The 205,146-nt window shown below is 63.7% G+C and overlaps 13 protein-coding genes and 1 long non-coding RNA gene across 87 annotated transcripts; 7 read left to right on the forward strand and 7 right to left on the reverse strand.

The window, feature by feature from the left end:
* The first annotated feature begins 22,717 nt into the window (after positions 1 to 22,717).
* NPBWR2 (neuropeptides B and W receptor 2) lies at positions 22,718 to 23,781 on the forward strand. Its single transcript, XM_051829148.3, has one exon. It carries the CDS (start codon positions 22,718 to 22,720, stop codon positions 23,735 to 23,737), a length of 1,020 nt encoding a protein of 339 aa, XP_051685108.3. The 3' UTR covers positions 23,738 to 23,781.
* A 5,495-nt stretch (positions 23,782 to 29,276) lies between these two features.
* Positions 29,277 to 34,010, reverse strand: OPRL1 (opioid related nociceptin receptor 1). Of its 2 annotated transcripts, none has more exons than XM_089306887.1 (4): positions 33,874 to 34,010; positions 33,394 to 33,636; positions 30,030 to 30,385; positions 29,277 to 29,948 (listed from the first exon to the last, which is right to left on the reverse strand). In XM_089306887.1, the coding sequence occupies exons 2-4, from the start codon at positions 33,624 to 33,626 to the stop codon at positions 29,425 to 29,427; spliced, it is 1,113 nt and encodes a 370-aa protein (XP_089163013.1). In that variant the 5' UTR covers positions 33,627 to 33,636; positions 33,874 to 34,010; the 3' UTR covers positions 29,277 to 29,424. The 2 variants fall into 2 exon arrangements, with proteins under 2 accessions (XP_089163013.1, XP_051685020.1); XM_051829060.3 differs by lacking the exon at positions 33,874 to 34,010 and adding an exon at positions 32,976 to 33,072 and having other exon boundaries at positions 33,394 to 33,527.
* A 5,038-nt stretch (positions 34,011 to 39,048) lies between these two features.
* On the forward strand, positions 39,049 to 41,085 carry LKAAEAR1 (LKAAEAR motif containing 1). 2 transcript variants are annotated; one of them, XR_016215679.1, is made up of 3 exons: positions 39,049 to 40,482; positions 40,559 to 40,614; positions 41,005 to 41,085. XR_016215679.1 is itself a non-coding variant. In XM_089306891.1 (3 exons), exons 1-3 carry the CDS (start codon positions 39,662 to 39,664, stop codon positions 40,616 to 40,618), a joined length of 774 nt encoding a protein of 257 aa, XP_089163017.1. In that variant the 5' UTR covers positions 39,049 to 39,661; the 3' UTR covers positions 40,619 to 40,755. The 2 variants fall into 2 exon arrangements, 1 of the variants encoding a protein (XP_089163017.1); XM_089306891.1 differs by lacking the exon at positions 41,005 to 41,085 and having other exon boundaries at positions 39,049 to 40,252; positions 40,360 to 40,482; positions 40,559 to 40,755.
* A 1,601-nt stretch (positions 41,086 to 42,686) lies between these two features.
* Positions 42,687 to 46,827, forward strand: RGS19 (regulator of G protein signaling 19). Of its 5 annotated transcripts, none has more exons than XM_051829065.3 (6): positions 42,687 to 43,284; positions 44,737 to 44,834; positions 44,978 to 45,099; positions 45,829 to 45,903; positions 45,984 to 46,218; positions 46,298 to 46,827. In XM_051829065.3, exons 2-6 carry the CDS (start codon positions 44,805 to 44,807, stop codon positions 46,487 to 46,489), a joined length of 654 nt encoding a protein of 217 aa, XP_051685025.1. In that variant the 5' UTR covers positions 42,687 to 43,284; positions 44,737 to 44,804; the 3' UTR covers positions 46,490 to 46,827. The 5 variants fall into 5 exon arrangements, with proteins under 5 accessions (XP_051685025.1, XP_051685024.1, XP_089163019.1 ...); XM_051829064.3 differs by having other exon boundaries at positions 42,687 to 42,751; XM_089306893.1 differs by lacking the exon at positions 44,978 to 45,099 and having other exon boundaries at positions 42,687 to 42,751.
* A 561-nt stretch (positions 46,828 to 47,388) lies between these two features.
* On the reverse strand, positions 47,389 to 54,999 carry TCEA2 (transcription elongation factor A2). 3 transcript variants are annotated; one of them, XM_089306889.1, is made up of 10 exons: positions 53,117 to 54,999; positions 51,330 to 51,392; positions 51,019 to 51,124; positions 50,336 to 50,426; positions 49,516 to 49,646; positions 49,307 to 49,363; positions 48,458 to 48,612; positions 48,243 to 48,389; positions 47,786 to 47,857; positions 47,389 to 47,555 (listed from the first exon to the last, which is right to left on the reverse strand). In XM_089306889.1, the coding sequence occupies exons 1-10, from the start codon at positions 53,330 to 53,332 to the stop codon at positions 47,547 to 47,549; spliced, it is 1,047 nt and encodes a 348-aa protein (XP_089163015.1). In that variant the 5' UTR covers positions 53,333 to 54,999; the 3' UTR covers positions 47,389 to 47,546. The 3 variants fall into 3 exon arrangements, with proteins under 3 accessions (XP_089163015.1, XP_051685023.1, XP_089163016.1); XM_051829063.3 differs by lacking the exon at positions 53,117 to 54,999 and adding an exon at positions 52,792 to 52,994; XM_089306890.1 differs by lacking the exons at positions 51,019 to 51,124; positions 51,330 to 51,392; positions 53,117 to 54,999 and adding an exon at positions 50,563 to 51,005.
* A 6,552-nt stretch (positions 55,000 to 61,551) lies between these two features.
* On the forward strand, positions 61,552 to 63,290 carry SOX18 (SRY-box transcription factor 18). Its single transcript, XM_051829061.3, has 2 exons — positions 61,552 to 62,029; positions 62,181 to 63,290. The coding sequence occupies exons 1-2, from the start codon at positions 61,663 to 61,665 to the stop codon at positions 62,984 to 62,986; spliced, it is 1,173 nt and encodes a 390-aa protein (XP_051685021.3). The 5' UTR covers positions 61,552 to 61,662; the 3' UTR covers positions 62,987 to 63,290.
* A 5,525-nt stretch (positions 63,291 to 68,815) lies between these two features.
* On the reverse strand, positions 68,816 to 72,739 carry C11H20orf204 (chromosome 11 C20orf204 homolog). The gene is made up of 6 exons (XM_089308820.1): positions 72,656 to 72,739; positions 71,872 to 72,065; positions 71,548 to 71,656; positions 69,545 to 69,787; positions 69,300 to 69,452; positions 68,816 to 69,130 (listed from the first exon to the last, which is right to left on the reverse strand). The coding sequence occupies exons 1-6, from the start codon at positions 72,737 to 72,739 to the stop codon at positions 68,963 to 68,965; spliced, it is 951 nt and encodes a 316-aa protein (XP_089164946.1). The 3' UTR covers positions 68,816 to 68,962.
* Positions 72,740 to 72,814: 75 nt separating this feature from the next.
* PRPF6 (pre-mRNA processing factor 6) lies at positions 72,815 to 110,194 on the reverse strand. 3 transcript variants are annotated; one of them, XM_051829067.3, is made up of 21 exons: positions 109,961 to 110,194; positions 108,909 to 109,077; positions 107,580 to 107,698; positions 103,536 to 103,614; positions 100,901 to 101,077; positions 100,664 to 100,819; positions 95,933 to 96,027; positions 95,389 to 95,545; positions 94,771 to 94,933; positions 87,993 to 88,111; positions 87,027 to 87,245; positions 82,907 to 83,029; positions 81,555 to 81,676; positions 80,088 to 80,226; positions 79,129 to 79,248; positions 78,807 to 78,983; positions 78,143 to 78,276; positions 77,577 to 77,668; positions 75,992 to 76,106; positions 73,720 to 73,846; positions 72,815 to 73,037 (listed from the first exon to the last, which is right to left on the reverse strand). In XM_051829067.3, the coding sequence occupies exons 1-21, from the start codon at positions 110,029 to 110,031 to the stop codon at positions 72,885 to 72,887; spliced, it is 2,826 nt and encodes a 941-aa protein (XP_051685027.1). In that variant the 5' UTR covers positions 110,032 to 110,194; the 3' UTR covers positions 72,815 to 72,884. The 3 variants fall into 3 exon arrangements, with proteins under 3 accessions (XP_051685027.1, XP_089162995.1, XP_089162994.1); XM_089306868.1 differs by lacking the exons at positions 72,815 to 73,037; positions 73,720 to 73,846; positions 75,992 to 76,106 and adding an exon at positions 76,322 to 76,522; XM_089306869.1 differs by lacking the exons at positions 94,771 to 94,933; positions 95,389 to 95,545; positions 95,933 to 96,027; ... (4 more) ...; positions 108,909 to 109,077; positions 109,961 to 110,194 and adding an exon at positions 90,225 to 90,305.
* A 1,456-nt stretch (positions 110,195 to 111,650) lies between these two features.
* On the forward strand, positions 111,651 to 115,774 carry SAMD10 (sterile alpha motif domain containing 10). Of its 4 annotated transcripts, XR_011379803.2 has the most exons (7): positions 111,757 to 111,871; positions 113,598 to 113,663; positions 113,881 to 114,062; positions 114,140 to 114,311; positions 114,397 to 114,537; positions 114,651 to 114,827; positions 115,037 to 115,774. XR_011379803.2 is itself a non-coding variant. In XM_051829097.3 (6 exons), the coding sequence occupies exons 1-6, from the start codon at positions 111,781 to 111,783 to the stop codon at positions 114,671 to 114,673; spliced, it is 675 nt and encodes a 224-aa protein (XP_051685057.3). In that variant the 5' UTR covers positions 111,757 to 111,780; the 3' UTR covers positions 114,674 to 115,774. The 4 variants fall into 4 exon arrangements, 2 of the variants coding, with proteins under 2 accessions (XP_051685058.3, XP_051685057.3); XR_011379804.2 differs by lacking the exon at positions 113,598 to 113,663 and having other exon boundaries at positions 111,651 to 111,871; XM_051829097.3 differs by having other exon boundaries at positions 114,651 to 115,774.
* Positions 115,775 to 117,137: 1,363 nt separating this feature from the next.
* Positions 117,138 to 123,973, forward strand: ZNF512B (zinc finger protein 512B). 3 transcript variants are annotated; one of them, XM_051829070.3, is made up of 17 exons: positions 117,138 to 117,432; positions 118,426 to 118,551; positions 118,731 to 118,873; positions 119,257 to 119,385; positions 119,469 to 119,875; positions 119,976 to 120,190; positions 120,276 to 120,347; positions 120,432 to 120,575; positions 120,667 to 120,791; positions 120,869 to 120,961; positions 121,039 to 121,137; positions 121,213 to 121,383; positions 121,487 to 121,681; positions 121,874 to 121,975; positions 122,292 to 122,354; positions 122,549 to 122,647; positions 122,729 to 123,973. In XM_051829070.3, the coding sequence occupies exons 2-17, from the start codon at positions 118,428 to 118,430 to the stop codon at positions 122,993 to 122,995; spliced, it is 2,448 nt and encodes an 815-aa protein (XP_051685030.3). In that variant the 5' UTR covers positions 117,138 to 117,432; positions 118,426 to 118,427; the 3' UTR covers positions 122,996 to 123,973. The 3 variants fall into 3 exon arrangements, with proteins under 3 accessions (XP_051685030.3, XP_051685031.3, XP_089162996.1); XM_089306870.1 differs by lacking the exon at positions 117,138 to 117,432 and adding an exon at positions 118,121 to 118,261; XM_051829071.3 differs by lacking the exon at positions 119,257 to 119,385 and having other exon boundaries at positions 117,298 to 117,432.
* Positions 123,974 to 124,616: 643 nt separating this feature from the next.
* On the forward strand, positions 124,617 to 134,206 carry UCKL1 (uridine-cytidine kinase 1 like 1). Of its 50 annotated transcripts, none has more exons than XM_051829080.3 (16): positions 126,579 to 126,835; positions 127,314 to 127,380; positions 129,116 to 129,303; positions 129,395 to 129,501; positions 129,581 to 129,751; positions 129,824 to 129,895; positions 130,226 to 130,415; positions 130,978 to 131,039; positions 132,440 to 132,459; positions 132,920 to 133,018; positions 133,088 to 133,181; positions 133,262 to 133,324; positions 133,407 to 133,529; positions 133,618 to 133,725; positions 133,792 to 133,948; positions 134,028 to 134,206. In XM_051829080.3, the coding sequence occupies exons 2-16, from the start codon at positions 127,316 to 127,318 to the stop codon at positions 134,105 to 134,107; spliced, it is 1,599 nt and encodes a 532-aa protein (XP_051685040.1). In that variant the 5' UTR covers positions 126,579 to 126,835; positions 127,314 to 127,315; the 3' UTR covers positions 134,108 to 134,206. The 50 variants fall into 50 exon arrangements, 33 of the variants coding, with proteins under 33 accessions (XP_051685032.1, XP_051685033.1, XP_051685037.1 ...); XM_070051583.2 differs by lacking the exon at positions 132,440 to 132,459 and adding an exon at positions 131,549 to 131,565 and having other exon boundaries at positions 126,602 to 126,835; positions 127,179 to 127,380; positions 129,113 to 129,303; XM_070051578.2 differs by having other exon boundaries at positions 126,602 to 126,835; positions 127,179 to 127,380; positions 129,113 to 129,303.
* LOC149123288 (uncharacterized) lies at positions 125,022 to 126,687 on the reverse strand. Its single transcript, XR_016215682.1, has 2 exons — positions 126,573 to 126,687; positions 125,022 to 125,266 (listed from the first exon to the last, which is right to left on the reverse strand). It is a non-coding gene; the product is annotated as an uncharacterized LOC149123288 (long non-coding RNA).
* Positions 134,207 to 139,338: 5,132 nt separating the features above from the next.
* DNAJC5 (DnaJ heat shock protein family (Hsp40) member C5) lies at positions 139,339 to 168,937 on the reverse strand. 4 transcript variants are annotated; one of them, XR_016215680.1, is made up of 6 exons: positions 168,719 to 168,937; positions 142,363 to 142,480; positions 141,623 to 141,836; positions 140,971 to 141,142; positions 140,812 to 140,886; positions 139,339 to 140,585 (listed from the first exon to the last, which is right to left on the reverse strand). XR_016215680.1 is itself a non-coding variant. In XM_089306895.1 (5 exons), exons 2-5 carry the CDS (start codon positions 142,467 to 142,469, stop codon positions 140,482 to 140,484), a joined length of 597 nt encoding a protein of 198 aa, XP_089163021.1. In that variant the 5' UTR covers positions 142,470 to 142,480; positions 168,719 to 168,933; the 3' UTR covers positions 139,339 to 140,481. The 4 variants fall into 4 exon arrangements, 2 of the variants coding, with proteins under 2 accessions (XP_089163021.1, XP_089163022.1); XR_016215681.1 differs by lacking the exon at positions 168,719 to 168,937 and adding an exon at positions 153,716 to 153,886; XM_089306895.1 differs by lacking the exon at positions 140,812 to 140,886 and having other exon boundaries at positions 168,719 to 168,933.
* A 4,570-nt stretch (positions 168,938 to 173,507) lies between these two features.
* Positions 173,508 to 190,650, reverse strand: ABHD16B (abhydrolase domain containing 16B). Of its 7 annotated transcripts, none has more exons than XM_089306886.1 (9): positions 187,843 to 187,982; positions 184,494 to 184,639; positions 182,110 to 182,258; positions 181,312 to 181,371; positions 177,994 to 178,095; positions 175,867 to 175,893; positions 175,347 to 175,385; positions 174,668 to 174,716; positions 173,508 to 173,919 (listed from the first exon to the last, which is right to left on the reverse strand). In XM_089306886.1, the coding sequence occupies exons 1-9, from the start codon at positions 187,859 to 187,861 to the stop codon at positions 173,824 to 173,826; spliced, it is 687 nt and encodes a 228-aa protein (XP_089163012.1). In that variant the 5' UTR covers positions 187,862 to 187,982; the 3' UTR covers positions 173,508 to 173,823. The 7 variants fall into 7 exon arrangements, 6 of the variants coding, with proteins under 6 accessions (XP_089163012.1, XP_051685052.3, XP_051685054.3 ...); XM_051829092.3 differs by having other exon boundaries at positions 175,347 to 175,388; XM_051829094.3 differs by lacking the exon at positions 175,867 to 175,893 and having other exon boundaries at positions 175,347 to 175,388.
* Positions 190,651 to 205,146: the final 14,496 nt, after the last annotated feature.

Here is a 205,146-nt window from a genome sequence, read left to right on the forward strand (position 1 = left end):
GGGTGAGCGTTTTCTTATTTCCTTCTGAAAGCTTCCCGCAGATGGGCGCCTGCCGTACTGCTGCAGACGACAATTAGGGCTGTTGTGTGTGCAGCGAGATGGTCAGCATTAATATTGTATAGAACAGCTGAGGGCGGGGGGAGGAGGGGCACTGCCCCAGGCAGGCCTGGCAGATGGAGCAAACAAACCCGGAGCGGCTCTCACCCACACCCTGGCCGACTGTGTCCCGGTCTCACACTCACGCAGGCACTCACAGACACTTGGCACCCCCGCTTGTGAGGCTCAGCCACGTGCACACGCACTCACACAGGACTGTGAACAAGCTGCCCAGCCCTGGCTGGAGCCCCTTTGCCACAGTGCATCCTGGGGACATCTGTCACACACAAAGAAGCCAGAGGCACGCGCGCTCGCCGCCCGCCCCCTCGCCCAGCCTCTCTGAACCCCACCGGCTGTACTCGGCCTTCTGGGGCAAGCTGGAGGACAGGTAGATGGACAGGAAGCCGGGTTGGTGCCTGCACACACCCTGCCCACCGCCCTCCCTCCAAACCTCGGCCGGGCCACCGCTCCCTTGGCAGGAGCCCTGGCGGCAGTTCAGGAGGGAGCCTGCCCAGAAAGGATCGCTGAGCACTGATGGGGGCAGGGCGGGGTGCAGCTCATTAGCCCCTCCGGCAGCTTGGCAGCAGCCTGTGGGAGGGCAGGGAGGGGTGTGCGGGGCTGGGGTGGTACGCACCCAGGAAGGTCCCACAGAGCGCCATCCTGGCCAGGCAGCTGCTTTCACCTCCCGCTGCAGAAAGTTGCGGCACAAACTTGTGTGTCCCGGGGCCCTGAACCCCCACTGCCTGCAGCCAATCCAGACCAGGGAGCAGATAATCACAAAGTGATGCCCGGCAGCCTGCCAATGAGGCTTCCCTCCCCACACAATGGGCCTCAGGCCCCAGACAATGGCGCCTGCCTCAGGGCCAGGGAAGGGGAGTGGGAGAGGCAGACACAGCCCCTCCCCACACTCAGCGCTTACCCCCACCCCACTTACCCCCCACCCCGCTTCCTGAAGGGCGCCTGGCTGAGGGCAGGCAGGGTCTGTTCAGGCCTCCCCAGGATAGTCATCCACTGACCCCTGAGCTGTGTCCCAGGCAGAAATCCTGGGAGGAGGGGAGAGGCTGGGCGTGGGTATTGTGCAGGGGAGCCCCAGAGCGGGGAGGGCAGCACGTGAGGGGCCAGGTGACAGACCAGGGCCTTGGCTGCCCCTGGGCTTCCCCTGCTCAGTGCTGCAGGGTTGTCACTGACAGGTGGAGGCTGGGGGCGCCTGGGGCTGAGTCCCAGCTGGCCGCTCCCATCCTGGGCAGCAGCAAGGAGGGGGAGTGGGGGAGTGCACAAGCTTCCAAAGAGGCGGAGCTGGGCTGAGCCTACCCCACAGCGAGGGACCTCAGCAAACTGCAACACCCGCACGGGCAGTGAGGCCTCGGGCAAGGCGACTGGTCGAGCAGCCGCATCGGGAGGGTCCGGGGAGCGCAGACCCCACCCACGAGAGAAAGGCCCATGGCTGGGGTCGGGTGCCGTGTGAGAGGGCAGGAGGGGACCGGGGGCCTGGCTGGATGCCGTTAGGCTGCACGTTGTTTCCAAGTCTGAGACAGGGCAGAGACTGAGCTGGAAAGACAAGGCGAGCCGAGCGGGGCAGGGCCCCCGGGGCAGGGACTGTGGGCCGAGTCCCACTGCTGGCTGTTCCATCTGTCAACAGAGGGCAACAGAGACAGCCCTGGGCCAGCACAGCTTGGACAAGGCTCCTTCTGCCCAGCGTCCCGTCCCTGCGTCCCTTGCACCCCCTGGAGACACCCCAGGGCAGTGGGCACCTCCCAGCCCACAGCTGCCCGGTGCCCGCCCTGCCCCGTCTCTCCCCTGTCCCTGCATGGAGTCTCCAGGATGTGCTCAGAGTGCAGTGACGCCGGGTCCGGGTCCCTGGTCCCTGTCTGCCCGAGGCCCAGCGATTCCCGTCACACCTTGCCAAGCACGTGCAGCCTAGCCTGTTAGGGTGCCAGGCGCACTGGCCCCCAGGCCACACAGCTCTGGCTGTGGAGGGAGGTGGTCCCCTCAACTTGCTCTAGGGCTCTGGACAACCCCTGTACCTCCGTGCCCTCAACTGGAAGTGAGGCCTGTGCCTGACCCAGGAGGGGCCCCCCAGCCGTCTCCCCCGCCACGCTCCATTCCCAGTGAGGCTGCAGAGGGCCCCAGGGCTAGCAGCACAGCCTGCAGGGGTCCTGTCTGCTGGGCCTGTGTGGGACCCAAGAGCTTTGTGGCTGCAGCCGCGGGCTGTGGGCAGTCCAGGCTAGGGCTGGCACCTGTGTGCTCTAGTGAGGCCCCCCAGTATGTGCCCCAAGAACCCATCTGGTCTGCCTGTGTGGCCCCTCTGTCCCCTCAGCTACAACCCAGACCCTGCCCAGGGCCTCTCAGAGCCCCCAGCCCCAGCGTGGTCCAGACCACAGAGAATCAGGACCTTATCTCCGCCTGGGATGAAGACCCACAGGCCCAAATCCAGGAGCCACAGTCAGGCCAGCTGCTGCCCAGGTGCAGAGTGGTGGCACCGTGGAATGAGCCAGCCTATGGGCTGGCCTGGGGCACAGAAGCCACTCCCAGGACCCAGGCCCAGGGCCCTCAGGCTGCAGGGGCCTGGCCCAAAGTTCTGTTCAAAGTAGACTCAGCAAAAGCCCAGGCCCAGGGATAGCCAGGGGACGGAAGCACGGCCAAGGAGGACGGTCACCCTTGTGTCCCAGCACGACCTGGACCAGCTCCCAGGAAGGACCAGAAGCTGTTCCTCCACCTCCACCCTGCCTGTGGAAGGTGAGGGGACAGGTACCAGGCCTAGGCTGCCTCCTAGCACAGAGGGACAGCAAGCCCTGCCAGCCTCAGGCTCCCGTGTGGTGCAGGAGCTGGGCCAGGGGTCGGCTCCACCTCATGCTCTCCTGGGGGGGAGGGACGCCAGCTCCCGGACTCTATGGGAGACCTGACTGGGAAGGAGGTGCAGAAAGGGAGTGGGGTAAGAAGGAGGGCTGGGAGAGACAGGGGCCAGGGTTTGAGCGAAGGCACCTAGGAAAGTTGGGGGCCCAGGAAGCCGGCCACAGTGTCTGTGAGACACCTGGGATCCAGGCTTCAGGAAGCAGGGGAGGGGAAGGCAGCGTGTGGGGGTCTCCAGACGTTGTCTTCAGCTCTGCTGGGGTCATGCCAGGTGTACATGCCTGTGTGTGTTGTGTGTGCACACACGTGTGAGGGCAGAGGGCTCGCCCTGCTCTGGGCTCTGTTTAAATGGCTTTGGAATTGTGCTCCCAGAACAGATGGCCTCAGAGATAAAGCCGTCCGGGCGCCTGGGTCGAGAGCAAGCTGCGGGCGGTTGCCATGGCAGGCAGGGCTGGCGGAGGCTGCCTGTTGGGGAGGGGGTGCCTCCAGCAGAGCCCCAGGAGGGAAGGACCCTCCACTGGAGGCGGCGTCTGCAGGCGCGAGGGGACTGTGGTGGAACGGGTGAGCCTTCCCAGCCGAGGCGGTACCCCTGGGCAGCGGCAGTGCTGGCCTGGCCCAGGGTGCGGATGGGCTGACCCTGTGGGGACCCGGCCACACCCAGTGCTGGAGACCAAGCCAGCAAAGGGCCAGGGGCACATTCCAGAATACAGAACAGCCTCCCAAGAGAGAGTGAAGGGCAGGGACCCTACGGCCAGTCCCCAGCCACACACCCCTGCCCTGGAGTAGGGGCAGGCGCTGACAACTGGGGGTTCCCGGGTCTGGACTCAGGGCCCTCCCATGCCAGCGGAGGCAGCAAGAGGCCTGCGGAAGGTGGAGGGACAGGTCCCAGTGCCAGCTCCCTCCTCCCAACAAGCTCACCTTGAGCAGCCAAGGGAGCCTGGCTGGACACCTGGACAGTGCCCACCAGGGGCCCAGCCCTGAGAAGGGCAGAAGCACCCCACGTTGAGCCCCGACGCTTCCCTCTGTGGAGTCCCCGGGGGAACCTGCAGGTCCACATGCTGACCTCAGCCAACAGATGGTGCTCAAAGGGGGAGGGACCACACTCCCAGGCAGGGCTGGGGCCAGAGCCCTGGCCCTTGAGCACCAGAGGCCAGATTGAGCCTTCTTCCAAGGGCAGCTGCATGGTACTGACCCCAACGGCAGGTCCAGGCAGGGAGAAGTCCAAGCTGGGCTCCAAGATGCACACAGGACATACACACACATACAGATGCACACACCACACACACACCAGATTCCTGAGCCTGCCGGACAAGCTGCAGTGGGCCTGTCCATGCCCTGATCGTCCTGAGCCTGCTGTACCCTGCTGGCTGCATGCACAGCACAGGGGCGTCAGCTTTGCTGGAACAGCTCCACAGGTGCAGGAGACATGGGGCAGGGCTCCCTGGCCATGGGCGAAACGACACACCTGCCTCTGGCAGGAGAGAGGGTGGCCGGCAGAACGAGCTGGGAGCACAGGTCCCCACTGGGAGCACAGGCTGGGGCTCGGGAGGCTGCGGGAAGAGGGCAGAGCCTGACCCTTGGCTGGCACCCAGCAAAGCCGCCCACCAGCATCTGAGGTGTTGGGGAGAACAGGGCCCCAGCCTGCTACAGGTCAAGTCAGGCAGCAGCCCGGGGTGCAGCCACCATTGACGCTGTGAGCTCCAGGCCTCCATCCTTGCTGAGTGTTCCCTGGACACTGAAGTCCAGACCTCCGTCCTCACTGAGTGCAGCTGGACTGCTCAGTCCCTGGGTGGACACTGTGGTGTCAGTGTGGTGCCCACTGCCTCACCAGCCCACCTGGCCGAGCACACCCCTTTGCAAGGAGCCCCAGAGTCCTCACGGGGAATGCCTGTTGGCCTCAGTAGAGGGTCCTCCTGCTTCACCACAATCCTGGGACCTCTCCCCGGTTGTGCCTTGACCCAGCCTGGCCCAGCCTGTCCTCTGCTGACTCAAGGCCCCAGTCCACATGGACATGAAACTGAGGCTCAGGTATCCACAGAAGCTGACCTGTGACCCCCTGGAGTCCCCTGACATGGCAGCCCACCTTCCCACATTGGCATCACCAAGGCCAAAGCCACATCCCCCCACCTGTGCCTGACTGCAGCTGCTCCCCCAGGCACAGACTCCTGGCCCATCCCAGCCCTTCAGCTGCTCAGGACACCTGTATGCAAATCCCATAGCAGGAGAGAGCCAGACCCGAGCAGGGTGCTGACCTTGGGGTGACAGCCACGTGCTCGGGTGGCCACAGCATGGAGGAAGGGTGTGAGCACCACTGAGAGCCTTGGAGCCAGTCCAGGAACAGGCCAAGGGGAACGTGGGCCTGGGCCTCTGTGAGACACTGGTGCTGACCCCACCACTCACACAGCTGTCAAGTCTCCTTGGAAACATTGCTGTGGCCCCAGCTGAGTCCGCTGGAAGCCTGACAGCCAGCGTCACCACCGTGGGGGCAGGCACCCGTCTACAGTTGCCACAATATCTCCAGGCAAACCCATTCACTCGATTCAGGGCCTCAGAAGTGGCCAAGGCTCCTCCGAGTCCCATGTGGTGTGGCCCGTCCTGCTGCAGCTGCGCTGGCACCACGTGGAGGTGGCCCACAATGGGGACAGAGCAGCCAGCAGGGACTTGGGTGCAGCACACTGGTCGGAGTCAGACGCCTACGGTGTGCACAGACCTGCACTCAAGCTCCCCACCTGGACTTGGGGTAGGGGGCAGGCCCTTGTAGGCTGAATGCCCCACCCCATCTGCACAACACTGCCCCCACCGTGCCACCCAGAAGCCATAGCCAGTGGAACTGGCAGGGGAGGCGTGGCTGTGATTTGTGCCCTCGGTGGAAGCTGCCACCCCACCTCTGGCCAGGGCCTGGGCCTGGAAGAAGGGGGCTGGAAACCTCCTGGTAGCCAAGGGTGCCTGTGGACACAGGAGCCAACACCCCACACCTGCACCCCACTCTGCAGCCGACACCCTCCTCTCAGCTCGACTCTCCCTCTGCCTGGGACCATGGGGACCTCACAGCCCAAGCGACCCCAGCACCAACCTCCCCACCAGGACACCCCCCTCACCCCAGGACCCCTGCCCCGCTGCCTCCACACCCTAGAATAAAGCTCAATGCCCCTCGTACTCACTGAGAATGAGCTCCTAGAAGCCCGCTGGCGGGTGTGGCTGGCCCAGCTCTCCCCTGAGCTCTCCCCAAGGTGCCCCAAGTCGCCCTGCGCAGGCCTCGCCAGTGGTCCCTCGCCCCCTCACCCACTGCATTGAGCCCATCTGCACCCTCCAGGTAGCCACGTGGGCCACTCACCTTCCCTGGGGCCACACGAACCATACGTGCATCTTTCAGCAGGAGCTCCCTGCACTTGCTTCCATGACTGGGAAGAGGCAGCACCGTCCTCCCAGGAGACACACTCTGCCTGCCTCTGCGCGTGCACGTGTCTCTGTGCACATGCCTATGTGTGCACAAGCCTGCATCTGCACGTCTGTGTGCACGCATGCATGAGCAGCTGTGAGCACACGCTGGGAGGGGACTGGCCTGAAGCAGCACAAGAATCTCAGGTCTGACCCCAGCCCGTGAAGGAGCCGCGGGCCAGGCCTGTCTCGTGGTGAGCTGCGCCCTGCACCCCCTCCTCGGACCACAGAGCCTTCCTCAGCCGAGGCCCTGGGAGTCCTGTTTCCAGAGGTTGTTGCCAGTGCCAGCCAGGGCCAGGTCTCTCTCAATTTGCCCCTACCTAGGGAACCGTGTGAGCTCAAGCTTCCACAGGGCACTGCCGGGGGCCCTGGCCGGCTGCAGCCGTGCCCTGCCCACCCTCGTGTGAGACATGGGCTGCAGGCTGTCCCCGGGCCTGGGGGTGGCCTGGCCTGCTGCAGCTGCTGCAAGCGAGCACCCAAAGTGTCTGCCTCTCTCTGTTGCTCGCTCACACTGCCCTGCAAGGCAGGACCACCGTGTGCATACAGCTTCGTCAGAAAAGTGAGAACCTGAGCTGGGAGCAGCAGGCACCAGGGTGGCAGCGTCCGGGCACCAGCAGCCTTGGGGCTCCTCTGCCCTCCTCTCATCTCTGCAGAGCCCCTGAGGGGTGCTGAGGGGAGTGGTGGGGAGCGCCCCAGAGAGGCTGACCCCCACCTCCAGTGGCCACAGCAGACTCAGGAAAGGAGACTGACAGAGCTGCCTGCCCTCAGGTGGACAGTCACTGGGCCCTGGTGGGGGGGGACATCAGTCCTGCCCCACTTTGAACTCGGCCACTGGGGCTCAGTCCAGAGACCGCTGAGTCAGGTACTCACCACCTCAGACCCCTGGGCTCCTCAGGAGGGCCCTGGGTGTGACCAGCACTGCCCAGTGGGGACCTCGCATGTGATTAGCCAGAGAGCCAGGGCGGTGAGGACTTCTGTCCCACCCCCAGCCCAGGCTCCCGCCCACACCCGTGTCCCCGTGCAGGCACGGCTCCCAGGCTCTGCCTTCCAGAAGCTTCTGGGAAAGGCCAGGGCTTCCTCGGGGCCCTCCTGGTGCCCACGTCACCGCCTGTGCAACCACGGGCACAGCGAGGTGCTGGCTGGGTCTGCCTTACTGGCCTCAGGGCCAGCTCAGAGGAAGGCAGGTCAGTGCGGCCAGGGCAAGAGCTCGCCAGCGCCCACACGTGAGAGGCGGATGTGGCAGGTGTGGGTCACGCGGCAGGCAGATGCGGGCGGATGCAGGCAGGGGTTATGCGGTGGGGGGGCGGGGTCACGCGGTGGACTGGGGTCATGGTGGCTGGAGGGTGTCAACGGTGGGCGGGGGCGTTAAGGTGGCGCTGGGGTCACAGCAGTGGGCGGGGGCGGCTCAGGAAACAGGTCTCCTTTGAGAGGCTCCTAGCGCGGGGAGGGGCTGGCCTGGAACACGGGGTCCCCACACAAAGGCTCTGCGAGGCCAGCCTTGCACCTGCCCTGGCCCCATCCCCACAAGCATGCACCTCAAGCCCTCCCCACGCTAGGTGGGCCACGTCCTGCAGCCCCAGAGCTGGCGCAGAGGCCCCTGCCACGTACGGGGCCTGAAGCTGGCACCAGCTTGTGGGGGGGGCACTCTGGAGCCCTGCTGTGGGAAGCACCAGGCCCTTAGCAGTGCCCAAGCCGGCACCTAGGGCTCAGCTGCTAACCAGCACCCTCCTGGGTGCTCCTGGCCTCGGGGAAAGATGCTCCCTTCCCTGGGCTCTCCTTGCCTTCCCAATCCTGGGGTCCTCTCTTGGGGGCTCTCCCCCAGGGCCACCCACCTCAGACCCTGAGAGAAGATGAAACTTGGGCTGGTTCTATTGCAAAGAGAATGGGGTAGGCAGATTCTGCCAGGCCCGGGCTACCGGCAGCAGCTGCCTGGCTGGGGGAGGGGCGAGTAGGAGGGGCTGGGGCATTTGTGCACCCGGCATCTGCCTGCTGCAGCCTCCGCTCACTCCCTAATCGCTTTAAAGTTGTACTAATTGAACTAATCAAAAACAGAGTCTGGGTAGGGGGTTGTCGCAGTAGCCAGAGGCCCACCCCCAGTCCAAGCAGACCCCAGAGAAGGGCTGAAGCCCCTGGGCTTCCAGGCCTGGGGGTAGGGCAGGCGGAAGAGCAGGTGAGGGGGGAGCTGTTTCCAGCCCCCAGCCCAGCCCCCACCAGCCTTGAGGGTGGGGCTGGTGGGCACAGCAAGAAAGGGCACAGCTCAGAGACCCCTCCCAGGACAGGACCCAGGTGGGGCTGGCGAGGGAGAAAGACTGGGTGCTCAGGGTCTCACACCTGTGGCTCCATGAGCAGGTACCAGGCACCTGGGGGTGCTTGTGCTGAGCCTGGGTGAGGGTTAGGACTAGGGTTGGGGGGTCCCACAGTTCTCTGTGACCCTGCCACAGCTCATTACAGCGGTGACTGGCAAAGGCAATCCCGCGAGAACCCACAAAACAGACCCTGGCCAGAGCCTCCCCACCCCAAGAGAAGGAGCTGGGAAACAGTCGGGGAGGGGTTTGGGGGTCGGTTTTGTCTCCAGGGAGTGTTCAAACCTTCAGAGGCCCCCACAAGGCCCAGGACATCCCTCTCCAGTCCCTTCCACACCTGCAGCAGTGTCCAGACAGCTCCAGGTCCAGGTCAGACTGCAAACCGCTACACACTCATGTGCCATTCACACACACGTGTCGCATGTAAATGCAAAACATGCCACCCACACAGAGGCACTCATGCCACACACACAGCATATGCACAGTCATGTGCGCACATATCAACACAGGAGCAATCTGTGTGCACATGTGCGTGTTCACATGCCTACACATAAGGCTATATATATATATATATATATATATAAGTTTTTTTTAAAGATTTATTTTATTCATTTGAAAGACAGGGCTAGAGAGAGAGGTAGAGACAGAAAGAGAAGTCTTCCACCCACTGGTTCACTCCCCAGATGACCACAACAGCCAGAGCTGTGCTGATCTGAAGCCAGGAGCCAGGAGCTTCCTCTGGGTCTCCCACATGGGTGCAGGGGCCCAAGGACTTGGACCATCTTCCACTGCTTTCCCAGGCCATAGCAGAGAGCTGGATTGGAAGAGGAGCAGCTGGGACTAGAACCGGCACCGATATGGGATGCCGGCACTTCAGGCCAGGGCTTTAACCCCCTGTGCCACAGCACCGGCCCCAAGATTTATTTTATTTATTTGAGAGGCAGGGTTAGAAAGAGACAGAGAGAGCAGTCTTACATCTGCTGGTTCGCTCCCCAAATGACTGCAATGGCAAGGGTTGGGCCAGACCAAAGCCAGGAGCCAGGATCTTCCAGGTCTCCCACATGGGTGAGGGGCCCAAGCACTTGGGCCATCTTCCACTGCTTTCCCAGGTGCACTAGCAGGGAGCTGGATAAGTGGAGCAGGCAGGATTCGAACCAGTGCCAGTATGGGATGTTTGTATCACAGGCAGCGGCTTTACCCACTACGTCATACAGCCTGGCCCCACACGTGGTTACATGCATAAGCACCACACTAAGCAAACATTCGCAGGAACATATACATGTGCAAGTAAACACACACTCAAGCATTGCATTCATATGTACCTATACATGTGTACACAAGAACACACACGTGCACATGTAAATACACACACCACCCACACACTGCAGGTACAGCACGTGCATATATATAGGTACATCTGCACAGAAAATATGTGGACATGTGGGCACACACCATTCACATGTATGCAGACATGTGAGTGCGCATGTACACACATGACCTTGTCACTATGAGATGCACCCACATGTTCGCACACACATCGATGCAATCACGCCTCATTGTTTATGCAGCTGCTGTCTCGTGGGTCTCGGAAGCTAGGTGTGGGGTGGGGCTCCCTTCCACCCAGTGAATCTCCCACCAGGAGCTCCCCTAGGCCAGGGGGACAGGGGACACACAGGGGCAGGGGACATGCAGATGGCAAATGAACCAACGGCAGGAACAGGTGCAGGCTCCCCTCACACCTGCAGGGGTGAGTGGCCCAGGAGCCTCTGCAGCCACCAGCAAGCCCATCTTGGTGTCCATGGGCCGAGTGACCAGAGAACCCATGGTGGGCAGTGAGGGTGGGAAGCTCCTCCGCTGGGCAGCGAGTTAGGGTCATGTCTTTGTACAGAGACCCGCAAGCTGGGGGGGTGCCTGGGAGAGAGGGAGGCACGGCTGCGCGTCTGGGAGCCTGAGGGGAGATAGTGGCCAGTGGGGCCCGAGGCCAGGACGCTGGACCACTGGGGCTGATCACAGGGAGCAGCAGGGCCCAGCAGGCCTGGACAGGCACAGAAGAGACCCCCCTGTCTGGAGGTGGGTAGGCAGTTTCCTGGAAGCCTTGCACAGTACAGGGTCTAGGGAGCGGGGAGCAGAGCAGGGAGAGCGGCTGGGTAATGAGCTGATTGGCAAGTGAGTCCACAGCAATTGCTTGATGAAGAATGTTTACAGTACAATCAGCAGCTGTGCCATAAACAGAAGTTCAGCTGCGTTGTTACAAACCTGGTGAGCACAGGACACGGCTCCCCAGGACCGAGCCAGCCTCCGACACCATGCGTCTCAGACACACGGACATATGTGCCGCCCACACCCACTCACTTTGATCTTGAGACCTATTTTATTTCTTTGAAAGACAGAATGGCAGAGGGAGAGGCAGAGAAAGGTCTTCCATCCCCTGGTTCACTCCTCAATTGGCCGTGACGGTCAGGGCGCAGACAGGCATAAACCCGGAGCCAGGAGCTCCACCAAGGACTCCCACACAAGTGGCAGGGTCTGAGCACTTGGCCCATCTCTGCTGCCTCCCAGGCACCCTGGCAGAGAGCTGGGCTTGGGAACTGGAACTGGCGCTCAGCATGGGATGCTGGCAAAGCCACAGCTTAGCTTCTCACCTGGAGCCTGGAGCAAGAGGACCTGACCCTCCCCAGACTCCGCATCCCCTCTGCCAAGGTGGGATACTGCTGCCTGCCCCACCCAGATCCAGGGTTCACGGCACTGCCAGTTTCTGTCACCCCCGTGCTGGGGGTGCCCCTGCCCCCTTCTCCCCACAAAATTCTGCCTGCGCTCTCTGCCTAGCCTGCCATGGGGGCAGGGGTGAGCTCCGGCCAGGGTGCAGACACATGGATGCTGGGGGCCTTGCTGGTCTCCTGGGATGGTGCGTGTCCCCTCTGCCATCGTCACCGCTCCAGCGTTCACAGGAGCATCCCAGCCAGGCCCCCTGCATCACTCCCAGTGTGACTGCCAGTGTGACCGAGGCTGGGGCCCCCGGCTCAGAGGCTCGGGTACGCAGTCCCCCCTGTGAGGCCCACTGCCAGGCGTGCCGGGGCCTCTGCATGTCCAGTCCTGATGAGCTCTGCATGCCTCCAGCGTCTGCGGCTGTGGAGAGAGGACTGGCAGAGGCGGCACACACCTAGCTTCCCAGTCTGGTGCCGGGGGCAGTGGGAGAGGCTTCTCGTGGACCTCACGCGGGGAACGCTGGTGCCAGATGGCGTTTGTGTGAAGACACCGGAGTGTGGCAAAACAGACACTCGGAGCACAGGCCTACGGTCCCACCTTCCTGTCTGGAACAGGTGACAGTGGCAGGCAAGAGTCCCCAAAACTCCACTGCCTTCTAGAAAGCTCTCGTGCAATCCGCATTGTCCTTATTTTTTTTTTTTTTATTTGCTTGTGGTTTTTGGGTGATTCACAAGCTGGAGGCTGGCTCTTGGTGGTGGTGACGCCCACCCCAGCCCTCTGACCTGCACCTGTTTCCAGGGCCCTCACACACCTGCTGCCCACGAAGCCCGCCCACCCTGTGAGGGGCCCTTGCTGCTGCACACATTTCAAGTGTTTTCACCACGGAAGGAAATGGGCGGCACTGCCCGCCTGGAAAACAGAGAAAAGCAGCTCCTCTTCCCGCCCAAGCAGGTTGCACACGGCCATGCAGCACCCCGGCTCAAGCGCCTGTCGGTCTCCCACCAAGCTCCAGGTCTCGGTACAGGTGGAGAGAAACCAGACCTCACAGCGGGAGTCCTCGGGAGCTCAGCTGTCCACGTGGAGACCAGGAGGCACCTGTAGGCACCTATGTAGGGGTCCAGTGGACAGGATGCAGCATGTGGCACTTCCCCCCCAACCCCCACTGGACCCCTGGGGGCTGTGTCCAGGGTCCCCAGGGAGCTCCCCAAGTCAGCATGCTGGCCTGGGGACGCATCCACCGGCGCTGACCACCACCAGGGATGGGAGGGTCCGGCCAGCACTCCAGGCGGCCCAGTCTGCTCAGAAACTGAGACGCCCGACTTCAGTCCCACCCCAGAACAAAGCCTAGTTAGGCCAGGAAGTGAGTGTAACTGGAAGCAAGCAGGGGGAGAGGCACGGGGAGCCCACAAAGCCCAGCTGGGGCCTCCACACGGCCAGGGCCTGAGCAGCCACAGTCAGGAGCCGCCTCTCCAGGAGGAAAAGTCTGCAACAGGCAGGGCCCGGCCGGCACCAGTCACCCAGGCAGGGCCCAGGGCCCCGCTCAGCTCAGCTCTTAGGGAGCGGCACGGGTGCAGACCCTGGCTCCTGACCCCTGACGGGCCGATCAGGGTGTAGACCAACAGAACTTCCTCCATTCCGAGGCAGGCCAAGGCACGAGAGGCCCTGACAGGGAAGCCTTGGACGCGGGACCACGGCTATATGGCAGGCGCTGGGCCTCCGGTGTGGCACCCTGCGGGTGGGGGCGCTGAGGGAAGGGATGCGAACTCGGGGCGGCAGCCGAGGGGCGGGAGTGGCGCAGAGTCCCGCGGGAGCTGCCGGCGCTCGGGAACCCCTCCCCCGCGGCCCCTCCAGACCCCCAGTCCTCAACGGTGCGGCTCCCGAGCCCTCGCCTTTCGGGGGCCGGCTCCCTGCACGCCCCGCTCTCCCGCACTCCCCGCGAGCGGACGCCAGCGCCCTCTGCTGGCCGCGGGGTACGCGGCTCGAGACCCCGCCGGGCGTCGCGGGATCCTACAGGGGCCTCTCTGCGACCTGGAGGGCGCCCGGGCGAGTCCGGGGCGCCTGGGGTTCAGGTGATTGCAGAGACGCCAGAGTACCGGCTCCTCCTCCACGTGCCGCAGGTGCGCTGCCCGGACGGTGATGTGGCTGTGAGGGGCCAAGGCTTCGTGAGCCTGGGCAGCGAAGGGGCCCCAGCTGGACGCGAGAGCGGTCAACACAGCGCAGAGGATCGTGACGCTGGGGCCCCGCCTGGCGCACTCATGGGCTGCCCCGCCCCCCTGGCCCGTGGGCGGCCCGTGGACAGCCCTCCCGACCACCCTCACCCAGAGCAGGGTTGCAGTGTATCCACAGATGGCGCCCATCTGCCCAGCACGAACTTCCCAGGGTCTGCGTGGTCTACACGGCAGTGCGTGGACACATGGATGTGGGTGTCGCGTGCGTGTTGGTGACAGGTGCGTGTCAATGACACGGGCACACACCTGGAACCAGGGGCCTCTTCAGCGGCCTCTGTGGGTGGAACGGAGATGGGTCCCATACAAACGCACTCACCCTGCTTCAACACCAGCACGAGGCGGTGAGAGAACTGCCGATGGGAGCTCTGTGTCCATCAGTCCCTCCTCCCTGTCTCCATGTCCATCTGTTTCTCTCCCCCTGTGTCTGTCTCGCCCTCTCTCTATTGTGCTTTCTTTTGAATAAATAAATCTTAAAAATAGGAGAGGGGCTGGGGTTGTGGCTAGTGGGTTAAGCATCCCATTTGGGCACTGGTTCACGTCTCTGCTGCTGCATTTCCGATCCAGCTCCCTGGAAGATTCTCTCTCTCTCTCTCTTTCTCAGAGAGAGAGAGAGAGAGAGAGAGAAGGAAGAGGAAGAGGAAGAGGGAGGGAGGAAGGGAGGAAGGGAGGAAGGGAGGAGGGAGGGAGGGTCAGGTGCTGTGGCACAGTGGATTAAGCTGCCACCCCGGACACTCACAGGCCACATTAGAGTGATGATTGGTGTCCCAGCTGCTTGGCTTCCAACCCAGCTCCCTGCTAACGGCCTGGGAAAGCAGTGGAAGATGGACCAGTTGCTCAGGCCCCTGCACGCGCGTGGGAGACCTGGATGAAGCTCCTGGCTCCTGGCTTCAGCCTGGCCCAGCTCCAGCCATTGTAGCTGCTTAGTGAGTGAACTAGCAGATGGAAGATATTTCTCTCTCTGTCACTCTGCCTTTCAAATAAATAAATCTTTAAAAACAAATAAAGTTTTAAAAAAAGAAATAGGAAAGGGACCCCATGTGGAAATTTATAAAGAACACCCGACCCAACCCTCCACACAACCCGCGTCCTCCAAGCCAACCCCGCCAGGAGCTGCAGCCTGGAGCTGTTGGAAGTGAGCACAGAGCCCGGGCCCCTCTCTCCCAGGCCTACAGCAAATGGGAGGAGCTGAGTGAAGCTGTGGGTGTGGGAGTCCTGGGACAGACAACAGCCAGTGGGCCTACTGTGCGCCCAAGATGGAGCCCTGGCAGTGGTCCTACTGTGTGCCCAAGAGAGACAGCTACAGGCAAAGCTCCTTGTGAGACCAGCACAGACTTCTAATAGAAGTTTTTGCTTCTGCCATTAAGAATATTTGCCTACCGTGAGATCCGTGTACACACATTTACCCTGAATTTAATTTGCTCTGCAGAATTAACTTGGTTCTTTTACAAATTGCTGGCATGTTGAATATAGACTCATGCTGCTTTGGAATGAAAAATCCACTTAACTCAAGCAGACTGTGTCCGTGAGAACCAGCTCCCAGGCCTGCGCCCCTGGACCACACAGCTCCTGCCGCTCTCACACTGACCCCAGTTCCTCTCCCAGCCCCTCCTGGGTCAGGACCCCCTCTCTACACCTCAGCATTTCTTGGTGCCCCTGCGCCACCCGGAACCCCACCAGGCTCTCCTGGGCCGCTCCTCCCCTCTAGCCATCCTTTCTTCTCCAGTTCTCTCCTGGGTCCTCACATTGCTCCCCCGCCCTAGGAGACCTCAACTGCCTGCACCAGAGCCCTCTGCGGTCCTGGGCCCTGGGCCTCTTCTGACCACTTGAGAGGCCTCCTTCAGGTTGCCCACAGCACGCCCTAAAAGGACAGCGTCATGGTCCCAGAACCTGCTGCTGCTCCAGTTCTGGTCCACAGCAAATGGCCCAGTGCTCATCTGTTTCCCTCCAGGGTCACTCAGGTGAGCTCATTAGTCTGGGGTCCCTGGGCCTCATGGCCTGGAAATGGGGTGATGCCTCTTGGGACCAGGAGATGGTGCTAGGAATAGAACCAGGGCTCCCAGAACCTCTGGTGAAGCAATCTGAATGGATGGGTGAGTGTCACGGATGATGAGGGATGGATGGGTGGTGGGCAGGTGATGGACGGATGACGGATGGTTGGGTGGATGGACAGGTGAGGCATGGGTGGGTGAAAGGGTAGATGTGGATGGGTGATGGGTGGATGATGGACGGATGACAGATGATGGATAGATGGATAGATGGATAGAAGGGGAGGACAGAGCCACGGTCCTCCCCAGGCCGAAGTCACTGCTGGGGACTCCCTGGAATGTGTCCAGGCGCCTCTGGGAAGGGCCCACAGGGCCTGGCCTGGGGCAGAGGAAAACACGCCGTTCCTACTCAGGACTGACCGCTGGGGGGCAGGGTTGGGCTGTGTCGTGAAGAACCGGCTCAGCCTGGGGCAACCCAGCTAAGGACCCCTGCCCTCTGGGGAAATGGCTGCCGCTGTGTTTGGGCAGAGCCCCAGTGGCAAGTCCAGGCCCAGGCTGAGAATCCCACATACACCCCACCTCCAGGAAGCCCTCGGGATGTGGGGTCAGTGTCCTCCAGTACCCATCCAGGCTCCTTCCAGCTCAGCACACCCTGACCAAGCCCTCGCCCTGCCTCACCTCACCCTAATCTCCACACCGACCTGCAAGCATGCGGGGGCTCAGAGAGGTTGGGTAACTTGCCCTGAGCCATACAACAGAGCAGCTCCTGGCGTGTGCCGGCCTCCACCCGTCTGCACCCATACACGGCAAGGGGGCTCCGCCTCCACACGCCCTTGGGGTGCACACAGGGAGACGGAGAGGAGGCAAGGAGCCCAGTCTCAGCCTCTGACATCCGGGACCTGAGAGGGCCTTACCCACTGCCCTGGGTCCCTGTGGGCAGGAAGCGTTGCCAAGGCGATGAGCCTGGCCCTGAGTGTGAGCCCCTCCCACAGCTCACGTCTGCAGAGCCCCCTCCCCCAGGGAGCTCAGGGCAGCGTGTGAGGGGTGGTCCCAGCTGGCCATAGTCAGCTGCTGCTGGCGTCTCCAGCTGGAAGCCGAGGGTCCTGTTGTCCCAGAAGCCGCAGGCCCATGCTGGGGACAGCAGATGGCTCTGGACACAGGAAGTGGCACTAAGCTGAGGACCACAAACACGGTGACAGCGGATGCCCTAGGCCAAGCCCAGCTAGGCTCCTGCCAGGATCAGCTGGACTAGAGTCCGCCTCTCCCTCAGGGGTCCAAACCTCATCAGCTAGGATTCCAGAGGTCAAAGAGAAGCTAGGGCCACAAAACTGTCCACGCCCGAGCTGCCAGCTCGCAGGAGCTCTGCCCACCCCCCGCCCCTGCTCAGGCAGCAGCCTGGGGCTGCAGGGCCCAGCAGAGGACACGGCCTGCCTCCTACGGTGCCGTGGCCCTGTCTGTCCCTGAGGCTGACAGGTGAGGGCTGGGGACAGGGGAGCAGAAGCTGCCAGTTCTGGATTCAAACCTCAGCCCACCCGTTTGGGTACCAAAAACTGTGGTAGCCACAGGCCCTGTCTGTGTGGACTCTCACTACAGGTGTCTGCCACAGGGCCCGGCCAGCAGCGAGGGAGGAGGGACCTGACACTGGCCTCCCCTGCGCTCCCTGCTGGGGACCATCTCGGAGCTGGGGCCTTGGGCAAGGAAGCCTGGGCCCTGGTCAGGCCTCTTCACACCGGCACCGCGCCTGAGCTGTGCCAGCCAGAGTGCCCATGCGGCTTTCACACAGATCCAGCTGAGACGCAGGGAGGTGACCACCCACCCTCACAGCAGCCTCAGGACTGCCACGTCCTCCTCTCCCGCCAAAAGCCCCAGCACGGAGCCGGCAAGCCATCCGAGACCCACGGGGTGTCCTCGAGCCGTCCCTTCTCTGCCTCCCTCGTATCCGGGCCTGAGCACATGGGGACGGGCAGGGAAGACAGGGCTGCACCTTCCGGGTCACCAGCCCCAAAGGACCAGCCTCAGAGGACGCTGGCTTCCCTGCTCAGCTGTGCCCCCCACACACACACCCCTGCCTGGCCAAAGGCTCCAGCCTGGACAGAGCTGCAGTCCTCATGTGGGCCTGGGGTCCAGCCTCAGCCCCCTCTTCTGCCTGCTGCCAGGGTGGTGACAAAGAGTACCCCCCCACGAACCTTGGCCACAGGTGCCACCCCCACCTTCACCCGGCCCCAGCCCAGTCTGGGCCAGTGGAGTTCGTGGATGACTGTCACACCTTGGAGCAAGGGGAGAGGTGGGCCCAGGGCAGTCGTCCAGCAGGAGGTCCATGGCTGGGGTCCCCCCAGTCCTGGTGTGTCCAGACCATGCCCGGCACTGCGCAGAAGACGGAGCTGGAGGGAGAGGCTAGCACAGGCAGAGGTCGGCACTGCCTCCTGGGTCTGCTTCCCCACAGCCCCCTCAGCGCCCCACCCCGTGCAGGCAGTGGACGAAGCCACGGCTCTAGTGCCACGGCCTTCCCTGTCCATGGGGAAGGTATGGGTGGTGGGCAGTGCCCTCCCAGCCCCGCAGCCGCAGCTCCTCTCGTGCCGCCCACCCAGGACGCCTCCAGGACCACTCAGCCAGTGCAGGCCGAGGATGACATCATGGTAAGAGGTGACCCCTGGGCTCTGAGCATCCATGTGCTAGACAGAAGGACCGTGCAAGGTCAAGGACAGCAGGCCTGAGGGGCACGTGTGTGGCCATGTGCGGAGGCAGGCAGGTGGGACGGGGAGTCAGCAACAACGTGGGCGAGATGCTGTGGGCACAGCACGGATCACACACAAGCACGGGGTGTGGGGCTGGGATCTCCAGTCCTTGGGCAGCTGCAGCTTCTGCAGTGTCTCGGGCCAGCACCCCCATCAGAGCTCAGGAGGGAGAAAAGCAGAGGAGGGGGGCAAGGCTCAACCCCTCTCAACCCCAAGAGGCCCCCGTCCTGGCCCCTCAGCTGCCAGCATGCGTCTGTCCCATTCCAAGAACAGGGGAGCTGGGAGATGAGTCTCCCTCACCCCAGACCCTCTCCAGAGCCTTGCCCGCCTGCTGCATCTACCCACCGGCCTGGGATCAACAGGTCCGCCCCGAACGACGCCCACAGCCCAGGCCCAGGCCCAGCCCCATCCGCTGGCGTGAACACAGCCTTGTGCAGTTTCGCTGCAGAGCCACCGGGCCTGGCTGTCTGCCTGTCATTGCCCCGCTCTGTGAGTGCCAGCGAGAATCAGCCGACCTGGCCCAGGAGGCTTTGTGAGGAGTTCCAGACTGAGAAAGCCAGGCCCGAGGCATTCCGGGGCCCATCCCTGGGGCAGACACGGCACCCCAGCATGGGCTGTCAGGCCCGGGCCACCGCCTGCCTCCCTGGAGACTGGAAGGCACTGGCTCCTGCACCCTCCCGGCCCCCCACGCATGCTCCCCACTGGCCACAACTGCTCCCCGACCTTGCAGCCCTCTGCATCCCCAACCTCAGTGAGCACCACTTCCTGTAAACTGAGACCACCCAGGACACGCCCCAAAGTCAACACCTCCTGCCCGGGCCCCGCCCCTCCTGTGCCTCTGGATGGAAGGGGAGGGGGAGGTATTCCAGTGATCGCCTCCAACAAGCCTCCCAGCAGACGGGCCTGGGCCCTCCAGGGAGCAGGTGCCTCCTCCTCCTTCCTGTTTGCGTGTTTAAGCTTCTCTGGGAGACCTGCTGCCTACCCGCCTACCCGTGCCTGGGAGGGTGGGGCTCAGGCAGGCAGACCTCACCCCAGCGCTGCCGGGGAGGCCTCAAGGCTCCACCTGGCTGCCCAGAAACCCTGCCTCCCAAAGGCCTCCCTCAGGGCTGACCATGCCCAGAGGACCTTCTGCACCCTGACTCTGACCTCACGGCACCCACCATTGCCAGGACCAGCCCCCTGCAAGCCCCTTCCTGGCCTCCCCCCCACCCCAACACATAGGACCTCTGCCTCCACCCTGCAGGTGCACCCCGCAGCCCTCTCCCAGGGCCCTCACCCCGACACGGGGAAGGTCCCCCCTCCCTCACCCTGACACTAGCAGGTCCCTACTCCCTCCTCACCCCCACAACTGCAGGTCCCCCCTCCCTCCTCACCCCCACACCTGCAGGTCCCCCCTCCCTCCTCACCCCCACACCTGCGGGTCCCCACTCCCTCCTCACCCCCACACCTGCGGGTCCCCCCTCCCTCCTCACCCCCACACCTGCAGGTCCCCCCTCCCTCCTCACCCCCACACCTGTAGGTTCTGCTGTCTTCAGGCTTCTGGCTCTGGGGGTGTGGCCTGTGAGACCTGCCCTCCTCTGCAGGTGCGTGGCCACTGTGATTTCCCTGTGCATTCCTGAGTTTGTGGAGCCCGTGTGTGTGAGGGGTGCAGCATGCACTCACGTGTGTGTCTGTGGGTGTGAGGGGTGTGCAGACACCAACACAGGCACCCTCAGAGGCAGGTGGTGGGTGTGACATGAGAGGAAAGCCAGCAAGCACTGAGTGTGCTCCAGACCAGGCTGTGTCAGGGTCCCGACACTCCCTCCTGCCTCGAGGCTGCCCTCTGACCCCTGCCCAGTGGACGGTGTGGCCGAGTTCTGCCTTCCCCCAGTCCCTGTGAGACCCCCCCACACACAGCACATTCACAGCACTGGGATGCATGCTGCCACAAACCAGCACCCCAGACCCTCCACCGCATGCAGCCCATGCCTGCTCCAGCTCTGGCCTGCCCACACCCTGGGGCCCCTGCGCTGGTGTTAAAAGGTCCACTCATTCCTGAAGCTGGAAGCCCTTCCCCAGGGTGAGGCTCACCATCAGCTGGAATGAGGCCTGCCAGGGTCCAACAAGGCTGGGGCAAGGCAGCGCCCCTGGAGCTGGGCGTCCAGCACGTGGGCCACGGTGAGGCTTCTGCAGCACTGCTTCCCCGGGGGCCGAGCCCATGCAGTCCATGGGCGAGGAGCCTCGCACCTGTGTATGGCACCCCTGTCTCAAACCCCCATGCCTCACCCAGGCCCCATCCCCCTCCCCCCCAGGACCCCATCCCCCAACTCCCTCACCCCAGGACCCTCTCCCCACCTTCTTCCCTCCCATGTGACTCGAGGGTGTGGAGCCAGACCAGGCCCAGGAGAGAGGAGAGAGGATCCAGGAGGGGCCTGACACTGGGGTAAAAGGAGCCCCAGCAGGGAGACTGGGCTGTGACACCGAGAACGGCTGGGCAGCCTGCAGGAGGCTGGGAAGGCCCCCGTGGTACAGGACCACAGCTGGCCACATGAAGGCAGGCATCAGCCTGGCTCCTGAGATAGGCAGCGCAGGAGAGCCCCCCAGCACCCCAAGAGCAGCCCTGCACATCCGGCTCCAGCACCCTCAGGACAGCAGGAGGGGCCCCTCCCAGGGCCAGGCACTCTGTCACAGCCCAGCAGTGGTGGACCAGGCCACTGTACGCCAGGCCTGACCCCTCTCTGGTCTCCAGGAGCCGTGAACTGGCCCAGCACCTCCCTCCCCACCCCACAAACACCCTCACACTCCTCATGGGTGCTAAACAGCACCCCCTGACCTCCCGGGGCCTCAGCCTCCGCCTCCATGGCACCACAGACAGCTGGCATCCACAGGGCCACAAGGGCCCTGGGCGGGGAGCCCCAGACCCGTCCACAGCACCCAGTTCTGGTCCTGATGCAGCTGTGGGGACCGGCGGACTCCACACAGCAGCTCCAGTGCGAGGGGCCCTGGGGGTGTGGGCTGAGGGCACACAAGCAGCTCCAGAGTCTGATGGAGTGGGGTGCTGGGAACTGCCAGTCCTGCCCAGGACGGGGGGGTTCTCGCCCCAAGCAGACAGCAGCTGTGACCTGGAGCACACGCCTCCTGCAGCCTCCTGCGCGCCTGCTTTCTGCACAAGTCTGCGTTCCTCTTTCCCTAAAGACAGGCACGAAGTTGGCTGTTTGCAGCCAACAAGTTCTGCTTCCTCGTAGGGGCCGTGCAGTCCCTGGACCCCCAGGCCCCCAGACACAGGGCAGCAACTCCCATGTGAGCAGACAACAAACACGCACAGGGGCGGGGCAAGACAGCCATGGACACAGGCTAGGGTGCCCAGGTCCACAGTGGCCCCAGACAGAGACACAAATGCCCTCGGTACCCTCTGTCTGCAGACTTGGGCACACTCAGAGGCCCCACCACCAGGCAACCCCCCAACACACAGGCACATGTGTGCATGGCCATGAAGCCCCCAGCACTAGGTGGCCCCCCAACACACAGGCACACGTGTGCACGGCCATGGAGCCCCTGGCACGAGCTACCCCCAAACAGGCAGCCACACATGTGCACAGCCATGGAGCCCCCAGCACCAGGCACTCCCCAACACACAGGCACACATGTGCACAGCCACAGTCCCAGGCCCCGGGACAGCCAACGGCAGGAGCTGCTGCAGCTGGGGTGGAGCTGGGCCTGCCTCCTGGAGCTGCGTCAGCTGAGGCCCCGCCCCCCCTCCCTGTGCACCAGCTCTGCCCCCAGCTGGGAACCTCACTGGAAGCGGCAGAGGCAGCGGCTGGACAGCTCCGGGAAGCTTCCCCTGCTGTGGCGCGCAGTCGGAGACTCCTGCCAGGTCTGGCAGCGAGAGCCCACACGTTCGGCCACGAGGCTCGGGACAGGCCAGTGGAGAGGACAGCAGGTGAGCAGCGGGGTCTGCAGTGTGGCACAGGTGGGGGCGGTGGAGACACGCCGGGCGGTGGGGCTGGGAAGGGGCTGCTTTGGTTCCACTTTGGTCCTGTGCTGGGGTGGCCGGGGCAAGGGCAGAAGCAGGCAGACCCGGTCACCTCTTTCCAGGAAGGGCCCGGCGGCCTGCGCCCTGCAGGAGGAGGGGGCTTGGAAGGGAAGTGACCCCCGTGAGTGCTGTCCCGGAGGAAGCTGGCAGAGGCCTCGTGCACCCAGCAGCCTCCCCATCACTCCAGGCCTGGCGGGCGGCTGCCGCCTCTGCCACACACCCTGTGGTGCTGGTGCTCCGGTGGCCACATCCCACAGTTCCTGGTCGTTTATCTCCCAGAATCTAGCCCGAGACACCCCTCCTGGAAGCCCACCGCCAGGCCCCTACCTGCCCAGGGCACCAGCTGCTGAGGGCCGGCCTCGACATGCAGGCCACAGGAACCCCGGAGTCCCTGGACAGGAAGGGCCCATCCTTCCCGCCCACAGTGAGTGTCGGCCCCTGTCAGGACAACAGCACGGGGCCCAACGCCACCTGCCCTGAGCTGCCGCCAGCCCTCGCAGCCCTGTACGTGGTGCTGCCCACCGTGTACTCTGTGATCTGCGCCGTGGGGCTGACCGGCAACACAGCCGTCATCTACGTGGTCCTCAGAGCACCCAAGATGAAGACGGTGACCAATGTGTTCATCTTGAACCTGGCTGTGGCCGACGGGCTCTTCACGCTGGTGCTGCCGGTGAACATCGCGGAGCACCTGCTGCAGCGCTGGCCTTTCGGGGACCTGCTGTGCAAGCTGGTACTGGCCATCGACCACTACAACATCTTCTCCAGCGTCTACTTCCTGGCCGTGATGAGCGTGGACCGCTACCTGGTGGTGCTGGCCACAGTGCAGTCTCGCCGCGCACCCCGGCGCACCCACCGAGGCGCCAAGCTCACCAGCCTGTGCGTCTGGCTGGGTGTGACCCTGCTGGTCCTGCCGTTCTTCTCCTTCGCGGGCGTCTACAGCAACGAGCTGCAGGTCCCCAGCTGCGGGCTCAGCTTCCCGCGGCCCGAGCGGGCCTGGTTCAAGGCCAGCCGCATCTACACCCTGGTGCTGGGTTTTGTGGTGCCCGTGTGCACCGTGTGCGTGCTGTACGCGGACCTGCTGCGCAGACTGCGGGCCGTCCGGCTCTGCTCCGGAGCCAAGGCTCTGGGCAAGGCCAAGCGGAAAGTCACGGTGCTGGTGTTTGCCGTCCTGGCCGCGTGCCTGCTCTGCTGGACGCCCTTCCACCTGGCCTCCGTCGTGGCCCTGACCACAGACATGCCCCAGACCACCCTGGTCATCAGCATCTCCTACGTCATCACGAGCCTCAGCTACGCCAACTCATGCCTCAACCCGTTCCTCTATGCCTTCCTGGACGACAACTTCCGCAAGAGTTTCCGCACGCTGTTCCCATGCGGCGCGGCCTGAGAGCCCCTCCAGGAGCACCCCGCCTCCCCACAACCCAGCCCCACCCAGGCTGCGCCACCCCACCCCACCCCACCCCGCCGGCCTCGTCCAGGCAGCGCCCCACGTCCTGGAGTCCTGCCCACCCCTCCAGGAGCCTCTGCGTCCCCGCTTCCCCTCACGGGCCCGGCCTGGGCTGTGCCCCGCCCACCCTGCCCAGGCAGCGCCCCATCCAGGCAGTGCCCCGCTTTTTCTAATAGATTTATTTGATTATTTTACTTGAAAGGCAGAGTGACAGAAAGAGAGGGAGGGACCTGCTCCGTGGGTAAAGCCACCACCTGCAGTGCCAGCATCCCAGATGGGCGTGGGTTCAAGTCCCAGCTGCTCTACTTCTGATCCAGCTCTCTGCTATGGCCTGGGGAAACAGTGGAAGATGGTCCAAGTCCTTGGGCCCCTGCACCTGGGTGGGAGGCCCAGAAGAAGCAGCCAACTGGGAAGTGAACCAGCAGATGGAAGACCTCTCTCTCTGCCTCTCCTTCTCTCTCTGTAACTCTGACTTTCAAATAGATACATAAATCTTTTAAAAAGAAAGGAAGGAAGAGACAGGGTGTCCATGTGCTCATTCACTTTACAAGTGGCCACAGCGGCCAGGTCAAAGACGGAACAGGAGCTCCATCTGGGTCTCCTACACGGGTGCAGGGGCCCAGGCACCCAAAGGTCTCCACGAGCATTAGCAGGGCGCTGGACGGGAAGTGGAGCAGCGGGGGCTCAGCTCACACAGCACCAGCCCCGTCTTTGATATCTCCTAGCGACAGAGGCCCCAGAAGTCGGCCTCTACCTTCAGAGACAGCCAGAGCTAGGTTCTCTCTCCTGTCTGCCTCCTGGACAGCCCCGAGCAGACAGCAGCAGGCGCTCAGGTCCCAGCAGGAGGTCCTGACACAACAGGAGCCCTGAATCCACCCACAGAGACCCCACTGCCCCTGTCATCCCAGGGCCAGCCCTGAGCCTCACAGCCGAGAGCCACTGGGCTCCTCCAGGTTGCATCAGGAGGTGACCGAGCTGGGCAGCCCAGGCAGCAAAACCCAGGGTCTCTGCAGAGGCCAAGGGCACCTATGTCAAAGACCAAGAGACCTCTCGCTGGGAGGCCTGTGCCCTGTGTGTCCCCCCTATCCAGGGGCCACGTGTCACCTGCAGGGGCTTGCACCTGGAACCCCTAGGCCTGGACCCAGCCAGCAGCAGCTGCTATGAGCCTCAGGCTTGGGAGGGGCTCCCAGGTGCAGGGTCAGAGACCCCTGATTCCAGGCAGAAGGGCCGAGCAGGTCCCCAAAGACCACCCGGTGGGCCTGGCCCCTCTGGTTGAGTCTGGGGTCTCAGCCTTGCCTCTGGGTGCGGTCAGGACCCAGGCTCACCACCCCAGCCTGCGTCCGGTGCAAGCCCACCCACCCCCACCACCACCACATTCTCCAGCCTGCCTGAGCCCCCTCAGGTGTCACCGCTGTCGTGAACGCTCACGGCAGGGGGTCAGGAATCAGCGTGCCTTTTTCAGATGGTTTAGACTCAGGGTCCTGAGAGGTCGCAACCCAGGTGTGGCCAAGGCTCTGGTCACCTGAAGCCTCGGCTGCTGGGCGCGTGGACAGCTGCTCAGGGCCCCCCGGGAAGCCAGCGAGAGTGGGCAGGAGAAAGCTGACCTGTCTGGGGGGCGCTGGCCGCCCTCCCCGACTCTGTGCAGCAGCAGGGAGTGGCCAGGCCTGGGGTGGGGGACGTGTGTGCAGCAAACACCCGCACCCCCGCCTCCGCGGGAGAACGAGCTGTTCTCGGCCCCTTTCCTGCGTGAGAGTGCGCGGCAGTCACACCTCGCTGCAGAGCCGCCTAATTGCCGAGCGAGCCGCGGCTGCGCTGAGTCAAGAGCTCCCTGAGCACACGGGCGAGCGGTAACGAGTGTGAAAGAGGCGCAGCGCCTGAGCAGGCGGAGGCAGGGGCCGCCTTTCGCCCTCAGGTGGGGGTCCCCCCTCTGCCCCCACTGGCCACCCTCCGTGGCTCATCTCCCTGAAGACCCACGCCGTGTGTCCTGCAGAGATGCTGCCCATCCGCGGCCAAGGATGGGAGCCTCAGAGAAAGCCCCGCCCCACGTATCTGTCCACGAGGAGCCTGATGCAGATCAGCACGGCCAGGGGGTCAACAGACCAGCCCCCAGCCCAGGGGGAGACCCAAGGCCTGGGCAGCCACAGACTGTCAGGAGGGGTGAGGGAGGCCTGTTCTCACAGGGGCCCTGTCCCAGCAAGCGGCTGACCCCCACCCACCCGCACCGTGGACTTCCTGATGCAGGGGTGGGGAGGAGGCCATACTGGAGCACGCCCCCTGCCCAGGGCTCAGGCCCTTCCAGCCCCAGGCCTCACGGCCACCCCTGCTCTGCCCTCAGGCCCCCCGGGCTCCACCTGCCTGTGGCCACTTGCCCCAGGCCAGGGGAGAGCCCAAAGCAGCAGGTGAGGCCCACAGGGCCCGGGCCCTGCCAGAGCCAGGAGGGCTCAGCAGTCTCCTCTACACAGAGGCGAAAACCAAGGCTCAGAGGAACCAGGTTTCAGCAGGTGCAGCGGTGGGCAGGGGCAGGGTACAGGGAGGCTGGGGTGTGGGGCGGGGGGGCAGGGTACAGGGAGGCTGGGGTGCGGGGCGGGGTGCAGGGAGGCTGGGGTGTGGGGCGGGGAGCGGGGTGCAGGGAGGCTGGGGTGCGGGGCGGGGTGCAGGGAGGCTGGGGTGTGGGGCGGGGAGCGGGGTGCAGGGAGGCTGGGGTATGGGGCGGCGGGGCAGGGTACAGGGAGGCTGGGGTGCGGGGCGGGGTGCAGGGAGGCTGGGGTGTGGGGCGGGGAGCGGGGTGCAGGGAGGCTGGGATGTGGGGTGGGGGGGCGGGGTACAGGGAGGCTGGGGTGCGGGACGGGGGGCAGGGTACAGGGAGGCTGGGGTGCGGGGCGGGGTGCATGGAGGCTGGGGTGCGGGGCGGGGGGGCAGGGTACAGGGAGGCTGGGGTGCGGGTGGGTGTGGGCATGGAGCATGGGGGCAGGAGTGTGGGGACAGGGGTGTGGGGACAGGGGCGTGGGGGTGTGGAGCATGGCAGCAGGGGTTCAGAGAGTCTGGGGTGCAGATGGGTACGGGCGCAGGGCGTGGGGGCAGGGGTACAGGGAGGCTAGGGTGTGGGCAAGTAGGGGTGTGGGGCATGGGGGCAGGGGTGCAGGGAGACTGGGGCGCAGTGTGGGGGCGTGGAGCATGGGGACGCAGAGCGTGGGGGCAGGGGCGTGGGGGCAGCCCATATGGGACATCCTGGGAGCCAGGGCCCTGCCTCCAACGTCCCTACCCCTGCCTGGCCAGCCTTCTGGTGGACACAAGCTGTGGGTGGCGGCCCTGGGCTCCCAGGTGGTGACACGGTCAGCAGCCCAGGGCCTCACACGTGAACCCCCGGCTGCTTGGGGCCTCCCTCCCGATTTCCCCTGATGCTGAATTTTGGTCTCAAAAGCAACACGTCGGCCACAGAAGTTTGCATCCAGCCCCCAGCACGCCAGCAGCTGGAGTGAGGGCCAGCGTCCTCACAAGAGGCGGCTCTGAGCTTCACGTGAGGACCCGGCAAGAAGACAGGGCTCGGCAGAGCCCCACTGTACCAGCACCCCGATCTCGGACTTCAGCCTCGACAGGGGACTCATCACAGCCTCGTCACGGGTCCGGTGACAAGATCATCTGCCTGCCACACGGGGGCCCCAGGAGATCACCCAGGCGGTCACCATGTTCACTGTTCACAAAGCTCCCCTCCCTCAGGTCTGCTCCAAGAAGGGGGTCGGGGCCCCCCCAGGGCCGAAGAGGATGCAGAAGACCCTGGGGCTCAGCAGGGGGCGGCACCTGGGGAAGGAGAGAGGCGCGGAATCGCTGCTCAGGGAGAAAAAAGAGTGGCTATGACTCAGCATAGCTGGTTTCCCCTCCCCCGAAGCTGGGCCTCCCCGGGACCCTACCCCAAGGGCAGCTTCAAGGGCGCACTGGGCGGGACCCCAGTCCCCTCCCAGGAAAGTTACCCCCCTGTCCAGTCCCCATGTGACTGTCAGAAACACCTGTTGAAAGCACAGCGGGTCAGCGAGCCGTGGTTTATTAGGGAACCTCCCTCAGCACCCGAGGCAGGTGCAGGGTCGGCCGCAGGCATGGGAAGCGGTACTTGTTGCATGCAAAATACAGGAAGATGCACGTGACGCCAGCGCAGACTCGGACACTTTTCAGCTTCGGCAAGAAAACACTGCGCTGGGCAGCTTCCATCCTCCCGGGAGCAGCTGTTGTGAGCAGGACCCCCGAGGCAGGAGGAGCCAGTCCAGGATCCGCACCTGGGCTCCGCAGGTGCCCGAGGCCACCTGGCCGGGGTCTCCGTAGAATATCAGAGTCTTTCCAAGGCTCCCAGTGTTTCCACAGTTCTACAGAGAAGCCTTTGCGAAGTCTCTGGCCTGCAGCTTCCTCCTGCAGACCACAGCAGGCTGCTCTCCAAGGGACTGGGGCCCCCACCCCCAAACATCCCGCAGCCCAGACAGTGCCTGCCCAAGCCCCACCCCTCGCCGTGGCTCCCCACGGGATGCCAACCCGCCAGCTGGCAACGGCAAGCTCAGGCCTTGCCCAGACACCCCGAGGTCTGTGGACTAAGCAGTCTCGAGGGACAGAGTAGAATACAGTCCATCCGCCCTGGTTCCAAGGCCCCGGGACCTCTTTCCAGATGCAGAGCCGCTGTTCTCTGACTGTAAGCAACAGAGAGACTGGGTGAGGGAGAACCCCAGGGAGAGCCTGTTCTCCTGCCCTGCACCAGACGCTGATACCAGCACACGGGTCTCTGCCTTGCGGGCAGAGCAGGCCACGTGGTCCCGCGGCACCTTCCTCCTGAGCCCCTTCTCACACACTGAAAAGCAGGCAGATGTGGAACGAGGGCTCGGCTCCCTTCTGCAGGAGCAGGCTCACTGAGAAGCCCGAGGGCCAGGGCCCCTGCCGGTCTCCTGGAGGCAGGCAGGCGTGCAGCCCTGAGCCGAGCCACAGTCATGGATGCACGGTGGCAGCTGCACTGAGGCAAGAGCAAGTCCACGCCGTGGCCTGCCCAGCACGCAAGGCCCCTCACCGAGGCTAACAGCCCGCCTGGACACCCCGAGGGTCCCTGGTGCCACAGGCGCAGGCAGAACAGGCAGGTGCTCCCGGTGGTGGCTCCGAGCTCAGAGAAGCGCTGCCCACTGCTCTCCCTGGGCAGCACCAAGCCGGTCCAGTGGCCACAAGGCTGAAGGCAATGCAGACATCACTCGACACACAGGGTGCACACGACTGTGAAGCTGCTGTCCCACCTCCAGGCGTGTGCCCAGTGCACGCACGCAGTTGACTCTGCAGGGCAGAGGCCGAGGATGAGGGACACGTAGCCGGGAAGGTGCGCGTGGGCCCCTGTCTGGTGTGGGCAGTCTCAAGTGCCGCAGCCCAGCACCAGGAGAGCGGCTCAGTCTGGTGGAGGCCATGGAGGCAGCCTCATGCTCTGACCCGTCCCATGATGTCACCAGGTCCTGGACCAAGCAAGCCTGGGCCAAAGGCAAAGCCCACCCGAGGCTGCAGACACGCAGGGCTCGGGGGTCAGCCTAGAGAGCAGTGACCTGCGTGAGCTCCGTGTTGGGTGTGGACGGGCTCTGGGGGCTGACGGGCACCATGGGCAGGTCCACGCCTAGTCATGCGGGCCGCGGCACTGTCTCCGAGGTCTTGCAGGCGAGGGCCACGTCCTTGGCAATGCTGCGCACACGGTCCGACACCTGCATCTCCCGGCGCAGGGCGGACGCGCAGCAGAACCTGCGGAAGCAGGCCTTGAAGTTCTCGTCCAGGAAGGCGTAGAGGATGGGGTTGAGGCAGCTGTTGACGTAGCCCAGAGCCGTGCAGAAGCGCAGCACGGCCACGGCTGTCTCACTGCCCGGCTGGACGCCCAGCCCCTGCACCAGCACGAAGACCTGCACGGGCGTCCAGCAGCCCACGAACACGGCCACCACCACCAGCACCAGCCGCGTGATGCGCCGCAGGTTCCGGTCCTTCTCGCGCGAGCCTGAGAGCAGGCGGACACCGCGGAGCCGCCGGATCATGAGGCTGTAGCAGACGGAGATGATGAGCACGGGGATGATGAAGGAGAAGAGGAAGATGCAGACGGCAAACACCGGGCCCCAGTAGTCCTGGGGGGTGGGGATCTCCACCAGGCACTCGATCTCTGCAGGCAGGAAACAGGGTCAGAGGAGCCGCCACCCACCAGGAGCCCTGTGGAGCTAGAGGGAGGGGCCACCCCACTGACCTTCATCCTCAACCTGTGCCGAGCCCATGATGGCAACCGGAACACCAACCACAGAGGCCAGGGCCCAGATGGCCACGTTCACGGCCTGGGCCTTACTGGAAGTGCGGACGTCCAGGGCGCGGATCGGGTGGCAGATGGCCACGTAGCGGTCCACACTCATGGCCGTCAGGGTGAAGGTGCTGGTGAACATGTTGTAGTAGTCGATGGCAATCACGGCCTTGCACAGGGCGTTCCCGAATGGCCAGAAGCCCAGCAGGACATCGGTGCCCTGGAAAGGCAGGGTCAGCAGGACCAGCGTGTCGGCCAAGGCCAAGTTGAAGATGTAGATGTTGGTGGCCGTCTTCATCTTGGTGTGTCTGCAAGAGGACAGCAGCAAGTCAGGCTTCGCGGGGTCACCCTGACCGAGCCTGTGTGCACCGCCCCTCCGCATCAGGCAGGCTGCTGGACCTAACCCACGAAGCAGCGTCGCAGGGTGGGGGCTGGGGCAAGCACCCCAACAAATCCCACCAGGGCTCCTGCTGGACACCAGGGCCCCAAGATGTCTGCTTTGGAAGAGCTGGAGGCTTCAGGACACACGGCTGAGGCTGCACGAAGGCAGCGGGAACGAGAAGGTGAAGAACCCGTCCTCCTCATGGGCAAGTCCCCTCCAGGCCACCCATGGACTCAGAGCCTTGCCCTGCGACTTGCAGAGGTTCCTAGTGCCCTAGAGACCATAACAGCACGTGCCAGGACAGGAAATGGTGACGGGGATGGGATGGGTGACTCTAGCCAAGCACCTGGAACAGGGCTGGGAAAGTTGTGGATAATAAATATTGGTAGAATAAATTAATGGTGGTGATGGTGATGGTGGGGATGGTGATGGTGATGATGGTGGTGATGGTGGTGGTGATGGTGATGATGGTGGTGATGGTGGTGGTGGTGGTGATGGTGGTGATGATGGTGGTGATGATGGTGGTGGTGATGGTGGTGGTGGTGGTGATAGTGATGATGGTGGTGGTGATGGTGGTGGTGGTGGTGATGGTGATGATGGTGGTGATGGTGGTGGTGATAGTGATGGTGGTGATGGTGATGATGGTGGTGGTGATGATGGTGGTGGTGGTGATAGTGATGATGGTGGTGATGGTGGTGGTGATAGTGATGATGGTGGTGGTGATGGTGGTGGTGGTGATGGTGATGATGGTGGTGATGGTGGTGGTGATGGTGGTGATGGTGGTGGTGGTGGTAATAGTGATGATGGTGATGGTGATGATGGTGGTGGTGGTGATGGTGATGATGGTGATGATGGTGGTGGTGGTGATGGTGATGGTGATGATGGTGGTGATGGTGATGGTGGTGGTGGTGGTGGTGGTGGTGATGGTAATGGTGGTGATGGTGGTGATGATGGTGGTGATGGTGGTGGTGATAGTGATGGTGGTGGTGGTGGTGGTGGTGATGGTGGTGGTGATAGTGATGATGGTGGTGATGGTGGTGATGGTGGTGGTGGTGGTGGTGGTGACAGCAACACCAGAGATGGTAATATTCTGTATCAGTTTAGCTGCAGAGGTACCAGGTGGGAAGTGTGAGGTTCAATTCTGCCTCTTGGACAGACTCAGAACAAGCAGAAGAGGCTTGAATTACAGCTCAACAACAGACAAGACACTGACAATGGCAGATCCTTGTCAGGCTCTTCACGCAGGTTTTACCTCACTTAAGACACAAAACGCTCTGGCGCCGCGGCTCACTAGGCTAATCCTCCGCCTGCAGCGCCGGCACACCGGGTTCTAGTCCCGGTCGGGGCGCCGGATTCTGTCCCAGTTGCCCCTCTTCCAGGCCAGCTCTCTGCTGTGGCCAGGGAGTGCAGTGGAGGATGGCCCAAGTGCTTGGGCCCTGCACCCCATGGGAGACCAGGAGAAGCACCTGGCTCCTGGCTTCAGATCAGCGTGGTGTGCAGGCCGCAGCGTGCCGGCCGCGGTGGCCATTGGAGGGTGAACCAACGGCAAAGGAAGACCTTTCTCTCTGTCTCTCTCTCTCTCTCTCACTGTCCACTCTGCCTGTCAAAAAAAAAAAAAAAAAGACACAAAACGCTATCTTAGTCCCCACTCTGGGGAGGGGGAGCTGGGACCCCGAGTGTCCGGGCCGCTCTCCTGAGACAGAACTGGTTAGAAGTCGGGCAGGGATGGGAACGGGCGTCTCCACTCCTGGGCAGCCGCCCCCGTCCACTAGGTCACATGGCCTCTGGAGCCGTGTACAGCTGGGGACCCTGGCCGGCAGGAGGACAGTCCCTGTCTGTTCAAGTCCAGGAGTGGCTCTGAGAGGGTTAACAACCCAGGGCTGACACAAGCAGTGGTCAGCAAGGCTGCTACCTGTCTGAGCCAGCCGCAGACGGCAGCCACGGGGGGCAAGTGGATCACAGCACAGTCGGCCCTGAGTGTCAGCCCTGGGAGGGACACCACACACGTGCACACATGCACACACATACACAAGCACACACATGTGGCCATGTGGTCTCTCTTCCTGACTTTCCAGACAAGGAAAACATGGTTTTCTCAGGGACACATGGGACAGGTGGGGGAGGTGAGGCCTGGGTACCCCCACTGCCCTGTCCTGCCTCCGCCAAGGTTCCCACTCTGACACCCTGCTGGGGGCCCAGGGTAGGCAGAGGGACCATCCCCTCTCTCTGGATCAAGGGACACTCTGGGAACAGTAAGATCACCCCAGCCAAATCACCTTCTTGCCCAGGAGCCACCCACAGCTCCCCACTGCCTGCCACGCAAAGTGCTCCCAGCCTGGTACTCGAACCCCACCCGCTGCCTCCAGCTCTCTTCCACCCCTCACCTGGACAGGCCCAGGGCCCGAGTCCTCTCTGCCTTTTGCCCAGAGCACTCTCCATGTGTAAGTCTCCTTGCACATCCTGGCACAGCTCCCCACACTGCCCCAATGCCACCCCAGCCCCCCACCCCCAAAGACCTGGCACCAGCTGGCTTCTTCACGGTCCTCAAGAGCTTCTCGTTCTCTGAGCAGATCATGGGCAGGGCGACACGGCCCCCGTGCCCCCTGGGTGGACCTGCAGGAGGGTCTCATGGGTCACCACGGCATTCCGTGGCACAGAGCCTGGCCGTGGCCCTCCCAGGACAGACCAGCAAGGGCAGGGAAGGCCCCTGCTCTGCCCTCTGCCCGTGGCAGGGGCCTACCCAAAGAGTTGATAGCCAGGGTCTCAGCATCGACCCCACCACCCTGGACAAGGCACAACTCAAAGGCGGGGGGACAGAAATCGGCACCTGCTCATGCTGGGCCCTTCCAGAACAGCCCCTGCCTCCCCTGCAGCTGTGAGGGGCCTGGGGAGCAGCCCCCCTCCCCGCAGCTCTGAGGCCCGCGCCCAGCCTACCTGAGGATGACGTACATGACGAGGCAGTTTCCCAGCAGGCCCCCGACGCACACAGCCAGGTAGAGCCCTACGATGGTGGCCTTGAGCCCCAGGGGCAGGAAGGCTCCGTGGCTGGAGTTGAGCAGCAGGTGGGGGGGCGGCAGGCTGTGGTTGGGGCTCAGGAGAGACAGGTTGCCCTGAAGGTGGCTGCCGTACAGCTCCTCCCAGAACGGAGCAGGGAACAGGGACTCCATCTCTCAGCACCTGGGCCAGGGCACAGGACGCGTGACTCCCAGCAAGCACCACCCAGGACACACGGGCACACACGCGTGCACACGCAGGGACGCACATGCATTCTCACACCAGGACACGTGCCCAGACACGCAGCTGCCCGTGTACTCACATGTGCACACACACGCGCACACAGGACACAGAGGCTGCTCACGCTCTCGCTCCCCCACTGTCCGAGAGGCTGCCAGCTCCGGCGACTCAAGCTCTCACCTCCGCAACCTCCTCGGGAGCTGGGAACGGAGACCCCGGCCTGTGGCTCCGGGCAGCCGGGGCAGGTGCAGAGAGGGTGAAGGGGCCCCTCCTCGCGTGCCGGCCTGGTAGGCTCCGGGTGAGGCTGTGGCGGCTGCTCCTTCTCCGCAGACGCCAGGCGCCAGCGACGCAGCAAGGAGTGCGGCAGCCAGGAGCGGGGGAGGGGGAGGAGGCTGCAGCTCCAGAGGGGGCGGGGCTTCGCAGGCTGGAGGAGGGGGCCACAGGGAAAGTGGGTCACCTGGGCCCCCAAGGACAGGGAGAGACACAGGGCCAGGCCATAAGGAGATGAACAATGAGGCTCAAACCCACAGATCCCAGGCGGATCGCAGGGCAGAGACGTCAACAGGTCCATAGAGCCAGAGACAAGACACAGCACAAACACAGGACAGACACGCACGGGACCCGGGACAGACGTGCACAGGACACATGCATAGGACACACATGGGACAGGACTCACAGGGAAATGGAAAAGGCACACAGCTGTGTGTGGCATCTCGCACACAAAGACAGGGCAGGCGGAGGCCCCAACGTGCCTTAATTGTCATTCTGTGCTCACAGCAGACTCTTTGGGCCCTCAGCCTGGCCAGGCCTCAGCGTTCCAGAGCCTGGCAAACAGCAGGATGCCTGGGTCCAGGATGCTGGCACCGTGCCCACTGTGTGCCTCTGTGCCTACGGCCAGCTAATCCCATCACAAGCCCAAGCTGCAGAATACCCCCTGCACCTGGCCATGCCACCCATGCTGCCCTCCCGCACAGGAGCGACCTGCCTCAGACAGGGTGGAGCCTGGGTCTGGTTGTCACTGGAGGTCCCACAGATGTCTCACACAACTGATCAGCTCCCACGGCCATGTGCACAGTCCAATCAAAGGAACAGCTACGGTCAAGGCTGCATGGGTGACGGCGCAGCTGGGTGGCCAGCCCCCCGTCACATGTCTGTCCTCTCTGCCTGGGCTTTGAAGGTGGGTCAGACCCCTCCCCACCCAGAGAGACCCAGCTCACAGCATCCTTCTCCAGGATGGGACCTGGTTGCTAGGCAACTGGAAGCCGCGTCGCTAGGATACCTGGTGACTCAGGAGAAGCGAGAGCGGACGGACGCCCCAGGACTCGAGTGTCCCGAGCTGCCCCCGTCTCCTTCTCACCTCCACACTTCACCGCAGCTGAAACTCGGGGTCACCTGTGTGCAATCAGGGGACACACGAAAGCTCAGGAATGCACATTCACAGGGAGGCGTGAACACAGGGCCACACACGTGCAAACTCACAACAAGGTGCACCAGGCACATGGCAGACCGAGAGTGACTGGCATGTTTGGGCAAAGGCAGACGCTGACCGAAGCCCTCCGACCACGCACAGTGGAACCCACTGACTGTGGGAGTCCAAGGGAGGCAGGCCCAGGCGGCTCAGACTCCTGCAGCCCTTCCCCCGACTGCCTGTGCCTTCCTCCCAGTCAGAACCCCGCCCAGGGAGGCCACTGCTGGGCTCTGTGAAGAGCCCATTGGAGAAGAGGGGGTGTGCTGAGAGGGGTGGGAGGCAGAGAAAGGGAGGACCAGGCTCCTCCGCACATAACCCTGGTCCCTCCGGCCCAGGCAGCTGACCACCAGCCACACCCGGGGCTGCCTTTCCCAGACTTCCAGGTGCAGCAGTGGCCGGGGCTACTTCCTGGGCCCAGCTCCCTCTGTGGGCCCTGCAGGGTCCAGGGCTCTGCCTCAGCACCCCCACTTCAGAACTGTCTCCAATTGCAGAATGTGCCCCCTCCTGTGTTCTGTGCCGTGCGGCCTTGTCCCATTTCCAACCACAGGACACGCGTGTCCCAGGGTGATGCTGGTGTCCCCAGCCCAGCCAGCTCAAGTCCCAGCGCCAGCCCTGGGAGCCCAGCAGCCACCACCCACCCAGCCGGAGCCGCGAGTCAGTGGTGACTTGTCTGCCCGGCTGTGTTGGGGTGGGGGGGTCCTGGTCTCAGCAGAGACCCCAGCAGAAGCCAGGAGGAGGCACTACCCGGCCCCTACAAGGTGCTGTCAAATTCAAGAACGCATGGTCAGCTAGGGCCCTGCAGTGCAGGGGTCACAGGGCTGCTGACTGTTCATTGTTTTGGGGAGTTCTGAACCTGCACTCCATCCCCACAGCCCCTCAGCCTGTGCACAGCGTGGGGACTCCTTGAAGAGGCGGGGAGGGCTGTGGGGAGCCCCCCAGGGGCCGCCTCCTCCTAGCAGCCTCCCTGGATTCTCAGGAGCCCAGGCTGGGGCTCTGCTCTGCTCCTCAACAATGGCCCCTCCTGGCTCCTGAGGGTCCAGGCCAGGGGACAGTTGGGTGGGGGTCACGGGATGAGCAGCAGCCCGTGGAGAAGGGACCTGCAAATCCTCGTTTTTGTAGGATTGAGAAACAGGCCCCTCTTCCCCCCTGGTTCCCAGCAAGGTCCCCGAGGCCCAGTGCTTGCCTGGCTCCCACAGCCAGGGTGTCCAGTCCTCACTCCCTGCCACTCTCTGTGCAGCTGAGGCCCACCAGGAGGGTGTCTCCCAGCTGTCTCAGCAGGGCGTGTGGCTTCCAAGGGCTGATGGAAACACCGAGGTGAGAGAGATACGTTCCGTCCACTAGTTCACTCCCCAAACACCCAAAACAGCCAGTGCTGGGCCAGGCCAAAACCAGGAGCCAAGAACTCCCTCTTGGTTCCCCACATGAGTGGCAAGGCCCCAAGCACTTGGGCCGTCACCTGCTCTCTCCCAAGCTGCATCAGCAGGAGGCCAGAATCGGAGGCAGAGCCAAGTGTGCCCCACAGCACACGTGGTTAAGTGTGACATGGTGACAGGTGGAGGTTCTTCACCACGGAGAACAGTGATAGGCAAGGTAGCGAGGTTGAACGGGGGAGGGCATCCGTCAGAACGGATGGGACAGAATCCGAGAGAGAGCCGGGCCACGCAGACTGGGGAAAGGAAGGTGACTCGGTTGAATGGAGAGGACGCACCTGCAGGCCAGGTGGTGGCTCAGCAGAGAGCTGAGTGCCAGGCGTGCAGTCCCTGCTCAGTCATGGAGGGCCAGCGTTTCTCCTTTCCCTCTCCCTCTTCCTCCAGGACAAAGGAGTGAGTGTGAATCAGGAGCAATTCTTCCCCGTATCAGTGCTCAGTGCTGTCAGACGGGGGAGCCCCCGCAGGGCAGAGAGGCCTCCTCGGTGCCTGCCTCGGAGGAAGGCTGAGATGGTTTTACTGCTCAGTGTTATCAGGCCAGGCGGAGGAGAGGGGTGCTCCTGGGAGCTTCCCTTGGTGGGAGGGCTGAGACCACCTGGAAGTTACCCGGGTCTGGGCAGGACTTTGTGAGTCCTGGGCTGCTTCCAAGGGGGGCTTCTGCAGGTGCTGTGCTCCTCAGGCCCCTCCCCCACACAGGCTCATTTCTAACAGTGACAGAATGTTCTGGGAAGCGCGTGCCCAGCAGGCGTGGGGAGGTGCGTTTGCTTCTGCCTGGGGGTGTGGCTCTCGCTCAGATACCTACTGGCCAGCTTTGTGCTACTTGAACTATTTTTTTTTTTTGACAGGCAGAGTGGACAGTGAGAGAGAGAGACAGAGAGAAAGGTCTTCCTTTGCCGTTGGTTCACCCTCCAATGGCCGCCGCGGCCGGCACGCTGCGGCCGGCGCACCGCGCTGATCCGATGGCAGGAGCCAGGAGCCAGGTGCTTTTCCTGGTCTCCCATGGGGTGCAGGGCCCAAGCACCTGGGCCATCCTCCACTGCACTCCCTGGCCACAGCAGAGGGCTGGCCTGGAAGAGGGGCAACCGGGACAGAATCCGGCGCCCCGACCGGGACTAGAACCCGGTGTGCCGGCGCCGCAAGGCGGAGGATTAGCCTAGTGAGCCGTGGCGCCAGCCTTGTGCTACTTGAACTAAAGTCCTGGAGAGCAGCCCCTTAGGGAGGAAGAGGGTTTTTCTGCCTAGGATTTGGAAGGTCACAGGCCAAGACTGGGGGCCCTATTGACCCAGCATCTGACAGGGTGTCGGGACGCCTGGTGAGCAGGTCGCCCCGCGTGGAGGGAGCAGTCGCTTCTGTGGGCTCTCCTGCGAGGGCCGCTGTGATTTGGCCACTCAGCAGCCGAGTCGATGGTCACTCCCCAGAGGCCCCACCTTCTCTGTCAGCAGGCATGGGGGTCATCAGAGTCTGGCCGAAGCCCAGCCGCACTCAGCAGGTGCACCCTGTGCTCAGTGCTGCCTTCAGGTCATCCAGGCTGTCCTGGCTGCCCCTGGTGCCCTTCGTGTTTTGTTTTGCCTGCCTGTGGCGTGGTTGGACACACACATGCTCTCATGTCACACACGTCCCCTGTGTGACACATGCGCTGCGTCAGGCCCTGGTCGCACTGTGCCCCTCTGCTGGATTGGAGGAGAGGCAGCACTTCCCACTGGAGAAGGCTAAGGCAGCACAGCCCCACCCACAGGTGCTGAGGACAGAAAGCCCACCCGGGTGGTTCTCAGTGGCTGTGCGTGGAGGCGAGAGTTCCGGATAGTTCCAGATTCACTGCGGGAACAACAGATGTGCAGACAGATTACCAACTTAGCACATTGATTCCAGCTAACTCAACCTGTGCACTGAGCCCATGATTGATTAATGCAGGAATAAGTTGAAGAACTAATTAATGAGCTGACGGTGAACTACAGTGACTCACAAAATAACATCCTGAGATTAACAAACACACACACGAATTACAGAAACCTAAGACCCCAGACTAAGAGATTAAGGGTTCAGCAAAACACAGATCTGGGGGCTGGGGCAGCGGGCAAAGCCACGGTGCTGTGATGCCAGCATCCCATGTGGGCAGCTCCACTTCTCATCTAGCTCCCAGATGATGGCCTGAGAAAGCAGGGAGGTGGCCACGTGCTGCAGCGGCCAGCACCCATGTGGGAGACGCTGATGAAGCTCCTGGCTTCAGCCACTTGGGGCGTGAGCCAGCAGATGAAAGATCTGTCTCTCTGCCTTTCAAATAAATAAAATCTTAAAAATAAATAAACAGTCTGGTCTTGGGGACATCTCGACCCTGAGACCCCAGACCTACCCTCAGGAGGGATGGGTCCTTTCTCTGGACCCCACCCCCACCCCAGCACTAGCCACAACGGCCTCTGGCCAGGAGCATGTCCCTGGCTCCTACCAATGATTCCAGTTAGGTGGAGGAACCTCTGCAGTCGCCCCCCGCCCCCCCCCCCCGCCGCAGAAAAAGCCGGAGACCCCCGCCTCCGCTGGGTGGGGGAGGGGCGCCACTTCCGGTTGTCCGGCAACCGCGTCACAAGCCCTCCCGAGTGCCGCGGCCCTGCGGAGGTTCCCAGGCGAGGAAGCTGAAAGTAGCCGCTGCGGGGTAAGCGACGAGGGCCGAGGCGGGCGCGCAGGGTGCGTGGCGGAGGCGGCCAGGGGAGGGAGCGCTGCCTCAGGCCGGGTCCTGGCTCGCTGCGGCCGGCCTGGCAAGGCAGGCGACTCGTTCCCGCCCCCGCGGACCATACCCCTCGGTCACCTCTTCCCTGGGCTCGGCCGATCCCTCCAGGACCCCCGGGATGCAGGCCAGGGAAATGGGGACGCCCCTGCGGGGAGCCAGCTGCCCACCCAACTCCGACCTAACCCACATGCAGGTGTACAGACGCCCCGCAGGCCGCCCTGCACGCGCACACGCACACGCACGAGGACACCATCCTCCTCGAGCAGGGCCTGTGTCCCCGTGCCCTCTGCCTCTTCCACCGGGCGTCGCCCGACCAGGAGGGGGAGGGTGGACGGGGCGCCAGGGTGCACGATGAGGTCCCCCGGGACTCTGCCTCTCGGGCTGGCCGAGGTCCAGGGGTCTCGGCACTTTCCCAGCTCGGAGGGCAGGTCTGGGCCGGCTGTGCCGGGAGGAGGGGGCCGTTGGCCCAAGGGCGTGGAGGTCGGGGCCCCGGGCGGTTTGGGCACCGACAGCACGAGGTATCCCCGCTCGCAGGGCCGGAGGATGCAGCAGCCGAGGGAGGCTGGTAACAGGGGCCCGCGGGAGCGCTCCAGGAAGAGCGCGCCGGGAGCGCGGCCCTCGGGGGAACGCGCGAAGGGGGCGCCCCCGACGGAGCCCCCCGGGCCCGGCTGGGAGCTTACGCTGGACAACCTGGCTGCCATGGCCCCCGCGCAGCGCCGCCGCCACCTGCTCTTCGGCGACCTGCTGCAGGACGTGGGCCTGGCCGCATCCATCTTCCCTCGCGACTCGGTGGAGGCGGCGCTGCACGTGCCGGACCCGCGCGCCTGGGTCCAGCCGCTAGAGCCGCCCGGCCAGCGCCAAGACCGGCTGGTCGGCGTCCTCCAGGCGGCCGAGGCGCGCGGCCGCGTCCGCGCCCTGCGGCTGCGCTACAACCGCCTGCGGGTGAGGCCGGACCGGGCGGACGCCAGGGGTGTGGCGCGGGGAGGGGACAGCCCGGGGCGCTGGGCGCTCTTCCTGGAGACCCCACTCAGCGCCCCTGCGGCCGGCAGACCGAGGAGATCTCGCTGCTCCTCCGGCGCCAGAGGTGTGCGCGCGCCGCCGTGCGGCTCGAGGCGTTCCTGCCGCCGCAGCTGAAGCCGACGCGGATCCCCGACCCGCTGAACCGGCAAGAGGTATGGGCAAGCCCGGGAGGGGGCGGAGAGGGGCCCCGCCCGCCCACGCACGCGACCGCAGCCCCTGTCCCCGTAGCGGAGGCGCGTGGAATCTATCCTGGAGGACAAGGCCGACGGCGTCGTCTTCCCGCGGTGAGCCCTCCTTGCGCGCCTCTGCACATAAAGTTCTTCCCCAAGGCGCCCTGGTCTGTCGGCTGTGCTCCCGGGACCCCCGGGGGGAAGGGGGCGGCGTGGACGCCGCCTCCCACGGGCCCTAGGGTACACGGCGAAGGGCGCACGCAGCACAGGAAGGAGATGCAGCCGCGGGTCCGAGCCGCAGGGCGCGCGGGCCCCACAGGCGTTCTAGCTTCCCAGAGCCCAGGGCCGAGGGCCATCTTCGCAGCAGGCAGCCCCAGGTATTGTGGGCAGGGGGCAGACACCAGGGAAGGGGAGTCCCCTGGACGTCCTCCCCACACCCCACTCGGCGAACAGCACGGCTGGGCAAGGAGCCGGGTCTCTAAGCAGCCCTGCCTTCCTCCCCAGAGCCGGCTCTCGGCCCCGCCCCTCCTTCCCGCGGAGGGGCAGGCGGGGACAGCTGCAGGAGCCCCCAGACCCTTCCCCCTGCCAAGGGCTCCCACTTGCTCTGCCTGGAGCAGAGCACGGATCTGGAAGTAGAGGCCAACTGGGAGCTGGGACGCAGCAAGGAATCCTGCCCGGCGGTGGCCAGGGCCCCTCCCCTGCCCGTGTGGGGACCTGGGCCCTCTGTGCCCTGCACCGGACCCTTCATCCCTTCCCGGCTGCTTGCTGTCCTCGGCCTTCATTCGAGCCTGGACAGTGTGCGGAGCTCCCAGAGGAGGGGAGAGGGCGGCGGGGGGGGGGGGGGCAGCTGCTCAGCCCCTGGCAGTCGGTGGCTCCAGAAGGTCCTGGCTCCTTGGCCAAGCTCCCTGCAGTCTGGACCAGAATTCCTTCAGGTTACGGAGTGCCTGGGACACGTTCGTCTATTTAATAAAATCACTTGTTATCCCATCACTTCTCGGAGCTTCCATTGCTTCCTGTTTAAAGTGAGGGTCTCAGTGCAGAGCCCCACGCCACCCCACAGTGCTCTGGGGAGAGGTCATGGGCGCAGGCAGGCACGGAGCCCAACCCCGGGGGAAGGCTGGCAAGACAGTGGCCGAGGCGGCTGCCCGGAGGGGCCAGGTGGGCACACGAGCACCCTTAAGTCCCCACTAGGGAGGGGGCCAGAGAAGGTGACCAAGGAAGCCTCTGGAGGGGGCTCCCACCTGCACAGTGCTGTGGCCCTGTGCGGGGTGGGGGTTCAGGCCCAATTCCACCATCCCCAGCCCCTCCCATGAGGCCAGGGGAAGGTCTGTGCTGACCAGCAGTGGCCTGGGGAGATGGATGCAGGTGCGGGGGGAGGGGAGCAGAGGACAAGAGGGAGGGAGTGTGCCAGCCCCCCACCGGGCCACACACCTGCATTTCCCTGCCATGGAGATACACCCCAAGTGCTGCAGGACAGTGTGGCTGTGGCCAGGGCCTCCCTGTCCTCCCCTGTCCCTCTCAGGACAACTACGTGGGCTACAGAAGAGGCAGCCACCCCTGTCCAAACAGGGCCTCCTGGCCTCTGCCTGCCCAGCCAGCCCCACAGAGCCGCCAGGGCCCCTGAACACAGCCCAGGTGTCCCCACCTGTGCCCTGGGAGAGGACGCTGGCCTCCGGAGCAGAGCAGGCAGTGCTGAGGGAGACAGGGGCAGCCGGAGCAGCCCAGTGGGCAGCAGACCTGCAGACCACGGCCAGGGCGGATGCGGCTCACGCTGACAATGAGCCAAAGCACCTGTGCCAGTCAAAGGGACTGGGCTAAGGGGACACTCGGGGCCACCGCAGGGGTCAACGGGGACTCAGCCAGGCCCCATGGGCCCTTCGGCGCGCCTCGGGGTGCGAGAACCGGCGCCCCTGCTGCCCAGCAGCGCCACGGCCCAGGGACGAGCTCCGGACCCCCACCCATGCGAGCAGTCCGGGCCGCATGCGGGACCGCAGCCCGTGGCCCACAGGGGCTGCGAAGCCATGGCCCCGCACACCACAGCGCCATCTCCCGGGGCCACCGCGGCCAAGCGCGGGGGGCGCCGGGCCGGGCGAGCGCGGGGCGGGGCGGACGGCGCGAGGAAGTCCCGGCCCGCGCTTTGGGGAAGTCCGTCGCGCGCCTGCGCACTGCGCCCGCGCCCCCTCCCCGACGCCGGGGCCGGACCTCGGAGCGCGCGGGCGGCGGCGGCGCTGGCGGCTCGGGAGCGCGGCCGGTGAGTGCGCGCGCGGCGCCGGGGACGGCGGCCCTGGCCTCGCGGCCGGCCCGGCGGTGCGCGGCGTGGCCGCCACGGCCTGCGCCGGGACCTGCCCCTCGGGGGCCGCGGTCGCGGGTCCACGTGGACCCCGGGCCGCGGCGGCACTGCAGCCCGCCCCACGCCTGGGGGAGGGGCGCTGCGGCGGGTTCCCTTTTTGTGAGCTCGGAGCCCGGGGAGAGGTTGCTTAAAGGCGGGGGCCGGAAGGACCCAGGTTTCCGCGGCTCCCGCCCCGCTAGCTTGGCGGGGAGCGGCCGGGGCGGGACTCCCTGTGCGCCCCCGCCCCCACCCCGTCGGGTCGGCCGGCAGCCGCTCCGCGCTGCGAGGCGGACCGGAGGCCCTCGCGGGCCGGGGCTCGGGACGCCGCGGGAGGACCTCCCGCTGCCCGGCCTGGGCGCTGCGGCTGCTGCCGTGCCGTGCACGCCCCTTCGACAGCCAGGGAGGGGCCAGGGCGAACCGGCCCCTCCCGCCCCCACCCCGCCTTTGGGTTGCTGGTGAGTGGGGCCCAGGACGGGCTTCTTGAGATGGGGGTGGGGGCTGCGGAGCCTGCGGGGAGGGGTCCGCACGCCTCCTGCCTGGCCCCGGGGCGGGGACAGGGGAGGGAGGGATTCCAGGGTTGGGGGAGCCTGGCCAGACCGGGGCGCCGCCCCCCAGCCCCTGGCTAGGGCAGCGGGTCGGAGAGGTCCTGGGCGGGAGCAGAAGTTGGAAGGAGTCCCTGCCAGCCCCCTCCCAAAGATTGTGACATTTTTCTGAGATTGTCACATTTTCTTGTTCTTTTTTTGGACTGGGCGGGCTCAGGGCCGTTCTTCTTCCTTGTGTGGAGCAGAGCTGCCGCCGCTCCCGAGGGAGCCCTGTCCCCAGGGGCCGGAGTGGCTCCTGCTCTCCCCTTCCAGGCCCCGGGGGTGGGGAGGAGGGAGCGTGGGTCCAGACCCTACTGCCTGAGAGAGGGGCAGGGCTGGAGGAGGGCCCAGCACCCCCGACAGCCCCAGGCTGGGGTTCCTGCCTGGGGCAAGGGCCCTGGCTGCCGTGCCCCTTCTTTGGAAACGTGACTCCCACAGGGCACTTGGTTCCCCCCAACACACTTGGCTTTGGGACCCTCCTGGGAGAGGAAGCCCAGCAGGTGTCGAGAGGCCTTGGCCCAGGGACTGGAGTCGGTGGCCCGTGGGCCTTGTCCTTTCCTGGGTGCTGAGAGCCAAGGCCAGTGGGGTTGAGGATGCAGAGGCCAGGCTTGGGAGTGAGAAAATTAGAAAATAAAATAGAACCAAGTCCCAAGCCTCCTGGCCACAGACCCTCGGGAGAGGCCTGAGGGCCCTCACCTGGACACGGCTGCGCAGTGAGGGGATGCGCCGGGTTTGTGGCTGGCTTTGGCACCCAGTGCCCCTCCCCACAGAGGTGCATCCCAGAAGTGGAAAGGCACACCCCCACAGGGTCTCCAGGCCGACTGGGGCGGGGTGGTCTCCCTGGCTGGCCCTGAGGCTGGCGGCCGGCAGTGGCTTCTGAGCCTGCAGGTGCTGGGCCCAGAGGGTGGGGACCTCAGTGTGCCAGTGGGGTGTGAGGGTCAGGGCAGCTGCGGGCCAGAGACGCCCGACCCGGGGCCCAGATCCCTCCTCCAGCTTCCTGTCCTGCCTCAGGCTTCGGGCCTTGCCACAGAGAGGGAAGGAGCAGCTCATGTCACCACCTCCAACGACGCACAGTCCCCTCGGGAGGGGCCCAGAGCCGGAAACCAAGAAAGAGGAACCCAGGCTTCCGGCTCCCAGGCGCTGAGCCGACGGGGGTGTCCCAGAACCTCCTCTGGGGGCCTCCTCTGGGGGCCAGCCTGGGAGGAGGGGCCGGAGGCTGGGGCAGAGGGCAGAGCAGGGAAGGAGGTGTGCTGCAGGCCACTCCCGCAGGACAGCTAGGGTCTGGGGTCACAGGTTCTCGGTCAGAACCTTGGCCCCTCTTCCCAGACCCCCCGGCTGTGGTGAGGGCCTTGGAGCTGGCATCTCGGAGCCTGGGCCGCCTGCTTTACCCACCCATGCCCACCGCGCATGAGGCTGACAAGCAGGTATGCTGCTCCCTGTCTGTCCCGGCCCCCTGGGGAGGGGGTAATGAGGGGTCAAGGTATCCCTGAATACCTGGGTGGGCAGAAGGCACAAGTCCAGGTTTGGGGGGTTCCACCTTGAGGCTGAGGAAGCCCTGTGTCCCCAGCACGCAGGGCCAGAGGAGGCAGACCGGCCGCCTTCGATGTCCAGCCGTGATGCGGCCCCCACGGCGGCCCCCAGCCGCAACCCCTGCTGCCTGTGCTGGTGCTGCTGCTGCAGCTGCTCCTGGTACGCGCGCCTGGGACCAGGCTGGGCCCGGGCGGGAAGGGAGGTGCAGAGGTCTGGCCACCTGACGTGGCCCTGGCGTCCGTATTCAGGGCCTGGTCCCAGACTTGCCGCAGCGCCAGGGCTGGTCCCTGTGCAGGGCCAGGCCTGCTGCGTGCGCCTTCACCCCTCCCTGGGTGCCTGGTCATCCTGGGGACCTTCAGTGGAGCGAGACGGGCACAGCCCTAGAGTGGGTGGAACAGAGAGACCCCAAGGAGGCAGCAGCTGGCCCTGGGCACGGGGAAGACCTGCCCAGGCAGCAGGGTCAGTGTGTGCATGAGGCCGCAGTGGGGCTCCAGGGGTGACCAGAGTGCAGGGCAGCTGCTGGACATTGTAGTCTTTGCAGAGGTGTCAGGGCCTCGGTTACTGAAGGGACAGGACATGGGGACCTCACGTGTAGTCAGCTGACCCACGAGCAGCCAGGGCCTGACAGTCCAAGCAGGACATGGTGGGTGGTGGGAGGGGTGCAGGGACCCCTGCATCAGCCAGGTCATACCCCCAGTGAGGGGAGGGAGCCCAGGAAGAGGCACACGGTCACACTGCTGAGGAGGACGAGGACCAAGGCTGCGGCCTGGGCGCTCCGGCCTGCATGGGAAGGAGCCTACAGGAGGCTGTTCTCCTGTGAGCCCCGGGCTGGTGGGCGGCGTGGGGGCCCCACGTGCCCAGGGCAGTGCAGCCCCTGTGTCTGCTCAGGAACCAGCAGCGGCGGCGAGCGTGGCAGGCCTCCCGGGAGAGCAAGCTGCAGCCCCTGCCCAGCTGCGAGACGTGGTGAGTCCAGTGGCCTGCGGGGGGGCGGGGGGGCTCAGGCCAGAGGCCCTGGGCTGAAGTGGCTGGCCCCGTGCCTGCAGTGCCACGCCGAGCCCCGAGGAGGTGGAGAGCTGGGCGCAGTCCTTTGACAAGCTGATGCACAGCCCTGCGGGCCGCAGCGTGTTCCGGGCCTTCCTGCGCACGGAGTACAGCGAGGAGAACATGCTCTTCTGGCTGGCCTGCGAGGAGCTCAAGGCCGAGGCCAACCAGCACGTGGTGGACGAGAAGGCGCGGCTCATCTACGAGGACTACGTGTCCATCCTGTCCCCGAAGGAGGTGGGGCGGGGGCGGCCGGTGCTGGGCAGGGGTCGGGAGGCACCGCCTGGGCCCCTGACCGTGCTGCCCTGTCTGGCAGGTCAGCCTGGATTCCCGGGTGCGGGAAGGCATCAACAGAAAGATGCAGGAGCCGTCCGCACACACGTTCGACGACGCGCAGCTGCAGATCTACACGCTGATGCACCGGGACTCCTACCCCCGCTTCCTCAGCTCCCCCACCTACCGTGCCCTGCTGCTCCGGGGAGCCCCACGGTCCTCCTCCGAGGCCTAGCCGCCCGCCCGCACAGACACTCGACGCCTCGGGCAGACTCGGGGGCGGCTGGAAGCCCCCTCGCCCAGCAGCCCTGCAGGGGGCTCGTGCACAGCCAGGAGGGGCCGTCTCTGGAGGCACTTGGACCAGAGCAGTGGGGGCCCTGGGACCTGCCCCTGCCGGAGGACAGACCTCCTGCCTCATGCAGCTGTGAGACAAGACCCACCTTCTCACCGTCTGCACCCCAGAGCCTCGAGCCAGGGGACAGGACCCACTTTCTAGTCAGCTCACGAACGTTAAACCTGAAAACCTGTCTTTTCTGTGTTTTATCAAAAACAAGAAAAATGTCTTCCTATTTATCTCTGCCTGCATCCACTGGAACTGGGACGTCTTCCTAGTGAAGGTATCTCAAAGGAAAAGGCTCCTGTTTGTGTCTGCACTGGGGAGGGTTAGAGAGGAACTGCCCCAGACTCCAGGCTGGGAGGGGCCGTCGGGGTGGCTCTGCCTGGGTCTGGGATGGACAGATCCCTCGCAGGTAACAAAAGCTGGCCCTGGAGGCTGGGGTAGAACACTGGGTGACCCGGGTGCTAGGCAGGGGTCACAGTCACAGTACCCTGGGCCTGGAGGTCAGCATCACCACCACACTCCCGCCTGTTTCTGGGGCATTAAAGTGACTTGAGGCTGGAACTGGCCTGGAGCCATGAGACCCCACCCTTGCACGGAGGCAGCACAGGGACTGCCGTCCTGGAGGGGAAGGGGGGCACACACTGGGCAGAGTGGTGCAGCTTGGTCGTGCTGCCCTGTACCCCAGGACCAAAGGCCCTGAGGATGTTGGGGGGCTGCCCAAGTGTTTCCTACAGGGTTGCCTGGCCACCAGAGGCCCAGCTGAAACCTGGACACAACCCAGGAGGACCAGGAGCCAGGGACAGCAAAGAGACATTTAATAAGGACATGGAGGGGCAGGAAGGTGCACTCCAGGTAGGCGGGTGGGGCAGGGCATGTGGCCTCCTGTGGTCTCCAGAGACGCCCAGGAGAGCCAGCACTGGCCACAGCCAAGGTTGCAGCAACAGGCAGAAGCTCAGCAGAACTGCAAGGAAGAAGGAGCCCCTCAGTGGTGTCAGCCCAGGGGAGACCCTGGGGGGGGGGGGGGGCAGGACAGGCTGGGCCAGGGCTGACACGGGGAGGGGGGCTGGACAGGCTGGCCCAGGGCTGACTCGAGACCCTGGGGGGGGGGGGGGGGCAGGACAGGCTGGGCCAGGGCTGACACGGGGAGGGGGGCTGGACAGGCTGGCCCAGGGCTGGGCCCCACCCACCTACCTTCCAGCGGTTCCCACACTCGTTGCAGACGACGAAGGTGGTCATTGGCTCGTCAGAGCTGCGGGTCTGCACCTGTATGGAGGGCTGGGTGGGCCCACAGCTGGCCTGGGCCCCTGGGCCCTGGGCTGCCCAGCAACCCCAACCTTCCAAAGCTGGGCTTCTGGGGAAGCGAGGAGGTGGTCGTAGGACCCCAGCAGGAAGGGGTCCCAGTGCTCGTGGAGGCCCGGGGGTGTTACCCCAGTGAATGCCGGGCCCCAGAGCCCGTGGAGAAGCTGTGCTCACCCTCGGCCTCTGCCCGCTCTCCTCATGTCTTTGGGGGCCACACGGTCTCTGCCTCCATCAGTGGGAGGCATCCTGGACTGGGAGCGTGAGGCCGTGAAGGGGACCACCCCTCAAGGCGTCAGAGACCCAGAGGCTGGGGGGAAAGGCACCCCCAGGCCAAGGCCGGGGGGCTCACCTGCGTGTAGGTGCAGTTCTTCTTCCTGCACTTGCCACAGGTGAACAGGTCCGTCGGCGTGCCGCCCGTGCGGGCCATCTGGTGCTCCCGGATGGCCTCCTTGGTCATGGCCTTGCGGATCTCCTTCAGCTCGTCGCTGGCCATCTCCTGGGGGCAGGGGCCGAGTGCTCAGCCCTCAGTCTGGCAGGGGCGGCCCCAGCCCCCCACGGGCTCACCTCCGAGGTCATCACAGCGATTTGCTGGGGCGCGATGGCACCACACAGCACGTTGCGCCGCAGGTCGGGGTTCTTGGCATCCTTGAGGTTGGAGATGCGGCTGCGCACGCGGTTCTTGTACTTCATGTCCGTGCTGCCCACGTCCCGGAAGATGCGTGCAGGCACTTAAGGACCCTCGTGGAGGCGGTGCCCTGCCCAGCCCCACCACCTGGTCTGCTGCTGGGCCAGGCAGAGCAGGCCGCAGGGAAGGTGGGCAGGGGCACCTGCAGGCCAGTTCAGGGTGCACCTCAGCTCTGCTGAGGACCCAGGGCAGCCAGGTGGGATGGGCTGACCAGCCCTGGGCAGCCCACGGGGGCGCCCAGAATCAGACCCCTCCAGCAGGCAGGGCCCTCCGAGGGTAAGGCTACCCCACCACCCAGATAAAAGTCAGTGGCTGGTGCATAGCGGGTAAAGCTACTGCCTGCAACGCCGGCATCTCATACGGGTGCCAGTTCATGTCCCAGCTGCTCCACTTCCTATCCAGCTCCCTGCTCATGGCCCAAGTCCCTGGGTCCCTGCACCCACAGGGGAGGTCCAGGTGAAACTCCTGGCTTTGGCCTCACCCAGCCCTGGCTGTTGTAGCCATCTGGGGAGGGAACCAGCAGATGGAAGATCCACCTCTCTCTCCCCCCACCCCACCCCTTCTCTCTATAACTCTGACTTTAAAATAAATAAATCCTTAAACAACAAAAGCCAGTGACTGCCCAGAAAGGGCACTAAGCAGCTGGACAGTGGAGCCCCCATGGGGAGCCTGGCCCAGCGTCCCGCCTCTGCCAGACCCCTTGGCCCACAGCTGCACACAAAGGATATACTCCTCAATCTGGGCTGACAGACGCTCACAGTCCACACCGATGGCCACGTGGTCGCCTGCGGGAAGGACCCCACCAGCACCCCGACTGGTTCTCTGCCCGCACAGCACCCTGGCCTGGAGCCAGTACTCTGGTGACCCCCAAGACGGCCCCCCCTGCCTGATGTTGAGCGGGGGCTGGGGCAGCGGGGCTGTCTCACTGGACACGCACCGTCCGTCTGCAGGGCGGCGCTCAGCATCTCGCGGCACTTGGTGCGCACAGCATCGCAGGTGACAGGCACCGGGGGGAACGTGGTCATCCTTGGGGTGGATGGCGTCCTGGGCAGCTCCAGCCTCTTGCGGCTGCAGAGAGATGGGCTGCCCGTGACCCCACCCTGTCCACCCAGTTTGGCGTTCCTGTGGGGTCTGCCCAGCTGGCCACAGGGGGCGGGTCCTGTGGTCCCCACCAGGTCAGAGCTCATCCTCTCAGGGCACCCACCCTGCTTAGGTCTGAGGCGAGGGCAGCCTAGGCAATCAGGAGCTGCCTGAGTGGAAAACGAGGCAGGGGTCATCCAAGGCCAGCTTCCTCTGACAGAGAAAGTGGGGCCGCCCGCTGCCCAGGCTGCATCCTCCGGCCCAGCGGGCACAGCCCTGTGGAAATCAGCGGGAGCAGGGGGCTTCCGGAGGAGCACACGCCACAGACCCAGGGTTCGGCTTGTGACCCACGCCCAGCTGCCAACCACTACCGTCCACTCTGATCAAGAGCCAAGCAGCCTCTCACCAGGACACCTCTGGGCTGCCCGTGTGTGCCTGGGCCAGGCAGGACGGGGGCTGCCTCTGTCCAGGAGGAAGGGCCAGCGTCTACAGACACCAGGCAGAGCAGGCCAGTGAGCATCCAGGTCCAGGACAGGCCCCAGGGTAGGCAGGCAGGGGAAGACCCAGAGCAGCTCACTGACCGCAAGGCACACCCAGCCAGGTGGGACTGGGCTGACCAACGCTTCCCCTGACCACCGCCCAGGGTCACAGCGGCACCTGCTCCCCAGGTGCTCTACCTGGGATCCGTGGCCTCGGAGGCGGCCTTGGAGGACGAGGCAGGCAGAGGCGCACCCCTCCCCCGGTCCCTGGCTCTGGCATCTGAAGCGTCTGCAGTTTCCGGAGAAGAGGCAGTGAGTGAAGGGGACAGAGGACTCCAGCAAAGCAGAGCCCTGGCCACCGCCTTCGGCCACGGTCCCGGTCCCTGCCCCAGCCAGGAGGCCACCACCCCAATACCCTTTCTTGCCTAGGGGGGGTCTCTTTGGGTCCACCCTCCAGCACAGAGCAGGCTCCTCCTGAACCCCACGCCTTGGGAGGCCTGCACTGGGGACAGCCCACATGTGTGTCGCATGTGTCCATTGGCCACACAGGTCACGTGGCTGCCTCACAGAGGTAAGTGCCCAGGACAGCCTAGGAAGGCTCCCCCTCCCAGGGCCCAGAGGCATGGCTGCTTTCCTGTCCCAGTGGCACAGCCCACTCGTACCAGTGCCCCCACCCTGGGCCACCTCCTGCCCCCCTGGCCCTGGGCACCTCAGCTTTGCCCGGCCCAGCAGGTTCTGGGGGCCCCAGCCTCCTGCAGCACCTCCAAGGCAGGCCCCGGTCCAGCTCCAGCTCCAGGCAGCACTGTGCCTGACAAGCAGGAGGCCAGCACCCCCTGGGCACCCCTCCTCCAAGCACAGAGCCCTCACTGCCCGACCCACACCCAGCAGCTTCTTCCACGACTTGATGAGAGACTTGGCCAGCGCGATGACCTCTTCGTCTGAGCTCTGCTTTCTCAGGGCGTTGACCGACATCCCCACACGAGTGGCCTGTGAACAAGCCGCCTGGGTCGGGGGGTGGTGGGGAGCCCCCAGGGGGACTCTGACATCTCCCAGTAGAACCCACGAGGACAGGGTGGGATATCGAAACGTCTCATTGAGAGCCAGAGCCAGGAACAGGCCTGTGCCCATCAGTGTGCCCTTGGACACTGCTCTCCCAGGAGCTGCCCCAGGCCGGGGGCAGGCAAGGACCTACCTGGAGCAGGTGCAGTGTGACGGGCATGGCCTTGAGTTCCCTCAGCAGGTCTATGGCACCCTCCTGGAAGGAGAAAGGGGGGCTTCCTAGAGCTCAGTGGACAATCCCACCTCTTCCTGCCCATAGGCCATGCCTCAGTGCCTCCACCTGGAGACACCAGGGCTCCGCCCACCAGCCGGTGCACCCAGGATAAGGAGCCAAGTGGCTCTGCAGGCTCTGTCCCTATGGTCCCGTGACCTTCCGTCCAGCATCCACGCAACAACCTCACCGTAGCCATGTGGGGTCACTGAACAAACCACAGGAGCACAGACGCCAAGGGCCATGGCCAGGTAGGGGAGGGCTCAGGCTGTCACACACAGGGGCATCTCCCCTCGGGCACCGCTCCTCCAGGCTCCCCAGGTCCAGGACCCTGATGGGTGTGGGCCCCACCTCCCTGCAATGCCTTGTGCCCAGCCAAGCCTCTGTTCCTTAAAGGTGGGACTCGGGGGGGCCAGCTCCCCCGCCCCCACTGCTCCCTGCGGGCGCCATCCCTTCAGTGCGGTGTGTGTCTCTCCGACCAGGAGAAGGGCGGGGGTGACCACGCAGATCCCTCTCCCAGGCAGGCCCCGCTCCTGCGCTGTGCCGAGTTCGGATCTCCCAGGGCCGCGTTCCCACCGGCACTGCACACGGGGAAGCTGGCTCTCCCAGGTCTCCGGACCCCAAAAGGGGCTCTCAGCTCTCAGGTGCTGGCCTCCCTCCCTGTCCTCCCAGGGAGCGAGTCCTGCCCAGCCGCTCCCCTCCCTGTTAGTCTCCCCCAGCCAGTCTAGCGCCCCTACTTTGCTGCAGGCCTGGGGGGGTGAGAAAACAATGGGGTGGGGGTGCTGCTTCCAGGATGACTGACAGTCGGGCCCGTTCCTGGAGAACCCCATCCACAAGAACCCGCCCCACCCCCACGCGGTCCCGGAGCCCATGACTCAGCCGTCTGGGGCCGCCCCGGGAGCTCGCAGCCCCGGGGACAGCACAGGTCCCGTGCACGGAGCCGGTCCGCGGGATGCTCGCCCCCTCCCCACCGCGGCGGTGCTGGGCGGTCGCCAGGGGTGCTGCGGGGAGTGAGGCCGTTCCAGGACCGGCCCGGCCGTGGGGTCCGGTCGAGGCGGCGGCATTTGCCGCAGGCGCCGGGCCCCTAGGGGCGAGGACTCGGCCCCGCAGCCCGTGAGTGGGGGCGAGGGCCGGGGGCGGGCCCAGCGTGCGGCGGGGGCTCCTGGGCCGGGGGTCGGGCCGGGCCTCGGGTCTGCGGGGCGCAGGGGGAGGGCGGGGCGGCCCGGGCGGGGGTCCCTGCCCCGGGCACGGGGGTCTCCCGGCGTCCCAGGGGTCTCTGCCGGGGCTCTCGTCCTTCCCCGTGGGGGCTCCCGGGCCTGACGCGGGGCGGCGGCCTCGGCGGGGTCTCGACGGGGCGGGGGTACCAGCGGCCCGCGCCCCTCACCGCGCTCTTCTTGGTCACCATCTTGTCCAGCCTGCGGGCGATCCGCGCGATCTCCTCCTCCTTGCCCGTCATCGCCTCGGGGCAGCGCCCCCGCGCCCGCCTCAGACCGACCCCGGCCGCCGCCTCCGCCGCCGCCGCCGCCGCGGGCCGACCCTCGGCTCAAACCCCCGGCCCCGCGGCCGCGCGCTGCACCCTGGGACGCGTAGTTCGCGCGCGCCCGCCCGGCCCCGCCCCCGCCGGCCCCGCCCCGCGCCCGAGTGTGCCGACCTCGCCCCCGCCGCAGGCCCCGTGGAGACCCCGACCCCGGCCCCGCCCCCGCACTCACGGCCCCGCCTGCTGGGAAGGGTCCTCTGGGAGCGGCGACCTCCTGCGGAGAATTCGGGCCCCGCAAACCGCCCTGAGCGAGGGCCGCGGGGCGGGGCGGGCTGGACGCGCCCCCTGGAGCCCCGCCCCCAGGAGCCCCGCCCCCCGAACGGCCCGGGCCCGTTAGGCCGCTCCGGGTCCCTTCACGGCCGGCTCCCCCTCCTCTGTCCTCGAGCATCCCCGACCCCGCCAACCCTGCCCCTCGGTCCGTGCGACCACGGCGCCGTCCCAGAACCCAGCCTGGGTCGTTAGGGCCTCTGCCCGGGGTTGGCTCCCGGAGCTGCCCGCCCACACTGGGGAGCCCCACAGCCGGCAGGAGGGTGGGTTCCTCTGGTCAGGCTGATGGGGAAGGGGTGCCAGAAGCTGACCCCTGTCCCTGTACCTGGCGGCTCCACGCCCCGACCCCTGACCTGTGCCTGGCAGGGCTGCTGTTGGGGTGAGGCAAGCTGACTCACTGACCCGGATAAGCGAGAGACTGGCTTTTGCCACAGCTGAAGTCCCCAGGAGGGGCCAGACCACACAACACAGAGGGTGGCCCAGGCCCAGGAGAGTTGAGGAGTGCCAAGGTGCGGGGCCAGGACCGGTGCCTGCCTGCCTCCTAGTGATGGGGTGCTGGCGGCTGCAGAGAGCGGGCCAGGGACTGCTGGGGGCAGCTGGGCACACCAGGCCTTAGGCGCTCAGCGGCACTGAAGGTGGCAGGTGCGGGACTCACCTTAACCACGAGGAAAAGCATGAATTCCTTGTGGCTGTTCCCAGGTTGTATGGTGGGCGGACACCACACCCCAGTCTCCCAGGCCAGCAGAAGCTGCCCTGCCCGTAGTCAGGGCGGGGGTGGGCGTCCAGCCACGTCAGGGCAGCAGGGAGGATGGAGCCACACATCCTTCAGCCACCCTGGACGGCTGATGAGTGACCACACCCAGGAGCTGGCTGGGTCTTGTGGGCCAGTACTGGGGCCGCCTCGGGACCCAGAAATCATGGCTTCAGAAATCGTCCAAGCCAGACCCTTGTCATCCAGGTGGTGCCAACCACGCAGGCTGCCCGGAGAGGCAGGCCTCAGGGAGAGGGGTGGGTTCCAGCTGACTCGAGGGCCCCTAGATGCCCCAGCCCTGCATCTGGCGCAGCTGCTGCTGACACACCCCGGGAATTCCTGGCTTCTGGCGTCAGCCTCTTCCAAACCTGGTGTTTGCAGGCACTTGGGGCGTGAACCAGCAGATGGAAGATCTCTGTCACTCTGTCTTTCAAATAAGTCAGAGGGAGGGAGGGAGGGAGATGACGAGGACAGGCCTCCCAGGAGCACCACTGGGCTGTCAGAGGGGCCTGTGCAGAGACTGTGGCCTGGCTGAGGTGTGGGGAGGTGTGTGGCCTCAGGCAGCCCTGGGGCAGGTGCCACCTGGGGCCGGAGGTCAGGCCGCCCTCTCCAACTCTGCGGCTGGCTTAGCAGGGGTGGAGCAGGCAGAATCCCTGGGAAACCAGTCTGAGGTTCTTCGATCCTGCTTGTAATGTTTTAAAAGATTCCTTTGCACATTTATTTGAAAGGAAGAGTAACAGAAGGGAAGACAGAAAGAGCAAGAGGGAGAGATTTTCCATCAACTAGTTCACTCCACAGACGCCTGCAACAGCCAGCGCAGAGCAAGGCCAAAGCCAGGATCCAAGGACCCCACCCGGGTCTCCCTCGTGGGTGGCAAAGACTTGAGTCCTTGGGCCGTCATCTACTGCCTCTGTGGTTGCATCCAGAGCTGGGGCAGAAGCAGGGGCAGTGAACCATGGATGGAAAACTCCCTCTCCCTCTTTCTCTCCCAAATTCCAAATTCTGCATTTCAAATCTTAAAAAAAAAAAAAAAAAAAAAAAAAAAACGGACCACGACCACCATCAGCGCCACAGGTGTGACCCTGGGACCCTTGTCATCGGCAGTCAGAAGGACAGGCCTCAGGCCAGCCAGGATGGGTGAACACTGGTGCCCAGAAGAGAGGCCAGGAGGCTGGGATCCTATTTAGGGGTGCAGAGGGTGCCAGGACAGATGGGGGTGGCCTGCAGTTCACATCCAGCCCCCACTTTCTCCATGCTGTGGGGGAGGTCTGGGAGCTGTGGGGGGAGTGGGGGTCCAGAGTGCCTGGGTCTAGAGGACAGGGACCAGCCCCCAATGGGAAAGAAACATAGCATTCCTTCACTTCTGACAGAGCCGTGAACCGCTCCTGGTCAGCAGGCCGACCTCCTGGAGCACACAGACGGAAGCCACTTTGCACCCGCGGCCCCACCTGACGCCACACCTCGCCGAGTTAGTGAAGATACACTCAGAACTTGCAAATCTTAGGAACTATTTTCAGAAATGTGTTAGTGTGGGGCCGGCGCTGTGGTGTAGCGGGTTAAGCCGCCGTATGGCCGCAGGTTCGAGTCCCGGCTGCTCCACTTCCGACCCAGCTCCCTGCTGATGTGCCTGGGAAAGCAATGGAGGTGTAAGTGCAAACTCTGCTCTGTCACTCCCACAGGGGAACGTGGAGTCCATGGGGGCTCTCCCCTGGCCCTGCTGGCGTGGAAGTCCTTGTCCCGTCTCCTCCATGAGACCCCAGGTGCACCTGCTCCCTGCGTCGCCACAGGAGGCCCAAGAGGCTGAGCCCCGGAGGGTCCTGCCACGTCTCAGTGGGACCCCTGGAGCCTCAGAGGCTGCAGACAGGGAGACAAGATGTGACTCTGGCTTCATGGCCGGTCAGACGGGTACGGGCCGGTCAGTGGTGGCCTGGCCTGTGGCAGAGGCTGCTGATGGGAGGGAAGGAGTGGAATGACAAGAGGAGAGTGCTCCAGACCCGGGAACCTGGAGGCCACAGCCCCTTCCCCGGGGCCCAGACGGGCACAGCAACACGTTTAGTTGTGCATGTGCTGCACTTTCTAATGGCAGGAGCCCAGTGCTGAGTGGAAGCAGCCACGTGAGGGGAGGGTGAGGATCTACAGGGGAGCCTGAGGGTGGACGCTGCCCAGTGGTCTGAGGCAGGTGACTGGACCCAGGGGCTTAGGCGCTAGTGGCCTCTAGGTGGCAGGAGTGAGCCACAGACCTGCCTTGGGCACTGGCCGCTGGCTAGACAGGACCATAAAGCAGCCAGGTTGAGAAGGTTGTGGGTCCTGGGGGGAGGCCATACAATGACCGATCCTGAGACTTCCCAGTCCTCGCCTTGGAGATCCTGGCCCAGGACCCTCATGAGTTCCCAACCTCTGCATCCTTGCTCAGACCCCCTGGGCCCCTCCTGGTCCCTTCCTGGACCTTGCGGACCTTGCCCCGCCAAGGAGCTCCCACAGTAAACTGCCTGGGACCCGGACACTGCGTGCCCTCCGGAAGCTGCACCAGGCACCAGAGGGCGACAGCATCAGGACCCCGGGATCCTCCTGCCCGCAACCCCCCACCCCCACTCCCTTCCCCTCCTGGGGCTGAGCCCCCTGCCCCTTAGGATTCAGCCCCTCCTCCAGGGGCTCTCTGTGGGCCACACAGCCCTGTCGTGGGGGCTTTGAGGGGGAGATGCACCCCAGTATGGAGGTCTGAAGTGGGTCTGCAGGAGGACCTCAGGACCCCCGCCTCCCGCCCCTCCCCGGCCCAGGCCAGCCCTGCCTTTGGCCCAAAGGCTGCCCCTCCCCCACGCGCCGTCCGGGAAGCATCGGAAACTCAGGCCATTTGCTTTTCTATTTGTGTCCCCCTACCCCCGCCCGCCTGTGCCGGCCGTGACCCCAGTGGCCGGCGTCCGTGCTTCCCCTCGGTTGAGGCAGGGCCGCGGTGGGAAGGCCAGTGCTGCCAGACTCGCACGGAGCCCCTCTTGCATCCCACGACCGGGGGGCAGGGACCCTGCAGCCCCTGCAGCCCCGCCCCTCCCCCCAGGAGCAGCTCTCTGCCCCCCAGGCCGTCAGCCTCTCCAGCCGCGCAGCTGCAGCCTCAGCCGGCCCCACCTGCTTCCCCTGGCTTCTTGCAGCCAGACAGGGACGGCCAGGGACTCCCATCCAGCGAGGGCGGTCATCACCCCTCCCCCACCCACCGTCCTGAGTGCCCACAAGTGAGGGCAGGGCCCCTACGGCCTCTGGCTCTCTGGGTCTCAGTCTCCCTGTCCGAAGAATGGGGAGAGCCACCTGCTCAGGGCAGTGTCTCTTGGAAAGTCCCCAGCCCAGCCCACAGCCTTGGATTGGTCCCAGCTCCCTCCTCCAGAGGCAGTGCTGGGGGGGCAGGAGGCATCCCCCAGAGGCCGGTGGCAGCCGCTCCAGGCTTACGCTAACAATGCACTTCCCCCACACAATTCCCAGAAATGCCGCCCTCCCTGCCCGACCAGCCCGCCAGCCTGGCGGCCACTCCACCCTCCCCTTCCCCAGGGACCCCAGGCAGCCGTGGGGTCAGGGGCTGTGGGTGAAGCCTGGAGGTCTGACACACAGCAAGGGGGCCCTGAGGTGCTGCCTGCCCTGCCCTCTGGAGAGAGACCAGAGATTGCTGGGGCGGCCAGAGTAGGGGACCCACAGGCCACCCCTGGCTAGGCCCCGCCTTCTCTGTGGAGGGCGAGGGCATCGTTCTGGCCCTGAACAGGCCCAGCCTCACCCAGCAGCTGTGCCTGGGCTGTGAGAAGCAGCCACCCCTACTCGGAACCCTCCCAGACCCCGCTCAGCTCCTCTCCCTTCTGACGCCGACGTATTCCTCTCCTAGTGTAAGACCCCCCAAGTATCCCCAGTACCCCCCACATGTCCCCTGGGTGTTGGCTCAAGTCACCAGATGGAAAGACAGGCAGCGAGCACCCGACTCCCTGACTTGCGCGTGGGTGTGCAGACTGTCTCCGTACCAGAGTGGCAGCTCCCCGGGGCAGGGCCTGGGTCCACTCTGTTCTCTACCAGATCCCTACCTCCTTAGAAGCAGGCTGGCTGCTTGGCAGGTGTGGGCACAGGTGCACACCCCTGGGAGCACGGGCCTGCCCCAGGGACTGTCTCCAGAGCCAGCCCGGGGCAGCAGAGAGGCACCCAGCTTCCGGCCTCGCCCTGCAGCGCCCGGCTGAGGCGGGGTGGCGGGGTGGCGGCGCAGTGGCCACCTGAAGCTATGCTCCCTTCCCTGGCCTGGCCTCCCTCTCTCCTCATTTTCTGGCCTGCCAGGGAGGGAGGGACTGGGCCAGCCCTGAGCGTGAGATGCATGGCCCACTGTTCAGGGCACACGGAGAGCCACCAAGGGGACCAGGGACACCCACAGGACAGGCCCAGGATCCTCAGAGCTGCACAAAAGCACCCAGACAAGCAGCGGCCCAGGGGCAGGGCTGGAGTGGGACCCACTGAAGTTGGGCGGGCGTACGGCCAGCGGGGCCGGGGCTGCTGGACAGAATGCCTGGCGCCCTCCGCGGGGCAGTGCAGCAGGCCAGCCTTCCTTCCTGAGCTGCTGTTTCCTGGCCCTCCCGGCTGTTGCCATGGAGACCCAGGCAGCCCAGCCCCCGCAGCCCGGTTCCCATGGAGCCCCCGCCTGCAGCCTTTCTGGGGAGGCCCACACAGCTTGCCGCACCCCCCACCACGACACACGCCGCCAGGCAGACACCCCCCAGGGTGCACACACAACCTGGCATCCCAGCTTCCAGCCAGCACCCCTAAAAGTGAGTGCTCCTGGGACAAAGCACAGCACCCCAGAACTCGGGAACACCTAGGAGCACCTGCGAAAGTCACTCCCACGCAGGTCCCCTGACTCCTAGGCTGCAGTCCACCCGCCTCACCCACACTCCGCTCTCCCATAGTCTAACCCCCTGTCCGGCTCAGCCCCGCTGGCCCTGAAGTGCCCAGGGAGATGAGCGCTGGCCCCACTGGATGCCCTGGGCAGCAGCCTCAGCCCTGCGATCAGCAACGCCCACTTGAGCTGCACCCGGGGGGCTCACACCTCTGCACGGGACGTGGGCCCCCACGACCCTAGCCAACTGCGCCTATGGCCGTCACCCCAGACCCAAGGCTTGAGAGCTGCCGCCCAGTCCCCTGCCAGCCTGTTCATGCCTGAGGGGCAATGGGCACCCCACCCCTGCACGCTCTCTTCTCCAGAAATGGCTCCTACTGTCCCTGGCCAGGGGCCCCAGTGTCCACATGAACCACGCCTGTCACTCACGTGTGCCTACCTAGTCCTGAGGCATCCCCAGAGACCCTGACCCCAGCACAGAGGTCCAGGGGTCCCTGCCTCAGCCACATCAACCACTCACCACAGAGGCAGGAGCTGGGATCTGCTGGGCGGCCACCAGCTCCAGGGCCAAGGTCTCAGGACACGGAGCGTCCCCCTCCACCTGGGGCTCCACCAGCAGGGAGCTCCACCCACCCTTTGGGAGTGGGAGCGGGAGCGGGAGGGCCCCAGCCCTGCAGGACGCGGTAATTGGTCCCAGCCTCGCTGCTCGGGGCTGCAGGGAGCCTGGGAGGTCTGTGCCCAGGCAGCGCCTGGGAGGTCCACCGCCCCCCGCCCGGAGCCCAGCCAAGCCAAGCCCCCACCCAGAGCCACCGAGGGGGACTACCCAGCATGCTTTGCAGGCCTTCCCCGGAGGCTGGGGGTCCCGTCCAGGCTGAGGGAGGGGAGTGAGCGGAGGGCACGGGAGATGATGCCCACACCACTCCACTCCCTCTTTCTGTCTGGGAGCTGGGGCTGCCAACGGGGTCCCTCCAAGGCCGTGTGGCAGCCGACCTGGGCCAGGCCAGCCCGAAGTGGTGTGCAGAAGCACAGAAATGCCCGCCCTGTGGACTGAGTGGGGGCCGGAGCTCAGCCGTCAGAGGAGCCGCGAGGACCCAGCCCTTGCTGGGTGCTGTGGCCCGGACTCGGGTCCTCGACCCATGAGGTCCCAGCTCCTCCTGGGAGAGTTGGGTTCGCAAGCCTCCAGCAACAGGTCCCACCGCACCCTACACCCAGACAGAGGGACCACACACAGACACACATAGGACGCCCTGCCCCAGCACAGCCGGCCACACCCATGCCAGCCCTGGGGAGTCCCTCCAGCCCTGGGGCTCCAGGTCAGGGCCACCCCGACTGTCTGCTGTCCCCACCACCGCTGTTGTCCCATCTGGACAGTGGGAGGAGCTGCCCCCTCACCCCTGCACAGGCAGGGTGCAGGGGGAGCACTCCCACTGGCAGGACCGGACAGCCGGACACCTGAGTCCCACACTGGGCCAAGAGGGAGGGCCATTGGCTGGCGCCAGGGGGCTGACTGCTGCAAGGTCAGGGAGGCGATGAGGTAATGCCGGATACTGCCGGCCGTGCTGTTCGGAGAAGCAATGACTGGGCTCTCAGGGGCGGCAGAGGCCAAGGCAGGGCCTTTGGGGAGCTCCAGATCCACCCCAAGGTGGGGGGTCCTGCCAGGTGACCTCTGCCCCAGTCCAGCCACTGCCCAGGAAGACTGCACCCCGACGGCTATGGGCAGAGGTCGCCCCTTCCAACTGCTGGACCCACCCCCACCCCCACACTGAGACCTGGCACCACGGGCAGAGGCCTGTGAGCCCATGCATCCGGGAAAAGCCAGAGACCCCACCCCCTGGAGCCCCGATTCCTGGCCTAGAATCTGAGAATCCGGCACGGGGCTGCCTGGGGAGACAGAAGCCCCCTGGGATGGGAGCCCTTCCTGGCCAAGACGCTGGCGACAAAACGTGAGCTGGGCGCACTCCGGCAGCTGCACGCCTGCCAACTCTCAGTCGGGAACCATGGGGGCACCCGTGGGGGTGCTGCCTTGAACCATGAAGCTCCCAGAGCTGGGGGTGGACAGAGTGAGGGGCTGCAGAGCTTCCCGGCCACGGGGGGACAGAGGAGGGATCTGACCTGCCTGGAGGGCTGTGGAGGACACTGGACCCTCTCTCAGTGGGACCTCGCTTGGCAGGGTGGAGAACCCTGAGGCGTGCGGTGGGGGTGGTGCAAACTGAGGGGGCTGGGGGCGCTCTGGACACCCTCCCGGCCCGGCAAGGACCCAGCACTCCCCTGTCCAGCCGTTCAGGTTTTGCTGCAGCTGTGGCCTCCGTCCTCTGCTCTATTCCAGAGTTGGTTTGGGGGCTGGGGGACCCACTGCGGACGGGTCTGGAAGTCCCGCGAGTGGGCAGCTGACAAGGAGCCCTCACAGGGGTCACAGCCTCGACATACGGAGTGCCCCTCACGTTCACCCCGGCAGCCGATTGGACATCGTCGCCCCCTTTCCGCCCGGCCCGGCTGGGGCTCCGCGCGGGGCGAGGACCTCCTCCGAGCCAACCCACCCCCGCCCGTCGTCCTGTCCCACTCGAGGGTCTCCTCGGAGTTGCGGGGGGGGGGGGGGCGGGGGTGGTCCGCGCGGGGAGGTCTCGGCGGAATCCAGCCCAGCCGAGAAGAAAGGGAGCCCCCGGGGAGGGGGCGGCCCCGGCGCGCCCGCCCCGCCCGCGCCGCAGCCGATTGGCCCCGCGCGGCTATATCTGGGCGCCCGTCCCGCCGAGCCGCCGCCGCCCCTCGCCGCGCCCGCCGCCCGCCGCCCTAGCCGTCCGCGCCCCGCGCCGCGCTCCCGCGCTCCGTTCCGCCTAGGTCGCGCCCAGCTGGAATGCAGAGATCGCCGCCCGGCTACGGCGCACAGGACGACCCGCCCGCCCGCCGCGACTGTGCATGGGCCCCGGGCCCCGGGGCCGCCGCTGAGCCGCGCGGCCTCCCTGCCGCCACCGCCGCCCTCGCCGCGCCCGCCGCGCCCGCCGCGCCCGCCGCGCCCTCCAGCCCGCCGCGCAGCCCGCAGCGCAGCCCCGAGCCGGGGCGCTATGGCCTCAGTCCCGCCGGCCGCTCGGAGCGCCAGGCAGCCGACGAGTCACGCATCCGCCGGCCCATGAACGCCTTCATGGTGTGGGCCAAGGACGAGCGCAGGCGGCTGGCGCAGCAGAACCCGGACCTGCACAACGCGGTGCTGAGCAAGATGCTGGGTGAGCGGCGGGCCGGGGTCAGGGCGGTCGCGGGCCGGGCAGCTGGGGGCGGGGCGGGTGCGGGCTGGGCAGCGGGGGGCGGGGCGGGCCCTCGCGGCGCGCCCGGGACCGGGCCGTCGGGGGTCCGCTGACTGGCGCCCGCGACCCGCAGGCAAGGCGTGGAAGGAGTTGGACGCCGCGGACAAGCGGCCCTTCGTGGAGGAGGCCGAGCGGCTGCGCGTGCAGCACCTGCGCGACCACCCCAACTACAAGTACCGGCCCCGGCGCAAGAAGCAGGCGCGCAAGGCCCGGCGGCTGGAGCCCGGCCTCCTGCTCCCGGGCCTGGCGCCCCCGCCGCCGCCGCCGCCGCCGCCCGAGCCCTTCCCCGCGGCTCCCAGCTCAGCGCGCGCCTACCGGGAGCCGCCGCCGCTGGGCGCCGAGTTCGAAGGCCTGGGGCTGCCCACGCCCGAGCGCTCGCCGCTGGACGGCTTGGAGCCGGGCGAGGCCGCCTTCTTCCCGCCGCCGCCGGCGCCCGAGGACTGCGCGCTGCGGGCCTTCCGTGCGCCCTACGCGCCCGCCGAGCTGCCCCGGGACCCCGGCGGCTGCTACGGGGCGCCCCTGGCCGAGGCGCTCAGGACCGCGCCGCCCAGCGCGTCGCTCGCCGGCCTCTACTACGGCGCCCTGGGAGCGCCAGGCCCGTTCCCTGGCCCGCTGTCGCCGCCGCCCGAGGCCCCGGCGCTGGAGGGCGCGGAGCCGCTGGGGCCCGCGGCCGACCTGTGGGCCGACGTGGACCTCACCGAGTTCGACCAGTACCTCAACTGCAGCCGGACTCGGCCCGACGCTGCCGGGCTCCCGTACCACGTGGCGCTGGCCAAGCTGGGCCCCCGCGCCATGTCCTGCCCGGAGGAGAGCGGGCTGATCGCGGCGCTGTCGGACGCCAGCAGCGCGGTCTACTACAGCGCCTGCATCTCGGGCTAGCGCGCCCGGGGCCGCGCCCAGCCCCCGCCCCTCCTGGGAGCCCAGGCCTAGCGCCCCGCCGGCCCCGCGGGTCCAGGCAGCGCCCTCCCTTCCTGCCACGCGTTTTTCCACCAGACTGTATTTTTACTTTGCCTTTTTATATGCAGAACACAATGTATTTAATTTTTAATTCAACTTTTAAACTGTTCCCTCGAAGGTGTTTCCGTGATGGGAGCATCGTCAGCAAGGGCTTCTTGTACAGCGGGGGTTGCCCTGGGCCTCCCGGCCGCAGCAGCCGAAATAAAGCACCTGGGCCTGTCCCGCACGCCTGCCTCTGTGGTTGCTGGGGGCGTGAGAGCCCTGGACACGTCTCCTGCAGGGAGCCCACTGCCTTCCAGGACCCCCAGACAGGCAGGGGGTGGGGCTCAGGTGGTGGACCCCCTTCTCGGCCTCCAGTGTCCCCAGGAGGGTAGCGTGTGCTCCCCCCGGCTCTGCTCTCCGGCTGACCAGTACAAGCTCTGACGGCATCCTGGCTGCACACCTCCGGTCCCTCAGCTCTGGAGCCCGGGCCACCAGCCTGGGGCCTCTCCATGCCACCTGCTTGGTGTCCCCTCACCGGGCATGCCCACATGTCCAGACACAGGCAGCCCTGCCCACCCTGCAGGGCCTAGGGGGTCTGAGCAAGGAGGAGGGTTTCATGTCTCAGGGGGAGGGGTTCTGTCCTACCCCCACACCCCCCAGCACACAACTCTGATGTGGAGCAGTCACCTGCACTCACCGTCCCTGGTAGACTCTGTGGCTGCCCTGTGTGTGTGCATGTCCTTGTGTGTATGTCTGTCCTCATGTGTGTGTCTCCACAGGTGTGCATCTGTCCTGTATGTGTCCCCACATGTGTATGTCTATCCCATGTGTGTCCCCTCGTGTGTGTCCCCACGTGTATGCATCTGTCCCGTGTGTGTCCCCATGTGTGTGGCCGCCCTTGTGTGTGTGTGTGTGTGTGTGTGTGTGTGGCAGCTGTGGCTGGGCCTGACTCTGGGTGCCTGTACCTGTGACCACATCTGTGGCTTCGACCGTCCACTGTGTGTCCACCTGAGTGCTGCCCTGGGAGGCAGGGTGATGTCACGTCTGCACTCAGCAGCGCCACGGTGGGGTGGGGGGCACTGTCCCCAGGACCCCATTCCCACCCACCAGCAGCGAAGCAGACACAGGCAGAGGACAGATGTAGACCAGAAGCCAACAGGCCAGGAGGAGCTGCCCAGCCCCAGAGCTCTGGCCTCCCTGTCGGGTTGGGCATCTTCCCACTGCCCACAGCAATGACTGGACACGCACACACACACAGGACAGACATACACACAAGACACACACACACATGGGGACACACACATGCATACACAGGAGACACATGCACACATGTGACAGATACATACACATGGGACACATACAGGGCACACACACGGGACACACCTGGGGACACGCACACACGGGACAGATACAGGGCCTGGGGCAGGCCAGAAGCACATTCTCATTGAGGACCCGCCCCCTCTTCTGGGCCAGCAGGGGACCTGGGGTGGACCTTGGCCCGATGCCTGGGCAGGAGGTGACCCAGCAGCACACATCCCTGGGAGCCCCTCTCCCACTTACAAGGGGGAGTCCTGGGAGTGAGGGCAGCACGAGGGGCTCCCGCCAAAGGACAGGCAGCTCCCACAGCAGCCTCAGCACAGGGAGGGGGCAGCTCCTTCCAGTGCCTGCCTGGGACCCCTCCCTGGGACAGAGGCTCTGGGCCTGGGAGGCCCCACCCGGGGCCGCAGCCTCCCAGCTCCCGCCTTCCTGGCTCTGGTCTCCATCCCAAGGGTCTGAGAAAGGAAGTCCCCACCCCTCGCCCCGCTGAGTCAGGAGAGGCCCAGGCCACCTCCTCCTGTGGGAAGTTCCTGCAGCCTCACCAGCCACCTGCTCCCAGCCTGTGGGAGGGAGCTGGGAGCAACGCTGACCCCCAGCAGGCAGCCCTGAGGAGGGGTCCGGGGAACTGGGGGCCAATGCAGCACTGGAGCAGCCTCAGCAGACGTGGTCATCTCTGGGACACGCCTGGGACGCACCTGGCACCGACAAGGCCACACTGGGCCCAGCAGGGCAGGCGTGGGGGGGACCGAAGCCTCTCTCTCCCTCCACTTGTCGGAATACTCTAGAAAACTCAGCCGCTTGTCTTATATTCTCCAAAACCTACATGAGACGCGGGCGTACAATTCACAGGGTCACTGCCAGCCATCGCCACCATCATCACCCCGGAGGAAGCCCACCCTCTGCACTGGACCCCTGTCCTGCTCTCGCCTGGGCTCACGGCTTATGGCTCACGGAGGTCCCCGGTTGTCAGTTCTGCTCTGGAGCTATGGTGGTCGTGGACACGCAGGGGGAGACAGCAGGGGGGGTAGGGGAGACAGCACGGGGGGGCGGGGAGACAGCAGGGGGGGCAGGGAGAGACAATACGGGGTGGGCAGGGAGAGACAGCAGGGGGGGCAGGGAAGACAGCATGGGGAGGGAGGTGGCACAGCAGGGGGTGGGGAGACAGCATGGGGGTAGACATTGGGAGGGCAGGTGGCACGGGAGGGGGGAGACAGCACAGCGGGGGGGGACAGCATGGGCCAGGGGTCAGGGAGAGGGACAGCATGGGGGGGAGACAACACAGCAGCAGGGGACAGCACAGCAGTGGGGGGGCGGGGGGACAGCATGGGCGGCGGGGCAGCTTCATGCAACTCCTCCAAGCGGCAGTTGTACTGCACTATCCCACTACGTGTAACACACAACTCATACCTATCACCCGTGTGCGTGCACAGAACACTGGACACGTGGGGCTGGCTGCCCTGAGTCTGGTGTCCTTCAGGTGAGCCGGACCAGGGAGGCTGCACCTGGAGTCACTGGTCTCAGACCTGGTGCCCTGTTCGCAGTGCGCGCATGGCTGAGTGACATCCCAGGAGCGGGTGCCTGCTTTCCCTAAAGCTGCGTGGTTCTGCACCTGTCAGGACCAGGCCTGAGTTAGAGACCTCCCAGGGCTGAGGGTGGACCACGGCTCTGCAGGGAGAGGCTCAGCCAGGCCCCCAGTGGGGCCCAAGCTGGGCAGAGCCAAGGGTGGTCCTTCGGGGGGGGGGGGGAGTCGGGCCAGGGCGTGGGGGGGTTCCGCCCCCCCCCACCTCCAGGCTCCCCCGACCCCTGCGACCTCGGCCCCGCCCCCGCCTCCCACGACACCCTCCCTCCCCCCGCCGCGAGAAAACAGGAAGCGGCGGCGCGGAGGAAACGCTGGGTGCGCTTATCTCCGCCGGCAGCGCCGACCCCTGGCCTAGCGCCGGGCAGGGGCGCTGGGGCCGCCCACGGACCGCCTCTCACCTGCTGGGCAGTCCTGGTCCTCTCTCCCAAGCCGCAACTGGCACAAGTGGGGGAGGCAGGACCCCACGGTGCTGGGCGCTGTCCCCTCGGCAGGCAGCACCTGAGGACTCCAAGGAGGCGGGAGGTGACCCCCGGGGGGCGGTGCTTAACCTCAGGAGTCTGCCCCTCCCCCTCCCCCAAACTAGAACTGGCTTCCCACAGCAGGTGCGATGTCCGTGCTGCTTTCCCGGATTTTAAGAGGGTGGGGGGGAGTGATGGTTGTTTATTTCTGTGTTTACAAAACTGGGTATTTTCCTGGGAAGGCAGCAGGATGGGGGCTGTCCCTGAGCCTCCCCCAGGGCTCCAAAGGCCACTGGCCGGGACAATGGGTCCCGCACCTGGCACCCCCTCCCCCAGTGAGTGCTTCCTGGGGTGGGGGCCTTGTTTGTTGGAGCGGCATCCCTGCACACCTGGGGCTGGAGCGTCCACACGCAAAACCCGGCTTCACTCGGGCCTGAGAGCAGGTGCTTCCTCCCGGCCTCCTTGCTGTGCAGGCAACGGAGCAGACCGCCCCTCCCAGCGTGCACGGGGCCTGAGCATGGTGGGCATTTAGGCAGGGGAGGGGAACACACAAGTGGCAAAGTCAGGATTAACTTTTGGTGTGAAACTCCGGAGCCCAGCTTGCCGGGTGCCCGAGTTCCAGATGTTCTTTCAAAGGCTCCCAGTCTGGGGAGGCCATGGGACCCAGGCTCCCTTCAAAGCCGGCCTGGCCCCTCCTGCCAGAGCTGCACATGGTGGGGGGGGGGGAGAGGCGGGGGTTCCTGGGCTCAGGAAGTTGCACAACCCTGGCACCGCTCCCTCTTGCTGGCCACAGCGTCCACCTCCCGGGGAAGGGACAGCAGGCAGGGGTGAGGACACTGCAGGTGCAGGCCCAGCACAGTAGCAGTGCCTGGCTATGGCCCTGTGGCCTCTGCTGAATGGCCCCAGGACTGGTGGTCCCTGTGCTGCAGGCTGGGCCACGTCAGCAAACCATGGCCACTATGCAGGAGCTTTGCGGGCCCACGGCGGGGTCCCGGGCTTAGCGTGAACTGGCACCGGCTTGCCGCCATTCTCCATGTCTCTCAGCAGTCTGAGCCTTCATGGCAGGCTACCTGGTCTGTGAGATCAGAAACCCCTCCTCTCCGTGCTGGGTTGGCCGGGGGTCCCCCAGGCTGACAGTGGTGGGAGGCTCTGGGGAGGAACCTGGGCCAGGATGCAGGACCCCCAGCATCCCCGTGGCTGTGGTCCAGGACCCAGGTGTTGACCCCCAAACCCTGAGGCTTTGATGGCCCAGCCCAGACGGGAGGGCAGCAGCAGCTGTGGGACCGTGCCCAGTCCCACTGCCTCTGGGGCGGGGGCAGCCACTGTGGAGGGCCTGTCCCGGCACCCAGAGCCCTGGGCTCTCAGCTGTTGCCCCCACCACACTGGGCCTTGCCTAGCGGGGGGGAAGGGGGCAGTGTAAATTCACCCAGCCTGTGTCCTTGGCACCTCAGCACTCCTCCACTCCCCTACTAATGTGCCCCAAGCTCACAAGGAGGACTCTGGACCTGCCCTCACCCCCTCCTGCACCCGGGGAAGCCCAAGCCCCCTGCTCCCTGGAGCCCCGCGACCTGGGAGTGGTCCGCACTTGTGCGAGTGACCACGGCTCCCACATCCCCCGGATGGCTGTGTGACTGGGCATGCACAGTTCCTCATCTATGCTGTCCCCTGGCCAACAACTGCCCCACACTGAACGCCCTGTGCTCTCCTGGGCAAGGCCTGCCTCGCTGACTCCGGAGGCGAGGACAGGGCTGAGCCCAGCGTGCACTGCCAGCCGGCCAGGTCCATGTGGCTGTGGGGGCGTTAGCACCGACCCAGTAGCCGGAAGGCCCCCAGCAGAGGGGCTGGGGCCGCTCAGGCACCAGGAAGCGGCCGGCCCAGCTCCAGCCAGCCACGCTTCCTTTATCCGGTTGTTTTGCTCTGAATTCACCAAGCTCCCCACCCCCCTCATTTCCACCCCTTCCCTCGGTCCCGGCTGAAGCAGGACGGATGCGTGACGCTCCTTAGGGCCCCCTGGACCCAGTCCGGGGCAGCGGCCGCGTGGGCCGTGTCTCGCGCCCGCCCCCTGCCGCCAGAAGCTGGGAGCGCGGCCTCGCGCGCTGCCCGCCGCGGAGCTGTCCGGGGGCGCCTGTAGCCGCAGCCAGGCGAGAGCTGGACCCGCAGCACCAGCCCCATTTATTTGTCATCTACTTGAGCGGGGGTAGGGGGAGAATGATAGATTCATCGCTCTTCCAATGCCCACAACAGCCAGGGCTGCAGGTAGAGGCCGGGAACGGGGACGCCCCCGGGGTCTCGCCCGAGGTAATAAGCAGCCCAAGCACTCGAGCCAACCGCCGCGCCTCCTGGGGTGCGCATCAGCGGGGAGCTGGGCCGGAAGTAACCAGGACCGCAATGTGGGATGCGGGTAACCCCAGCTCCTGTTGTTGAGGTGTCCCTGGGCGCCTGCGGAGCAGGACACCTCCGGGGGCCGGCGGCGCGCGCCTCTCCCAATCCTGCGCACTTTGCGAAGGGCCCGTCGGCTAGAGGGGGGCCGAGGGGTTCATCCCAGGCTCTGTCGCGGACCCCTCAGTTCCCAGGCGGGCGCAGGACGCTGGGGGCAGGCCCGGGCCGGACCACAGCGCGCAGCGCGAAGAGCTTCTCCCAGCAGGTGGCGACGGTGTCCAGGGCTCGCAGCAGGAGCCGCCTCCGGCCGCCGGGACGCCGAGCTGCGCGCGCCCGGGGCCGCGGGTGCTGCTGTCGGGGACGAGGCGGTCAGTGTATGCGCAGGGTGCCCGCGCCCGCCCCACGGAGGGAGTCGCCGCCTGGCCAGCGGGCGGGACGTGAGCCCCAGGGCCGTGAGGGCGCGCGGTGTGTGGGGTGGGGGTGGGGGTGCTCTGGGTCCGCATTCACCGAGGACGCACACCTGGCGCAGCGTCCCGCAGTGGCGCCGCATCACCGCCTCGGTGCGGACGGCCACGGTCCACGCCGCTCTCTCCAGGGCCCCGCGGCGGCCCGCCTCCACTGCCCGGCGCAGGGTCCGGCCCAGGGACGCGATGGACAGGAGGATGCTGTGTTCCTGGGAGGCAAGGGAGGAAACCCAGCGGGGGATGAGGGCGGCGCCCGGTCGTGAGGCCACAGGGCACGCAAGGGTCGGGGCCGCCTTTGTACCTCCTGGGCGCCACAGGAGGCCCCGGGCGGGTTTTTCTGAGTGGCGTGGAGGCGTCGTGAGCCCGGCCCTGTGCCTTCGACGCCCGGCGTGCCCCTCCTCACCGCCGCCTGCAGGTCCTTGAAGATGATGGCGCGGTAGTGGCGCAGTACGTCCGGGACGCTGCAGGTGCGGAGCCCGGATCGGCTCGGCGTGGTCCCCAGCAGCGCCAGCAGGAGCACCCAGAGCACCGGCGTAGGGCGCACCTGGAGGCGACACCAGGTCGGGGGCTTACGGGGCCCCGCAGCCCAACAAGCAGCCCCGGAAGTGGCTCAACTCATCAGGCTCCAGGCACAGGTCCCACCTACTCTAGAGCAGCTCTGAGGGGCCTGGAAACGGGCAGCTCCGTGCTCTTCCGTGGGTGACGGGGCGTGGGAGGCCGTTCCACGGAGCCTTGCAAGAGGGGCGGGTCCAGAAGGGTGGGCCACGCCCCCCCCCCCACCGGCTGAGGCTCCATGGGGCAGGGCTCATCCGGTAGCTCCCTGGGCCACGCGGGACAGCAGGAAATCCCCCCCAGCACAGCCTTGCCCTGCCCTGTGGCAACAATCCTGCCCGTCCACTCGGGACGCCCTGGGCTGGTGTCCCCACCCTCATTGGCTTTGAGCTGTGGGAAGTGGGCTCCCCTGGCCCTCCAAGCCACACCTCACTGAAAGAGGAAGGCTCGGGAACCCCCCTCCAGCCCAAGGCAATGGGGGAGGAAGGGGCTGTCCCATCATGCCTCCCCCACAGAGGAGGGGACTTGCTCAGGGGAAGCACCCCGGAGCCAGCTGATGGCCCCCAGGCTGGAGTCACTCACTGACTCAGGCTGCAAAATCAATCATGTGAACCAAGCGAGACGAGACTCGGCTTCCCAAACAGCACCCCAACCAGCCCCTGCAGCCGCTGTCCCAGGGTGGCGCCTGCGTGAAGTCTCCTTCCCCTCTGCAAGCAGGGGTCAGAGGCCACAGTGGACAGTCAGGCTGGCTGGAGCTGAACGGATGTCCAGTCCCACACCGTGCCCCCAGGAGCCCCTGTGACCACCCCCCAGTGCCCAAAACCCAACCCCAGCCTCAGCCCAGAGTGGAGGAAAACACAGGTCTGCCCCAAGACTCCTTCCCACCCGTGCAGGCGAGGCCAGGGCACCGGCACCGGCACCAGGACCAACTGGGGACTTCCCAGTGGCATGGGGCATCCCAGCCCCTAGGCCCAGGCGAGCCCCCTCCCCAGAGGCCCCAGCTGCTCACCATGGGCCTCTCCAGGTCTGGGTCTCCCTCACTCCCTCGAGCAAGCCACTCACATGATCCTGAGGTCTGCCAGGGTCCCTGGGTGGGCAGTGCAGGGCACCTGCACCGCCACGGGGGTCCCCCTGGACTGGCTGCCTAGATGGACTGTGCAGGGCAGGCAGAGGGAGACCGTCTGAAGCTGGCTCCTCCAGCACGGGAGGGAGGGGAGGGAGGGAGGCCCAACAGCCCCAGCCCTGCCCCCTCTCCCCACCCCCGAGCAATCGGCAAGCCTGGCTCCAGAGGCCAGCGGCAGCCTACCCAGTGGGTCCAGGGCTGCTGTGCAGGTGCCTCGGAGGCAGTGCAGGGCCAGCTAGTGGGTTTGCCTCAGTGGTCAGCAGGTGCCACTCTCCTGGGGGCCCCATGGCTGCCAGCTCCTGCACCCTGGCACCCAGGTGGCCCCACCCGCCCCCCACTGCTGGCCTGGCTTCACCCCTCCAGTCCCAGGGTTGTTCCTCTGGTACTTGCTGCCCCAGAGTGCCCAGCTGTGACCACTGGTCTGCAGGCCAAAGGCCCCTGGCCTTCAGCTGTGGCTAAAATCCCAGAGCTGAGGGCATTTCCCCTGGGGGGGGGGGGCAGCGCAATCACCCCAGGGCACCTGCCCCCAACCAGATGAGACAGCAAGGGCCACGTCCACACACTGGCGATGCAGGGGCTCTGCAGGGAGCCCCACAGGAACATTCTTCTCTGAGAGCCTGGCTGCCCACCTGGTCGTCAGCACTGTCGGCTGTGAGGTCAGAGGAGTGGACAAGCTGGGGGCTGACGGCTTGCACGGAATAGCCACTGCCCCGCGCTGCTCCTGGTGTCCACACCTGCCTGGGACAGGCGGGCTCTGGTCAAGCAACTGCCACAGAGCACTCGAGAGCCAAGGCGACTGGTGGCGCCCCGCCCCACCCCACGTCCCCTCGGGCAGATGGTCCCTGACCGTGCACGAGCCCCGCCCTGGCACCAAGACCCTTCTGTGGACTCTGGCCACAACTCCACACAGCAGGCCTCAGCCTGAGAGCCCGCCTGTCTCCTCCAGGGCCAACCTGAAGACCCGCAGCTCTGCGCCGGCCTGTGATCTCCAGCCACGCTCAGCGAGGCCTGCGAACCACCGCCAGGGAACTGGCCGGGCCCTCGCACCGACCCCAGGCCTGAAGAGGGCAGTTTCCAGTCCAAGAAGGGGGAAGTCCAAGTGTTCCAGGATGAAACGGATGACCGTGAAGCAGCACAAAACACCCACCTACAGAAGGGAGGGAGCTCCGAGGGCAGTGTGGACACCCCGGGGCGGCACTGGGCCAGGCTGCACCGAGGCTCCAGGGAGCCTCCAGCTGCTGCGACTGCAGCCAGCAGCACCCTCACCCTCGCCCTCACCCCTACCCCTGCCAGCAGCGCCCTCGCCCTCAGCCCTACCCCTGCCAGCAGCGCCCTCACCCTCACCCCTACCCCTGCCAGCAGCGCCCTCGCCCTCACCCCTACCCCTGCCAGCAGCGCCCTCGCCCTCAGCCCTACCCCTGCCAGCAGCGCCCTCGCCCTCAGCCCTACCCCTGCCAGCAGCGCCCTCGCCCTCACCCCTACCCCTGCCAGCAGCGCCCTCGCCCTCAGCCCTACCCCTGCCAGCAGCGCCCTCGCCCTCAGCCCTACCCCTGCCAGCAGCGCCCTCGCCCTCACCCCTACCCCTGCCAGCAGTGCCCTCGCCCTCACCCCTACCCCTGCCAGCAGCGCCCTAGCCCTCAGCCCTACCCCTGCCAGCAGCGCCCTCACCCTCACCCCTACCCCTGCCAGCAGTGCCCTCGCCCTCAGCCCTGTGTGCAGCACCCTCGTCCCCCCAACCTCCTGTGCCCACAGGCCAAGGAGACAGCCTGCAGCCTCCAGCTGCAGCCACACGAGGCTCCTGGCACAGCTCAACCCCGGCATCATGGTTGAGCCACAACTTAAAGGCCGTCTGTGGGATCTCCGCCAGGGCAGTGACAGCACAACCCAGGGAAGAGCTCGCAGGAACCCCTTTAATGAGGACAGCCAGGCCGCCCCGCCTCGCCGGGAGCCCGCGGGAGCAGCAGGGTCAGAAGGTGTTCTTGATGCGGGCGGCCACCAGCACCAGGATCTCCCCGATCTTCCTCTGCCAGTTGGCGATGTCCTTGGACACAGCACACCACAGCTCCCCGTGCCGGGGCTCCGCGTTCTCACAGCGCTTCTTCACCTCCTCCTGCTGCTCCTGGGGGGCCACAGGCGCATCAGCACGGCCCCGCCCAGGCTGCTCCCTGAGCCCCAGCTGGAGGCAGAGGGCAGGCCCTGGGGAGACCACACCCCTCAAGCACAAGGCACAGCTGGGAGCTGCCAGGCCCTGTGGCCATGGTTCTAACGACACCTGGGAGGCAGCTGCTGCCCAGGGTCCCTGGGAAAGCCACAGCCAGCTCAGACCAACAAGATTCCCATTTCTTTCTTTAAAAAAAAAGTTTGTTTATTTGAAGAGCAGAGACAGAGACCTTCCATCTGCCAGTTCACTCCCCAAACAGCTGCAACAGCAGGGCTGGGCCAGGCCACAGCCAGGAGCCAGGAGCCAGGAGCTCCATCCTGGTGTCCCGCGTGCGTGGCAGGGCCCAGCTCCTTGGCACCTGCTGCCTCCCAGGGGAGCACTCACAGGAAGCAAACCTGAACCCAGGGCCCCCAGCCTGGGACACAGGGGTCCCAGCGACACCAAACATCTGCCCCCAACAAACAGGTGAGCCCTGGCCCCAGCCACCACACAACTCACTGAAGTGCACTAAAGGCCACCTGAAACGGACCAGGCGTCCAAGTCTCAGGGTGTGGACTGCAGCCAGAAAGCAGCTCTGGAGCCTGAGCCCACCAGGGCTGTGCCCGCCCCCACAGGGAGGCACACCCAGCCCGGGTCTCACCTCAGTGCCGTGCTGCAGCTCGAACTTGTAGAAGAAGGCCCAGGCGTCCCCCAGGTCCGAGTCGATCTTCACGGTGCGGTGGAACCACTCCCTGGCCTTGGTGATCTTCCGCTCGCTCCAGAACAGCCTGCTCCGGGAGAGGGGGGGCACCCTGGGTGAGTGGCCACACAGCCAACGGTGTCTCCCATATGGAGGGTGGGGCCAGCTACTTCAGCCACCTCTGCTGCCTCCATGGGGCTGTGACAGCAGAAGCGGGGACTTGAACCCAGTGCCCTCACAGGGAGGCAGGTGTCCCAGCCTGCACGTAACCTCCTAGGACAGACCCACCAGCAAATGTCCCCTGCGGCAAAATTCACACACAGCATCTTCAAACTCCTCCAAACCTCCTTTTCTCTGGACTAAGCGTGAGGGTACTTCAAAAAGTTCACGGAAAATGCAGCTGAAAGATGTCTGGTGCAGAACACTCGAGTCCATGCATCCGGGGCATCTTCATAAAGCCCACAGAGGCAGCCCAGTGTCACGTGTGAGAGCCTGGGTCCAACACCACGGGGCTCCTGCTCCTGCCGCCCTCGTGAGACAGCTGGACTGAGTTCCAGGCCCTGACTCTAACCAAGCCCAGCCCCAGCTCTCGTGGGCACTCGGGGAGTGAACAGGCAGATGGGGTGATGCTGTGGCGTGGCAGGTGAAGCCACCACCTGCAGTGCCAGCATCCTGTATGGGCTCCAGTTAGCGCCCTGGCAAACAGCAGCAGATGGGTCCATTGCCTCGGGCCCCTGCACCCACATGGGAGACCCGGAGGAAACTCCTGGCTCCCGGCTTTGGATCGGTCCAGCTCCGGCCATTTGGGGAGTGAACTAGTGGATGGAAGACCTTTCTTTCTGTCTCTCTGGCTTTGCCTCTCCGTAACGCTGCCTTTCAAGTAAATAAATACATCTTTTTTAAAAGTTCATAGAAAATGCATATTAAGACAAAGATTTCATCATTTTTGCACCAAGACAAATGCATCTTTTAATTCCAGTTTCCACATGTTTACAGGAGGTGACCAGGAGAAGCGAGGTCTGTGCCCACGCAGCCCCACCACACCCCTGGGCACCAGGGCTCAAGGCCAGGCCACAGCAGCTGCACCTGCCAGAGAGCCTGGGAACTCAGGCCAGGGGCACACCTGCACTGGGAGCCCAGAGCACGGCCTGTCAGACCACCCCCACCCCACCGGCCCAAGGCAGGGTCACTGAGGAGTGGGGTGACCTCCATCCTCACCCGGCCCCACCCCCACTGAGAGTGCACAGGAAGCCTGGCAGTTACCACCAGGAATCACTTCGGGCCCAGATAACCTGATTGGTTTTTAAGCCTTGTGGTATTCTTAATTGCTTGGTGTTAGATAAACTGTGATTTCAAGAACACAAACCCAGATAGCTGACACACGGACACTGAGCTGCCGAACGGCAAGGAGCGCCTTGTTTACTTTAGCAAAGCTTTTTATAAGGTTTTATGGCCGCCCTATCGAGCCGCACGCAAGTTCCTCAGGAGGAAGCTAGGCCATGCCCCCTCCCACACACCCACAGCACTGGTGGAGGTGCCGGGCAGGGCTCTGAGGGCCGCACCGCCACGGTCACAAGCTGCCACCTCCAGAGCTGAGGGAGACCTCCGGTGGACAAGCCGCTGTCCTCACTGAGGCCTCAGAGCCCACGCAGGAGACCAACACCCCTCCTGACCGCCTCCAACACTACCCCTGCCCCTACCTCCTGCCCAGACTCAGGCCGAGCCCCTCGGCTATTGTCCTCTTCCCAGAAGGGAGTTAAGACCCTGCAGGGTCAGATGGCTCTCGAGGCCCTGCAGGCACTGCACACCCCAGCCTTCCCACTGCCCTGGGCTCTCTGCTGTAGCCACAAACAGCTGCCCCCACCCTGGGCTTCACGGCCATGTGCGTTCACACCCCAGCCTCATCCCCTGTGACCACCTCCCAGGTCCACTGATGACGGTGGAACCCATGGGCACTGTTCCCCCATCAGAGCTGAAGGCACCGAGGGGCCCCCCACCCCCAAGAAGCCTTTTCTAAGTTGTGCGTAAGCCTGGCCTGAATCCCAGGTCAAGGCAGGTGTCACAGTGGCTGAGACGAGAGCAGCACACACGGTCACAGCGAGGGAGCCCAGAGCAGAGGGGCGACCCCCTTACTGCCAGGAGCCCACGTGGTGGGGCCCCTCCCTGGAGACCACCCGCTGTGGGGAACTGAGCCCCCACAGCCCCTCAGGACCCCGCGAGGGCAGCCACTCACTTGGCCACGGCCAGGAGCACGTGGGGGTCGTGCTCACACTTCTTCAGGGCATCCACGCTCTTGGTCTTCCTCTGGGGCCTCGCCTCCAGGAAGATGGCCTCAGACCACAGCACACCTGCAACTCAGACAGTGATGCGCCTGTGCCGTGGCCTCTCCGCTCCGGCTTAGGAACCTACCCCCACACCACACGGGCTAGGAGGGCCTTGACCACAGCCAGGGCCTGCTGGGGAGCCACAGAGGCTTCGAGCCACCGCCAGAACGGCAGCCCCACTGTTTCGGCTCTGTGCAGTTCCAGCGCCTGCAAGGCCCCTCCCACCGGCTGTGTAACTTCCCGTCTGAGAACCCACGGCAACTGAGCAACCACAAATGCAGGGCAAGGGCCATGGTCCAGCTCCTGCTAACGCACCTGAAAGCAGTGGAGACCCGGATGGAGTTCCAGGCTCCTGGCTTGGGCCTGGGGCTGTGCCCCAGCCATCGTGGCCATTTGGAGAGTGAACCAGCATATGGAAGGTACTGGTCTCTCACTCTGTCCTTCAAATAAATTAAAAAAAACCTTTTGCTAGTGAAGACTCAAACAGAAAGACAGCTACCTCAAAGCAGTATCAGATTAAAAATCGGAGTGGAGGCTGGCGCTATGGCGCAGCAGGTTAACGCCCTGGCCTGAAACACCGGCATCCTATATGAGCACCTGTTCTAGTCCCGGCTGCTCCTCTCCAATCCAGCTCTCTGCTATGGCCTGGGAAAGCAGTAGAAAATGGCCCAAGTCCTTGGGCCCCTGCACCCACGTGGGAGACCCAGAGGAAGCTCCCGGCTTCGCATCGGCGCAGCTCCAGCTGTTGTGGCCATCTGGGGAGTGACCCAGTGGATGGAAGACCTCTCTCTCTGTCTCTACCTCTCTCTGTAACTCTTTCAAATAAATAAAATAAATCTTAAAAAAAAAAAAAAAAAAAGGCAGTGGAGAGGGGCCAGCGCTGTGTAGCAGGTAAAGCTACCACCTGCATCCCATATGGGGGCCAATTTGAGCCCCGGCTGCTCCACTTCCAATCCAGGTCTCTGCTACGGCCTGGGAAAGCAGTAGAAGACGGCCCAAGTCTTCAAGTCCCTGCGCCCGCCTGGGAGACCCGGAAGAAGTTCCTGGCTCCTGGCTTTGGACAGGCACAGCTCCAGCTGTTGTGGCCATCTGGAGAGTGAACCAGCAGATGGAAGACCTCTCTGTCTCTAACTCTGCCTTTCAAATGACTAAATAAATGTTTAAGAAAAATAAAAAAGGGAGTGGATCTAAGTGTGCACAACAAGCCTGGTGAAGTGGATGAAGTGGACAGAGCATCTAAGTCCACGACATTCTCGCAAAATGTCCTGCTTTTAACAAAGCTATAGGGTGGTGACTGGCACCCCGTGGGACCCACATCCCACAACAGCTCCACGCCCAAGACCTGAGCAGCAGCACGAGGGTGACGTCTCCCTTCCATCTCATCCCCACTTTTCCCTACCGTGTTAGCGAAAGGCTTGGGACCAGATAAGGGGGGGTGAGTGAGAGAGAGAGAGAGAGAGAGTGAGAGTGAGAGAGAGGAGGCAGGGCCCTCACCGGAGTTGGGGCACTCCTGTAGTGCTTTGGCCATGAGCGTGTTGGCAATGTTCTTCAGCCCCGCCCGGTACTCCAGCCGCACTGACTCCAACCTGAGAAGACAGGCCGCGCAGTCTCAGGCTCCTCCCTCGCCAAGGGCAGCAGCCCCAACTCACAGCTCCACAGAGCAGAGCCACCGAGGAGGGGAAGGCGACTTGCCCACAGGCCCCTGGCCCACCTCAGTCACCTCCCAGCTGCGGCAGCACCACCAGACGGCCCAGATTCTGCCGCTGCCCAGCAGTGAGAGGGATGCCCAGAGCAAGGGGCCTGGCCTGGCCTGGCCTGGGAAGGGCACCACTACAAGATGTCCAGTGTGGCCCCGGGGGCACAACACTGTCCTCCCCCACAGGCATCTCCTCACCTGCAAGGCACCGCCCAGGACCCCGTGGAACCTGCTCTCGCAGCAGCATCACAGCCAAGTTAACCCGCACCAAACCACCCCAGACCAGCCAGGATCCGGGTCACTGTCCTGACACCGATCTGCCCCGCCAGCCTGGACCCCATGCAAGCTGAGCCCCAGGACTCACCACAGCCCAGGGTTCTTGGGATTCTTCAGACGAGACTTTTCCAGAATGGCCCGTGCTCGGGTCAGCTGCCCAATCTTCTCCTCCAGCCGGGAGAGCAAAAGCCACAGTGGTGTGGAGTGGGGACACTTCTTCAGCTGTGGCCAACAAATCAAGTAAGAGGGGTGCCCAGGCAGTGCAGAGACCATCTCAGGGCTGCACCTGTGCCCAGGCATGTGTGCAGCTGGACACGTGTGCTGTGGCCTGCACCTGTGCCCAGGTGTGCACACTTTAGCCCTGAGTTCAGTGTGTTTAGCTTCAGAGGAGGGAAAGCGGAGTGTGGGGCGAGGGGCCAGAGTCCCGTTCCGGGAGTCCAGGTAAGAACTGACCAGTAGCCTGCAGCTCGCCTATGTGGGGTAAGGTCAGCACCAGGACACTTCATCCTGTTAGTGTCCAGCAACAGCTCAGCCCCTGATAGACTCAGACTCACCCCCTGGGTGTAGACTCTGTCCCAGGTGTAGACTCAGCCTGGGTATATATGCCACCCCCTGATGTAGATTCAGCCCCCTGCTGTAGACTCCACCCCCTGGTGTAGACTCCGCCGTGGGTATAGACTCAGTCTGGTGCAGACCCCGCCCCCTGCTGTAGACTCAGCCTGGTGTAGACCCCTCGGCGGCTGCAGACTCACCCCCTGGGTGTAGGCGTCCCGAGCCTTCTCCGTCAGCCCCTGCTGCTCCTGCATCTGCCCGGTCATCATCCAGAGCTTGGCGAAGTCCTCGTAGTGCCGCAGGGCCTCCTCGCTCAGCTCCTGGGCGGCCGCGGTGTCCCCTAGCACCCACTCCAGCTTCACGGACTTCATGAACACCTGGGAGGCACGGGCGGTCATGAGGGTCGGCGTCCAGGCCCCCCATCTTCACGGGGTGGATTTTCTTCCCGCCCTTCTCACCCCCCACCCTGACGCCGTGTGGCACCCCCAGCCCCAGCAGGCCAGCCCTGCGGCCGCCGCTCACCCGGGCCGTGGGTGCGCTGCTCCGGGCCTTGGCCAGCAGCCTGCGGGCCCGCTCGTACTCGTTGTTCTCCGACTCCAGCTTCACGGCCGCCAGCCAGATCTCCTCGCTGTTGGGGTTGGCCTGGGGGGAGCACAGCAGTGCCAAGTGGGGCTCAGGACAGAAGGGGCCGGGCCAGACCACAATTGAAGCAGGCAGTCTGGAGCCAGGCCAGGCCCTGCTCTAAGCCCTTGCTGGGCCAGGGGATGACAGCAGAATCCAGAAAACACACACTCACGACTCCCTGGCCCGAGAGGAAGCCTCCACAGCACTCAGCAACGATGGCCCCACAAGCCCCCGAGGGGACCCCACACCCCTTGCCCTTTCCCCCAGGCTTGGGCAGGCATGGAGGGTGCTCAGTGTGTCGCCGTTGGTGCAGCAAGGGCTCCCAAGGGCCAGGCCTGGGCTCCATGCAACCCAAGGTCCAGTGAATACTGGGGTGGAGCCCTCCAACCCCTTAGCGCGAGACTGCACTGGATCCACACAGCCACCTGGGGCCACATGCATGACGACCACGTGACAGCGGGGACGGGGGAGCTCGCTGACTGCTTGGACTCGGAGCAGCAGCAAGAGCAGGAAGCTCACCCTGACCGACCCCTGACAGGGAATCCGTCAGGAGGGGACTTGACTGCGCTAGGCTGGGCTGAGGCCACAGCTTACTGGAGAGAGGGCTGCAAACAGCACGTGAGGAAGCGCCAGGGAGCGGGACGAGACACCTCACAGCAGGCGACACCTGTGGCCAGGCACCACGTGCCACCCAGTGTTCTGTGCTCTCTCACAGGTATTACCTGTGGTCACTCCGAGTGGGGGGACCAAGAGCTAAGTGTCCCCTAGCTGGGCTTTCTGCTCACAGGCCCCTCGCAGCCCAGACCACCTGCACAGGTGCCAAGGCCGGGGTCCAGCACAGGTGACCCTTCACCCACCTGGAAGGCCAGAGCCAAGATGCTCCTTGCAGCGGGCACATCCCCCGCCAGCCACTTGGACTTGGCACCCATGAGCCACAGCACCTCTGCCTTGGGGCAGTGGGCCACGGCCCTCTGCAGCAGCGCTTCCAGAGACTCCCTGCAACAGAGGCCAGACCGTCAACCAGGGCACCCGGTGCTCACAGCCAAGGGTCACCGAAAAGACAGTTACTGCTCCAAAGTCCCACGCGGTCAATGATTCACCAGACGGCACAATGGGGGCAGTGTGGGGAAACCCGTCTCTGGGCTCTGAAGAGCCCCACAAAGCAGCACACTGTTTGAACAGCAGGGCCTGATAGAGACTTCACAGGAGACGCTTTACAGCCGCGTCCTGCAGCCAGCGATAACTCCAGTCTGGGGACAGGAAAGGCCTTTTCATCTTGAACCACAAGTGCCCCCGGCACGATGATAAACATTATGATCCCGAGTTCATCCTGGCATCCCGAAAGCTGGCCGACTGGAAGAACAGTGAGCAGTGCCCCGGCCAGCCTGGGGTGTCGGGCGCAAGCCCCCGGCTTGTACAGCCCATGGGCCCTTGTTCCCATCAGCCTGTGCTGCAGACCCCTCAGTGTGTTCAGCAGCAAGAAAAAGCGTGAGACTACACTGAGAGCAAGACCAGGCTCCCCGAGCCCGTGCCTCCCCTTCCTGTCCTGCACGTCAGCAGTATGTGGCTGGTGACTGCCCACCGAGCCCAAGGGGCTAAGGTAGCAGCACACGCTCAGGTCACGGGGCCGTGAGTCTGGACGGGCAGGGTCCTGCCCTAGCTCAGACTATGCGACTGACTCCCAAACCTAAGCCAGCTGGCGGAGGTGGGGCAGGGGCACACCCTGGAAAGCCCGAGCTGAACAATGACAGAGAATCAAAGAAACAGGGCTCAACAGTCCCAATGAAACCATGAAGGCTGCCCCCCACTCCCAACCAGGAGCAGTGTCCGAGGACCCAGGAGGGGAAAGGGAGGGGGCGTGGGGACTCGAGAGGATGCCCTGGAGAGGGACACATTTAGAACAAGAGCCGGCAACGCCTCATTAATCAGCATTACAGCCAATACAGCAGACCCAAAAGGTTTTTTCAATTAAAAAGCACAATTAAAATTGTCAAGGCCCTCCTCTGAGCACGAAAAGCAGCCAAAACCCAAAGCCAGCACTGCCTAAATGAAAACCATGCCTGCTGGGCCCACTGCTGTACCTCCCTCTGCGGCCAGCTCCCACACCCAGGCGCTCCCTGAAGTCGGGCAAGGACTTGGGCAGCACAGGCCTCCTTTAAGGCCTGGGTTTCTCGACTGTAAAACAGTGATGACCCTTGGCAGGAAGGGGCTGCAAAGGCTGCCGTGAACATGTGCAGTTTGCCAAGCCCCACCCGCCCTCACCAGAGCCCACTCTCAGTGACAGAGCGCGGGGTGGGCAGGAGCTGGAGGTGCCCACCACGTACCTGGTGCCATGGTTCTTCTCGAAGTAGGCAGCTCGGAGCCACACGCTCTTCTTGCTGGGGAACACCTGCAGGGCGTAGGCGTAGATGGCACGTGCACACTCCAGGGCATTGTGGGCCACACACTAGGGCAGAGGAGAGGGGTATGAGAGGGGCATTCTGGAAACCAGCCCGCGGACAGGAGCTCTCTATCTTGCTCTCCATCTCTCAAATAAACAACCTAAATTTGTCTAAAGGATTTATTTATCTATCTATCAATTTATTTAAAAGGCAGAGTTAGAGAAAAAGATAGATCTTCTGTCTACTGGTTCACTCCCCAAACAGCCACTATAGCCCAGGAGCCTGGAATTCCATTCAAAGTTCTCCCAGGTGCATTAGCAGGGTGCTGGATCACAAGTGCAGCAGCCAGGACGTGAACTGGTGCCGTATGGGATCCCGCGGCACAGCCGGCAGCTTCACCTGCTGCCCCAATGCTGTGCTTAGCTCAGTCCACGTGAAAGAGGCAACAAAAAAGAGAAAAACGGGCCAGCGCCGCGGCTCACTAGGCTAATCCTCCGCCTTGCGGCACCGGCACACGGGGCTCTAGTCCCGGTCGGGGCGCCGGATTCTGTCCCGGTTGCCCCTCTTCCAGGCCAGCTCTCTGCTGTGGCCAGGGAGTGCAGTGGAGGATGGCCCAAGTGCTTGGGCCCTGCACCCCATGGGAGACCAGGAGAAGTACCTGGCTCCTGCCATCGGATCAGTGCAGTGTGCCGGCCGCAGCGCGCTGGCCGCGGCAGCCATTGGAGGGTGAACCAACGGCAAAAGGAAGACCTTTCTCTCTGTCTGTCTCTCTCACTGTCCACTCTGCCTGTTAAAAAAAAAAAAAAAAAAAAGGAAAGAAAAAAAGAAACACACACCAGGGCATGGCACCGTGGTGCAGTGGGTTAAGCCTGTGACACCGGCATCATACACAGGCATCAGTTCAAGTCCCAGCTGCTCCATTTCCAATCCAACTCTGCTAACGGCCTGGGAAAGCCCCACATAGGAGGACTGGATGGAGTTTCAGGCTCCTGACTTCAGCCTGGCCCAGCCGTGGCTGTTGTAGCCATTTGGGGAGTGAACCAGCGGACAGTAGCTCTCTCCCTCCCTCTCTCTCTGTAACTCTGCCTTTCAAATAAGTAAATCTTTTTTTAAAAACAAGTGGAAAGAGAGAAACAGAGAGAAAATATCACATTTGCATTAAATACCTTATTTATCAACTGTGGTTCCATAACCTCTCTATCCTGAGCACAGTGACCCAAAGCAGACATGGAGGCTGAGGTGGCATCTCCACGCCAGGCCCGAGTGCGGCTCAGAATGGCCTTCCGCAAACTCACACTGTCGGCGTCTTCCATCCAGGTGTGCTTCCGGTCTTCCTCCTCAATGCCAATGCCAATCACAGCGCGCATGACTGCCTGGCAGGTGGCCACACTCCCGGCTCGGTCACACTCCTCGGCATCCTGAAAGGAGGACACACAGCTTCCATTTCTAGGGTCCGCAGGCAGAGCCCGGACACCTGGCGTCATGGCTGCTGTGGCTGAAGCGCACCTCCACCTTGCTCACAAACACACAGGAGAAATCCCGAGTGACTGAGCAAAGCCACACCACCTAAGCACCCACCACATACAAGGTTATATTAAGCCACTGAGTGGTTTCTCTACTAAAATACTAAATGAACTTCCAAAGCAGTAAGGGTAAGAAACAAGCTTCCCAAACTGGTATTTGTCAGACTGGAAGGCGAGACTTAGAGCTGGCTAGAAAAGGGGACACTCCCCCCAGATAGGAGGAGGAACTGAAACTTGGGGAGGGACCAGCCCCCAGAATGTCCCAAGGACACTGCAGCAGGCAGGCCAGCCGGTGGGACACTCAGAAACGCCGGGTCGTGCGGAGGGCTCTACAGCTCCAGAGGCAGACGAGCTCCTGCAGGTGGGCGTGAGGAACAGCAGTTGTGTCTCTGCTCCGCGTCCCAGCGCCCAGCTCAAGTCCTGACCACTCTGCTTCCAATCCAGCTCCCTGCTCAAGCACATCCTGGAGAGCAGCAGTGATGGCTCAAGTACTTGAATCCATCACTCACAGGGGAACCTCAGTGAGCTCCTGGCTCCTGGCCTTGTCCTGGCTGTCACAGGTATCTGGGGAGGGAACCAGTGGATGGACGATCTCTCTCTCTCTCTGCTTTTCAAATAAAATAAAAATAAATAAAACTATTTATTTTTAAAGATTTATTTTTATTTATTTGAAAGGCAGAGTTACAGAGCGAGGAGGAGAGACAAATCCTCCATCCACTGGTTCACTCCCCAAATGGCTGCAATGGCCAGGGCTGGGCCAGGCTGAAGCCAGGAGCTAGGAGCTTCTTCTGGGTCTCCCTCATGGGTACAGGGGCCCAAGTATTTGGGACATCTGCTGCTGCTTTCCCAGGTGCACCAGAGGGGAGCTGCATCAGAAGTGGAGCTGGTTCGAGTTCCAGTTGTACTGCTTCCAACCCAGCTTCCTGCCGCTGTGCTGGGAGGGCGGCAGGCCCGTGCCCAGGTGCTTGGCCCCTGCATCTGCATGGGAGATCTGGAAGAAGCTCCAGGCTCTTGGACTCAGCCTGGCCCAGCACCAGTCATTCTGGCCATCTAGGAAGTGAACCAATGGATAAAAGATCTCTCTGTCTCTCTCTCTAACTCTTTTCAAATAAATTGATTAACTTAAAATTTATATGCACATATATTAATATAGACCCTTCTTCAAAATGAAAAGATGATCCAAGGGGCCGGCGCTGTGGCACAGTGCGTAAAGCCTCCGCCTGCCATGTTGACATCCCATATGGGTGCTGGTTTGAATCTCAGCTGCTCCATTTCCAATCCAGCTCTCTGCTACGGCCTGGGAAAGCAGTGGAAGATGGCCCAAGTGCCTAGGCCTCTACATCCATGTGGGAGACCCGGATGGAGCTCCTGGTTCCTGGCTTCGGCCTGGCCCATTCTCACTCACTGTTGCCATTTGGGGAGTGAACCAGCAGATGGAAGACCTTTCTCTGTCTCTCCCTCCCTGTAACTCTGCCGCTCAAATAAATAAATAAATAAATCTTTAAATAAAAAAAAGGAAAAGGGATGCTGATCATTGTTTAAGAAAAATGTGCGCTACAAGCAACACAACCAAGACATTTAGCAGATAACTATGGGGCTGGCACTATGTGGCACAGCAGGTAAAGCCACAGCCTGTGACACTGGCTTCCCCTGTGGGCAACGGTTCAAGTCCTGGCTGCTTCACTTCCAATCCAGCTCTCTGCTACGGCCAGGGAAAGCAGTAGAAAATGGCCCAGGTCTTTGGGCCCCTGCACCCATGTGGAAGACCCAGAAGCTCCAGGCTCCAGGCTTCGGATTGACCCAGTTCTGGCTGCTGCGACTATCCGCGAAGTGAACCAGCGGATCTTGAGTTCCTGCCATCCCACACAAAGCGCCTGGGCCACGTCCTGGCTCCAGTCCTGATTCCAGCTTCCTGCTAATGTGCACCCAGGAGGCAGCAGTGCCTGGGTCACTGCCATCTGGGCCATGGGATGGGAGCTCTCTTGCTGTCACTCAAATTAAAAAAAAAAAAAAAAGCAAAAAAAAAGCATGGGGCCCAATGTTGTGGTATAGTGGGTGAAGTCTCCACCTGCCAACACCAGCATTCTATACGGGCACTGGCCAGCTCCCTGCTAATGGCCTGGGAAAAGCAACAGAAGATCCACTGGTTCTCGAACTACTTGAACTCCTGCCACGTGGGAGACCGGGAAGAAGCTGCTGGCTCTTGGCTTCAGCCTGGCTAAGCCCTGGCCGTTTGTGGTCATTTGGGGAGGGAACTAGCAGATGGAACACTAATCTCTCCTTCTCTCTCTGTAACTCTGCCTTTCACATATAGGAATAATTTTTTTTAAGGTTTATTTATTTATTTATTTATTTGAAAGTCAGAGTTATACACACACACACACACACACACACAGAGAGAGAGAGAGAGAGAGAGAGGAGAGAGAGAGGGGTCTTCCATCCACCGGTTCACTCCCCAGGTGGCCACACGGCCGGAGCTGTGCCGATCCAAAGCCAAGAGCCAGGAGCTTCCTCCAGGTCTCCCACGTGGGTGCAGGGGCCCAAGCATTTGGACCACCTTCTGCTGCTTTCCCAGGCCACAGCAGAGAGCTGGATCGGAAGAGGAGCAGCTGGGTCTTGAACTGGTGCCCATATGGGATGCCGGCACTGCAAGTGGCAGCCTAACCCACTACGCCACAGCACCAGACCCAGGAATAAACCTTTTAAGAAAAGAGAAGAAAAAAAAAAAAAAAAAAAAGCAAACGTCTTGCCAGGGCAGAGTTCATGAAGGAGGAGCAGCAGGAACACTCAGCCTCCCCAGGAGGAGAGAACAACAGCATAGCCGCCCAGGGCGCCTGGGCCGCGTGGCCACAGCTGCCAGGGACCAGTCCCAGGAACCCCGGCAGCCGGCAGGGGTGGGGCACTGGGGTGCACGGAGAGTGACCTGTGCAGGCAGAGCCTCGAGACGGAGAGCTGGGTGACCCGCTGGAGGACAGCAGGAGACGGGGGAGAAAGAGGGAGGTAGGAGATGGCAGCTGAGTCCTGATCTTGAGAGATTCTCCAACTGAGAGCCACACACAGAACGCGAAAAGACAGAAAGAATGAAGAAGCCGACACACGGGGCTGGCTCTGTGGCGTAGCCGGTGAAGCCTCTGCCTGCAGTGCCGGCATCCCACGTGGGTGCTGGTTTGAGTCCCAGCTGCTCCACTTCCTATCCTATCTCTGCTGTGGCCTGGGAAAGCAGTGGGAGATGCCCGAGTCTCTGGGCCCCTGCACCTGCGTGGGAGACCCAGAAGCATCTCCTGGCTCCTGGCTTCGGATTGGCGCAGCTCCGGCCATTGCGGCCAACTGGGCAGTGAACCAGTGGATGGAAGACCTCTCTCTCTCTCTCTCTTTATCTCTGTGTAACTCTTTCAAATAAATATATAAATTTTTAAAAAATAAAAATTAAAAAAAAAAAAGCATCATCACAGGCAGCAGTCCTGCCACACCTGTCAGGCACTGCAAATGCTCCATGTGCGTGTGTCCACTGCAACACACTCACAGCCCAGAGTGTCCAGAGGCTGGGCCACTCCTGTGCCTGCCTCTCCCACCTGCACGAGAACACTTGTCCCACTTAACCCTGAGGGGACTCCGTGTATGGACTTACTTACCTGGGGGCGGGGAGAGATCTGCCCTTGCCCACATGCCTGCAATGGCCAGCGCAGGCCAGCCGGGCTGAAGCCAGGAGCCTGGAACTCAAGCCTCCTCTCTTACAGGGGTAACAGAGGCCCAACTACTTGAGCCATCACAGGCTCCCTCCCAGGATGCCTGGCGTGGAAGTGGAGCCAGGACTCGGAGACGGGCCAGCATTCCAAGTGGCAGCTGTCCACTGTTGCCCAGCGTCTGCTGCAGGACACCTGGAGCAGCCTACCTGGATCCACTGCTCGCGGTTGATCTCCACGCCATTGGCCCGCAGCGAGGTGATGGCTCGGTCGATGATCTTCTCCACCATCTGTGTGTTCCCGTTGGCCTCCTCCAGCTTGGCGGCAGTGACCCAGATGTGGCGGTCCGTAGGAATGTTCTCACGTGCTTTGTTTAACACCTTGCGGGCATTCTCGTAGGTCTCCAGCCTCGCCAGAGCAAGCCAGAGCTGTCCAGAGACGACACCAGAAAGAGGGGATGTTGGCCCAGCTACGACAGCACTCAGCACAGCCCCCAGGTTGGACAGCCCACCACACTCCTCCTGAGCTCCCAGGGGCTGTTTCAAAAGAGCCCATGAAATGCTATGGCAGCCTTAGGGACTCTGGTTAGCATGAAAAGTTAGGGTTCTTGGTCAAATGTCCCAAACACTGGTTGAACGCACACAGCGTGCCAGACTGGATGGGGGCGCTGAGCCAGAGGTGAGAGGATGCTCAGCTCTCACTGCTGATTCCGCAACATTCCATTCCCAAAATGGGTATGGGCTCCAGTAACTCTTATGTAAATAAAGTAAGATTAATTTTGTTTATAGACAGTTTCACAATAGCCCTTGGGGTTAATTAAAGACACACTTGGCTTCACAGAACCCAGACCAATAACCACGGCACAGCATGCTGGGAACTGGAGCTTCGAGGCAGACAGCTGACCCCACGTCGGGCTGGCAGGAAACACAGCCCTGCCCTCTGTCACTATCCACTCCCTCTTACAAAATCTGGGCTGAGTTAGAAGGGAGGTCCAGCAAAGAGCTTTCCATGGTGGTCAACGCTGCTCTGCACAGGACCACGGGAGCCACTGACCCCCTGCCCAGCAGCCACGTTAAAGAACAGAGCCCCGGGCTCACACACTGCCTACCACCAGAAACCACCACCCAAGCGGATGCTGGGCTCTGCCACGCCACCGCCGCGGACCGGGGGCTCACCTCCACGCTGGTGGGGCAGCACTCCACCGCCCGGCTGAGCATGATCCTGGCATCCTCTGGCTCTTCCAGCTCCACAGCTGCCTTCCACAGACGGACTGAGTTGGGAACGTGCTCAAGGGCTGGGGAAGGTCAAACAGGAAATGGGGTCACAGAACAGGGAAATAAATGGGGTCACAGGGAACCAAACAGGGGAGGCTCTCCCCTGAGCACTCGTCCTGAGCGAGCTGCTGCCCCACGCTGAGACCAGGGTCCTTTCAGACCAGAGAAGGCAGGGCACCCTGTACCAGAAAGCAGGGAGGTGCTGGACACTGACCCTGCGAGCCCACCCAAGAGCTCACCCCGTGCGGTTCCACACACACAGGAAGACGGCACTCTGGGGAGAGGGCATGGTCTCCAACTGGGCACACTGGATTTCCAGGGTGCATCACTCGCAGAGATATCGAGCTGCACACCTCCAATCCACACAGGGGCTGGTGTTGTGGCACAGTGGGTTAAGCTGCTGCCTGTAATGCCAGCATCCTGTATGAGCACCAGTTCGAGTCCTGGCTACTCCAGTTCTGACCCAACTCCCTGCTAATGTGCCTGGCAAAGCAGCAGAGGATGGCCTGAGTGGTTGGGCCCCTGCCACCCACAGGGAGACCAGGACGGAGTTCCTGGAGGAGTGAACCAGTGGATGGAAGATCCCTCTCTTTCTTTCCTTTCTATAACTCAGTCTTTTAAGTGAATGAATAAAAGTTCTACAGAGTTGGGACAAGCACGCAGCAGGTCAAACTTCCACACGGGAACCTGCACCTCACTCAGGGCCTGGTGGGACCCAGCTCCCCTCTAAGGCGCCTGCCTGGGAGGCAGCAAATGATGCTGTAAGCGCTCTGCACACGGGGGACCCAGACGCAGCTCCAGGCTCCCGGCTTCTGTCTGGCCCAGCCCTGGCTGCCGTGGCCATCTGTGAGGGCGAACCAGACACTGGAAGAGCTCTCCATAACTATGAGCTTCAAACAAGTAAGTAAGTCTTAGGAAGAAAAAGAAAAACATAGATGTCACGGCTGTGTTCCTGGCGCCTGTCACAGCAGGGGTGGCACACGGCACTGCTCATCCTCCCAACTCCAGACTTGAAACGTCAAAGCCAGATGTGTACGCGAGAGGACCATCACACACAGAGGAGGGGCAGCTGGCCAGCTTGTGAGTAAGCAGGCAAACAAGCAAAAATCACTCACTCACACACACACACCAAAAAAAAAAAAAACCACAAACATGGAGTACCCCTGGCCTGGCTCCCAGGGAGAGGGTGGGACATAGATGCCCAGCAGTCTCCCTACACTGGCTCGGCCCCACCGAGACCCAGGTCAGCAGGAAAGGGACCAGGCTCAACCAACCAGTCTGGGAGCTCCCAAACCTCTAAGCAGAACCCTTGTTCCACGTGCAACCAAGGGCCCAGAACCACAGGGTGAACCCGGAATTACCCAGCGTGAGCACCGGGAGCAGGCTGAGGCTCTGCAGGCAGCCCTGGCAGGGGCGGTGGTGACCGCTCGAAGCTACCCCGGGGCACAACCCAGCCCCCGGCCAAGCTTGCTTCTTGTAAACACATGGACCAATCCTGCTGAAAATCCACCTAAGATCCAGTGGTGCAGAAGGCAGGCTCAGAAAACTCCTCATGTGAAAACAGGCCACAGCCTCAACTGTCTGGGGAAGACGGCCAGGACAAGGTCCCCTGACCCCCTCTGAACCCCACTGGCCAGTGGAAGCAACCCCCTCTCCCGTCTGAAGAGAAAGAACCTTTGCCCTCTCCTATGGCCAAGCCAGATGGCAGCCTGCATCCATTCCTGGGAGAACCAAGGGCTGCCCTCAGCGACACATGGAAGGTCCCGGGGTCTGGGGCAAGGAGGAACCTCTTCCATGATGAAAACCCCTGTGGCATCACCGTGGAAGATGTGTGTCGACCTGGGGCTCTGCACTTTGCAGGGACACATGCCTGGGAAGGGGGAGGCCATTCTACCCATCCCCCGAGTCCCCAAGGCTCCCCGGGGGGGGGGGGGTCCAAGCAACAAACAGCTCAGCAGCAAGTCCCTCCAGCTCGTGCCCCAGATGCAGCGAACTGACTGTGCCCGCCTCAGGGAAGCGCATCTGCAGGCCCCTGGAGGAACGAGCCTCTCCGCAAACACCCAGAGACCCAGAGACTTCGCTGCTGGACACTTGGCTAAGAGACATGAAGTGACTGAGCCGCTGGCCACCTACCAGAAAGTCAGCACTGGTGACAGACTGAGCCCCGGCTGGCTGTGGGGGCGGCCTCATCGCATGGGAAACAGCTGAGCAGACGGGGCGGAGCTGAGCACAGGTGCAGTGCAGGTGAGCTGACTGAGCCCCAGCAGACACCTCCCTCGAGGTGAGCACAGGTGAGCCACAGGCGGCTGCTCAGCGGTCTCAACTCCTTGGCCCACCTTAGGGTCAAAGGGCCAAGAAGGGAGGCACCACCTGTGGTCTACCTGTGGGTCCACACAGCACCTGTGCTGCTGCTGCGCCTCGATCTGCATTAGCTGCTCTCCTACTTGGCCCACTGACAGCCAGGATGCGAATCTAGGGCCCCTCATAGCCCGCCATTCAGACAAAGCCGGCAGAACAGCAGGGGGCCTCCACACCAGCCGAGAGAAACACCCCAGGTGAGAGGCCTCCGTCCTGCAGGTACAATGGACACCGTGAAGACAGACACCAGTCTACAGGGCTGCTGCTTACACAGCAATCACACATGGGCCTAGAACAGCAGCAGCGTCAGGGGAGTTCCCTGGTCTGCAACGTCCCAGCCCCAGCCCCATGAAGCCACTGTCGGCAGGCCGGGGCAGGATGTGTCCACCAGAGCACCCGGCCACAGCTCCACACCCTGACTCTCAACGCGACACTAAACCCACTACACATGGAGAGACTATGTCCAAAGCCCACAAGTTTTGTGTGTGTGTGTGTATGTGTGTGTGTGTGTTTTTAAAGCCAGAGAGACAGAAAAGAGAGAGATCTCCCACCCACTGGTTCACTCCTCAAATGGCCGTAAGATCAGGGCTGGGCCAGACCAAAGTCAGGAGCCCAGAACACAGTCTGGGTGTCCCTCGAGGGTGACAGGAGGACAAGCACATGGGCCATCGCCTGCTGCCTCCCAGGGTGCACATTAGCAGGAAGCTGGAGTCAAAAGCATTTCCAGGACTGAAACCCCAGGGCTCTGATACGGGTGCACTTGCCCTCTGGGTCACGCTTCAGTGTTCCCATTTCCAAGAATAAAAGTTAACTACGGCAGCAAGAAAAGGCAAAACACCGAGAATTCACCCCTTTGGAAATAAATGTCTGCATCTCCATCCAGGTACAGAACCCTGACCAAGGGCAGGCATTTAGCAAAGCAGTTCGATGCCACTTGGGACACCCCCATAGCACATCAGAATCCCTGGGTTCAAATCCCAGCTCTGCTACCGACTCCAACCTCCTGCTAATGTGCAGCCTGAGAGGCAACAGGTGATGCTTCAAGTAACTGGGTGCCCAACACCCACGCAGGAGACCCAGGTGTACACACAGACACCCAGCACTCACACACACAGCAGCTCCTGGCTTCAGCCTGGCCAAGCCCCAGCTGTTGCAGACATTTGGGGAGTGAACCAGCAGATGGGAGAGTGCCCTGTCTCTCTGCCTTTCAAATAAATGATTTTTCAAACATTTATTTATTTGAAAGACTGAATTACAGAGAGGTAGGGAGAGGTAGAGAGATCTTCCACTCACTGGTTCACTCCCCAAATGGCTGCCAAGGGCCAGGCTGAAGCTAAAAGCCAGGAGCTTCATCCGGGTCTTCTATGTAGGTGCTGGGGCCCAGGCACTCGGCCATCTTCCACGGCTTTCCCAGGCACATTAGCAGCGAGCTGGATCGGAAAGCACTCAAACCATTGCCCATGTGGGATGCTGGCACTGCAGATGGCAGCTTTACCTTCTACACCACAGCACTGGCCCCCAAAAATATTTATTTATGCAGAGCATAGCAGTACCAGAGGGAAGTCCTCACTTCCACCCAAGTGGTCCAGAAACAAAGACACAGAATGCCGCCCTATTCCTGCTGTGCACTGTTCAAGTTTGGGGGCTGCGTTGGTGCATACATTAACTGCTCCTTACACCTGTGAACGCCATCATTAGCCTGAAGTCACCCACTTCACCCAAAGGTGGGTGCGGTGCCCTCATCCATGATTCTACCTCCCAGGAGGGAGCCGGCTCATGTCCATGTCACAGAGCACTGGTGCTAAAAACAAGCAACACTAAACGATTCAAAGGTCGAATATCAAGGCCGAGGTTGTGGTGCAGGGCATGAAACCACTGTCTGTGACAGCGGCATCCCATAAGAGCGCTGGCTCAAGTCCCGGCTGCCTCGCTTCCGATCCAGGTCCCTACTAACACACCTGGGAAGGCAGTAGAAGATGGCCCAAGAGCTTGGGCCCCTGCACCCATGTGGGAGCCCTGGATAGAGCTCCAGCCTCTTGGCATCTGCCTGACCCAGCCCTGGCTGCTATGGCCATTGGCCATAGCTGTGTTGATCTGAAGCCAGGTACCAGGAGCTTCTTCCAGGTCTCCCATGCGAGTGCAAGGGCCCAAGCACTTGGGCCATCTTCTACTGCTTTCCCAGGCCACAGCAGAGAGCTGGATCGGAAGAGGAGCCGGGACTCGAACCAGTGCCCATATGGGATGTCGACACTGCAGACCAGGGCTTTAACCCACTGTGCCACAGCACTGGGCCCTCTCTCTGCATCTTTCCCTCTCTCTCTAACTGCCTTTCAAATGAATAAGTAAAGTGTAGGGGCTGGCGTTGCCTGCAGCGCCAGCATCCCATATGGGCACCAGTTCGAGTCTTGGCTGCTCCACTTCTGATCCAGCTCCCTGCTAATGTACCTGGAAAAACAGCAGAAGATGGCGCAAGTATTTGTGCACCTGCACCTCTGTGGGAGCCCTGGAAGAAGCTCTTGGCTTCAAATCAGTGCAGCTCCAACTGCTGCAGCCATCTGGAGAGTGAACCAGCAGATAGAAGACCTCTCTCTCTCTGCATCTGCCTCTCTGTGATTCTGCCTTTCAAATAAATAAGTAAATCTTTTTTTTTTTTTTTTTTTTTTTTAAAGAAAGAAACCGGACCCTTCACGTGGTGCCTTTTAAGTGTCTCACCTGGCAAGACAGGCCAGGACTGGGGAACCACTGAAGGCCAGCTGGGTGAGGCCCGGTGCCTCCCAGCTGAGTAAGGGCCTGGCCAGGAGGCCATTCTTGCAAAGCCCAGGGCACCTCCACACGCCCTGCAGGCCCCTCCGCGAGCACCCCCTCCTCTCCAAACGTGAAGCCAGCTGGAAACAAACCCAGACAATCTGGCAGGGAACGGGAGTGGCCACCAAGACACTCATGGCCATCCACCCAATGGCAGCGGGAATTCAGATGAGCTTCCCTAAACGATAACAGTAATCAGGCAAAGTTCAACATACTTTTCATCAAATTCACTGAATTCTAAAACCAAGATGGCGCTGCTAATCTCCTGCTCCTGGCCTCACTTTGAGAGTCTGGCTCTGAGCAGTCAGTGGGCAGCAGGGGTGCAATCAAGAAAGCAGACAGGTCTGAGCGAGCAGACGCAGTGCACACAGGTGAGCACACACACATGGAAGCACACAGTACACACATGAGAGCACATGCACACATGGGAGCACACGCAATGCACACATGGGAGCACACGCAATGCACACATGGGAGCACACACAATGCACAGGTGAGCACACGCAATGCACAGGTGAGCACACGCAATGCACACATGGGAGCACACGCAATGCACACATGGGAGCACACACAATGCACAGGTGAGCACACGCAATGCACACATGGGAGCACACGCAATGCACACAGGTGAGCTCACACATACAGACAGGGAGAACCGGAGGATGTGGGACACAAGCGGACATCCCCTGGCCTCTAACAGAAAGAAACTGCATCAGTTCAGGGTTTTGAGTCCCACCCGCCTGGTCCTGACCAGCACCACCTTGACGTGACATGCCTCTACCTGATCCTTCACTAAAATGCACGTATGTGAACATGAAAGCTGGAGACCACTCAGGGAAACCCGCCTTGGGTCTATAAGTCTACCTTATCCTACCCAGCTACAAATTCAGAACAAGCCGTGACCAGCATCGGCTCCGGTTCTGTGCACATCCTGGTGAAGTCACAAGTTCCGCAGGAATGACAAGTAAGCAAACCATCCAAGAGCTCTATCGGGTGACTCCAGACACACGGGCCAGTGGCACAGCTGCCTCGCGGGAGCACATGGGCAGTCTGACTGCTGCACAAGTCCAGTGTGCAGCCCTGGTACGGCTCATCACACTGCTCTGGACAGAGGAAGCGGCCCACCCCTGCAGAGGACCTTCTGCAGCCAGGCACTGGCCCTGCACACGCCATCCGGGACCTCCTTGGGTCCTCCAGCACCCACCGTCCTCATCTCAGATGAGGACAGACAGCCTGAACCCGCGACGGCCCCACTCAGAGTCATGCAGCCCGGCCGGAGGCAGGAGGGGGTCTCAACCCCATGTGTGTCAAGTGGGCCAGGCACCGCCCTCCACAGGGGCCCTCCAGAAAAGGTCTGAGGGCAGACGCCCAGGCCAGGAAGCAGCCTGGAGCCCATCACCAGCTCCTTACGGACCTCACTGGACACCGGAGTCCAGAAGCAGAAACGCTTTCCCGGCACAGGGCGCCAGCGACCGAGGGGGCAGCACCTGGTAGGGCCCCGCCAAGGGAGACTCACCCTTCCGAAGGACTCGCTTCTTGGCGCGGATGTCTGTCTCCAGCTCTGCTGCTCTGATGTAGATCCTGACAGACTGCGGGAGATGACGCACGGCTTGGGCCACCACGGCCTTGGCTGTGTCCCCGGGCTGCAGCCTGGCTGCTTCTAGCCAGACGTCTTCGCTCTGGAAGCAAAGGCAAAGTGCAGGAAGGGTGAGCTCAGGGGGCGGCAGCCGCAGGGCAGCAGCTGGGCCCCACCAGTGCTCCCTGTGATGCCGGGGTGTCCTCCACGCTCTGCAGTACCACAAGCTGCACAAGCACACACACAGCACTTGGAGTCTGTCTAACCGACACGCCAAAACAAAGTGCCGGCACAGTCCACTGAGAGGCAACCCTGGTCTTCAGGGCTCTCGCGTTAGCTGGGGCAGAGAGGTAACAGCACTCCTTCCCAGTAAGGCTGCCACGAAATCAAGCTCCACATGACAATGCACCAGGAACAGCAAGTCCTTTCCACTCTCCATAAGGAAAGTGACCTTCCCGACTGGACACCCGCCCAGCTGGACACCAGAAGGGCCCACAGACACACGTGAGCACTCGTCCCGTCTCCGGCAGCAGGCGTGCTGCCCGGCACGGCACTCACCTTGGGGCACATCTCCGTCCCCTTCATGATAAGGTTTCGAGCCACCTGCAGCTTCCCGGTGACTTCCTCCAGGCGGGCTGATGCGATCCAGGCTGGCGGGTGGTGAGGGTTTGTCTCCCGAACAGACTTGAGCAGCAGTCGAGCCTTCTTGATATCACTGTAGAATTGCACAGGGGTCAGGCCACACTGCCACGGGCCCTCAGGACCCACAAGGAAGGTGCCTGCTTCATCGTAGCCATCAGCGCCAATGTACCCACTCCACCAGACTCAAAACTCTGGTCAGCACCACCCCAAGCCTGTCTAACGCCCTGCAAACAACTTCTAGCACTCAGCTGCAGGACGGACGCCAGGAACTCCCTGCTCTGCCTCTGGGTCTGAAAAATCACTGAACACAACTGGCAACAGGTGCACTTTAGACGGAAACGGGACTGCTCCACTACACACCTGTCAGAACACCCGTGTCACAGGTCGCCTATCTTCCAAATTCAATCCTAAAAGGACAACCAGAGTTCCCGCCCCAACCCGGCAAAGGCAAAGCACTCACTTGATGTCCCCTCCGTGGGTTGGGATCATAGAATTTAAATCCGTCAGGTACCCTTTGGGGTCAACTACAGTCTGTCCACTCACCGAGTCAGATACCTGTGAGACAGGCCAAGCGGAGAGTCAGTGGACATGGCAGGGAGCAGCCCAGCGGCCCCCAGAAGCCCCTCCCACGACCCTGCATGCCCATGCGGTCAACAAGACAACTTCAACTCAGACGCCAGCGTGTGAGGACGGCAAACAGATTCTTCTACATGGGAAGAAGATTTATATTAAAGAATAAAACCCTCAAGTCTCAGGAAAAAACCCATCTAGCCATAAAAAAGGGTCTGAGTAAAACTTGGAAATCTTGAACGACTGATAATTTCACTAACTAAAAAATTCTTACTTATTTATGAATTTATTTTGTATCTGAGAGGCAGAGTGCTTCTGGCTACTGGTTCACGCCCACGTCAGGCAGGGCAGAGCAGGGCAGGGGTCGGGAACACCGCCCAGGTTCCCACATGGGGGCCAAGGACTCGACTGCTTGAGCCGCTCCAGGGTTTGCGTTTGCAGGAAGCTGGAATCAGGAGCAGAGCGGAGCCTCACACCCAGGTGCTGCCAGACAGAGGGTGTCTGGGCGTCCAGCAGGGGGCGCACCCTTGCCACAACCCCGCTCTCCTCTACTGGGAAAGGTCGTTTTCTTCACCTGCGCACTCAGTCCTGGGAGGGCACAGACGCAGCGGTGAGGGTGGAAGGGGCACCCCCTGCCCAGCTGCATCAGCCCCACCAACCCTGGTGGTCAACAAGCTGACCCACGTCACAGCCAGGTCACTCACATCCATATCTCCATGTACCTGAAATGCTAAGCAACAGAGAAAGACAACTAGAGGCAGGTACCTCCCATCTGCTGGCTCACTCTGCAGATTCCTCTAACAGCTGGGCTGGGCCAGGCACAAGCCAGGACTCGGAATGGAGTCTGGGTCTCTCCTGTGGGTGGCAGCACCCAAGTACTTGAGTACCACTCCTTCCCGAGGTGAGCATTAGCGGGAGCTGAGACTGGAAGTGGCGCTGCTACAGAAGCTGTGCCAACGTCCAGCCCTACTCTGGCTGAGTCTGCACACCGCCCCGATAACCACCACCAAACCACTGAGAGACAGACAGGACGTGACATGTCTCCAGCGATACACAAATGGCCAGAAAGTCCATGAGAAAGCTGCTCAGCCTCAGCGACCACGAGGGACCCGCAAGTGAAAGCCACACGATATGCCCACAGGGTGGTCACTTTCAGGAAAGAAAACAAATGATGACAAGAAACGGAGACTGGAGCCTGTGCATGGCTACCGCAGGTGTGACGTGGTGCAGAGGCCCACACCCCACGTCGCAGAGCGCCTTGCCTGGAGAGCCGCGTCCACTGCCCGTGCCAAGTCTGGGAGGCGGTTCGAGCAGCTGAGTCCCTGTCACTCTTGTCAGAGAGCTGGATTTTGTACCTAGCCCCTGGCTTCCACCTGGCCCAGGCCAGGCCACTGGGGGCATCTGGGACGTGAACCAGCAGATGGGAGCTCCCGCTCTTTCTCTACCTGACTTTAAAAAAATGAACAAACATGAAATTGCCACATGTTTGGCCAGCACTGTGGCTCAATAGGCTAATCCTCCACCTTGCGGCGCCGGCACACCGGGTTCTAGTCCCAGTCGGAGCGCCGGATTCTGTCCCGGTTGCCCCTCTTCCAGGCCAGCTCTCTGCTGTGGCCCGGGAGTGCAGTGGAGGATGGCCCAGGTGCTTGGGCCCTGGACCTGCATGGGAGACCAGGAAGAAGCTCCTGGCTCCCGCCATCAGATCAGCACAGCTCTAGCCATTGCAGCCATCTGGGGAGTGAACCAGTGGATGGAAGACTTCTCTCTCTGCGCCTCTCCTTATCTCTGTGTAACTCTTTCAAATAAATAAATAAATCTTTTTTAAAAAGTCTTATTTGTACAAGAATAAAATCCAGTCTGGTTAAAACAATGAGAAGTCTTTCAAGGGAACTCAGGGCAGGAAGCTGCGGCTGGGGTTTCCACGTCACGGTGGAATGTGTGGACGCCCACGTCACGGTGAATGGAGGGTGGCAGAACTCGCAGCCAGCACGGACAGCGCTTGCTGGTGACAGCGCCATGGCAGCCGACCTTAGCGGGACTTCCTGCTGTGGACACGTCCTCCTCCTCTGGAGAGGCGGGCAGCTAACAGACTGTCTGCTGAGGAAGGGATCCCCGGCATCGTGGGGAAGACGCTCTGGCGCCCCCTACCGGGCCCTCACGGGCTGGGGCTTCCACCCAGCGCACTCCTCACTGCAGGCTCCTCAGGCCATTTCCTGACACAAATCACCTCCCCCTCTGCCTCCAGCAGGGACCTCCTGGTCACCGCCAGTCACTGCCCCAGAGCTGCCTGCCTCCTGTGTGCTGAATTCTAAGTACCTTCCCGCATCTACTGGAATGATCACACGTATTTTTCTTTATTTTGAATTTACCACCCTGAAATCCAGAAGTAAACAGAATTCGCTTATGAAAAACAATCATGGGGCCAGCGCTGTGGCGAAGCGGGTAAGGCCACCAGCAGCAGTGCCAGCATCCCATATGGGCACTGGTTTGAATCCTGGCTGCCTCTGATCCAGCTCTCTGCTGTGGCCTGGGGAAGCAGCAGAAGATGGCCCAAGTCTTTGGGCCCCTGCACCCATGTGGGAAAACCTGCAGGAAGCTCCTGGCTCCTGGCTTCAGATTGGCATGGCTCTGGCCACTGCAGCCACATGGGGAGTGAACCAGCGGATGGAAGGCACCTCCCCTCTCTCTCTATAACTCTCCCTTTTAAATAAATAAATAAATCCTTTAAAAAAAAAAAATGAAAACAAAGTAAGGTGTTCAACAAAGGCCTCCGGAAAAAAAAAATCACAGGGAACGGTGCTGTGGCGCTGTGGGTTAAGCTGCCGCCTGCGATGCCAGCATCCCATATGGGCACCAGTTCGAGTCCCCGCTGCTCCACTTCCAATCTAGCTGACTGTAGTGCAGCTCGGAGGCAGGGAACCCAGCCCCAGTGCTTGGGCCCTTGCACCCATGTGGGAGATGTGGACGGAGCTCCTGGCTCCTGGCTTTGGTCTGGCCCAGCCTCGGCAATAGTGGCCATCTGGGGGGTCGATCATCTGATGGAAGACCTCGCTCGCTCACTCTCTCTGCCTCTGTAATTCTGTCAAATAAATAAGAAATCCAAAATAAAGAGCAAACAACTCTCAGAAATTATAAATTATTTTAAAAAACAAGGTACAGTAAACGATCAAGTGAAATTTAAGTTTCCCACTGCTAGAAAGGTAATGGCTGTGTGTTCATTCTATTTTCTCTATTTCCAGTCGTGTGAAATTCCCTTACAAACACCTAGAGGGACAGGTTAATACCCTACTTGGGATGCCTACAGCCCTTATCAGAAGGCCTGGGTTCAAGTCTCAGGTCCACTTCCAGGCCCAGCTTCTGGCTGATGTGCACTCTGTGAGACAGCAGGTGATGGCCCAAGTACTCTGGTTCCTGCCATCCAAATGGGTGACCTGTACTGGGTTCCAGACTCCTGGCTGCAACCTGGAACAGCCCTGACTGTTGTGGGCATTTCAAGAGTGATTCAGTAAATGGAAGTCCTCTCTCTGCCTTTCAAATAAAATTAAATGAATAGGGGCTGGCGCTGCAGTGCAGTGGGCTAACACCCTGGCCTAAAGCGCCAGCATCCCATATGGGTGCCGGTTCAAGACCCGGCTGTTCCAATTCCAATCCAGCACTCTGCTATGGTCTAGGAAAGCAGTGGAAGATGGCCCAAGTCCTTGGGCTCCTACACCCACGTGGGGGACCCAGAAGAAGCTCCTGGCTCCTGGCTTCAGATAGGCACAGCTCTGGCCACTGCGGCCAATTGGGGACTGAACCATCGGATGGAAGACTTCTCTCTCTCTGCCTCTCCTCTCTCTGTATAACTCTTTCAAATAAAATAAATAAATATTTAAAAAAATTAAATGAATAGAGAATTAGAAAAATGTACACGAAGCCTCATTAAATGAACAGAGAATTAGGAAAATGTACACGAAGCCTCCACTCAGCAGGCCATCATGCCCTGGCAGAGAGCTTCCCGCACACATGCCCGGCCACTGGCCTGCAGGTGTGCTCTTCCCGGGGCCGGCTCTCTGGACTGCAGCCTTTTCTGCTTCGTGAAGTCCTTACTTTCTAAATAAACAACTTTGAAAACATTTTCCTTCATGACTCCAGAGGTCAACATCAAAAGCAACAGGGCTTGGAGCAGCCGATCTCCAGAGCACAGGGTCTGCTCCCTACAGGCCTCAGGCCACTCCCAGGAGCAGGAAGCGAATCCTCCCACTTAGCATTCACGTGCAGAGGGCAGACCTAGCACACGACCCACAGGGTCCCCGTGGCTCCCTCAGCTGCAGCAGAGCCCAGGCCCCCAAGCGAAGGCAGGCAAGTGGCGGGGCTGGTCCCTGGCCTGCAGCACCCGGGCCCCTGTTGGGGGAAACAAGGACTTACCTGCATGGACGCCCAACCATTCTTCTTAACGGGACACAGAACCTTACATCACCAAAGGCCTGCTCACCTCATGACAAAGCATCAGCAAAGAATAATCCCTCACCTTTCTGCTCTGGGTTTGTCAGCTTTTTTAAAACAAACATGTTAGTTCCCTAACAAGAAAACAGAAATCTTTCAGCAGCAGGTGTAAGAAAACAGAGCATGCAACCCTCACCTGGCTGAGCCTCATGTCCATCAGGGTGTTCCGGGCCTGGCCAATCTTCCTCATGTCCAGCTCTCCTGTGCCAGGTGTCATGAGCCCCGGTGTCATGCCCCCTGGGTATGGGGTGTTCAGCCCCCCTGGGTAGGGTGTGTTAAGACCTCCGAATTGCTGTGGGAAAAGGGTGGCTCAGTCACAGCACCAAATGCAGGAGCACTTAGCCCAGCACCCTGCGCCCTGGTGGACACTCACAGTTTGTCGAGGATCCACTGAGGTGTGGCTCTCTCCAGTCTGTAAATGTTTGGCAAAGAAACTGTCGGGGACGGGGGTCAGCTTCTCGTAGCGCGGGCTCCGCTGTCGCTTGTTCCTGGCATCGCCAACCTCAGGGATGCTCAGCCACTCTTCTTCCGTGACTTCTGCCAACTTCCTCTGCAGAGCCAGCCCCCAAAACATGAATCCGCTGCAGAGCCCCAAGGCACAGACAAGACTGTGCTCCCTCCCTCAGCCCCAGATCAGCACCTGTTACAAGGTTCATGGTCAGCGCCACGGTGCTGTATGAAATTCAGTGACAAAACAACAAAGCCAACCGATGCAGAAACGGCGCTCTGCTCCACTCAGAACTGACCTACTACCTACTGATGATCAACCCGTCAGGGACGGCATCTGGCCTTGCGTTAAGATGCCAAGTCCCAGTCAGAGTGCCTGGAGTTGTTCCCGGGTTCGTTCCCAGCTCTGGCTCCCAACTCCGGCTTCCTGCCAAGGTAGACCCTGGGAGGCAGTGGGGATGGCTCAAGTAGTTGCATCCCTGCAACCCACAGGAGAGACCTGGATTGATTTTCTGACTCCCAGCTTCAAACCCCGTCTTGGCTGCTGTAGGCACTGGGGAACGAACTAGAGGACGGGGACTCTGGCCTGTCTCTCTCTCTGCCTCCCCAATGCTCTGTCTCTCTCTGTCTCTGTCTCTGTCTCTCTCTCTGCCTCCCCAATGCACAGTGGGCTAAGCCACCACCTTTGAGGTCAGCATCCCATATGGGCACTGATTCAAGTCCCAGCTGCTCCATTTCCAATCCAGCTCCCTGTCAATGCGCCTGGGAAAGCAGAGGAAGATGTTCCAAGTGCTTCAGCCTATCACCCACATGGGACACGAGATGTCTTTGCCCTGGCCATTGCAACCACTTAAGCAATGAACCAGCAGATAAAAGATCTATTTTTCCCTCTCTGTAACTGTGCCTTACTAATAAATAAATAGATAAGGGCCAGCACTGTGGCGTAGTGGGTAAAGCTGCTGCCTATAGTGCCGGCATGCTATATGGGCACCAGTTTGAGTCCTAGCTGCTCCACTTCCGATCCAGCTCTCTGCTATGGTCTGGGAAAGCAGTGGAAGATGACCCAGTCCTTGGGCCCCTGCACCCGCATGGGAGACCCAGAAGAAGCCCCTGGCTCCTGGCTTCGGATTGGCCCAGCTCCAGCAATTGCGGCCAGTTGGGGAGTGAACCAGCGGATGGAAGACCTCTCTCTCTCTCTCTCTCTGCCTCTCTGTAACTCTGCCTTTCAAATAAAAAATCTTTAAAAAAAAAAATTTGGGTGCAAAGAGTTTTTAAAAACAAACACATAAACACATATATAAACACATAAATAAATAAATACAGAGATAAACACGTAGATTAATAAACACATAGACAACCGTATGGGGACAGATACGTGGGACAACGCCATCTAACACTGCAGGCTGTCTCCTCTGGAAGCAGTGTGAGGTGCAACACTTTACAGACAACTCCTATGAAGGGAACTGAGAACGCACGAGGCTGGGGAAGAATTTAAACATGTTTCAGGCTCAACAAGACCTCAGTCAACTATGCCCAGGACGCTGGGACAATGCTACAGAGCGTGCTGTGCAGGGGTTTCCTCACGTCCGCCTGGCTCCTCACCAGACCTCATCACCTCACTCGGGCCTCCCAGCATCGGAGCCAGGCAGTACTGGGGGCTGCAGGATGCACAGCCCACACTGCCCACTGTTGGAAACAGACCCTTGCTTGAAGGGAGAACCTGCATACTCCATCTGCCCACCCCTGGAAAGAACGGCCGCAGAGTAAGTGAGAAAATGACAAACTCGAAGGGACATGGAAGTGGAAGAAGAGAATGAACTGAAGAGATGGAACGGATGAACTCGGAGTCAGAGGCCCGCTGCAGCCTCAGTCTACACAGGGGCCACCGCCCCACGGCACCCCACGTGCACACCAGCTCAAATCCCAGCTGCTTCACTTCCGATCCAGCTCCCTGCTAATGCACCTAGGAAAGCAGTGGAAGACGGCCCAAGTGCTTGGGCACCTGCACCTGCACAGGAAACCAGGGTGGCGTTCAGGCTATGGAGCAGCCCTGGCCACTGCAGTCATTTGGGAAGTGAATCAGCAGATGGAAGACTGCTCTCTCTCTCTAACTCTGCCTTCCAAATAAATAAACTAATAAAACTAATAAAAAACTATGTGAGAATTCTGGTAGTGCTAAAAAACCACATAAACTTCAAGTTAAAAAAAAAAGATTTCTTTGACAGAGAAACCTCCTACCCACTGCTTCACTCCCCAAATGGTCACAGTGGCCAGGACTGGGCCAGGTGGAAGCCAGGAGCCTGGAGACCCCTTGGTGCCTCCCATGTGGTGACAGGGACCAAGCAAGGGAGGTGATGGGAAGTGGAGCAGCCAGGACTGGAACCAGTGTTCCACTATGGGATGCTGGCGTCGCCACACCACACCAGCTCCCATGTTCCCCCGTGTGTTGTGTCAGGGGTGGAAAAGTATTTTTACACACACACATGGAACCACAGGCGGGCTGGGCAGCCCGGCCATGCTAACTGCTTACATGCCCAAGAATGGCCACCCCATCTGCTTACTTTGAGATCTGAGAATTGTTGTTGGATTTTGGGGCGCTCCATACGGTACTTCTCAATTTCTTCTTTTTCTCTCTGCTCCCTAGAAAATAAAACACGTGCATGCATTAGAAATACAGACAGCGGGCCAGCACTATAGCACAGTGGGTACAGCCGCCGCCGGCGATGCCAGATCCCATATGGACGCTGGTTCAAGTCCTGGCTGCTCCACTTCTGATCCAGCTCCCTGCTAATGAGCCTGGGAAAAGAAGTGGAAGACAGCCCAAGTGTTTGGGCCCCTGCACCCACGTGGGAAACCCAGATGAAGCTCCTGGCTTTGGCCATTTGGGGACTGAACCAGTGGATGGAAATCTCTCCCTCTCTCTCCTCTTCTTCCAACTCTACCTTTCAAATAAGTAAAAATAAAATAAGTAAAATGAAATAGGGTGATGTCTGGCCTGGCAGTGAGACACACGTGAAGACACCCGGGTCCAATGCCCAGCTCCAGACCTGGACTCCGGCTTCCTGCCAAGGGAAGCCCTGGGAGGCAGTGGCGACGGCTCACGTGGTTATAGATTCCTGTCACAAACACGGCGGACCTGGATGCAGCTCCTGGCTTTTCAGCTCGGGCTCAATGCAGTACCAGGAGTGGACCAGTGGTGGGCAGCAAACTGTCTCTCCACTGGTCTCCTCTTGTCTTTGAAACAAGAAAAAAAAAAAAATACCCCATGTCCACTGTAAAATCAAAGTTGCTTTGCCGTATGTTTCCATTCGCCAAAAACAGCAACCCCATATTCTGAGCAGCTGAAACGCATTGTAACTCCATGTAAGATAAATCTTCAGGCTCCCCTCATAACTACCTTGACATATTGGGTTGGGTTGTTCTGTTAATTTTCTTTTGCTTTTTTGTGTGTGCTTTTTTGGTTTTACTTTTAGATTTAAGATCATTAAATTTGCTGTGGGGTAGGGAGCTAAACCTCTACCCGTGGCACCAGCATCCCAAATGGGCACAGGTTCATGTCCCAGCTGCTCCTCTTCTAATCCAGCTCTCTGCTGTGGCCTGGGAAAGCAGTAGAAGATGGCCCACGTGCTTGGGTCCCTGCACCTGTGTGGGAGACCCAGAAGAAGCTCCTGGCTTTGGATCAGCGCAGTTCCGGCCATTATGGCCGTTTGGGGAGTGAATTAGCAGATAGAAGACCTTTCTCTCTGTCTCTAACTCTACCTCTCAACTAGAGAAAATCTTTTAGGAAGAAAAGAAAACACATCTAACACACCTAGCCTACTCCCCAGCAGAGCTGACCAGCTGCCTGTCTCGTGGTCACTGGGAGCTGTGGCCACTGCTGTGGCCCAGCATGGCCCTTAGCAGCAGCCCAGGCAAAGCCCAAGGTGCAGTACCTCAAGGGCAGTGCTGCTGAATGTGCGTCACTTCTGCGCCCCAACGTCCAAGCACAGCAGTCACCACATCCAGGACCAGGTCGAGTCCAGCTGCTCTGCTCCAGACCCTGCTCCCTGCTGTGGCCTGGGAGAGCACCAGAGGATGACTCAGGCGCGAGGGCCCCTGCACCTGCTGGGAGACCCAGAAGCTCCTGGCTCCTGGCTTCAGCCTTGCCCAGCCCTGGTCACTGTGGCCACTGGGGGATGGAAGATCTCTCTCACCCAGTCCCTCCCCTGTAACTCTGCCTTTCAAATACATAAACCTTTTTTTTTTTTTTTAATCAGCGTCACTGTCACAAGAAAGTGAAAGGCAGAAGGGGGAATTCGCCATGATGCGTGTGCACAGTGGACGTGAGGTGCGACCTGGATGTGCTCTGCCCTGAGCGCTGGCTGTCGGGTGACGGGGCTGGGCTTAGTGCTGTGAAGTGTCGCAAAGCCACTGTGCCCATGGAAGACGGCAAATGAGCCTGTGGACCTGCAGGGGGTGGTGGTGTGGTCAGGGAGCTCGGGCCAGTGATGGGGCAGTGATACCAGGCGCTAGGCCAGGCCCCACAAGCACTGTGTCCTCGCACCCTGCAGCACATCCGGTGCCCTCTACAGGGCCCTCGACCCAGCCAGAAACACAGCCCCAACCACAGCGAAGCAACGTGCAAACTGTGAGGTAGCACGGGGACTGCGGCGTGTACTGCTGTTCCTTCTTCCCGCTGTTCTGTCATGGAAGCCTCCAGGATAAAAGGGTTTTAAAAGCCACCACTTTGGGCCGGCACCACGGCTCACTAGGCTAATCCTCCGCCTAGCGGCACCGGCACACCGGGCTCTAGTCCCGGTCAGGGTGCCAGATTCTGTCCCGGTTGCCCCTCTTCCAGGCCAGCTCTCTGCTGTGGCCAGGGAGTGCAGTGGAGGATGGCCCAAGCGCTTGGGCCCTGCACCCCATGGGAGACCAGGAGAAGTACCTGGCTCCTGCCATCAGATCAGCGTGGTGCGCCAGCCGCAGCGCGCTGGCCGCGGCGGCCATTGGAGGGTGAACCAACGGCAAAGGAAGACTTTTCTCTCTGTCTCTCTCACTGTCCACTCTGTCAAAAAAAAAAAAAAAAAAAAAAAAAAGCCACCACTTTTTACTATGACTTTCTAGATGTGTCCATGTCACTGTGTTTAAAACAAATTAATGTCAAAGTACTGGAATCAAATCAATGAATGCAAAACCATTTACACCTAATTACTATTCACACGCCCTGATTTAAAAACAAGTTTTCAAAAACTCCACAAAATTCAACTTCATTCTCCTAAAGTTATTTTGAAAAAAATTAGAAGTTTTATATACATATACATATATATACATATATATGTATGTTAGGGGAAGTTACAAAATTACCAGTTATAAGCCCCCCACCCCATGTCACAGCACCAGTTCAAGTCCCCTGCTAGAGACGGAGGGCAGTGGGTGACGGCTCACGTACTTGGGCCCCTGTACCCACATAGAAGACCTGCGTGGAGCGCCTGGCTCCCAGCTTTGCATCAGCCCAGCTCCGGCTGTTGCAGCCATCTGGGGAGTGAACCAGCAGATGGAAGACCTCTTTCTAGTCTCTCTGCCTTTCAAATAAAATAAATCTTTTTTTAAAAATTGTACGTATCAACAGCAATACAAAAAAGAAAATGAACCAAGAGATTAACTGTTACTTTTTCTTCTTTAATTTTTAGTTTTTAACAGATTCAATGTGATTTGCAAATATAATTCTTTTTCTTAAGAAATGTTTTTTTTAAAGACTTATTTATTTGAAAGAGTTACAGAAAGTGAGATAGAGCAAGATTTTCCATCCAGTGGTTCATTCCCCAAAGGGCCACAACAACCGGCGCTGAGCCAGGCTGAGGCAGGAGCTTCTTCCGGGTCTCCCACACGGGTGCAGGGGCCTAAGGACTTGGGCCATTTTCCACTGCTTTCCCAGGGACATCAGCAGGGAGCTGGATCAGAAGTGGAGGGTGCCCAGGCCCCTGGCAGATACAAGTCTAGGAACACACTGATCATCCCTCCCTCCCCCTCCCTCCCCGCCCTCCCTCCCTCCACTGTTACTTCTCTGAGCTTGTGAAGAAACGTCACACTCTTTCCTATTCTCAACCTTGGTTTCCTATCATGCTATGACGTAAATGTGTTTTCTTTATAATAAAAAAGTCAGCAGCTTGCAAAGCAGCAGAGTTTACTGTGCTTCCTCCCGGGACGTGCCGGCCAGCAGCCCCGGCTGGCGGAGCAGGGACAGCTCGAGCACCTGGCAGAGGGCCCCTGGTGTGCAGCAGGACGCCGAGGACACGTGCTCGCGGGCCGGCCTGGCCTGAGCTCCCTAACCCACTCTACCACCAGCCACTTCCAAGTTCAACTTCACACAAGTTAGTCCCCATCACTGCATCCACTTGAAAGGGGGCAATGCTGACGCACAAAGCAAGCCTCCAAGTCCTGCTGACCCCTGCACAGCCAGCAGTGCGCTCTCCCCCGTGGCCCAACACATCCACGTGTAGTGGCCACGCACCACAGAGCTCCGGGAGGAGCAGCTGCCACGGTTCCTGCAGCTTTTCTACAAGCCTGAGCCAGTAGAGGAAGTGTGTGTGTGTGTGTGTGTGTCGGCGTGAGCGGCGGCCCGGTACCTTCTCTCCTTCCTCCTCTCGTCCATCCTCTTGTCCAGCGCTGCGTAGATGGCGTCCGCCTCCTCATCGTCCTTCTCGTAGGGCCCGCTGGAGAAGAGGCTGCCGGCATAGCCGTTGAACTGAGGACCAAACAGCACACTCAGAGGGGCCACACCCCCACAGGACCCCTCTCACAGAGCTCCTGCACACACCCAACCGGAGGGTGCCAGGGGCCTGAGACAGAGCAGCCACCCGGGTTGGAAGAGCCTGGAAGGGTAAAGAGCGAGGGTCCCAGACCAGGCCCTCCTTGATGGGAGCACTGGTGAAACCCCAGCCAGATCAGCAGTCACGAGTGACGCCCAGCAGGGGCAGCCACCTGCAGAGCCGGCACACCTGGCAGTGACCCTCAGCGCCGCGGCCCTGGAAGCAGCGCTGACGCTCACGTCTCTGCGCCGTCACCTGGACTGAGTCCCGGCTCCCACAGTGGACAGAGTGAACAAACGGAACCACCAGCCTGCTCTCAATCCAATCAATCACATGGACAATAACAACGTGTCACCGTTAATTTCCAGGTTTTGGTAAGTGTCGCAAGGTCAGAAAGATGAGCGCTGGGGTGTACTCGGCTAAGCCTCCGCCTGTGGCACCAGCACCCCATGTGGACGCCGGTTTGTGTCCTGGCTGCCCCACTTCCGATCCAGCTCCCTGCTAAGGCCTTGCAAAGCAGAAGATGGCCCAAGTCCTTGGGCCCCTGCCCCTGCGTGGGAGACCTGGAAGAAGCTCCTGGCTTCAGATTGGCCCAGCTCCAGCCGCTGTGGCCATTTGGGGCATGAACCAGGATAGAAGAGCTCTCTCTGTGTTTCTCCCTTTTTTTGTAACTCTGCCTCTCAAATACGTAAATAAAATCTAAGGAAAAAAAAAAAAAAGATGGGGAAAGCTTCGTGAAGAGTATACAGGAACACAGGAATCTTTTTTCTTGAACTGTTTTTGGTATTATTTTTCCAACTTCATGCAAGCTTATTTATTTCAAAATTAAAATTCATTGCTTAACTTTTTATTTTATTAAAGCAGTAAAAGGCCCAACCCCCACACCCAGCGTAAGTGGGACAACTGTCACAGGCAACCAGCCACCGCCCACTTCCCTCGCCAATAACAAAACTAATTCTCCTCGAGTCTCCTCAGGGGACAGGCGTCACCTGTCAGACTGCCCTGCTGCGAGGCACCGCGCCAAAGCGACAGGGCGCGAAGACCCTGGGCGAGGATGCGCCTTCCAAAGGCGCTTCCCTCCCCACGCCACACCGAAGACGTCTGTGGGCGGCTGGGGACCCGCAGACCGCCCGGCCGCACACGCACCTCGTCATAGTTGGTGTCGTTCAGGTCCTCGTCGTCATCGTCGGCAGCCTGGTTCTTCTTCATCTGGTCCCCAACGGTCCTCTTGCCGGGGGGTGCATGGCGATCGTCCACGGGGTCGTTGGCGTCCCGGGCAGGTCCGATGTCCGACCGGGTGGTGAAGCCGGTAGCCCTGCGGCAGACCAAGGCGCCGTCAGCCGGCTCCTGCACCTGCCCCTGGAAGCCCCCAGCGCCCAGGTCTCCACCCAGGCTTCTCCATCTGCCGTGCACAAGGCAAGCTCACACCTCCGCTCCACAGCCACGCAGGCCCACAGACCCAGCCTGGCCCAGCCAGGCCCCTCTCTGGGTGCAACCGGCAGCTGCCCAGGCTGTGAACCCAGCACCAGGGCAGGCACCGCTCCTCCCCAGGCCGCGACACCCACCACCGCCGGTAACCGCCTGCAACTCCTGCCGACGCGGCTCTGAGCAGGGCAGCCCTTCTTTTATTTATTTACTTGAAAGGCAGAGTTACAGAGAGCGAGGAAGACGGAGACAGCTTCCATCCGCTGGCTCACTCCCCAGACGGCTGCAGCGGCCGGCCGGGGCCTCCTCCGGGTCTCCCACCCGGCTGGCGGGGGCCCACACACTTCTTCCACTGCCTTTCCCAGGCCGACCCCAAGCCGTCTCCTGACGCCGGCCCGCGCCCAGCGCACGCTCCAGTGTCCCCAGCTCCCCAGCCCTGGCACGCGAGGCTCCCGCGTCCCCCCTGCGGCACCGCCCGCACGCCCCAGCCCGCCCCCTGCCCTGCCGCATCTCCCCGGCCCCCGGAGCGTCCCAGGGTCCCGGGGGTCCCGCGGCTCCGCCCTGCTCCTCCCACCCCGCACGTCCCCACGCCCTCCCCAAGCACCAACAACACAGGAGTGGGCGGCCGTTCACGGCGGTCACCTCCCTTCAGGCGCAGGCACCAGCCCCACGGGGACCCGCTCCCCGTTCGTCCCCGCCGGCCGAAGCCCTCCTCTCGCCCAGTCCCAGTCCAGCCCCGGCCTCTCCGCCCCCGGCCCGGCCGCAGGCCTCACCCCCGGCCCAGCCCCGGCACGTAGCCGAGCGGGGCGGGCATGCCCAGGAACGGCTTCTTCTTCTTGTTCATGGCGGTGAGGAGAAGACACGAAGCCGCAGCCTGAGCCTCCGAGACGAGCCCGCCACAGCGCTGTCGTCGCGAAGGGTCGCAGGCGTCGCGTCACCCGCGCCCCGGAAGCAGAGCGCGCAGACCGCCCGAGGCTCCGCCCACCCCGGGCTCCCGGGCGGAAGCTGCGGAGCGGGTACCGCCCACTTCCGGCCCGCCGGGCAAGGGAGCCGGAGCGCCCCCTGGTGGAGCGGCGGGGCCGCGCCCTCCCGCGCGCTCGGTGGCGCTCCCGGAACCTCCCCGTGCGGGCCGAGCCGCGCGCGTGTGGACCTGGGCGCCGGCGGACTGCAACCCCGCACGCCCCGGCGGCACCCTGGCCGTTCCTGGGAGGGCTGGAGCCGCCGCGTCCGCAGCTCCTGAGAGCCAGTGGCCGAAGACCGATGGGTCCCGCGTTGTGGCGCGGGGGGCTGACTGGTCCCGCCGCCCAGGTCCCACGCAGGGCGCCGCTTGCGGGCCCAGGGGCTCTACTGCTCTCCCGGCTGCCTGCCACGGCTCCGGGGAAGGCGGGCGACGATGCCTGAGCTGGCCCTCGCCTGGACCTAGCCCTGGTAGCCGTTTGGGGGGCGAATCGGTGGGTGGGAGATCTCTCGCCCTGTGCCCTCCGTCAATCATCTCAGGACAGAAATGAGCGCGGCGGACGCGGGTGCCGTGCGGGGGGCCTGTCACTGGGCACGCACTCCTTTGTTTTTCTGAAAGGCGGAGTGACAGAGCTGCCAGGCGCGCCCCAAATGGCCACGAGGACCAGGGCTGCGCTGGGCTGAAGCCGGGAGCTGGGAGCTCCACCGGGTCTCCCTTGTGGATGCCAGAGGCCCCGCACTTGCGCCATCCTCTGCGGCCTCCCAAGTGCACTGGCAGGGAGCTGGATCGGAAGCGGGAGTAGCCAGGGCTGGAATCAGGCCGCCCCTGCCCACTGGGCCAGCCCGGAGCTCCACGCAGGCCTCACTCCCGGGGGCAGGGACCCCGTGACTCGAGGTCCCCACTGCCTCCCAGGACACGCAGGCCGGTGGAGGACCGGGTGCCGCACCTGCGATTCTGCAGCCCCCACAGGGCCCAGGCAAGGCAGAAAGCTCAGCCACTCGCAAGCCTCGTTTTCCTCACAGCTCAGGCCAAAGACCCCTGTGCCGGTCCCCAGCACCTCCAGCCAGGACCCTGGAGCAGGCGCCCCCGCTGCCCCACGGCCTCGGCCTCCTCGAGCCTCTCTCGCCCCTTGTGCGTTCTCGAGCCTGCACCTGCCAGCGCAGCTCCCCCACGGCTCGCGCTGGGACTGCAGGGCGAGGGGAGCTGCCTCCGGGCCAGCAGGAGTGGGGGATGGCAGGGGAGGGTCGCGCGGGCTTCTCTGGGAAGCAGGTGCCCATCTGAGGGAGAGGCCTAAGAAACCCGATTATATCAGAGGGGACGAGGGGGCCGGGGCCCCCTGCCTGGCCCCGGTCGGTCAAAGCCCCCGGAGAGGGCGACCCCGGCAGGTGCGCGGCGACTCGCGCCCCGAGAACACACACGCCAGGCACACGCGGCCCCGCGCGCGCCGCCCCACCTCGGAGCGCCTGGAGCGCGCTGCGCTCGGGCCGGCGGCAGGTGCCTCGCCGCGCAGACTCGCGGGCCGAACCGGCTCGGCGGGGCGGCCGGGCGGGGCGGGGCGGGGCGGCGCGCGCTCCCCGCCGGCCACACCGGCCGCCTGCGCGGCCAGGGGCGTGCGCGGGCGGCGCCGCGGGCCCCATGTTCGCCGAGCTGAGGGCCAACCGAAGCCCCCCGCGAGGCCGCGCCGCGGCTGTGCGCGCGGGCTTCGGGGAGCGCCGGGATGTGGACGGTGAGCGGGACGCGGGCGCGGGCGGGGGCCCCCTGGCCTGAGCGTGTCCCCACGGCCTCTGTGCTGCGCTGGGGGCGGCCGGCCTCCGCGGCGTGGGGTGGGCTGAGCCCGGCCGCGCCTGTCCCGCACCGGGGTCACCTTTCGGGAGGGACCCAGGCTGCAGCCCCGCTCCCCTGCCCCTCCCTCCTGGAACGGGACGTTGAGGCGGGGAGGGATCAACCCGCGCCGGGTGCCGGCAGGAAATGGGCGGGCCCCGCCGGCTCCGGGCAGATGCGGTTCCCGGGGCGCGGCGCCGAGCGCCCGGAGATCCTGGGAACCGGTCCCCGCCGCACCGGGGCTCCCTCGGTGGCCGCAGTGGCCACACCCTTAAGTCTGGGCCTCTGAGGTTCCCAGGGTCGCCGGAGCCTTACGGGGTGCAAGACCGAGGGTTCCCCCATTGCTCAGCGCGAGACCAGGGCCAGCCCGGCCGCCGCAGGACCCGCCGGCTGTGTCGGGGGCGGGGCCCGGGGCGCCGCCTGTGCACCGCGACCTGACAGCAGCCGGGATCCCACCGGGATGGGAGAGGGTCCGCGGAGCCGCTGCCTGCCCCGGGGGTACCAGCACCGGGAAACAGGCTGAAGGAGCAGGGAGGAAGGGGCGTCACTGGGGTCTCTGGGCAATGGCTGCACCCCTGTGCTAAGCACCAGGTGCTGTCCTGGGCTCAGCTTGTGGTGCGGGAGGATTTGCCAGGGCAGGCCGTCGGGAGGGACATGGGGCAGGGCTGTGGACACAGTGTTTCGGGCCAGGGCGACTTCAGTGGGACCGTCTCCCTGCAAAGGCTGCCCAGGAGGCAGGGCCTGCCCTCTGCAAAGGCAGGTCCTGTGTGTGTGTGTGTGTGTGTGGGTTCCCTGTGTGTGCCCAGGTCCCATGTGTGTGCACAGATCCCATATGTGTGTCTGCAGGTCCTGTGTGTGTGTGCGTCCTGTGTATGCACAGGTCCCATATGTGTGTCTGCAAGTCCTGTGTGTGTGCATGTGGGTCCCATGTGTGTGCCTGCAGGTCCCGTGTGTGTGCACACAGGTCCTGTGTGTGTGTGCACAGGTCCTGTGTGTGTGTGCATGTAGATCCAGTGTGTGTGTTTGCAGGTCCTATGTGTGTGCACAGGTCCCATATGCGTGCCTATAGGTCTCGTGTGTGTGCACAGGTCCTGTGTGTGTGCCTGCAGGTCCCATGTATGTGTGCACAGGTCCCATGTGAGTGCCTGTAGGTCCAGTGTGTGTGCACAGGTCCTGTGTGTGTGCACAGGTCCCATACGTATGCACACACGCACACAGGTCCCATGTGAGTGCCTGTAGGTCCAGTGTGTGTGTGCATGGGTCCCATATGTGTGTTTGCAGGTCCTGTGTGTGTGCCCAGGTCCCATGTGAGTGCCTGTAGGTCCAGTGTGTGTGCACAGGTCCTTGTGTGTGTGCCCAGATCCCATGTATGTGAATGAAGATCCTGTGTGTGCACAGGTTCTGTTTATGTGCCCTGGTGCCATGTGTGTATGTGCAGGTCTCGTGTGTGTACATGCAAGTCTTGTGTGTGTGCACACTGATCCTGTGTGTATGTGTGTGTCCAGGTCCCGTGTGTGTGCTCTGGTCCCATGTGTATGTGTGCACAGGTACTATGTGTGTGTGTACACGGGTCTCGTGTGTGTGTGCACTAATCCTGTGTGTGTATGCCCAGGTCCCGTGTGTGTGCCCAGGTCCCGTGTGTGCATATGCAGGTCCTGTGCTGCATGCGGGAGACTCAGAGGCCAGCCCTAGGCAAGGTGTATAGCTCAAGGCTGCCCCTGCCGCCCCTGCCGCCCCTTGCCTGGCTCCCTGGAGTGTGGGTCCTCTGCAGGTAGGAGGCGTGGTGCCTCCAGTCTCTGGACTCCTGCCGGGGGGGGGGGGGCTTGGGGATGTGACTCCCCTCAGGGGTGGGGAGGAGACGGGCACGACAGGGGAGCTGCCTCTCAGGAGCCTGACCAGGGCCCCCGCACACAGCCACCGCCCACTTCAGCTTCTGCCGGACCGTCCTGGAGCACACGGTGTCCGCCGAGAGCATCCCCTGCCACCTGCCTCGAACGCCGGGCACCAGCCTCACGTGGCACGACCCCCGCAGCCAGAGGGCGTGCAGCAGCAGACCCATCAAGCTCCTGCAGCAGCCAGGCACAGAGGCCCCCCAGGTACCCCGCCGCCCGCCCCCGCCCCCCGCGCCCACTACGCCACCCTCACTGCGCCCACCACCCTCCTCCCCCTGCAGGGCCAGCTGTACTCGGACCACTACGGCCTGTACCACACCAGCCCCCCGCTGGGCGGCCTGACGCGGCCCGTGGTGCTGTGGACTCAGCAGGACGTGTGCAAGTGGCTCAAGAAGCACTGTCCCCACAACTACCTCGTCTACGTCGAGGCCTTCTCCCAACACGCCATCACCGGTACGCCGGCTGCTGCCCTCCCGCGCCCCTGGGTGAGTCCCAAGTGTCCCTGTGGGCCTCAGCTTGTCCGCCCCTCTCCCTGCAGGCCGGGCACTGCTGCGGCTGAATGCGGAGAAGCTGCAACGCATGGGGCTGGCGCAGGAGGCCCAGAGGCAGGAGGTGCTACAGCAGGTGCTGCACCTGCAGGTGCGCGAGGAGGGGCGGAGCCTGCAGCTGCTCAGCCAAGGTCTGTGGGAGAGGCTGGGGGCGGGGCTGGGAGGGGTCTCTGAAGGATCTCAGGAGACTGGCTGGAGGGGCCCGGGAAGGGTCCACCCCCATTCGCCCCCATCTACCCCGCAGCTTCCTTCGGAAACATGTCCTAGCTGCTGCTGAGGCTCAAACCCCAGACCAGCACTGTGACTGGAGCCCGTGGCCAGGGACGAAATGGTGCTGGTGGCTCAGCTCCTGGACCCTGTGGACGCCTGGGCAGCAGAGCCCAGTTCTGTGGACAGGCGGGACCAGGACGCTCACCTTCAGGTGCTTCTGGGTGGGCACTCCACGCCGCATCCGGGGTTGGGCGCCCCTCCTCCTGGGACCAGAGCACGTGCCGCTGGCCGCGTGTGCGGCAGCTCTCTCGAGCCAGAGATGGCCAGGTGCCTGCAACGTCACAGCACTGACCCGTCTGCCACCCAGCTGGGATGAACTCCTCAGCCCTCCTAGCTCGGTGCCCCTCCTGTCCCTGCCAGGGCCCGGCAGGCCCAACTCACGGCCCAGAGGAATGGTCATCAGAACCCAGCGGCTGGCTGCCACACCCAGCGCATGCTGAAGCTGGCTCCCTGCTCCGAGTCCGTGAGAACTGAGGCCAGGGGGCATCCACACCCGTGAAGACGAAGCCACCCAATGAGGTGACCTCACGCAGGGGCCTGGGCTCAGTGCTGCTCCTCAGCCGGTGCTTGGGGGACTATTGCGATCCAGCATCTTCTGCCCGGGTCAGTGGCACAGACATTTTCCGTTGTCACTCTCCCGGGAAGATCTGGATTCACAGGAGAGGCTGTCCCAAGGGCCTCGGCCCCACATCTGCCCACAGACGCCAGAGCATCCCCTCCCTGGGTGCAGGGCAGCCCTCTCCCACCCCCCCCCCCCCCGGGCTCTCTCAGGGACAGATGAGGCTGAGCCCAGCCCCTCTGTGTGCCCTGAGCCGGCCTTGGGTGCGAGGTTGGTCATCGCAGCCGCAGGTCCCGAGTGGCATTCGGAAAACTGGCCTGGCACCTCCGTCCTGTGCCATGACCCCCAGCTGCCCGTGTCCCTGTCCCCGACCACCCTGTGCTATAGGTCTTTCCCCAGGGAGCCCTTCCTGCCGCCACCCATCCTCCTGCCTCTGTCTTGCCCACCCCGTGCCCCTGTCTTGTCTTGTCTTGCGTTCACTTTTTTATACTCTGACAAAGAGAAGAAAAAAACAAACAAATAAACGTGGTTCTCAAGTGCCTGCTGCACTGGGTGTTGGGGGGGGGGGCGGCATGCCTGGCTGCCTGCAGGCCGCGCCACCAGGGGGCAGTGGAGCTGCGTTCTGAAGAGGCCTCCCCCAAGGCGGAGGCCACAGCCGGGGCGCCCCACGGGGGGTCCTGGGGCTGCTGTCCCGGGATGGGGCCTTTGCCTTCTCTGAGGCCAGAGGCCAACCCCAGTGGGGCCTCCAAGCCCCTTCGGGTTTCTGGTGCCTGCCTGTTGGCCCTGGCTCCCTCTCATCTCCCCAGGCAGGGACTCTGTGTGCAACCCTCCTCCAAAGAAGGCCTCCCCTGTAGGGTCGGGGCTCCAGCCTCCCACACAGGGCAGGGTCGGGACACAACACCCCAGCCTCACGGTATGGCCACCCAGGCACACGAGGGCACCGGGCCGTTCATTCGCCAGCCCTGGGCAGGCACTGGCAATGAAGTCTCGCCCCAGGGGACCCAGGCCAGCCCCTCCCCCGAGGTCCTGGTGAACCTGAGTTCTGCCCCCAGGCTGGGCAGGGGGTGCTGAAGCAGAGGGCCTGAGAGAGGGCTATGCACCTGTCTCTACCTCCCGCGCAGCAGTGTCCAACGGGGTGCAGAGGTCCATGAGCTTTCCTGGGGCGTCTGAAACTCAGCAGATGCAGCAGCACACACAGCAGAAGCCTGTGGACGCTGTGGCCCACACAGGGTCCACCCCAGGGTTCCTCTCTCCCAGCCCTGCAGGATGGCTGCGTCAGGGAGGGGGCAGGGCCTTGGGGCACCTGCAGGCCGCTGCCCACCACGCTCTGCCTCATCTATGCCCAAGCCTGAGGGGCCGGGCCCCTCGCCCCAGACCTGACACCAGCCACCGAGGAACACCCATCCCGGGGCTAAAAGAGGCAGGTCCAGTGGCCAGGGACCCCAGCCAAGCCCTGGTGCCCTGGCAGGGGCCAGCTGGTCTGCAGCCTGCTGGCCAGTGGGCCCGAGTGGGGGGGCGGGAGCGCCGTGGCCTTCCTGCTGCACCTGCCCTGGCTCCGTCCGTGCGTGCAGGACTCGGGGCAGCGCCCAAAGCCCCTCGCGGGCCTCAGTTCGCCCCCACGTTCCACAGGCAGCACAACTGGTCCCCTCCTGGGAGTCCCCACGGCGGAGGCGACGGAGCTCCGAGCCCTGGCGCGAGACGCGAGACGAGAGACCCCAGACCCCGGACCCCGGACCCCGGACCCCGGACCCCGGCTGCCGCCCCCTCCCCGGCGCCGCGCGTGGCAGGAATACCGCGAGAGTTCGCCCCCTCCCCCCGCCGTAAAACTGTCAAAGGTGGGAGGGGCGGAGCGCGCATGTGCGCAGCGCGGCGTGCAGCCTGCGCCGCCCGGACCCCGCGCCCCGCGCCCCCGGCCCGGCCCGGCCCGGCCCCGGCCCTGCTGGGCGCCGCAGGTCAGCGCCGGCCGCCCCCGCCTCGCCCGGCGCGGCCGCCACCCCCGCCCCGCGCCCCGCGCCGTCCCCGCCGCCGCTGCCGCCGCGCCCGGACCCCGCGCGCGCCCCGCGCCCCGCGCCGGCGCCGTCTTCCCGCCTCCTCCTCTTCGGAAAAAGTCGCCATTTTGGTTCACTGCCTTCGCCCCCCCCGCGCCGCCAGCGGCCCTTCCGGGCCAGGCCGAGGCCCGCGCCCGCGCAGGTGACAGGTGGGTGGCGAGGCCGGGCCCGGCGCGCGAGCGCAGCCGCCCTCCCCGCAGGGTCCCCGCGGGGTCCCCGCGGCCCCGCCGGGCCGGCGCCCGGCCGTGGCCGCCCCTTGCCGTCCTGGCGCCGAGGCCCGGGCGGAGGGCGGGTCTCTGCCTCCCGCGCCAAGCCGGCCCCGGGCTTGGGGGGCACTGGGGGGCACGGCCGCATCGGCGCCGCTGTCCGCGGAGGGTCGTCAGGGACGCGAGGACCCGGGCCGGCGCTGTCTGCCTTCTGCGTGCCAAGTGGGGACTTGGGAGAACTTTCCTGGCGTGAGGACCCTCCCAACGCCCAGGCCCAGGCCGCCGGCACCCCTGGGCCCTGAGCAGCGGCTATCCTGCCTTGGGGCCTCGGCCTTCGCTGACCTTAGCAGCCCCCTCCCCTCCTGTCCCGCCCGACTTAGGTAGACGCTGTTAGGGGAGGGGTCCGCTCTTCACCCAGCCCTGCGCCTGCTCCAGGGTGACCCCGTGGAGGAATGGCAGGGCCGGGACAGGAGAGCCTCTTGCTAGTGGCCGCGAGGGGAGGTCAGCTGGTGGTAGCCCAGGTCTGGCTGGAGACCATGTTGCCCTGGGTGCTGCCAGAGGGGGTCTGAGTGTCCAGGGACCCTCTCCGCTTCCTTGGTTGCCTTCCGCCTGTGCCTGGGCTGCTGGCGGGGCGGGTGGGTGTTTCCTGGGTCTGGGGGCCCCGTGGGTGCTGGGCAGGGCAGCCGAAGGCATGGTCGGCCCCCAGCCTCCTCCTCCCTTTTGCGCACCCTGGCCAGCTGGGGACGAGGGTGACCCTGGACGCCTGTGGCAGGTACGGGAGAGGGGGAGGCTGTCAGAGCTGGCGAGGGTCTTGGGACAGGACTGGGTCCTGCTGCACAGAGGGTGCCTCCTGATCCCCCTGCCACACGCTTCCTTCCTTGGCCAGGCCTGGGGCGCAGCGGGCCTCATGGCACGTCCGCCTGCTGTCCCTTGCAGAGATGACCGATCCCTTCTGTGTCGGAAGCAGCCGCCGGCTCCAGGGCCCCGGCAGGAGTGGGCCGGGGAAGGAAGGCGGCAGGAAGGAGGTCCGGCTGCCCGTGCTGCACGACGCGCCGAAGCTGGGTGAGGGTCACGGCCACCAGAAGGGCCCCTGCCCTCGGGTGGGAGCTGTGTTCACGTGGGTCCTTGTCCAGGGCTGGCCACAGCCTTCGCCCCAGTGCCTTGCTGCTGTGGGTGCGAGGCCCCCGAGGCGCCAGACACGGCTGCGCGGTGCCCTAGCCTGCGTGTGCCCTGTGCTGCAGGGATGCCGGTAGCTCGCGGTGGACAGACGGTGCCTGGCCAGGCCCCACTCTGCTTTGACCCCGGAAGTCCAGCCAGCGACAGGACGGAAGGGAAGAAAAAGGGGCGGCCGAAAGCTGAGAACCAGGCCCTCCGAGACATCCCTGTGAGCTCCCTGAGGCCCAGACTGGGCGTGTGCCCTGCCCATGGAGGCCCCTGCCCCAGGGTGTGGCCAGCCCCTCGCGCGCACACACACACACACACACACACGCGTCATGAGGTCCCAGTAGCCCTCAGAGTGGGCCTGGTCATGGCCACTGCTTGGGGTGCTGAATTCTCCCTGTGGTCGGTGTGCCCCCAAGTCCTATAGGCCCCCTGTGTCCTGTAGGCAGGGCCCCCGTGTCCTGTAGGCCTGGCCCCCCGTGTCCTGTAGGCCTGGGCAGGGCCCCTCATGTCCTGTAGGCCCGGGCAGGGCTCTGAGCCCAAGTCTTGGGTTGGCAGAGGCCTGGGCCGTGGAGGGTCGGCAGCCTGACCTCTCCCCACACCCAGCTCTCCCTGATGAACCAGTGGAAAGATGAATTCAAGGCACACTCCAGGGTGAAGTGCCCAAACTCGGGGTGCTGGCTGGAGTTCCCCAGCATCTACGGGCTCAAGTACCATTACCAGCGGTGCCAGGGGGTAAGGGCCCCTGGGTTGGGAAGAGGTGGCCTGGGATGTGTGTGGGCCCTGGGCCCCGTCCCACACCTGCCCTCCCTGCCCAGGGCGCCGTCTCAGACAGGCTGGCGTTCCCTTGCCCCTTCTGCGAAGCCGCGTTCACGTCCAAGACCCAGCTGGAGAAGCACCGGATTTGGAACCACATGGACCGACCCCTGCCTGCCCCCAAGCCTGGGCCGGTCAGCCGTCCGGTTACCATCAGCCGGCCCATTGGGGTCAGCAGGCCCGTCACGGTCAGCAGGCCCGTGCCTGTTGGCAAACCTGTGCCAGTCGCCAGGCCTGTGCCAGTCGGCAAGCCCATCACGGTCAGCAGGCCCCTGCCGGTCAGCAGGCCCGTCGTGGTCAGCAAGCCAGTGACCGTCAGCAGACACACACCGCCCTGCAAGATGGCGCTGCTGACCCAGTCTGAGAACCAAGCGCCTCGCGCCAGTGGGCGGAGCAGCGGTAAGAGAAGGTACGGGCTCTCCGTGGGTGGGGCGCTCCTCGGCCGCAGCCTGGGGGGACGAGGCCCACCCTGCAGGTCCTCCTGGCCCTCAGCTCGCTGTGCCCCACAGGGCTGCCGATGGCCTGGACGCCTGCCCCATCCCACCCAAGCAGGCGAAGCCTGAGAACGGGCAGTGCGGCCCGTCCAGCACGGGCCAGAGCGCCACCTTCCAGCTGCCAGCCGAGCCGGGCGGCAGCTCCCTGCCACCGGGAGGCAGGCCCTCGGGAAACAAGGAGGCGCTGAGGATGGCCCAGCAGGAGGAGGACCCCGAGCGCACAAAGCACAGTGAGAGAGAGCCCCAGGGGCGCGTCTGGGCGGGGCCTCAGCCAGGGGCAGTTTGACCAGAATCTCCACCCCCTCCCCGAGTCAGGAAGGAAGCAGAAGACGCCCAAGAAGTTCACGGGGGAGCAGCCGTCCATCTCGGGGACCTTCGGGCTCAAAGGTGAGACCCCAGCCAGCCAGGCCCCTCGGGCACGCGCTGGGCCCTCAGCAACACACCCCCACGCCCCTGTTGCTGTGCCCGTAGGCCTGGCCAAAGCCGAGGACAAGGCCCGCACTCACCGCTCCAAGAAGCAGGAGGGAGGCCCCGAGGACCCGCGGAGGAAGGTGCCCACCCCTCCCACCGCAGTCAGCAAGGAGGCTCCGGCCCCTGTGGCCCACTCAGCCCCAGGTGGGGTCTCTGGCGGGCTGGGGGGTGGGGGCACACCGTGTGGCCTTGGATTCCCTACCTGGAGTCCCTGAGTGCCCGGCCCTGCCTCTAGGTGGCGCTGAGGAGCAGTGGCAGCGCGCCATCCACGAGCGGGGGGCCGTAGTCTGCCCCACCTGCGGCGTGGTCGCCCGGAAGACCCTGGCAGGGCTCAAGCGGCACATGGAGGTGTGCCAGAAGGTGAGGGCCACGTGCTCAGGGGTGGGGTGGGGGTGGGGCCCCGTGGGGCCAGGCTGCTCACCCCTCCCCCCCCGCAGCTACAGGATGCGCTCAAGTGCCAGCACTGCCACAAGCAGTTCAAGTCCAAGGCAGGCCTCAACTACCACAGCATGGCCGAGCACAGCGCCAAGGTACCACCCCGCAGTCCCCAGTCCCGGGGCCGGGCCGGGCCCAGGGCCGACGGCTCTGAGGCTGGCCCTGTCCTCAGCCCTCCGACGCCGACGCCTCTGAGGGGGGTGAGCAGGAGGAACGGGAGCGGCTGCGCAAGGTGCTGAAGCAGATGGGGCGGCTGCGCTGCCCCCGAGAGGTCAGTGTGCCCCAGTGGTCAGCCCGGGGCACGGGGCTGCCCGGGCGCCCAGCTGATGTCTGCCCCCAACCCCAGGGCTGTGGGGCCGCCTTCTCCAGCCTCATGGGCTACCAGTACCACCAGCGGCGCTGTGGGAAGCCGCCCTGCGAGGTGGACAGCCCCTCCTTCCCCTGCGCCCACTGTGGCAAGACCTACCGCTCCAAGGCTGGCCACGACTACCACGTGCGCTCGGAGCACGCGGCCCCGGTGAGTGGCCCTCACGTGCCCCCGGCAGCCTGCACTTCATGCTGACCCTGACTCTGACCCCTGTCTTTCGCTGTCCTGCCCCATGGCTCACCTGGCGCTGCAGCCCCCCGAAGAGCCCACGGACAAGCCCTCTGAGGCCGAGGACCTGCTGGGTGTGGAACGGACCCCGAGCGGCCGCATCCGCCGCACCTCGGCCCAGGTGGCAGTGTTCCACCTGCAGGAGATCGCAGAGGACGAGCTGGCCCGAGACTGGACCAAGCGGCGCATGAAAGATGACCTGGTTCCCGAGACAGCACGGGTGAGTGAGCCGCTGGCCGCAGGCTCCAACCCCTGCCTCCGCGGATGAGCCGCTGGCCTGGTGCCGTGCGCTGGGACCCCTGTCCCCGCGGATGAGCCGCTGGCCTGGTGCTGTGGCTCTCATGACCCCTGAGAGTCTTCGGAGACTGTGCCTGTGGTAAGGGCGTGGCTCACCTGGCCCCCGACTTCACAGCTCAACTACACGCGCCCGGGCCTGCCCACGCTGAACCCACAGCTGCTGGAGGCGTGGAAGAGCCAAGTGAAGGAGCAAGGCCACGTCAGCTGCCCCAATGATGTGAGCGGGGCGGCCGGCAGGGGGCGTGGGGAGGCCGAGGGGGGTGCTGAGCCCGGGGTGACCGTCTGGGTAGGAACAGAGGCCAAGACCTGCCAGGAGGGGCCTGTCCTTAGCCACCAATCCACCCCGACCACGGGCCCCTGCAGGGTGCTCAGATGGAGACCCCTGTGGGCAGAGGAGGCCGGGACCTCCCACCCTGTGCCCAGCCTGCTCTCCGCCCAGAGCTCACAGGGTCCAGAAGCCCCTGCACTTGCCCTAGAGAGGCCCCGGGCTCCCCTGGCCTGAGGCCCTCCCCCACGCTGCCTCCTGCCCGCAGTGCTGCGAAGCCATCTACTCCAGCGTGTCCGGCCTCAAGGCCCACCTCGCCAGCTGCGGCAAGGTCAGTGTTGGGGCTCCCTGTGGCCACTCCCAGCTTGGGCCCACCGGGGAGCCCGGTGCAGGAGCTGGACGGCCAGGCCTGAGGGCTGGCAGCTCCTCCCTCCCGGCCCCTCCCAGCATGCACTGCCACCACTCCCCTGTGGCTGCCCCCCTTCCGTGGGGGAGGGCTGGGGACTGCACGCAGGTGTGTTGCAGGGGGACCACCTGGTGGGGAAGTACCACTGCCTGCTGTGTCCCAAGGAGTTCAGCAGCGAGAGCGGCGTCAAGTACCACATCCTCAAGACGCACGCGGAGGTGCGAGGGCAGCAGCTGGGCTGGACACCCTGGGGGCGCCTGCTCCCGGCGCCGGCCTTCACCCCTTCCTCCTCCCCCCAGAACTGGTTCCGGACCTCTGCCGATGCGCCACCCAGACACAGGAGCCAGGACCCCGAGGTGCCGAAGAAGGAGAAGAAGAAGAGTAGGGGAGGCGGGAAGAAGCGAGGCCGCAAGCCCAAGGCCCCGCCCCCAGAGGCCCCGCCCCCAGAGGAGTCCGCACCCAGGCCGCCCCCACGCGGGGACGACTGGCTCCCAGGGGCCAGAGACAAGGGGGCCCGGGGCTCCACTGGCCGTAAGGTGGGGGCTGGCACGCCACCTGAGAAGTGAGCTGGGGGCGGGGCCTGGCCTCACACTGGCCACTGGGCCCTGTGGTCCAGGCAGGGGCACCAGGGGCAGCCTGGCCTCCAGTTCCATATCCACCCATCCGTGCGTCCAGTGGGGTGCCCAGCCGCCCTCTCCTCCCTGAAGGGATCCCTTCCTGGGCTGGGCCTCCCAGGGAGTGCTGGGGGCAGCCACGTACGCGTAGCAGCCTGGATGGCCAGCCCTGGGGATGCTCTGGTGCCCGTGGGTCGTCTGCTCCCGTGGGCCTTGTTGGGTCCCCAGCCTGGCTTTGAGGCTCAGGTGTCCCTGCTGAGCTGACCGTGGCTCTGGGCGGTGAGCGCCTGAGCAGCCCCTGCTGCCACCCACACTGGAACTGCACCCCCAGCTACCTCCCAGCACAGACCCGCTGCCGCTGCCCGCCCGGCCCCTCCCTTCTGGTGTCTACCTCTCCAGGCCCTGCCCTGCTGTGCTCCTGGCCTCCACGGGGGCTGCTGCTTCCCTCAGGGTGCAGGAGCCAGGATCCCAGCCCCCACCCTGCAGGCTTTGGGGGCTCCTGGGTAGATGGGTCCCACCTGAGGAGCGGCTGCCGTGGGGGGCACCTCCCACGGCCCCTCCCCCTGCCTGCCCGCACTGCCCCTTTTGAGTCTGACCCGCCAGTGAGGGCCGGGGCTCGGCCCCGGGGCTCTGTCCACTGCCTTGGAGGAGGGCTGGGGTCAGGCAGGGCCTGAGGAGTGCCTGGAGGAAGTGGCCACGCGCGCCTCCGGGGAGGACACTCAGAGGGTGGGTGCGGAGGGAGGCCCCGGTGCAGGGGAGCGGGCGGGTGGCCGAGGACACGGCCTGGACGGCGGGAATCGCGGTGTTTGCCTGTGTGCGTGTCTCTGGGTGTAGTGGGCGCCAGTCTTGTTGCTGTGACAAGTAACAACCTTTTTTAAAATTCTGTTTTTTATACAAAAACTCAACAACAATTTGACATTTTGGTGCTAAGGGTTCGCTGGTGCCCACGGGCTGGGGCTGGGCCCCGGGCCCCTGTGTGGGCCTGGGGGTGGGGTCCCCGTGTGCGGGTCTCTGTTTCTCCTGCAGCTCGGCCTGTCGCGCTGGGGAGTGGGTGTAGAGACACGGACCCTCCGCCCCCCACACACCTTGGTGTGGACAGAGGTGGTGTCTTCCGGCACAGCTGGAGCTTGGGGGCAGGGCGGCTCCCCCCTGTGCGCTGCGGGTGGGGTCGGGTCGGGTGGAGCAAGGCAGCTTAGGGAGTGGGGTCCAGGGTGGGAGGGGTGTGGCCGCTTCACCGGCCTCTCAGGTAGTTGGCGCTGGGTGGGGGCAGCTCCCGGGACACCCCCAAGCCCGCAGGAGGTCCCTGCTGTGGGGAGGGGTCCTGGGAACCTTGACGTTCAGCACTTTAACCCTTCGTTGTCTTTAAGGCGTGGGGGCTGCTGCCGGAGTGGCTGCCCTCCAGCCGGGGCGGGGCGCGCGAGGACCCGCGCCCGGAGGCTGCCGGCCGGGCCCCGCAGATCTACCTCTGGCTCCGCGCGCCGAGAGGACGCCGTCCGGGCCCTGCGGGGGCGGCGCAGCTGTGTTCCGAGAGCGACTGTATCCAATAAACGTTTATCGATTTTTCCCAGGGTTTTCCTGCGGCCGGCGGGGGGCGGGCCTTCCGGCGGCGCGCGCGCCCCCGGCCCGCGCGCGGCCTTGTGGGGCTCGTAGTCCGCGCCGGCGGCGGAGAGGCTGCGCGCATGGCTGCGCCCCCGGCCCCCGCGGACGCCCCCGCGCCGCCGCCGCGCGCCCGGGACGCCGAGGACAGCGAGGGCCGGTAGGCGCCGGGGTCCGTGCCGCTGGGGGTGCCGGCCGGGGCCGGGGCCGGGGTCGGGGTCCTGGCCGTGTCCGCCTCCCCACGCCGCTCGTCGCTGCCTGTGCACCGCGGCCGCCCCGACCCTCGCTCCCTCCTGCGAGGGGCGGGCGGGGCCCGGTGGGCGCTGTCGGTGCGCCTCGAGCTGAAGGCGGGTCTGTCCCGAGCGGGCGAGGCCTCCCCGAGTTTCTTTGGGTTTGTGCGGCTCGGGGTGGGCCCGGGCCAAGAGACCGGCGGCCGGAGGGGAGCCCAGGGGCACGCGGGAAGCCGGCCCCGCTTGCCCCGGCGTGCACGGCTTTGGGGCCTCCCCGGCGCCGCTGTCTCTTCCGGGTCTGCGTGGCGCCCACGCAGGCGCCTCCTCCCTGGACAGGGGCCGGTGCGCCCAGACGCGTTCGGGGGGGCCGCCCGGATGGGAGCTGCGCCGTCCTTGACTGAAACCGAGAGTGGGGGACAGGGCTGGAGGAGCTCCCTGTGGCCATCAGGTCCTGCCCCGGGGCCTCGTGTCCCCTCCGTGTCCTCCGCCCGGCCTGGTGGCCTCTGTCGGCTCCTTGAGCTCATGACCCCGAACCCTGGCTGGGAGTGGTGTCCACTCTGCTGCTCCCGGAAGTGGCTGCTCCCGTTCGCATCTGCCTGTCCCTGGCTTTGTGCTGGGCGGTGGCCAGCGTGGGTGTCAGCAGCGACTCCTGACTGCGGATGTGGGCAGTGGACGGAGGCTGGCGAGTGACTGCTCAGGGCAACAGGAAGGAGCGGGCAGCTGGGGAGGCTTCCAGGGTGGCGGGAAGAGCCAGTGGGGCTGCAGTGCCTGTCCAGGATCACTGGGGACCCAGAAAGGCACCTGTGACGGCTCCTCCCTCCCTGTGGCCTCGTTTTATTCAAAAATGTCCCTTCAACTGACCACGGACAACCCCTTGCGCCGGGGACAGTGACCCCCAGTGTGACTGGTCAGCTCTGACCACAGCTGCGAGGGCCTGGACATGTGCTACTCCACCCCCAAGTTCCAGATGTGGGGGCCCCAAGGTCAGGCTTGGAGGGTGGGGAGGGGCAGTGTGGCTCCTGGTCTCTAGGTCCTGGGAGGCCCCTGCCCTGCCCGCCCCCCCCTCCCCCCGCGCGCGCCTACAGCACACGTGCTGCTGTCTCTGAGGAGGAAGCAGGCTCCGGTGCTAGCCACACCCCGCCGTGCCCACGCCATGGCCAGGTGGAACAGCCAGGAGTGGGTGAGGCAGGGGGCACCCCAGCCCTGACACCTCAGGTGTGAGGATTCCTGGGCCACCCTGATGGTGAGCCAGAACCTGGGGTGTGGGAGTGTTCATAGGAGAGGTTGAAGAACAGTGGGCAGACACAAGCCCCCTCCCTGCTGCAGGCAGTGGAGGCTGAGGGACCCTTCGTGTGGGGTGCTGAGCCTGGGACAGGGCCTGGCTCTTCTGTTGGCTGCTGCATACCTGGGCTCATGTCCCGCCCCCGTCCCCCCCATGCTTCCCTTCGAACCCTGTGGGTCTTTGCCAGTTGGGGCACCTCGGCATGTGCCAGGCTGAACCTCCAGGATCCCCCGTGACCTGGGCCTGGAATTCCAGCTCCAACCCCCTGGCCCCTGGCCCCAGGCCCCAGACACCTCAGAGCACCTGGGGACTCGGGGGTGGCTGGGACTTCCCCTCTGCCCCCGTCCTGGGAGTGGGGGAGGGGCAGGCGACACCACCCACCAGACCGCCCCCCAGGAGGCCTGCAGCGTCCTCTACTGACCTTTTTCTGGCCCCCTGTTCTGCTCTGCTGAGGGCGGGCGATCTCTTCCCCGTGTGGCCGCGTCCCCTGCTGACTGGGGAGCAGCTGGTGGCCACCGGGACCTGCTGGAGCCTCCCTGGGGTGGGGGTGGGGCAGGCCCTGATGCCCGAGGGTAGAGTTTCAGATTTGTTTGTGCCTGTAGGAGGCACCTTGGGACGGGGTGGGGCGTTCGCCCGGCTCTGACATTCAGGTAACCTGGCCAACAAGCGGCTCCAGCTGCCCAGGTAGGCCAGGGGACTGGAGCTTCTTCCAGGGAATTCTGGGAGGCATGTCCAGCCTGGTGGTCCTTGGCAGGCCCTGGGCAGGGGACGGTGTCAGCCTGTGCGCGGGGTGGCTGGGGGGGCAGCTGAGGCTTGTCCAGGCCGTGCCAGGCAAAATCCGTGCTATTAATATCAGGCGCGCACGAGCCCCAGCCGGGTGATCCTCTTAGGCCCCCGGCTTTGGCCCTGAGGCTGGCGGCGAGTCCTGTCTGGTGGGGACCCCTGGGGCCCCCAGCTGCTGTGCTCCGACCTGTGCAGCAGCAGCCTCTGCCAGCCACCTGGCCTTGCACCTGCTCTGCTGCCGTAGGAGTGCTTGTGCCCATGGAGGGCAGGTTCATGCGGCCAGAGCTCCCGGGCTGTCCTGGGGGGCTGCTGTGGGTCTGAGAGGTCTGCGCACTCACACCTGGGAGCACCCACCTCCAGGACACGCCTGCATCCTCAGCCATGAGCAGCCCCCCAACTTACCCTGGCATCAGGATCTCGGGGTGCTGGGCCCTTGGAGAAGGCAGGTGAGTCCCGGCAGTGAGACCTGCTGCCGAGGCGGCGGCTGCAGTGGCCTGGCTGCTCCCTGGCTGCTCCCTGGCTGCTGGGTGCCGTGCCCAGTGGTGGACAGCAGGAAGCAGGCTGCGGGGGCCCCAGCCATGGGTTTTGTGGGGCTGTCCACCAAGGCTGTGTCTCAGGGACTCCCACCCCTCTGGGCCAGGCTAGTTCTTGTCCTTGTGGCCAAGAGCACCCTTATCCCTCTGTGGGGGTGCCTCTCATGAGAAGTGGGAGAGGGCGGTGGAGCTGGGCTGGTGTAGACCGGGCCCCTGGTGAGTCCAGGGAGAGGCGGTTTCTGGCAAAGTCACCCCTGGCCTGCTCAGGACAGGCTGTCAGGAACCCAAGCCTCAAGGGGCACCTGTGGCGATGGTGGCAGCCAGCAGGGCCAGGGAGAATGACTGGTGGGGGGACCCAGGGCTCCCAGGGAAGAAGACCTGTACGGGTGAGCGTTGGAGGAGCAGGCACAGTGCCAGCCCCGGGCCTGCACCGTCCAGCTCTGCGTGTGGGGTGGGGTGGGTGTTTGCTGGGATCGAGGGCACAGCCACGGTGGGGCATGGAGTGACAGCCCCTGTGCTGTGCCCTCCCGGTCCACACACTGGCTTAGCTGGCCGACAGCCTGCGGGGAGGGGCAGCCCCCTGGGTGGGCCTCAGGCACCTCTGTCCACTGTTGCTGGAGCTGCCTGTGTTTGCTGAGCCCCCCCTGCCTTCTTGGGGGAGTAACAGGCTGCTCCTGGGGTCACCCCACCCCAGGGCCCTGTCCACCACGTGCCGGGGGATGGCAGTGCTGCTGGCACCTGTCTGCCCCCACCTCCACGCCCGGTGGCATGGCGCTGTCCCCAGAGTCCCCTCACCCGGTCCTCTGGATCCGGCCGTCTGGATCCCACTCCAGAGCTGTAGAGGTGAGGCAGGTGGTGGCCGACCGTCCCCCAGCACAGGTGTCAGCTCTCCGTTCGCCATCTCCCAGGAGCCCTTGCCTTCCCATGGGCCGAGAGAATGCGGCCTGTGGGCCTCTAGCCCATGATGGTGGACAAGTGGGGCTGCTGTGGGAGCTGCAGCCAGTGCCCTGGCTCTGAGCCACTCCACACATGGCCAGGCCAGGAGCCGCGTGCAGTGTCGCTCAGAGGAGCCGGCCTCCCTGAAGCCGTGCCCTGGCCCCTTGGGGAACTTGGGGTCCGAGCGTCAGCTCCGTCCGTCCCAGTGCAGCTTCAGCTTGCTGGCAGCGCCTTCCTCCCCAGCACTGGGGGACGCTGCGGGTGCTCATCTCAGGGTCCCCAGTGCCCTCCGGCACCCTGACAGAAGTCAGGCCAGTGCCACCCTGTTCAGTGCCCTCCTGTCCCCACGGTCTGTGGATCAGGTCCCTCCCCTTGTCACCTGTGTGCATGGCCTGGCCTGACCCTGCCTCTGCCCACCCACTGTCCGCCCACCTCCTGGGCTGCCCAAGAGAGTGCCTGGGGTGGGGGGCACGGGGAGACGCATAGCCTGCAGTGAGACCTTGCCTGTCTGGAATTTGAGTGGGGACAGGGCCCTGCCCCCTCCCTCGTCACTGCTGGCCCCGCTGTGTGGACAGTGAGCCCCAGGGGCCCAGTGGGCTGGTCTCGGGTGAGTGCCCTGGGCTAGCCTGGGGCTGTGCTTGCCTGCCCACAGGGGACTGGTCATGCTGGCCGGCAGTGGGGGCCCAAGCCAAGCATACCCCATCCACAGCAGCAATGCCGAGTCCCTGGACAGACTCCTGCCGCCCGTGGGCGCCGGCCGCTCGCCCCGGAAGCGCACCACCAGCCAGTGCAAGTCGGAACCGCCGCTGCTACGCACGAGCAAGAGAACCATCTACACGGCCGGGCGGCCTCCCTGGTACAACGAGCACGGCACGCAGTCCAAGGAAGCCTTCGCCATCGGTGAGCCGGGGGGCGTGTCCACTGCCCTGTGCGGCCCCGCCCCCTCCAGCCTCCTGCTCACGGGGCGGGGGCGTGTCCCCACCTGCGGCAGGCCTGGGGGGCGGTAGCGCCTCCGGGAAGACCACTGTGGCCAGGATGATCATCGAGGCCCTGGACGTGCCCTGGGTGGTCCTGCTGTCCATGGATTCCTTCTACAAGGTGAGGCCCGACCCTGGGTGCCGGCGGCAGGGCAGGCGCCAGGCTGCAGGGCCGCCGCGGGACCGCCCGTGCCCCACAGGTGCTGACCCAGCAGCAGCAGGAGCAGGCCGCACGCAACAACTTCAACTTCGACCACCCCGACGCCTTCGACTTCGACCTCATCGTGTCCACCCTCAAGAAGCTGAAGCAGGGCAAGAGCGTTAAAGTGCCCATCTACGACTTCACCACGCACAGCCGCAAAAAGGACTGGGTAGGCTCGGGGCCGGCAGCGAGGGCCTGGGGCTCGCGCAGGGCGCCGGCAACTCCCTGGCTTCCTCCGCAGAAAACGCTGTACGGCGCCAACGTCATCATCTTCGAGGGCATCATGGCCTTTGCCGACAAGTCGCTGCTCGAGGTGAGGCCCCGCCCCTGCCTGCACCTGTGGGGGCCGCGCGTCACCCGGCCCCAGGAACGCCAGGTGGGCTGTGGTCAGTTCCAGGGGCGTGTGGCCATGACTGGCCTGACGCCCGCATGGCCCCTCCAGGAGTGGGGCCAGACCCCAGATTCCCCAGGTCGCAGGTTTGTAGGTCCCCTGCCAAGGTCGTGAGCCGCTGCCCAGCTCATTCGGGCCCCTGCCAGAGCCGGCCCGCGTCCCGGCCTTTCCCCCCACGCAGGGCGCCCTCCGCAGACCTGGCTGGCCCTGCCGGTGACAGGGCTGCGCCCCGGGCCGGCCGTCCCCTCCCAGCTCCTGGACATGAAGATCTTCGTGGACACCGACTCGGACATCCGCCTGGTGCGGCGGCTGCGCCGTGACATCAGCGAGCGGGGGCGGGACATCGAGGGCGTCATCAAGCAGTACAACAAGTTCGTGAAGCCCGCGTTCGACCAGTACATCCAGCCCACCATGCGCCTGGCCGACATCGTGGTGCCCAGAGGCGAGCAAGGGCCATGGGGGCGGGGAGGGCGGGCCCACTGCCCAGCCGCCCCTGGGACCACCCCTGATTCCACCTCATGGCGCCCTGTCCCACCAGTCATACTCTGCTGTCTGACCATGCCCGCCCCAGCCACGCCCCAGCCTGCCATCTGTGGCCACGCCCACCAACCACGCCCCCAGCCCCATCTGACCACACCCACCCATGAGCCCTCCCCACCCTCCAAGTCCGACCACGACCACTCCTGAGCCTGCCTCACCTCTGCCTGGCCACGCCCACTCCTGAGCACGCCCCACCCCACCCGTCTGATCTGACCGCACCCCTCCTGCGCCTGCCCCGCCCCCACCCCACCCCGTCTGACAGCACCCCTTCCCGCCCCGCCCCTGTCTGACAGCACCCCTCCTGCGCCTGCCCCCCCGCCCCATCTGACCGCACCCCCTCCTGCGCCTGCCCCGCCCCCACCCCACCCCGTCTGACCGCACCCCCTCCCACCCCGCCCCTGTCTGACCGCACCCCTCCTGTGCCTGCTCCCTCTGCCCCGTCTGACCGCACCCCTCCTGCCCAGGCAGCGGGAATGCAGTGGCCATCGACCTGATCGTGCAGCACGTGCACAGTCAGCTGGAGGAGGTGAGCGCCTGCTCTGGGCCGCGGTCGCCCCAGCCCCTCTGCTGCTCTGCTGCCACCGTCCACAGCGGCCTGCTCGCCCTGCCCCACGCATCCACTGTCCCCCCGTGGTGCCGATCCTGGAGCGTCCCGGGGCTGCTGTCCTAGCTTGGTCACCTGACCTGGCACCAGCCCTGCTTGGTGGGGTGGGGGCTCAACCCCCAGAGGCACCTGGCCTGAGGCTGGTCCTCAGCCAAGAGGCCTGCTGACCAGGACCCCACAGGGGGCAGCGGCTCCTCTTAGTGGGCTGCCCAGGCTGCAGCCCCGGGGGTCCTGGCTTTGCCCAGCCCGGAGCTGTGGATCCTGGCCCAGGCGGTCCCAGGTGAGCGGCCCTGAGAAGCCGACCACCTCCCGTGGCAGGCGGCTTCTCCAGGGGCCGCAGCACATCCTTCCTGGGTGGAGGTGGCCGGCTACCCGCCCTGGGCACTGACGCCTCACCCGTTCCCTTGTGTCTCCCCGTGCTGCCGCCACAGCGTGAACTCAGCGTCAGGTAAGACCTCCACAGCCGTCTGCACAGCTGGAGGCATTTCCAACCGCCACACGGAGCTCCCAGCCTGGGCTGTCACTCAGCCGGCGCTGGGCAGGGTGCAGTGTCCCTAGAAGCAGAGGGGTGGTGGGCTCAGCACCCCCACCCCCGCCCGCTGCTGCTCCCCTTGCTGGCGGGCGAGGGCACCGAGGCCCAGAGCGGCTGGGTGACCTCCCTGTGGTCACGCCGAAGCAGTTGTGCTGGGCAGAAGCTGCCGGTCACTCCTCGTCTACTTGGGGTGACCGTGGGTTCCAGCCACAGAGAGGACAGCTGGCCTGAGCCAGCACGGCCAGGCCCTGGGGGCAGCGACCAATGGCACATCCCCTGCCACCGGGCAGCCGAGCCTCGTGCTCCGTCCTGCCTGGCACCTCAGGAGGAGCGGGACTGTTGGGACAGGATGCCCGCAAGCAGGTGGGCAGCGGCCAGACCTGCCCAGCCCCGCACCTGGGCGCCCTGCCCAGCTCCCTGTGCACTGGAAATGCCTCCAGGCCGCCACCCAGCCCGCTTCCTGGCCTGCATGTGCCTGCTCACCCCACCCAGACCGGGGCACCTGCGGGTCTTGTCACCTCCGTTCCTCTCAAAGCCTTTGTTCTGAGAAACCGTCTCCAGGTTTCGAACTTGAGAAAACGCCATTCTCTGGTCAGCGAGGAAGTGGTGGCCATGCCCCCCTCCCTGGCCGGCTCCAGCTCCAGGAATTGCTTCGGTGGGCAGGGGCCGGTGGGCGCCCCGCCTCCCCAGGCACGTCCGCAGCCAGTGTGCCCCGCTGAGTGACCTTCTCTCTGTTCTCTCCTGGCCGTAAACCCGCTGCCCCCTGAACGCACCCTCACCTGGCGAGCAGAGGAAGCTCCGTTGGGATCTGTGAGCAGAGCGCTCTGGTTGTGCCTGCCGTGTGCCCCCCGCACCTGTCCCGCACCTGCCCCGCACCTGCCCCTGCCTCGCCCCTCCTCCTCCCCAGGTGGAGCAGTAGGCAGCGCGGAGCCAGCTGTGTGCCCCTCTCCCGAGAGGGACCACAACCCCTGCCTGGACAGGGCTGGGCCCCAGGGAGAGGCTGGGGGCCCAGACCCATGGGCACCTGTGAGCCCACGCCGCACCCCCGCTATCTGCCCCCTCTGCTTCTCCCCAGCCCAGGGTGGCACGCTGCACAGCCCAGCCTCCGGGCCCGCAGCTCTGCGTCCTGCCTGCTCCTGCACCCTTGCCTGGCAGCTGGTGGGGGCCTCTCCCGCCCCCTCCCACCATGTCAGCTGCAGGGAAGCAGCCCCAGATAGGGGCTCTGGTGGGCGACACCCACCTTGAGCGTCCCCGATGGGCTGTGTTCCAGGGCTGCGCTGGCCTCCGCGCACCAGTGCCACCCCCTGCCCCGGACGCTGAGTGTCCTCGAGAGCTCGCCACAGGTGCGAGGCATGCACACCATCATCAGGTGAGCGCCCACCTGCGGGCGGCGGGCGGCCCCCACGGCCCGACCCCATGGCTAAGCCTGTGCCCGCAGGGACCGGGAGACCAGCCGCGACGAGTTCATCTTCTACTCCAAGAGGCTGATGCGGCTGCTCATCGAACACGCACTCTCCTTCCTGCCCTTCCAGGTGCGTGGGCAGCGGGGCGGGCGGGGGGCGGGGGGGGGTGCAGCCCGGGCTGACGGAAGCCCCCACCCCGTCCTACGCAGGACTGTGTGGTGCGGACCCCCCAGGGGCAGGACTATGCGGGCAAGTGCTACGCAGGGAAGCAGGTAGGCTGTGCCGGGGGGCCGGGGCACCTGAGGCGGGGGCGGGCCGGGGGGCGGGCCGGCTCAGCCCCCTCATGCTCCCCAGATCACGGGCGTGTCCATCCTGCGGGCGGGCGAGACCATGGAGCCTGCGCTGCGAGCCGTGTGTAAGGACGTGCGCATCGGCACCATCCTCATCCAGACCAACCCGCTCACGGGGGAGCCCGAGGTGCGGGGCCCGAGGTGGGGGCGGGGGACGGGGGGCAGCCCTGAGGGGGCCGGGCCCTGCTGGGGCACTGACCCCTCGCTGCCCGCAGCTCCACTACCTGCGGCTGCCCAAGGACATCAGTGACGACCACGTGATCCTGATGGACTGCACAGTGTCCACCGGGGCGGCAGCCATGATGGCGGTGCGCGTGCTCCTGGTGAGTGGGCCCTGGGGGGGTGGCGGCTCCCGCAGGGCTGGGCCTCACCTGCTCTGTGCCGGGCAGGACCACGACGTGCCCGAGGACAAGATCTTCCTGCTGTCGCTGCTGATGGCGGAGATGGGCGTGCACTCCGTGGCCTACGCCTTCCCCCGCGTCAGGATCATCACCACCGCCGTGGACAAGCGCGTCAATGACCTGTTCCGCATCATCCCAGGCATCGGTGAGGCCCGGCGGGGCGCTGAGCGGGCTGCCCTCGGCAGGGGGCGGGGCCCCTCCTCACCTCCTGCCTCTGTCTGCAGGGAACTTTGGCGACCGCTACTTTGGGACGGACGCAGCCCCTGATGGCAGTGACGAGGAGGAGGCAGCCTCCGTGGGCTGAGCTGCCTCCCGCCCAGGGCCCGGGATGTGTTAGCTTCCTGTAACTTCGAGATGTTGCGAAACGGTGTATTCTGTGCAATCAGTAAAGCTTCAGAACGGAGACGTGTGACTGGCTGCTTGGGGTGCGGGAATAGAGCCCTGGCTGGGACAAGGCCAGCAGGGGGAGAGGCCTGAGAGCCTGCCCGTGCCCAGCCCAACCTGGCTCCAGGCCTGCACCAAGGTGAGGGCACGGCTGGGGCCCCTGGAGCTACACAGCTCAGTGGTGCTGGGCCTGGGCCTCGGGAGGGGACAAGACTGCCCAGGGCTCTGGGTCTGAACAAGAAGCCACTGCTGACCCATCTGTCCTCCCTACATTTCGTACATCAACGGACCTGGCCAGTGGGTGACAGCTTGGAGGACGTCCAGGTGGGGGGCAGCCCCACCATGTGGGACCAGGCGTCTGTCCAGTCCTGCCTGGGTGAGGCGTCCACACAAACAGGGCCAGCACACACGTGGGCCACAGACAGGCGCCCGGTCTCCATCCTCTCAGTCCAGCTCAGCTCAGCCTCTCCCCACCCCCACACATACACCCAAGGCCTTGTCATGGAAAAGCTCGTCACCGGGCAGAGGCCAGACAAGGTGACAGGCAGCTAAAGGCGGGAGGCTCGTCCCAGGAGTGGCCGGCACCAGGGACGCCAGGGCAGGCTGGAGCACCCCAGCGGTCAGCAGAGGCCTCCTGCCCACCCTGGTGAGTACCCCCTTCTCCCGCACTACATCTGTGTCCCAAGCTGGGCCCTGGGCACCACGAGGCTGTTGCTTCCAGACAGGTCATTCCTCCCAGGCGCTGCCCCGCCCCAAATCCAGCTGGCTCCCGCGAACCAGTCAGGACTGGCCAGGCCCTAAGGGGAGGAGGGGTCAGGAGCCCAAGAGGCCTGGGCCCCAGCTTCGGGGACTTTGGGTCCACTTCCTGCCAAGGCCCCGTGGGGAGTCCGAGACCTTCCAGACAGCCCCGGGGAAGGGTGTCAGGGTGCACGGGGTGGAGAGGTCAAGGGCATCTCCTCTGGCCCGGGGCTACTTCCCGGGCCCAGGAAATAGGTCCAAGACCCTTGTGTGGACAAGACCTCCACATGGCTGCTGCAGACAACAGCCCTGGCAGACCCGAGCCCAGCGGACAGGGTGTGCGGATGTGGGGCCGGGGGTGGGGGTGGCGCAGGTGGACACAGCCCTGGGCCTCCCCTTCCACTTGCCCGTAAGGCCCCGGGAGAAGCCAGGCTCTGCTGCCGCTGGGCTGTGCCCCAGGACTGCCTGACCTGAGAATGGCGCCTGCCACCCCTGCAGTGCTGGCCCTGGGGACATGGCGGTCCTGGCGTGGCTGTATGGGAAGCCTGGTTCCCTCCATCGGGGACACTGGTGGGTCCCAAGGCCTGGGGTGAGGGGATGCTGCCCTCGGTCTACCGAGGAGAGGGGTCGGGAAGCATCTCCTGGAGTGGGGCTCACGGGGCCAGGGCTGGGAGCACGGGAGCCTCTGAAGCCAAGGGGGTGTGTGTGTGCATGTGCACGTGCGTGGCACGGTAGGAGGCTGTGGTGCCAGAGCCGGGGGTGGGTCAGAGCAGGTGGATCTCAGCTCCGCCGGGCTCCAAGGACCAGACCACGCGGGCTGCGTTCCTAGGCAAGGCAGGGGGTGGAATGGGGGGTGCTGGGGGCCTTGGCGCTTTCGGCAGCGCCGCCCATGAGTCCCTCCGTCACCAACTGCCTTCCAGGTAAAGGCGACAACCGCTCCGGCACTCCGACCCAGCCCGGGGAGCGTGAGCATCTGCGAGGGCTCATGCCTGGCGCATGCCCGCAGACCCCTCCCCACCGGGCAGCCAAGCGCTAGGCAAGTGCGCGGGGCTGGCAGGGCTGGCCCGGACACGTTCTCCTTAGTGGCCGCGTCCTTTTGGGAAGTCGATGGCCATCCCGGAACCTGATTCTGCACGAGGCCTCCCTGCCTGCCCAAGCGTGCTGACAGCTCCCGGGGCTCCGTGGGGTGGGCGTGGCCTGGTTCCTGCCAGGGCTCTGCTTCCGGTCCAGCTTCCTACTGATGGGCACCAAGGCAGCAGGTGGCAGCTCAAGTGGCAGACCTGGACTGAATTTCTGGCTCTAGCTTTGGTCTGGCCCAGACCTAGCTGTTGTGGACATTTGGGGAATGACCGATGATGTAGCTCACTCTCTCTGCCTTCATTTTTTTTTAAAAGAATTACATACATAAAACACCAAAAATGAGAAATGAGGTCTCAATGTCCAAGGACGCTAAGGCATGGGATTAGGCGGAGGGGCAGCAGGCAGCTGTCGGAACCCCGTCCCCGCTGCCCCACCTGGGAGCGCAGGCGGCTGTTCCCCCAGCGCAGCCTGGATGAACACTGCACTGTTCAGTTGACCCAATCAGAGCCCGGCAGAGCCACGTGGACCAACCAGAAACAAGCACCCCCATCTGCAGCTAAGCATGAGGGCACGCACAAACTCATGAAGCTGAGGCTGACCGGCAAGACTGAATTTGAAAGGCAGTGTGACAGAGAAAAAGACAGATGGACGGAGAGATCTCCTGTCCTCCGGTTCACTCCCCAAATGGCCACAAAAGCCAAGGCTGGTGCAGTCTGCAGCCAGGAGCCAGGAGCTTCGTCCGGGTGCCCCACTGGGTGCAGGGGCCCAAGTGCTTGGCTCATCTGCTGCCTTCCCAGGTCATCAGCAGAGAGCAGGATCGGAAGCAGAGAAGCCAGAACTGGAAGCAGCGCTCGCTTCTGCCTTGCCCTGCACTGACCAGGGCACACACAGGTCCAAGGCAGAAACCTAACCCTGGGGTCTCCCGGCCAGAGCATCAGGCTCGTCAGTCAGGGCCCCACCCGGCCCAGTGTGCACAGCAGAGCACCCCAGGGACACCTGTCCGCAGGCCGGAGACGGCTGGCGCCCCCCTACAGGAGCCCACGCCGGGGGCACGCTGTGGCTGCACCCTGTCCATGCTGACCCCTGCCCCTCCCCCCTGCTTTGAGGAGGCGTGGCGAGGTGATTCCAGAGCACCCCCTGGACATGGTGTGTGGAGGGCTGGGGAGCAGCTGGCAGGATGCTGGGGTGCATGGCTGGCTCCCCTCCAGCTCAGATGTGATCCAGGCAGTTGGAGTGGCAGTTGCTGCAGCCCTGAGGCCTGGACCCCAGGACAGGGCAACCCTGGGAAATCCATCCCTGAACGCGCAGGACAAAGGCGCACAGGGACGGAGCTGTCCCAGGTGCAGGTGGGGCCGGGCTGTCTGGATGCCCTCCGACCTCACCCCCACCCCTGCCTCGTGCAGTCAGCTCAGGAGAGGCCTAAGCACCAGAGGGCTCAGGCCCAGAACCAGGCAGGATCCATTCAGAACCAGTTCCCGACGGCGCTGACAGCTGCACCTGCTGGTCTAGACGGGCTCTCCCGGACATGTGAGGCAGAGAAGGGTTCCAGGAGTAGGGGAGGGGCTGCAGGCTGGGGCCGCAGGCTCGGCAGGATGAGGGGAAGACGCCCCACGGCCTGGGCAGCCAGCAGGGGGCTACACGGCGGGGAACTGCCCCACGAGGGCTCCCTTCCTTATCTGGACGGGGCGCAGGTCAGCTGCCCCTGCATGCAGGGCTCAGGACACACACCGTCTGCAGTGTGCGCCCGGAACAGGGCCGGGCGTGACAAGTGCCACCACGCACGCGCACCGCAGTGTCCACCGCAGACATCAGCTCCATTTTCCAGGGAAAGAAACTTCCGGAAGATGCCGCCTGCAGGCACCCCCCTTTGGAACCTGCCGCTCAGGAAACTGCGGGGGAGGGGTCTGGGCCCCAGGGAGGGCGGGACAGGCACTGGTCAGCTCACCACCCTCACCACCAAGGCTGCTGGAACTCAACCGGGTGGGGCCTGGTGGTGTGCGTCCATGGCGCTGCCTGGACACCCTGCACTGCCTGACCGCCAAGCCAGCACAGGCCCTCAAAACCCAACTTTTACTGTACTCTGCTCTGCCACCGGACGGCAGCATGACACGCCACAGCCAAGGGGAGACGGGTCAGCCCTCCGCCACACGGCCCGCAGCTCAGAGCACAGGGAGAGGCACAGGGTCCACCTCTAACCCCCGCAGGCCGTTCCCACGGAGGGGGCCAGGGCCCAGCCAGCTCTGCCCTGGCACTGGACGCCCCAGCATCGGCCCAGCCAGTGGGCACGCCTCGGCGCGAGGCTCTCCTCACAGACTCATGAGGGCTCAGCAGGACCTGGGCCTACAGCGAGAAAGTCTCCACCGACTCAGGCTGGAGCCTCCATCTCCTTGGTCCTCACGGGGCTGGCAGCATGGACGCCGGGAGCCGGGAGGCCCACACACCACGTGGTTAAACAGAGAACAGAGCCGGAACCGGCCACATGCATGCCAGCGGCTCCTGTGCCGCCCAGCAAGGCCTCCCACGAGCCTGCTGAGGGCACAGGTGGTCAGGGCAGCCAGGGCCCTTCTCAGGAACACCCACTGCTCTTAGGAAGCGGACAGGCTGACCACACCCTGGCCACGCCAGGGCAGAGCCGAAGGCCACACATGCTCCCCTGCCTCCCCCCAGCAGCCAAGACCAATGGGGGCCCTGGGGGTATGGAGGCGCCCCCACAGGAAGGGCCCCCAACTCTACAGCTCTGTGCATCAAAGGAAAACAGGCATCACTCAGCGAGGGGAGAAAGGAAACCAGGGAGGCCAGCGTAACCCGGGACATGGCCCGGACACGGCCTGGGACCCAGCACGGGACACAGCCCAGACATGGCCCGGGACACGGCCTAGGACACAGCCCGGGACACGGCCTAGGACACAGCCCGGGACATGGCCCGGGACACGGCCTAGGACATGGCCCGGGACGGCCGAGCCACTGGGCCAGGCAGTGGGAGAACCCCCCACCCTGTCATCCTTGCTGGGGCTTGGCTGACCACTGCCACTTGACAACGGCTTTATTTATTTGGTTTCACGAGTTCTACATGATTTTAGTTCACAGGCCACACAGGGGAGACAGGGCTCAACCAACTCCCAGGACCCCGGCTCGCCCCCGCACCTGCCCCCCGTGGGCTCTGCGAGGAAGAGTTCTCCAGCCCAGGGCACGCAGGACGGCCGCCCACCACACACCCGGCTCTGGGCCTGGCTCTCGGTCCCCTCGGGGCACGGGGGAGCCTGTCGGCCGGCCATCTCCTTCACGGGCTCAAGTCAGCTCACCTGTTTCTCGTCACGGTCATCACCCGGCACCTTGAGAACAGTTTTATTTATTTCGTTTTACAAATTCTACATGATTCATTTCGTTTTACAAATTCCACACAGGAGACGGGGCCTGCTGCTCTCTTCCCCGACTTCTCAACGCTTTCGTGGTCACTTTAACGATCATTTGTTTAAAAAACAAAGCAGAATGGGACAAATGAAGCTGTGTGTGGCTGGGCCCCAGCCGGGCCCCTCCGCCGGCACATCCCACTCCCCTCAGCTCTGCCCTGGCAACGCCCGGGGCCACCTGACCTCGGTCACGCAGCCAGCAGCCAAAAGCAACATCGGCACAGGCCGCTGGTCCCACCCGTGTGCCGCCCACAAGGTCTGCGACACAGGAGACTAACATCAGTTCCTACAGGGAGTCCCAGGTCCAGCTGCCAGCTTGCACCATGGCCTCCCTGGTCCTTCCTGCAGGAGCCGGGTGCCACGGGCGGGGCGGGGCGGGGCGGGGGCGGGGGGAGGCAGGGCAAGCACAGGCAGGGTTGGGGCTGTCTGTCACAGGTGCGTGCTGACGTCCCACGTGGCCACAGGCTGGACTCCCAGGCTCTGACTACGACTACTGGGGCCGGGGCTACGTCTGTGAGTCTACGCGAGGGGCAGGCCCGCTGGAAGGAATGTGGGGGACAGCCCCGGGCAGGGGGAGCCGGGGCCCCGTGGGTGCAGCTCACGGCCTAGGAAAGGGACAGGGACGCAGACAGACGACCTCCTCACCGGCAGGATGCGACGAGGACCCCCGGGGAACACGGCACACAAAACGTGGCTTCACTCTCAGACACGGACCCTCGCCCTGGGGAGAGCCTGGTGGTCCGGCCAGGGTCCTGCACAGACGCCGCTGGGCCCCACCCCGGGCAGCAGCCGCCCCGGACCGGAGCACGGAGCAGCGGGAAGGTGCGGGGCGGCCCCGGCTGCACCGGCCGGCTGGCCGGCAGCCCCACCACGGGCACGTCCACGACACAGACACGGAGCGTGACTCACACATGCTATCACAAAAGGAGACAGGAGACTGCAGCGACACTGCTTTACGTACTGCATGCTACGCCTGGGCGGGCGGGCGGGCGGGGCCGACTACAGTTCATGGCTGGGGGTGCAGCGGCCGGGCGCCGGCCGGTCCTCTCGTCACAGCTGCTCTGGCCTAATTGAACCCGTCGGTGTGGTAGCTGGGGTGGGAGTCAGCCGTGAGCTGGGTGGTCTCTGTGGCGGAGGCCGGCTGGGTGACGATGGGCGCGTCCGAGGCCTCTGAAAGGGAAGCGCGCAGCCTCAGGGCACCGGGGCGGCCTCCGTGGCTCTGTGGGAAGCAGCACCTGGTCGCCTGGTCGCCCACTCAGACACGGCTCCGAGGCAGAGGCTGCTCGCCCGCCCCCAGCACGGCCCTCGCCCTGCCCGCCTGCCTGAGCCGCCCGCTCGTCCCTGGATCTAGCCTACGGCAGTTCAGGGCGGGACGGCGCCCTGCACCTGGTGTTACCTCCGGGCTCCTGGTTCACACCTCAACAGTGCCAGCTGCCGCCACACACACCCGCGGCACCGTGTCAGTGCCCTCCTGTTTGACAAGACAGGTTGACACTGTTCAGGGCCAGTGCCGCCGCCACCCCTCGCTCACTCGGGCACTGGGCCGGGCACTCACCCCGCTCGTCAGACTGCAGCTGGGCCTCCAGGTCCTCGGGCGACACGTAGAACTCGGTCTCCTCGCCCTCGGGGGCCTTGGGCTTGCAGCGCCCGCAGCAGCAGTTGAAGCAGCAGCACAGGCAGCAGCAGCAGTAGCAGCAGGTAAGCAGCCCGCAGAAGACAAACAGCGCCTGCGGAGACGCGGCCGCAGTGAGGACGGGCAGACAGCCGGGAGATGCGGCTGCGCTGAGGACGGGGCGGGCAGCCGGGGAGACGTGGCCGCGGTGAGGACGGGCAGACAGCCGGGAGATGCGGCTGCGCTGAGGACGGGGCGGGCAGCCGGGGAGACGTGGCCGCGGTGAGGACGGGCAGACAGCCGGGGAGACGCGGCCGCGGTGAGGACGGGCGGGGCGGGCAGAGCCGGGGAGACGCGGCTCCGTCCTCGTGCGTGACGGACGTCCAGGCCGCAGGACACACACACACTCCAGATCTCAGGTCTCCTCTGTCCACAGGCAGAGCTGGCCCCTGACCACTGCCCATCTCTTCACAGGTGGAGCCACCCCCACCCCCAGCCACCTGCCCCTCCGTCCATTCGCAGAGCGCACCCCCCTCCCCGGCTGCCTGCCCCTCTGTCCACTCCTGGAGCCGGCCCCCGGCCCCCTGCCCCTCACCTTGGCCCACCAGCTGGACAGCACGAAGTACGTGTTGACGTTCTCTTCGCCAAACTGCTCAGCCACGTAGAGCCCGAGCGAGCCGTACTTGTCGTAGATGTTCCTCTTGGTCGCGTCCGTCAGGATGGCGTGCGCGTTGTTGATCTCCTTGAACTTGTCTGCAGCCTCGGGGTTATCGGGGTTCTTGTCAGGGTGATATTTCAAGGCGAGCTTCCTGCAAACCAGAACCACTTCCTGCCTCTACCTCGGCCTCACTGGAGGGTCCCGGGAAAAGTGGTGGCCTGGCACCACCTGGCTTCCCAGCTCCCAGACACGGGGTCTACACTGCGCTCTGCACATGTCAAGGCAGGACACCCACCCCGCTCCGTCCACAAGAGTCTTGGGCGGGGATGGGGGGGGGCTGTGCACAGTGCGAGGGTCAGGAACTTCCCACCGCTGACCCTAGCATCCCGGCCAGTGACCTGCCCATCTGCTCAGGGAAGTGCTGGGGACAGCGTCCAAAACCCTGAAGCCCTGAGACGCAGGTGCCTCCCTGAGCCACCTGGACAGCGACAACTGCCCCCTGGGTCACAGAGTGACCTGTGTCTCAAACAGAGGCCACAGCAGGGCAGAGCCCGTCAGCCTGTGTCACTCAGGCAGGCCAAGGCCCCGTGACAGAGGCCTCTGGATGGGCGCCGACCCTGGGGGCCTGTGGGGCAGGGGCGGCTGGCAGACACGCCGGGCCCACGCCGGCCTCTTACCGGTAGGACTTCTTGATGTCGTCTGAGGTCGCATTCTTGTCCAGCCCGAGCACATGGTACAGCGACTCCCCAGACGTGGACAGGGATCGCTGCCTCTGGTCTGCCATGGTAGGCTCGTCTGCGAGGGGAGACGAGGCGGGGCCCCGTGAGACAGCTGCTGGAGGCTGCCCTGCCCCGCGCCCCCCAAGCTGCACACCAGAGCACGAAGGGGCGAGGCTCGGCCACCCCGCGGACGGAGGCAGCATGCAAGGCTGCAGGGAAGCAGCAGAGAGAGCAGCTCAGGGCTCAATCGCGAGCTGGCCGCGCCCACGTGGCACCCGTGCAAGGCCCGGCTGCCTGCTCATGGCCCAGGATCCTGAATCCCCACAGCCCCGTGGGAGACCCGGAAGAAGCTCCTGGCTCCTGGCTTCAGCCTGGCCCATCCCTGCCTGTCTGTGGCCATCTGGGGAGGGAGGCAGTGGATGAAAGACCCATGTCTGTCGGTCTCTCTCTCTGCCTAATAAATTTTTTTTTAAAATAAACCTGCATTGAAGGGTTTTTAGTGGAGGTAAGAGAGGAGTCCCATGTGAGTAGCAAAGCCACAGGCGGGGGATAAGCGGGGGCAGGAGGGGACGACGCTGGCGTAGTGTCAGTCCTCAGGGCTCCACACAGGCCTTGGGCACAATGCAGCCGCATCTCCCTGTGAGGCGCCCTGGACCCCAGAGCCCCCCAGCCTGGGCACCCTCCTAGCACCCAGGGCCCGCACAGGCTCACAGCAAACAGCTTGTGGCCCCAAGGACTCAAAACCACAAACAGGGTGGGACGAGGATGTGAGGTGCCACTGTACCCCTGGCCCTTCTCAGAAGCTGCCCAGACAACACCGGAACTGCTGCCCCGAAAGGCAGTGCCGGCCGTGCTCACACCAACGTCAGGGCGCCAGGGCCATGGGCGACACCCTCTTCAGTGGACACCGCAGATCACCAGGGCAGTCAAGACGGGGCCCGCGTGAGGCCCTAGTGACCGATGCCCTCACGGCACCCCCTCCAGCCTCCAGAAGGGGCCAGGGCAAACGCAAGGTGTTCTGGTGAGCCTGGGATGGAGACAGAGGGCCAAGGGGCCTGGCAGAGCCGTCGGCAGTGGCTCCTGTCCGTGCCCATCAAGGTCTCCGGCCCGTCTTCTCATAGATGCGCAGAAGCCAGTCAGGGCCCAAGGGTGCACAGGACACACAGGAGACAGAGGTGGGCTGGGGCTCTTCCCACGGACCCTGGCAGCCTGGCGGCCCCCTGGCTGGCACAGCGGGTTTGGGCGAGATGGACAGAGGACGTCCCACATGGCACCATGGCACAGGGGCCATCGCCAGGGGAACCGCGCAGCCAGGGTTGCACGTGCAGCCCCGCCCCCACCTCCGCAGAGTGGACAGGGCTGGGACTGCAGAGCACTCCCATGGGCAGGTGGCGTGCACCCCAGGGTGGCCCTGGGGACCAAGCTCTCCTGCGAGGAGCCGGCACAGGAGTTTGGAGGCCGTGAGCCACCCCAACCCCAACAAGGCATCTGGGGCCCCGGCTTCTTATCTGCACAGCAAAGCGACCGCGGCTGTGGCCGGCACAGACGTGGGAGGCAGAGCAGGGCTCTCTGGCTGGCACGAGCTGAACCAGAGGACACTGCTGGCCTGGCGCCAGAACTGCCCGTCAGGTTTGGCGTGGCTGCTGACGGCATGGGAGGAACTCGGCTGCTTTTCCTGCTCACTCCGACCAAGAAAGCACAGCAGTCGAGGCACGAGGGGTCACTGCTCCAGAGCCACTCTGGGAAGAACGTGAGCACCGTGAACCATGGCGCCCACGGCAAACACCACACAGCCGCGAGCACCGTGACCAGCCCACGGCAAACACCACACAGCCGCGAGCACCGTGACCAGCCCACGGCAAACACCACACAGCCGCGAGCACCGTGACCCAGCCCACGGCAAACACCACACAGCCGCGAGCACCGTGACCCAGCCCACGGCAAACACCACACAGCCGCGAGCACCGTGACCCAGCCCACGGCAAACACCACACAGCCGCGAGCACCGTGACCCAGCCCACGGCAAACACCACACAGCCGCGAGCACCGTGACCCAGCCCACGGCAAACACCACACAACCGCGAGCACCGTGACCAGCCCACGGCAAACACCACACAGCCGCGAGCACCGTGACCCAGCCCACGGCAAACACCACACAGCCGCGAGCACCGTGACCAGCCCACGGCAAACACCACACAGCCGCGAGCACCGTGACCAGCCCACGGCAAACACCACACAGCCGCGAGCACCGTGACCAGCCCACGGCAAACACCACACAGCCGCGAGCACCGTGACCAGCCCACGGCAAACACCACACAATGTCAATGAAAGGAACCAACACCCCGGAAACTAAAATTCACCAAAGTTGACACAGGATGAAGCAGAGACAGAGTTGAGACGGCGACACGGCCGGCAGGTGACAATCTCCCTCTAACTCTGCCTTTCAAACAAACAAATCAATCAACCTACATAGAAAGAAGAAAGAAAAACCAGCACCTGGGACGCCCACCTGCTGCATCTAAGTGCCTAAGATGGAATCCTGCCCCACCCCTGCTCACGGCCTGGGAGGCGCGGTGATGGCTCCAGTGCCAGCCCCTGCACTGGCATGGGGGACCAGGATGGGGCTCCTGGCTCCGGGCTGCAGCCTGGCCCAGCCCTGGCCGTTGTGGCTGTGTGCGGAGTGAGCCAGCGGACAGATCTCTGTCACACTGCCTTTCAAATAAGTTACAGTAACTAAAAGATCCTAACTGGCTTTACTTCCCACTATGGTTTACTTGTTCATTTTTATTTATTGGAAAGGCAGAGCGAGCATGTGAGTATGTGCACAGGCGAGAAACGGGTCACTCCCCAAAGGCCACAACAGGCAGAGCTGGGCCGGGCGCAGCCGGGAGCCCCACCTGGACCCCGTGAGGGTAGCAGGGGCTCTGTGCTGGGCCCTCACCCTCTGCTCCAGGCTGTGTTCCAGCAGGAAGCTGGATCAGAGGGAAATCTGCCACCTGTTTTGGAGCCAGCACAGTTGTGAAGTTGAGACTTGATAAAGACCCCAGATCCCTGACGCACACGCGAAGTCCTGAATAACACGAGCGAACGGCAGCGCTGTGGCATGGCGGGTGAGGCTGCGCCTGCAGTGCCCGCATCCCACATGGGCGCCGGTCTGAGTCCCGCTGCTCCACTTCTGATCCAGCTCTCTGCTGTGGCCTGGGAAAGCAGCAGAGCATCAATGGCCCAGATGCTTGGGCCCCTGCACCTGCGTGGGAGACCTGGAGGAAGCTCCTGTCTCCCGGCTTCAGCCTGGCCCAGCCCCAGCCGTTGCAGCCATTTGGGGAGTGAACCAGAGGACGGGAGACCTCTCTCTAACTCTGCCTTTGAAATATAAATCTTTAACAAACAAAACCAAACCAGCAAACTGAAGTTGGCAGGATCCAGTGACACCAGCAGGACGCGCAGGTCCAAGAGCCCTGGGCAGGGAAGGGGCAGCTGTGGGCACACTGGGACCAGGGAGAGGGCATCCTGTCCAACGGGTCCCAGTTTCTCAGTGGTGGCTGTTAGCAGGCACCTCCCCAACCCCCGCAGTTCCAGGGGAAGTGGGCATTCCCAGACTCTCCCCAAGCAGACTGTGAGGGCGTCCTCTGTCCTGCCCGGCACCTCCTCCCTGGCCCCAGGAAGCAGCTGAGGAGCCCCCTCCCCTGTCATCCTCAGCCCCGGCCAGGGGAAAGGTCTGCAGCCCCCTGGTGCCCGGCCAGCGCCCCTCCCCCTCCCCTCGGCCGCATCCTGGGCTGGGCCAGGCTTCTCAGTAGCCCTGCTGCTGTCACTCACAACTGGCGTCCGTCTGGGGCGGCAGAAGCCCAGGGGGACGTCCTCCTCAGACTGTGGCCTAGGGGGTCAAGGTGATGCTTCCGATACCAGAATCCCCCTTGGAGAGGTCGGAGTCGCTGCTGTGGCCTGGGAAGACAGCAGAGGTCCAAGTGCTCGGGCCCCTGCACCCACATGGGGGACCTGGACAGGGCTCCTGGCTTCTGGCTCTGGCCTGGCCCAGATCTGGTTGTTGTGGCCATTTGAGATTCTCTCCCTCCCTCTGTCACTCTGCCTTTCAAATAAATAAATACATAAATAAACGTTTATCAAAAAAAACTAACAAGGTGGTGTTCGGAGGGAGGAGCACCAGTGAGGGCGCAGGAGGCCATGTCACTCTCCAGACGACACTCGGGCCCCGGCTCGGCAGGTCACCGTGGAAGAGGAACTGGGTTTGCCCGTGATCCCCGTCCCCATGACCCGCTCACTGCTCCTGTGTGAGCACACTACAGCCTGTGTTCACCGATGTGCCTTGCCGGACCGCAAGGGTTTCTTCTGCCCTTTTTTTTTTAAGACTCATTTATTTGAAAGGCACAGTTACAGGAAGGCAGAGACAGACAGACAGACAGACAGAGGTCTTCCATCTGCCAGAGCTGGGCTGAACCGAAGCCAGAAGCCAGGAACTTCTTCCAGATCTCCCAGGTGGGTGCAGGGGCCAAGCACCTGGACCATCCTCCACTGCTCTGCCAGGTGCATTAGCAGGGAGCTGGGTCAGGAATGGAGCAGCGGGGACTCAAACTGGCACCCATGTGGGATGCCGGGACTGTAGGCAGCAGCGTAGCCCACTACACCACAGTGCCAGCCCCTGGACCACCAGAGTTCCTTTTTTCTTTTTAAAATTTATTTATCTGAAAGAGTTACACAGAGAGAGGAGAGGCAGAGAAAGGTCCTCTATCCAATGGTTCACTCCCCAACTGGCCACAACGGCCAGAGCTGCGCTGATCCAAAGCCAAAGAATCAGGAGCTTCTTCAGGTCTCCCACGCAGATGCAGGGCCCAAGGACTTGGCCATCCTCTACTGCTTTCCCAGGCCACAGCAGGGAGCTGGACTGGAAGTGGAGTAGCCGGGTCTCAAACCAGATGCTGGCGCTTCAGGCCAGGGCGTTAACCCGCTGCGCCACAGCACCGGCCCGAGACCACCAGTTTCAAGGTGCACTGGCCCGGCCTCGCGGGGCGAGGTCCCTGCGGCCGCCCTGAGGGTCTGCCTGGCCGTGACCTCTGGCCGCCCCGCTCAGCTCGCCGAGCTCCTTCACGGCCTTCTCCACTGGTCCACAGCAGCCCTCGCCAGGGATGGCCTCACCCTCCAGCTCTGCACCAAGCGCTGTGGCTCGGCCGCCGCCGGTCCTGTGCTGAGGGCAGTACGTGGTGTCTGGGCTTTGGCTCACGTCATTCCAGCTTTTCCCACACCAGAAATGGGCCCGTTTCAAACGTTTTAGAAGCTCACAGATTTCCTTATTTTGCTTCTCTGGAAGGCAGAGAGGCAGACCAGAGGCTCCTGCCTGCCGGCTCACTGCCAGATGCTGGCAAGCAGAGGCCGGGCATGGAGGCAGAGCCAGGAGTGACACAGCTGCCACCGCACCCAGGACCACTCAGCCTCTCCCACTGCAGCAGCTGCCAAGCAGCCAGGTGGCTGCAGACAAAGGGAACCCGCTGCCGGGGCCGCACCAGGGCCAGCAGCCGTCCAGCTGCACAAATCTGCAGAGTGGCACGCCTCGAAGGTTAAACAGACAAGACACGCACTAGCACATGGCCCGCACTAGGCACCGACACCTGCAGGGAACAGAAACATGGCCGCACCAATGCATCAGAGCAGCTGCACACCTGAGAGCCAAAACTGGAGATGGCATCAGCCGGTGAAGAGGCCACGGCTCAGCAACAGGGGAAACAGCCCGACGCACAGGGCAGGCTGCCAGCATCGCCGAGGCCCGACCGGGGCAGGGCCGTGGGTGGAGACGCCTGCACCCCATAATCCCAGGGCCCGGGCTCCGCGCCAGCCTCCAGTTCCGACTCTGGCTTCCTGCTCATGCAGACCTAGGGAGCCATCGGGTTCCTGGCACACACAGGAGCTCTGGACCGCATTCCTGGCTCCCAGCTTTGGCCCCGGCCCAGTACCAGCTGCCACAGATCGGCACTCTCGCAAATAAATGATTAAAAAAAAAAAAAAAAAAAAAGAGAGAGAGATGAAAAAGAAAGAGGCCAGACCTGAACTGTACAAAACACAAATGTATCCACAGCCTTAAAAGGCAGGGCTGTGGCTGCCTGGGCTGGGGGAGAGGGAGGGTGGTGGCAAAAAGGAATTCTGGAACGCCAGCTGCCGCCGGACGCAGCACACATCCAGACAGTACCTGCACGCACACACTCACGGCAGCTTCATCAGGAGCCACCTCAAATGGGGATCAGGTTCCCCGCCACACGTGACAGCTTAAAAACCACAGGTGCACACACAGTGGGAAACCACCGGAACAAACAGAGCAGGAGGAGCTCCCGAGGAGTCTCCACAACACCACACCGCTGGGGCCAGCGCCAAGGCACGGTGGTGAAGTCACTGCCTGCACTGCCCGTGTCCACGTGGTACACATCTGGGTCCCAGCCGCTCCACTTCCAGTCTGGCTCCCTGCTAATGCTCCTGGGAAGGCAGTGGAAGACGGCCCAAGTGCTTGGAACCCTGCACCCACGTGGGAGACCTGAAGAAGCCCCTGGCTCCTGGTTCCAGCCTGGTCCAGCCCCAACTGGGGAATGAATCAGCGAAAGCTCTCTCTCTGGCTTCTCCTTCTCTAACTCTGCCTTTCAAGTAAATAAATCTTAAAACCAAAAAAGAAAACAAACTACACTGAGCAGAAAGAAGCCAATTCCAAAGGTTATCTACTTAAGATTTTTAAAAATACCTGTTTTTTTTTTTTTTTTAGATTTATTTATTCAAAATGCAAAGTTACAGAGAGAGGGCGATACAGAGCAAGGTCTTCCACCCACTGGTTCACTCCTGCAACCGGTGCTGAGCTGATCGGAAGCCAGGAGCTTCTTCAGGGTCTCCCATGCGGGTGCAGGGGCCCAAGGACCTGGGCCTTCCTGCTTTCCCAAGCTGGATCAGACATGGAGCAGCCGGAACTCAACCTGGCGCCCATATGGAGGGTTAGTCTACACCAAATGCTGGTGACTCCCACCCCCACCACACTGGGACAGGGGCCTGGGTCTCCACCTGGGGACGCAGCTCTCATCCAACAGTCGCCATCCAAGGGCCCACGCAGAGGGCACTTAAGACTCCAGGGTACACAGTCAAAGCACAGCACAGCTCCACTTCTAGAACATTCTTACCTGATTTTTTTCTTTCTTTTAAACAAAGGCTTTATTTTAGTTTTATTTATTCAACTGAAAGGCAGAGTGGCAGAGACAGAGAGAGACTGACAGGAATCCTCCATCTTCTGGCTCAGTCTCCAAATGCCTGCCACAGCCAGGAGCTCCTGGTGGGGGCAACAGGGACCTGAGGACCTGAGCCCTCGTGTGCTGCCCCCAGGGCTGATTTGGACGCGGGCCCCCTAGGCTGCCCAGAATGCCCACCCATTATCATCATCAGAGATTTATGTATTTACTTAGAAGGAGCTACAGAGAAAGGGAAAAGAGCCTCTACCCACTGGTTCACGCCTCAGACGGCTGCAACGGCGGGGGCTGGGCCAGGCCGAAGCCAGGAGCTTTGTCCGAGTCTCCCACGTGGGTGCAGGGGTTGTGGCAGCTGAGCACCAACGGGCTCCCCTGGACCACAGACGTGAGCCCACCCCCCAGGGCGTGATCTCCTGGCCTCAGCCAGGTCGGCTGAGCACCCCCAAGCCTTAGGAGACGATGACTTTGAGCCCCAGCTCTGAGAGCTCCAGCTGTGTGCCCTAAGCGAGGCAGAGCCAGGCTGCACACTGCCGAGAGAGCAGGTTTTCCTCCCACTGCTTTGTTTCTGGTCTTTAAAGATTTACTTCCTGGCCCAGCGCTGTGGTGTGGCTGCCATCTGCCGTGCCGGCACCCCATGAGAGCCGGCTGGAGTCCCGGCTGCTCCCATTCTGACCCAGCTCCCTGCTAATGCACCTGGGAAGCCAGTGGAAGACGGCCCGAGTGTTTGTGTCCCTGCACCCGCGTGGGAGGCCTGGATGGGGCTCCAGGCTCCTGGCTTTGGCCTGGCCCAGCTCCAGCTATTGCGGTCATTTGGGGGAGGGAACTGGTAGATGGAAGATCTGTCTCCCAAGATTTTTTTTTTGACAGGCAGAGTGGACAGAGAGAGAGAGAAAGGTTTTCCTTTGCCATTGGTTCACCCTCCAATGGCCACCGCGGCCGGCGCATCACGCTGATCCGAAGGCAGGAGCCGGGTGCTTCTCCTGGTCTTCCATGTGGGTGCAGGACCCAAGCACTTGGGCCATCCTCCACTGCACTCCTGGGCCACAGCAGAGAGCTGGACTGGAAGAGGAGCAACCAGGACAGAATCCGGTGCCCCGACCAGGACTAGAACCCGGCGTGCCGGCACCACAGGCGGAGGATTAGCCTAGTGATCCGCAGCGCCGGCCTCTCCCACGATTTTTAAAAAAGATTTAGGTATGTATTTATTTCCTTGACAGGCAGTCAGAGAGACAGAGGGAGAGAGAGATCTTACCCCGCTGCTCCAGGACCTTGCCACAGAGCTCACTCCTGGTGCTGAAGCAGCTGCACTTGGCCAGCTCTGCACCGGGCCACGTCACTCATCTGACTTACGGCACAGCGCCGCTGGTCTGCGGGAGAAGCCCTGTGCACTCCCAGGCCCTCAGCCCTCCAGATGCCGCAATGAACGCTTTCATGCCTGGGGGCCAGATCAGCACTCAGCACTGCCACTCTCCGGGAGCTCACCCTGAAGAGAATCAGTCTACACCTGTTAGCCAATTTCTTACTTCTTATTAACTACAGATTAAAGACTTAAAAAAAAAAAAAGGATTGTTTATTTGAAAGGCAGAGTTAGAAGTAGAGACAGAGAGAGGTCTTCCATCCGCTGGTTCACTCCCCAGTGGCCACGAAGGCCAGGGCTGGGTCAGGCTAAAGCCAGGAGCCAGGAGCTTCTTCCCAGTCTCCCACGTGGATGCAAGGTCCCAAGCACTTGGGCCATCTTCTGCTGCTTTCCCAGGTGCACCAGCAGGGAGCCGGGCTGGGAGCGGAGAGGCAGGACTAGAACTGGCTCTCTGATATGGGACGCCGGTGTTGCAGGCAGTGGGGTTTAAGTCAAGGTGCCACGGTGTTGCCCTGCCCCTTCTGGTCATCCACAGAGAATCTGAGCAGCCAGAGCTGTGTATTTATTTCTTTTCTTTTCTTTTCTTTTCCTTTCTTTCTTTTCTTTTTAATTTATTTGAAAGAGAGAGAGAGAGAGAGAGAGAGGGAGGGAGGGAGGTCGGTCTTCCATCCGCTGGTTCACTCCCAGTTGGCTGCAACGGCCGGAGCTGTGCCGCTCCGAAGCCAGGAGTCAGGAGCTTCCTTCAGGTCTTCCCACATGGGTGCAGAGGCCCAAGGACTTGGGCCATCTTCTACTGCTTTCCCAGGCCACAGCAGAGAGCTGGATCGGAAGTGGAGCAGCCAGGTCTCAAACTGGTGCCCACATGGGATGCCGGCACTGCAGGGCAGGGTGTTAACCCGCTGCGCCACAGCACCGGCCCCCAAAGCTGTGTATTTCACCCCATTTTCAGTGTCCTTCACTCAAAAACCTCTGAAGGTTCACATCAGATAACACTACTCCACGACAAACACAAGAGCAAGAGGAGCCCCTCCCAGGGATCCCGGAGGTGGTCCTGGGACTCCCATGAGGCCGGGCCTGGCTGACCTGAGGGTCTCAGGCTTCCCTCTACCCACCCCCAGGGCCATTCCAGGACAGCGGCTAGATTGGTGGCCCCAAGAGCCACTGCCTGGCCAGGGGCAGAAGTGGGAGGGCTCAGACAGAAGCTGCAGGCCACAGGGATAACTCAGCCCGCAGTGGACAGAAGGGAAGACAGAGGCTAACAGGAATCCGGGGGTGGTGCCGGTGCCATGGCACAGCAGATCCAGCACCCTGCTAACGTGCCTGGGAAGGCAGCAGAAGACGGCCCAAGTGGGAGACCCGGATGGAGTTCGAGGCTCCTGGGTTCAACCTGATCCACTCCTGGACGATGGGGCCATCTGGAGAGTGTCCAGAAGGCGGAGGGTATCGCGTGCTCTCTCTCTCGCCCTCGCTCTGCCTTTCAATAAAAGGAACCTGGGGTGAGGAGCAAGTGCAGGGAGGGAACAGCAGGGAGGGAGGAGCCCCGAGGAAGCGCGACATTCAGTTAGGGGATGGGGGTGACGTGCACTGGTGACAGTGCAAGACAGACCTATCTGGAGTCATCTGAAGGTGCAAAGGCGCCGTGGTGCTGCCCCAGGTGCCGGGAAGCAGCCCAGGAGCAGCCGGGGGAGCTGGGCAGCCTGCTGCCACGCTGCCTCGTAACCCTAGGCCCTGTCTGTGCAAGGAAAACTTCGTAAAAACAAAAACACTAAAAATGAAATACAGATGGCATTACTGGGCCGGCCCCATCTGGGCACCAGCATCCCATGTGGGCGCTGGTTCGAGTCCCGGCTGCTCCACTTCCAATCCTGCTCCCAGCTAATGGCCTAGGAAGGCAATGAAAGATGGTCCTAGAACTTGGACCCTGCACCCACATGGGAGATCCAGATGGAGTTTCGGCTTCTGGCTTCACCCTGGCCATTGTGGCCATCTGAGGAGTGAACCAGTGGATGAAGACTTCTCTCTCTCGAACCACGCAGGCAGCATTAGAGACCACAGCAAAAGCAGGACAAGCCCACCTCCAGAGCGAGAGAGAGCGAAAGCAAGAGAGGGCGAGAGGGAGAAGAGAGAGAGAGAGAGAGAGAGAGAGAGGGAGAGAGGGAGGGAGGGGGAGGGAGAGGAAGGGGGAGAGAGGGAGGGAGAGGGCGGGAAAGGGGGAGGGAGGGGGAGGGAGGGAAAGGGGGAGGGAGGGAGAGGGAGATGGAGGGAGAGGGGGAGGGAGGGAGAGGGAGCGAGAAGGAGAGGGAGGGAGAAGGAGAGGGAGGGGGAAGGAGAGGGAGGGGGAGGGAGAGGGGGAGGGAGGGAGGGAGAGGGAGGGAGACGGAGAAGGAGAGGGAGGGGGAAGGAGAGGGAGGGAGAGGGAGGGAGAGGGAGAAGGAGAGGGAGGGGGAAGGAGAGGGAGAGGGAGGGGGAAGGAGAGGGAGAAGGAGAGGGAGGGGGAAGGAGAGGGAGAGGGAGGGGGAAGGAGAGGGAGGGAGAGGGGGAGGGAGGAGAGGGAGGGAGAGGGAGGGGGAAGGAGAGGGAGGGAGAGGGAGGGGGGAGGGAGGGAGAGGGGCAGGGAGGGAGGGAGAGGGAGGGGGGAGGGAGGGAGGGGGAGGGAGGGGGAGGGAGGGAGGTGCCTGTCCTGAGCCGCAGGACCACAGACGCCCGGGGCCCTGCTAGCGTTTCTCACCTCACAACCCAGCAGCCCCTGAAGAGCAGGTTTCACCAAGTTCGTGAGAAGCTCACGTTGTGAGAAAATGATGCACTGACTCCAAAATGTCTGCACCAAGACAGACTTATCTCCACTTCCATTCTCCAGGAACTTCGAAGTATTCCTCGCATTTCCGTATGAGGCAGGACTAACAATCTGCCTTCAGGGTTCAGAGTCCACACAGGAACAGTGCCTGCGGGGCCGGACCAGCTGCACACAGGAAGCTGCAGTCCGCAGTGCACAGGCGCTGTGGCTCCAGCACCTGCCCCGAGAAGACGCCACTCAGGAGCCAGCGTGCACAGTGGCACCACGCTCCTCCCCGGACCGAGACCATCGCTGTGCACACGGCGAGGGGCACACGGGGGACGGGGCAGCGCCGGGCAGCTCTCTCCCCACAGGAGGAACCAGGACAGGACTCAGCTCCACACGCACCACACACAACATCCGAGACGCAGATCCCAGGAAGAACCAGCACAGCCGAGCACGGCTCAGCCGGTGAGAAAGCTCCGGAGGCTTCCGAGAGCCACAGCACGTCACGCACGTCTCAGAACCTGAGCGCACGGGCACCTGCAGGGGGCAGAGCCACGGCCGAGCTGTGTCACCCATCAGTCAGTGTCACGGAACAGGGCAAAGGTGGCAGGCGGACACTCCGCCACACGGTGTGGGAGGGCCGTCGGACGCATTTGTATGAATTTGTTACTGGAAATTGAGGATTCGGGTGCTATGAGTCTCCTACAGTTAACAAGGTCCTTGGCCACTGCCCGGTGCCTCCACGGGTCTGGGCCACCGGGAGGCAGGTGCTACCGGGAGGCAGGCGTCCAACCCAGGCACTCCAGGCGCTGGCGTCTGCTGCATGGCCAACTGGGAAGGCCAGCACCAGCCCCCAGCACCGCCTCCCAGTGGCTTTTGGGAAAAGCCCGCCCTGCAGAGAGCTCAGTGCTGGCAACATGGGAGCCTTTGGAATTACAAATCAAAAGATCCCTCCAGGGACTGTGCAAGGTGCACCTGGGATAGCCCACACTGGAGCGCCTCCTTGTGTCCTGGCTCCTCCCTTTTTTTTTTTTTTTTTTTTTTGACAGGCAGAGTGGACAGAAAGAGACAGAGAGAAAGGTCTTCCTTTGCCATTGGTTCACACACACACACACACCCCATGGCCGCTGCGGCTGGCGCACCGCGTTGATCCAAAGCCAGGAGCCAGGTGCTTCTCCTGGTGTCCCATGTAGGTGCAGGACCCAAGCACTTGGGCCATCCTCCACTGCACTCCCGGGCCACAGCAGAGAGCTGGACTGGAAGAGGAGCAACCGGGACAGAATCCGGCGCCCCAACCGGGACTAGAACCCGGGGTGCCGGCGCCGCAGGCGGAGGATTAGCCTAGTGAGCCGCGGCGCCGGCCTGGGCTCCTCACTTCTGATCCTGCTTCCTGCTAATCTGCAACCTGCGAGGTGACCAGTAGTGGCTCCAGTACTTGGATCTCTGCTACCCACGGGAGCCTGGCCCAGCCCTGGCTGTTAGGGATCTGGGGAGTGAAGCAGTGAATGGAAGCTATCTGCCTCTGCCTTAAAATAAAATGAAAATAATTAAAATTAAAAAAAAAAAAGATTGCATCTACCCTGCTATGTAACCAAGAGTAAGTGCACCTTACTCGATCAGCCAACCATAAGACAGGGGCCAACCCCGTGGTGACAGAACCTTGGGTAACTGCTACAGTTTAGGGAACCATCGCCACGGGCAGGCATTTAGGGCACATGCACTTTATCCTACTGTTAAAATCTGGCCTGGATGGGGCTGGCACTGTGGTGTAGCGGGTGAAGCTGCATCCCACATGGGCGCCAGGTCCAGTCCTGGCTGCTCCACTTCCAACCCAGCTCCCTGCTGATGGCCTGGGAAAGCAGCAGCAGATGACCCAAGTGCTTGGGCCTGACCCAGTGTGGGGCCATGACTGCCATTTGGGGAGTGAACCAACAAAGGGAAGTGCTTCCTGTGACTCTGCCTTTCAAATAAATAAATGAGTCTTAAAAAAAAAAAAAAACTGGCCTCAATCCACCTCCACACACAGGAAACTCCAACCTAATTTAATCTGTAGACAAGTGACAGCCTAACTCGACAAGTAACACAGTCTCAGCCAATCAGACCGCAGGCGGCTCGGACGCATCCAGGTGAGGTGGACAGCCAGACGCTGAGCGAGCTGGCCAAGCCTGCACGTCACTTCCTCTTCCCGTCCTGGGTGGAGCTCTCAGCTTCTGCTGATTCTGGGTGCGGATCATGAGTCACGGCTTTGTTCAAATACACGGCTGAATTTAATCTGCCTGAACGTTTCCTTTTCAACAGTGTGGCGTCAGAAGTGGGGTCTGAAGCAGACCCCCAGGAGCCTTCAGCAACCTGCCACGGGGGATGGTGTCACTGGTCAGAGTGCCTGGGGGCAGCAGGCGAGGGCTCGGCCGAGGGGGCCCTGTCTCAGCCTCGGCCGTTGTGGGCATCTGGGGAGTGAACCAAAGGATGGACGACCTCTCTCTCTGCCTCTCAAAAAAAGATTAAAAAAAAAAAAAAAAGATATCTGAGTCCAAATTATTTTTCTGGCCAACAGAACAAGATTTCCTGTCAGGTGGCTTATAAAGCTTTTATATTTTTTAAAGAGGTTATTTTGGTTTTTTTAAGGATTTATTTATTTTATTTGCAAGGCAGAGTTACGGGGGGGGGGGGGGGGGAGGACTTCTTCCGTCAGCCGGCTCACTCTCCAGATGGCCGCAACAGCTGGAGCTGCGCCGATCCAAAGCCAGGAGTCAGCAGCCTCTTCTGGGTCACCCCCATCAGTGCAGGGGCCCAGGCACTTGGGCCGTCCTCCACGGCTTCCCCAGGCCATCGGCAGGGAGCTGGATCGGAAGTGGAGCAGCCGGGATGCTGGCACTGCAGGCGGTGGCTTTACCGCTAGGCCACAGCGCCAGCCCCTTTGTAAAGCTGCTGACCTCAACTGTGAACGACTTTCCATTCCTTCCTATCAAGCAGCTTTGCCGAGTTCGTCCAGCGCCACGGGAGGGACACACACCACGGCAGACGTCTCGCTGCAGCCATGAGGGCCTGGGTCGAGTTCCCGCTCGTGTGCAGGCAGCAGCTGACTCCAGAGCTTGGGTCCCTGCCACCCCCAGGGGAGACGCAGACGGAGTTCTGGGTTCCCGGCTTCTGCACAGCCCAGCACAACTGCCTGGGGGCATCTGGCACGAACCAGCAGATGGGCGCTCCCTCCGGCACCCTGCCTCAAAAACAAACTAGCAAAAACCAGATGGAAAGCATCCCACCACTTGGGGCATTTCAGATCCTCTCCTTCCCACTGCTCCGCACCTGCAAACTTCCAGACCGCGACCACTGTGCCTCCAGGCTGTCTACCGAGACCAGCCCTCCCTTCAGAAGTACAGGGCCGTAACTTTCACACACCAGCAATTTCCCAGACAGCGAAGCCCGGAAGTCTGAGCCTGGAGAAGCTCCCCTCAGGAGCCCCGCTGGACCAGGGCAGTAACAACCGCTCAGGACACAGCCGCTTCACCACGGCTTCCTAGCGTTCCTCGGAAACCAGGGCCACGAGGGGCGTGGACGCTAATGAGTACCGGCAACCAAAGGCCAACACACCGCACAGTGGACAGGCAGGCGGGGAAAGTCATTAGGCTGTGGGCTGCTTTGTTTAGGGGAAAAAGCAAGATGCCTGGTGACTCCAAACGAACAGAGGACAACACAGGACAGAACTGAGGGACAAGAAGGCCCTGCGAGGCTGACGGAGGAGGAGCCTGTGAGAACGGTTTCCTGTGCCCCAGCCGGCAGAGATAGAAGGGCATTAGTGCAAAGCCGACAGCAGCCCACACAGGCACCGGGTTCTAGTCCCGGCTGCTCCACTTCCGATCCAGCTCTCTGCTGTGGCCCAGGAAAGCAGAAGAAGATGGTCCAAGTCCTTGGGCCCCTGCACCCACATGGGAGACCCAGAAGAAGCTCCTGGCTTCAGATTGGCACAGCTCTGGCTGTCGCGGCCAACTAGAGAGTGAACCAGCAGATGGAAGACCTCTCCCTCTCCCTCTCCCTGCCTCTCCTTCTCTCTCTGTGTAACTCTTTCAAATAAATAAATAAATTTTTTAAAAACACACACACAAACCACGTGGCCAGAGCCGGGACTTGGTCCCTGTGCTCCGGCAGGGCTCCTGGAGCCCCGGCCCACAGCAGAGCAAGAACTTGGGGGAGGGGTGAGCACTGGGGACCCGGTCCTCTTCACTAAAGGAGCTAAGCTACACACGGCGCTGCCTCTAATAGCTCTCCGGCTCAACGAGTGACCTTCACAGCTACCTACGAGCCCATTCTGATCAAGTGTTTAAAGCCCACGCCTGCGACAAACTCCCCAAACCACCTTCCAAGTGAAGGCCCCTCCTGGCCCTGAGAACACATCGAAGGCCGCCCTCTTGGGGATGACCTGCTACCCGGGCGGGCTCGAGGCGCTCAGAGCACGGAAAGCATCGGCTCCATGCCTGCACGGCCGTCGGCTGTGGCTGCAGCCACCTTCGAGCGCTGTTTGCGACAGAAATAACCAAACTCCCCTGTGCATTCCATCATGACAAGGAACTCTCTTCGGCGTCCACACAGCCACGCAGGAGCGGCCACTCGGACGGGAGCTGGCTCTCCCCGGCAGCCGTAAGCCGATAAGCTGTCTGCAAGGAGATTCCTGGAGAGAACTGTGCCAAGTGCAGGTTCCTGATGAGCTTAATTCCCAGATTCTAACGGAGAAATGGACTGGTTCATAAAACTGCTAACCCACCAACAAGCAGAACAAGAATTAATTATCAAGAAGACGACCCGGCAGGTTTCCCTGCTGTCAGCCATTACTGAGATTGTGGCGACTTGGCAACGTGAACGAGCCCTGTAGGACTGAACCAAGTCAAATCACCTACGATAATCTATTTTTTAAAAGATTTATTTATTTATTTGAGAGGCAGAGGCAGAGAGAGAGAGAGAGAGAGAGAGAGAGAGAGAGAGAGAAAGAGATCTTCCTTCTAGCTGTAACAGCCACAACTGGGCCAATCTCAAGCCAGGAGCTTCTTCCACGTCTCCCTCATGGGTGCAGAGGCCCAAGCCCTTGGGCCATCCTTGGCTGCTTTCCCAGGAACATTAGCAGGGAGCTGGATCAGAAGTGAAGCAGCTGGGACTGGAACCAGTGCCTATATGGGATGCCGGCAGTGCAGGCGGAGGCTTAGCCCACTACACCACGGCACTGGCCCCAAGGATGGCCTATGACACACACTGCTATGCACCTGGATTGAGGACACAAACGGACATAAGAGGACGTCAGTCCACACTAAGTGCGTACCTGCGGACGGCCAGGCGGCCACTGGCTCCCGCCAGCTCCCACTGTTAAAAGCTGCGCACTGTGCCACTCGTCACAGGAAAAGAAACCAGCCCAGCTGTGGAGATGTCGGTGGGCGACTGTTCTCACACTGCTGCAGCGCTTGCTAACCAGCGTTTGGCTTGCGATAGGACGACCCCTCTGACAGCTCTCCCTCCACGGCCACCGTGGGCGTGAGCGTTCTGGCTGGGCGCAGGAAGGCGGGCGCCAGCGCCGTGGGGCAAGGCGGTGAGGAAACCTGCTTCCGCAGGCTGCGTTCTCAGAGACCAGCGACAGCTGCCCGTTTCACAACACCAGGGGCCCAACGGTTCAGACACCACACACAGGGGCGCTGGGCAAAGCCTCCGGACCTGCTGCCCTGTTCCACGCCAGCTGCCCTGCCCGGACCCGCTGCCCTGCCCATCCACCCCTCCCACTCGAGAACCCAGAGCAACCCTTTAGGAGACAGGAGAGGCACACCCCACACCTGTAAGCTCCGACACGATCACTAGTGCAAGGCCTCAATACAACTCACCAAACCCTGCTTCCACCAGGTAACTGCAGCCCCATGCATCCCACCACAGTCCAGGTCTGAGGCTGGGGCTTCTGGGAGCGACACTAGACAAAGATGGCCCTTGACCCTCCCTCAAGGGCCATGGCGAGTTCTCCATAGGCCCTGGGAGCCACACAGGGTCCCAGAGGCAGAGTGGATGACTTCAGGGTCACAGCACAGACTTCTCTGCCACCGCGAACACCTGTTCCCCTCTCCTCACAGGAGGCTGCTGGGGCCAGGGTCTGCAGACAACTCCAGCAAGAAGCCAGAGCAATGGCTGGGTTTGTGAGCTTAATGCCCTGAGACCAGGAAGCAGTTCCACTAATGCCAACGCCGTGGTGTTCCCGATGGGGGTCAGCTCAGACCCCGGGGACAGAGCGAGAACGTACTCACTGCAGCCGGTGCCCGGCCTGCCAGCCGCCGAGGCACACGCGCATCTCAGGGAGCACCGGTGTCGCCAGAGCAACTGCTCATATGACGTCGCCGCACTGGACGCAGTGGGCTCCCTCGCCACTGGAGCAGTTATGTGCCCCGCGATGTGTTACAAAGGGACCCTAGCAGAGTGGGTGGGTGTCCTGCTGGGCCTTGGTCAGGAGCGGGGCAGACGTGTAGGCGACACGGGCCCCTGGCCGCCACTCGGCCACCACCACGAGGCCTCTGCCGGCAGCCGGCGGCTGTGCTTGCTCATTTGTGGCTCAGCACGGCTTCCCCTGAAGACTCCGTCTTCCCCACAGCCAAGGCCAAAGCGACCAACAACCAGAATCAGCTGCAGCCCTGAACAGACCAAGATGCATCAGGTCCACAGGGGCCACCCTGGACAGCAGCAGGGAATCGGCTGCATGCACTCAAAGCTGACACGTAAACTGGGGACGCCTCAGCTGTCACAGCCAGACCCAACCGGGGCAGGCCGCGCCGCAGAGGGCGGCTGCGGCTCTCGGCTGAGACGGCAGTGCTCCAACACCCGCATTCCAACCGCGGTGCCTGGGTCTGGGGCCCAGTTCTGCCCTTGACGTGGCTTCCCACTGATGCACACCTTGGCTCCAATTCGGGGCTCTGCCACCCATCTGGGAGGCCTGGAGCAGGTTCAGGGCCCTGTGTGCCGCGGGCACTGCTGGGGAAGCAGTGTTCCCAGGCTCCCTGGAGGGCACAGCAAGCGGCCCCAGCACAACACCAAGCACGAGGAAGGCACGGGCGGGCGCTGTGTACCACACGCAATGCCACCACTTGGGATGTCCACATCCTGTGTCAGAGTGCCCGTGATGGAGTTCTGGCCACTCCACTTTGAGAGCACAGCCTGGACTCAAACCCCAGGCACCCGGACACAGGGCGGGGGCAGCCCAGGCAGCATCCTGACTACCACCCTTGACCCCGGGCAGTCCTGTGGGACGGATGCCTGTCTGGTGGCTGGACAGCAGCTGCTGGGTCCAGTCGAGTCCATGGGCTGCTGTGAGGCACCTCTCTCGTTCTAACTCCACCTCAAATAAAGAAATAGAGGAAGAGGAAGAAGAAACAAAACAGTACCAAGAGAGACAGCGCTGGATCCTGTGACTGTGGTGCCCACACTCCAGCACACACATGGCATTATTTGTACATATTGTTTTTTTTTTTTTTTTTTTTTTTGACAGGCAGAGTGGACAGTGAGAGAGAGAGACAGAGAGAAAGGTCTTCCTTTTGCCATTGGTTCACCCTCCAATGGCCGCCGCGGCCAGCACGCTGCGGCCGGCGCACCGCGCTGATCCGATGGCAGGAGCCAGGAGCCAGGTGCTTTTCCTGGTCTCCCATGGGGTGCAGGGCCCAAGCACCTGGGCCATCCTCCACTGCACTCCCTGGCCACAGCAGAGGGCTGGCCTGGAAGAGGGGCAACCGGGACAGAATCCGGCGCCCCGACCGGGACTAGAACCCGGTGTGCCGGCGCCGCTAGGCGGAGGATTAGCCTATTGAGCCGCGGCGCCGGCCCATATTGTTTTTTAAAAACAGATTTTATTTATTTATTCAAGAGGTAGAGTTACAGAGAGAGAGAGAGAGAGAGAGGTCTTCCTTCTGCTGGTTCACTCCCCAAATGGCCACAATGGCTGGAGCGGCACCGATCCAAAGCCAGGAGCTTCCTCCAAGTCTCCCAAGTGGGTGCAGGTGCCCAAGGACTTGGGTCTTCTTCCACTGCTCTCCCAGGCCATAGGAGAGAGCTGGGTCGGAAGAGCAGCAGTCGGGACTCGAACCAGTGCCTATCTGGGATGGCGGCACCAGGCCCTTTGCATGTTGTTAACAAAGGAGAGTGCTCTCTCTTCTATAGGACTGGTTCACACAGTGGATGGAAGTCCTCTCTCTCTCTGCCTCTCCTTCTCTGTGTCTGTGTAACTCTTCCAAATAAAATAAATAAATCTTAAAAAAAAAAAAAAAAAAACTGGTTTATAATTAGCTCCAAAGCTGTGTTAAGGTCAGGGCTGAAGAACTACTAAGTAGCCATGGCCTGGGGCGCTGGACCACAGCTAGGGCTGCCCAGGCTCACTACTGACCAGAGGGAGAGGGGGAGAGGCTCTGGCCTCCCTAAGCAGACACACTGTTTCAACGAGGAGCAACATTCCGCACTGCACTTCCCAGATCATCCTTACACTACAGACTCCAGCGTCACCTCAAAATTAAATGCAACCATTACATTTCCTTAAGACCTAAATAAAAAACTTCCACGTGATGAGACCGTGCCTGCCAGCGCACACTGCAAGGCGCTGTCTGCAGCGAGACTTCACTCTCCGTTAATTCAGAAACCCGATGCTGACTGCACTCAAAGCCAGACACATCGAGAAAAATCCAGCAACATTTACTGCCAAAATACCCTCGGATTGTAACACCAAATCATTTGACAGTAGCTAAATGGCCACTAAAACACATTAAAATCCTATGCAGGTAAAGGGGAAAATACAGCTATGTGCCAAAGGAAATACAGACTGGTAATATATGGCGAAAAATACGAAGTTTGGGCTGGCGCTGCGGCAGAGCGGGTTAAGCTGCCGCCTGCAGCGCCAGCTCAAGATCCTGCCACTCCACTTCCGATCCAGCTCCCCGCCAACGCGCCTAGAAGACGAAACAAGTGCTGTGCCTGGGAAAGCAGCAGAGACGTCCCAGTCCTTGGGCCCCTGCACCTGAGTGGGAGACCGGGAAGAAGCTGCTGGCTCCTGGCTTCAGATTGGTGCAGCTCCGGCCGTTGTGGCTATCTGGGAAGTGAACCAGCGGATGGAAGACCTCTGTCTCTGCCTCTCTGTAACTCTGCCTTTCAGCTAAATAAATTTTTAAAAATATATGTATTAGGAATAAATGATGAATTTCTCTGCCACAAAACTAAATTTTAAGAAACTATTTACATGGAGCAGGTGTTTCACGGGGAGTGGCCCAGCTCCCTCTGTCTACGTGTGCATGTGTGTGCGCATGCATGCGTGTGTGCATGTGTGTGTGCGCGCGCGCACCTGCCTCGGTCTCTTCCTTAACTACTGAGCTGAAGCCACCCCCGGGAAACGCGGCGCGATCCTGAGGTGCAGGGAGCTTCGGTGTGCACACTGCAGCCCCAGGAGGAAGCTGTGGGGGATTTCAGTTGTGCCACAAACCCGAGCCCTGCTCCCCTCAGGGGGGCCCCGCTGCACCCCAAGCCCTGCTCCCCTTGAGGGGCCCCGCTGCACCCCGAGCCCTGCTCCCTTCAGGGGGCCCCGCTGCACCCCGAGCCCTGCTCCCTTCAGGGGGCCCCGCTGCACCCCGAGTCCTGCTCCCTTCAGGGGGGCCCCGCTGCACCCCGAGTCCTGCTCCCCTTGGGGGCCCCACTGCACCCCGAGCCCTGCTCCCTTCAGGGGGGCCCCACTGCACCCCGAGCCCTGCTCCCTTCAGGGGGGCCCTGCTGCACCCCGAGCCCTGCTCCCTTCAGGGGGGCCCCACTGCACCCCAAGCCCTGCTCCCTTCAGGGGGGCCTGCTGCACCCCGAGTCCTGCTCCCTTGAGGGGAAGCCCAGCTGCACCCCGAGTCCTGCTCCCCTCGGGGGGGGCCCCGCTGTACCTCCCTGCTGCAATCTCAGTGTGCAACATCCGTGTCAGCCAAGTTCTCAAACAAGGGGCTGGCACGGCGGCACACAGCGCCAACATCCCACACAGGCACCAGTTCAAGTCCCGGCTGCTCCACTTCCGATCCAGCTCCCTCTAACGACCCAAAGGCTTGGGCCCCTGCGCCAGCCTGGGAGACCCGGAGGAAGCTCCTGGCTCTGGCCTGGCCCAGCTCGGCCATTCAGAGAGTGACCGGTGGGGTGGCCTGAAGGTCTGCTTCTCTCTCTTATTCTGCCTTTCAAAAACAAAACTTAGAATAATTTTTATTTCTAAAGCCCTGCATCTCTCAAACAGCTACTAAACATCGCACCCAGAATCCAGCAAACTCACTCATTCATCAGCACAGCGCACTCAGGGGGACACAGAGGCCACACCGCGGGCCGACGTCAGCAACCTGATCCCCGAGCCCTGCAGGCTGCACCATGAGAGACCGCTCAGGGACAGGCGGCTAATCCTCGTCAGGGCAGTCACTGGCCGAGGGGCCCAGCAGAGCGTCCCTGGACAGCTCAAGCCGATACCCAGACATAAGCCGCAGCCACTGTGCCGGGGTCCCTGTCACTTCTACTCAGCGAGGAGCAGATGAGCTGCCTTCCCATCACCTCCTGGAGCGGGCTCCTCCCTCACCTCCCAGGGGTGCGGGCAGAGGCCCCACCTCCCAGGGAGCAGGGTGCGGGCAGAGGCCCCACCTCCCCCACCTCCCAGGAAGCAGGGTGCGGGCAGAGGCCCCACTTCCCCCACCTCCCAGGGAGCAGGGTGCGGGCAGACTGCTGAGGCCGTACTGACAGCCGGGATTCTCTCCCAAGACCAAGATGCAGCGCTGGAGCCAGAGCCGGGCCCGGGGCCTGGGGCGTCTGCAGGACACCTGCAGCTCAGGTCCCCACACACCCCAGATTCTGCTCCCTCACCCTGACCCCAAAGAAGGGTCCAGCACACCGGGACCCCTCCTGCACACCTCAGCCTGGGCTTGGCCAGGACGTGGCAGCCACAGGAGGCGTGGGCTCCAGTTCCACGTCTGACAAGCACCCCAGTGAGACCCTTGGTGTGGCGCGGTCACGGCGCCGCTGGCCTCCACCAGCGAGGGGAGGTGACTCATGAGCAGAAGTGGCCAGAAACACCCAGGACCTGCCCAAGGCCCGACCCGTTAGAGAACCATCCGTGGGAACACAAGAACACACACTCACCGGAGCCAATGCCGGCGTGACACAAGTTCTGGAAAGGACTCCAGCCCTCTGCTCACGGCTCTGCCACAGAACCACGGCTCCCGGCTGCGGGCACGCGGACAGCTCACGCAGCTCTCTAAATTAAGAGCCAGGCAGGGGCCGGCGCTGTGGCGCGGTGGATAAAGCCGCAGCCTGAGATGCCAGCATCCCACGTGGGTACCGGCTGGAGACCCAGCTGCTCCACTTCTGACCCAGCTCCCTGCTAATGACCCGGGAAGGCAGCACGTGACAGGCCAAGTGCTTGGGCCCCGGCACCCACGCGGGACACCCAGCTCCTGGCTCCTGGCTTTGGAATGGCCAAGCCTTGGCCTTTGCAGCCTTTTAGGGAGTGAACCAACGGACGGAAGACCTCTCTCTCTGTAACTCTGCGTTCAGAATAGTAAAAAGTAAACAAATAAGAGCCAAGCAGGTGACCCCCTTCTCAAGCACCAGACATCAAACCCAGAACCGAGGGTTTCCAGGTGAGGCGTCCTGGGTGACGAAGACACACCTCTAAGAGCACCGCGGCCGACAGCAGGTTGCAGTTTTTCACAGAGGGACAGAGAGGAAGCTCTTCCCTCCACTGGCTCCCTCCCCAGACGCCTCAACAGCCAGGGCTGGGCCAGGGCTGGGCCAGACCTGAGCCAGGAGCCAGGAGCTCCCCCAGGCCTCCCACACGGGTGGTGGAGCCCCAGGATTTTGGGGCCACCATCCAGTGCCTCCCAGGAGCATTAGCAAGAATGGATCAGACGCAAAGTAGCAGGACTTGAACTGGCGCTCCAACACGGGGTGTGACGACTTGATCCGCAGTGCCACACGGCCTACCTCCGGACTCCAATTTCTGAAACATCTTAACTTCAAAGTAATTCCAGGGGCTGGCGCTGTGGCGCAGCGGGTAAAGCAACTGCCTGCGACACCAGCAGCCATGGGCGCGAGCTGGAGCTCCCTCCTAATGGCCTGGGAAAGCAGAGGATGAGATAACCCAAGTGCTTGGGCCCCTGCACCCACATGGAAGACCAGGGTGGAGCTCCTGGCTCCTGGCTTTGGCCTGGGCCAGACACAGCCATTGTGACCATCTGGGGCGTGAGCAGTGGATGGGAAACGTCTGCCTGCCTGCCTCCCCAGCTTTCACATAATAAATCATTAAAACAAAGCAATCACAGGCTGAATGCTCACAGGGTCTAGGAGGAGGTCTCACGTGGTCTTCCTGCCCCGACTGACGGGCAGGGGTCCCGGGGCCCCACTCAGGCACTCCCCAGGGTCCCTGCACTCCCTCACGACGGCCACTGGGGACGGGGCAGCGTCTCCCCCAGCCTCTGCTGAACACCTTGTCCCCACTCACCCGGCACATGCATGCGCCTGCAACACTGCTCGGCCACACGACACTCAGCACACACACGCTCACACACGTGCACACATGCACCTGTGACGTCCTCTCCGCCCAGACCCCTGTGGCCCTCACTCCACGGAGAGTGCACGGCAGAGAGCACCAGGAAAACCAAGCAGAAACAGGAGTGGGGGGGCCTGGAGCAGGAAGTGGGGCGGGGGCGCCGGGACCCCGCTCAGACCCACGGGGTCCCCAGGGCCCCCTCGAGTCCTGCAGCTCTGCCACAGGGAGGACCACTGCACACACCACCTGCTTCCAACCAGGGGGCCTGCCCCGGGCTGTCCATCACTGCACCTCTTCAGAGCGGGGGGCCAGCATCCAGCGCCCGGGGACTCTGTGTGGGGCAGTGTCCAGCGCCCGGGGACTCCAGGGGGGCAGTGTCCAGCGCCCGGGGACTCTGTGTGGGGCAGTGTCCAGCGCCCGGGGACTCTGTGTGGGGCAGTGTCCAGAGTCCGGGGACTCTGTGTGGGGCAGTGTCCAGTGCCCGGGGACTCTGTGTGGGGCAGTGTCCAGCGCCCAGGGACTCTGTGTGGGGCAGTGTCCAGCGCCCGGGGACTCTGTGTGGGGCAGTGTCCAGCGCCCGGGGACTTCAGGAGGGCAGTGTCCAGCACCCGGGGACTCTGTGTGGGGCAGTGTCCAGCACCCGGGGACTCTGTGTGGGGCAGTGTCCAGCACCCGGGGACTCTGTGTGGGGCAGTGTCCAGCGCCCGGGGACTCCAGGGGGGCAGTGTCCAGCGCCCGGGGACTCTGTGTGGGGCAGTGTCCAGCGCCCGGGGACTCTGTGTGGGGCAGTGTCCAGCGCCCGGGGACTCTGTGTGGGGCAGTGTCCAGCGCCCGGGGACTCTGTGTGGGGCAGTGTCCAGAGTCCGGGGACTCTGTGTGGGGCAGTGTCCAGCGCCCGGGGACTCTGTGTGGGGCAGTGTCCAGAGTCCGGGGACTCTGTGTGGGGCAGTGTCCAGCGCCCGGGGACTCTGTGTGGGGCAGTGTCCAGAGTCCGGGGACTCTGTGTGGGGCAGTGTCCAGCGCCCGGGGACTCTGTGTGGGGCAGTGTCCAGAGTCCGGGGACTCTGTGTGGGGCAGTGTCCAGCGCCCGGGGACTCTGTGTGGGGCAGTGTCCAGCACCCGGGGACTCTGTGTGGGGCAGTGTCCAGCGCCCGGGGACTCTGTGTGGGGCAGTGTCCAGCGCCCGGGGACTCTGTGTGGGGCAGTGTCCAGCGCCCGGGGACTCTGTGTGGGGCAGTGTCCAGCGCCCGGGGACTCTGTGTGGGGCAGTGTCCAGCGCCCGGGGACTTCAGGAGGGCAGTGTCCAGTGCCCGGGGACTCTGTGTGGGGCAGTGTCCAGTGCCCGGGGACTCTGTGGGAGGCAGTGTCCAGTGCCCGGGGACTCTGTGTGGGGCAGTGTCCAGCGCCCGGGGACTCTGTGTGGGGCAGTGTCCAGTGCCCGGGGACTCTGTGTGGGGCAGTGTCCAGTGCCCGGGGACTCTGTGTGGGGCAGTGTCCAGTGCCCGAGGAGTCTGGGAGGGGCAGTACCCTGTGCCCCAGGGACTCCAGGGGGGCAGTGTCCAGCACCCGAGGACTATGCAGGAGGGTGAGTGTCCAGCACCCCGGGGGCTCTGGGGGGCAGTGTCCAGCGCCCCAGGGACCCTGAAAGGGGCGGCAGTGTCCAGCACCCCAGGATTCTGTGAGGGAACAGTGTCCAGTGCCCGGGGACTCTGTGGGGGGCTGTGTCCAGCACCCCGGGACTCTGTGAGGGGACAGTGTCCAGTGCCCTGGGACTCTGCAAGGACGGGCAGTACCCAGCGCCCCGGGGACTCCGTGGGGGGCAGTGTCCAGCGCCCTGGGGACTCTGCAAGGGGCGGCAGTGTCCAGCGCCACAAACAGCGAAGCCAGGACAGCTGAGGACGTCGGCGTTCAGGAGGAGCCCTGGGCACAGAGGCAACGCGGGAACTTTGGCCCGCGCCGGGCGCCGCGTGGACGCCGCAGACCTCGGCTGTCCCGCCCCGCAGGGACGCCGCATCGCTCTGTCGCACCGCGAACGCGTCCCGGGTCGCAACACGGAGGCTGCGCGGCCCCGGCCAGTTGGGTCCGCGAGCCGTCATGGCTGCAGCGCGGGGCGGCCCGGGGGGCGGGGGGCGCGCGCGCGGCCCCGCCCCGGCCCCGCCCCCACGCGCGAGCGCCGCCCCCACGCGCGGCGCCGCGGCCAATGGGGGAGCCGCCGCCGGCACCGCGGCGGAGCAGGTGAGGCCCCCGGGGCGCGCCCGACCCCGGCCCGGAGCCGCCCCGGCCGCGCCCCGAGCCCGCGGCGCCGCGGCCAGCCCCCGGCCCTCAGGCCGCCGCCGCCCCGGCCGCGGCGCGCCGGCCCCGCCGCCCGCGTCGCCGGCCGCTCGCCCTCGCCCCCGCCCCGCACTCACCTGTGCCCGCCCGCCGCCCGCCGGCTCGCGGCTCGGCTCCCGCTCCGCGGCGCTGCTGGGCCGCCGGCCGACGCGCTCCTCAGCGGGGGACTCGGGCGACGGCGGCAGCAGAGGGCGCGGGAGCAGCACCGGCAGAGGCGGCGGGGACGCGCACGCTCACGCACGCACCCGCACCGGCGCGCGCGCCCCCGGAAGGACGTGGGCTCCGGCGGGTCGGAGACTGGTGGGGCCGACTGCGCCTGCGCCGCCTCAGGCCCCGCCCGACGGGGGGCGGGGCCTCGCCTGACAGTGGGGGCGGGGCCTCGGGGGCGGGGCCGGGCGCGACCCCCGGGACCCGGCGAGCTCCGCGTCTTTCTGCCGCTCTGCCCAGCGCCTTGCGTCAGAGAAAATGTCCTCAAAGAAGTGGCCGGGGAGACGCCGTCTCCGCCCCAGCCGGGGCTGGACGCCTCCCAGTCACCGCAGACGACGGCGTAGAAGGCAGGGACGGACCCGCAGCGCCCCGCCCCGGAGCGATCCGCAGCGCGGCGAGTGCGCCCTGAACGCGGGCGCTGCCCTCAGCCCCTGCCTAGCGCTCACCTGCCAGCCGCCCGCTGTGGTCAGCTTCCTGAGCCGGACCGGGCGGGAGTGAGGTGCGGGCCGCATCACGCACGCGAGCGCCTGGGTTCGGCTCCTGCCCGTGTTTGTGCCACCGCGCACCCTGGGGCGGCGGGAGATGCGCGGTGGGGGCGTGCACGAGTGGATGGGAGAGCTCTGTCTCTCTCTGCCTTTCAAATAACACGGAAATACGCAATTTAAACGAGAGAGACCATGGGCCAGGTGACACCCAAGGCTCCCGTGCCCGTCCGCACTGCTCGCTCTGTCGCCACGCGAGCCGGGCTCCGGCGGCCGAGAGGGACCAGGGTGAGAACCGGGGCGTGAGAAGGGTGGACCTGGCGCCACTTCAGATGGCTGTGGTCAGCCTGTGCCAGAGCTGCAGGCGTGAGCCAGGCCCTCGAGGGAAGCAGTGGACCCGCTGTCCCCCAGCACCGAGATGTGCTGACGGCGGCTCACAAGGGAGGAGGGCAGAGCAGCTCGCGCGCAGCCTGCAGGGGCAACGTGTGTCTGTCTACAGATACTGATGCTGCACAGATTATTTTATTAAGATTTATTTATGGGCCCAGCGCCGTGGCTCACTTGGTTAACCCTCCGCCTGCAGCGCCAGCATCCCATTTGGGCACCGGGTTCTAGTCTGGGTTGCTCCTCTTCCAGTCCAGCTCTCTGCTGTGGCCCGGGAAGGCAGTGGAGGATGGCCCAGGTGCTTGGGCCCTGCATCCGCATGGGAGACCAGGAAGGGGCACCTGGCTCCTGGCTTCAGATCGGCGCAGCGCCAGCCGTAGCGGCCTTTTGGGGGCTGAACCAACGGAAAGGAATACCTTTCTCTCTCTCTGTAACTCTGTCAAATAAATAAATAAATCTAAAAAAAAAAAAGATTTTTGAAAGTCAAAGTTGCAGAGAGAGATCTCCCATCCACTGGTTCACTCCCCAGATGGCTGCAAGGGCCAGAGCTGCACCGGTCCAAAGCCAGGAGCCAGGAGCTTCTTCCAGGTCTCCCATGCAAGTGCCAGGAGCCCAAGGACTTGGGCCATCCTCTACTGCTTTCCCAGGCCACAGCAGAGAGCTGGATCAGAAGAGCAGCCGGGACTCGAATCCTCGCTCACATGGGATGCTGGTACTGCAGGCAGAGGGTTTACCCACTGTGCCACAGTGCCGACCCCTACAGATGTTTTTCAGGGAAATCAGAGGAGAGCACGCTGGCAAGTGCTGGCAGTGCCTCCAGCTGGAGCCGCACGTCCGTGTCTGTTTGCTAAGTGCCCTCAGAAGCGGGACATGGCCAGCACCGCCCCTGCTCTGCAACAGCCGAGTGCAGGCTCCACCTGTCACAGCCCTGCATACTCTGGCACCAGACATGGGGCTGGTGCTGTCAGAGCCCAGCTTCCCGCAAACGCACGCCCTGATGGCTTCAGTGGGTGCGACCCTGCCACCCACGGCAGGGGCCTGGACTTCAGCCCAGCCAAGCCCCAGTTGTGGGTATTTGGGGGTTGAACTAGCAGATGGAAAATCTCTCCCTTTCTCCATAACCCTGCCCTTCAAGTGGATGAAAAATACAAGAAACATTAAGAAGTGAAGAGAATGAGACTTGCTTACATCACCGTGGGGTGGGGGTGGGCCTTGTGGCACGCGCAGCTGAGCTGCCGTGAACACCCCAACACAAGCCCCAGCTGCTCCACTCTGACCCAGCTCCCTGCTGATGTGCTGGGAGGCAGGTGGCGCCCCAAGTCCTCGGGTCCCTGCCACCCACGTGGGAGACGCAGCTGGAGTTTCAGACTCCCAGCTCCGTCTGGCCCAGCCCTGGCTGTTGTGGGCATTTAGCGAATGAAAAACCAGATGGAAGTTCTCTCTCTTGTGTCTCTTCCTCTCTCTCACTCTTTCAAATAAACAACTTTTTTTTTTTAATTTATTTATTTGAAAGTTACACAGAGGAGAGGTAGAGAGGTTCACTCCCCAATTGGCTGCAATGGCCAGAGCTGCACCAAAGCCAGGAGCTTCTTCCAGGTCTCCCATGTGGGTTCAGGGGCCCAAGGACTTGAGCCATCTTCTACTGCTTTCCCAGGCCATAGCAGGGAGCTGGACTGGAAATGGAGCAGCTGGGACTTGAGCTGATGCCCATATGGGATGCCAGCACTGCAGGCTTTACCCACTACACCACAGCATAGGCCCAGTAAAACCTAAAACAATGTTCGTAGGCACTGGGCCAGAACCAGAGCTTCTTGCAAAGCCAGCATCGTAGAGGGGTGCCGATGGTGTCTCCACTGTTCCACCTCCGATCCAGTTCCCTGGTAAAACAAGATGGCCCAAGAGCTTGGGCCCCTGTGCCCATGTGGGAGACCAGGAGGAAGCTCCTGGCTTCTGCCTGGCCCAGCCATTTGTGGAGTGGCCCAGTGGATGGAAGATCGTATTTGTCACAGGAGTGGGGTGTGTGGTGCAGTGACTGGAATGCCATCTGGGGCACCCTCCCGCCTCATCAGAGCCCTGGCTCTGCTTCCAATCCCAGCACTGATGGTCAAGTCCTGGGAACCTGGCTGAAGCCTGGCCCGGCTCAGTGTGGCTGCTGCTGGTGTCTGGGGTAAAGCAGTAGATGCTGATATCAGTCTCAAAACGAGTGAAAATGGAAATCGCTTAAGTCACTGTGGAGGGAGAAACAGGTGTTTCTGAACCTAGTATCCCTTCCTGCAGATAAAGCGGCTCCCAGCACCCAACACACAGGGGGCGGCGCTGCAGGCCTCCCTCAGGAGCTGCTGGGGCTGAAGTGCCGCCCGGACCTGGCCACATCCCCTCCTCCCATCTGGCCGAGCGCTGCACACCCACCTTGCTGTGCAGCCCATGAAGTGAACCCACATGGAACGTGAGGTGCTGTCTCTGAAGGGCCCTCAAACATGGGGCGACACAGCCCCCCACGCCTCCCAGTGCCTCCCTGCCAACCACCACCTGTTGTGCTCCTGCCCCCACCCCCGAGGCTGCAGGCCCTGTTCTTCCGTTTTTGTCCCCATCCTGAAAGACACCAAACAAGTGGCTGGGGGTTCCTCCCCAAGGGAATGCTTTATTGACAGCTGCCCATCATCCAGCTCACGAGCTGCACGTCAGGCCCTCGCCACCTCCCCACAGCCCGGACAGCTTCTGGCTCTGCAGAAAGGACACCAAGTGGCACTCATGCCCAGCCACCACACCCATGTGTGCTGTGGGCAGTGCAGACCCCAAGGCAGAGCCCTCTGGCCACGCCCCCTCACCACGCCCCCACGTGGCTCTGGGGAGGCTGCCAGGCTGTGGCAGCTTAAAAGCAGGAGCACAGCTCCTCAGGGAAGGCGGCCACAGCCCAGCTGCTCCTGCCAGCCCACCCCCAGCTGACCCGCGGGGCTGCTCCCACCAGCGTCCACCCCCAGCTGACCCGCGGGGCTGCTCCCACCAGCGTCCACCCCCAGCTGACCCACGGGGCTGCTCCCACCACAGAGCCCACTCCCAGCTGACCCGCGGGGCTGCTCCCGCCAGAATCCACCCCCAGCTGACCCGCGGGGCTGCTCCCACCAGCGTCCACCCCCAGCTGACCTGCGGGGCTGCTCCCACCACAGAGCCCACTCCCAGCTGACCGGAGGGGCTGCTCCCACCACAGAGCCCACTCCCAGCTGACCGGAGGGGCTGCTCCCGCCAGCCCACCCCTAGCTGACCCGAGGGGCTGCTCCCACCAGAGCCCACTCCCAGCTGACCCGCGGGGCTGCTCCCACCAGTGTCCACTCCCAGCTGACCCGCGGGGCTGGCTCCTCCGTGATACACAGGAGACTGGAGCTGTGGGCAGTGCTGGCCACCCCACCAGCCAGGCCCTTGCAAAGGCACAGACAAGAGCCCCACTCACTGGTTCACTCCCCAGACCCACACAGCTGGGGCTGAGCCTGGGCTGAGGGTGGAAGCAGGGAACTCAGCCCAGGTCTCCCACATGGACGGCAGGAGCCGAGGTACTCCGCCATCACCGCTCACTCTCGGGGTGTGCCTTGGCAGGAAGCCGGAGCCGGGCACTGCACCCCGCCACTCCCCTGGGGGCACGGCCTTTCCCGCTCGGCACTGCCCACCCAGGGAGGCCCCCGCTGCGCCTGCAGTTCTAGACAGTGCTCAGAACCCACAAGGAGCCCTCCAAGTGAAGATTATAAATAAAGCCTAAGGCGACGTAGGGAATGCATTTCAGCACAAAGAAACGCTGTTCTGCAAGGTGAGGCCAAGCTGCTTGCCTGAATTTAATTTTTGAAAAGTCCACTGCATTAAAAAAATAATGAATTTGCTTTGTTGAAGCCAGGTCACCCGTGTGACAGCGAGCACTGCTGTTTCCTTTCCGGGTCGCAGGGCAGGCACGGGCGGGGCTGCTCCGGACGTCCCCAGGGAGCCACCCTGTCCACTTCCTGCCCCCAGGAAGGGCAGCGCGGTGACCTGTGACCTTTCGTGTGAGATTTCTGCTCACACCCGCTGCAGGCGGCCGGCGCGGCTCCGTGCTTCGCTGGCTGGCGGGGAGGGCGCGCGGGAGGCTAGAAAGGCGCATGCTCTGGCAGGGGCTGGGTGCCGCCCGCGGCCGAGGCGGCAAGGTGGTCGCCGCCGTTCTCTCCGCCACCCGCGACCTTCGACTGCAGGAGGGACGAGAGCAAGAAACAGAGCCTGGGACATGGCCCGGGCCCAGCGGGCCACGGCCCGGGCAGACTCACGTGGCTGATGCCGGCACAGCCGTCTGGGGAGCCAGGCCACGAGCTCAGCCCCACAGGGCTGCAGTCTAGGACCCACCGAAGGGACACTGCTGAAGTGACAGGATCCTCGAAGGAGAGCTCGCGTTAAGAGTTGCTGGTGCCGGGGCCGGCGCCGGGGCTCACTCGGTTAACCCTCCCCCTGCAGCACCGGCATCCCATATGGGCGCCGGGTTCTAGTCCTGGTTGCTCCTCTTCCAGGCCAGCTCTCTGCTGTGGCCCTGGAGGGCACTGGAGGATGGCCCAAGTGCTTGGGCCCTGCACCTGCATGGGAGACCAGGAGGAAGCACCTGGCTCCTGGCATTTTGGGGGTGAACCAGCAGAAGGAAGACCTTTCTCTCTGTCTCTATCTCTCTCACTATCTAACTCTGCCTGTCAAAAGAAAAAATAAAATAAAATAAAATAAAATAAAAATAAAAGAGTTGCTGGTGCTGGGGCAGAAAGATGGGCGTGGCCACAGGAGGGGGTGGGGTCTCTGCACAAAGGCTTCTCTGGGTCACAATCTCAAGTGAGTCTGCAACTAAGTGACCTGTCATGTGACAGGTCGCCCTAAGGATGCTGGACACATCTAAGTGACGTGTCGGGGTGACAGTATGACTGGTCGCCCGGAGGCACTGGACAGCTGCACAATTACCTTGATGGTCCCGACGCGGTCTTCGAAGGACTTGAAGGCTGCAGAGTTCCTGAGAGAGAGCAGAGGCCGGATGAGGGGAGACGCACACCCCGCTCAGGTCATAAGAGCCTCGGGGGGCAGCCTCCAGCAGGACCCTCGGGCACCCCAAAATCTCCCTGCAACGACACCCCCAGAGAGCCCAGCCAAGGCCACGCCAAGGGCTCCTCAGGTCACAACCGACTCAGCCGCGCCACAGGGCCAAGCCAGAGGTCACACAGCCCCGGCTCGCACCTCTGGCCCCTTGTTCTGGGCCATGGAAAAGCCTTCCCACAGAGGGGAGGGACCTGGGATGACACCCAGGACAACTCCAGGACGGCAGAGCCGGGAGCAGCAGAGGTGCCGGGCAGCCGGCCTTGCTGCCTGAGGTCCCTCCCACACACAGCAGGGTCCTGCACAGCTGGGGTCAGCAGTGTGGAGGCCTCCAGCCCCTCCTCACACAGACCAGGACTTGGTCTCCAGTGCAGGCCTCGGCAAGTGCATAGACTCCTCCCTGTCCCAGCCTCCAGCAGCCTGGAAGGTCCTTCCCAACCCTTAGCTGCCAGCGGAACAGACCCCTGACTTGAGAGAGGAAGTGCGGGCTGTGAGCCCCCTGCCCCCGCCCAGACGCCCCTGCTGAGTGGTGGGGCACAGGCACCGTTACCTCATGGCCGGCATGCTTATCGAGTGGCGGATGGAGTGGCTGCTGCCGGCAGGCATGAGAAGCAGAGAAGCAGGAGTTAGCGACAAGGACAACACTTGCAGGCGCGCGGCAGCCCGGCGCACAGGTAACCCTGACCACCAGAAGGGGCCACCACAGCTGGATGAGCGTCTGGCCCCCCAAAGTGCCCCAGAAAGAAGAGACCCAGGTGCCTTGTTGCCAGCTCCACGGAGAACACGGCCCTGCTGGAGGACAGTGTGGGACAGGGACAGCGGAGGCACAGACCGGACGCTTCCCCGGCTGTCAGGTGTGACGCTCAGAACACCTGCAGAGAGAGGCTGGGGCGGCCACTCACCGGCCCAGGGGCGACACTCTCAGTGGGGACACAGGCACACTGAGGCCAGGGACGCCCCATCTCCGCTGTTCTTGAGGGGCGTCCACTCTCCCGCCCCGCCCCGTGGGTCTCCCAGAGTCCGCCCTGCCTGACCCGGAGCGTCTCCAGGTGCGCCCAGGTGCGTCTTACCTAAAGGAGTGTGAGAACGGATGAGCCCTGAGACAGAGCAGCAGCAGGAGAAAGCAGAGAGCAGCGTTAGGGGTGGGCGGCCGGGGCCCACCCACCACCGTCCCCCAGGAGCCCCGGCTCCCAAAGGCCACGCAGGGGTGTGGCCCTGTCCCCCATCTCCCTAGGCCCCCACTCCACAGGCAGCACCTGCACAGCCCCTGGTGCAGCCTCCTGGGCGTGGCCATGGGCAGACCCGTCTGCAGGTTAGAAGGGAGAGGGCCTGAGTGTAGAACAGACCCGGTGCAGGCGTGAAGAGGCCGCCGCACGCTGGCCGGGCTCAGCCACACCAAGCCTGCTCCTCTGTGCCAGCACCACACAGACAGCTGCTGGCACAGGTGAGACACAGCAGTCGATCCTCCACCACGCAGCTGGGCCACTGCCTCTCACACACGAAACCAAAACAGGCAGCCGTTCCCAACCTGGGCAGGGGGCCTCAGGACCGGACACACTCTCCACCCAACAGGTGCTTTCCTCGGGGGAGAGGACAACCGAGCTCCTCAGAGGGCCGGTCCCTTGTCCAAGGTCACCAGGCCAGAGGGCAACCTGAGCCAAATACGGTCCCCTCTGCCCCAGAGCACACCAAGGCCTTAGGCCAGGCTGCCACGGACAAGCCCACCACGGACCCGGACCCCAGGGTTGGGGGACCCCCTGGGGGTCGTCCGCCCTGGAGTCTGGATGTGAAGCCCCCTCGACCTTAGTCCCAGGTGCAGGAAGCAGTGATGAGGACGTCAGGGGAGGGGCCTCCCTGGCAACCCACACCCAGGACGGCTACACACAGGCCACCGTCAGGCACCCCGGACACAGCCAGCCGATGGGAGAGGCCTGGCTGCTGCGGTACCATCCTGGCGGCCACACCCCTGCGGGGAGAGTCAGACATCACACCGGCGGCACAGGCACAGCCAGCACAGGCGCAGCCGTCCCGCACCCCTGAGGCTGCATCACGAGGTTGGTGGCCAGTCCACGGTGTCGGGAGACAGCGGCCACTTCATTCCTCGTCAAGGAGAGAGGAGCTCTGGAGAGGAGCTGCCCTGAGGGGGACAGGACCACTGGCCCTGGGCCATTCCCAGCATCCCAAGGCCTCCACTCCCGTCAGGTCTCCATCTAGGACCCTGAACCACCTTAGATGGGACTGAGTACTGAAAAAGACCAAGTGGACGCCAGTGCCTGCAGCACAGGCACCCCACACCAGCGCCGGTTCGAGTCCCGGCTGCTCCACTTCCAATCCAGCTCCCTGCTTATGGCCTGAGAAAGCAGAAGATGGCCCAAGTCCTTGGGCCCTTGCACCCACAAAGGAGACCCAGAAGAAGCTCCTGGCTCTGGATCAGCCCAGCTCCACCTGTTGCAGCCATTTTGGGGAGGGTCTCTCCCTCTCTCTGTCTGTAACTCTGCCTCTCAAATAAGCAAATAAATCTTAAAGCAAACAAACAAAAAAGAACACGTGACCCCAAAGTGAGCAGACACCCCCGCGGAGGATGTGGGTACCTTTAGGCGCAGCAAACACTCAATGCTGTGGTGGGCCGGCATCTCCAGGAAGAACAGGTGCACCTAAGCTCCTGGGAGCAGCCACCACCACCAGGCTCAGCACCGTGCACTCGGGCGGCAGTGTCCCAAGGAGCCTCCCGGGGAGCCACAGCCAACCCCTGCCACCGCCCGCTCGGCTGCAGCTCGGGGCTCCCACCCTGGGCCACAGCTCAGCTGTGGGACGCAGGCACCGCGTGCGCTGTGCAACGTGAGGGCTGTGGGGCCAAGAGGTTCACAACCTCCTGGCCTGTGGCTGCACTCCCTGGAGCCCGGGCCAGGCAAGATGCAGAGGGGACAGCAGGGGCCTGCCCAGACCCACAGGTGAAGTGGGCACCCTCAGTGCAGCTTCCAGGAGCAGCACCGTCTCAGCGACCCCAAGCACGAGAGACAGGCACGTGTGACCGTCCACTTAAGAAGACAGAGGTGACAGATGAACCCCCACCCCCAAACAAGAGTCTATGCAGACAGGGCCGTGCGCCTGAACCCTGGGCTGGAGGCTGACGCCACGCTCCTACAGCACCCCGGCCCTGACCAGGCCTGGGGCACTGTGTATGGTGGGGGTCTCACCTCATGTCCCCAAGCTTCCTGCTGATGGCAGAGCCCATGGTGGACAGGGCAGCTGACGTCTTCTGTCCTGCCTGTGAGAGAGTTTCCTGAGTCTTCTTGTAGCTGGGAGGAAGACACAGCCAGTCAGCCAAGCCAGCCCCGGGGCACCACAGCCCAGAGGCCAAACCCCAGGTACCTGCAGGCCCTGGGCGGGGGCAGGGCAGGGGGCAGAAGCAGGCCCGGCTCCCTGGGCAGCTATGAGGGAGGCCCTGGGGGAAGAGGGGGGGCAGGCCCTGGGGGAAGGGGTGGGGGCAGGGCCTGGGGAAGGGGCAGGGGCGGGGCAGGGGGCGGAGGCAGGCCTGGCTCCCTGGGCAGCTACGAAGGAGGCCCCAGGCCGCCTGCAGGGACACCTGAACTTGCTCCGCCCATTTTCCTGCCTTCTCACAGGCCCTGACTACCTGGGAGACACCATAGGACCGGGCTGCACACCCGGGAAGCAGCCCAGGAACGTGCTGTTCCTAGACCATGCTGACACATGTCCAAGTCGTTCAAGACGGGGGAACGCAGCACAGCCCCCAGGGGCAGTGCAGCCTGTGCCCTGCCCCAGCATGGGAGCCCCTCAGCCCTCCACACCGCAGGGGCTGGCGCGGGTCCATCTGCTCCGAGTCACAGCTCCATGACCTGAGCATCGGCACACAGGCCCAGGGATGCGGAACACTCCTGGACCCAGCGAGAGTCAGCACCCGAGGCGGCCAACCCTGGTCCAGCTGCCACCACAAACAAAACCCATGACAGCATGCATCAGGGCAAAGCCCACAGCACAGCACGCGTGCTCAGCCCCTGGGCCACAGCGAAGGCTGGGGGCCTCCTCGCCCACCTCAGCATCACCAAGCTGAGCCCTGAGGCAGTCACAGTTTGAGACAGGCCCCCCCACCCCAGCAGAGCCAGCAATGGGCCTCTGCCACGGCCCCACAAGGCCCTGTGCCCTCCACGGGCTAACAAGATGGCGGCAGGCGACACAGGAAAGGGACAGGTTTCGCAGCCGCCCACACAGGATGCCAAGAGCACTCGGCACCCAGGAACACAGCCTGAGGACACCGCCCACCTCCACTGCCCTGGAAGCAGAGCAGGAGGCACCACACCCACTCTGGGGGCTGCGGGAGTGAAGGTGTGTCGCGGAGGGCCAAAGCAGGGTGAGCTGGGGCCGGGAGCACCCACAGGGCCCCCGGGACTCAGGGTGGGCACAGGGTCATGAGACCTCAGAAATAGGGACCTGCCCCAGACACAGTGGGCACCCACGTACAGCCAAGTCCAGCAGGGCGCTCACAGGCCCTGTCTCACCCAGCAGTGAGGTCACCCCTCCAGGGCTCACTGTGCTGCAGGCCCATTCTGAGGGTCACGGCACAGACAGGGAGGTGACAGGGCCGTACCCTGGCCAGCACCTTTGGGAACTGCTCAGACCTCATGGACAGACAGCAGCTCCGCCCCCAGGAGCGCGTGGCATCTGGAAGACATTCCTCCTCCTGAGTCCCCTTCCAGGGCTGCCTCCCCCGACGTGGGCTGGGCAAGCGACCAGATCCCGGCTCGCACGGCCCCAGCCCGGCTACCTGCTGCTGGGCTGCAGAGCTGGGAGCGGGGGCTTCCCCAGGAGACCCCTGCTCCTTCCTTGGCTCTCACTACTTAGCTGTGCCTTTCGCCACTTGTGTCCAAAGGACTCCAGGTGAACTATGAAGTAACGGCAGGGACCTGTGGGGCTACCCCTACCTGGGCTCTCAGCCACACACACACACACACACACACCCCACCTGGGCGCTCAGCCACACATACACACATACATACACACACACCCCACCTGGGCGCTCAGCCACACACACACACCCCACCTGGGCGCTCAGCCACACACACACAAACACATACACACACACACACCACCTGGGCGCTCAGCCACACACACACACACACACCCAGCCACACACACATACCCCACCTGGGCGCTCAGCCACACACACACACACACACAGCCACACACACATACCCCACCTGGGCGTTCAGCCACACACACACACACACATACATACACACACACCCCACCTGGGCGCTCAGCCACACACACACACACACACACACACACACACCCAGCCACACACACATACCCCACCTGGGCGTTCAGCCACACCCCCCACCTGGGCTCTCAACCAGCTCCACCCACAATGAAGGCAGCAGGGTGCGGCTTCATAGCACACAGGCCGAGCAGCATGGGTGCAGTCTCCCAACCCTGGGTCTGCCTGTGCTCACGCTGCCCACGGGACAGCCGTGCCTCGACCTGAGGAATGCTGGCTCCCTGCGGAGCTGCTGTCCACTGCAGCTCTGAAGACACAGCCCACTGGGGCTCCTTCACGTCCAGGGCTGGCCGTTGTGCCCGGAGCCCTCACCTGGCAGAACGCGCAGGTGCAGGTGCAGAGGGAGCCAGCTCGCCCCCCAGCTCCTTCGAGACAAGCTCAGCAGTAGCCACTCCTGCCCACGCTCCGTGGCACCCAGGCAGCACTTCCTGCCACACGGGGGATGGGAAAAATCCACAAGGCTATCTTTAAACACCCACCCCAGTTCAAGCTACCCTGACTGGAACACTGACCATGAGTGCACCACCTGGTTTAAGTGTCTGCAACACAGGAGTCAGCCTGGCCACTGCTCCGACACTGAGCCACACCAACTCACCGTGCTATGCCAACACGCGAGGCAGGGTGGAGCCCTCACCGTGCTGTGCCAACACTGACACCGAGGACGGTGCCCTCACCGTGCTGTGCCGACACCGAGGACGGTGCCCTCACTGTGCTGTGCCGACACTGACACCGAGGACGGTGCCCTCACTGTGCTGTGCTGACACTGAGGACGGTGCCCTCACACGTGCTATGCCAACATGCCACGTGAGGGACAGTGGCTCCCAGACCACCGGGACTTCTTCAAGCCCCGCCGACGCTGTCCAACAATGCTCCTAGCATGCCCAGATGACAGCTGGCTGACGCACACTGTGCCCCACGCACATGCCCCCAAGGTACGAGCACAGCTGAGACCCTGCCAGCCGGGGCCAAGTCTGCAGAGGAAGAGCAGAAACCACAGCTACCAAGACCAGGCCAGGAGGTGCTGGCCACTCTGCCCGCGGCCCTCGGGGCTCCGTCAGGGACGCACCGCCATCTGTGGCCTGGGCAGTGTCCCTTGTCACTGCCCTGCCCCTCCAGCGTGTACAGTAAGAGAGGGGCAGCAAACACCAGGCGAGCTCCGTGCTGCGCCACAGGGAGCCAGAGGCAGAGCAAGGGGGAGCGGCTGGGGCGCAGCACTCACAGGTCAGACTGCGTCACTCTGTCATTCCACTCCCCAAGTTTCTCAGATGTTTTCACATAGCTGAAAACAGAAAGTCCGTGGTCAATTATTTAGAAGAAAAATTTCAACCAAGGCTTCAAACCGCAGGTGAGACTCCAGGGAGACAGGTCAGCTGGCAGGGCCTGAGCTCCCCAGGGCCCAGGGCCCAGCTCCCCAGCACCCCAGAGCCCAGCCTGCCCGAGAACAGGGCCTGCCAGCTCTGCCACCTGCAGCACCCCCGCAGGACCCAGGGCAATGCCTCTGCTGGAAGCAGCTCTGGGAACAGGGCTGCAGGGTCAGCCACAGGACACAGCCTGCACGGCCACCACACCTCCGGACAGACTCTGGGACTCAAGTACCACCACCCGAGAAGAAACACAGAGCTGTCCACTGCTGAGGCTGATGGGGTTGGTGGACCGTGAACAATCCATCTGTGCACAGACCCGGCCTCCGGGAGACACTGCCCAGCTCAGGGGAGCCCCGAGGCCATGCCCCAAACTCCATCCTGTTGGGGTCACAGTGCATTTCAGCAGACACAGCTGGGATGGCCACAGAGCACACACTTGCTGAGGGCCCTGAACCCCGCGCTCGTCAGCCTCTGCCTGGGCAGCCGGCTGGGGTGCCCACGTGCCTTCTAAGGAATAAACAGAGGCACAGTTCCCAGGTCAAGGACTCGGCCTCACTGGACCCCACCCTGTGGCAAGGAACTGTGACCCAGCCCTGTCTCTCCGTCCTCTGGGAGGGGACAGGCGGGGGACACTCGCTGCAGCCAGCACCTACGCATTAGAGACTTGCACATCGTGCCAACTCCGGGACAGGTTCTGCTTCAGCCCCTCCAGGGCGGAGAGGCCCAGCCTCCTCTTCAGCTCTCCGCAGTGCCTCTCCTTGGCCGCCAGCACCTGGCGCAGGGTGACGATCTCTTCTTCCACCTGCAAGGCACACAGTGGACTGCAGGTGACCGGCGTCCTTACACAGCTCATCTCAGGACAGCATCCACAGCTGACGCCTGCTTTCATCCAGCACCGGCACCCCGACACCTGGAGAACTCCCCAACTCCCGAGCTGTGCGCCTCACTGCTCCCTCAGGAGCCCACGGCAGGAGCAACCCAGGGGACAGATGCGGCCTGGCCACACCCGTGCTGCTGGGCTCAGCTCCAAGTCTCGGCCAAAGCAAAACCTGAATTCTCTTTTGTGCTTAAGGTAGTTTGGGCTGGGTAGCAGAAAAATCCCAAATAATGAAGACCTGAACTTGCCCAGATCTTAAACTTGAAACAAAAGAGACTTCTCAGACCACCATCCCGTAAAGCTGTGGCACTTGGACTTCTCTCATCTCAGCTGTGGAAAAAGAGGCCCCTTTCCCAAAAGAGTGACTTTTGGATCAAGGCACTAAAAATTAGCTTACTACCAGGTTTCATTTTAGAAAATAAACCTAACATGAAGTAATTCTTACTTATTTTCTTAAAACTTGTTTATTTCAGAGGCATGGAGGCGGGGAGAGCGAGAGAGAGCCCATGTCCCCCAACGCCCACAGCAGCTGGGGGTGGGCTGGTCCAAAGCCAGGAGCCCAGAACCAAACCCAGGTCTCCGTGTGGGTGGCAGGGACCCAGTCCTGCAAGCCATTGCTGCTGCCTCCTGGGGTCTGAGGTCCCAGTGCAGGTCACCCACCCGCACCTCAAGATCCAGACCAGAGCTCACCCCGAGGAGTCCCTTCCAGAAACACAGGCTCACCCAAGACCAAACCAGCACCCACAGCAGCTAGCACGTCCCATGGACGTGCACCCGTGCCTTGGGCAGCAGCCAGTCAGCAACAGGGCGTCAGCCTCTCCTCGCAGCTCTCCTGTGGGGGCCAGCGTTTAGCCTCAGGTTAGGAGGCCCACACCCACACAGGAGTACCTGGGTTTGATACCTGGCTGCCGACTCCAGCTTCCTGCTCAAGTAACTGGGCTCCTGCCACCCACAGGGGTCTGGGTTGAGCGCTCACTCGGGCCGTGGCCGGGCCCAGTCCTGGCTGCTGCAGGCCTCTGAGGAGTCAACCAGCAGACGGGCGCTCACTCTCTCTTCTGTCACTCAAAAAGACAAAAACAGAAACCATCACCCCAAAGACCCTATGGGTAAAGTTACTAAACCAACACACGGTGGAAAGAGACGCAAAGCCAGGTCTCCAGGGCCTTGCTAGCTCTCTGACCTCCTCTGAACAGACAAGCCAGGTGCCGTCCACTGCGCTCTGGAGCCTGGTCCCCGCCGGACCTCAGACAGCAAGGTGGGGCTCACGGTGCTTCGGCTTCTCTCTGGCTGGGGGCTGCAGCCAGCTATGCAGCAAGTTCTGGCATCTGAATCAAGCCACCACTAGAGGCTGCGCTGTGGCGCAGGTTAAGCCTCCACCTACAGCACCTGCATCCCATGTGGGCACCAGTACGAGACCCGGCTGCTCCTCTGCTGATCCAGCTCCCTGCTGTGGCCTGGGAAAGCAGTGGAGGACGGCCCAAGCGCTTGTGCCCCTGCACCTGCGTGGGAGACCCGGAAGAAGCTCTGGCTCCTGGTTCCTGATCGGCCCAGCTCCGGCCACTGCAGCCGTCTGGGGAGTGAACCACCAGATGGAGGACCTCTCTCTGTGTCTGTCCCTCTCTCTGTCTGCAACTCTTCCTCTCAAAAAAATAAATCTTTTTTTCTTAAAGGCCACTATTAAACTCTGTGGCCCAGAGTAAAAAGAAACTCGGTGGTCGGTGTGAAAAACAAACAATGCTGGGAGGCCTCTGCCCCCACCCATCTCGCCCTTCTGGCATCAGGATCACCAAATCACACAAAGCACGTTTCGGAAAAGCAGCGTCTTTAGAAAAGTAAGATGTACAGGGTCCTCACACTGACGTGTGATTCCACAGGGACTCTCCCAGCAGACTGCTAACCTGAGGGGCCACCTCCCTGTGCACACACAGGCCTGTACACCAGACTCACAGGTGCACACCAGACTCACGGGGCACACACCACCCTCAGAGGGCACACACGGTGTGCACGCCACCCTCATGGGGCAGAGGTGGGAAGACAAGGCCGGGCCCTGCCTCCACTGTCAGCACACAGAGCTGGGCCGTCCAGTGGGAGCTGCAGCAGGGGGGCACCCCTGTAAAGCAGAGCGCTGCTCTGTCCCCCAGGGACCCGCGGCCACAGTACCTTGACGAGCTCGGCCCTGAGCTCCTCCTCCTCTGCTGTGGTCAGAGCCTGCATGGCCGGGGTCTGTGTGCCCACACCTGGGCCGATGGGCGCCTCCGAGACGAAGTCGGAGAGCAGCACTCTGCTGGGGGAATTCAGGTTGATATCTGCCAGAGACAGAGCCAGGTCAGAGACGCAGGGAGGCCTGGGTGGGGGAGGAGGGAGGGGAGGGGAGGAGGGGGAGTAGCAGGAGAGGGAGGGGGAAGAGGGGGAGAGGGAAGAGGAGGAGGGGGAAGGGGAGGTGGAGGGGAGCACTCTGCTGGGGGAATTCAGGTTGATATCTGCCAGAGACAGGGCCAGGTCAGAGAGACGCAGGGAGGCCTGGGTGGGGGAGGAGGGAGGGGAGGGGAGGAGGGGGAGTAGCAGGAAAAGGGAGGGGGAAGAGGGGGAGAAGGAAGAGGAGGAGGGGGAAGGGGAGGCAGAGGAGAGCACTCTGCTGGGGGAATTCAGGTTGATATCTGCCAGAGACAGAGCCAGGTCAGAGACGCAGGGAGGCCTGGGCCGGGGAGGAGGGAGGGGAGGAGGGGGAGTAGCAGGAGAGGGAGGGGGAAGAGGGGGAGAGGGAAGAGGAGGAGGGGGAAGGGGAGGTGGAGGGGAGCACTCTGCTGGGGGAATTCAGGTTGATATCTGCCAGAGACAGGGCCAGGTCAGAGAGACGCAGGGAGGCCTGGGTGGGGGAGGAGGGGCAGGAGGATGAGGAGGAGAAGGGGGAGGAGAGGGGCGGGGGGAGGGGAAAGCAGGGGTAGGAGGGAGAGCACAGGCCTGCTCTCGGAGTCTGTGCGGTCGGCGCAGGCAGCCACGCTTTGGCCACGGAGGCCCAACCCAGCGTCATTCGGTGGCTCTGCCACAGCAGAGACCCCAGTGCAAGGCAGCCACGCCCAGCCCTGCCGCCCCCTCGGGAACCCTGAGCTCTGAGGTGGAGACCCCGCCCTCCCGTAGGAACACGGGGCTCAGAGACCCTGGCTGCAAAGCACCCACCTGGTGGAGCCCCCATTTTTAGAGTGACTTAACCTGGGGCAAACACAGTCCCCTCAGCTCATCTGCCAGGGACAAAAATGACAGACAGGGAACCTGTGCAGTCACTCAGCCCTACACCAGCGTCAGTGACACACAAACCCCCCAGGAGCAGCCAGGCCACAGCCACAGGCTGAGGAGTGGGGTGTATGTGTGGCAAGCACGGGTGAGCCTGGCCACGGCCGCAGGCTGAGGGGCAGGGGCCCAGCACAGTGCCTCAGGCCTCAGACCCACGCAGGGTCAAACGCCCACTCATTCTGGGGCGCAGTACAGGGTCTCCTTGCCTGCACTAAGTCTCCCAGACACCGAGGCAGGAAAATGGTCTCCTCCGGTTCACTCTAACCCCGGCACCTGGCCGCCGGCCAGTCGTTCCGGGGGTCAGCACCGTGAGTGTGCACGTGTGTGTAAGGGGACGGCAGCGAGGTCTGCTCCCACTGCGCATGTCTTAAAGAGCCCACAACAGGCCGGTGCCGCGGCTCACTAGGCTAATCCTCCGCCTAGCGGTGCCGGCACACCGGGTTCTAGTCCCGGTCGGGGCGCCGGATTCTGTCCCGGTTGCCCCTCTTCCAGGCCAGCTCTCTGCTGTGGCCAGGGAGTGCAGTGGAGGATGGCCCAGGTGCTTGGGCCCTGCACCCCATGGGAGACCAGGAGAAGCACCTGGCTCCTGGCTCTTGCCATCGGATCAGCGCGGTGCGCCGGCCACAGCGCGCCGGCCGCGGCGGCCATTGGAGAGTGAACCAACGGCAAAAGGAAGACCTCTGTCTCTCTCTCTCACTGTCCACTCTGCCTGTCAAAAAAAAAAAAAAAAAAAGAGCCCACAACAGGCAAGCTGGACGCCCGTGTCCGACTCCTCCCCAGCGGCTGGCGGTGTCTCGCTCCCGCCACCGGGCGGACCCTCGCCGTTCACCGGGCTGCATGGGTCACTGGGCGTCCACACCGCTGGGCTGAGCCTCCTCTGCTGCCTCTCTCTAGGCAAAGGCTCTCGGCAGCTTCTGCCTGGAGAGCAGGAACTGGACTCCGGCGGTCACCAGGGACAGCCCCCTCCAGGGAGCAGGCGTGGGGCTGCAGCCACAGGTGAGGCCCAGGCGCCAGGGCTCCCTGAGGGAGGGAAGAGGCCCCGCCCCACCCCTGGGCACCAGCACATCCTGTGTGGGAGGAGACCCCCACCCAGTCAGGCCTAGCTCCCTAACGGACAGAGAGGCCCTGCACCCACCTGGACAGGCCTGCCCAGCCCCAGTGCTGTGGGTGTCTGCAGTGACCTAATGGATGAGGACATCTTTCTGTCACAGTGCAAATTAAAAAAAAAAAAAAAACTTGTAAAATGAAGTCGTAGGGGCCAGCGCTGTGGATTACCAGGTAAAGCCACCACCTGCACCCCATATGGGCCCCAGTTCCAGTCCCGGCTGCTCCATTTCCAATCCAGCTCTCTGCTGTGGCCTGGGAAAGCAGCGGGAAATGGTCCAAGTGCCTGGGCCCCCGCACCCACGTGGGAGACCCGGTAGAGGCGCCCGGCAGTGGCTTCGTATCGGTCCAGTTCCGGCCTTTGCGGCCATTTGGGGAGTGAACCAGTGGACAGAGGACCTCTCTCTGCTAACTCTGCCTTTCAAATAAATAAGTAAACCTAAAAAAATAAAATAAAATAAAAAAGGAAAACCTGAACGCTTCACAGAAAGAACATCACCAGAAAATCTAAAAAAGTCCCCGAGGGGCGGTCAGACGCTGTCCGGCCGTGGCAAGCGCCCGCTCATCTAGGTCATTCTTACGGCCGCAACTGTGACGTTGCCCACCCAGGCAGAGGCGAGCGAGGCCACTGCAGCCCCCGCCGGATCCAAACACCAGCACCCAGGATCCTGACGCTGGTTCCCGTGCGTGGGCGCGCCGGCAGCGGCAGGGAAGGCCTGGGGCGCGGCCGCGCCCACGCAGGACCCCGCGCCCCCCTCGCGGGGCCCGGCCGCCCTGGAACCTGGCCCGCGCGCCGGGTGTGCCCCGTCTCGCTCCGCCCGCTCCCCAAGAGACGGCCCCGGGCGCGCTGGGCTCCACGCGGCGTTGCCACGCCGGGGACACCGCGCCCCACCGCGCGCCGCTCCGCCGCCCCGCCCCGCGCGGCCGGGCGCGTCCAGGGCCAGGCGGGGAGTCCCGGGGACCCGCGCGGAGGCTCCGAGCACAGTCGAGGCCTCGAGGCCAGGGGCCCTGGACCCGGAGAGGGGCGCGCAAAAGACCAAGGGGACGGAGGCCGAGAGGCGACACCGCGCGGCCCGGACCCGTCTGCGGCGGAGGGGCCGGGCCCCGCGGCTACCTTGGCCGGCGGAGTCCATGTCGGCGGCGGCCGAGCTCGCAGGCAGCCCGAACCGAGCAGTCAGGCCGAGCGGTCAAGCCGGGGTGTCTCTCGCCGCGTACCCAGCAGCCAGCGGAACCACCTCGGCCGCTGCGTATTACGCAATCAGGGGCGCGACAGCCTGTTTCCTCTCGGGGCACAAGCCCCGCCTCCGTCCCGCCTCCACGAACGGCACCCAATGAGAGCGCCCCTTGGCCCAGAGGCCGGCGGTTTTTTTTTTCCCTCCGCACCCTGATAGGCCGAGGCTGCAGGCACCGCCTGAAAGGGAGGTGGGGCTCTGAGGGACTCCCTCCGGGTTGGCTGCGGCGGCGAGACTGGCAGGTAGAAAGGTCTGAGGCGCAGGTAACGCGGGCCGGCGGAGGTGGGAGGGCCGCCCCACGCGGCGCCGTGACCCTCGCGGGGGCGATTGCCGCTGCCGGCGAGCGCCGTGGCCCGCGCACCTCGGCGGGGTGAGGCCGGAGCTCGTGGGACCCCCCGACCCCGTCCTCCGACCGCGGGCGGCGGCCTGCCCGCTCTGTAAGTCCTTGTCCGCTCGCGGGGACAGCCTCGCGTGGGAGTTGTGCAGGAAATGACGAGGCCGCGCCTCGGCCTCTCGCCTGGCGGGGTGCCCCCTGCGCGCAGGCCCAGCGCTCGCCTCGTGCCCACGGCTTCCGCCCGGGTCAGCAGCTAAGGGACCCTGGCCGAGCCGCTCGGCGAGCGCAGCGGCTCCCGGGGGCCTCTGGGCCGGGAACCGGCCGACTGGGTCCGGTCCGCCCCGCAAGGGAAGCCGCGCGCAGCGTCCGAGCCTCCGGGCCACCTGCCGGCCCGACCGACGCCTCCACCTGGCTCGCCACCTCCCTGGGGCGCGGTGTCGTGGCCTGGCCAGCCCTGGCCAGCAGCCCCGCCCGCTCGCGTCCCGGAGCCTGGCTCCAGGAGCTGCCGAGGACGCCCAGGCCCCCTTCCACAGCAGCCCGGAGTGTGGAGGGAAGGAGCCCCCAGGGCAGCACCCCCTCCAACGCGCCCCTGGGACCCTGCCACGCCCACGCCCTCACCTTCCCGTGGGGCGAGAAGCAGCAATCACACAGCTCTGCCATCAACCTCATCAGGGTCATCTTAGCTGGGCTTCCAAAAGCGCGCGCAGGGGGAGGAGAGGGGAGGGGCGGGGACGGGGGTCCATGGGCCCCTAGGCCTGGGGCATGCGCGTTCTCTGTCCGCTGCGGGGTCTCGCGGGGCTGGGCTACAGCCCCCAGGGCATCTGGAACTCCTCGGGCTCCAGCGGGCTGCAGTGAGTCGCCTCCACGTTCTTGAGGTGCTGGCGCGCCAGGAAGAGCGCCAGCTGCCGGCGCCGCCGCGGGCTCAGGCCCTGGCCCACGAGCCAGGGGAAGGCGGGCCCGTGCGGCCCCCAGGTCTCGCCGTCCGCGAGTTCCTCGTGGCAGCGGGCGCGGTAGGCGCGCAGCAGCGCCAGGCACCAGTCCTCGTCCACGCGGTAGCGCGCGTAGAAGGCGGCCTCCTGGGCCAGGCTGCCCACGCGCAGCCAGCGGGTCACGGCCGCGCGGCCCTCGCGCGCCATCACGGCCGGGTAGCGGTGCTGCAGCAGCCGGAGCAGCAGCTCGTTGCCACGGTTGCCCTGCACGTCGCCCGGCGCTGGCGGCGGCGGCAGGCGGCCCGCGGTGCTGACCACGTCGTCCTGCGTGCGCCGCAGCAGCAGCACGGGCCCCGGGTAGCAGCACAGCTGCTCGGCCACGTTGAGGTTGAAGTGCTCGCGCACCGTGCGCACCACCAGCCCCTTCCAGCTGTGCGGCATGACCTTGAGCGCCAGCGGCACCAGGTCGTCGAAGGTGGCGTCCAGCACCAGCGCGCCCAGCTCCGGGTAGGTCATGGTGGCCCAGGTGGCCGTGAAACCCCCGATGGACCAGCCATAGACCACCACGTGGGCGGCCGGGAAGTGCAGGCGGTGCAGCGCGTACTTGACCACCACGTCCATGGCGTTGGCGTCGTGCTGCGGGAAGGGCGCGCCCGTGCTGCCCCCGAAGCCGGGGTGGTTCCAGCCCAGCACCGAGTAGCCGGCCTCCAGGGGCGCCGAGAGGCAGCCCATCTCGTAGAAGCCGGCGTTGCCTTCGCAGCAGATGACCAGGCGCAGGCCGCGGCCCTCGCTGCCCGGGTCCTGGCGGCGGTCCATGAACATGGTGTCGATCTCGTTCCCGTCGCAGGCCACCAGCTTCGCGCGCCGGCCACGGTAGCGCTCCACCAGGCGCTCCTGGCCCTGCTGCAACAGCGGCAGCAGCGCGCGCGTCATCAGGGACATGGAGCCGGGGTACACGAGCCAGCGGCCCAGCGAGTGCGCCAGCGCGTAGCTGGCCAGCTGGCCCGGCAGCTCGCGGATCTGCTGCAGCAGGCACTGCGCCTGGCTGCGCGCCCCACGCGGCGGCCGTCCCGGCGCGTCCCCTCCCAGCGCCGCGTCACGCAGCAGCCACACGCCCGCCGCCGCCGCCGCGCACGTGAGCGCGCGGTGGCCACTGCCGCCCCCGCTGGCAGCGCGCACGTCATCCCAGCGGAAGTCCACCGGCCAGCTGCGGAAGTTGTAGGTGTAGTTGGCGGTCAGGTAGATCTTGAACACGTGCACCAGGGCCTTCACAAAGCAGACGACGCACATGTGCGCGGGCGGTGGGCGCCAGCCCTCGCACCTGAGGCTGGCCCGGGGCCTCTGGGCCGCGGCCCCCCCTCCGCCGTGGCCTTTGTGACCTGGGGCCACCGGCTTTATGATTCGCTGTTGCTGGGGGCGAGGGGCGCACGCGGGGGGGGGGGCTCCCCTGCTAAGCCGAAGGGAGAGGAGGCCGGCGCAGACCTCCTCTCCCTCCGCGGCCGTGGCCCTGCCCCCGCGTACTTTCCCCCAGGCGCGGGCTAGCAGCCACCGCCTTAGACATCCTCTTTCCCTTGGCACCGGCCCCAGCCGAGGACTTCTCCAGGTGGGTCCTGCCTGGCTGGGCTTCCTCTTTCTCAGCCCTGGGCTGAGCCCCCTCACCCCAGACCGCCCCCGCGAGCTGCACCTTCCTCTTCTGAGAAGCTGGGGTGAGTTCCCCTTTTCCTATCGCACTGGAGTTGCTGACGGCCCAGGGGCAGGGCCCCAGGACCCGGATGGGGGGCCCTCGGGAGCCATTCAGCAGCTGCCTGGGTCTGGGAGGAAAGACACTGGAAGCAGCCAGACACGTGCTGCCCGTGTGGGACGCCCAGCTTCCTGCTAAGGGCAATGGAGATGGCGCGGTGGTGGGGTTCCTGCCTTTGGGGGCTGCACTGAGCCCTGGCACGAACCCACAGGTAAGATCTCTCCGTATGAAAGGATAGTATTACAGAAATGCTACAACCAGGGAGTTGATTGAACCCAGCACCACTGAGACCAGATGCCAGGCCTGCCCCAGACCCCGAGCTGCTTGGGGAAGGGGAGGTTCCAGGCCCCAGTGAGGCATGTGCACATCTGCCGTGTTCCGAGTTGGGGCCCTGCCTGGCCCTGCCGGCCCCCACCAGTTTTGGGAATCAGCTGGACGTTGCTACAGCCTCCAGGGTAGCAAACAGGACAGAGCCCAAGCGCCGGGAAAGACTGATCTCCCCAACATGCGGTCACACTTGAATTTCAGGGAGGCGGCACACAGTTTCTGAGCGTGTGTCTCAGCGACTGCATGGGAAGCACTCACACAGCTGGCTCCCGGCTGACGACTGACTTAGGTTTCTTCAGTTCATGGTGGTGCAGAAGTGCCACTCTGGGGGCCGGTGCTGTGGCACAGCGGGTAAAGCCACCGCCTGCGACACCAGCATCCCATATGGGCACTGGTTTGTGTCCCGACTGCTCCACTTCCAACCCAGCTCCCTGCCAATGGCCTGGGAAAGCAGCTGAAGATAGCCCAGATGTTTGGCTCTTGCACCCATGCGGGAGACCCAGATGAAGCTCCTGGCTCCAGCCTCGCCCATCCCTGGCTGTTGTGGCCACTTGGGGAGTGAACCAGCAGATCAACAATCAGTGTCCCTCTGTGTAACTCTGACTTTCAAATAAATAAAGATTTTCTTTAAAGGACCATTCTGTTCCTCACTGTCAGTAAGGGTCAGTAAGTTGCACGGGATGGGCCGGTCAGTTGACGTTTGGCCTGCCCTGGGTTTGTTGGGATGGCACCTGTCGTGTGTCACTGACACCAGGAGGGCATTTGGCCCAGCAGTTGAGACGCCAAGTGCCTGGGTTCCAGCGCCCCCCCTCCAGGGCCCCTGACCCCCATCTCCTGCTGTTCGGATCCTGGGAGGCAGTGCTGATGGCTGGAGGAGTGCCGTCGCCGCACCCACGTGGGAGACCTGGTTTGTGACCCTGGCTTGCAGGCGCTTGGTTTGGGAGTGAACCAGCAGGTGGGATCTCTGCCTCAAAACAAAAGAATATCTGAGTAAATCCACATTTACGTGAATAACCAGCATGGCTGCCGCCAGTAATACAGACCCAGGTTTCTCTGAGGTCCAGGTGCATCCCAGACGGCCGCTCTGCTCCGCGCTCCGGGCCCGAGGGCCAGGGTGCCTCTGTCCTGTGGTCCCGTACAGCAGCAGGGAAGCAGGAGTCCTGCCTAGGAGCTGAGGGATGACCAGGGCTTCCTGTGGGGGTTGGGGGCCTCGCCCTCCTGAAATGTCCACTCAGACCTGTGAAAGGGGCCATGTGGTCAGGGGTGGAGTTGGAAACCAGAGGGAGGGGCATTTACTCCCCAAGAACCATGTGTTCGACCCCACCCGTGGCAGATCTGACCCCAGGCCCGGGCGTGGGCTGGCCTGAATCCCATGGACACCACAGAGACTGCTAGAAGCCACCAACCCCCCAGCCTGGTCCCCCTGAGGCCCTGAGACTCCCGGCTGTTTTCAGCCAGGCCAGGCCCACCTTCCCCCGCAAAGCACAGGAAGCTGGAAGGGTGAGGAGGAAGAGGAGGGGCAGAGGTCAGCCGGCTGGAGCCCCTGGTCCCCAGGGGCCTCATGCCTTAGTCTGCATCGGGCCTGGCCCCTGACCCTGCCAGCCCATGGGAGCCTGAGAGACTGGAGAGCATGTGACAGGAAGTGGGCCGTCCCTGTCCCCTCTGTGGAAGAGACCCCAGCGTGGGCCAGCTGCAGCCCCGTGACCTCGCCTACCCCTCTGCCATCTGCTCAGGGAGGTGTCCCTGTTTGGAAGCCCACTCCCTCCTCACCCCCCCCCCAGGCAGACATCTGAGCCTGTGCCCCACCCCCACCAGGCAGGGCCTTCCTGGAGGCCCCTGATTTATGCCTGGGAGCAGGAAAGAGAAGGAAAACCAGTCCAGAGGCCCGAAGGGCAGGAGCCAGCATCAGTGCCCCAGGCAGAGGCCATGGCCCAGCCTCACTGACCTCAGGAGGGCGGAAGCCGCCCTGGCAAGTGCCTCTGCTCAGGAAGTGGGGTGCAGGGCAGGTGGGGGTGGCTGGGAGCCCGAGGACACAAGGGGACGCTTCCTGGCGGCTGCAGGGTCGAGGGAAGGGGCGGAAATGGCCAGGACAGCTGCTGAACATCTGGAGCCCAGTGAATTAATTACCCAGCGACCTCAAGGACAGCGGGCGGGCGGGGGGCTGTCCACCGTCTGTCCCCTGCTACTGACGGAGGACACTGCTGGGCAGCCCCTCCCCAGAGAGCCCCCCAACCCATCCCAGGGGTGAAGAAGCCACAGATCCGTCCCCCCTGAATCCTGACGCACAAGCTTCAGGTGACTGCCAAGGGCCAGCACCCAGCATGGGCAGGGGTCACCGTCCTCCTTGTCCAGCCCCTGGTGACCCCAGGCCAGGCCAGGCGTGACTCCCACCCTGACCAGCTCCCATCCACGGGTGTGGGCCAGCATCCCTCTCCAGTCCTTGACACAGCCCCCAGGTACTGGCCGGAAGGGCCACACTGCTCCCACACCTGGGCAAGGTCTGGGTCGAGGTCCAGAGCCTTGCGGGCCTGTCTCGGGCGGGCCAAGTTGCTGGGCTTCAGCACCAGCCTCCTGGACGGTTTCTTCAGGCTGCTGCAGTCCCTGGGGAGCTTCAGGCTACATCCTGCTCCCAGCGTGTTCCCTGGGGCTGCAGACCGCATGTTGAGGGGCTCGGTCTCACCCCTGGCTTAGAACTGCCTCAGATCTGGGGAGTGTGTTCTGATGCAGATCCCCGGGGCAGGCCTTTGGGGCAGTCGTTCGCCACTGTCCCCTGTCGCAGCCCTGGGTCTGAGTCCAGTTCCAGCTTCCTGCTCATGCACACCTGGGAGACAGCGTCGATGGCTTGGGCAGTGGAGTCCCCACAGCTAAACCCAGACGCAGCTCCCAGCTCCATCCCAGCTGCTGCATAGAGGAGGCAACGGAGCGCTCTGTCAATCATAAATAAACGAGAGCAGCGACGCTCTCTGCCACCAGCGAGACAAGGACAGCAGAAGGTTCCGTGTCCGTCCCGAGCCACTACGGGCCTGACCACACATTCCGAGGCCAGGTGCAGGGTCCCAGCTGGGGCTGCTCTGTGCAGTCCCTCAGAGGCACAGGCAGGAACTGGTGCCCCCGTGTCCCTCAGCTGGTGGATGCCAGGTTTTTTTCCAGAACATTCTCTGCACAAGCAGCCGACACTACAGAGTCAAGGGAGGTTCCCAGCAATGACTGACCTGTCCACTCTGCCTCTCCGGAGGGGGAGGCCTGGGACTTCTGCAAAGGAGCTCACAGGGCAGCTGGCCCGGAAACCTGTCCATCTCTGTGTGTGTCAGCCTGAGGAGCACCCGCCGACCCTGACTCCTGTCTGCACCAGCCACTGCACCCCAACAGGCGGTCCAGTCCGGCTGTTTGGCCTGCTGTCCCACAGGGACCCCTCACCTGAGGGAGTCCAGGACCCGGACACCTGCCTGGGCCACCTGCCTTGTGACATTCTGAGAAACAGGGCTGCACCTCACACACCTAATCCCTAATTCTGGGAGTGGGTGGAGGTCCCAGCTGGGGCAGTAAGAAATGGGCTCAGCCCCAAGGGTCCCAGCCCATCACAGCCTTCGCCAGGACCCACCAAGATCCCAGAGGGCCCGGGGCTGCCCCTTTCCCAGGTGCTCCAAGGGTGATGGAAGACGACGTCAGGTGTGGACTCCTGTGTGTGGACAGTCCCCTGCCCTCCCTGTTTAGCCAAGGCGCTGGGGCCAGAATAGAGTGACCTGGAGCTCCTGCCCCAGGGCCTCGCTCTTTCCTTCCCTGTTGCGGGGGTGGGGGTGGGGGCTATGAGGGGTTCCTCCTGGGACCTCCTGGGAACAGTTACTGCCCTGCGCTCTGAGAGGGGGAGGGGCAGGGTGCGTGCACAGGGCCTGGCTGGTCCCGGGCAGCCAAAGGTGATAGCCAGGTCCCGGGTCAGGGAAGCCAGAGGCGGGGTCAGAAGGCCCCGCCCCCCACACTCCCCCACCCAGTCCCCGCCCGCCTGTCCTGGAGGTTCTTGGCTCACACCTGCCTGGTAGGGAGCAAGGTCAGGCGTGTGCTGCGAGCTGGGGCGCTTCTCAGGACCCTAGAGCACTGATGGCCCCGGCCCCAATCCCCCAACGTAGGGGCGTGAGCGGCCCGCGCCGCCCCAGCCCGGCGTCCGCTGAGCCCCCGCGGCTCCTTGGAAGGCACCTGCTGCAGATGAAAAGCCACGACTGCCCAGCGCTGAGCCCAGGAGACTGCCGTAGCGGCGCAGTCCCCCGTGGCCCAGGCAGTACAGTGCTGGGGGGGGGGGGAAGTGGCGGAGGCCGAAAGACAGCCCCAGGGGTCCTAGAGAGGCCCCCACCCGCCCGCAGGCCCACAGGCCAGGCCCCCCTCTGTCCAGGCCCAGATCTTAGGGCCTTTGCCCTGAGCCCACCCAGGGAGACAGTGGCCACAGAGGCTGCAGGAGCCCAGCTACCCCCCACCCCCCATCCCGGACAAGGGACAGGCGCTAACCGCAGAGCTGTCCACCCCCGCTGCTTTGAAGCTGCCCTGAGCTGGGCCAGCTGCCTGTGCCCGCCCAGCCCCTCCAGCTGCGTGGGAGCCCAGAGTGACCGCGGGGCAGCCAGTGGCCTTTGAAGAGCTGGGGCGGGGCCACAGGAAGTGGGCGGCAGCCCACCCAGGCCCTGAGCCCACCCTCCACAGGGCCAGCCATGGCCTGCCTCCGCCTGCCCTGGGGCTGGAAGCCCAACCCTGGAGGGCAGGGCCACTGTTGGCTGCCCAGGCTGTCTGGGCAGTGGGGACTGGGGGAAGGGAGAGGCTGTCCTGTCCCAGGGCCCCTGCCCCCACCCAGGACCAAACCCCAGCCTCAGCTCTGCCCAGGCTCCTGCAGGAGTGGCCATGGGGCCAGGAATTGGCCCCTCTCCCTCAGCTAAAAATAGCCCCTCAGGCTTTGCGGGAAGCCCCGGTCGAGGGGGAGCTGAGGCTGCAGGGAGGGAGGCCCGCCCCAGCAAAGGCTCCTGGTCTGGGGCCAGAGGCGGGGGCTCTGGAAAGCCCCAGACAGCGCCTGGGGGCCTGCGTGGGGACTGGGTGCGGCCAGGAGGGTTCTCGGGCTGGCCCTCAGATGCCCAGCCGGTCGTCTTCCGTGCTGAGGCCCTCCTGGGCCGGGTGGCCAGGAGGGCAGGAGGCAGGTGCTGTTTGCTGCCTGCACACCTAGTGATGACCTGCCCCCTGCCCCCCCGCCACGGCCACAGGGAAGCGTTTCAGCCAAGGAGGGTTTGCAGCAAGCAAACACCAGCGGTGCCAGCCTGGGCTGGGGGCCGGCAGGAGCTGTGCCTGGCAGCGGGGGTGGAGTTGGTCCTGAGGCCCCAAGACAGAAGGGGAAGTGAGTGAGGCTGGTGTGCCTGAGCCCCATGGACGGGCAGCGGTGAGGGGGCTTTGTGGGAAGGAGGCCGTCCTCAGCCAGGAAGCTCCTGAGGTGCCGGGGCCGGCTTGCCTCACAGAGGGGAGCAGCCGGCTGCCTAGAGTGAGCACCGCACCTCATCTGTGCTCAGTGTGCCCGAGCCCTGGTCCCCACCACCAGGGGGACAGCCGCCTGTGTCACACGCACGCACGCAGCAGGTGCAAGGTGTTTAAGCATTGTCCGGTTAGCACATGCCGGGATGCCACAAGCCCTGCCGACAGTGCTCGGGGTCCAGTCCCAGCTCCACTCAGTTCCAGCTTCCTGCTGACGTGCACCAGGGGAGGCAGCCGCTGCTGGCTCAGAGCCCGGGTCCCTGCCCCCGGGGAGAGCGGGGTGGAGTTCTAGGCCCCTGGCTTCAGCCTGGCCTGGTTCTGGCCATTGTGGGGTCTGGGGTGTGAGGCAGTGGATGAACACTCGTCTGTCTGTCATCTTTCAAACACAAACAAAAATAGGAATTCCAAAGATGATGAGGGTAGGGGATGATGTGAGTGGCCCACCAGGCCGGTGCTGTGGTGCAGCAGGTTAAGCCACAGCCTGCAGGCCGGCATCCCATATGGGTGCTGGTTCAAGTCCCGGCTGCTTCATTTCCCACCCAGCTCCCTGCTAATGCACCTGGGAAAGCAGTGGAGGATGACCCAGGTGCTTGGGCCCCTGCACCCTCATGGGAGGCCTGGAGGAAGCTCCAGGCTCTTGGCTCTGGCCTGGCCCAGCCCCGGCCGCTGCGGCCATCTGGGGGGTGACCCAGCGGATGGAAGTTCTCTGTCTCTGTCTCTGTCACTCCCTCTTTCTGTAACTCTGCCTTTCAAATAAATAATAAAGATAAATCTATACAAAATATAAAAATAAAAAAACACTAAGCCATTTTATAGGAGACTTGAGCACCCTTGGAATCTGGTGTCCTCACGGAGTCCTGGGGACACTGAGAGACCATGGCCTGCATGGTGCAGAGGCTGCAGGGCACTGCCCACCTGCTTGGGGAAGGCAGTGGGGCCACGCTGGGCCACCCAGGGATGCTGCAGTGTCCTGGACAGGGCGGCAGGCAGGGCACGGCTCCCGGAGGCTGCATGGCCCTGAGCGGTGGCCCGGGCGGGGCAGGAGCAAGGGGGCGGCTGTGGCTCTCAGACGGGTGCCCCAGCAGCTCAGATGTGCTTGGGGCGACTCCACTCTGGGTAAGGAGAGAGGGCGAGAGGGAGGAAGGAGAGCCGGCCCTGAAATAGGGGCCGAGCAAGAGGTGCTGACCAGTGACCATCAGGACAGAGGTGAGGCACGGCCAGCGGCGACATCATCGTCCGGGCTGGCCCTGCCAACTCGGAAGTCAGTAAGTCCACAGCAGAATTATTTTTGAAAAAGATGTATTTTTATTTACTTGAAAAACAGAGTTACAGAGAGAGGGAGAAACAGAGAGGTCTTCCATCCATTAGTTTACTCCCCAAATACCTGCAACAGCCAGAGCTGGGCGAATCCAAAGCCAGGAGCCAGGAGCTTCTTCCGGGTCTCCCACGTGGGTATAGGGGCCCAAGGCCTTTCCCAGGCCACAGCAGAGAGCTGGATCAGAAGTGGAGCAGCCGGGACTCGAACTGGCACCCATTTTGGACGCTGGTGCTGCAGGCCGGGGCTTTAACCGCTGCACTACAGCGCCAGCCCCATCAGCAGGTGAATTTCTAAGCTGATAATTTTGTATGGCCTGCAAACAATGCTATAAATATCCAGATGACGCTGGGCAGGGAGAGCCTCTCCACTGACCGGGGGAGGAGGGGTGCTGGAAAAAAGCGGTTACAGTGCACGTGGGTCTGGGTGGCAGCAGATCCAGGCAGGGCCAGAGAGTAGGCAGCAGGGGGAGGTGCCCTCGGCCAGTGTGGGGTCGGTGCTGCTCCCACAGCTGTCACCCTCCCTCCCATGCTCAGCACAGCCTCAGCCCTTGTCCGGCACCACAGTGTTGCTGAACGTCCTCTCGGGGCGGCGGGGGGGGGGGGGGAGTTGTGCTGGGCTCTGATCATGGCAGAGAGCAGCAGAGGTGGGGTCCCCACCCTTGGGGTGCACAGGGAACCTCACAAGGCAAGGGCTGCTGTGGTGCAGCTAAGCGGCTGCTGGAGACCCCACAGTGCACACGGGAGGGTCCACTCACGTCCCAGCCGCTCCCTTCCCTGCTGGTGGCCTGGGACGAGGGGGACGGCCGCCAAGTGTCCTCCCCAAGGGCCCCCCCCACCCCGTGTGTGATCCTGGCTTCAGCCTGGCCCAGCCCCGCTGTTGTGGCCATTTGAAGAGTGACCCATGGATGGAAGACCTCTCTTCCCCGTCTCTCCCTCTCTCTCCACCACTCTGCCTTTCAGATAAATACATAAATGTTTTTTAACAAGATTTAGAAAACAGGACCAAGACGTGGAATGACTCAGCACCGCGGCAACACGGTTTTTATTTATTCAACAGAAATGAAAACTGCACACAAGGGTCCCTCAGTTCATGGTCCATGGCAGAGGCTGTGCTGTCCAACAGTCTGCACGGGGCAGTAGTGGCCTCATCAGCCCCACGAGGAAAAGGCGTGGGCAGTGGCACACGGGACCCGGGGCAGGCATGGGCCCTGGTGCACAGGGACCCAGGGCAGGCGTGGGCGCAGGCGCGCGGGGGACCCGGGACAGGCGTGGGAGGAGCCCTGTGCAGGGATCTTGTGGGTTGATTCTGTCCCAAGGCCCTGGGAAGGGCAGAGCTAGAGACAGAAGGCCGCGATAGGCGTGGGTGGAGCGGCCCCTGTAGCTGTTGGAAGTGCATCCTGAATGTGCAGGTGGCTGCACTGTTCCCTTGTTGAGGCTTGGAACTGGCGAGGGGCTGGTGCTGTGGGCAGAGGTGGAGCTGCCACACGCATGTCCACTTCCCATATCGGAGTGCCAGGATCGAGTCCCGCCTGCTTTACTCCTGATCCAGCCTCCTGCCCATGGGTCCTGGGAGGCAGCAGGCGATGGCTCCGGGGGCTGAGTTCCTTCTACCCACGTGGCAGACCCAGGTGGAGTGTTCTAGATGCCTGGACGCAGCCTGGCCCAGCCCTAGACAGTGCATGCACTTACGGAGCGAGCCAAGTGATGGGAGATCTCTCTCTCTTTTAAAGATTTATTTATTTATTTGAGAGAGTTATACAGAGAGAGAAGGAGAGGCGGAGAGAGAGAGGTCTTAAGGAACCAGGCGCTTCTTCTTGGAAGATGGACTTGGGCCATCTTCCACTGCTTTTCCAGGCCACAGCAGAGAGCTGGATGGGAAGTGGAGCAGCCGGGTCTCGATCTGGCACCCATATGGGATGCGGGCACTGCAGGCGGAGGCTTTACCCGCCACGCCACAGCACCCCCCCATCTCTCTCTCTTTCTCTCCCTCTCTCTCTTGCTCTCACTCTGCCTTTCAAATAAATGAACTGAAAAATAATAAAATTGGTGGGTATCACTGTGTATAACTTGTGCTCCACTCATCAGCCCCACGAGGAAAAGGCATGGGCCCTGGCACGCAGGGGACCCAGGGCAGGCGTGGGCCCTGGCACGCCTGAGAGACAGCGTCCCAGTTGCTGGCTGAGCCCTCGAAGGCACACAGCAGGTAGGACTGGGCCGGCTCAAGCCAGGCTCTGGGGACTCAGTCCAGGTCTCCCAAGTGGGAGGCAGGAAAAGCAACTACCTGAGCCGTCAGCACTGCCTCCCAGGAATCAGGCGACCAGCGTGGGATCTGGGAAGCCTGGGCTGACTGCCTGCCCCTGCAGCCTTCCGGTGTGCCTGTGATTGACAGCTAGGGCTGGGCCAGGCCACAGCCAGGAACCGAGAACTCAATCCGGATCACTCTCAGGGGTGGCAGGGACCCCTCGCTCGGGCCGTCAGTCACCTGCTCTGGGGCTGTGACCCTAGGGAGGCCACGCTTGTGCAGGTTGCCTTGAGCACAGCACCAGCCCCTGCCTGGGAGACCAGCAGCTCCAGTGTCTCTGGGTGTCTGGGGAACACTGGATGTGTCTGGGCCCACGCAGACGCGTCCATCGGCGGCCAGAGCGCCCTGGTGTGGACACTGACAGGACACGAGGCATAGGACCCTCAGGCCTCCCACAAGGGCAGGGCCTCACCTGTCCCCACTGGTGACCGCAGGAAGTCCTTGTCTGGTGTCAGTCACTCTCCTGGGCAGTGTCACCAGTGCCTGGCGGCCGCGTAGCTCTAAATCAGGCCCAAGAGCAGTGCCCCAAGATCTTCCCCGGCCCTGGATGGCGCCTGGGCTTCGTGAGTGGACTCCCAGGGCAGCAGGGAGCATCAGAGCTGCCCACTCCTCTGGGACTCCCTGCCACCCTGGGCTGGGAATCCGAGCAGTCCCCGTGGACCCTGGGGGCCTGAGCCGCTGTCCAGCGCAGCACCGCCCGCCTGCCTTGGAACCAGTGAGCCCCAGGCCCCAGTGACCTTTCCCTCCCGTGGCCTTGACGAGGGCTGGGAACCTCCGGCCTGGCGCCCCATGTCCTGCCAAGAGGATGTCCTGTCCCTACCCCTCCCAGGAGCTGCCCTAGGGCCTCGGGGGTGGTGTGGGGGTGTGGGGTGGACATGAGGCCACAGCCCAGCACCCAGGCTGCTCCAGGATGGATCCCACTCCCCCAGCAGGGGCAGGGGCAGGGGCAGGAACTGGAAGGGCGCCTGCAGGGCCTCCATCCCTCCCAGGGGTCTCCTGTGCCGGGCACAGGGGCAGTGTGTGGGGGGACTTGGCTGGTGCACGGCTGTGAGGCCAAGGGGCCTGGGTCCTCGGGGGCACCCTCCACAGACTCTCCCCCTGCCCGTCCCTGGGTGTGTCCCCAGGCTCCTCCCGCATAGCTGGTGGTCCCTGCACATGCGTGTCAGTGTGTGTGGTATGTGTGCATGTTCCAGATCAGGGTGTCTCTGGGTGTCTGGGGAACACTGGATGTGTCTGGGCCCACATTTGTCCATCCCTGAACACCCAGCACTTCCCTAGCTCATTCCTGGGGAGTGTGTGTGTCTGTGTGTGTCTGTGTGTTTTTGTGTGTCTGTGTGTGTCTGTGTGTGTTTGTGCGAGTTTCCACATGTCCGTGTGTGTCTGCGTGTCTGTGGGTGTCTGTGTCTGCATGTATCTGTGTGTCTCTGTGTGTCTATATGTGTTTGCATGTCTGCATGTGTCTGCATGTATCTGTGTCTGTGTCTGCATGTATCTGTGTCTGTGTCTGCATGTATCTGTGTGTCTGCATGTGTCTCTTTGTGCATGTGTGTGCCTTGTGTGTCTGCATGTGTCTGTGTCTGCATGTGTCTCTGTGCGTGTATCTGTGTGTGTCTGCATGTGTCTCTTTGTCTGTGCATGTGTGTGCCTGTGTGTGCCTGCATGTGTCTGTGTGACACTCTGATGGCACTACATGCATATGTATCTGACTCCCAGGGTGCTGTGGGAGCTTCCTGTGCGGGCACCGTTTCTCCTCTGAGATCCAGAATGACCAGTCCTCCCCAGAAGACTGGACCCTGGGTGGGGAGGGCAGCAGCTGAGGGCTCTGTCCACCTTCAGCTCCAGCAGCTCAGGCAGGTTAAAAATAGCCCTGGGGCCTCTGGGGGCGGAAGGGTCGAGGCAGGAGGGCGGGAGGCACCCGGCAGGCAGCGGCCAGAGTCCCACGCCGGGGCTCCGTGGTCAGCTGTCCGGCTCCAGCAGGGTGGGCCCCACCTCTGCCAGCCCCACCTGTGCAGCTCCAGGCTGCAGGCCCTCCCCCAGGCCCCCCGGCACCCCCGCCCTTGGGGGTCGGAGCACTTCCAGGGAGGCCAGCACCGCGGTGCGGGGTTTGCATTTTCTGCCTGATTCTCGTCCATGCACCACACAGGGACACATCTTGAGGACACGACATCACCAGCACCTCAGGGGCCCCTGCTACTCCTGAACTTGACCTCTGCGAGGCAGCCCTGGCCCGTCAGCATCACCCGGGGCTGCCGTGGGTGTCATGGGTGTCACCATGGCAGCTGTCGCGTGCTCACTGCCCTCTGCCTTCTCCCAGGTTTCTGCAACACGAACGAATGAATCAGCTTGAGAGGGAGAGCGAGCGAGCGAGCCCCGGTCTGCTGGCCCCCACGTGCCCACGGCGGCCAGGGCGTCGCCCCATGTTTGGGGATGTTTTCCAGGGGGCCGAGCACAGACCTTCAGGGGCCACACCCCTAGGGGTGGAGATGCAGAGCCCCCAGGCCTCGCGGAGGGTGCCACACACAGGTCCCACAGGCTGGCAGGCACCCATGCAGGAGGCTGTGGGTCCCCCAGGACCCTAAGCCCAGCTCCCCCCACACTGAGCTCCCCAGCTTCTGGGCCTTGGGCTGGGGTCCCCTGCAAGGAGGGGCAGGGGGCCTGTGCACACACGCGTGCGCACACACACACACACACACACACCCCACAGAGCCAGGCGTGCCCAGAGGAGGCGCCCAGGGACGCAGACCCACGCCCAGCCTTCCTTCCTCAGGAAAACCTGGGGCCTGATAAGGCCTGCAGCCTCTGGTTTTCAAAACCACCCCGGGAGCAGCACGGCCCCAGGGGGGCAGCACGCAGCTGGGGTCAGGGGTCCTGGACTCACGCACCCCATGCCCTGAGCTGCAGCAGGCGTGCCCAGGTGGGGAGGGGTCCTGCCGGCGGCCCCAGCCGTGGGCACAGTGTCCTCCCAGTGCCGGCCTGGGCCAAGGTCCCTGTGCTCTGCTGGGGTGGACCCTGGGGGCCAGATGGTCGCCTCAGTTCCCCCACTGCCCCACGTGGCTCCGAGCCTAGGAGCTGGCCCTCTCCTCCAGCATGGCCTCCCTGAGTCCCCGGCCCAGCCCCAGCAGGAAGGCCACGGCCTCCCTGAGCCCCCGGCCCAGCCCCAGCAGGAAGGCCACGGCCTCCCTGAGCCCCCGGCCCAGCCCCAGCAGGAAGGCCACGGCCTCCCTGAGCCCCCGGCCCAGCCCCAGCAGGAAGGCCACGGCCCTCACAGAAACAAATCACAGTGGAAGCTGAGGCTCCTGGTTCCTCACCGCACCCCCTCCCACACTGGCTCCGGGCTTCCGCGTGACGATGACGCCCACGGGAAGATTCCTGGGCTCCGGCTCTGGGAGGTCCTCAGGCTCAGACAGCCGGGAAAACAGGGGTCCCGCCCCCCCCACAAGGTGGCTGGTGGTGCGGCCAGTGCTGGTCAGCACGGCCCCCGGGCCTCACGCGTGGGAGCACAGAGGATGGCGAGTGGGGCGGGGGAGCTCAGGCCAGGGGCTGCGTCTGGGCCCATGGGGCCCTGGGCCGGGGGTGGGGCTGCTTCTTGTTGGAGTGGGGCTGCGGTGAGCCTTCCGGGAAGGCTGGGAAGCACCAGGCAGATGGGAGTGGGGAAAGCACTCCGAGTTGGGGGAACAGCGGTGCCAAGGCCCTGAGTGGGTGAAGCGCTGGCTGGACTTGATCTGGAGGCTGCGTCCCTCGCCTGGCACGGGAAGGGCAGGCACGGGGCGCGTGCTTCATGAGAGTGGCAGCAGGTGCGGTTCAGAGCATGGGTGGTAGGGCCATTCGGGCAGGCTGGCGGGCAGGGCACAGGGCTGCTGGACCCAAGGACGGGGAGGGGTGGTCCTCCATCTTCAGATGCTCCCTTCCCCCTTCAGCTGGTGCTGGCCGAGTGCGGGGGGGATGTGGAGTTGAGCTGTGTGGGGCTCCAGGGAGGGGACGTTACCAGCAAGAGCAGAAGGGGCTGGTCCTGCCTGGCCAGGGCTGGACTCGCCTGCCCCATCTCGATGGGGACCCAGGGCCCCCAGAGCAGGCCCTGGTGCCCCAACCCTCAGCTGAGATGGGCAGAGCGTCCTGGGCCAGCTTCCGCCTGGACTGTGTCACTGGGATTCCAGCCTCCGGGAGCAGCTCGCGAGGACCCACTGGGGGCCAGGTGTCCTGAGGACACTGGGAAGGGGGAGAGGCACCCCAGGGCCTCCCGGGGACCCTCACCACATGGCTGCTCCTGGCTGCTCCCCAGCCCTCCCCAGTCCCACGATAGCCTGTCTTTCTCCCATGGGCAGCTGGGCACCCGTGTGGCCCCGCACCTGTGCCTCATCCATCACCCACTGCCCAGTGGAAAGGTGGCACCAGCCTCTGGCTTTGCCTTGGTTTCCCTTCTCTGCTCGGTGCCCGGGCATCTCCACCTGCCCTGGTTGGAGTGAGGGGGCCACTGTCTCAAAGGCCAGGTAAGAAGCCCGGGAGCCCAGTGTGGCCGTCAGAGGCTGCTTTGTTCACATGGGCCCCAACACGCACGCCTGGGCAGAGTCCATGGGAGGCACTCCCTGCCCTTGGCCATCACACGGCCACGGCCCCCTGGAAGCTGCCCTGAGCCTCCCGTCCTGAGACCTGGCTGTACGCTCCACCTGGGGATGGAGGCCCCTCCAGGGCCGGATGGGGTCATACCCAGGGTCCAGAGCCGGGCCTGGCTCCCACGGACAG

Source organism: Oryctolagus cuniculus, chromosome 11 (assembly GCF_051225735.1).
Source record: "Oryctolagus cuniculus isolate XC-2025 breed Fujian yellow rabbit chromosome 11, ASM5122573v1, whole genome shotgun sequence".
NCBI lineage: Eukaryota > Metazoa > Chordata > Mammalia > Lagomorpha > Leporidae > Oryctolagus > Oryctolagus cuniculus.

What these genes read in the sequence shown, in the direction of transcription:
- NPBWR2 (XM_051829148.3), top strand. Translation starts at nt 22,718, where the DNA reads ATGCAGGCCACAGGAACCCCGGAGTCCCTGGACAGGAAGGGCCCATCC.
- OPRL1 (XM_089306887.1), bottom strand. Translation starts at nt 33,626, where the DNA reads ATGGAGTCCCTGTTCCCTGCTCCGTTCTGGGAGGAGCTGTACGGCAGC. An exon ending in GTCATGTACGTCATCCTCAG is followed by an intron (nt 30,386 to 33,393) that starts GTAGGCTGGGCG and finishes GTCCTCTTGCAG; the next exon opens with ACACACCAAGATGAAGACGG. An exon ending in GGCACAGGTTGAGGATGAAG is followed by an intron (nt 29,949 to 30,029) that starts GTCAGTGGGGTG and finishes TCCTGCCTGCAG; the next exon opens with AGATCGAGTGCCTGGTGGAG.
- LKAAEAR1 (XM_089306891.1), top strand. Translation starts at nt 39,662, where the DNA reads ATGAGGTCCCCCGGGACTCTGCCTCTCGGGCTGGCCGAGGTCCAGGGG. An exon ending in TGCGCTACAACCGCCTGCGG is followed by an intron (nt 40,253 to 40,359) that starts GTGAGGCCGGAC and finishes TGCGGCCGGCAG; the next exon opens with ACCGAGGAGATCTCGCTGCT. An exon ending in ACCCGCTGAACCGGCAAGAG is followed by an intron (nt 40,483 to 40,558) that starts GTATGGGCAAGC and finishes CTGTCCCCGTAG; the next exon opens with CGGAGGCGCGTGGAATCTAT.
- RGS19 (XM_051829065.3), top strand. Translation starts at nt 44,805, where the DNA reads ATGCCCACCGCGCATGAGGCTGACAAGCAG. An exon ending in CTGCCCAGCTGCGAGACGTG is followed by an intron (nt 45,904 to 45,983) that starts GTGAGTCCAGTG and finishes CCGTGCCTGCAG; the next exon opens with TGCCACGCCGAGCCCCGAGG. An exon ending in CCATCCTGTCCCCGAAGGAG is followed by an intron (nt 46,219 to 46,297) that starts GTGGGGCGGGGG and finishes CCTGTCTGGCAG; the next exon opens with GTCAGCCTGGATTCCCGGGT.
- TCEA2 (XM_089306889.1), bottom strand. Translation starts at nt 53,332, where the DNA reads ATGCTCGAGGACAGAGGAGGGGGAGCCGGCCGTGAAGGGACCCGGAGC. An exon ending in GTCGTGGAAGAAGCTGCTGG is followed by an intron (nt 50,427 to 51,018) that starts GTGTGGGTCGGG and finishes CGGAAACTGCAG; the next exon opens with ACGCTTCAGATGCCAGAGCC. An exon ending in CGCCGCCCTGCAGACGGACG is followed by an intron (nt 49,364 to 49,515) that starts GTGCGTGTCCAG and finishes TCCTTCCCGCAG; the next exon opens with GCGACCACGTGGCCATCGGT.
- SOX18 (XM_051829061.3), top strand. Translation starts at nt 61,663, where the DNA reads ATGCAGAGATCGCCGCCCGGCTACGGCGCACAGGACGACCCGCCCGCC. An exon ending in GGTGCTGAGCAAGATGCTGG is followed by an intron (nt 62,030 to 62,180) that starts GTGAGCGGCGGG and finishes CGCGACCCGCAG; the next exon opens with GCAAGGCGTGGAAGGAGTTG.
- C11H20orf204 (XM_089308820.1), bottom strand. Translation starts at nt 72,739, where the DNA reads ATGCCGGGGTTGAGCTGTGCCAGGAGCCTCGTGTGGCTGCAGCTGGAG. An exon ending in GCAGAGCTGCGGGTCTTCAG is followed by an intron (nt 71,657 to 71,871) that starts GTTGGCCCTGGA and finishes CGCCTGTCCCAG; the next exon opens with GCAGGTGTGGACACCAGGAG. An exon ending in ACTGCGGGACGCTGCGCCAG is followed by an intron (nt 69,131 to 69,299) that starts GTGTGCGTCCTC and finishes CGTCCCCGACAG; the next exon opens with CAGCACCCGCGGCCCCGGGC.
- PRPF6 (XM_051829067.3), bottom strand. Translation starts at nt 110,031, where the DNA reads ATGAACAAGAAGAAGAAGCCGTTCCTGGGCATGCCCGCCCCGCTCGGC. An exon ending in GAAGCGAGTCCTTCGGAAGG is followed by an intron (nt 88,112 to 94,770) that starts GTGAGTCTCCCT and finishes GACCTTCCCCAG; the next exon opens with CCCTTGAGCACGTTCCCAAC. An exon ending in ACCGCGAGCAGTGGATCCAG is followed by an intron (nt 83,030 to 87,026) that starts GTAGGCTGCTCC and finishes TCCTCCTTTCAG; the next exon opens with GATGCCGAGGAGTGTGACCG.
- SAMD10 (XM_051829097.3), top strand. Translation starts at nt 111,781, where the DNA reads ATGTTCGCCGAGCTGAGGGCCAACCGAAGCCCCCCGCGAGGCCGCGCC. An exon ending in GGAGCGCCGGGATGTGGACG is followed by an intron (nt 111,872 to 113,597) that starts GTGAGCGGGACG and finishes GTGTGTGCCCAG; the next exon opens with GTCCCGTGTGTGCATATGCA. An exon ending in AGAGGCCAGCCCTAGGCAAG is followed by an intron (nt 113,664 to 113,880) that starts GTGTATAGCTCA and finishes CCCCGCACACAG; the next exon opens with CCACCGCCCACTTCAGCTTC.
- ZNF512B (XM_051829070.3), top strand. Translation starts at nt 118,428, where the DNA reads ATGACCGATCCCTTCTGTGTCGGAAGCAGCCGCCGGCTCCAGGGCCCC. An exon ending in CCCCGAGCGCACAAAGCACA is followed by an intron (nt 120,191 to 120,275) that starts GTGAGAGAGAGC and finishes TCCCCGAGTCAG; the next exon opens with GAAGGAAGCAGAAGACGCCC. An exon ending in TGGTTCCCGAGACAGCACGG is followed by an intron (nt 121,682 to 121,873) that starts GTGAGTGAGCCG and finishes CCGACTTCACAG; the next exon opens with CTCAACTACACGCGCCCGGG.
- UCKL1 (XM_051829072.3), top strand. Translation starts at nt 124,723, where the DNA reads ATGGCTGCGCCCCCGGCCCCCGCGGACGCCCCCGCGCCGCCGCCGCGC. An exon ending in CCATGGATTCCTTCTACAAG is followed by an intron (nt 129,502 to 129,580) that starts GTGAGGCCCGAC and finishes CGTGCCCCACAG; the next exon opens with GTGCTGACCCAGCAGCAGCA. An exon ending in TCTCCTTCCTGCCCTTCCAG is followed by an intron (nt 133,182 to 133,261) that starts GTGCGTGGGCAG and finishes CGTCCTACGCAG; the next exon opens with GACTGTGTGGTGCGGACCCC.
- DNAJC5 (XM_089306895.1), bottom strand. Translation starts at nt 142,469, where the DNA reads ATGGCAGACCAGAGGCAGCGATCCCTGTCCACGTCTGGGGAGTCGCTG. An exon ending in TGTCCAGCTGGTGGGCCAAG is followed by an intron (nt 141,143 to 141,622) that starts GTGAGGGGCAGG and finishes GCGTCTCCGCAG; the next exon opens with GCGCTGTTTGTCTTCTGCGG. An exon ending in GCTGCAGTCTGACGAGCGGG is followed by an intron (nt 140,586 to 140,970) that starts GTGAGTGCCCGG and finishes CTTCCCTTTCAG; the next exon opens with AGGCCTCGGACGCGCCCATC.
- ABHD16B (XM_089306884.1), bottom strand. Translation starts at nt 190,513, where the DNA reads ATGTGCGTCGTCTGCTTTGTGAAGGCCCTGGTGCACGTGTTCAAGATC.